At 41.5% G+C, this 288358-nt stretch overlaps 4 protein-coding genes across 8 annotated transcripts; 2 read left to right on the forward strand and 2 right to left on the reverse strand.

Moving 5' to 3' along the window:
* Positions 1-4386: 4386 nt before the first annotated feature.
* rpa2 (replication protein A2) lies at positions 4387-39842 on the reverse strand. The gene is made up of 9 exons (XM_072548072.1): positions 39687-39842; positions 38627-38745; positions 35698-35799; positions 18965-19078; positions 14634-14708; positions 13808-13918; positions 11366-11482; positions 4768-4862; positions 4387-4687 (listed from the first exon to the last, which is right to left on the reverse strand). The coding sequence occupies exons 1-9, from the start codon at positions 39700-39702 to the stop codon at positions 4603-4605; spliced, it is 834 nt and encodes a 277-aa protein (XP_072404173.1). The 5' UTR covers positions 39703-39842; the 3' UTR covers positions 4387-4602.
* A 1-nt stretch (position 39843) lies between these two features.
* On the forward strand, positions 39844-107009 carry LOC140453416 (acid sphingomyelinase-like phosphodiesterase 3b). Of its 3 annotated transcripts, XM_072548069.1 has the most exons (9): positions 39901-40067; positions 53723-53933; positions 62501-62598; positions 71722-71865; positions 75461-75630; positions 76798-76978; positions 96713-96846; positions 98445-98549; positions 106868-107009. In XM_072548069.1, exons 2-9 carry the CDS (start codon positions 53776-53778, stop codon positions 106961-106963), a joined length of 1086 nt encoding a protein of 361 aa, XP_072404170.1. In that variant the 5' UTR covers positions 39901-40067; positions 53723-53775; the 3' UTR covers positions 106964-107009. The 3 variants fall into 3 exon arrangements, with proteins under 3 accessions (XP_072404169.1, XP_072404170.1, XP_072404168.1); XM_072548068.1 differs by lacking the exon at positions 106868-107009 and having other exon boundaries at positions 39844-39983; positions 98445-103602; XM_072548067.1 differs by lacking the exon at positions 106868-107009 and having other exon boundaries at positions 98445-103602.
* A 473-nt stretch (positions 107010-107482) lies between these two features.
* Positions 107483-122050, forward strand: LOC140453417 (XK-related protein 8-like). Its single transcript, XM_072548070.1, has 3 exons — positions 107483-107811; positions 114155-114345; positions 119034-122050. The coding sequence occupies exons 1-3, from the start codon at positions 107483-107485 to the stop codon at positions 119753-119755; spliced, it is 1242 nt and encodes a 413-aa protein (XP_072404171.1). The 3' UTR covers positions 119756-122050.
* Positions 122051-134808: 12758 nt separating this feature from the next.
* Positions 134809-210049, reverse strand: LOC140453414 (protein phosphatase EYA3-like). 3 transcript variants are annotated; one of them, XM_072548065.1, is made up of 19 exons: positions 209787-210012; positions 172714-172772; positions 171396-171445; positions 168354-168469; positions 167713-167790; positions 165601-165667; positions 164329-164465; positions 163475-163597; positions 159893-159984; positions 159622-159802; positions 157690-157829; positions 156823-156906; positions 151687-151776; positions 150987-151045; positions 148585-148745; positions 148359-148473; positions 147645-147766; positions 139311-139411; positions 134809-135852 (listed from the first exon to the last, which is right to left on the reverse strand). In XM_072548065.1, exons 2-19 carry the CDS (start codon positions 172744-172746, stop codon positions 135772-135774), a joined length of 1830 nt encoding a protein of 609 aa, XP_072404166.1. In that variant the 5' UTR covers positions 172747-172772; positions 209787-210012; the 3' UTR covers positions 134809-135771. The 3 variants fall into 3 exon arrangements, with proteins under 3 accessions (XP_072404166.1, XP_072404165.1, XP_072404167.1); XM_072548064.1 differs by lacking the exons at positions 134809-135852; positions 139311-139411 and adding an exon at positions 146965-147358 and having other exon boundaries at positions 209963-210049; XM_072548066.1 differs by lacking the exons at positions 134809-135852; positions 139311-139411 and adding an exon at positions 147159-147358 and having other exon boundaries at positions 168405-168469; positions 209787-210018.
* Between the last annotated feature and the right edge of the window lie 78309 nt (positions 210050-288358).

Below are 288358 nucleotides of genomic sequence, written 5' to 3' on the forward strand. Positions count from 1 at the left end.
GATTGTTGGGCCTCTTGCTGAGATATTTATACCATCTATAGTCACAGATGAGGTGCTGGAAGACTGGAGGTTGGCTAACATGGTGCCACTGTTTAAGAAGGGCAGGAAGGACAAGCCAGGGAACTAAAGACCGGTGAGCAAGTTTTTGGAGGGAATCCTGAGGGATCACAATTTTAAGCAGCCCCAGATCCAACACTGAAGAAATTTCTTCAGATCACTTTTGCTATATTTTCAAATCATTTTAAAATCTGCATTCTCTCATTGATTTTTTAAACAGGAATGGTTACTTGCCATCAACTCTACTCACATCCCTCATGATTTAAAAAGAGGTGCCCTCAGATCTCTTTTTAACCTTTCCTTATTGAAACCAACACAATGTTCAGGAAAGGTTCCTACAGCAATATCTAGGAACGCTACTCCAGTCTACCAGCTACACTGCTATTGTTGCAGTCTACATTCTTGTAGTTAACATCCCCCCTTGTAAGTACTCAGGAATGTTAGCATCTCTTGAATTTCAAAAGTTTTCTCCCCCCCATACATTCTTCATACTAGCTGGTTTACCTATATAGTACATCGAGCAAAATCATTCGCCAGTACAGCAACACTTCCTAACCAATACTACCACCCCTCCTTTCTTTTCTGGAGATCATGTACCTAAGAATATTTAGCACCCAGTCCTGTCTTTCCTTAAATCAAATCTTGTTATGATGTCTTGTTTCCACATGGCAATTTGCACCTGTAAATCCCCAAACTTTCTTACTATTCCTTATGCATCCACATACATGCACATTAACTGAATTACGTCTTCATTACTTTCTTCCTTACTCAGATTTCAACTATTGATTTCCTACTCTTTTATACAAGTACCAACTATCTAATTATTCTATGCATCCTGATATTTCCCTGATAATCTTAGTTCATTCACAGCTGTCAGATTAGTTTAAAATTGAGTATTGGATACAATTTTAGTTCCTTACTTGCATGAGGACATAATTGATTGGACACAGCTCAGGAGGTCTGTTACACTGATGCCAGAGATGAGGGATTTGCAAAGAAAGGTGATGGTTTAAAAAAAGCAGGTCAGAGTCTAAGAATATAGTAGTGACTAATTAATCTCCCCAAAGCTTGGCCACCATTACAAGGCGCAAGTCAGGAGCATGATGGATATTCCTCATTAGCCTAGATGCATGCAATGCTCAAGACGTTTGACACCATCCAGGACAAAGCAGTCCACTTGAATGGCACATCCAGAAACATTAACTCCCTCTAACACTATGATCTATAAGATGCACTCTTGATATTCACCCAAAAGATCCTCAGACAGCACCTTTAACTCATGACCAATTTGACCTAGAAGGACAAGGTCAGCAGATACATAGGAACATCACCTCTCCAAGCCAGTCTTGTAAATTTGTTGCTGTTTCTTCACTGTGATAAAATCTTGGAATTCTCTCCCAGATATAATTGTTAATCTATCTGCAGCATGTGGACTATAGTAGCTCAAAGCAGCAGCTCACCACCACTTTCTCAAGAGTAAGAGAGATTGGTCGGTTCAGCCAGTGTTGCCCACGTCCCACAAGAGACTAGGGAAAAAGAACACCAGAGATATACCATGCTTGTCAAGATTACTGGCAGGGAAATTTGCTAGAACTGCTTGGGAGGATTTAAGCTAGTAAGATTGGGGGGGGCAGGGAGATATGAGGAAAGAGATCAATCTGAGACGGGTACAGCTGAGAACAGAAGTGAGTCAGTCAGGGCAGGCAGGGACAAGGTAGGACTAATAAGTTGAACTGCATAGATCGAGTGAATCCTTAAGAGTATAAAGAAAGTAGGAGTATACTTAAGAGGGAAATCAGGAGGGCAAAACAGGGACGACATGAGATAGCTTTGACAAATAGAATTAAAGAGAATCCAAAAGGGTTTTACAAATATATTAAGGACAAAAGGGTAACTAGGGAGAGAATAGGGCCTTTAAAGATCAGCAAGGCAGCCTTTGTGTGGAGCCACAGAAAATAGGGGAGATACAAAATTAATATTTTGCATCAGTATTTACTGTGGAAAGGATATGGGAGACATACAAAGTAGCAAAATAGATGGTGACACCTTGCAAAATGTGCATTTACAGAGGAGGAAGTGCTGGATGTCTTGAAACAGTAAATCCCCAGGACCTGATCAGGTGTACCCAAGAACTCTGTGGGAAACTAGAGAAGCGATTGCTGGGCCTCTTGCTGAGATATTTGTATCATCTATAGTGACAGGTGAGGTGCCGGAAGACTGGAGGTTGGCAAACGTGGTGCCACTGTTTATGAAGGGTAAAGACAAGCCAGGGAACTATAAACCGGTGAGCCTGACCTCAGTGGTGGGCAAGTTGTTGGACAGAATCCTGAGGACAGGATGTACATGTATTTGGAAAGGCAAGGATTGATTTTGGATAGTCAACATGGCTTTGTGCATGGGAAATCATGTCTCACAAACTTGATTGAGTTTTTTGATGAAGTAACAAAGAAGATTGATGAGGGCAGAGTAGTAGATGTGATCTATATGGACTTCAGTAAGGCGTTCGACAAGGTTCCCCATGGGAGACTGATTATCAAGGTTGGATCTCATGGAATACAGGGAGAACTAGCCATTTGGATACAGAACTGGCTCAAAGGTAGAAGACAGAAGGTGGTGGTGGAGGGTTGTTTTCAGACTGGAGGCCTGTGATCAGGGGAGTGCCACAATGATAGGTGCTGGGCCCTCTACTTTTTGTCATTTACATAAATGATTTGGATGCGAGCATAAGAGGTACAGTTAGTAAGTTTGCAGATGACACCAAAATTGGAGGTTACCTCGGATTACAACAGGATCTGGACCAGATGGGCCAATGGGCTGAGAAGTGGCAGATGGAGTTTAATTCAGATTAATGCGAAGTGCTGCATTTTGGGAAAGCAAATCTTAGCAGGACTTCTACACTTAATGGTAAGATCCTAGGGAGCGTTGCTGAACAAAGACTTTGGAGTGCAGGTTCATAGCTCCTTGAAAGTGGAGTCGCAGGTAGATAGGATAGTGAAGGCGGCGTTTGGTTTGCTTTCCTTTATTGGTCAGAGTATTGAGTACAGGAGTTGGGAGGTTATGTTGCGGCTGTATAGGACATTGGTTAGGCCACTGTTGGAATATTGCATGCAATTCTGGTCTCCTTCCCATCGGAAAGATGTTGTGAAACTTGAAAGGGTTCAGAAAAGATTTACAAGGATGTTGCCAGGGTTGGAGAATCTGAGCTACAGGGAGAGGCTGAACAGGTTGGGGCTGTTTTCCCTGCAGCGTCGGAGGCTGAGGGGTGACCTTATAGAGGTTTACAAAATTATGAGGGGCATGGATAGGATAAATAGACAAAGTCTTTTCCCTGGGGTCAGGGAGTCCAGAACTAGAGGGCATAGGTTTAGGGTGAGAGGAGAAAGATATATAAGAGACCTAAGGGGCAATTCTTTCACGCAGAGGGTGGTACATGTATGGAATGAGCTGCCAGAGGACGTGGTGGAGACTGGTACAATTGCAACATTTAAGAGGCATTTGGATGGATATATGAATAGGGATATGGGCCGGGCGCTGGCAGGTGGGACTAGATTGGGTTGGGATATCTGGTCGGCATGGACGGGTTGGACCGAAGAGTCTGTTTCCATGTTGTACATCTCTATGACTCCATTTACTACTGATATATCACAATGATTTACTGCTCATCATTAGTAATATAGAGTACTAATGAAATCACATATTTCTGATTCTTCCTGTTGTCATAATTCTAAATAATTCTCAAATAAAAGAAAACAAAAAAGAGAAAAAGAAAATTGCTAAACTTCTCAGCAAGATGCCACCAGGATCCTGACGTTCATGTTGTAATCCAAGAACAACCAGAATGAATATAATTTGGGGCTGTTTGCATCCAATTCAGATCTGCACTTGTATTTAAAATCTGAAATTTTCTTTTCTCAATGCTCTTTAAATGAGTGACACTATAAACACAGCCATATGATTTACCCATCTCAATCTGGTGAACAAGCCAGAGAAACAAAATCGATCATAGGCCAGACTTCGAAAAGTGCATTTGCAAAGTTCAACAATGCATCACATTCAACTATTCAAAACCTTACTCAGAAAACAATGTCTAAAAATCAATCAACTGCACTATTTGGATTTTATAGAAGTTTAACAAAATCCCAAGTTTATTACACTTGACATCATGACAATTTACAAGTATTTATTCTTCTGTATTATGATAACAGTTTAGTCAAGACTTCAACGTTAATTCAAACATTAGTATCATTCCCTCTATTCACAGGGATAGAGAGAGAGAGAGCGCGCGCGCGAGAGCGCTTCTACACTTTAACAGCATAGAGAAAACTACCATTAAGATCAAAGAGTTTATTTTTGATCATGATACAAAAAAAGTGCAAGTTTACAAAACCAAAAATGTAGAAGTTTGCAATCAATGTGAAAATCTAAGTAGAACAGAGGCACTCATCCCTTCATGTTAAAATTGGTTATTTACATTTTACTACTCGATGATAGATTCTGCAGGTTGTAGAATGATTCAGAATTTTATCACATCATTTTATTACTCAATTATTCAGCATCTGTTGACCTGAAATGATCCTCATCCACTGTAGAATAGATGTGCCCTTCATTGCTCAGAAATTCTACTGCTTGCCTATATGGAAACAAAATTGTAATCGTAAGACTTTGAATATTTAATTTAACACACGATAGCCAGCTGAAAGTAACACTAACTTGATTGCAACGATATTCATATTCTTCAGTGTTTTCCTCATGTAGTCAATGCTCATGCCTTCCTGTTCTCGACAGTTGCGAATCAAATTCAATACCTGAAAGGAAGGCTTTGTTTTAGCGATCATAAACAAAAACGTTAGTTATTCTGACAAAGACAAGACATTTTGCTAAGTTTCAGCTAGCAATTTAAGGGGAAAACTACACTTTATAATGTATGATGAGAGGGCTGATTGTTTGGCAAGTGAACTTGGAAACAATGCCATGTGCAACACACTGGTTAGCAATGATTGGTGATTACCTGCCAGACTTAGTTTAAACTTCATAAAAGGGACTCCACACATTTGAAAGGAGAGTCAAAGTATCTCTCTTTTCTCAATGTCCTGGTTGAGAAATTGGCTCGTGGGTTCTCCACCAATGTATCACAAACTTAGCTTTGCCAGTTAGTATATACAGTGAGATTCCCAAGGTTCAACATATTAGACGATAAGGCTTATCACCAACTTCGTAAATAGGGGGCACAATATTTGTTCATTACATAAGCATTAAGTCGGGCACATCAAGGCCATGTTTCAGGATAGCATGAATACCCTATTCAGAGAATGTCTTATTACATGACCACACAAACTCACAAACAGCTCCAAGACAATCTCACATTTAGTCATGAAACATGCCCAGATTACCTGAGATTATTTTAGAAACGCAAGGTATCTCACACATGTGGACTACAGGTGAAACTAGCTACTTCATTTAGTTACTCAGTATCAACACAAATTATGCACACAACAAATGGAATGTTCAAGTAAAAAGATATCCTGCTTATCATCCAGATGAGTAACCTGGTGTATGAATTTTAGTGCAGATGTGATGCCAGGTTTATCGAAGCCCCAAAGACTGGTGGATTTTAAGAGACATGTGTCTTTGCCTATTGCAGTAACCAATGTACTGACTGTGGATTAGTGGTGCTGGAAGGGCACAGCAGTTCAGGCAGCATCCAAGTCGCTTCGAAATCGACGTTTCAGGCAAAAGCCATTCCTAACGAAGGGCTTTTGCCCGAAACGTCAATTTCGAAGCTCCTTGGATGCTGCTTGAACTGCTGTGCCCTTCCAGCACCACTAATCCAGAATCTGGTTTCCAGCATCTGCAGTCATTGTTTTTACCTCAATGTACTGACTGTGTACACCCAACCAGACTATACTAGTAGAACTTGAAACAATATCCATTATCAATTGGATAGTTATTTGCTTGATAATTTGTGTGTGTGTAAAGAATAATGCTGATAATTTATCATTAGTTGGGCTCAGTGCCACTGTCTGAAAAGGTGTTGCTGGAAAAGCACAGCAGGTCAGGCAGCATCCAAGGAGCAGGAGAATCGACGTTTCAGGCATGAACCCTTCTTCAGGAATTCCAGTGTCACTGGGTCAAGATTTTGGAACTCCTTCCATAACAGCATTGTGAGGATACCAACACAAATTAATCTCAGCAGTTACAAGGTGGCAGCTGACCACCAGTTTGTCAAGGGGGGACAGGATGGGCAATACATGTTGGCCAGCCAGCAACTACCACAAACCGTTAAACTGAAGTGCGTTCATAAAAGGTTTACCAGGATGCTGTCAGGAATGGAAGGCTTGAAGTATAGAAATAGACTGTAAAGAATGGGACATTTGTTTCATTGCAACATAGGAGTTTAGCAATGACCTTATTGAGATTTATAAAATGAGGGACATAGATAAGGTGAATGTCAATGACCTTTTCAATAGGGTGGGAGAGTTCAAAACTAGGGGGCTTTTAAAAAAGATAAGGGGAGAAAAATTTAAAAAGAGATGAGGGGCAACCTTTTTGTTTTAGAAATGGTGGCTTGTGTGGACTGAATTGCCAGAGAAAGTGGTGAATGCAGGTATAGTTACAACGTTTAAAAGACATTTTAATAACTTCACAAATAGGAAAGGTTTGACGGAATATGGGTCAAGTACAGGCAGGTGGGACTAGTTTAGTGTGGGAACATGGTTAGCATTGACTGGTTGGACCAAAGTGTCCGTCTGCATGATGTAGGACTAATGATTCTAATAGCAAACAAAGAAATGCTGGCTTTTACATTTAAGAATACCAGTTTATGATTTTTCCTAAGCATAGGTGAATTATTTTCTTAAAATGTCTTCTCCCAACACTCCCATCCCCCACAATACTCATGTTCTGTATTACCAGACAATAAGTTGGCAGTTTCAATTTTCAAATGATAAAGTTTGCTTCTACCTTTTACAAAGCTTCCCATAAAACAAACTATTGCCCTTTTTTGCCCCCATAATATTGGGCACTTTTGCATAAGATTTGATGCAGTACAAGCTTTTCCATGTCACCTCCAACTGGGTCTTTGGGATTTAACAGCATTAAAAAATATAGTCAAGCTATGAAAGGAGGTTTAAGATTTGAATCATTTCAAAATAAGGAAGAGGGGCTTATGTGAAATCCTGGACCAAACTGAAGATAAATGGTAAAGCACCCTCTCGTGACCATAATCACTACAACAATCACATTGATCACACTGGCTATTATTGTGACAATAGGTTCCTCCATTAATGAGAATTCCCTTCAAACAATGGGGTCCACCACGAACTGGGTTGACATTGTCCACAGCTATCTGAATTAACATTTTTAATTCACTTAATCATAGACGTACACAGTACGAAAATAAGACCCTTCAGCCCAACTTGTCTGTGACAAAAGAACTTTTCTTAACTTCAATGGTCCCTTTTGCCAGCATTTGGCCCATATCCCTTTAAAATCTTTCCTATCCATTTACCTGTTCAAATGTCTTTTAAAATGTTCTAATTGTACGCACCTCTACCACTTCCTCCAGTAGCTGGTTACCATATACCCACCACACTATACGGAAGTTGCCACTCAGGTATCTTTTGAATCTTTCCGCTCTCACCTTAAATCTATGTCGTCGAGTTCTGCACTCTCCTACCCTGAGAAAAAGACAACAGCTATTTACTATATCCATACCCCTCAATTTTATAAAAATCCATTATGATCACCCCTCAGCCACATATGCTTCAGCGAGGAAAGTCCCAAGCCTCTGCTTATAACTCAAACCTTCCAGTTTCAGCAAAATCCTTGTAAATCTTTTTTGCGCCCCTCCCAATTTACTTACATCCCTCCTACAGCAGAGTGACTAGGATTGCATGCAGTACTCCAAATGTGACCTTACCAATGTTTTGTACAGCTGTAGCATGACATTCCAACTCCTATACGCAATGCTCTGATCAAATGAAGGCAAGCATGCCAAAAACTATCTTTTTTACCCTGTCTACCCAGAACACCACTTTCTGAACCTGCACTCTTACATCTCTATTTGAGAGCATTCCCAAGGTCCTTCCAATAACTCTAAGTTATGTCCTAGTTCACTTAACAAAATGTAATACCTCACATTTATCTGAATTAAATTCCACCTGCCATTCCTCGGCAGTGACAGAGCTGATCAAGATCCCATTGTACTCTTAGATAACCTTCTTCACTATCCACTATACCACCAATTTTGGATTTGTTCACATACTTACTAAATCATACCTGATATTCTCAACCAAAATCATATGAATATGATCAGTAGTAAACCCCGCACCAATCCTTACAGCACACTGCTGGTTACAGCTCTCCAATCTGAAAAATAAACCTCTTCCATCATCCTGTCTCTGACCATCAAGCTAATTTTGTATCCAGTTGGTTACCTCTTCTTAGATTCCATTTGACCTTACTGTATCCAATTGCAGAATGTAGGCATCGTTGGCTGGGCTAGCATTTATTGCTCATCCTGCCTTGCCCTTGAGAAGGTGGTGACCTCAAACTGCTGCAGATCGTGTGTTGTAGGTAGACCACAATGTCCTTAGGAAGGGAATTCAAGATTTTGATCCAGTGTTTTAATTTTCAAAAAGGTTCAGAAATGACTACCATTAATGACCATGTAGCACATTTGATCAAAGTCGCAAATCTGAAATAATAACTCTTTCTCCATCTGTGGTTGCTGCCAGATCTGTTGAATATTCATGATAATATTTCAGCATTTTCAGTTTTATTTCAGATTTCCAGCATCTGCAGTACTTTATTTTTGTACAGTTGCTTTTTTAAAATTTGCTAATGGCCTGGATGAATTTTGGCAATAAATTTTAGTGTTTGCGATTAACATGACATGCAAAAATTTAGAAGACCGTGTAGGATGGTGACAAACTACATTTATCAAAGACCAGTGCGTGGAGATTCATTTTGATAAAATAAGGATAGCAATATAAATAATAGGGAAGCAGTTGTTTTGTATGCTTTCCTTTATTGGTCAAGCATTGAGTAAAGGAGTTGGGAGGTCATATTGTTGCAGTACAGGTCATTGGTAACGCCACTTTTAGAATATTGCGCACAATTGTGGTCCCCCTCCTACTGGAAGAATATTGTGAAACTTGAAAGGGTTCAGAAAAGATTTACAAGGATGTTGCCAGGGTTGGAGGATGAGTTACAGAGAGAGGCTGAATAGACTGGGGCTGTTTTCCCTGGAAAGTCAGAGGCTGAGGGGTGACCTTGTAGAGGTTTATAAAATCATGGGGAGCACGGATAGGATAAATAGAGAAGGTCTTTTACCCTAGGTTTGAAGGGGGTGGGGAAAAAAAAAAAAGAGTCCAGAATTGGAAGCAGAGAGGGGAAAGATATAAAAAGGGACATAAAGGGCAACTTTTTTGACAGAGCATGGTGCATGTATGGAATGAGTTGCCAGAGGAAGAAGTGGTGGTGACTAGTACAATTACAGCATTTAAAAGGCATCTGGATGGGTATATGAATAGGAAGGGTTTAGATGGATATGGGCAAGTGCTGGCAAATGGGACTAGATTAGTTTAAGATATCTGTTTGGTATGGACGTGTTGGACCAAAGTGTCTGTTTTTGTGCTGTACATCTCTATGACTCAATGATTGAAAGAATGGGGATATATTTCCAAGTCTGGGTGTTGTGTGGCTTGGATGGAACTTAAAGATGGTGTCTTTATGTACCTTGTACTCCCATCTAGCCAGATGGTAGTAGTCTTGAAAAGTGCTAAGGATCTTTGGAGAAGGTTTGCAGTGCATCTTGCAGAAAGCACACATGCTACTGAATGTCAGTGGTAGAGGGAGTGGACGTTTGAATGAGTGGTGCTAATCAAGTGGGCTGCTTTACCCTGGCAAATGAGACCAATGAAGTTGACGAAACTTGGTTGGCATGGACAGGTTGGGCTGCAGGGCCTGATATCTGTGCTGTGTACCTCTATGACCTAGATGGTGTCAAGTTTCAAGTGTTGTTGGAGCTGCACTCACCCAGACAAGTGAGGAGTATTCCATTACACTCCTGACTTCTGCTTTGTCAATGGTGTAAAAGCGGAGGATTCAGAAGAATTACTTGGAGCAACATTCTAGCCCCTGACTAGCTCTTGTAGCCTGGTAGTGCAGTTTCTGGTCAATGGTATCCCCAAGTATTGCTAGTGGTCAATTCAATGATGGTCACACCATTAAAAATCAAAGGTAGTTGTCAGATCTTCTATCACTGGAATGGTAATTGCCTATTACTGGGTGGCACAAGTGTTACTTACCATTTTTCAGTCCAACCTATATATATTGCCCAAATCCTGTTGCATTTCGACATGGACTGCCTCAGCATATGAGCAGTAGAGAACAGTGTTGCCCTTTGTACAATCACTAAACATCGCCACTTCTGACCTCATGATGGAAGGGAGTTCCTTGCCGGAGGAATTCGTATAGAGATGTCTTGGAGCTGAAATGACTCACCTCCAACAACCTCCATCTTCCCATAGGCCAGATATGACTCCAACTATCAGAGAGCTCCCCCTCACTCCTAGGTCCACATTTATTTCAGTTTTGTTAGAGGTCTTGTTGTCACACTGTCATATGTAGCTTTGATAGCAAGGATTGTGACTCTCACTTCACTTCTGGAATTCAGCTAGTTTGCACCAAGGCTATAATGAGGTCCTGGCAGAAACCAAATTTGGCATTATTTAACAGGTGTTGCTGGACAGCACTGCTGATGACACTTTCCATTATTGATGATCTCCAGTAAACTGATGGGTGGTAGCTGCCCAGGTTGGATTTACGCTGCTTTGTCCATACAGGACATAGCTGGGTAATTTTCCATGTTGTTGGGTCAATTGTCAGTGTAGGTGTGTTGGAACAGTTTGGTTCGAGGTAAACCAAGTTCTGAAGAAAAACTGTTGCGGGAGGAATGTAATCTGGGTCCAAAACCTTTGCAGTATCCAGTGTCCTCAACCATTTCTTGATATCATGTGGAAAAAATCCAATTAGCTCAAGACTGACATCAATAATATTGAGGACCTTTGCTATAAGGATCATTAGCAAAATTTAAATTCAATTTGTATCAATTAACATATCATATTCCATCCCTCGAATCAAACCAGCACACTAAATAGAATTATGTTCTAACGAAAAAGTGTCAAAAGTAGAATGCATTCTACTAACTTAACATTGCAATTAGAGAGATAAACTATTGCTTTTCTTTTAACCCCAATAAACTTCAGATGAGACAATTGCACAATTCTTTCCCAGTGTGTTTTACCTGACTTTGTTGACTTGTTAGTCCATTCATCAATGCATCATTACCACCACCATATAATCCCATTGTACCTTCATTTCGCATTGGGGTGTGCAAAGCTAGAGATCCTCCAGGTACAAGCTGAGGAAGAAATTATAGAAGTGAAACTTCAGAATACAGAGGATCCTCAATTATCCGAACGAGATGGGTGGGCACTATTTCGTCCGGATAATTCATTATCGGTTAGATCGATTCAATGCCTCCCCTCTGGGACTCAGGGTTTTCTGTTAAGTCTGCTCCCCATTCAGGAGAGGAGACTGCATCACAACGCGCAAGAGCCCCTGCCCAACAGTGGCCCCCACCTGCTCCCCAACCCCATCCAGCACGGCCCCCCCATCACACCGAAACCCATCCAGCACCGCCCTCGCGCCCGACCTCCAACCCATCCAGCACCTACTGTCCGAACTCCGCCCGCACCCCCGGCCCCGGCAGCCACCTCCCCTTGTGGGGCAGCTGGTGTGGACACTAACAGTAAGACTGCTGTTGCCTTTGTTGGTTAAGTATCCAAATAGCACGTGCACACACAGACAGACAACCTTTTGACAAGTTCCACCACTGCCCTGTTCAGGACAATGTTAGAGAATATCTGGGGAAGGGGGGGTGTTAGGGCTCACCCCTATGTAGAACTCCAGGGAAAGTATGGGGAAAGAGTGGGCGGGAGGTCAGTCATTTGGAGATGGTGCCTGGACTCCCATCAATGTAGAGGACTGTTCTCCAGAGAATTTCAGTGAGCTGAGATCGTTGTTAATCATTGGAACCAAAAGACTCGATGAGGGTTGAAATATCTTTGATGTAATGTTTCTATCATGACCTCAAGATCTCCTTTGGACAATTGATACTCGGATAACTGAAGTTCCTCTGTACTGCTTCATTAGATTAATGACGACGTTTCCTAGGTAAGCGGTGTAAAGTTTTAAATCTTGGCTGAATTGAAAATTCCTTTAATTTTAACAATTGTGAAAATTATTCAGTAACAATGAAGCTCAGAGTGAGCACCTTTTGACCAATTAACTTTTGCTAATGTCTCTGCCGCAGCTCTTGCATCGATTTCCACTTCACCTGAAGATACTGATTTTATTTGTCATTCACAGGTTTTGGATGCTGCTAGCAAAGCGAGCACTTGTTGTCCATCCTAAATGGCCTTGGAGGGTGGTGAGCCATCTTCTTGAACTGCTGGGGGATGGGGATGGGGAAGGGGAAAAGAACAGAATGCAGAGTAGAAACAGGCCCTTTCGGCCCAACTAGTCCTCACCGACCCTCCAAAAAGGAGTAACCCATCCAGTCCTATTCCCCTACCCAATATTTACCCCTGACTAATGCACTTAAGCTATCCATCCCTGAATACTACGTGCAATTTAACACGGCCAATTCACCTAACCTGCACGGCTTTGGATTGTGGGAGGAAACCGGAGCAGCGGAGAAAACCCATGCAGACACGGAGAATGGTAACTGTCTGTGTGGAGTTTGCACAGAGGTTGGAATCAAACCCGGGTACCTGGTGCTATGAGGCAGCAATACTAACCATTCAGCCACTGTTGCACCCTAGAATAGATACACGCAGTGTTGTTCAGAAGGGTTTTGCAGCACTTTTGGACTAGCAACTTTGAAGGAATGGCAATATAGTCTCAAGTCAGGATGGTGAGAGACTTGGAAGGGAATCTTGCATATTGCAGCACTTCCATGCTCCTACTACCTTTGCCTTTCTATCTAGGTGATGTTGTGCGTTTGGAAGGTGCTTTCATGGGAGCCTTGACAAGTTGCTAGTGCATCATTTAGATAGAGCACACTGCCACCACTGAGTGCCAGCAAGGGAAGGAGTGAATGTTTACAACAATGAATTTAGTGCTAACCAAGGGGGCAGCTGTGACCTGGATGGAGCAGAGCTTGAATGCTCTTAGAGCTGCACGCATCCAGGCAAGTGGTGAACATTCTATCACATTAATGATCCACTTTTGTCAGGAGCCCTGAGTCCACCACCCCTCCAGCATGACGACAAATATCCTCCCCTTTCAGCATTCTTAACCGGCTACTCCGTCTGTGGCATTCTGCTTCTATCTCCAATTTCTAATGAGCTGCCAGAAGAAGTGGTGAAGGCTGGTACAATTGCAATATTTTAAAGGCATCTGGATGGATATATGAATAGGAAGGGTTTGGAGAGATATGGGACAGGTGCTGGCAAGTGGGACTAGATTAGGTTGAGATATCTGGTCGGCATGGACGAGGTGGACCGAAAGGTCTGTTTCCATGCTGTACTTCTCTACCACTCTTGAATATTTGTAACAGTTGCTGTCCTTTTCTAGCTGGACTCTTGTACAATTACGCAATGCAGCACAATTTCTAATCTTGAAACACACATTAGCTGAATCCTATCAGAACGTTGTTCCAAGTATTTAGCTTTATACTCACCTGTGGTTTGTTCAGCAGCAAGTGAGCCTGCACCACCTCCAACATGTGAGATGTTAACTCATTCATGTCTTCCAAAACCATGATTTTAAAAGCTACCAAGCTCTTCTTATTCTAACAATTTAAAAGTAACGGTCAAGTTCAAGATTAGAATGGATTTTCATGCAGAATCAAAAATTACAAGTGAATCAGTAAATAAATTATTAGTGTAACAAAAAGCTGAAGAGTTATAGATAACATGTAATTGTTCTATTTTAATAGATACAAAAGACCGACAAGATTTGTTTTGCTTAAAACTTCAAAAGCAGAATCTGCCAAAAATCTATAAATGACTATTCCATTAATTTTTTAATTATCTACATACATTAGTTGTTCCCTCATCAGCTTAGTTCTTTTCTCTGGACATAGTGAATGCCAAATGTTCAGAAATAAGAAAATCAGGGACACATTCAACTTAACAGTTCTATAAACTGCCACACTGCATAGCTCCTGACGGCATGGTGTACACAAAGCATCTTAAAAAAAAATTGATTAGCACTTATTTAAAAAAAGTACTAAATTGTTAATCAGGGAAGTATTTCAGATAGCATATTTTCCCTCCCAATTAGTTATATAAATAAACATAGGCTTTATATTTTAACAGAATACCACTCCATTTAATTTGTGCATTAAACAAAAAACACTGGGGGAAATATCTTCATAAATAATTCTAATTATATTTTACCAAATTAGCATTTTCACAAGAAGCAAATGTAATGAGACAAAACGAAAAGATATGTCTAAAGTGTCAATGCCTTGTGCAAATGCATTGCATCAATAATGTGTATACCTGGAATGATCGGAGATGGCCAGCCACCTTTACATAGCTACCAGGGGGAACAACTATATTCTCACTTCCAGCTTCCTGTATTTAAAAAGGTTAACTCTGGTCAGAAAATTAAAAGCAGAGTTAACTTCAAACAGTCAAAGTAAAGTGCAAATCTGAAAGAAGTTAAAACAGATATATGAAGTTAAAATTATGTCATAATATCTGGATAGAGAAAAAAATTGACACTTAATATTGAATGATTGGCACACTTAAAACAGATTTGTCCAGAACCAAATTCAGTTTATGCTGAATAAGTTATAAACACAGAAACAGGAAATAGTCAAGAACAGTCAGAACTGAAAAGGTGGGAGTTATCAAAAGCATACTCTCACCAGAGATACAACTTGTTCACTAAAGCAGACGCGAAAGTGCTTTGGCAGTGGTGGGTCAAACAACAGTATCTGTTTGAAAAATCTTTTAAATGTTTTTAAAAGAAAATACATTGAATTTGTTTTTTATTCGCTAATGCTCCAGTGGTTTTAAAACATTAAAAATTCCACATAAATCCAAATTTTCCTGGAGGTATTATGAAGATGTGGGTGTACCTTTAAGAGAGTGAAGGACTTGGCAAGTACACCAAGTGCTGGAGAATTTACAAAGCAACATTTGATTCAGAACAAACAGTACTTGCTGAGTTGCTGTGAGACAAAAACACAAATTCAAATTTGCTCAGTTTAAATTATAACCCCCCAAAAAAAATCAAACTCCAATCCAATTTGAATTGTGTATATTGACAATCTTAAAAGCCAACGACACAACTTGATGCTTTGGGGGCATAAGACTGGAGAAAATTGAACAGTTGAGAGAAGAACTACCAAGCCCAGCATGTGAACAGACTGCTTTAAAAATCTCTCTCAAAAGTACCTTTTCAATCAGTAACCTGTGAAGTAGAAATTCCTAAGAACAAAAGCAGCACAGGAAGATCCAAATAGAAGCACAAAAGCTGCCTCGTTTTGAGATAAGAAGTGTGGTTTTATAAATCTTAATTGGGAGTTTTAATCAGACTAGGATTATAGAAGGGAAGGTAAAAATTAGGTGAGAGGAAGAAATTGTAAATAGTGGTTAGTTAATTATTCTCGTAATACTTGAAGAAATAAAGTTATTAAATTTTTATTTTAAATAGTTCTTGGCCATTTGGATTTTTACAGATTAATCCCCGGCATTGCAGGCAAGACTTACCAAGCAAAGCATTACTAAATACAAAAAAGTCAACTGAAAATCAAACTACATAAATAACAAATTGAAAGGTTACAAACACAAGAACTGAATCAAAGTCACGCTGACAGATTTGTATTGGGAACAACGGAGGAGACTTGAGCATAAACAATAACATGGACTAGTTGAGTCAAATAGACAGTGTGGAAATCAGCAGAAAAGTGTATTTTATGTTAAACTGCGTTAAGCAGCACAGATGGTTTCAACATTGAAGTCATTTTAAAAATGCTTAATCTTCTTACTGCAAAAGCTAATATATGGTGTAACAGAAGTCTTCAGGATTCAGAGTTATGGTATTTAGCAATAGGTGTTCATTGAACTGAGTTTAATAAACTCAAATTTATGATCTTTACAAGAGACTCACAGGGTAATTTAGAAGGTAGTGGATATAATGTGGAGCTCTGTAGTGATCTACTAAAGTTACCTAATCATTTTAGAACAGAATTTAAAAATGTTATAGATGCAAGTGAAAATAATCAACATACTAAAAGTAAAAACATAATTTTATGACTACAAATCATATAAATCACACTGGGTTTTGCAAATTAAATGCAAGGCCTTTTCGTTTGTCAAAATAAGAAAATGGCAGACTTGATTAGGTTGGCAAAAGAGAGTTGAAGTCTGTAAGTACAACTAATTAGATTCTCAATTTCAGACGAGTGAACACAGTCACTTGACAGGGTTGAATTAACTGTAGAAATAGATATAAATAAGTAATATCAATTGCACCAAACTAAATTATTCCCATTCACAAACATCAAATGCTCTTTCCAACAATGAATTTGACCTACACAAACTAACAAGCAGATTGAAACACATTTACATTCTGTCCAGAACTAGATATCTGCAAAGCAATAATTATAATTGAAAGGACAGACAGAACACAACATACGTTTACACAGAACATATACACTTACTAAATTCAAAATATAGCTAATTTTGGGCTCCAATGAGGGCTTCATTTCCTAATTGCTCCTGCAAGTCTTAATGTCTGCTTTGAATGGCAAAAAAAAACCACACATGCTATTTTTAGATATCTGGAAGGCCATCAGAAACATGCTGTGGGGTTGTGGAGGTCATGGACGGGCATGAAGACTAGACAACAAGTCAGTATGAAAGATACAGGATATTAGCAAATCCTCTCTGGTTGCCCAGTAATAGGAAGGATGTTATTAAGCTGGAGAGATTTCAGAAGAGATAACCCAGGATGCTGCTGGGTATGGAAGGCTTGAATTATAATAAAAGCCTGGATAGGCTGCAACCTTTTTCACTGGCGCACTGTAGGTGGAAAGGCCATCTTATAGAAGTTCCTAAAATAATGAGGGATACAGACAGGGAAAATACATCTCCCATTAATCCTAGGGTGGGGAGATTTCAACATCTGGGGCACATTTTTAAGGTGAGAGGACATAGATGTTAAAAAAGATCTCTTTTTAAAAGAGGGTAGCTTGCATTTGGAATGAAGTTCCTGATGAAGTGGTGGATGTGGATACAATTACAATGTTTAAAATACATTTGGATAAGTTAATGAATAGAAAAAGGTTTGAAGGGATATGGGACAGGAACAGGCAGGTGGGACTAGTTTAGTCTGGATGATGTTCAGAATGGACTGGTTGAACCAAAGGGTCTGTTTCTGTGCTGTATGACTCCGATTCTATAAGCCACTTTAATGAGTCTAGTGGTCAGCTGCAGGGGAAAAAATAGTTTCATCCAAAAAGGGTTTTGCTGCAACAGACCTCGAGCAGTCAAGGACCAGAAAATTCTGGGAGCCAGTAGGTACAGCTACTTATTGAAGTTACAGCTCAGAGCATTTTAGTAGCTGTTTAGAGCCCTGGGGGCTGGGGACCCCAGAGGTCTGGTGGTAATAATCACAGAGATAGTAATTCAGAAGCCTAGACTAATGTTCTGAACATGAGTTTGATTGCCACCACAGATCTCAAAAGCTGAATGCAATTAAAAAGGCAATCCAGAATTAAAAACTAGCCTAATGGTGATCATGTAACCACTGTGAATGGTCATGAAAAACCCATCTAATTCAAAAGGAATAAAAATTTAACAACTTTACACTTGACCCCATACCTACATTGTGTATTCTGAAGTGCCTTTTGAAATACAAAGTCACACAACACCAGGTTACAGTCCAACTGGATTATTTGAAATCAGAAACTTTCAGAGCTCCATCAGGTGAAGTTCACTTGACAAAGGAGTAGTACTCCACAAGTCTGCAAATTCAAATAAACCAGTTGGACTGTAACCTGGTGTTGTGACTTCTGACTTTTGCCACCACAGTCCAATACTAGCAATTCCACATGGTCTTCTGAAATGGCCTAACAAGCCACTCAGTTATAGAACAATTAGGGATCAACAATAAATGCTGCATTAGCCAACAATGTCCATATTCTACAAATAAGGAAAAAAGCTAAAAAGCCAATAATAATGCAGTGCAGCATTGGATGCAGGTGAACGATATTTGCTGGTATAGCTGAGAAATATTGGAGCTTGCAGAAACCTTTAGAAAATCTGTTGTAAAGCTAGAATTGTGCTCATGAGTGAGAATGTGCTAGTGTGTGGTCTAAAGTATCAAGGAGGGCAGTCCCAAGGAAAGGAGAGTGAACTGCCAAGACTTGTGTTGAAATTGAGATATAATATAATGTAGCAATTTGAGGGAGCTCGAAAGCTAGATTTGTGCAATTTGAATGATTTGCTGAGTTTTAAATTAAATTTTATGTCACTAATATCTAGGGTTGGTTGCTAAGAAATCTGCAGGATAATCACATGCTATTTGATATACTGAAATGAGCTTAACTAATGTTTGCCTGTTATCTATATTTACCTCATCAATTCTAAAAACCAGAGTGCACATTCTATACCTTGAAGGTTGTGTTACCATTCTAACTTTATATAGTAGAATGGATTTTTGTTTGTTCAAAATCCTGGAAACTCATGGCTTTATTCTTGAAGTATCTGAGATTTCAAACATTATCTACACTTAAAAAGTGTTCCTGGTCAATGATGAAGTAAAAATTTGATGGCATCATCAGGGAATGACAAGATACATGAAAAGTTCATTTACTTACATCAGTATCTACCCACTGTCTTACATCCATAGGGGGTGCAGTCATGTCATCCAATTTGTACAAAATGTTTGTTGGTGCTTTTTCTGCATCTTTGATCATGCCGACCACAGTTACCTAAGAAAATGAAACACATCTGTAAAGCTCAATGTTAGAAGAAATCTACTACAGAGATAACAAAACAAAAAGCTATATGTTGTTATTTATAATCAAGGCATGTTTTATATACTTAAGTCTCAATCATGTTCTAAGCTCCCATACCACACGTCACAGAAATTTGAGGGTGCATACATGAGGATCAATGGTCGGCACAACATCTTGGACTGAAGGGCCTGTTCTGTGCTGTACGGTTCTATGTTCTAATAGGGGCATTAGGTTAACCACAAGCAAAAACAGAAGCTGCTGGGAAAAGCTCAGCAGGTCTGGCAGCGTCTGAAAAAAAATCAGAGCTAATGTTTCAGGTCCATTGACCCTTCAGAGCGAATGGTAGCTCGGAAAACTTTTTTTAAAGCTTGGATTTAGTCCCATTAACTAAAGAGATTCTAAATTGGTTTATGTTTTCTTTTGTCTTTTTCTCTTAAAAGAAAAAGAGCCCCAAAAACACAGCAACAAAAGAAGAAAAACATAAGGCAATGTCTTCTACTCCGGAGAACTGATTTCTTCCACACAGTACACTGGCAATGGCCGGGCAGCTCGGAGTCAGTCCCCTGAACTGAGGAGATTCTAATCTCCTGGTGAAAATATATATTGCTTTTATTCCCCAGCAGCCATGTCGTGTGTGTGCCGGTGGAGGGCACAGTAAAGAACAATGCATAAATCTTTATTCATATTCCACCACCAGGAAGGAAACACCCAAGAGGCCAGTGAGAAGCAGTGTCCTTCTCAACAAAAGGAAAGGCTGAGTGACCAAAAAAAAAGGATGGGCAGGGATTAAATCAAAATACAAAGGGGGAAATTTAAAAAAAAAAGGTGTTGGTTTATATGAAGATAGGCTATGGGATGAGGTAAGGAGTAAATGATAGGTGGAAATAGAGCCCAAAGAAAGAGAGAAGCTGTTGACTAGACAGCTATTTACTGTCTGAGCCAGATCATTATCTACTCCTTTGTCTATCCAACTGCTCTTCTTTTATTGGGCTCTATCCCCATCTATTGTTTACTCCTTACCTCATCTCCAACCCTACCTTCTGCATAAATACCAACATTTTCCAAGCTACCATCAGTTCTGAGGAAGGGTCACCAGACCAGAAATGTAAACAGATTTCTCCATCTTTTACTTATAAATGGTGTCCAACATATCCTTCCTCATTAACACCTGAAGGAGCTGATCTCCAAAAGCCTGTGTTTTCAAATAAACCTGTTGGACTGTAACCCAGTGTTGTCTGATTGTTGACTTTGTCCACTCCAGTCCAACATCGGCACCTCCACTTCACAGATGCTACCAGACCTGCGGAGATTTTCCAGCAACTTCTGTTTTTGTTTCAGATTTACAGCATCTGCAGTTCTTTCAATTTTTATAAAGTTAACTACAACCCCATTTCTCCGGCAATACACTTAATACGTGTATTTTTAAAATACTTAACTACTTCACATTTAACAGCCATTGAGGGTTCAGAGACAATCTTATTTTGGGCATTTCATATCCAAATAACCGCATACAAACCTTTTTAGCCTCTCCCTTGCAACTGTACAATAAGAGCACTGCTGAGGAATAATAGTCAAAGCTTTTCATCTTGCACTCATCAGGACAGTTTGCAAAAGTACCAATATAAATGAAAAACATTTTATACTACAGCAAACATTTTATTAACCAGCAACTATGGGACCAAGAGTATATTGGTTGATCAAAAAGGTCCACATAGTAAATGCGAAAGCACTCAAGTGTTAGAAGCCCAATGCTGGGGGTACACACCTATACTTCATTTACAGCATAAATCGAATAATACCACACCCTTGTCTTAAATGATACTGGCAGAGAGTGTTTTCACCTTGCACTCAACTGACTGCTCAGACATCATGATAATAATCAAGGTATTTCAGGCATATAGTTTTTGCCAGTTTATCAAGAGTGCCACTTCAAACAAAGTTTGGTGTTTATTAGCAGAATACAGAGTACTTGGAGAATGGACTGATTGATAGAGGCATCATTATGGAGATTACAGCAGTTAGACAAGAACTGACAGTTACATTCCAAGCTCTGTTCAAACTGTTCGGCTGATCAAAGCACTGCCCTAAGAAATGACTCAAAGAATGCCTCTCACTTGTTGAGTTGAAACAGATACAATGACTGCACGTGTTCTTTTTGTCTGCAAAGAACTGGGTCTTGTGTATGAATAAGTGGCTACCAGCATACACAAGTCTGCCACACTGCAAGATCCACTAAACTTTAAAATGCTTGTCAATGCAACCCTTCAAACACATGTTAATTTAGCAAATGTTGTTCTCATGTTTTCAGGTTACACATTGTTGGTTGGGTACAGCAAGTACTTTGTTGCAAACAGATCAAAGTGATATTCTGTTTGACAATTCACCAGTCTTTCAGACACATGGCCTATATAACGCACATCACACTAACAGGATGTGGATTTACTGTTGCCAAATTTGCATATAATACAAACATGGAAAAACAAGTTGAGAGAGGGATACAGTTTACAGAGATATTCACAAGATAAGTAAATGGACAAAAAGTTGGCAAATGGAGGAAAATGTGGAAAAATGTGACATTGTTTATTTTGCAAAAGGGAACAAAAGAACAGAATATTACTTAAATGGCAAAAAATTGCAAAACAAAAAGGGAGCACTGGTGAATTAAACAAAGCTAGCTCACACGTGCAGTAGGTAACCAGGAAGGCCAGTAGAATCTTGGCCTTTATTTCAAGGAAACTGAAGTATCAGAGTAGACAAAAAATACTGCAAGCGTACAAGGTGCTGGTGAGACCACATCTGGAGTATGGTGAGCAGTTTGGTCCCCTTATTTATAGTCCTACAGCACGGAAACAGACTCTTCGATCCAACCAGTCCATGTCAAATGTAAACCCAAACCAAACTAGTCCCACCTGCCTGCTCCTGCCCCATATTCCTTCAAACCTTTCTTTTTGATATACAGTTCCAAATGTCTTTTAAATCATTGTAATTGTACCTGCATCCACCACTTCATCAGGCAGCTCTATCATTATGACCTCTCTTGGGAGACAAAAAAAACCTAAGAACAAAATAACCTTTTTAAAAAGTGACAGCACTGTCGCACTGCTCTCATGTTAAAAATGTGCCTCCAAATTTTGAAATTCACGATTTTAGGGAAAAGACAACGACCACCAACTCTATCTATACCTTTTATTATTTTATAAACTTCTATCAGGTCACCTTTCAATCTCCTACCCTCCAGTGAAAGATATCCCAGCCTTTCCTTATAACAAACCTTCCATACCTGACATGATGTCATTTCATTGAAGGCAGTTCAGAGGAGGCTCGCTAGGATGACACACTGAAGGTTGGTCTGCAGGTACAAGCTCTTAGGAAGGCAAATGGAATTTTGTCCTTCATTGCTGAAGGGATTGAGTTTAAAAGCAGAGAGGTTACGTTGCAGTTGAACAGGGTGCTGGTGAGCCCCTCCTGGAATACTGTGTGCATTTTTGGTCTCCTTACTTGAGAAAGGATGCACTGGCACTGGAGGGGGTGAAGATGAGGTTCACTGGATTGATTCCGGAGTTGAGGGGGTTGACTTGAGAGACTGAGCAGACATGGAATTCAGGGGATTTATATAAAAGTATAAAGGGAGTCAATAAGATAGAAGTAGAGAATATGTTCCCACTAGGCAGAAGTGGGTACTGGAGATTAGAGTCATGCTGGAAAAGCACAGCAGGTCAGGCAGCATCCAAGGAGCAGGAATGAAGCCTGATCTGATGACTAGCTTTTGCCCGAAACGTCAATTTTTCTGCTGTGCTTTACGAGCATCACTCCAGTACGTTCCCACTGGCAGGTGAAACTAGGACAAGACAGCAGAGCATCAAGAATAGAGGGAGCAGATCTAGGACTGAATTGAGAATGAACTTCTTCACCCAGAGGATTGTTGATCTATGAAATTCTTTGCCCTGTGAAGTAGTTGACACTACTTCATAAATGTTTTTACAGCTAAGGTAGCTTTGCTTTGAATAATAAAGGAATTAAGGGATATGGTGAGAGCACGGACAAGTGGATCTGAGTCCATGAAAAGATCAGCTATGATCTTATTGAATGGGGGAGCAGGCTCAAAGGGCTGGACTGCCTACTCCTGCTCCTCGTTTTTATGTTCATAGGATCCCTGGTATGGACAGATTGTCGTGAGCAAAAGTTTAATACAGATGGAGACTCATTGGAATTCAGAACGATGAGAGGTGATTTCATTGAAACATATGGAATTCTTAAGGCATTTGATAAGGGAAATGCTGAAAGAATACTTCCCCTCAGGGGAGGGTCTAGGATCAGAGGGCATAGACTCTCAGAATGAAGGTTCATCTGGAGGGTTAGTAAGGTAAGTTTTTTTTTCAAATCTCTCTTGGCAGGAGTTATAGGGCTTTTGCCCGAAACGTCGATTTTACTGCTCCTCGGATGCTGGCTGAACTGCTGTGCTTTTCCAGCACCACTAATTTAGACACAGGAATTATAGGGAGGCCATCAAACCTAAGTTACAGGATAAAGGTAGCTGGGTGACCGTCAGGAAAGGGAAAGGGAAAGGGAATAGGCACACAGTGCAGGGATCCCTTATGATCATTTCCTTCAACACAGTTCAATAAGTACACAGTTTTAGATACAGGGTGGTGATGGTGGAACCTACCAGGGGAAAGCCACAGCAGCCAGGTTTCTGAGCCAGGCTCAGTAGTGGGGGTGGGGGGATGAATAGGAGAGCGATAGTGATAGGAGATTAAATTGTGAGGGGAACAGACAGGAGACTCTGTGGTCATCAGCGAGACTCCCAAATGCTACGTTGCCTCCCGCATGCCACGATGAGGAATGTCTCAGATAGAGTCTACGGGATTCTTAAGGGGGAGGGGGGGAAAAGAGAGAGCAGCCAGAAGTCATGGTACACATCAGTACCAATGACACAGGAAAAGGGATGAAGACCTGAAGAGAGAATATAGTGAGTTAGGTTGGAAACTATAAGTCAGGACAAGCATAGTAGTACTCTCAGGATTGCTACTGATGCCACAGGCTAATGAGGCTATGAACAGACCACGTGTAGATGAACATGTGGCTTCAGATATGGATCTTTGGGATACATTCTGGGAGAGGTGGGACCTGTACTAGGACAGGTTTCATCTGAATGGGAAGGGCACCAATATCCTGGGCAGGAAATTTGCTAGAGCTCTTCGGAAGGGTTTAAACTTGTTTGGCATGGGTGTAGGAACTGGAGCTACAGGTCTGAGGATGGAGTAGCAAGCAAACAGCCAGATACAACTTGGAGAGAGAGAGAGGTGGGATAGACAGTTGATATGGCGAAGATGCAGTCAGTGTAATGGGTTGAAGTGTGTCTGTTTTAACACAAGTAGTATCAGGAATAAGGGTGACGAATTTAAGAGTATGGATCAGTACTTGGAACTGTGATGTTGTAGCTATTACGGAGACATGGATATCACAGGAGCAGGAATGGTTGTTGCATGCTCTGGGGTTCAGATGTTTCAAAAGGAATGGGGGGCTTGGGTAAAGAGGTGGGGGAGTGGCATTGCTCATCAGGAATGGTATCACAGCTGCACAAAGGGAGGTCGTCAAGGAGGGTTTGTTTACACAGTCCAGATGGGTGGAAATCAGAAACAGGAAAGGAACAGTCCCTTTATTGGGAGTTTTCTACACATCCCCCAATAGTAAAAGAGATACAGAGAAGCAGGGAGCTAGGTTGGAAGCTCAGAGTTAGAACAAACAGTTGTTGTCTCTGGTTTGTTACCCGTGCCACGTGATAGAGAGTCGAGGAATAGAGAGAGAGAACAGTTAAATGCGTGGCTACAGGGATGGTGCAGGAGGGAGAGATTCCGGTATCTGGATAACTGGGGTTCTTTCTGGGGAAGGTGGGACCTCTATAAACAGGATGGTCTACACCTGAACCTGACAGGCACCAGTATCCTTGGCAGGAGGTTTGCTAGTGCTCTTTTTTGGAGGGGGGGGGGGGGTTTAAGCTAACTCTGCAGGGGCATGGGAACCTAGACTGTAGCTTTAGGGTGCAGGACCTGAAGTGTAGGGAGGTTAGGAACATGGCATCAATCTCAAAGGAGGGTGCCTGTAAACAGGAAAGTGGCTTGAAGTGTGTATACTTCAATGCAAGAAGTATGCAAAATAAGGTAGGTGAACTTGCAGCATGGGTTGGTACCTGGGATTTTGATGTTGTGGCTATTACAGAGACATGGGTAGAACAGGGACAGGATTGGCTGTTGCAGGTTCCAGGGTTTAAATGTTTTAGTAGGGTCAGAGGTGGGGGTAAAAGAGGGGGAGGTGTGACATTGCTCGTCAAAGATAGTATTACAGCGGTGGAAAGGACGATGGATGAAGACTCGACATCTGAGGTTAGGAATAGGAAAAGTGAAGTCATTCTGTTAGGAGTTTTTTTTTTTACAGGCCTCCTAATAGTCTTAGAAATGTAGAAGAAAGGATTGCGAGGATGATTCAGGAGAAGAGTGAAAGTAATAGGGTGGTTGTAATGGGGGACTTTAACTTTCCTGATATTGATTGGGAAAGCTATAGCTCGAGTTCGTTAGATGGGTCGGTGTTTGTCCAATGTATGCTGGAGGGTTTCCTGACACAATATCTAGACAGGCCAACAAGAGGTGAGGCCATACTGGATTTGGTTCTGGGTAACGAACCAGGCCAGGTGTTAGAATTAGAGGTAGGTGAGCACTTTGGGGACAGTGACCACAATTCGGTGACTTTTGTTCTAGTGATGGAGAGGGATAAGTGTGCACTGCAGGGCAGGAAGTATAGCTGGGGGCAGGGAAATTATGATGTGGTGAGACATGACTTAGGATGCGTGGCTTGGAAAAGTAGGCTTCAAGGCAAGGGCGTAATGGATATGTGGAGTTGTTCAAGGAGCAACTATCGAGTGTCCTAGATAAGTATGTACCTGTCAGGCAGGGAGGAAAGGGTAGTGAGAGGGAGCCGTGGTTTAATAAGGAATTGGAATCCCTTGTTAAATGGAAGAGGGCTGCCTATGGAAAGATGAGGCATGAAGGTTCAATTGGGGCGATTGATTGTGATAAGGTAGCCAGGAAGGTTCTGAAGAGACCGCTAAGAGCAGCAAGGAGGGGACATGAAAAGTCCTTAGTTGATAGGATTAGGGAAAACCCTAAGGCTTTCTATAGGTATGTCAGGAATAAAAGAATGACTAGGGTAGGAATAGGTCCAGTCAAGGATAGTAGTGGGAAGTTGTGTGTGGAGGCTGAAGAGATTGGAGAGATACTGAATGAATACTTTTCGTCAGTATTCACTCAGGAACAGGACATTGTTGCTGATGTGAATACTGAGTCACAATTAATTAGAATGGACGGCTTTGAGGTATGTAGGGAAGAGGTGTTGGAAATTCTGGAAAGGGTGAAAATAGATAAGTCCCCTGGGCCTGATAGCATTTATCCCAGGATTCTCTGGGAAGCAAGGGAAGAGATTGCAGAGCCATTGGCCTTGATTTTTATGTCCTCGTTGTCTACAGGAATAGTGCCAGAAGACTGGAGGCTAGCAAATGTGGTCCCCTTGTTCAAGAAGGGGAGTAGGGATAACCCTAGTAACTATAGGCCGGTGAGTCTCACTTCTGTTGTGGGCAAAGTCTTAGAGAGAATTGTAAGGGATAGGATTTATGAACATCTGGATAGGAATAATGTGATCAGGGATAGTCAGCATGGTTTTGTGAAGGGCAGGTCGTGCCTCACAAACCTTATTGAATTCTTTGAGAAGGTGACCAAGGAGGTGGATGAGGGAAAAGTGCTAGATGTGGTGTATATGGATTTTAGTAAGGCATTCGATAAGGTGCCCCATGGTAGGCTACTGCAAAAAATACGGAGATATGGCATTGAGGGTGAGTTGGAGGTTTGGATTAGGAATTGGCTGGCTGGAAGAAGACAGAGGGTAGTAGTTGATGGTAAAGGTTCATCTTGGAGTGCAGTTACTAGCGGTGTTCCGCAAGGATCTGTCTTGGGACAATTGCTGTTTGTCATTTTTATAAATGACCTGGAGGAGGGGCTAGAAGGTTGGGTGAGCAAGTTTGCGGTTGATACGAAAGTCGGTGGAGTTATTGACACTGAGGAAGGATGTGTCAGGTTACAGCGGGATATAGATAAGCTGCAGAGCAGGGCAGAAAGGTGGCAAAAGGAGTTCAATGTGTGAGGTGATTCACTTTGGTAAGAGTAACAAAAAGATGGGGTACTGGGCTAATGGTCGGATACTTGGTAGTGTGGATGAGCAGAGGGATCTCGGTGTCCATATACATAGTTCTTTGAAAGTTGCCACCCAACTAAATAGTGCAGTGAAGGCGGCATATGGTGTACTGGCTTTTATTGGTAGAGGAATTGAGTCCCGGAGTCCTGAGGTAATGTTGCAGTTGTATAAGACTCTGGTGTGGCCGCAACTGGAGTATTGTGTGCAGTTTTGGTCGCCATACTATAGGAAGGATGTGGAGGCACTGGAACAGGTGCAGAGGAGGTTTACCAGGATGTTGCCTGGTATGGTAGGAAGATCGTATGAGGAAAGGCTGAGGCATTTGGGGCTGTTTTTCATTGGAAAAAAGAAGGTTTAGGGGTGACTTGATAGAGGTGTACAAGATGATTAGGGGTTTAGATAGGGTTGACCATGAGAACCTTTTTCCACATATGGAGTCAGCTATTACGAGGGGGCATAGCTTTAAATTAAGGGGTGGTAGGTATAGGACAGATGTTCGGGGGTAGATTCTTTACTCAGCGAATCGTAAGTTCATGGAATGCCCTGCCAGTAGCAGTGGTGGACTCTCCCTCTTTATGGGCATTTAAACGGGCATTGGATAGGCATATGGAGGATAGTGGGCTAGTGTAGGTTAGGTGGGCTTGGATCGGCACAACATCGAGGGCCAAAGGGCCTGTACTGCGCTGTATTCTTCTATGTTCTAGATTAGGAGACAGACTCTGGAAAGGTGCAGAAGTAACAGGGTTGTTGCCATGGGCGATTTCAACTTCCCTAAAATTGATTGGATCCTCCTTAGTTCAAAGAGTTTGGATGGAGCACTTTTTGTCAGGTGCATCCAGAAAGGGTTCCTGATGCAATATGTAGATAGGCCGACTACAGGGGAGGCCAAATCAGATTTGGCGCTTGGCAACAAACGAGATCAGGTGTCAGACCTATCTGTGGGAGAGCATTTCAGTAATAACGATCACAATTCTTATAGTCATGGAGAGGGGGATAGGAGCAGATGTAGAGAAAGTATTAACTGGGGGGAGGAGGAATTACGCTGTTATTAGGCAGTTAAGGAGTGCTTAAATTGAAACAGATGGTCTCAGGCAAATGCACGACAAACGTTTCTCGTTGATTTTTGTGCTCCTGTCCACACAGCGGAAACAAAAAGTGACATAGTGGCTCAGTGGTTAGCACTGCTGCCTCACAGCACTAGCCTTAGGTGACTGTGTGGAGTTTGCACATGCTCCCCACATCTGCGTGGGTTTCCTCCAATATTCCAAAAGATATGCAGGTCAGGTGAATTGGCCATGCTAAATTGCCCAGTGTTAGGAGCATTAGTCAGGGTAAATGTAGGGAAGGGAGTCTCGGTGGGTTACTCTTCAAATGGTCAGTGTGGACTTGTTGGGACAAAGGACTGTTTTCACACTGTAGGGAATCTAAACAAAACGTGGAGACTACTTAGGGAGCACCTGCTGATAGTGCTCAATAGATCTGTCCCACTGAGACAAGGAAGGGATGGTAGGGTGAAGGAACCCTGGGTGACAAAGGATGTGGAACACTGGTGAAGAGAAAGAAGGAAGCTTACTGAAGGTTAAGGAGGCAAGGATCAGACAGGGCTCTAGAGGATTAAAGGTATCCAGAAAGGAACTGAAGCATAGACTTAGGAGAGATAAAAGGAGGCATGATAAAGCTTTAGCATATAAGATTAAGGAAAACCCTAAGGCATTCTATGCTTGTAAAGAAAAAAGACGATGGCTAGAGTGAGGGGAGGCCTGATCAAGGATAGTGGAGGGAACTTGTGCCTGGAATCAGAGAAGATAGGGGAGGTCCTTAATGAATAGTTTACTTCAATACTCACTACTGAGACGGACCTTGACGTTTCTGAAGACAGCATGAAATAGGCTGATATTCATGAACAGATTGATGTTAAGAAGGAGGATGTGAAAATTTTGGGCCAGACAGGATATACCCAAGGTTACTACAGGAAGCTAGGGAAGAGATTGCTGCCCTTTGGCAATGATCTTTGCATCCTCACCTGTCCATTCGAGGGTGGTAAATATTATTTCCTAGTTCAAGAAAGGGAACAGAGATAATACTGGGACCTGCCATGACAAAGGCCTCCAAGCGCTCCATTTCTTCCTCTCATAGAACATAGAACAATACAGCACAGAACAGGCCCTTCGGCCCACGATGTTGTGCCGAACTTCTATCCTAGATTAAGCACCCATCCATGTACCTATCCAAATGCCGCTTAAAGGTCGCCAATGAATCTGACTCTACCACTCCCACGGGCAGCGCATTCCATGCCCCCACCACTCTCTGGGTGAAGAACCCACCCCTGACATCTCCCCTATACCTTCCACCCTTCACCTTAAATTTATGTCCCCTTGTAACACTCTGTTGTACCCGGGGAAAAAGTTTCTGACTGTCTACTCTATCTATTCCTCTGATCATCTTATAAACCTCTATCAAGTCACCCCTCATCCTTCGCCGTTCCAACGAGAAAAGGCCGAGAACTCTCAACCTATCCTCGTACGACCTACTCTCCATTCCAGGCAACATCCTGGTAAATCTTCTCTGCACCCTCTCCAAAGCTTCCACATCTTTCCTAAAGTGAGGCGACCAGAACTGCACACAGTACTCCAAATGTGGCCTAACCAAAGTCCTGTACAGCTGCAACATCACCTCACGACTCTTGAATTCAATCCCTCTGCTAATGAACAATAATACTCCATAGGCCTTCTTACAAACTCTATCCACCTGAAACTCTATCCACCTCTATCCTCTCATGCCATCCCAACCAGTACCCTTCCACTGACACCCTCATCTGCCTGGTCGAACTGGTCCTCACCTTAACAACTTCTCATTCTAATCCTCCCACTTCCTCCAAACCAAAGGGGCACCCACATGGGCCTCAGCTCTGCTTGCCTCCTTGTTGGGTACATGGATAATTCGCAGCTACATTGGCACCATCCCCCACCTTTTCCTCTGCTATATCGATGACTGTATTGGCGCTACCTCATGCTCCCTTGAGGAGGTTGAACAGTTTATCAACATCACCCTCACCCAGACCTCAAATTCACCTAGATCATCTTGGACACCTCCCTCCCACTCCAGGACCTCTCCATCTTCATCTCTGGCAATCAACTAACCACGTACATGTACTAAAAACCCGCGGACTCCCACAGCTAACTGGACGACATATCCTCCTACCGTGCTTCCTGTAAAAATGCCTTATTCCCAATTCCTCCACCTCATGTATTCCAGGATGACCAATTCCATCATAGAAAATCCCAAATAGACGCCTTCTTCAATTTTCCCTCCCAAGTGGTCGACAATGCCCTTCAGTGCATCCCCTCCACTTCCCGCACCTCTGTCATTGAACCCCATCCCTCCCAAGGATGGAACCCCTCTGATTCTCAGCTTCCACCCCACCAACCTCTGTATACATTGCATCAACCTCCACCACTTCCACCACCTACAAACAGATGCCACCACTAGGGATATATTTCTCTCCCCACCCCTATCAGCATTTCAGATAAACCATTCCCTCCGTAACTCTCGTCAGATCCATGCCCCCCCATCAGCCCTCACCCCACTCTCGGCACCTTGCCCTGCAAAACCGGTGCCCACACCTTCCCTCTCTCTTCCATCCAAGGCCCCAAGGGATCCTTCCACATCAGACAGAAACTTACCTGTACCTCCACTGATATTACCTAACATATCCATTGCACCTGATGAAGTCTCCTCTACATCGAGGAGACAGGGCCAACTTGCGGATCGTTTCAGAGAACATCTCTGAGAGACACGCACCAACCAACTCCACCGCCCATGGCTGAACACTTCAACTCCCCCTCCCACTCCCCAAAGGGCATGCAGATCCTGGGCCTCCTCCATCGCCAAACTCTTACCACCAGAAGCTTGGAAGAAGAAAGCCTCATCTTCCACCTTGGGACTCTGCAACCAAACAAGATTAATGTGGATTTCACCAGTTTCCTCATTTCCCCTTCACCCCACCTTATCCCAGTCCCAAGCTTCCAACGTGGCACCGCTCTCTTGACCTGTCTATCTGCACCACCATCCTCTCCGACCTATCACCTTCCCACCCACTTTTTTTAAGATTAGATTACCTACAGTGTGGAAACAGGCCCTTCGGTCCAACAAGTCCACACCGACCCTCCGAAGAGAAACCCACACCCCTATGTTTACCCCTGACTAATCCACCTAACACTACAGGCAATTTAGCATGGCCAATTCAGCAAACCTGCACATCTTTGGACTGTGGGAGGAAACTGGAGCACCCAGAGGAAACCCATGCAGACACAGGGAAAATGTGCAAACTCCCCGCAGACAGTTGCCCGAGGAGGGAATTGAACCCAGTTTCCTGGCGCTGTTAGGCAGCAGGGTTAACCACTGAGCCACTGCACTGCCGCTCATCTACTGATAGCATTCTCAGCTACCTTCCCCCTCACCCCACCCCCAATTTCTCTCTCAGTCCCTGGTCCACAAACCTCATTCTTGATGAAGGGCTTATGCCATAAAAATCGATTTGTCTGCTCCTTGGATGCCACCTGACCTGCTGTGCATTTCCAACAGCACAGTCGCAACTCTAATCCTGGGAATTACAGACCGGTCAATCTTACGTCAGTGGTGGACAAAGTATTGGACAGAATTCCGAGAGACAGGATTTATGATTACTTGGAAAACCATAGTTTAATTAGAGATAGTCAGCATGGCTTTGAGTGGGGCCGTTCATGCCTCACCAATCTTTTGGGTTCTTTGAGGATGTGACAAAATACTAAAGGTAGACCAGTGGATTTGGTACATATGGATTTTAGCAAGTTGTTTAATAGGCTTCCCTGTGGTAGGCTCATTCAGAAAGTAAGGAGGCAGAGGATACAGGGAAATCTGGCTGTCTGGATACAGAATTGGCTGGTCCATAGAAGACAGAGGATGGTGGGAGATTAAATGTATTCAGCCTGGAGCTTGGTGACCAGTGGTGTTCTGCAGGGATCGGTTCTGGGATCTCTGCACTTTATGGTTTTTATAAATGACTTGCATGACGAGGTAGAAAGGGGAGTTATTAAGTTTGCCAATAACACAAAGGTTGGAGGAGTTGTGAATAGTATGGAGGGCTGTTGTAGATTGACAAGAGGCATAGATAGACAGAAACCTTTTCCCCATGGCAGAAACATTTATCATGGGAGGGCATATTTTAAAGTAACTGGAGGACCGTTTAGGGAAGATGTTAGAGGTAGGTCCTTTACAGAGTGGTGGGCACATGCCAGAAGTGGTAGTAGAGTCAGATACATTAGGGTCATTTAAGCAACTCTTGGATAGGCAGTTGGAAGTTAGTACAATGAAGGGCATGTAGTTTGTCTGACCTTACCGAAGGATAGAAGACCAGCACAACATCGAGGGCCAAAGGGCCTGTACTGTTGTATGTTCTACAGTTCCAGACAGATATTCCAAATTATTAAGCTCCCAAGTGCAGAGATGAACTCACCCCCCTACTTTATTCACCTGCCCCTTCTTTGGTTGCAAGATTAATTTAGAAAACCACCCCGAGGGTAGCAACTCCTCTTCCAGACTAAAATGATTTCAAGTTTTAAAAAGGTCCAATTTAGCCAAGCGAACAAACGTATGAGTTTATTACTTATTAAATGAATTAAGTCAGCCCGAAAAATATATGGATCAATCTTTGTGGTTCAAAAGTCACAGCTTATAGCCACTGAAGGAAAAATAAACTGGTTTTATTTAGGATTAAAAATTGTTTTGTTTTTTGCAGAGAAAATAGCCCCTGAACTTGCACTGGTCTGATGGCTCCTGACTAGTTTGCTTACAGGACCAAGCTGTACAGGTACCTAGGAATCGATCACAATTGTTCGCATGCAGATGGCTTTTGTCGATAATTGGTCACTAGTCCATGCCAGCTAATCTCCATTTGCACATTGTCCTTTGCTTCAGCTCATCTGCAAACTACACAACTATTGCCTCAACAATTAGCTATATAAACAGCACTTAATGAATGTCAAGTTACTTGCTTTCCAAAATATGCAGCAATCCTTCAACAATCCCATTTCACTCCACAATCAAAACTACAGAAAAGACAAGTCAGAATTCTTGGCTTTTGCAGGTTGGTAAAAATCTTTGATGTACTTCATTGGTAGTATTCAAATCAAAAGCGCTTTTCCTATTCTGTTTCTTCTGACAGCTTGCTATCTATTTTACTTCAAGCAACATTCTATTCATTTTACTAACAATGCAGGGGCAACTAATTATGGTTTATTAATTGCCAATTTTGCAGCACCTCAAGCCAGGCTGGTACCCATGATCACCTCTGCTCACGACCACTACCGCACCCAGACCAAGGGTTCAACTAGTTTATAATTCTTTTGTACATTACTGGAAGGACATAAAATGTCTGGAAGAGATGGCTTTCCACTGAAGGGGTTGACTAAAGCTCCCCCTTTTTTACCGTTTTGTGTTAGGTATCTCTATTTGAAGTGCCCATGATAGACTGCAGGTGCAGCATTCCATGGATTCCACACAGAAATGCAACAAACAGCACTGAATTTATCTCCACAATAGTTTTTAACAAGAACAACAATTAGGAATCAAGAGTTAGAAATATGTCCATAGTACTTCAAGGATCTGATCCTACTCTGATCCACTGTGCCTGCTTCAATTTTAAAACAGTGACAATCATTCTCAGATTCATTTCCCAGGGCAATCCCTTGACCAGAATCAACCTGCCTGGATTAATTAGCACATAACTGACACTCAACTGCCAAGTTATTGTCTAAGTGATGCATTGTCCACAGTAACACCTCTTCCAAACACAATTTATTTGCTCAGCAATCAATGATGGTTGTGGTTGTTAGCCATCCCAGGTCTAGGACATCTCTGTAGGAGTTTCTCAGGGTAGTGTCCTCAGCTCAAACATCTTCAGCTGCTTCAATCACCTTCCCTCCATTATAACAAGGTCAGAAGGGGGGGACATTCACCAATGATCACACAATGTTCAGTACCATTTGCAACTTCTCAGATACTGAAGCAGTCTACATTCAAATGCAACAAGATCTGGACAATATCTAGGCTTGGGCTGACAGGTGTAAGTAACATTCATGCCACAGAAATGCCAAGCAATGACCATCACTAATAAGAGACATTCAATGGGATTACCATTGATTTCCACGCTCCTCGCCCACCCCCGCCACCCCTCCAAACCAAACTAACAACATCCATGGGGTTACCATTGACCAGAAACTCAACTAAACTCATCACATAGACACAGTGGCAACAACAGCAGGTTAGAGGCTCAGAATAAGGTCACATGTAACTCCTCTCGACTCCTCAAGTTGGGCAATTGTCTACAATTGCCCAAGTCAAGAGTGTAATAAAATGCTTCCCACTTGCCCGAATGCATGCAGCTCCACCACTACTTCAGAAGCTTAACACCATCCAGGACAAGCAGCCTGATCGATTGGCCAAACATCCACTCCCTCCAGCACCGATGCTCTGCAGAAGCAATGTGTACTATCTACAAGATGCACTGCAAAAATTTATGAGATTCTTAGACAGCAACCGCCAAACGCATGACCACTTCTATCTAAAAGAGGAAAGGCATTACCTGCTAGTTCCTCTCTAAGCCACACTCCACCCTGAATTGAAAATATATCACTATTCCTTCACTGTTGCTGTGTAAAATTCCTGGAATTGCCTCCTTGAGGGCACTGTCTACCTTCAGCATAGGGACAGTTGCAATTCAAAAATGGAAACTCACCACCACCTTCTCAAGGGCAACTTGGAAAGGCAATAAATGCTGGCCAGCCAGCAGTACCCACATCCCACAAATGATTAAAAAAAAACCACCCTGTTCTCAATACAGTATAAGTGCTTTTTCTTGTACATTTCAGGACAATTTACAAGATGAAAAGTGTCATTTATCAGCAACACAAGTTCTATACTAGAAATAGTTATCAGATTAAACCTCAAGAATCATGAATACAGCCTTTCAAAATGGATTAGCAAGCAAAAAGTAGTCCAAATTTGGCAATTACACATTATAATGTTATATTCTCACTGAAGTAAAAATAAAACTAATGCACACTCAGCTAATGACAGCTTATCACGCCCCAGCCCCTGACACCAAACCCTTTAAAAAGGGAAGCAGGAAAGTGAGAATGTTTCAGGATTTCAAAAAATCTTTATGTCCTTAAATATATCTAAAATAGACATTTAGATATGTATCCCTTAATTTAAGTCATGAAAATAAATGGTGTTCACTGATAAATCTGAAATCATTTCAAAATCATATTGCTGAATTTGGAATATTCATTAGTTAAAAGCTTTGCACACACCTGAGATAATTCCACCTCTCCAATCCTGAAAATCTCTTCTGTTTGAATAGCGGACATTAGCTGTGACACCGTACAAGGAACTATTTGCTGGGCCCGTGACCTCTGATAGAAGAATGAACAATGTTAATTCAATAGATCTCAAATACGTTTACAGAAACAGAACTGGTTCAATTACAAAAGTATAAAATTTATAGACTGTCTCTGCCCACAAGATAATTATTCTAATGTTTTAAGATATTAAAACTGTATTTCAATTACTGTTTCATCTCTTGTTACAATAATGGATTGATCACAAGGTGGTTCTAAGCTTTTAATTACAATATTACAGGGCTTAGCAATAAATGGCAATGCAAAATGGAAACAGGAATGTGGCCATATCTTGTCCAAATTGCATTCATTTGCACTTAATCATGTTTAAAGTTAAAATGTGTGATGCTGGAAAAGCACAGCTTGTCAGGCAACATTAGAGGATAGTTCACATTTTGAGCACAAGCTCTTCATCAAGATTTTCGATTCTGATCTCTAACATCTGCGGTCCTCATTTTCTCCTACTTAAATCATGATTAGCGAGCATTTTGATTGCAGAGTTGTATTACAGAATAATGTGTACTCTGAGGGCATTAGAACTCTGATATTGCAACAGGTCAGAGTAGCCAAATGGTGCAAAATAAATTAACATTTTTACTGATTGACTTCTGAAAATCCAATAAACAAACTTAAACTGTGACAATAATGCTGGTGTCACCCTGTTTAGCTTTCAGAATGTTTCCATTTAAATAATTTTCAAAGTTTAAAATTTCAAAGTGTAAAAGTAGACTGCACTTATCACTTTCCCAAAGCCTCCTACACTTACTGGACACAGCAATTACCGTTCTTCAATAAAATCAAGGAAGCATTTACAAACTGGTAGAGATTTATAAATTTCTAGCATTTTTTGATCAGGTGAACCAGCTCAAAACAGATTGCAAATATAGATATAAAAATACAGCGCACTGCAAATTTACCACTGGTAGTTTAAACAAGACCAATACCAATTTTTATGTTCTGGGTAAAAGAATATGCACTTGACACCCAATTTTATATTGCATCCCACAAGCAGAACTAAAGTGCTAAGTGCTACAGAAAATGAAGTAGTCCAATCTGAAACTCAAGTCCTAAATAGAAACAAGGGAAACTACAAAGGTATGAGGGGTGAATTAGCTACAATAGATTGAGTAGTTTTGAGTAAAAAGGCATGGCAATAATAGGCAATTGCTAATATGCAAGGAAAAGAAATGCATAAGTTACAACATCGCTTTTGTGTGAAAAGTCATATTAGGAAAATCAAGCCAGCCACGGCCAACAAAATAAATTAAAGATAGCATTAGATCCAGAGAAGGGTCATAAAAAGTTGTTTGAGAAAATAGCAAGCCTGAGGACTGAGAGCAGGCTAGAATTCAGCAAAGGAAAATCAAGAGGTTAATCAAGTGGGGACAAATAGAGCACAAGAGTAAATGTTCAACTAACATAAAAGCAGACTATGCTTTTATAAAGTAGGTTTTTCCAAAAAGATATATAGACGGAATTTTAATAAAAAACAGCAAAGCACTAACAGAATTATATTAGTTGGATCTTCACAGAAGACAAGAAAATAGCTTTCCAGAGATGTCTAGTGGGGAGGAAGAATTGTAAGAAATTACGATTGGCATAAAAAATGTGGAAATTAATAGAATTCAAAATTCAGAGAGGGCCAGATAATGTACATCTTAGGGTACTAAATGAGGTGGCCATGGAAATAGCAGGTCTTCCAAAATTCAATAGATTTTGGAACAGTCCTAACAGACTGAAGAGTGGCAGATGTAGCCTCATTATTTTAAAGAGGAGGAAGGGAAAAACCAGAATAACAGACAGGTTAGCCCATCAGTAGTAGGGAAAATGCTGGCATCAATCACAAAGAATGAAGAATGAAAAATACCAACAAGATTACACAAAGTCAAAACAGGTATATAATACCATGTAAGTAATCTAATCTAATCTAAAAGGAGGGAGATCCAGTGGATGAGGTGGATTTGATTTTCAGATAACTTTTGAGAACGTCATGTGAGAAGTGATTCAGTCAACTGTTTCATTGGAGTTTTAAAATAAAAAGGGACACGGGAAAGGGTAAGGAGCAGGAACAACACGGTCCAACTCAACCATGGTGACCAGATATCCTAACTTAATCTAGTCCCATTTGCCAGCACTTGGCCCATACACCCTTCCTATTCGTAGATCCATCCAGATACCTTTTAAGTGTTGTAACTGTACCAACCTCCACCACTTCCTCTAGAAGCTCATTCCATACACACACTACCCTCAGTGTGAAAACGTTGCCCTTAGGTCCTTTTTAAATTTCCCTCCCTCCCCTGAAACTGATGCCCTCTGGATCTGGACTCCCCCACCCCAGGGAAAAGATCTTGTCTATTTCCCCTACCCATGCCTCTTACGATTTTATAAATCTTTATAATATCACCCTTCAGCTTCAGACGTTCCAGAGAAAACAATCATAGTCTATTCAGCCTCTGCGTATAGCTCAAGTCTTCAACCAAAATTCTGACTGGTCCAGACAGACTGAATGCAGAGATGTTGGTTCCCTAGATGGGGGTCCCAGAACAGGATATTACAGTCTAAGGATACAGGGTGACCATTTCCAACTGATATCAGGAAACATTTCTTCACCCAAATGGCAATGCCCTGCAGAATTCTCTCAGAAGGCTGTGGCGATTTGGTCACTGGAAGTATTTAAGAAATAAATAGATTTCTAGAGGCTAAAAGGTGTCAAGGGGTATACGAAGAAAGTAAGAGTACCAGACTAAGGGTTTAGTCAGGTTCATTGAATGATAGATAGTACTCAGCAGGTCAAATGGTCTACTCCTGCTCTCATTTTCTATCTTTTAAATACTGTACTTACCGTTTTTCTGTCACTTTGGCTGCCTCCAGCTGGTGAGCCAAACCCACCAGGTGACTGCAAGTAGCCCCCAGCTCCGGCACCAGTATCTCCAAAACCTCCATAACCTCCACTAAAAGAACCTAGAAAATAGTATTGGAGGTCAGTTCCAGCATCAAACCAAAGCTACATTTACAACTTTATAAACTACAGTTTTCATCTACTTCTAATGAGTATTTCAGAGAAAGCGATGACTGTCGACGCTGGAGAGTCAGAGTTGATAACATAACACCAGGTTATAATCCAACAGGTTTAATTGGAAGCACTAGCTTTCAGAGCACCACTCCATCACAACCACCTGATGAAGGAGCAGCGCTCCAAAAGCTAGTGCTTCCAATTAAACCTGTTGGACTATACCCTGGTGTTGAGAGATTTTTAACTTTGTACACTCCAGTCCAACACCAGCATCTCCAAATCTTGATAACACATGGCATCAAAGAAGGGGTATGTCTGAAACGTCAACTCTCTTGCTTATCAGATGCTGTCTGACCTGATGTACTTTTTCCAGTGCCACATTTTAACAATTTTAAAGTCCATTCCCCAAAGGGCTAAAGAGACAGAAAATACCACAGGCAAAAAAATTCCGATCACACATTCAGTTACATAATAATAGTATATATTTTACAACATACTACTTCTAAAATTACATTTATTTTTCCTAACAAAAGAACAGGTCAGTTAAGGAATGAATATTACAGCTAGAGTATTTATAAACATAGCGAGGCCTCAATGCCTTCTTCTACTCTCCCTGCCCATCTGTATACCGACACACCCTCCGGCTTCATAAACTTCCTTCCTCCCCTCCCCAAAATGCACTTTCGGTTTATTGCAATCCGTTAAAACCGCGGAATAGAGTGGGGATTGAAAACGCATGAGAACTGGAGAGCTAGCAGCTGCAGGCAAGCCTCCATCTTCCGAGGGCCCGGCCTGCAGAACCGTCCTTGCAAGCCGCGGCTTTTCCCCGGCCACCTTCTGCACGGAAAAGTGAAGGCACAAATGGACAAACTCTCAGCTACTCTCTCACCCGGATTATTCCACATCGTCCCTTCCCGCGACCGTTTAATGGACGAAAGCTCAGACCGGACAAAGCGCGCCAAACAGGTCGCGTGCAGCAGCCGACCACTCACAGGCCTAGAAATTCAAATTCCTCGCCTAACCGTTGCCAGGGAGTCCGGCTCGTGTCGAGGGTTTTCCCCACCCCCTTCTTCACCTGACCCGTGATTGGTGTGTAATGGTGAAGCTCTGACGGTCGCTGCCATTTTTGTTACTGTCACAGCTCTTGCTCAGTTCCTGCTTCTTTTCCATGAGTCTCGTCTGAAGTGTAAGTTCATACTTTATGACACATATGGCGAAAGTGAGGACTGCAGATCAGAGTCGTGAGTGTGCTGTTGGAAAAGCACAGCAGGTGAGGCAGCATCCGAGGAGCAGGGGAGCCAGCGCTTCAGGCCAAAGTCCTTCATCAGGATGCACAGTGTGCTGAACAATTTAAAAATATAGCATTTGGTTGACACAAACAGCTGGTGCTGTGATGCAATGGTACAAAAACAAATTCGAATTCGGCTAATCAGTTTTAATTATGTACCAGAGACAACTCCATTCCAATTTTAATTTTACTGTGTGGGAAGACATCAAACCAATGAAATGATCTGATGTTTTGGGGTATAAAACCAGACATTTTGAACAGTTAGGGGGAGAACAGCAAAAAGCACCTACAAGTAAAGACTGCCAGCAGAGTAGCTCTCTGAAAGGAACCTGTCCATAAGAAATTTGTGCAGCAGAAGACCAAAACTGAGCTAGAGAAACCTACAGAGAAAGTATGACATCTGAAAACGATAACTAGGTTTGAAAGTGATTTGCCGTAAATTTAAGAGGGAATTTATCGGACCAGTATTGTAGAGTAGAAGGTAAAAGATAGATTTAGGAGAAAGGAGTTGAAAATAGTGGTTCAAATGTTCTCTGTTGGACTTAAAAAGTTGTTAGTTTCTTTAGTGAAATCTGAGATAGTTCTTTGCCTCTCGAAATTTAACAGATTACGGCGCTAGGTGAGCTTCTCTGTGTGTCGGGTTTAAATTAGCAGAAGCGTTTACCCTGTGTTGTAACACAGAGTACTGACAAAGTAATCATTAAAATTTTTTGTATACACAAACCAAAATCAAATACTGCTAATTGAAAATCCAAATTTCAAAATAAATGACATTAAAAGATGTATTTTACACACTGTACATCACAACACGTGCACTGGGAGGCCAAACTTCAAGCTAGCATTAATACATTAATAGAGGCGTGTGAAAAATTGACCTTATTTGAAAGGGAAAAGATCCACTATCAATCTGCTCCCAATGCACCTTTATTGACTATCACAATCCAAAGCAGTACTTGAAAGGTTAAGACCTCTCAAATTGCCACAACTCCAGTTTGGTTGGTCTTAGCCTCGGGATTCCCTTCAATCGGTGAGGATATTGTATTTCTCCAGGGAGGTTTGAGGTCGTCCTTAAAGCGTTTCCTCCTGGTATCATTTTCATGATAATGCTTGGAGTAGAGAGCTTGTTTTGGAACAGGTACACAAATAATGTGGCAAAACAGACCTGTGGATGCTGGAGATCTGAATCAAAATCAGAAATTGCTCACAAATCTCAGCAGATCTGCCTTCATCTATGGGAAGAGAACAACGTTAACATCTAGGGCAGCAAGATAGCTCATTGGTTGGAACTGCTGCCCCACAGTGCCAGAGACCCGGGCTCTATTCCTCCCTCAGATGAATGTCTGTGTACAGTTTGCAGATTCTCCCCAAGTCTGTGTGGGTGTGCTCCAGTTTCCTCCCACAGTCAAAAGATTGGTGGTTAGGTGGATTGGCCATGCTATTTGCTCATAGTGGCCAGGAATGTGTAGGCTGTTTAGGTTGACCATGGGAAATGCAGGTTATAGGGTAGGAAGGTGGGTCTGGGTGGGCTGCCCTTCGCAGAGTCAGTGTGAACTTGATAGGCAAAATGGCCTGCTTTCACATTGTAGGGATTCTATGATTTGAGTGTGATGACTTTTCATCGTAACTATAGCAGCTAAGGAAAAACTAGTATTCATGCAGAAAATGAGATTGAAGGTAGAGATGAAGGGAGATGTGAGCGGTTAGGTGGAGATGGAAGCCAGTGAGAGAGGGAGAAATATAAAGGGGTTGTAAATGAGGAGATTGTGGATGGCAGACCAGGACAGAAGAGAAGCTGAATGAGTGATAATGAGGCTTATGGGTAGCAGAAAATGGGTAGTCTGTGCTGAAAGCAAATCATGTAATGTGATAATAGACCTGCCAGTGGGTTGCCTGTGCTAAAAGCAACCCATGCCATAATAGGACTGGGTGTGGGAGTATGTCAACAACATAGATGGATGGAATCAGATTGTAAATTTATTGAGGAAATGAGGACTGCAGATGCTGGAGATCAGAGCTGAAAAATGTGTTGCTGGAAAAGCGCAGCAGGTCAGGCAGTATCCAAGGAGCAGGAGAATCGACGTTTCGGGCATCAGCCCTTCTTCAGGAATGAGGAGGGTGTGCCAAGCAGGCTAAGATAAAAGGTAAGGAGGAGGGACTTTGGGGAGGGGTGTTGTGAATGCAATAGTGGAAGGAGGTTAAGGTGAGGGTGATAGGCCGGAGAGAGGGTGGGGGCGGAGAGGTCGGGAAGAAGATTGCAGGTCAAGAAGGCGGTGCTGAGTCCGAAGGTTGGGACTGAGATAAGATGGGGGAGGGGAAATGAGGAAGCTGGAGAAATCTGCATTCATCCCTTGTGGTTGGAAGGTTCCTAGACGGAAGATGAGGCGCTCTTCCTCCAGGTGTCATGTTGCCATGGTCTGGCAATGGAAGAGGCCAAGGACCTACATGTCCTTGGCGGAGTGGGAGGGGGAGTTAAAGTGTTCAGCCATGAGGCGGTTTGGGTTGGTTGGTGCAGGTGTCCCAGAGGGTTATGACATTGTGCGTCAGAGGCTGTAGGGTCCCCATACAGAAAATGCGATGCTCACTTTGAGCTTGTGCTAAGGCTCACCCACTCTCTTCCCTCCCACAGCAGGGGTCCCCAGTCCTCACTTACCACCCCACTTATCAGCCTCTGCATCCAAAAGCTTGAAATCCACCATTTCCATCAGCTCCAACAGGATGCCACAACCAGACACATCTTCCTCTTCCCTCCCCTCCTTTGTCAGCAATATGCAGGGGCCTTCCCTCCAGGTCACCTTGGTCCATTTATTTTCCATTCCCAGCAACCCCCCCATATCAACACAGCAATAGTAAAAGGTGAAACACCTCCCCTTCACTTGTCCCTCCTCACCATCCAAGGCCTCAGATATTCCTCCCAAGTGAAGCTGCGAGTTACTTGTACTTCATTCAATCCAGTCTACTATATTCACTGCACACAGTGTGGTCTTCTCTGTACTGTGTGACCGCTTTGCAGAACACCTGCATTCTGTCGGTAAAAATGGCTCCAGTCACCTGCCACTTCACCACACTACTGTGTTCCCATACATCATTGCTGTTACAGGCTTGTTTCACTTCTGTTTGTGACAGCCCTTTGGTTTTCCCCATCAATACCAGCTGTTTCAGTTTTGCCAGGAATGGATCTTTCTGTGTCCAAAGTCTGATATTGTCAACTGAAATTGGAAGTGTGTCCTGAAAATTCAAAGCATTATGGACTTTTCCAGGGGCAGTATCTCCAATGGTGCCAGCTGGAGGTGGCTAAATGCACTTGCATTCGCTATTTGGCCTCCCGGATGGTGTTCCAATTTGTAATTATACACAATTAGTATTAGAGCCCATGACTAAATGTGGCCTGAAGCTATGGATGACACTGCCTTGTCCTCTTTAAGTTGACATCGTAGTGATCTGTTATTATTGCAAATTTCGATCCATAAAGGTATTGATGGAACTTCCTGACTCCAAATATGACCGCCAAACCTTCCTTCTCCATCTGGGTGTATTTATGCTCTACGTTAGCCAAAGTCCTTCGTACATACACTACCGGGCATTTCTCTTGATCTGGGCCATCTATGAAATAGTATGGGGAGGCATTGCATTTCACTACCAATCTCACTTGGGACCATAGTATGCCAACACCGGAGATGATGATAGTTGTTTCTTCACTTTCCTGAAAGCTATGGCTTGCACTTCCCATAATAATGCACCCAGCCTAAGGAAAGACCTAAGCTCCGGTACAGACGTGGTAATCAGGACACATTTGCTTGCCCTCACTTTATTTCCAATCGGTGCAACTCAGTCGTGTTGACTTTGTAGCCCAGGTAGGTCACTTGAACATACTTTTTTCCCTTCTTAGGTGTATGCCCGCCTGGGAGAAACTCTAAGGACTATGTCTAAGTTTTCTAAGTACTCCTATTAGTCTTTTCTGTTATTAGCATGTCATCTAGATAAATGGCAACGTTGGATAGAGTTTGCAAAATGTTCTTCATCATCTGCTGAAAAATTGCACAGACTGATGATACCCCAAATGACAATTTTGTATACAAACCTTTATGGGAATTAAATTTCCAGGGAGAGCTAACCATTTGATTACAAAATTGGCCTGAAGATCGGAGACAGAGTGTGGTTATGGAAGGTGCCACAAGGATTGGTGCTGAGTCCACTGCTTTTTGTCATTTATCTAAATGATTTGGATGTGACTACAGGAGGTATGGTTAATAAGTTTGCAGATGACCCCAAAATTGGTGGTGTATTGGACAGTGAAGAGGCTTATCCTAGAGTATGCAGGACCCATCAGATGGTCCAATGTGCTAAGCATTGCCAGGTGGAGTTTAATTTAGATAAAAGAAGGGTGTTGTATTTTGGTAAGGCAAATCAGGGCATGACTTATACACTTAATGGTAGGGTTCTGGGGAGTATCGCTGAACAAAGAGACCTTGGGGTACAGGTTCGTATTACCTTGAGATTGCAATTTTAGGTAGACAGGGTAGTGAAGAAGGCGTTTGGTATGCTTGCTTTTCTTTGTCAGTGGATTGAGTATAGGAGTTAAGAGGTCATGTTGCAGCTATTCAGGACATTGGTTATGCCACTTTTGGAATATTGTGTTCAATTCTGGTCTGCCTGTTATAGGAAAGATGTTGTTAACATTGAAAGGATTCAGAAAAGATTTACATGGATATTTATGGGGTTGGAGGATTTGAGCCAAAGGGAGAGGCTGAATAGGCTGGGGCTCTTTTCCCTGGAGCATCAGAGGCTGAGGGGTTATAAAATCATGAGGTGCCTGGATAGTGTGAATAGCCCAAGGTCTTTTTACCACGGTAAGAGAGTCCAAAACTGGAGGGCATAGGTTTAAGGTGAGAGGAGCAAGATTTAAATGGGACCTCAGGAGCAACTTTTTCAAACAGGTGGTGGTGCATGAGCAAGATGAGCTACCAGAAGAAGTTGTAGAGGTGGATAAAATTGCAACATTTATAAGTCATCTGGATGGGTATATGGATAGGAAGGGTTCAGAGAGATATGGGCCAAATCTTGGCAAATGGCGCTAGATTAATTTAGGATATCCAGTCAGCATCGGCTGGTTGAACTGAAGGGTCTGTTTCTGTGCTGTACATCTCACTGACTGTATGAAAATGGATAAGAGTTTCAATCCATAATTTGAATTTTTGGAATAACTCAGTAATTTAACAAAGAATCTGCTGTGAATAAGATCTTTGAGAAAGAGAGATTGTGAAGGAAGGTTACATTGACCTCTGCATCCAATAGAACAAAATGCATTGCAACTAAAGTATCTTTGTAAGAAATGCTGACTGCCTCTGTGCGTATTATATGCTGCAGTGCCCTGATGTATTGTTCCATGGAGCCTCATGGATTATGGGTACACATTCATCATTCCTTACATACAACAGATCTACATCTTAGTCTTAACATCAAGGGGAATTTTCAAAAGGAACTACATTAATTTAGGGTTTCTGGTCAGTATGGATGAGTTGAACTGAATCATCTGTTTCCATGCTGTACAACTCTATGACTCAAATTGATGCGTACTTCTGGAAATCGTCATTTAATCGCAATTGCGAGTACACATGGCTCATGTCCAGCTTTGTGAAGGAGAGTGCCCCATTCCTGCTTTGCATTTGAATCCTCATTGTGAGGCATTGGGTATTTATTCAGCTGTGAAAAGCAGTTTACCATTTGTTTAAAATCCCCGCAAAAGTAAACTGATCCATTGAACTTCACAATCGGTATGACCAGTGCTGCCCCTTCCACAAACTGGGCAGGTTTGATGATCCCTTTGCTTTCCACCATTCTCTTTTCCTTCTCTACTTCTGCCCATGAGGCAAATGGCATGGGATCATGCAGAATACTGGAATTGCTTCCTGGTCAACATACAAAGTGACCTTGACCCCTTTGATAGACGCTTGGCCTTCCTGAAAGACTTTCAGTTATTTAATTAGGACTTCACTCAGGCAGCCATTTTCTTTTTGAAAAATGTTGAGCTAAACTAGGTGGAATTCTCTCAACCAATTTCACCCCCTCAGGCTTGGCCCCAAGCCTTTTACAGGCAGTCCCCAGATTACGAACGTGTTCCATTTTTTTCCACTGTTCATAAGCCAAATTTGTGTGTAAGTTGGAACAGATACAGGCTAATCAGTCCACCATTCGTTAGGACAAAACATTGTACATAACTCAGATTTTGAAAAATTTTATTTAAAAATGGGAAGCTGGAGGTAGATTCTTAAATATGGGACGTTCATATGTCAGGCATTCATAACCCAGGGACTTCCTGTACTACAATTAGTGGTAACTGAACTAACTGCGTCTCATACAAGACAGAACTGAAGTTGTAGCCTTAATCTGTAAATATTCCCTGGGATAGGTTCTCAGTTTAGCCAAGGTCTTGTGCCAACCTAAAGGTTGGAGTCCAGAGCTAGTTTTGTTAAAGACTGGTTCTACAATTACTGAAATGGCAGCATCAGTATTGACCTCCACTAAAACCAGATGACCATTTAACCAGACATTTATTTTGATTGGTTCTGATTGCGATGTTGCTAATGTTATGGATCAGGCCAGACCCCCTCAAAACATTTCAAGGAAGTAACCCGGACATAACTTTGCCAATTGTTTTAAGCAGGTGTAACTTGGATATTCCAGGAGTGATGCAGCTGACCTGACCACTTAGTTTTAAACAAAACAGAATTTATTTGCAAGATTACCATTTGAAACACAACCAAAACAGAACAGAATACAGAATAACTTAACCCATCTGAAAACTCAACAGATTATCCCAACTTAATATTGCTGTTCCAAATACTTGCAACAATGCCCATAAACACCCCTTAGCAATTAAGGTAAAATCAAACACAGGATCTTACAGGAGAGAAGTCAGAGAGAGGGAGGGTCAGCATGGACCTGCATCTCTTGGGTCTAGCAGCTTCACAACTGACTGACCTTTGTGAAGGTAGGTCGTGCCTCACAAACCTTATTGAGTTCTTTGAAAAGGTGACCAAACAGGTAGATGAGAGTAAACCAGTTGATGTGGTGTATATGGATTTCAGCAAGGCGTTCGATAAGGTTCCCCACAGTAGGCTATTGTACAAAATGCGGAAGAATGGGATTGTAGCAGATATAGCTGTTTTGATCAATAATCGGCTTGCTGACAGAAGACAGAGGGTGGTGGTTGATGGGAAATGTTCAGCCTGGTGTCCATTTACCAGTGGTGTACTGCAAGGGTCAGTGTTGGGTCCACTGCTGTTCATCATTTTTATAAACGACCTGGATGAGAACGTAGAAGGGTAGGTCAGTAAATTTGCAGACGACACTAAGGTTGGTGGAGTTGTGGATAGTGATGAAGGATGTTGTAGGTTACAGAGAAACATAGATAAGCTGCAGAGCTGGGCTGAGAGGTGGCAAATGGATTTTAATGTGGACAAGTGTGAGGTGATTCACTTTGGTTGGAGTAACCGGAATGCAAAGTACTGGGCTAATGGTAAGATTCTTGGTAGTGTAGATGAGAAGAGCGATCTCGATGTCCAGGTATACAGAACCTTGAAAGTTGCCACCCAGGTTGACAGGGTTGTTAAGGTGGCATACAGTGTTTTAGATTTTATTAATAGAGGGATCGAATTCCGGAACCATGAGATTATGCTACAGCTGTACAAAACTCTGGTGCGGCTGCAATTGGAGTATTGTGTACAGTTCTGGTCACAGCATTATAAGAAGGATGTGGAAGCTTTGGAAAGGGTGCAGAGGAGATTTACTAGGATGTTGCCTGGTATGGAGGGAAGGTCTTACGAGGAAAGGCTGAGGGACTTGAGGCTGTTTTCGTTAGAGAAGGTTGAGAGGTGACTTAATAGAGACATATAAGATAATCAGAGGGTTAGACAGGGTGGACGGGAAGAGCTTTTTTCCAAGTATGATGACAGTAAGCACAAGGGGGCATAGCTTTAAATTGAGGGGTGATAGATATAGGACAGATGTCAGAGGTAGTTTCTTTACTCAGAGAGTAGTAAGGGTAAGGAATGCTTTGCATGCAACGGTAGTAGATTCGCCAACTTTAAGTACATTTAAGTCATCATTGGACAAGCATATGGACGTACATGGAATCGTGTAGGTTAGATGGGCTTCAGATTGGTGTAACAGGTCGGTGCAACATCGAGGGCCGAAGGGCCTGTACTGCGCTGTAATGTTCTATGTTCTATATGACTACTTTCAGTGAACAGCCAGACTGCTAAAAAAAACAAATTAAACCAGCTCATCTGGTTTAATTGTTGCTTGTCATCTGAGTGTGTGGCTACTAAGGAAAGCTGGTCATGTCGTTTCGTGGCTAGCTGGTGTTCATGGATGCGGATCATTAGCTGTCTTCCTGTTTGTCCTTTGTAGTGTTTTGTGCAGTCCTTGCATGGGATTTTGTACACTACATTGGTTTTGCTCATGTTGGGTATTGGGTCCTTCGTCCTGGTGAGTTGTTGTCTTAGAGTGGCTGTTGGTTTGTGTGCTGTTATGAGTCTTAGTAGTCGCAGTAGTCTGGCTGTCAGTTCAGAAATGTTTTTGATGTATGGTAGTGTGGCTAGTCCTTTGGATTGTGGCATGTCCTCATTCCGTTGTCTTTCCCTTAGGCATCTGTTGATGAAATTGCGGGGGTATCCGTTTTTGGCGAGTACATTGTATAGGTGTTCTTCTTCCTCTTTTTGCAGTTCTGCTGTGCTGCAGTGTGTTGTGGCCCTTTTGAACAGTGTCTTGATGCAACTTCTTTTGTGTGTTGGGGTGGTTGCTTTCGTAAAAACGACCAGCTATCCTTAGTAGCCACACACTCAGATGACAAGCAACATGAGTTCAACTGGGGCAACACTACGATTATAGGACAAGCCAAACAGAGAACAGCCAGGGAATTCCTAGAGGCATGGCATTCATCCACAGATTCAATCAATAAGCACATCGACCTGGACCCAATATACCGGTCACTGCAGCGGACAGCTGGAACTGACAACCGGAAGCGGCAGATACAAATCACTATAAATGCTGGAGGAAACATCACAGAAGCGCTTCACAGGAGGCTCCCAAGCACTGAGGATGTCACCTAGACAGGGGATGAAATGTCTGCAACACAAATTCCCAGCTCGGCGAACAGAACCACAACAATGAGCACCCAAGCTACAAATCTTCTCACAAACTTTTAAGAGTGTATGGGTCTGTAGGAGTGTGTATGTGTGTGCACGTGTGTGAGCATTGGGGTCACCTGTAGTGTGACATGAACTCAAGGTCCCGTTTGAGTCCATCCTCATGGTCACCGAACTTGGCTATCAGCCTCTGCCTAACCACTTTGCATTGTTGCCTGTCCTGAAGTCTGCCTTAGAGGATGGTCACCCGAAGGTCCGAGGCCGAATGTCCCAGACCGCTGAAGTGTTCCCTGACTGAGAGGTAACACTCCTGATTTATTTGGAAGCACTAGCTTTCGAAGTGCTGCTTCTTCATCAGGTGGTTGTGAAGCAGAACATAGAATTTATATATACACACACATATATACATGACACTGTAATCTTTTGCTATAAATTCTGTGTCTTATGGGCCTGCTTCACAACCATCTGATGAAGGAGCAACACTCCGAAAGCTAGTGCTTCCAAATAAACCTGTTTGACAATAACCTGGTGTTATGTTATTTTTAACTTTGTCCACCCCAGTCCAATACCAGCTCCTCCAAATCATGACCTTTTAATTATGCAAGCAGACCAAACAGACACTCTTAATCTCATCAGAAGTAGCAGCCAGCACTTAGTACGTATTTTGACCTGTTTTGAGTCTCCCTGGACAGAAGCCCTTCAAATCTTTGTGTGCTATATATAAAACAGTGTAACACCATAGTAATCGAATTTTAATATATGTAAGAACTGTATTTAGGGATTCTATTGCTGCCTCAAACTTGTGCTGTTGCAGTTGCTGAATAAAGGAGGCTATTTTCGCCATTCACTGATTTTGTTCGTTCTTTGATCACGATCCCACAGTAGCCGCAAAGATGTTGGTAGTGCGGGAATCAATAATGGTAGCACCACTGAATATGAACAGACAGTGGTTAGATTGTCTCTTATTAGAGATGGTGCTGGCATTTTTATAGCACAAATGTTATTTGCACTTGTCAGTCCAAGCCTGGATATTGTCCAGATGCTATTGCATTTGAACATGGACTATTTCAGTATCTGAGAAGGTGCACATGGTGCTGAACATTGTGCAATCATTGGCATACATCCCCACTTCTGACCTGTTCCTGTCACCTTTTCCAGTTGAGCATTCCAGATTTCAGAACTCAAAAAGGGAATGTTTCCTTGTTTCCCCCTAGAAAGGGAGATTCTTTTCTATAAACTCAAAACCTCTTGAAAATCTCCAATGGTCTGAGAAAAATAGATCCAACTTTTCAAATAATTCCTCAGAACTGATATCCCTCTTCCCTGATTGCTGTTTATTTTTTTCACGACAGTTTAATTTTTTTTCAGAAGTGTGTTGCATAGAATTATGCAGAATGTACCTCCGGTTCCTCTCTCCTTGACCAAGCTCTCTCCTTGAGCTATAATCTCCTTTCGTGGCTCAGTATCATATTCCATTTCACAATCTGTGAGACACCTTGGGACATTTAGTTACATTATAGAGTGCTACATTAGTATATGTTTCTGTTGTTGTTGATCAATGTTTTCTAAATTTCAACCACTATCTCTTTGCTTTTACAAAATACATCTCAATTTAAAAACTTGAATAAGTGACATTTTCAATATTTGTGTTCAAAGACATCAAGGTCTTTGCGGAGCAATATTTCACAGAACTGCTCTACTTGTAGTGGACTACCTTTCCATCGCAACTGGTTGGGTAAGAAATATGGCAAAGTGAAATGACCTGATAATCTCTGTCCATGACATTGTTGAAGATTTGATTTGATCAGGGCACTAGGGATAAGTCCTATGCTTCACTTCAAAATTATTCCATGGGGTATTTTAGACCTATCCTAGCACACAGATGGAGTTTTGATTTAACACCTCACCTGAACTATGGCACTTCTGTCAGTACTACATGGAGCATCACCCTTTGTGCTTAACTGTCAGGGCTGGGATTTGAACTTATAACTTTCTTTTAAAGAAGCAAGTCTGTGACCACCGAGCTACAGTTGTGCTCTAGCAGTAAAGCTTTGAGTGGCAATGCAGCATGTAATCAGTGGAAAACAACCTGGGCAACAAGCTAGATTAATTTCTGCTGGCATAAGGAGAAATGTGAAGGGAAATGAGGTTTAACAAGGTATATCTGACTTTTGGAACAGGAGTTTGGTTATCATTCAAAGTTCTTTCATTTAGGCCATAATAAAACTTTAAACTCTGGAACTTTGGCCATTAATTCAATTGAGTGATTAGTAACAGTGCACACACTGCTCTAGTAACAATGATACTTCTGGGCTTTCTTCTCTTTGTTACTAACTGTGGGATCATTTTCAGCCAAGGAGGTACGGTCTGATTAGTTTTATATTACTTAATTCAATTGGAGATGAAAATGTCATGTGCGTGGTTAACTACTGAACTGTCTGTTTGATCATGGTACAATGATCAGCCTCTGTTTAAGCTTCATGAATGATGTTGTATGAAACTAAGTTGCTATTGTGACTGAGGCCAGAACAGTGAGCAATATATATTTACCATTATATTTTTGCTTTTACATTAAATGCCTTGATTTATAATTGCAAGTATACCCACATACATACGCACATAATTGAGTTACCGTATTGCAAGTTCAAAGGTCATCATTATTCACATTTGAGCAAATCAGCTACTGCCAGAGAGCTTTAATGTTGTGTTAAGTCTTGTCCTGGGTGGAATTTTGGATTATTTCAAAAGGCAGGCAATCTCTGAAACACATTTCGTAGCTTGACAAACAGGTTTCCTAAAGCAAGATTAACTACTCAAAATTTGGAAAGTGGTGACAGAAGCAACTCACTGAAACTTAATAAACGGCCCCTTAAGGCCATTGACAAGCTTGTTGTCATCTCATTCAAGAGCTAGATTAGGATTTTCATTTCAAGTGTCACCTTTGATGTACCTTCAGGGTCACACATAGAGGGAAGGTACTGACATACCAGGGAGCTATCTGCCAACAGCAGGACAGAGGTAAAGTGCAACATTGTGGTACATGGACGACAAAACTTGAGTCTGGTACTTATGGGGAGAAGGATGCTACTACCATTCCTCTTTCCTTGACTGTTTCTGAGTGCCTATTCAGTTTACAATACTGGAGAGATAACTATGTGTGAGTCTGTGGTATTTGGAACCAGGTGGATCTCATTGACTACGAGATCCTTGATTGGCATTATTAACCTGGGTCAATCAGGATGCCCTGGCCAACCAGTATAAGCAGGGGATTTGGAATCTCCACCATTGAGGGTACTGACTCTGGGCTGGCGTGAGCATACTATGCCCAAGTTACATTTGCTAGCTAGACATTGTTGCTAAGACTATTGGGAGACAGGTGACACCTTTGTCCCCTTTAATGCCCAAAGCTATTATCCCCATTTTCCCACCCCAGACTATCACATCATCATATTGGGTGGAGTCTAACACAGTCTCCCACATTAATTTTTTCAGAACCTTACCTAATACAATCATTAGCATACAGGTACAGCAAGTGATCAGGAAGAGAAATAGTTGGTGTTTATTACAAGGAAATTGGAATATAATAGGGAAGTCTTACTTCAGCAGTATAAGATCTTAGTCAGATCCCATCTGGAGGATATTTTGTATAGTTTTGGTCTCCTTATTTGTAAAATTATGTAATTGTGTTAGAAGTAGTTAAGAGAAGGTTCACTCAACTCCTTTCTGGAATGAGGGGCTTATTTTATGAAGAAAGGTGAACTGTTTGTGCCTATATTCATTGGCGATTAGAAGAAAGAGAGATGATCTTACTAAAACATAAAAGATCCTAAAGGGACTCAATAGAGTGGATAGCAGGAGAATGTTTCCTCTTCTGGGGGATATTAGACTGAAGGCTAAAGTTAAAACTAGGAGGGCTTTCTTTTAAGACAATCATGAACAAGGCCGGACTTGTCCCGACTGCCCTGCCTCCTATAGAATCTGACCCCTACCCCCCAGCCCTCCCAAAACTCACAGCAACCCACCACCCACTGCCACAACTAACTCAACTGATCTGTGAGATTGCACCCCACTAGCCAGGTCAGTCCAGACCCGGCCCCACTCTGCAAGAGGTTGCCACTCCTCAGAAAGTCCCATGGATCAGGAATTGAAAAGGATTTGGTTAAAAGAACTTCTCCGCCTTTTAAAGATGACATTAGTTTCACTTTAATTGGAAAATGTTTAAATATGCAAACTGTGACAAAATGTGTAGATTAGGTCTGTTTTGTAGCTGCTGCATAGACCATGGGATGAGAAAGCATAAAGTGCATTTTAATCTGGTGGAATTGTTTGTCTTTGGGTCTTAAGGCACGGTGGTGGTATTCCAATGTTTGGTGCAGATGGTGTGGGCTAGTACCACCTGCCTTAGACTGGTGTCATAACATGTCTGAACAGGGGTGTCATAACATATCTGAACAGATTAATTAAAAATATCTAAATGTTTGTTTTTGCCAGGTCACTTTTGGCACATCACAGATCTTCACTGGGACCCTGATTATAAAGTGACAATGAACCCAAACACTGTGTGTCCTTCATCTTCGAAACCTGTACTAAACCCAGGGAAGTGGGGCAGCTACCTATGTGACTCCAATTGGGACCTCATCAATCTGACACTTCATAAAATGAAAACCTTTCACCCTAAGCCAGACTTCATTCTTTGGACTGGGTAAGTGTTTGGAACTTGCAGTGAAAATCAAAAGATAGCAAATAGATTGCAAAATAAACCAATTAAGATTGTCCTAATAGGGACCAAAGGTTGCTGTTTTGTATAGGGAGAAGAATAGTTTAAGTTTCTATCATGATAATGCCAGCTATGGGTCACATGATCAGTAATAAACATAGTCATACAGCACGGAAACAGATCCTTCGGTCCAACCATTCCGTGCCGAACATATTCCCCAACTGAACTAGTCCCACCTACCTGTTCCTGGCCCATATTCCTCCAAACCTTTCCTATTCATGTATCTATTCAAATGTCTTAAACATTGCAATTGTACCCATATCCACCATTTTCTCAGGAAATTCATTCCACAGAATCACAGATACATATGGAGAGAGAGAGAGGGAGAGAGAGAGAGAGAGAGATCACATCTGTACATGGACTGAGACAGAGAGAGCGAGCTTCAGATGCACAGTCACAGAGATCACAGATACATACAAGGACTGAAAGACAGAGAGAATCATAGATGTATAGAGAGATAGAGAATCACAGATTCACAGTCATAAAGGAGAGACATGAAAGGGACAGAAAGTACCCATAGTAAAAAACAGTTAACTAGACTATCAGACTTTGATAAACAATTAACATTCATGTTAGCTCTTTGATTGTTTCAGAAGACATGGTTAGGGTTTCTTTAACCCATGATATATTTTCCCAGCAAATAAAGATCATCAGAATTGGGGCAGATGTAAACCACTCAGCACCATCTGTCTCATCTTCTCCTTTAGTTCCCACATTATCTCTTAATCCATCTCCATCTTCAGCATTCCCAATGACTGAGTGTCTATAGCTCCCTAGTTTAAAGGTTTACCATCCTCTGAAATTTCACTTCGCCTCTATCCTACAGCTGTCCCCTTATTCAGAGATAATGGCCCCTGGTTCGAGACTCCTGAACTGGGTAAATATCCCTCTCTTCTATCATGAAGGGACTGTAGTTGATGGATCAAATGTTTATAACATTGCTGAAAAAATTCTTGTATTACTTTCTTATTAATGTTTTTGTGTAAAACATGCCACACATTTTTCCAGGCCAGGGTAGGCTACACATTACAAGGTACTTGCAAGGTCAATGCAGCAAAGAAGGTCGATTACGTCGAGTTTAAAGGATTTCATCCTGACCTCTCAAATTATTGATGTACTGACTAAGATCACTTAAAACTCAAGTCCTGAAGAAATGAGATTCTCTGTAATTCACTTGCTACTGTGCTTAAAGAGACCTACAGTGAATCACTGAGCTCAGTTTTCTCACTCCCTTACCAGCTGGACTACTTCACTTTAATCACTGCCACATGTCAGCAAGGAAGACGGGGCTGGATGGGAATGCTTCGGTTGAGCAATAACAGGCTTGAAAGAGCTTAAATTGGTAAAAACATTCCAAATAGCTCAATGAGCTTATCCAGGTAGTAGCTGAGGCCATAAGACATTGGAGCAGAAATTCAGCCCATCAAGTCTGCTCCACCATTTAATCATGGCTGATACGGTTCGAATCCCCATTCTCCTGTTTTCTCCCTGTAACCCTTGAACTTATATAATGTTGTCAGTTAAAAGGAGTTATTTTATTATATAATTTATTTTGAAAATTTCTTTCACTAAAACATTTTTTACAATGAAAATGTTTTTAAAATGTTTATGTTGGTAATCTTTCTCTATCCCATTCCAATGTCTTTAGTAAATAATATTTTGATCAAAAACATCAAATTAATTGTACTGAAATATTTTATTGAAATAGAAGGTTTTTCATAGACCATGAACAAGATATCTCAAATCCCAAGATTGTGTTGCAACTACAACTATGTGTATTTTACTGGTGTTGTTTAATGTAATGAAATGTTCCAATGTGCTTCACATCAATTTTTTGAAGCAGAATCTGACACCATGCTACAGGAGACACTGTTAGGACAGACTGCCCAACTCTTAGTCAAAGAGGTAGGTTTCATGGAGCATCTCAAAGGAGGAAAGGGAGGGGAGAGATGCAAAGAAGGAATTGTAGATTTTCAGACCAAGGTAACTGAAGATGTGGACAACATGGTCATCCATCAGCCTTCCCTTATTGGAAAAGCCTTAAAGGGTTAAATTTGGGTAGGCTGATGCTTCCATAATTGAATAGGTTTTGGAAACACTCACTGTCAATGTACATGATAAATAACTGTGTAAAGAAGGTAGTGAAGAATGCCTTGGAAGTATCCTACAACATAAGTAGATAAGATAAGGCCTTTGTTTCATGTAATCGATCTCTTTAGAGCAGAAGGGATGGAAGCTTGGGCAGTTGCATTCTCCTCTTGCAGGATGTGGGAGTTAAGAGTCACCACTGTGTTCCTGCTGACTTCACCTGGGAGAAGTGCGCCTAAATCCAGCTCCTCACAGACTGCATTAGGGAACTGGCGCTAGAGCTGGATGAACTTTGGATCATTCGGGAGGCTGAGGGGGTGATAGAGAGGAGTTATAGAGAGGTAGTCACACCTAATTTATGGGATAAAGGTAGCTGGGTGACTGTCAGGAGAGGGAAAGGAAATATGCAGAAGTACAGGGACTCCTAGGGCTGTTTCCCTCAATAATAAGTACAGAGTGACGGCCGTATCAACGGAATTGATTTCCGCAGTTTCAGTTACCTGCGGTTTACCACAGCCCAAGCATATTACATGGAACATTCCAGAAACATGGACCGGGGGCTACCGGGAAGGTAAATTTCCCATTTAAATGAATGGGTTAGCTTCTATCGCAGTTTTTGACTTCCGCGGTAGGTCCTGGAATGTATCCCCTGTGGTTAAGAGGCAACTACTGTATACCATTTTGAGTATTGTTGGGCGAGCAGCCTACCAGGAGAAAGCCACAGCAGCCAGGATTTTGGCATTGAGCCTGTCTCTGTGGTTCAGAAGGAAAGAGGGGAGAATAGGAGAGTGCTAGTAATAGGACATTCAATTATGTAAGGAACAGACAGACAATTCTATGGTCATGAGTGAGACTCCCGGATGCTATGTTGCTTCCTGGGTGTCAGGGTCAGGGATGTCTCAGACTAAGTCCACAGGATTCATAAGGGGAGGCACTGCAGCCAAAAGTCATGGCACACATTGATCCCAGTGACATAGGTAAGGAAAGGGAGGAGGACCTGAAAAGAGAATATAGAGAGTTCGGTTGGAATCTAGAAGTCAGGACGAGCGGAGTAGTAATCTCAGGATTGGTGTCGGTGCTGGAAGCTAGTGCCGCTGGGAATAGAGAGCGAGTGCAGATGAACACGTGGCTGCAGGGCTGGGGTAGGAGGGAGGGCTTCAGATATGTGGATCCTTGGAATACCTTCTGGGGAAGGTGGGACCTGTACAAGAAGGATGGGTTGCACCTGAACGGGAGGGGCTCCAATATCCTGGTGGGTGGCTTGCAAGAGCTCTTAAGGAGGGTTTAAACAAGATTGACAGGGGGTGGGAACCTGAGTTACAGATCTGAATAGGTAGTGAACAGCCCGAGACAGCATGCAGAGAGTCTGTCAGGATGGATAGGCACTTAGAAAGGTGCAGTCAGTAGAAGTGTGTCTATTTTCACACAAGAAGTATCAGGAATAAGGGTGACGAACTCAAGAGCATGTATCAGTACTTAGAACTATGATGTTGTGGCCATTATGGAGACATGGATATCACAGGGGCATGAATGGTTGTTGGATGTTCCAGGGTTCAGATGTTTCAAAAGCAATGTAGGGGGAGGTAAAAAAGGTGGAGGAATGGCATTACTAATCAGGAATACTATCACACCTGCAGAAAGGGAGGTCATCGATGAGGATTTATGTACAGAGTCAGTATGGGGGAAGTCAGAAACAGGAAAGGAGCAGTCACTTTATAGGGAGTTATGCACAGCACCCACTGCCCCATACCTCCCGCCCCCCCCGCCCCGGAGGAACAGACTGGGAGGCAGATTTTGAAATGGTGCGGAAGTAACAGGACTGTTGTAATGGGTAACTTTATCTTCCCTAATATTGATTAGAACTTAGTTCAAATAGTTAGGATGGAGCAGTTTTTGTCAGGTGTTTCTGACTCAATATGTAGATAGGTTAACTACAGGGGAGGCCATATTGGATTTGGTGCTTGACAACGAACCATGCCAGATCTCAGATCTCTTGGTGGGAGAGCATTTCAGTGGTACTGATCACAACTCTCTGATCTCTACTATACTCATGGAGAGGGATTGGGGCAGATGGTATGAGAAATTATTTAATTGGTGGTGGGGGAATTACAATGCAATTAGGCAGGAACTGGGGCACCTAAATTGGGAGCAGGTTTTCTCAGGGAAATGCATGACAGAAATGTGGAGGTTGTTTCAGAATCACTTGCTGATAGTGCTGGACAGATTTGTCCCACAGAGGCAAAGAAGAGATCATAGGTTGAGAGAACTTTGGGTGACAAGGGATGTGGAACACCTTGTGAAGAGGAAGAAGGAAGCTTACTTAAGGTTGAGAAGGTAAGGATCAGGCAGGGCTTTAGAGGATTACAAGGTAGCCAGGAAGGAAATGAAGAATGGACCTAGGAGAGCTAGAAGGGGGCATGAAAAAGTTTTAGTGGGTAGGATTAAGAAAAACCCTAAGGTATTCTACACTTAGGTGAGCACATCATATCCACCTTGGGACTCTCCAACCACACAGATTCAGTGTCACTTTCACCAGTTTCCTCAGCTTCCCTCCCCCTACCTTATGCTAAATCCAACCCTCTAACTCAGCACCACCCCCTTGAACTTTCCTACCTGTCCATCTTGCTTCCCACCTATCTGCTCCAACCTCCACTCCGACCTATCACCATCACCCTCTACCTTCATTCACCTATCGCATTACTAGCTACCTTCTCCACAGCCCCATCCCCTTCCATTTATCTCTCAGCCCCCTTCCCCACACACTCCTGATGAAGAGCTTATGCTTGAAATGTTGACAGTCCTGCTCCTTGGATGCTGCCTGACTGGCTGTGCTTTTCCCATGCCGCAACTTTTGACTCTGATCTCCAGCATCTGCAATCCTCACTTTCTCCCAGACGGGATATACCCTCGATTACTGCAGGAAGCAAGGGGAGAGATGCTGCGCCTTTGCATCCTCACTATCCTCTGGTGTAGTGCCAGATGATTGGAGGGTGGCAAATGTTATTCCTTTGTTCAAGAAAGGGAATAGGGATAATCCTGGGAATTACAGACCAGTCAGTCTTAAGTCAGTGGTGGGCAAAGTATTGGAGAGTATTCTGAGAAACAGGATTTATGATTACTTGGAAAACCATAGTTTGATTAGAGATAGTCAGCATGGCTTTGAGTAGGGCAGATCATGCCTCACAGACCTTACTGAATTCTTTGAGGATGTCACAAAACACGTTGGTGAAGATAGAGCAGTTGATGTGATGTACATGGATTTTAGCAAGGCATTTGGTAAGGTTTCTCATGATAGGTTCATTCAGAAAGTAAGGAGGCATGGGATACAGGGAAATCTGGCTATCTGGATATGGAATTGGCTGGCTCATAGAGGACAGAGGATGGTGGTAGATGGAAATTATTCAACCTGGAGTTCAGTGACCAGTGGTGTTCTGCAGGGATTGGTTCTGGGACCTATTGGTTCTGGGACCTCTGCTCTTTGTAATTTTTATACATGACTTGGATGAGGAAGTGGAAAGGTGGGTTAGTAAATTTGCCGATGACACAAACGTTGGTGGAGTTATGGATAGTGTGGAGAGCTGTTGTAGATTGCAACGGGACATTGACTGGATGCAGAACTGGGCTGAGAAGTGGCAGATGGAGTTTAACCTGGAAAAGTGTGAAGTGATTCACTTTGGAAGGTGGAATTTGAATGCAGAATACAGGATTAAAATCAGGATTCTTGGCATTGTGGAGAAACAGAGGGATCTTGGGATCCATGTCCATAGATCCCTCAAAGTTGCCAATCAAGTTGATAGGGTTGTTAAGAAGACAAATGGTGTGTTGGCTTTCATTAGCAGGGTTTTGAGTTTAAGAGCTGCTAGGTTATGCTGCAACTCTGTAAAGCCCTGGTTAGAACCCACTTGGAATAATGTGTTCAGTTCTGGTCACCTCATTATAAGAAAGAGATGGAAGCTTTAGAGCGGGTGCAGAAGAGATTTACCAGGATTCTGCCTGGACTGGAGGTCATGTCTTATGAAGAAAGGTTGAGGGAGCTAGGACTTTTCTCACTGGAGCGATGAAGGATGAGAGGTGACTTAATAGAGGTGTACACATTGTTGAGAGGCATACATAGAGTGGATTGATAGAGACTTTTTCCCATGGTGGAAATATCTATCATGAGGGGGCATAATTTTAAGGTGATTGGAGGAAGATTTAGGGGAAATGTCAGATGTAGGTTCTTTACACAGAGAGTGGTGGGTGCGTGTAATGCACTGCTAGAGTGGTAATAGTATCAGATACATAGGGACATTGACTCTTGGATAGGCACATGGAAGATAGTACAATGAAGGGTATGTAGGTTAGTCTGATCTTAGAGTAGGATAGAAGGCCAGAACAACATTGAGGGTTGAAGGGCCTGTACTGTGCTGTACTGTTCGATGTTCTATCTTCTAGATGAGTGGGTGATCGAAACTTTAGTGGAAAAGCTTTCTGTACTTATAACAAGTGCCTTTCTGTAAAGTGTATTGTAACTGTGGAAATTATTATGTCTCCAATTGTCTGCCAGGACTTTCTTTAAACAGCTGATGCAGCTAATGACATGAGGATGATTAGGTACAATATTAAAGCATAGGTTTTTGAACATGGGTGGCAAAAGTAGGGTGAAATTTAGTTGAGGGAACCGTTAACCAGATGCTGCTGGATCCACTGCTGCAGAAACCATGTGGTTTCACCGACAAGCCAGTCAGAAGGAAATATGAATGGTATCTCTCCTGGTTTTCTCCACCTCAAAAATTGAATGTTATGCTTCATTGATCTCTGTACCCAAGCAAGACAATGAGGATATATCAGGAGGCCACTGATCACTTCAGATTTCTGTATTTCCTGGTAGATGTTGTTTAATAAGAAATGATTACTGCAAATGTTAGTATGAACAATCTAACAGGGGAACTCAGTGGGAATATGTCAACATTTGCAGGAAGACTTTGCTCAAGAGTGTATTAATAGTACTTGAATGGAATGCATGAACGTGAAAAGTCTTGCCTCAACACTCAGAATGTAATGTTTTAAAGGCTCCTGTCACCTGTTGGAACGCATTTTGTTTTTTTTAAAAGAGTGTTTATTTAACCTGTTTATTCCTTTTTATATTGTTGTACCCAATAATCTGTTCTTTTGTTGGGTTGTATCATGTTCTGAATGCAGAATCTATTCATCTATCAATTACCTTAGATTCATCTACTACACTCTGTTCCATTAATCAACTGGAGTTTAAAGTGATGGCTCCAATAATCAACAAAGCGCTAAATATTTTTCTGAAAGCTCTTGTGGTCATCAATACATGACAGAATTCCTATTTCATTGGGCTGTTTTACAGAGTCATACATCCCTTTTAAATTGTAGCTGTGGCGGGAATTACATTATCTACAGTAGAAAAGCATATTTACATCATAATTTTCCCTGCTCCAGTCAAACCACCTCTGCTCTCTCCATCTCATCCTATCGGCATATTCGTCAAAATTATTTCACAATTGTACGCTCATTGCTTCTCCTAAAATGTTTGATATTAGAGTCTTCAACCGCCCTCAGCAGTTGTGAGTTGGAAATACAAAAATACTTGCATTTCTATTTCCATTTCTCTTGAAATATCACAGACTTCAAATGTTAGTTTTGTTTTGCTTCAGATGCTACAGGCTTTCATTATTTTTTGGTTTTTTTAAACGTATTTTTGATCTTCTTTATCAAACCACTTTATGATTTTAATCACTTGTGATAAGACTATAAGACATACAAGCACAAGCAGGCCATTCAGCCCATTGAGTCTGCTCCACCATTCAATGAGATCATGGCTGATTTGATAATCTTCAACTTTACTGTATTTTCCCCATAACCCTTGATTCCTTTACTGATTAAAAATCTCCATCTCAGCCTTGAATATACCTAATATTCTGGCTCAACACTGAAGAATTCCACCCTATACAGCTGTAAGTATAATCTTATCTCTTGTTTATTGCATCCTCTCCACTATCTTTATATTCTTTTTAATAATATGAATAATATTTAATTATGTAATATTTAATAATAATAATATGAATGACACAGACTACTTTGTCTAATCGAGTTCAATGTACACGTTGTTGCTTTCCAGTTCTACTCAGGCTTATTTTGCAAGGAGTCATGAGTGCCTTACGATAGTGCCTGTGATTTCTTAGAATTTTGTGAAGGGGCTATTGTAGCAAATTTCTACCTCTTCCACTTTCAATCTCAGAGTACATCATGAGCTTGCTCAAAACTTCCACCGGCAATGTTGTTGAGCAGTAGGAGATTAAGCTCACCTGTTGTTGTAATTATAATTCCTTGCACAAATCAAAGAAATGTGTGCTTGCAGTTCAAGAAATTCATTCCTTTGTTCTTCATATAACATACAGTGATGACACTCCTCATGTTGCTGATGAGAAACTTGGTGAGGATGTAGTCCTGCGGATAATAAGCAAGTTAACCAAGTTGATTCAAGCAGTCTTTCCAGGTATGTGACAACTATAAATTCATATTAGCAGAATGAACACTAATTATAAATGTCCAAAACACACGAACCTGAAAAATACTAAATCACCAACCAGAATAACTACTCACCTGTGGCGGCAGCGAGAGCGGGTTCTGAGGGCCTGCAGCAGTAGCCCCATATCAACTGGCAATACTAGATTTAGTGGAGTGCAATGAGGCAGACTTGATAAGGGAGCTTAAAGTGTGCAACTCGTAGGAGGGCAGTGATCATAATTTGACTGAATTTACTCTGCAGTTTGAGAAGTAGAAAATAGAATCAGAGGTAACGGTATTACAGCTAAATAAAGGCAACTACAGAGGCATGAGGGAAGAGCTTGGTAGAATTGATTGGGAGAGGAGCCTAGCAGGAAAGACAATAGAACAGCAATGGCAGGAGTTTCTGGGAGTAGTTCAGGAGATCCAGCAGAGATTCATCCCGAGGAAAGAGAAGCATGGTACAGCAAGGATCAGGCAACCATGGCTGACTAGGGAAGTAAGGGATAACATGAAAGCAAAAGAGAAAGCATATAATGTGGCAAAGGACAATGGGAAACCAAAGGATTGGGAAGCTTACAAAGACCAACAGAAGGCAACAAAAAAAGAAACAAGGAGGGAGAAGATTAAATATCAGGGTAAGCTAGCCAGTAATATAAAAGAAGACTATAAGAGTTTCTTTAGATATATAAAATGCAAAAGAGAGGCAAATGTGGTCATTGGGTAGCTGGAAAAAGACGCGAGAGAGATAATTATGGGGAACAAGGAAGTGGCTCAGGAACTGAATAATTACTTCACCTCAGTCTTCACGATGTAAGGCACAAGTAAGATCCCAAAGATTTAACAGATTGAAGGGGAAGAGCTGAGTATGGTGGCCATCACCAAGGAGAAAGTGCTAGAAAAAATGAATGGCCTGAAGGTGGATAAATCACCTTGACCAGATGGGCTAAACCCCAGAGTTCAAAAGGAGATAGCTGAAGAGATAGTGGAGGCCTTAGTGGTGATCTTTCAGGAATTGCTAGAATCAGGAAGGGTCTCAGATGACTGCAAAATTGCGAACATGACACCCCTGTTTAACAAGGGACTAAGGCAAAGGGAAAATTACAGATCAATTAGCCTAACCTTGGTCATGGGTAAGATCCTGGAATCCATTGTAAAGGATGAGATTTCTAAATATTTGGGGAAGTGTATGGTAAAATAAGGCTAAGTCAGCATGGTTTCATCAAAGGGAGGTCATGACTGACAAATCTTCTAGAATTCTTTGAGGAAGTAATGAGCAGGTTAGACCAAGGATAGCCTGTTATCAACCTGGACTTTGACAAGGTGCCACACAGGAGGCTACTGAGTAAAATAAGAACCCATGGCGTTACAGGCTAGCATGGAAAGAAGCTGGCTCTCTGGCAGAAAACAGAGAGTGGCGATAAAAGGCTCCTTCTCAGGATAGCAGCCGGTGACAAGTGGTCTTCTGCAAGGCTCCGTGTTGGAACCACAACTTTTCACTTTACACATTAACAATCTAGATGAAGGGACTGCAGGCATACTGGCTAAGTTTGCAGATGATACAAAGATAGGTAGAGGGACAGGTAGATTTGAGGAGGTGGGGAGGTAGCAGAAGGATTTCGACAGCTTAGGAGAGTGGACAAGGAAGTGGCAGATGGATTACATGGGAAAGTGACGTCATGCACTTTGGTAGGAAGAGTAGTGGGATGGACTTATTTTCCAAATGGGAAGAAAATTCAGAAGTCTGAAGTGCAAAGAGACTTGGGAGTTCTAGTCCAGGATTCTGTCAAGGTAAACTTGCAGGATGAGTCAGTTAGAAAGGAAGGCAAATGCAATGATGGCATTTATTTTGAGAGGACTTGAATAGAAAAGCAGGGATATACTTCTGAGGCTCTATAATGCTCTGGTCAGACCACATTTAGAATATTGTGTGCAGTTTTGGGCCCCATATCTTAAGAAGGATGTACTGACCTGAGATCGTGTTCAGAGGACGTTAACAAGAATGGTCGCAGGATTTAAAAGCTTAACATATGAGGAACGTTTGAGGACTCTGGTACTATACTCAATGGAATTGGGGGGGGGGGGGTTTGAATTGAAACATACAGAATACTGAATGGCCTGGACAGAACAGATGTTGGGGTGATGCTTCCGTTGGTAGAAGAGCCTAGGACCCAGGGGCACAGACTTAGAGAAAAGGGAAGACCTTTTAGAACAGAAATAAGGAGAAACTTCTTCAGTCAGAGAGTGGTGAACCTATGGAGTTCATTGCCACAGAAGGCAGCAGATGTTCGGTCATTGAGTATATTTAAGACTTGGATAGATGGGTTCTTGCATATCAAGGGGATCAAGGGTTACAGTGAGGAAGTGGGAGAAAGGGGTTGAGAAACGTATCAGCCATGATTGAATGGCGGAGCAGACTTGATGGACTGAATGGCCTAATTTCTGCTCCAATGTCTTATGGTCTATGGTCTACATCTTTCCCGCTTTTATTTCAAGTCATTACGCAGTTGCATCCCTACAATGGCAACCAGATGGTACAATTACAACACTTAAAAGGCATCTGGATTGGCACATGAATAGGAATAGTTTAGAGGGATACAGGCCAAATGCTGGCAAAGGGGAGTAGATCAGATTGGAACGTCTGGTTGGCATGGAGGAGTTGGACCAAAGAATCTGTTTCCATGCTCTATAACTGAATAATTCTGTAACTATAACTCTGAGAAAGAATAATTTGACTCATTTTAAAAAAAGAACTCCTTAGTTGATCGCAACAAATATTTTTATTTCATTCAGTCCACAATTATGTCAAATATAAATTAAAAATTTGGATAACTAAATCAAAATGAAGAAGCTAATTGCAAAGTTTTCTTTAAAAAAAGAGATGAATTTTATTACCTACTAACCTGAGGAGTGTTGGAGAGGGAATTGGAGATGCAAGCATGACATAGGTGATAAGTTTTATAAAGGAGTACAGACGGGAAGCATAAAGAGACAACAATAAACCAAAGAACCCATTACTGCACAGAAAGAGACCATTCACTTCATTATGTCTGCACCAGGTGGAAGAATAATCTAGCTGCCCATTCTAATCCCATCTCCCAGCACCTGATCAATGGCCTTGCAAGTTCCAATGCTTCAGGTACAGATTCAAGTACTTTTTTGTAATGCGTAGAGAGTTTCTGCCTCTGCCACCAAACTGGGTAGTAAATTCCAGGCAGCTACTTCCCTCTGGATGAAATGTTTTTCCTCATGTGTCCTCTATTCCTTTTACCAATCACCTTTAATTTATACCCTTTGATAACCCTAATGTCTCCTGTAATGTAACTGAGTCTTTCTTGATTATTCTCTATCTAGGCCTCCCAGTATTTTTATGCCTCGATTAAGTTGCTCCTCAGGCTTCTCTGTTCTAAGAAAACCAACCCTTGTCTATCCAATCTTTCCTTATAGCTGCAATTTTCAAGCCATAGCAACATAGTGGTAAAAGTCCTCTGTACTTTCATTAGAACAATTATGTCTTCTTGTAAAGCAATGACCAGAACTGTACACAAAATTCTAACTGTGGCATCTTATACAGTTTCAACATTATATTACCTTTGTATTCTATACTTTATTCAACAAAGGAAAACACTCCATATACTTTCTTTACCACCTTCTCTCCCTGTCCTGTCACCTTCACCTGCAGCCACACATGCTAAGGTGTCTCATTTCCTCTATCCCTCTCAATATCCTCACATTTATTGATATTCCCATGTTTTGTTTGTCTTCCCAAATTCATTACCTCATTTTCTCCAGGTTGAATTCCATTTGCCATTTTTCCATCCACTCAACCAAAGCATTGATTTTGTTCTGGAGTTGATAGCTATCTTCCTCATTAGCAACTGTACTCACGTTTTTTGTCATCTGCAAATTTCGCAAGCATGTCTCTCACATTTATGTCTAAATCACTAATATTTACCACAAACAGCAAGGGACTCAGCAATAAATACCATTGGACACTACTTTCCGTTTTGAAAAAAAAAATTAATCATCTCCCTTTGTTTGCTGTCACTAAGCCAATTTCAGTCCAACGTGCCAGAGTCCTTAATGGGACATTGGGATTTTACTTTTCTGACCAGTTTGCCATGTAGAATCTTATTAAATCCATGCAGATAGCATCAACTATGCTTCCCTCACCAACCATTACTTCATCAAACTGGGTAAGACATGACCTTCCTTTAAGGAAACTATGCTGACTATCCCTGATTAATTTTTCAAGTAACAATTAGATTAGATTAGATTACTTAGTGTGGAAACAGACCCTTCGGTCCAACAAGTCCATACCGACCCTCCGAAGAGCAACCCACCCAGACCCATTCCCCTACATTTAGCCCTTCACCTAACACTATGGGCAATTTAGCATGGCCAATTTACCTAACCTGCACATGTTTTTTGGACTGTGGGAGGAAACCGGAACACCCGGAAGAAACCCACGCAGACCCGGGGAGAATGTGCAATTAATTTTATCTCTTAGAATTGATTCTAATAATTTGCCCACCATCAAATTCTGATTGTCCCATAATTATTTGGCCTATCCATTACACCATTTTAGAATAATGGTGTACTGTTCACAGGCCTCCAATATTCTGGTAGCTCCCCTCTAGTCAGGATTGAAAAATGATTCTCAGAGCATGCGTTAGCTTCTTCTTGACTCCCCTTATAGGTAGGATAAAATAATCTGGCCCTTGTAATTTAAGCACCTTCAAGAATATCAGAGCAGCCAGTAATTCCTTTTCATATATTAACCTTTTGTAACTAATATTTCACACTCCTTCTTGATTTAGAATGTCTGTATTATCCCACTCCTTTGTGAAGATAGAAACAAAGTATTCTGCCCACGTGCAAGTTACCTTGTACAATGCTATTGGCCCAACCCTTTAGTTATCCTCTTGCTCTTGTTGTACTCTTAAAAGAACTTTGGGATTTCCTTGGGATTTTTACCTGCTATCATTTTTTACTTATCCTGTTTTTACTTTTATAATTTCAGTTTTTACTTCTGCCCCCTTACTTTCTATATGCCTCTAGGTTTTCTTTTGACTGTCGTAAGCTTATTGAGCTTATTCTTGCTCTGGATAGCCAGGGGGCTCTAGGTTTGCAAGTACCACTCTATTTCATTTGTGGGGACATGTCTGTACTGGCTGTGGAATTTTATGTTGGAGTGGTTCTCACTGTTTCATAGTTGATATATATCCTCAGCAGTGGTGAAGTTTGTAAATATCTTTTGAGTTGTCAGTGAATGGATGCTTCCCAGTTTGCTTTTCACTGGGTGCTGTCTTCTGAGATGAGACACACAAGTAGAGTGAATCTCAGTCTTTGAGAAACATGTTTTGGTCCTGAAATGTCTTGATTGTAAAAATTAGATAGTGGACAGTAAATTAAATAGTCCATATTGGCATTGTCATAACAACTCTCAAAAATTGCATTTCAGATCTTAAAAGATTCCCTTAGGAGAGGGAGAGAAAAATTAATTGCAGTAGATCAATTTCACCATGTTGTGCCAGATCCTTGTGAAATAGTTTAGAAAATTTGCACATTGCTCCTTAGTTCCTCACTGAAACCTTACGAGTACCATGTCTATAGCCAGTACTGAGGCTTTCTTAAATTAATGGGGAAATCTATTCTTATTACATAGGCAAGTTAAACAATCATGCCAAAACAGCTAGAATTCACATTATAGCATGTGAACTGTGACTGCAGATTCTTAGAATTCAGATATAATATCAATATATCTTAAAACACTTGAACAAATTGACTTTCTGTCTCTAACCTTTACTTCCAGTTGTCACAGTTTTTGATCATGTGTTATGGTTAACCTTTACTATTTTAGTTGCTGTACTAATACTTCTCGTCTTATTTTTCTACATCAGCTGTTTTGTCATCAGCACAAGACTCAAGCTATTAGTCACCCTGTAGAGCTGTTTTCTAAGGTCCTTATTACAACTCTATTGCTATCTTATATCTACAAAATGCTTATTTATCATCTGAGAATAAACAATGACATTTGACAGTTGAAAGTTAAATATTGGAAAATGCCACCTTGTTCACTAATGTCTTTTTGGCAAGGAAATCTGCCATACTTGCCTGGTCTGGGCTACATGCAACTCTAGACTTACAGCAATGTAGCTGACTCTTAACTGCCCTCTGAAATGGCTTAGCAGGCCTCTCAGTATCAGAGAAATCAGATATGCCTTGTCAGTGATGTCCACATTACTTTCATCGCATGCATTCATGAAATGTGGAATCATTCAGCTCAGAAAGAGACCTTCTAAAAGAGCTATCCAATTAGTCAAACTCCAAAGTGGCAAAATTCTGTTGATGCTGGCTATCTTAAGTAAATGCGCAATGTTGGAAGAAATCAAGCTTTGCATCTGTCGAGAAAGAATTAAAATCAACATTGAGTCCATTATGACTCTTCGGTACTTGATCCACTCACCTGCTCTTTTTCCTGCAAATCTTTCCTGAAAGTATTTACCAAGTTTCCTTTTGGAAGGTATTATTCAATCTGCTTTGGCTACTCTTTAAGAATGCCCTACATTTTAAGGAAATAAATTATGCTCAACTTCTCATTGGTTCCTTTGCCAACATTGAAACTCTTTTATCATGGTACTTGATTGAGCATCTATTTGCCTCAAGTCTGATATGACAGGTAGTAAATAAGGTTGTCCTAGAGCGAAATTAGATACCAAGCCACACAAGATAGTATTAGAAGGTGACCCAAAACTTGACTTCAAACAGCATTTTAAGGGAAGGTAGCAAACCTTCAAATTATCTGGGCTTCTCCAACTCTGGCTTCTTAAACATCCCAAACTTTAATGGACTGAACTGTCGCTATTATTTAACTGCCATTGCTGATACCATAGATTGTGATCTATAGTTCTGCTCTCTGTTTTTCATTCTGGAGGCTCCTTTAGCCTTGGCTAGACTAGCCCCATTGAGTCCAGTGCATCTCTATCTTTGCCATATCAAAGGATGGCTATAGCCTGAATCTTAGGCATTCCAATAAACTTTTTATTTACATTTTGATATATAGAACACTAAGTACAGCTCTTTTCTTTTTTCTGACTTCAGATTCTTGATATCATATCCCTGTGTCGTGTCAAATGTGCTATTTTCCCAGTTGGCCACACCTGGCACCTTGTGGCATTTGCCACCTCTACCAGTATGTGGTATTGGGTAAGGCTTGTTTGAACGTAGTCATTGCCACCAATCCTTCTTTATCTTTACTTTCGCTTGGGTCAAGATAGTGACTAGCAATGAGGGCTACCCCACCATAGAGTATGTACACCAGAAGTGCAATTCTTAGATAATAAAAAGGTTTATTGTATGATGCAAGTGAGTGAAGCTATATTTTAGTCAGTCATAATTGCTAGGATATTCAGATGCAGATACAATTGTGTCTGTTCCTTCTAAAACTGAGATAAGACTTACTATCTCCATCTACAGACTATGAAATCAGTAGAATGGGTAGAGTCATAGAGTGATATGGCATGGAAACAGACCCTTTCGTCTGACCTGTCTGTGCCAACCAGACATCCCAATCTGACCTAGTACTATTTGCCAGCATTTGGCCCATATCCCTCTCAACCCTTCCTATTCATATGTTATCCAGGTGCCTTTTAAATGTTGTTATTATACCCATCTCCACCACTTCCTCTGGCAGCTCGTTCCATACACATACCATCCTATGGGTGGAGAAGTTACCCTTCAGGTTCTTTATAAACCTTTCCCCTCTATACTTCAACCCATACCTTCTAGTTTTGGACTTGCTCCACCCCAGGAAAAAGATTTTGGCTATTCACCCATGCCTGTCATGATTTTATAAACCTCTGCAAGGTCACCTCTCAGCCTCCAACATCTCAGGGAAAAAAAGCCCCAGCCTTCTAAAAGTGGCTTCATCAATGTTCGGTACAGTCGCAACATGATGTCCCAGTTCCTATACTCAATGTTCTGATGAATGAAGGCAAGCCTGCCAAATATCTTCACCACCTTGTCTACCTGTAACTTCACTTTCAAGGAACTATGCACCTGCACACCTAGGTCTCTTTGTTTGGCATCATTAACAAGGACCTTACCATTAAGTGTATAAGTCCTGCCCAGGTTTGCCTTACCAAAGTGCAACACCTCCCCTTTATCAAAATTAAACTCCATCTGCCACTCTTTGGCCCATTGACCCATCTGATCAAGACCCAATTTACTCTGAGATAATCTTCTTCACTGTCCACTACAGCATTTATTTTGGTGTTATCTGCAAACATACTAACCATGCCTTTTATATTCACATGCAAATCATTTATGTGAATGATGAAAAATACTGGACCCACCACTGATCCTTGTGGCACACCACTAGTCATAGCTTCCAGTCCATAAAGCAACCCTCTACCACCAGCCTCTGTCTCCTACCTTCAAGCCAGTTTTGCATCTAATTGGTTAGCTCCCCCTGGATCCCATGTGATCTAATCTTACTAACCACTCTACCATGTGGAACCTTGCCAAATGTTTTGCTGAGGTCCATAATTATCAACTTCTTCAAAGCCATTACCTTAAACAACATTAGAGTTATATCTTCATTAATCTTTATTCGTTTAAATGTTTAATTGCTCCACCATTAGCAACTGTGGCTTCGGCTGCCTGCATTGGACCTAAACTCCAGAATTCCATCTCTAATCTCATCCCGTGAATTTACAGTTGGATGTGGATGATCCACCTGTTGTGTGAAATCTAGTCCTATGTCTTTGACACAACATCCTGTGCTTTTTCAGAGTTCTAGATAATGAAACAATCTTTTTTTTGATTGGGAGGTGATGGTGTTGGACTGGGGTGGACAAAGTCAGAAGTCACACAACAACACTTCATCTGATGAAGGAGCAGCACTCCAAAAGTTTGTGATTTCAAATAAACTAGTTGGACTATAACTTGGTGTCATGTGACTTTAATCTTTTTTTCTTTTAGACATGGTTAAAATGCACATTTAGATTTTTCAATGAGTTTGCTTTTGCAAAGATGTTAATTATTATATTATCAGCCCTTTTGCATTTAAATAAATTTGTTTCTATACGAAATTAATATATCTCAATAGGCACAAAAGTCTACTCTGCAATGGGAAATCATGACTTCCATCCAAAAAATCAGCTTCCTGGTAACTATCACAAGATTTACAACAGAACTGCTGAATTATGGGCACCGTGGATGGACCATCAATCTATCGCTATCTTTAATCAAGGTCTGGCTAAAAGACAAACAGTCCTTTTTTTCACTGACACACAATCTAAATTCAAATTGTAGTTTTCTATTTTGCCTGTAGGGTTCCTGTTCACAGTTTTCTTCACACTCCCATGAATGAAAACTCATGTTAGATCAATGGTTAATTTTAAATCAGGGATTTATTGACTTTGTGTTAACCAAATGTATGAAGGGAAATAGGGCAGATAAGTGGTGACACCTCAGCCATGATTGAATTGAATGGCACAGCAGACTTAAAGGGCTAACGTCCTCCTATATTACAGCCTTACAGTTTAAATTAGCAACCTTCAAGAGTTGTCTAGACATATTGACAGGCTATTTGATAAGAGTGGCCATCAGAGCTGAGCCCAGATCTGTTCCCATCCCGAAGACATTAGCAGATAATGACAGGAGTCAAAAAGAACTTCTGCTGTTTGGATGTGACATTAAATTAGTATCTGGTCTGCTCTCTCAAGTGTAGTAAATGATCCTGTTACATCAACTTCAATAAGAGCTGAGGAATTTTTCACTTATTCTGGCCAATATTTATTACTTAACAAACACAACTAAAATTGACTTAATTGATATTTTTGCGACTTCATTATGCATAAATGGCGAGTATAGTGATTAAGGACATCCTGAGGTTGAACAGCACTTTATATTTATATTACACTTTAACAGATTAAAATATTGCAAAGCATCTCAGAAGCATTATTAAGTAAAATGTGACACATTTACATAATAATATGTTAGGGCAGGTGATTAGAACCTTGGAAAACATGACAGGTTTTTGAGGAGGGTAGAGAGATTGAGAGGTTTCAGGAGGGATGTCTCGAGCTTGGGTCTCATGCAGATTGGGAATTGCCATCAATATTGGAACAATCAAGTTTGGATGTGCAAGACACTAAATGTGGAGGACTGCAGAGATCTTAGGGCAAGGGAAGTTCAAGATGTAAAGTGAGGCCATGGTGCTTATTTCTTTAGATAATTATCTCATTCAAGTTACAAGGTGTTTCATGTTAAAATTCTACTAGCATCCAGTTTATAACAGACCAATGTGGAAATAGAATACCTTGTCTCAACTGAGTTCAGTCTGGAGTAGTGTTTGACTGTGCACTTGGTTTTCTGATTTTTTTATTCCACTAAAGGGAGAATAATTTTAATGAACAAATCCCCAAAAACACAATTGACAATTTGCCTACCATTCTTGACTGTCTCCATGATTTGGAGATGCCAGTGTTGGACTGGGGTGTACAAAGTTAAAAATCACACAACACCAGGTTATAGTCCAACAGGTTTAATTGGAAGCACACTAGCTTTCGGAGCGAAGCTCCTTCATCAGGTGGTACCACCTGATGAAGGAGCGTTGCTCCAAAGGCTAGTGTGCTTCCAATTAAACCTGTTGGACTATAACCTGGTGTTGTGTGATTTTTAACTTTGACTGTCTCCGGCATTTCGCTCTATTGCAATCCACTAACTACACTAGGCTGCTGATCAAAAACAGACAATGGAAATACAAGGCTGTTATGATGAAAAATTTGTAGTTTGCATATAAATGCCATTTTTGGAAGTTGGTTTTAAAAATAAAGGTAGATGTGTATTCATTACTTCTGTGAAGAGCTTATTTAAACAAACAAGGTCAGAATCCCTCTGGAATAGTGACTAAATCCAATATTTTGCCGGAAACTAAGTAACTGCAGAGTTCTCTGACGTTGATGAAAACAATGTTTGTACTGTTAGATTTACGCCAAGTCAGGCAAGTAGTTTACATAATTGGCTTTGGTTTTCAGTTCAGAAGACACCAGGTTGAATTTGGAAGCCAATATATTTTCTCAGATAGAAGGAGTTGGGGAACAAATCACTTCAGAATAGTTTAGTTTGTCAAAAAATCTGAAGGTTATTAGAACTAAGAGATCTTAGGTTCTTAGATTTGTTAAAAGATTCATTTGGGCCAATTTTGTAAAGGTCTGATTGAATTGTCCCACAGTCCAATAAACAGTTAGGTAGAAACTTAAGAGTTGAGATGGGGTAAATTCTCCCTGAAGTAAATAATGTAAGGAAATGGGTTCAGACTTTGTTTTACTGTGTATTAATATCATACACATCTTTGATGTTTAAATAGCCTGGTTGATTTTTTTTTGTTCTTTGATGTCAGAAACTTCTGTTTTAAAGAAAATCTGCAGTCTCACGAGAATATGATTGCAGCTAACTACCACATTAGAAAAGAAGATAATTGAACCAGATTTCATTCTGAGATATTACTTGTCCAGTAGTGCCATAGCTGGGACCATAACACTTTTACAATCTTGGACCTTCCCATTAAGCTTGAGGGACTTGACAGTTCGGTGCAAGAAGCTTGTTTCCCCTTGCAGGAGAGTTTAGGACCAAAGTTCTAAGGAATCACGGTTTAAAGGGGTCACCATTTTAAGACAAGAGATGAGGAGGAATTACTCTCTCAGAGGATGGTGCAGTTGTGAAATTCTTTATTTTGGAGGGCTGTTAAGGCTAGCTGCTAAGTATATTCAAAGCTGAGACAGACATAATTTTAATCAGTGAAGGAATCAAGGGTTATGAGAAAAGGCAGGAAAGTGGAGTTGAGGATTAGCCATTATCTCACTGAATGATGGAGCAGACTCAATGAAACTGCATTGGTTTTGATCATAGGGAGAAGCTGGCCATTGGCTTCCAAAAGAAATGTTCATCCACTACCCCAACATTTTCCATCCTGACCTCAAATTCTCCTGGATTATCTCTCACAACTCTCTCCATTTCCTGGACCTCTCCATCTTAATCTCTGGCAACCGACTCAACACTGACATCTACTTCAAAGCCACTGACTCCCACAGCTACCTTGACTACACCTCCTCCCATCCCATCCTGTAAAAATACAATCCCTTACTCCCAATTCCTCCACCTCCGCCGTATCTGCTCTCAAAATGAGCAATTCCACTCCAGAACACCCCAAATTTCCTCTTACTTTGAGGACCATAATTTCCATTCTAGGCCTCCTCCTCCACCACCTAAACAAGGCACCCATAAACTGGAGGAAGAACACCTCATCTTCCACCTCAGGAGCCTACAACCACATGGTTTCAACATTGAATGCACCAGTTTCCAAATCACCTCTACCCCCACCCCATCCCAGGTCCAACCCTCTAACTCGGCACTGCCCTCTTGACCTGACCAATCTGTCCATCTTCCTTTCCACCTATCCTCTCCACACTTCCTACCAACCTACCGCAATCACCTCCTACCTGCACCCACGGATCGCCATCCCACCTACCTTTCTCACAGCCCCAATCCCCCCTATTTATTTCTCAGTCCCCTTCCTCCCCAGTCCTGATGAAGGGTCATACCCGAAATGTCGACTCTCTTGCTCCGTGGATGGTCCCTGACCTGCTGTGGGTTTTTTTCCAGTGCCACACTTTATTGACTGACTCTCCATCATCTGCAGTCTTCACAACTTCATAGTTTCAACGAAAAAGGCAATACGAGGAAAAAATTAGAAAAACTAGGATTGATAGGAATTGTAAAGGAATGAGGGAGAATTGCCCATGGTTAAAATAACCATCTTACTGAATCTTGATTGACTTTAGGTGCTTTCTACACTGAGAAGCTGCTGGGTAGGACTGACCAGAGAATCATTGTTTTGAACACAAATCTGTACTACAGCAGCAATAAGTGTAATGTTGGGATTAATGACCCTGCTGGCCAATTTCAATGGCTTGAAGAGGTTCTTTCAAATGCAATGACAGCAAAAGAAAAAGTAAGTGGCAACTTGAAATATATATACATGTTACAGATTTATTTGAAAAACTGAAGTTGGTGAGGTCTTTTACACCATTGAAAAGCAAGTGTGGAATAAAACAAAGTTTATTGTTCCTACCTCTGAGCCAGGGTGTTCAGGTTTAAGTCCCACATGCTTCAGAGATGGTGATTGAAAATATCTATAGTTATGATGTGAAAAATATAAACCAAGCTTGTTTAAAAGACTTTTTTTTAGTAATTCCACTGCCATATAGGGAATTTGTAAAGAATGGTTTAGCTATTCATAAGATAGGGAAATTAAACCTGGAACAAATGTACTCAGATATACTAACACAACAGATAGAGAAGGCACACTTTTTTTTGTTGAATGAAGCAAGAACTAAAACAGAACTTTTCCTCGATTGTAGATGTTTTTAATTAACCTGTTGTTGCACATATCTGGAGTGGATGGTACTTAAACCTGAACATCCTAACGCAGGAACCATGTCAATGGGACTGTAAGGGTGAAAATTGTAAAATATGCATTAATTACCTGATTGATTATAGAACATCCTGAAGCTGTCTGTATGGTGGTGTCCAAAAAATTGACCAGCTATCACGCTGTGATACTTTTGGATAATTTCAACATATCTGTTATTGAAATGTTCTACAAACCAAGATGTCCATTTTTTCTTTTCAAAAAAGCCAGGTGGCACATGGCTCAGATGTAGGAACAACTTTATTGATATGCATGCCCACGGATATGTATGCTTAGCAGATCTTTTATCCTTATTTCCCTATGTCTCAGTTGTCCCTGTTACATGAAGTGAAAGAATCAGCTAACACCCTTCCTCTCCTTATTCTTTGGCATCACCATATCACCAATATGAATCATAACCATTTGAACAGTGGTGCCATCATACAAGTGCATACACACCACGCCACTGTCTTCAGGGAAATTTTACTGAATAATCATCAAGAGAATAAACATTGGCATTTCTCCCTCTCTCAAGATGTAGCAGCTGTTTATCACATGCCCAGCATTATTACTGCTCAGATCAGCTAATTTAAAATATCAAGGATGCTTTAATATTATCAATAGGAAGCAACTCCTTTTTAAACAATTAGTCAAGTGATAATTGTATTGATTGGTTTATGGACTAACTGTGTATTCTATAATTTATAGGTTTACATCATTGGGCATGTGCCACCTGGCTTTTTTGAAAAGAAAAGATGGACATCTTGGTTTGTAGAACATTTCAATAACAGATATGTTGAAATTATCCAAAAGTATCACAGCGTGATAGCTGGTCAATTCTTTGGACACCACCATACAGACAGCTTCAGGATGTTCTATAGTCAATCAGGTAATTAATGCATATTTTACAATTTTCACCCTTACAGTCCCATTGGCATGGTTCCTGCGTTAGTGTGAAGATCTGCAGAATGACCTACATTTACGCACTCACTGCATGAGCATTGGATTAATTAGACAACTGTTAGCTGGTTACTCAGTTAGTCAGCTGAGTCTGTTCCAAGTATCTGCCAACAACCATTTCCCACTCAATACCTGGTTAGTGATCAGGAGCATAAACGCTAACTGATGTTTCTTCCTTCCTGGTTGAAGATGCCCCCTACTGTTATCATAGAGCAATCGTGTGATTTTAAACTGGGCCTTTTAAGTCTGAATCAATAGATGTGGGACTGGAAAAGCACAGCAGGTCAGACAGCATGCGAGGAGCAGGAAAGTTGACATTTCAGGTCAAAACCCTTCGTCAGGATTGGGGAGGGGGAGGGGAGCCCAGAAATAAATAGAGGGAGGGGGGTGGGGCTGGGGGAAGGGTATGTGGGATAGGTGATAGGTGGATGCAGGTAGGTGGTTATTGTGATTGGTCAGTGGGAAGGGTGGAATGGATAAGTGAGTAGGAAAAAAGACAGGCAGGTCAGTTCAGGGAGCCAAGGAGGAGTGGTGGGGTGGACATGGGAAAAGGCTGGGGGTGGAAGGATTTTGAAGCTGCTGAAGTCAATATTGAGGCCATTGGGCTGTAAGCACCCTAAGCAAAATATCAGGTGTTGTTTCTCCAGTTTATGTTTGGTCCCACTCTGACAGTGGAGAAGGTCAAGGATGGAAATGGCGCCAGTGGAGTGGGAGGGGGAATTAAAATGGAAGACAATGGAAGTCAGTTTGGTTAGACCATGCAGAGCACAGATCTCCAAGTCTGTGTTTAGTCTTGCTAATGTACAGGAGACCACATTAGAGGGCGGCACGGTGGCACAGTGGTTAGCACTGCTGCCTCACAGCGCCAGAGACCTGGGTTCAATTCCCACCTCAGACGACTCACTGTGTGGAGTTTGCACGTTCTCCCCGTGTCTGCGTGGGTTTCCTCCGGGTCCTCCGGTTTCCTCCCACAGTCCAAAGATGTGCAGGTCAGGTGAATTGGCCATGCTGAAATTGCCTGTAGTGTTTGGTAAGGGGTAAATGTAGGGGTATGGGTGGGTTGCGCTTCGGTGGGGCGGTGTGGACTTGTTGGGCCGAAGGGCCTGTTTCCACACTGTAAGTAATCTAATCCAATCTAATCTAATCGGGAGCAACGGATACAACAGATAAGATTGAATGAAGTGCAGGTGAATTCTATCAGATCTGCAAGGATTGTTTAGGGTCTTGGACGGAGGTGAGAAGGGAGGCGTAGGGGCAGATATTGCACCCATTGCGGTTGCAGGGAAAGGTATCGAGGGTAGTAGAGAAGTTGGTGGGGAGCGTAGAGTTGACAAGGGAATTGTGGAGTGAATGGTCCCTGTGGAAAGTGGACAAGGATGGGGAAGGAAATATCTTTTTGGGGGTGGTGTCAAATTGTCGGTGGCGGAAATGTTGGAGGAGGATGTATTGGATTTGGAGGTTGGTGGGGTGGTACATGAGGACTAAGGGGACTCTATCTTTGCTGTTGTTGGGGAGAGGGGCTTGAAAGCAGAAGTGATGAAGCCAAATGAAGGAGATGTGGTTTAGGGCATCCTCAATTATTGAAGAGGTGAAACTACAGTCCCTAAAGTGGGAGGATATCTGGTATGTTCTGGAGTAGAACACCTCTTCCTGGGAGCTGATGTGGCTGAGGTGGAGGAATTGAGAGTAAGGAATAGCACTAGCTAGTTTTGAGAAGGTTTGTAGCTCAGGTTGAGATTCTGGATGTATGTTTGCTCACTGAGTTGGAAGGTTCGTTTTCAGACATTTTGTCACCATACTAGGTAACATCTTCAGTGAGCCTCCGGATGAAGCACTTGCTTTCTATTTATGTGTTTGGGTTTCCTTGGGTTACTGATGGCATTTCCTGTGGTGACATCATTTCCTATGGTGATGTTATTTCCTGTTCTTATTCTCAGGGGGTGGTAAATAGCATCCAAGTTAATGTGTTTGTTGATAGAGTTCCCGGTTGGAATGCCATGCTTCTAGGAATTCTTGTACATGTCTCTGTTTGGCTTGTCCTAGGATGGATGTGTTGTCCCAGTCGAAGTGGTGTCCTTCCTCATCCATATGTAAGAATAGTAGTGAGAGTGGGTCATTTTTTTGTGGCTCGTTGATGTTGATGAAGCCAAACAGAGACATGCATGAGAATTTCTAGAAGCATGGCATTCCAACTGGAACTCTATCAACAAACACATTGACTTGGATCCCATTTACCACTCCCTGAGAAAAAGAACAGGAAATAACATCACCAGAGGAAATAATGTCACCACAGGAAATGCCATCACCAACCCAAGGAAACCCAAACACATAAATAGAAAGTGGGCTATACCACCAGTGCTTCATCCGGAGGCTCACTGAAGATGTTACCTAGTATAGTGACAAGATGTCTGAAAACGATCCTTCCAGCTCAGTGAACAAATCTACATTCAGTTTGGAATAACATCTTTGCAGAAGGGTGAGTGTGGGTGAGAGGAGAATTAGTCAAGGTAGTTGTGGGAGTCATTAGGTTTGAAATGGATGTGATTGGTGAGTCGGTTTCCGGAGATGGAGATGGAGAGGTGCAGGAAGGGGAGGGAGGTGTCGGAAATGGTCCAGGTGAACCTGAGGGCGAGGTGGAAGGTGTTGACAAAGTTCATGAACTGCTCGAGCTCCTCTTGGGAGCACGATGCAGCACCAATGTAGTCATCCATGTATAGAGGAAGAGGTCCGGAATGGTGCCATTGTAGTTATAGAAAAGGGACTGTTCCACGAATCCTGCAAAGAGACCTGCATAGCTCGGGCCCATGGAGGAGCCCTTGGCCACCCCTTTAGTTTGTAGGAATGAGGAGGAATCAAAGGAAAAATTGTTGAGGGTGAGGACCAATTCTGCCAAGCGAATGAGAGTGTCAGTGGAAGGGGACTGGTTGGGCTTATGGGAGGGCAAGAAGCAGAGGGCTTTTAGGCCATTCATGTGGGGGATACATGTGTAAAGAGCCTGCACATCCATGATGGGCCAGGGAATTAAATGTTTTGGAAGAGGTGGAAGGTGTGGGTAGTGTCACAAATGGAGGTGAATAGTTTCTGGAGAGGGGTACAATTACAATATTTAAAAGGCACTCAGATGAGTATATGAATAGGGAGCGTTTTAAAGAAGATGGGCCAAATGCTGGCAAATGGGACTAGGTCTGATGTCTAGTTGGTGTGGATAAGTTGGACTGTAGGGTCTGGTTCCATTCTGTATGACTCTTTGACTCCATGACTCTATAAGTTACCTACCACTGATCTGTGAATCAATATTCTGGGTTCATGATACACTCTGTGTACTTGGTCACAAGATTCTAGTGGTAAGGGAGCGAGATGTGAATGGATAAGACAATTATATGGTCATCAGCATCTTGCTATTCGTGAGATCTTGCTCCTGATCTCCTTTTGAACATTATGAAAATCCATTACTATATATCCAAATGTTTCTGATCTAATCATTTTTTTAAGTATCTGTATGTTTAGTGGAATTACAACTCAGGAAAGATTTGCACTTTTCTCAAGCTTCCAGATGTCCCAAAGTGCATTCCAGATAATTAAATACTTTTTGAAGTGTAGTCACTGTTGTTGGACAGAGTAAGATACCACAAAAAACATTAACCAGATAACCTGTTTCATAACCAATAACTAGTAATGATAGAGGGGAAACTCTTGCCCAGGTCACAGGAAGAGCTGCATTGTTCTACTTCAAAATAGTGGGATGAGATCTTCTAAAATTAACTTAAGATAGCAGAGCCGACTAGCCTCAGTTTAATAAAACACCTGAAAGATAATACTTGTAAGAACGCACCATTTCCCAATTGCTGCATTAGACCATCACTTGGGATTGCAGACTTAAATGTCTGGTGTGGGATTCAAATCCATTGCCTTCTCACCTCAAAAGGCACTCTTGAATGTACACACGTGGCTTGATCCAACAGTTAGCTGTAGGAAAAACAGATTTGTGTTTTTTGGACTATTGACAGAAGACATAACTTTCAATTCAGAGATAGTATGCAGCAGGGAAAAGGTATGACCATAGATTTTAGTTAACTCTGTACGAACTATCTTGAGTAGCTTAGTTGTTTCATGTGTCCAGATGATGCTCAACATTTTGAATTGTACAGTTCTAGAACACCACCATACTTAACATATATTAACATGCAAATATATATACAGCACACTAATTAGGAACAGGAGGAGGCGGCTCTGACATATAATAAAATCATTACATTCCCACCTAGCCTCAATATCTCTTCAGCAGATTGCTTATCAGGAATCTAAATACCTCTGCTTCAAAAATATTTTAAAAACTGTTTCCATTGTCATTTGAGGCAGGTCATTCCAGTGACCCCGAATTCTATATTCTCCCACAAGAGGAAGCATCCTTTCCACACTCACCCTATCAAGACGCCTCCAGATTTTGTTTCACTCAAGTCTTCTCTTTGTCTTCTAAACTCCAGTAGATACAATCCCCAACCTGCCAACCTTTCTTCATAAGAAAACTCAATCATTCCATGTGTTGAAACTTCTCTGAACTACTTGCAACAAATTTACATCCTTCCTTAATCAGGGAGCCTAATACTGTATGCAGTACTACACGTGCGGTCTCACGCATACCCTGTGTAAAAGGTTAGGCAATGGCCTAATGATATTATCATTAGACTATTAATCCAAAGAGCTCTGGAATGATCAGATAACCTGGGTTCAAATCCCACCATAGCAGATGGTAGAATCTGGATTCAAGTAAAAATATGGAATTAAGAGTTGAATGAGGACCATGAAACCATTGTTGACTGTCAGGAAAAACCCATCTAGTTCACAATATCCTTTAGGAATGGAAACTGTAATCCTTGCCTGGTGTGGTCTACATGTGACTCCAGACCCACAACAATGTGATTGACACTTAACTGCCCTCTGGGCAATTAGGGATGGGCAACAAATACTGGCCTAGCCAGTGACACCCACATCCCATGAATGAATAAAGGATATTGAAACATGACCTCTCTAATTTTGTATTTGATTTCCCAAAATAAATATACAGATGGAGAGTGGGAAAAATTCAGTCTGACACATTAGCTTCATTTTCCTGAATCAAGTTAGTTTTTCAGTTAGACACTCTCTGAACTCCCTGCATTGGCTAGGGTGAGTGTAATGGCCATCAATCAGGAGAAGGTGCAAAGGAAGCTGAAAGGTTGAAAGGTAGATAATACACCTGGACCAGATGGTCTACATCCCAGGATACTGTAGGAGAGAGCTAAGGAAATTGTGGTGATCTTTCAGGAATCACTGGAGTCAGTGAAGGTCCCAGCAGACTTGAAAATGGCTAATGTAATACCCCTGTTTAAGAAGGGAAATTATAGACCAGTTAGTCTGACTTCAATCATTGGTGAGATTTGGATTGATTAAGTCAATATTAAGAATGAGATACTTGGAAGTGCTCAATAAAATCGAGATGAGTCAGCTTGTTTCATTAAGAGGAGGTTATACCTGACAAATCTGTTAAAATGATTCGGGTTCAGAACATGCAAATTACACAAAAAGGAGCCAGTGGATGTGATCTATTTAGATTTCCAGAAGCCCTTTGACAAAGTGCCACACAGAAGGCTGCTAATTAAGATAAGAGCCCACAGCATTACAGGCAAGATACTGGCATGATACTGCTGACTGGCAGAAAGGAGGGATAAAGGGGTCTTTTTCAGGATGGCAGCAGGTGACTAGTGAATTTTGGCATGGGTCAGTGTTGGAACAGCAACTAATCATGTTATATACATTAAAAATCTGGACAACGGAAAGTGTGATAATGAGAGTTCAGAGTCCTTACACCTTGTTAGAATGAAAGGTACAGCTGGTAAGATTAGGGAACAATGGATGAATAAGTATATTAAGGTTCTGGTCAAGAGTAAAAAAGAATCAGATATTAGATATAGACTACTGGATTCAAATGAATCTCTTGAACAGTATAAAAAGTGTAGGTGAATTCTTAAGAGGGAGATCAGGAAGACAAGGAGAAGATATGATATAGCTTTAGCAAATATGGTTAAGAATAATTCAAAGAAATTCTACGGGTACATCAAGAGCAAGAGACCAACTAGAGAGAGTAGGGCCCCTTAAAGATCAAAGAGATCATCTTTGTGTTGAACTTTGGAGATGGAAGATATTAAATGCATATTTCATAAAATTTTCACTGTGAAGGGAAAAATGGAGGCTGTAATTTCAGTAAAATAAATATTGATGTTTTGAAAACAATTAACATGATAGAAGAGGAAGTGCTTGGAGGTCTTAGAAAAGATAAAGGTGGATAAATATCTGAGACCTGATCTTGTATATCCCAGGATATTGTGGGAAGTTAGGGAGAAAATTGTGGGGCATCTTTCAGAAATATTTATAACATCTACAACTATGGGTGAGGTGCTGGATGACTGGAGGGTGGCTAATGACCTCATAGGGGTTCATAAAATTATGAGGGATATAGATGGAAGGTGCCTTTACCTGGGGTGGGGCATATTTTAAGGTGAGAGGAGAAAGATTTTAGAAAAACATGAAGGGCAAGCTTTTTACAGAGAGAGTGGTTCATGTGTGAAAAGAACGTGCAGAGGAAGTGATGGATATGGCTAGAGTTACGACGTTTAAAAGACACTTGGATAAATACATTAATAATAAATGTTTGGAGAGAAATGGGCCAAGTGCAGGCAGGTGGGACTAATTTAATTTGGAATTATGGTTGTCATGGACTGGTTGGAACAAAGGGTCCATTTCCACGTGTATTGCACTGTGACTATGAGAAGGAACTGAAAGCATAGTTGTTTTCAATCTCATTCTTCTACTTTCTCCCTGTAAGCCTTGATCCCCTTACTAATCAAGAACCTGTCCATCTCTGTCTTAAAGACACTCAAGACATGGCCTCCACAACCTTCTGCCATACTGAGTTCTACAAATTCACCACCCTCTGGCTGAAGAAATTTTTCTTTATCTCAGTTCTAAAGGGTTGTCCCTTCACTCTGAGGATGTGCCCTCAGGTTTTAGGATCTCCCAGTAATGAAAACACAATCTTCAAGTCCACTCTGTCCAGGCCTCTCAGTATTCTGTAATTTTCATTGAGATTCCCTGTCATCCTTCTTAACTCCATTGAGTACAGGCCTGGAGTCCTCAGCTACTCATCATGTGATAAGCCCTTCATTCCCAGGATCATTCTTGTGAACCTCTGTGAACCCCCTCCAATGCCAGCACATCCTTCCTTAGATTAGATTAAATTCCCTACAGTGCGGAAACAGGCCCTTCGGCCCAACAAGTCCACACCGACTCTCCGAAGAGCAACCCACCCACCTACTCCCAATTCACCTGGCCTGCACATCTTTGGACTGTGGGAGGAAACCGAAGCACCCGGAGGAAACCCACACAGACAGAGGGAGAATGTGCAAACGCCACACAAACAGTCGCCTGAGGCTGGAATCAAACCTGGGATCCTGGTGCTGTGAGGCAGCAGTGCTAACTACTGGGTCACTGTGATGTAGGGCCCAATACTGCTCACAATATTCCAAATGCAGTTTGACTAAAGTTTTACTCAGCCTCAGCAGTACATCTCTGCTCCTGTATTCTCGCCCTCTCAAATTGAATGTTAACATTAAATTTGCCTTCTTAACTGTCAATTAAGCCTGCATGTTATCCTTAAGAGAATCCTGAACAAGGATTCCTAAGTCCCTTCGTGCTTCAGATTTCCAGAGCCATTCCCCATTTAGATGATAGTCTACGTCTCTATTCTTCCCACCAAAGTGTATGACCTCACGCTTTCCTACATATTTTGAAACCAAGACATTGGAACAGAGAACTTTAACATTTATGACCAAACCTACTGCTTTCGACTTCATCACTTTTGTATTTGAGAAACTAAGATTAGGGATCAAAGAGCTTAAAACAGAACATCCCAAAGTTGAAAATGGGGAGAGAGAAGTTATAGATTCAACTTAGGAAAAAATAATTAGACAATGTCAAACTTTGTTTAATGTTTAAATTTGGGACAGAGAAGTGAAAGAGGTAATGAGTTAACAGATTGTAGGTAATTGCAGCAACTCCACTTTCTTCATGAGGATGTAGGCAAGACGATAGGAGAATGGCCTTCAAAGGGGCAAGAAGTTCAGATAAATAGGTTCTGATGGGAAGAGGCTAAAGTTTGAGGTGAGAAGGAATCACATGCGCATCATATATATTCCAAGTAATTGCATCTTAAAGATAAACTTTAATGAAAAATAATCAGATTCCCAAATGTAAAAACAAAATCTTTACTTAGTTGAAGCATTCAAAAATGATGTATTTCAAATTCAACAAGGAACAGGATACTGACTTGGGCTTGTCGAATGAAGTGTAAGCTCCCAAATACACCCATAGATTGATGTCAAAGTAGACTGTTCTTATTCCTATGGTCATGTCAGCAAGATGAACATATGGTGAATCTCTGGATAAAGTCCCCTTTCATGTTACAGCTTTCCATCATAGAATCGTAGAATCCCTATTGTGTGGAAACAGGCCCTTCGACCCAACACGTCCACACTGACTCTCTGAAGAGTAACCCACCGAGACCCATTCCACTACCCTATTATCCTACATTTACCCTTGACTAATGCACCTAACCTACACATTTGTGAACACTTGCGGGCAATTTAGCGTGCCCAATTCACCTAACCTGTCCATCTCTGGATTGTGGGAGGAAACCGAAGGAAACCCACGCAGACACGGGGAGAATGTACAAACTCCACACAGACAGTCGCCTGAGGGTGGAATCGAACCTGGTGCTGTGAGGCTGCAGTGCTAACCACTGAGCCACCGTGCTGCCCATGGTAATATAAGAGGTGTTCTTAACAGTAACTTAGATTTTGCAGGGAACTAATAGAATTTTCCTATTAGCTTCAGCACCCTAACAAAGAAACCAAATGAGCCTACATTTGACACTAGTAAGGAACTCTTGGATGCCTCTCTGCATGCTGACCTGCTAAAGGTGGGCCCAATCAGAGCTGGCAGCTTTAAAGCTTCAGTAATCTTCTAGGGGAAAATGGGAACTTCTAAGGCAGCTAGATGAACCAGAAGATCATTAACCATGTAAAAATATTTATTTCAGAGCAAAGAAGCCAAAAGGCTCCTTGAATTGAAGGGGTAAGCACTCTTGAGCATCAGTTAGGGTCATGGGCAACCGTTCCTTCATGTAGTTTCTGATATTGAGGGGTGATGCGGTGGGAGGGATCTGCCTCCATTAGGCTGCATACCTTCACACACAGTGGTCGACTGCTCTGATGGTAACAGACTCCCTCCCTGCTGGTTCCATTCCTGTCACCAAGTAGCTGGGAAAATTCTATTCAATATTGTAGTGGAAAGCAGAAGTGGAAGTTTCTTGTAATGCCCCACCATGTGTTGACATTCTTACTCAATTACAGTTCTTGTAGTTGGCAACCAAACTTTCCAGGAACCGTGACCAACTAAATCCTTACTCAAGGATATAACCAAAACCCTCCATAAACCAAAAATATAGTTGACCAGTCAGTACAGATTTCAAAAGTGAAGGCTATTTTGATTAAGTCTATTTAATTTTTTAAAGAGACTGGAGATATATAAGGTGTGTGATTGACATATATTTTATTATCATTTATTTTAGAATTTGGATTTGAGCTAGTTACATGGGAGTGAGAGACAAAATTTTTAAGAAGGGTGGGCGGGAGAAAGCAGGAAATTATAGACCAGTTAGTCTGACCTCAGTGGTGGGAAAGATGCTGGAGTCTATTATAAAGGATGAAATTACGGCACATCTGGATAATAGTAACAGGATAGGACAGAGTCAGCATGGATTTATGAAGGGGAAATCATGCTTGACTAATCTTCTTGAATTTTTTGAGGATGTAACTCGGAAGATGGACGAGGGAGATCCAGTGGATGTAGTGTACCTGGACTTTCAGAAAGCTTTTGATAAAGTCCCACACAAGAGGTTAGTGAGTAAAATTAGGGCGCACGGGATTGGGGGCAAAGTACTAGATTGGATAGAGAATTGGTTGGCTAATAGGAAACAAAGGGTAGTGATTAACGGCTCCGTTTCGAAATGGCAGGCAGTGACCAGTGGGGTACCGCAGGGATCCGTGCTGGGACCGCAGCTTTTTACAATATATGTAAATGATATAGAAGATGGTATCAGCAATAACATTAGCAAATTTGCTGATGACACAAAGCTAGGTGGTAGGGTGAAATGTGATGAGGATGTTAGGGGATTACAGGGTGACCTGGACAAGTTAGGTGAGTGGGCAGATGCATGGCAGATGCAGTTTAATGTGGATAAATGTCTGGTTATCCACTTTGGTGGCAAGAACAGGAAGGCAGATTACTACCTCAATGGTATCAAATTAGGTAAAGGGGCTGTTCAGAGAGATCTGGGTGTTCTTGTCCACCAGTCAATGAAGGCAAGCATGCAGGTACAGCAGGTCGTGAAGAAGGCTAATAGCATGCTGGCCTTCATAACAAGAGGGATTGAGTATAGAAGCAAAGAGGTGCTTCTGCAGCTGTACAGGGCCCTGGTGAGACCACACCTGGAGTACTGTGTACAGTTCTGGTCTCCAAATTTGAGGAAAGACATTCTGGCTATTGAGGGAGTGCAGCGTAGGTTCACGAGGTCAATTCCTGGAATGGCAGGATTGCCTTACACGGAAAGACTGAAGCGACTGGGCTTGTATACCCTTGAGTTTAGAAGACTGAGAGGGGATCTGATTGAAACGTATAGGCTTATGAAAGGACTGGACACTCTGGCAGGAGGGAACATATTTCCGTTGATGGGGGAGTGCCGAACCAGAGGACACAACTTAAAAATACGGGGTAGACCATTTAGGACAGAGATGAGGAGAAACTACTTCACCCAGAGAGTGGTGGCTGTGTGGAATGCTCTGCCCCAGAGGGCAGTGGAGGCCCAGTCTCTGGATTCTTTTAAGAAAGAATTGGATAGAGCTCTTAAAGATAGTGGAGTCAAGGGGTATGGAGATAAGGCTGGAACAGGATACTAATTAGGAATGATCAGCCATGATCATATTGAATGGCGGTGCAGGCTCGAAGGGCAGAATGGCCTACTCCTGCATCTATTGTCTATTGTCTATTGTCTAAAACATTATCTATTAGCTTTGTATAAGTAGTAAGAGAAATGTTAGAATCTATTATAAAAGTTGGGATAAATAGACACTTGGATGATAATGATTTGATTGAGCATAGTCAGCATAGAGTGGTGAATGGGATATCATCATTATTGAACTAGTAGGAGTTCTTTTAAAGATGTTACTAACAAAATTGATATATGAGAGTCGATGGACATAGTATATTTAGATTTTCAAAAGGCTTTGTTAAAGTCCTCCACAGTAGGCTGCTTAGAAAAATTAAAGCACATGGATATAAGGTAACATACCAGCATGGATTAATGATTGGCTAACAGAGAGTAAGAATAAACTGGTCATTCTTGTATTGGCAGGCTGTGACTAGATGTGTCCTGCAAAGATCAGTCCTTGGATTCCAGCTGTTCACAATATATATCAATGTTGTGAAGGTTGTGATTGAATGTAATATTTCCAAATTTGTGGAAGATACAAAGCTAAATGGCAATGTGTGTTGTGAGGAAGATGCAAAATGGCTTCAGGAGGATTTGGACAGGGTTACTAAATGGGCAAGAACATGGCAGATGTAATATGATATGGAAACAAAAAGAGTGGTCACTCACTTTGGTTGGAGAAACAGATATGCAAAGTATTTCTTAAATAATAAGAGGTTGGAAAGTATAGATGTACAAAGGGACCTGTTGATAAGTCATTGAAGGCTACCATGCAGGTGCAGCGAGCTATTAGGTAAACTAACAGAAGGCTATTGCAAGAGGATTTGAGTACAAGAGAAATGAAGTCTTGCTTCAATGGTATAGGAGCTTGATTGAAACTCACCTGGAGTACTGTGTTCAGTTTTAGTCTCCTTATTTCAGAAAGAATACTATTGCCATAGATAGAGCGCAACAAAGGTTTACCAAACTTGTTCCTGGGATGATGAACCTGTCTTATGAAAAAGGATTGGAAAAATGGGACCTATATTTATTTGAAGAATGAGAAGTGATCTCATTCAAACTTATAAAATATTTAAAGCCATTGATGAAGTAGATGCAGGTAAGATGTTTCCCTTGGTTGAGGAGTCTAGAATGAGGAGACACAATTTAAAAATAAGAGGATGCCACTTAGGTGCAGGATGAGAAGAAAAGCTTTTACACAGAGGGTTGTGAACCTTCGGAATGTCTATCACAGAGGGCTGTGGGAGCAGTCTTTGAGTATGTTTAAAATAGAAATTGACAGATTTCTGATTACCAATGTCATACAGAGTTATGCAGAAGGCATGGGGACAAGGGCATTATGTGCCCAATCAGCTACGATCATATTGAATGGTGGGTAGGCTCAATGGGTTGAATGCTTTACTGCTATTTCTATGTAGAGTTTTGTCTGTGTCTGAACAGAAATAGTGATTAACTTGTAGGTATTTCTGTAACCATGATGATTTATTTTTAAAATTAGTCTGAGAGAGAGAGAGTTCTTGAAAGCAAATGGGCATGTGTTTACATTCGAAGACTTTTTGTGAGTGAACAAAATATACAATTCTGCCTTAGTCTTTCAACTTTGAAGATCAGAGATTTATTTTCTCTTTTGATTAGTTGAAGCACCCATAACCTGGAAAACCTTTTCAGCTTCAGTCTTTCAGAAGCCTTGGCTAAAGTTAGTTGTGTAAATCAATTGTTCCTAAAGATAGTTTAGAACTGTTAAGAAACTGGTTACCTTTGTGTAAAGGGTTTAGTTTGAATGTCCAGATCAGAAGTGTTTGCTTAAAATGCTGAAGGGGTTATGTGAAGCTGAGAGAATCTACGCTAAGTGGTACAAAGGCTCAAGGAAGAGGCATTTCAATTCTCCAAACTGGGAGTTGAAACCACAGCCAAGTCAAGTTCTCTGTGTGATAAACAGTAGCATAAAGAAGTGCTGTTAGAATAAATGGGATTGTATTTCATAATGTATTTCAAAGTCTTTAAACATGTGCTGTATATAAATAATTTGGTTTATTCTTTTTATCTTTATTTCTTTGCTTAATAAACTTATATTTTATTGTTAACTGTGCAATGCTTCAGAATCAGAGACTAGCTAATAAAAACTAACATGACTGATCAAGCCAGATTTCAGTCTGGAATTTAACTTATCAAATTGTAACATCAGCTTGTACATTACAGTACGGTGAATGTTATATATCAAAGACCTTCAATAAAGCAGTGGCTGTCCAAACATGAGTCTTCCAGGTGGCTCACAGGTTGATTTAAGATGCAAGTCATTGATGTAGCCGAGGTCTACTGACAGAACTAGCCAGAACCATCTTTCCTCCAATCACTGGATGTGACACATGTGGCTCCAGTTTGTACAGCATAAGTCGTCATAAGTGTGAGCAATGGCGATGTGACTTTATAAGCAAAAACAATGTTACTGCTATTGCATACAAGTTGTTGGGCTGAAAACAAAGTGGAATCTGCTAAATTTAGAGTCCCACCTAAGAAATGTTGACTTTTCAACCTCCTGATGCTGCCTGGCTTGCTGTGTTCCTCCTGCCTCCTGTTTGTCTACTTTGGATTCTAGCATCTGCAGTTTTGTTTTGTCTCCAGCATGGAAGCAAGCATCACCTCATTGGTTTGTAGTGATGATACAAGTGGGTTCGGTAGGATTAGTACAGAGCTGCAGTAAAGTATTGTAAGGTTGAGTCATGATGAAGGTTAGAAATGTGAGGTGAGAGGACTGATAGCAAACTGGAGAACAGATACGCAGAATGGCAAAGATGCGATTATTGCTCACAATATTATTTACAATTCAGAACTATGAAATCAGAAGCATAAAAATGTGCTTGACTCCAAATTGGAGTTAAGACTAAGGAAGAATATGTTATGGTAGAAGTAGACATTGACAGAAATGCAGAATGGGCTTTAATTTGCCAAAAGAACAGAGGTCGCATGAAACTGTGAAAAAGTTTGACAAGGTGAATATGAAGTAGGTGTTTCCATTTTGGAGGAGACCAACAATAGAGACCATAAATAACTCACTCCTAAATCCAGTAGGGAATTCAGGACAAGTAGTTAGAATGTGCAACTCATAGATACAGGAGTAGTTTATTTTCTTATTCAGATAAGGGACATCATTTGCAAGGCCAGAATTTATTATTTAACTCTAACTGCCCTGGAGAGAATGGTGGGGAGCCACCTTCTTAAATATTGCAGTCCATGCAATGCCCATAGTGCTGGTGTTAGTTAGGGAGTTCCAGGATTTCTACCCTGTGACAGTGGAGGAACGGTGATATAGTTACAAGTCAGAATGGTATATGACTTGGAGGGGATGGTGTTCCCAGCATCTGCTGCTTTTGTCCTCCTAGATGGCCAAAGTCATGGGTTTTAAAGATGACGTCAAAATTGAAGCAATTAGCACAGATGCATTTAAGGAAAAGGTAGATAGTGTGTGATTGAGAAAGGACTAAAAGGATACACATCAGGAAGAGTGATGTTGGGAGACTCATATGAGGTGGCACAGTAGCTCAGTGGTTAGCACTGCTGCCTCACAGTGCCAAGGCCACAGGTTTGATTCCAGCCTTGGGAGACTCTCTGTGTGAAGTTTGCACATTCTTGCTGTGTTTGCATGGGTTTCCTCTGGAATCGAGCCCCTGTTCCACTTACTGCTCACTTTAAACTTGTGCCCTTTGGTCTTATGCATGTCTGCCAAAGGAGAAAGAATCCACATGATCTACTCTATCTATGCCTAATCTCAATCGCAGTTCCACCCTCAGCCTCCTTTACTCCAAGGAAAATGAACCCAGCCTATTCAGTCTCTCTTTATATCTGAATATTTTTTATCCAGGACAATGTGTGTATCTCCTCAGCACCTCTTCAGTGCAATGATAGCTTTCCAGTAGTGTGGTGACAAATTAACGGTTTCCAAAAATGGCAAATTTAAGCAGATCACGCAACCAAGGCCCTGATGAGTGTGCAAAGTGGGAAAGTTCAAGGGAACATATTTAAAATCATTCATAACTCTATCCCACAATATTAACAAATTAGAAAAAATTCAAAATCAAGGCCAGAACTGGTTGCTCTCATGATGACAGAACTGTGCAAGTGGCAAAACAAATTTTTTCATATACTTACACAACAGGATCACACTGTTGACAACAATTACTGGAGTGTCAGTAAACAGTGTTAATACTTTGAATTCTATTGTGGGTTATTATCTGTCCTCATTCCTCTGACATTGGGGATTACCAAATATTTTCCCACTGTGGCTCAGTTTTGAAGCTTGAAAATTGCTGTGATCCCAGAGAATGGACACGTGGATGGGAGAAATTGTGTGAGCAGAGTGATTTGAGAAAGTTTTGGAGGGATAGAGTTAGGAGTGGAGTGGCCTCCTATAATTTGCAGAAGTTATTTTTATGTCTGTCATGTGTATTTTAAACACTTATTTTCAAGCATTTAAATTACAGGAGGCCACTCCTGTATATCAACAACCTCAAAGAGGCTTTATGGATCAGCAAACAATGACATTACTGAGTGAAATGCTGAAAATGTTGGAACACCATCACTTGAGGCAACGTTTCTTTGCAGAGACCTCCTTTAATGGATTTGGATGGTTAGCAATTCTAAAATTATCTTCCACACTTATAATATGCTATTTTCAGGCTTGGTTGAATTTATTAGCATCCAAATATAGAGTTTCAAGTTTCTACAAGGAATAATTTAGGTTTCTTCAGTTCCCAAAATTGACAAAGTCGGGAGTCATCTGCTTGGGCAAGTCTGACTCTGATTCTGAAGCAAAAGATGCAATTGAAAACTTTTTAGTAACTATTTATACTTGCAGTGATTGCAATGAGATCAGCCAAGTAGACCTCAGAATAAAAGCTCCCTGACTGGGATTGTTAATCTGATCCAATCAGGGATCCCTGGCTAACTGATATAAACAGGAACACAGCATTGCCCTTTGATGTGAAGGGCATCGCTTGTCACGGGGCACTCGGGTGTTTCCTTTCTTCCTGGTGGTGGAAACTGAATAAAGATTTGTCCACCTTGTGTCTTTCACTGTGTCTCACACCTGCACACACACAATATGGGTGCTGGGGAAAAAATAAGCACTACCGTAGTTAGGCCGTAGTGTGGGGGTTTAAAAAAAAGAAAAAAAGAAAAATAAACAGGAGTATCAGATGTTCTATTCACTCTGAGAGCCGGCTCTGAGGGAGCTGGATCAGTGTCAAAAAAATATAAACAGGAAGGTCAGGGGTTCTGTTCATTCTGAGAGCTGGCTCTGAGGGAGCTGGACCAGTGTTGAGGAGTGAAGGACTCTGCATTTTAAAGAGAAGAGGGAAAAAAAAACAGGAGTATCAGAAGTTCTATTCACTCTGAGAGCCAGCTGTGAGGGAGCGAGATTAGTGTCAAGGACTCTCCAAATGCAAATAAAGGATGACTTGGTGACTGGATACTAGCCTCAGTGGAGTTAGTTTAATACTTGCATAGGATTTCCAAATGTAGCTTTGGTGTACTCACTAAATTATCATTTAGAAATAACATTTCCACTCTTAATCATCGTAATCTTATATTGTCATTTTAGTAGGTTTCAGGATTTTGAGCCGATAAAGGTTAATGTGCCTTTGATCTTTTCAGCATCATTTTTTCCTTTAAATACCAGATATATGTTTGTGTGCACGCATTGGAACCAGTGTAAACATCTTTTTAAACACCTGTTTGGATGCGTTATGGCACAAGCCTCCATGGCAGGTGGGACTTGAAGCTGGATCTTCTGACCTAGAGGCAGGGATACTACCACAACAACACATGTATTAATCCATGGCCCAAAACCTTTCAACTGGCCCATGGCACTTTACAGGAAGTAGCAAGAATGAATATTAGGCTATGAGTAAAGATTAGGACAGGTAAATGAGGACTACATCACAGAAATGGGTTTTGAGAAGGTTTTTAAAAGGATAAAGTAGAAGTATAGCAGAGTATAAAAAGAATGTCCCAAATGGTGGAGCTGAAGTGACTAAATTATTAGCAATGTTGGGGCAAAGGAGTTTGGGGTATGGATGGGGGATAGGAAGATTGTAGAGGATGAATGGAGAACCATAGGAACAATTAGGAAACATAAGCTTGTTGAAAAGATTACAAGGTGGGGAGAGGCGGGGTTTTGAAGAGATTTTCATATGAGCGTCTGAACAAAGAAATGAAGGACAGTAGGTTACTTGACCCTTCAATCCTGCTCCCCCATTCATTAAGGAAGGGGATGGCAGGACATGAAACCGTAGGCCGAATTTCCTGACCTTTGTTGTTAGTAAGATTTTACAGTCCATTATTAAGGATGCAATTGCCGAATATTTGGAAGTGAATGGCAAAACAGAGTTGAGTCAGCATAGCTTCAACATGGGGAAGTTATGCCTAACAATTCTGTTAGAATTCCTTTTGCCTCATGAGGAGGTAATGAGCAAGTTATACAAAGAAGAGGCAGTGAATGTGATCTATTTAGATTTCCCGAAGGCCTTTGACAAGGTGCTATACAGAGGCTGCTAAGTAAGATAAGAACGCATTGTGTTAGGAATAAAGGACTGTCATATATAGAGAATTGGCTGACTGGCGGAAAGAGGAGTGGGGAATAAAGAGAGCTTTCCCAGGATGGTACTGGTGACTGGTGAGATTCTGCAGGGGTCAGTTTTGGACCACAACTATTTACTTTATAGATTAACAATCAGGATGAAGGAACTGAGGGCGCGTTTGCGAAATTTGCAGATGGCACAAAGAAAGGTGGAGGGGCAGGTAGGGTTGAAGAAGTGGAGAGGCTGCAGAAGGACTTTAACAGATAGGACAGTGGGCAAAGAAATGCCAGATGGAATACAATGGCAGATGGAAACGTATGAGGTTAACCATTTTGGTGGGAAGAATAGAGGCATACATTGTTTTCTAAGTGTGGAATAGCTTCAGAAATATGAAGCACAAAGGGGCCCTCGTTCAGGGCTCTTTTAAAGTTAATATGCAGGTTCAGTTAGCAGTTAGGAGGCAAATTCAATGTTATTATTCACTTTAAGAAGACTAGAACACAAGAGCCGAGATGTACAGCTAAATGTAGGTTTGCTCGCTGAGTTGGAAGGTTCATTTCCAGATGTTTAGTCACCCTACTAGGTAACATCTTCAGTGGGCCTCTGGGTGAAGCACTACTGATAATTCCTGCTTTCTTATTTATATGTTTGGGTTTCTTTGGGTTGGTGATATTATTTCCTATGGTGATGGCATTTCCTATTCCTTTTCTCAGGGGGTGGTAAATGGGATCCAAGTCAATGTGTCTGTTGATAGAGTTCTGGTTGGAATGCCATGCTTCTAGGAATTCTCATGCATGTCTCTGTTTGGCTTGTCCTAGAATGGATGTGTTGTCCCAGTCGAAATGGTGTCCTTCCTTATCTGTATGTAAGGATACTAACGAGAGAGGGTCATGTCGTTTTGTGGCCAGTTGATGTTCATGTATCCTGGTGGCTAGTTTTCTGCCTGTTTGACCAATGTAGTGCTTGTTACAGTTCTTGCACGGTATTTTGCAAATGACATTAGCTTTGCTTGTTGTCTGTACAGGGTCTCAAGTTCACTAGCTGCTGTTTTAGTGTGTTTGTGGGTTTGTGGGCTACCATGATGCCAAGGGATCTGAGTAGTCTGGCAGTCATTTCCAAGATGTCTTTGATGTAGGGGAGAGTGGCTAGGGTTTTTGGACGTGTTTTGTCTGTTTGTTTGGGTTTGTTGCTGAGAAATCAGTGGACTGTGTTCATTGGGTACCCATTCTTTTTGAATACACAGCATAAGTGATTTTTCTCTGCTCTTCATAGTTCCTCTGTGCTGCAGTGTGTGGGCGCTCATTGAAATAATGTTCTGATGAAGCTTCGTTTGTGGATGTTGGGGTGATTGCTTCTGTAGTTCAGTATTTGGTCCGTATGTGTTGTTTTCCTGTAGACGCTGGTTTGAAGTTCCCCATTGGCTGTTCGCTCTACTGTGGCACCTAGGAATGGCAGTTTGTTGTTGTTTTCCTCTTCTTTAGTGAATTCTTATGCCAGTAAGGGTATTATTGATGGTCTTGAAGGTTTTGTCTAATTTGTTTCATTTAGTGATGACAAAAGTGTCATCCACTTAGCAGACCCAGAGATTGGGTTGGATGGTTGGCAGAGCTGTTTGTTCGAGTCTCTGCATTACTACCTCTGCTAAGAAACCTGATATCGGAGATCCCATGGGTGTTCCATTGGTTTGTCTGTAGGTTTTGTTCTTGAAGGTGAAGTGTGTGGTAAGGCATAGGTCCACTAGTTTGACGATACTGTCCTTGCTGGTGAAGTTAGTGGTGTTTGACTAATGTCATTTACAAAATAAGGAGGACAAGAATCTGTGTAGACCATCAAGGACAGGATTTATGGTCACCAAGACTTTGAGACAGACAGGGTGCCAGAAGAATTTTTAGAGTAGCTTCATTTTTGAATACCATGGCAGAATATTGTGACCATGGACCATGAATATCTCAACTGGAAATCAAAAAGCAAGAGTCAAATAGATATCTTCTAATGTTTCTACCAGGTTCTCCCATAGGAGTTATGTTTATTACACCTGGCATTACTCCATGGAAAACAACACTGCCTGGTTTGGAGAATGGAGCTAATAACCCAGCGATTCGGGTATTTGAGTACGACACAAATACATTGGAAGTCCAGGTAAGTTTGCCCTGTCATTTAAAATCTCAGCACTTCATAATTTTGTTGATACACTTTAAATGCTTCGTCTGTTATTGTTTTCTAGCAAGTAAAAGTGCCATACTTTTAGCTATCATGTATTTCAGAGCAATAGGTCCCAAATGTTGTTCCTTGTCTATAGGGAGTTAACTGGAACACTAGTTGAAATGTTACAGTATGCCTCAGTTAGGGAGAAGGAAAAAATTAAATTGAAGTGTCAGCTCCGAATGTTGTCAAGTGGTTGTTTGGTTACAGAAAGGACGTGCATGTTGAATGTGGTGCATTCCATTGAGGAGTCGCACAATATATACCCACATGAAGAAAGGTCTCTTATGCAAAGTACATGTCAGCACATCTGGAATTATTCAACATACAGTGCCTCAATGAGAGTGGGATAAATGGCATACTTCATTTATACACCAGGAATTCAAAAATTGAACATTGCATGCTCAGATCTACACAGCCTTGCCTTTACTTTTCGGTAAACTTTTTCCAACTTTGCCTGTGACCAGTGAAACTCTTGTTGGCCAATTCAATGCTGACACATCACAACTCCAGAGTTCCTAACATGATTTAGGGTGGCACAGTGGTTAGCACTGCTGCCTCACAGCGCCAGAGACCCATTTTCAATTCCTGCCTCAGGCAACTGTCTGTGTGGAGTTTGCACATTCTCCCCGTGTCTGCGTGGGTTTCCTCTGGGTGCTCCGGTTTCCTCCCACAGTCCAAAAAATGTGCAGGTTAGGTGAATTGGCCATGCTAAATTGCCCGTAGTGTTAGGTGAAGGGGTAAATGTAGGGGAATAGGTCTGGGTGGGTTGCTCTTCGGAGGGTCAGTGTGGACTTGTTGGGCCGAAGGGCCTGTTTTCACACTGTAAGTAATCTAAAAAAATCTAATCTTAAAAAAAAGACTGAACTGAATGCTTAGGAATAATATTGAATGAATCTGTTTTTGTCTCTGTCTAGGTAATAATGAAAATAGGTCATCACTTAGTCATTGCCTGGATTCCGGGTTGAGAAGAGAATTGATAGAAGTGTCAGACTTGAAAGGTCTAAACAGAGTAGATCAAGAGAAGCTGTTCCTATTAGTGGAAGCGTCAAGGAACAGATGCAATGATTTAGGTGATTAACAAAAGAAGCAATGGTCATATAAAGAAAAGCATTTTTATGCAGCAAGTGGGTAGAGCACTCTGCCTGAGATTTGGTGAAGACAGATTTTAATTGATGCTTTCAAAGGAAACTAGATAATTGACAGAAGAGAAATAAAAATTGCAGTGCTCAGGGAAACATGTGGAAGTGTTTACAGCCGGTACTGACATGACCTGCTGAGTGGCCTCCCTTCTGTACTACAATTATTTCACAACTCTATAATTTTTGTTTGCACTAAATCCAAAATTGCAATCCAATTCAGAAGGGCAATGACAACAAATGCTGACTACTCACTGTCAAAACACTGTCAATCCCACATCGTCAACTTTTTAATTATTTATGACCTTTAGTCACCTGCTGTAATTGATTTATGATGATTGTCATTAATTCATGGTATGTTTACCACAACTGTAATAACTATTGATTTTTCTTTAGGATGTAGTGACATATTTCTTCAATTTAAGCTATGCGAATGCAATAGCTCCACTGTGGCAATTGGAATATCGTTTAACAGAGGCATTTAAGGTTCCAGATGGTACAGTTAAGTCAATGCAAACAGTACTGGATAAGTTATACCATGAAAACGACTATCTACAAAAATATTATAAACTTAATTCGGTAAACTATGATTTAGCTAAATGTGACATGAACTGCAGAATTGATCAGATTTGTGCAATCAAGGAAGTTGACTTTGCTAAATATGAAGAATGTGTGAAAAGAGAGAGCTCGTCTTCGGCTCTTACTGCACAAGTGCCTATTATTTCTTTTCTGTTGCTTTCCATTGTGCTCCTCCAATTCTAGCATATACCAGGTCTGTAGAAATGTGGCAAAGTATGAAAATCATAGGCATTGTTCAACAGATAATCGCTGACTGACTATAATTATGCTGCATGTATGATTGATCTGGATTGGGTCTTTGTTAAACTCAACCAACCCTTTTATTCCTTTCACTTTGTGCACAATTATGCAGCTAAAGGTAATCGAGAAGAGAAGAAATGCAACTAACTTGCATCTACGCAGCCATTCCATGCTGAAAATAATCTCCATGCATACATGTAAAAACAACCAATTACGTGGCATTAATTGTGATCTAAAGAGGGGTGTTCTGTGGTGCAGTGATATTGCTACCCCTACACCTGGTAGGCTTTGGTTCAAGTCCCACCTGCTCCAGAGGTGTTTAGTAACATCTCTAGACAGGTTGATTAGAAAAACAAAGTGTGAGCCTGGGATGACTCTTGTGGGCCAGTGGGCGTGTCCTTCTAAACCAGGAGGTCTGGATTTAAATCTTACCAGCTCCAGAGATGTTTAATAATATTTCTGTACCAGTTTGATTAGAAAATATCTATCTTTGATCTCGTGACTCTAATGGTGTAGTGGCAGTGTTCCTACCTTTGAAACAGGAGGTCTGGGTTCCAGTCCTATCTGATCCACAAATGTGTAATAATATCTAAACAGGATGATTAGAAAATATGTAAATGGAGTCCGAATCATTACAGCACTGACAATGACAATTCATCTCATTAAGAGCATGTTGGCTGTCTACAGAGAAATTCAGTCACTCTCATTCCCCTGTTTTATTTTGGTAACCCTGCAGGCCTATTTCCCTTAAGTCACAAATGTCTTTTCAAAAGTAATTGGCTCCATTCCTATTTTTCTCATAGCCAGTATGTTTTTTGCATTTGCTCTTGTCCTGTTTCGACCGTGGGTTCAGTAGGATGATACTAATTAACAAGTTCATTAGTGGTTTTATAAATAATATATATTAAGCAGTGATGAATATATTAGAAACACATGCCATCTAATGAGTGCTGAAACGACTTCAGACATGCTGAACAATGAGGCTCATTGCTCCCTGCCCACTTTATGATGGCTGGTCTGGAGAACTCAAGGTTCTTGGTGCCATTCACAATCTTGGTCCATGATGAATCTCCTGAATAGGGCAAAGTCCGTAATGTGAACACTATTACATTTTGTATCATCATCCCATGGTACTTTCAGGACTTTTCCAGAATTCTATTATGCTGAAACAACATGTCCAGGTAGCCCTGTTTAACAGATCTTCAAGACAGTTCCCACTGACAAGTTTGTACCACATAACTATTCTTCAGTCAAAACAGGCTGTGATCACATTGGAAGAAAGTGAGGACTGCAGATGCTGGAGATCAGAGTCGACAGTGTGGTGCTGGAAAAGCACAAGAGGTCAGGCAGCATCTGAGGAGCAGGAGAATCGATGTTTCAGGCATAAGCCCTTCATCAGGAATGATTATGAAGGGCTTATGCCCGAAACATCGATACTCCTGTGATCACATTGGACCTGTTTTCCAGTATTTTCTCATTTTATTTCAGTTGCTCATTGTCATGTCCAATTAACCCTTAACAATTCCTTGATGGTGTGTTAAAAACATAATTTTAAAGCCTACCAATATGGTTCTGTAACAAAGAAAAATTCAGAAGTTATTCCTCACAAACAACTGTAGCTCTTTAAAATCTAAAAGCAGTGTTCTCTAGTAACTACTGGCAACAACCTTTCTTGTAAACTTGTCATAATCTGGAACATTTCTAACAGATCAGTCTACAATCTTCATTGTCCAAAGAAGACAATCTGAACTTTTCCAATCTAATCTTGCAGCTAAAATCTCTCATTTATGGAACCATTCTGGTAAATTGCCTATGCAATTTCTCACAGTTACTCCACAAACTGCCTAAAAATCTGTAATGACTTCAGATTCAGAATAGATTTTGCTGGAGTAAATGTAAAGAACTTGAATGTTAATCAATGCCTTGAAACTTATGTTCGAGTTACACATCGCTGCTGTACATAGTCAGTTTGTGACTGGAATGTTACCGATGCTGGTGGTTAAACTCATCACATGGATGCTGAGTCATCCTATTCAAGACAATAGAGAATCTACTTTATGGTAAAGTAAGGGTATGATGAGTGAAGCAAAGAAGTACAAAATAGGAACAAAAACAGAAATTTCTAGAAAACTCAATAGGTTTGGCAGCATCTGTGGAGAGAATTAGAGTCAACATTTTGGGTCCAGTAACTCTTCTTCAGAACAGTTCATAACTACTTCCAATACTGCTGAGTTTTCTAGCAATTTCTGTTTTTGTTTCTGATTTCCAGCATCCTCAATTATTTCGTTTTTATTAAGTACCAAATAGGCATTAGATGAATGGATTTCTGCTAAAGAGATGCCAAATCATCAAATGACCAGGTCAAAAGTGACAATATCATCCAATCGAAAGGTAGCAAACAGGATTAAATCTAAATTATGAAATCCTAATCTCGATCTTGATTCCACATTCCCTCCCTATCCATATACATCCATCAATTTTATCCTGCATGCATTAAGAGCAAAGTATCCAAAGCACTTTCGAATTAAGAATTTCAAAGATTCTCAATTTTCTCTGAGGGAAGTGATTTCTCTTCTCAGTCTTAAGTAGTTGACGACACATCGAGATGATGCCCCTCATTCCAGACTGAGATCAGATTTAAACATGAGCAGCTCAGATTTATTTTTATCTATTTTTTCATGCGATGTCACTGGCCAAATAAATGTCCACTGTTCATCTATTGCTGCTCTTTGACTCGTAAATATGCCATTTTGAACACACTGGCTCCAGTGTTTGAGTTCTAAATATCCAGGGGTTGCATAGCGATTGGTTTTTATTTAGATATACAGTACAGAAGCAGAGCCTTCCCTCCAACTCGTCCATGCTGACCAAATATTCTAAATAAACCTCATCCCATTTTCCAGCATTTGGCCCATATCCCTCCAAACCCTTCCTATTCATATACTCATTCAGAAGCCTTTTAAATGTTGTAATTTTACCAGCCTCCTCTGGCAGCTCATTCCATACATGCACCACCACCCTTTGCATGAAAAAGTTGCCCCGTAGGTCCCTTTTAAATTTTCTCCCCTCACCTTAAACCTATGCCGTCTAGTTTTGGACTCCCGCATCCCAAGGAAAAGACCTTGTCTATTTATCCTATCCATGCCTCTTATGATTTTATAAAACTCTATAACTTCAGCCTCTGACAATTCAGGGAAAGTAGCCAGAGTCTATTCAGCCTCTCCCTATAACTCAAACCCTCCAACCCTAGCAATATCCTTGTAAATCTTTTCTGAACACTTTCAAGTTCCACAACATCCTTCCTAAGCAGGGAGATCAGAAATTCACTCATTATTGCAGTTAAGGCCTAAACAATGTCCGATACAGCCACAACATGATCTCCCAACTCCTGTACTCAATGCACTGATCAATAAAGGTACACATACCAAACACCTTCTTCACTATCCTGTCTACGTGCGACTCTATTTTCAAGGAACTATGAACCTGCACTTCAAGGTCTCTTTGTTCAGAAACACTCCCCAAGACCTTACCATTAAGTGTATAAGTTCTGCCCTGATTTGCCTTTCCAAAATGCAGCACCTCTTGTTTATCTAAATTAAACTCCACCTATCGCTCCTTGGCCCACTGGTATATCTGATCAAGATCACGTGGAGTTTGCACGTTCTCCCCGTGTCTGCGTGGGTTTCCTCCAGGTGCTCCGGTTTCCTCCCACAGTCCAAAGCTGTGCAAGTCAGGTGAATTGGTCATGCTAAATTGCCCATAGTGTTGGGTAAGGGGTAAATGAAGGGGTATGGGTGGGTTGCGCTTCGGCGGGTCGGTGTGGACTTGTTGGGCCGAAGGGCCTGTTTCCACACTGTAATGTAACCTAATCTAATCTAATAGTACTCTGGGGTAACCTTTTCTGCTGTCCACTACACTTCCAATTTTGGTGCCATGTGCAAACTTACTGACCATACCTCCTTTGTTTAGATCGAAATCAGTTACATAAGTGACGAAAAACAGTGAACTCAGCATCGATCCTTGTGGCATTCCACTGTTACAGACCTCCAGGTTTGAAAAGCAACCCTTCACCACCACCCTCTGTCTTCTACCTACGATTATTTTGGAGAAATCATCAACTGCCTGAATTACTATTCATCTACAGATGAAATTGCTAAAAAGGCAGATTCAATAACCTGACCCCTTAAAAATATTACCCTGTAAACATTCTGGAGTATAATATTGACCCCACACTAAATTAGACCAGTGAAATAAACTCTGCAGAAAATAACTTGTCTTCTGTCCATCATCAGTAAGGCACATGTCATTAGCGGGACAGAAGACTCTTCACTTAACTGGATGGATGTAGTTTCAACAATACTTCTGAAGCTCTACACAATCCAGGATAAAGCAGCCCATTTGATTGGCACCCCAGCTACAACCTTCAACATTCACTCTCTCCACTGATGCAAAGTAGCAGCAGTATATTGCCATAGAACATAGAACAATACAGCACAGAACAGGCCCTTTGGCCCACGATGTTGTGCCAAACATTTGTCCTAGCTTAAGCACCCATCCATGTACCTATCCAATTGCCGCTTAAACGTCACCAATGATTCTGACTCTGCCACTCCTACAGGCAGCGCATTCCATGCCCCCACCACTCTCTGGGTAAAGAACCTACCCCTGACATCCCCCCCATACCTTCCACCCTTCACCTTAAATTTATGTCCCCTTGTAACACTCTGTTGTACCCGGGGAAAAAGTTTCTGACTGTCTACTCTATCTATTCCTCTGATCATCTTATAAACCTCTATCAAGTCACCCCTCATCCTTCGCCGTTCCAATGAGAAAAGGCCTAGCACTCTCAACCTATCCTCGTACGACCTAGTCTCCATTCCAGGCAACATCCTGGTAAATCTTCTCTGCACCCTCTTCAAAGCTTCCACATCTTTCCTAAAGTGAGGTGACAGAACAGTACTTCAAATGTGGCCTTACCAAGGTCCTGTACAGCTGCAACATCACTTCACAACTCTTGAATTCAATCCCTCTGCTAATGAACGCTAATACACCATAGGCCTTCATACAAGCTCTATCCACCTGAATGGCAACTTTCAAAGATCTATGAACATAGACCCCAAGATCCCTCTGCTCCTCTACCTTACTAAGAACCCTACCATTAACCCTGTATTCCGCATTCTTATTTGTCCTTCCAAAATGGACAACCTCACACTTGACAGGGTTGAACTCCATCTGCCACTCCTCAGCCCAGCTCTGCATCATATCTAAGTCCCTTTGCAGCCGACAACAGCCCTCCTCACTATCCACAACACCACCAATCTTCGTTTCGTCTGCAAATTTACTGACGTACCCTTCGACTCCCTCTTCCAAGTCATTAATAAAAATTACAAACAGCAGTGGACCCAGAACTGATCCCTACGGAACTTCACTTGTAACTGGGCTCCAGGCTGAATATTTACCATCTACTACCACTCTCTGACTTTGACCGGTTAGCCAGTTTTCTATCCAACTGGCCAAATTTCCCTCTATCCCATGCCTCCTGACTTTCCGCATAAGCCTATCATGGGGAACCTTATCAAATGCCTTACCTGGACCTCTCCATCTCCATTCCACCTCTGACACCACCCTCCCCTTCCTGGACCTCTCCATCTCCATTAATGACGACCGACTTGACGCTGACATTTTTTACAAACCCACCGACTCCCACAGCTAACTGGATTACACCTCTTCCCACTCTACCTCTTGCAAAAATGCCATCCCGTATTCCCGATTCCTCCGCCTCCGCCGGATCTGCTCCCAGGAGGACCAGTTCCACCACAGAACACATCAGATGGCCTCCTTCTTTAGAGACCGCAATTTCCTTTCCCACGTGGTTAAAGATGCCCTCCAACGCATCTTGTCTACATCCCGCACCTCCGCCCTCAGACACCACCCCTCCAACCGTAACAAGGACAGAACGCCCCTGGTGCTCACCTTCCACCCTCCCAACCTTCGCATAAACCAAATCATCCGCCGACATTTCCGCCACCTCCAAACAGCCCAAATTCTGTGAACAAGAGAAAGTAGCAGCATGGTGAAATATCCAGATTGTATCCTATTCACATTGGCCAGTTAAACCTCTTGGTCACTGATCACCCTGAAATGTTGACGATGAAAAACACAGGTATTGAAAGTTAGAGGTTGTGTCTTCTGTTATTCATATGTCTAATACCTAATTGTTAACCTAAATCTCAAAGTTATTGTCTTATCATAGGCTGACATTAGCTGCATTCTCACTGAGATTGTGAATGGAAATCAACACAGCAATAATTAGCAAACTGAGTCACCCCTAAAAAAAACCTAATCTTTCATGTGTTTAATTTTTACTCAACCAACCCCACCCTATTATCAGTAGTATTATAGAAGTGAGGAAATCTGGTGACATACATACAAATGTCCTGAGGAGAGGCAAGAGTAGATACTGGGACAAAGAAATAGTTTTGAATTAAATGCTGCATCATACAGTTTTGCCAGCCAAATTTGGAATGTTGGATCTGTATCTGACTAAGGGTTATGATATGACGATACATTCGGAAACAAAAATGTACAAAATGAAGTTTATCTGAAAAGTTTTGATAACATGCTGTTTACAAGATGGATACACTGCATATAATGTATAAAATTAATTGAAAATATAGAAAAATCTTTGAAAAATGTTTTGTCAAAAAAGCTTTAAAATCACCTGTGCTTCAAAATGGACACGTACTTCTTTAACTACAGATTTCATTTGTTAACATGACACTTGCCAACATGGAAATATATTTTTCTGTTGGAACATGAGCACATTTACATCCATTCATGATACAAAAAAAAGACAGATTTTCTCCAAAACCTTTAATTTTTGGGCCCTAACTTTTTACTGTTATTGATAATAAAACAACATCAAGGCTTTGCACCCCCTCAACAAATATTCTAAAGGCAAACAAAATGAATTTAAAAGATCCTTAAATAGAAGTCAAATTCCCAATATTGTTTTAGCCACTGAAAACAGTTCCAGTAACATAATGCATGGTTCACATAAATAAATTATTCCAACAAAAGTTTTAAAAATAGGTCACCTATCAAGACAAAAAGAAATCAATCGCTGAGCCCTTGAGGAGACCTACATTTTCTGAAGAGTAAAAACCCAATTTCCCTTCAGCCTACATCAGTGATAAACTAAATCAGCAAATACTGGTGTAAAACAAAACTGGAAATTCAAGGGCTGGATTGAGGCCAAGATTGGAGGTGGGTGAGAGTGAGAATTGTTCTCGCTGACCAGAGTCCCTTTCAGCTATTTTTGCAGAAGGAGGGTAATGGGATAAGCCAGCAGGTCTGTCTTCCCAATGACCTCCCATGAAGGCTGACACAATTTGGTGAGAGCCACGTGACCAATAAAGAGAAACAGAGTGTTGGACATTTTAGCTGCCTGAAGATAAACTCCTGGCAGCCCAATTGGGGAAACCCTACCAATCCTGGCAGGGTTAAAGGGCCCTGGGTGCGATAGTAAACCACCCTGAAGCGGGACTCCGGTTCCCCCACACCTAAATCCACACCTGTAGCCTGACCACCAGATCCATTTTCTAATTTGAAATATAAAATAGTTGGCGGGAGAACACCCTCTCTCACTCAGCATCACAGCCTAAGACACCTCTCAAAAAATGTTATGATTGTATGTATTGACTACAGTTCTGCCTTCAACACCATAATTTAAAAACAAACTAATCTCTAAACTCTGATACCTAGGTCACAGCTTCCCCCTTCTATAAGTGGATGGATGTAAGTTTGCTCACTAAGCTGGAAGGTTTGTTTTTGGATGTTTCATTACCATACTAAGTAACATCTTCAGTGAGCCTCCAAATGAAGCACTGGTTGTGTAGCTCATTTTCTATTTATATGTTTGAGATTCCTTGGTTGGTGATGTCATTTCCTGTGGTGACATCATTTCATATGGTGATGTCATTTCCTCCTCTTTTTCTCAGGAGGTGGTGACTATGAACAAACACATTGACGGATCCCATTTACCACCCCCAAGAAAAAGAACATGGAAGGTTATTTTGGCTCTAATTTTTAGTTAGTATGATTTGACATTCCCAGACGCTAAATGGAAAACCTGCAGGTTTAACATTGAGATACTAATTGGATGCAATTTTCACAGAGAAGTATATGTCAGCTCGTTATATCCATTTCCAGTGAATAAACAAAAATTCTGATGTTCTGCATCCACAGTATTTTCTTTCTAGTTTAGTGAGATCAACCAGTGTCAGAGCAAGAATCTGACGTGGACTGAGGGAAGAAACACTAGAGGGTGCCACTGAAAAATATAAAAGTTTTGTTCCCTCTTGCCTGATTTCATTTCCTCCCCATATTTGTTTGTTTTTAATAAGTTACACTACAGCGTCAGGAATTAAAAATCCTTTGAAACCTTACAATTGAACGCAGCTAGACTTCAGTAAAATGAAACAGTGTGCCTTGCTGAAGATGAGGATTGAGTCGACAGCAGCAACAACCCAAAGCGGAACCAAAAGTTTCGAAGTTCCAAGTAAGCGATCAGTTCTAAAGTAAACGACCGAGCCCTCCACTCTTTTGTTGCATCGATGGGCTCGGGCGATGAGCTTCGTTTCTCGCTGCACGATCTGATCTTCATCTGCCTCGGGCTGGCCACTTTTCTCTTCGATCTGGGGACTGATGTCTGGGTGGTGGCCTCTTTCTTCGAGGCAGGAGATTATTTCTGGGCTGGTGCCGTGTTACTTGTGGTGCTGTTTTGCTCAGTGGTCGTTCAGATGTTCAGCTGGTGCTGGTTTGCCGGCGATCGAGAGCAGCTGAAGAGCCTTTCCAATTCCGGACTCCTTCCGCCCTTCAAGACCACGGTCGGGGATGGTGCCCTGCGGCTATTACACGGACTGCAGCTGGGATTCCTGGTCAGGTCAGTAATAGATAGGACGGAGAAACCTCATGACAGAGCAGATATGGTTGCTGCTTAGAGCAGCAGTAAAATGTTGCAAAAAGATGAAGGAGAAGGAAAAAAAAAGCTGAACAACGGTGAAATACGAACAGGACAGGGAGAAAGCGAGATATGGTGAAAGACAGGATTTGATAAGCAGAAAGAGGGGAGCAAGTGGCTGGGGTGGATGGAAGATTTGAGACCCACTGAAGGACATCCGGCTGTCCCGCTCAGGGGGACCGAGAAGAATTGGGTGGTCACAAATTTGTTCTAGTCCCTGGCGAGTTCCCTGCTCTGGCAAGCTGTAACCAATAGTCTTTGTAAGATTTCCATTACCTTTGATGCAGCAGCAGCAGTTGGAGTGCACTTCTGTCAGCTCCCCATGGGGCTGGAATACTGAGACACAGTTTCAGCCACAGTGAATATGACATCCCTGGATGTTTACACCTGAGGACTCCTGTGGTATACCTGGCAGCCACAAGAGGTGTGTCATGGTGTATCTGAACAAGTTCCTTAAAATAATCCTAATTGTCATTTTGGGGGTCTCTTGCAGGGTAATGCAGTGCTACTGTCAGGACGCCTGGGTTCAAGTCTCACCTACTGCAAAGGTGTGTCATAGCAACTGTGTCCATATGACATAGGAGCAGAATTAGGCCATTTGGCCCATTGTGTCTGCTCTGCTATTCAATCATGGTCGATATGTTTCTCAATCCTATTCTCCTGATTCTCCCTATAACCCCTGACTCCTTAATAATCACAAACCAATCTATCTCTTTCTTAAATACACCAGAAAACTTGGTCTCCACAGATTCACTACTGTCTGGCTGAAGAAATTCCTTCATTATGAGGAGGTGGCCTCAAGTCCTTGTCTGTCCTACTGGTGTTAACATGTATCCAGGCCTCTCAGTGTTTTGTAAGTTTCAGTGAGATCCTCCCCTCATCCTCCTAAACTCATCAAGTTCATACCCAGAGTCCTCAACCACTCTCCATGACAAAGCCATCATTCCCAAGGTCATTCTTGTAAACTTCCTTGGAACTCTTTCCAAGGCCCTATTCTTCCTTAGATATGGGACCCAATATTCTAAATTCACTCTGACCAGAGCCTGATACAGTTTCAATTGCATCTTTTATTCTCGCCCTCTCAAAATGAATTCTAACACTGCATTTGCTTCCCAACTGCCAACTGAACCTGCATGTTAGCCTTAAGAGAATCCTGAACTTGGACTCCTAAGTCCCTTTGTTCTTCAGATTTCCAATGTCTGTCCCCATTTAGAAAATAGTTTATGCCTCTATTCTTCCCGCCAAAGTGCATAACCTCACATTTTCCCACATTGTATTCCATCTGCCGCTTCTTTGCCCATTCTCCTCTCTTGGCCAACTCCTTCTGCAGCCTTTCTGCTTAATCAATAAGACCTGTTCTTCCACCTATTTTTGTGTCATCTGCAAATGTAGCAACAAGGCCCTGAGTTCCTTCATCCGGTTGATTAATATATAATGTGCACAGTTCTGGAGATAAGTCTGGAGACTTATCTGGGGATAAGTCTCTGGCTACTGACTCTACCCATGCCTCTCATTACTTTGTATATCTCGATCAGGTCACCTCTCTTCCTCCTTCTCTTCAGACAGAAAAGTCCCAGTTTAGTCGATGTCTCTTCATAAGACAAGCCCTCCAGTCCACGCAGCATTCTGGTAAACCTTTTTTGCATCCTTTCCAAAGCCTCTGTATCTTTCCTATAGTAGGGAGACCAGAACTGGACACAATAGTCCAAGTGTGGCCTCACCAGGGACTTGTAGAGCTGTAGCAAAACTGCACGGCTCTGAAACTCTATCCCCCTGATAATGAAAGCCAAAACACCATATGCTTTCTGAACATACCTATCCACTTGGGTGGCAACTTTGAGGGATCTATGTACTTGAACACCAAAATCCCTCTGTTTCTCCACACTGCCAAGAATCCTGTCTTTAATCCTGTATTCAGCATTTGAGTTTGACCTTCCAAAATGCATCACTTTTATCCAGGTTGAACTCCATTTGCCATTTCTCAGCCCGGCTCTACATCCTGTCTATGTTGTGCTGCAGCCTGCAATAGCCCTCGATACTATCGACGTCACCTCCAACCTTTGTGTCATCTGCAAATTTACTAATCCACCCCTCAACCTCCTCATCCAAGTCATTTATAAAAACTACAAAGCAGAGCCCAAGAACAGAGCCCTGTGGGACCCCACTCAACACTGATCTCCAAGCAGAATACTTTCCATCTACAACCACTCTGCCTTCTGTCAGCCAACCAATTCTGAATCCAGATAGCCAAATCTCCCTGTATCCCATACTTCCTGACTTTATGAATGACCCTACCATGGGGAACCTTATCAAATGCCTTGCTGAAGTTCATATACACCACATCCACTGCTCGACCATCGTCGATCTGTCTTGTCACTTCTCGAAGAAGTCAATAAGATTTGTGAGGCATGACCTGCCGTCCACAAAGCCATGCTGACTGCCTTTAATCACGCTATGCTTTTCCAAATAGTCATAAATCCTATCCCTCAGAATTCTTTCTAAGACTTTGCTGACCACAGTCCATCTAACCTACACTATTCCATTTTCATCCATATGTTTATCCAATGACCATTTCAATGCCCTGAAAGTTGGCGAGTCTACTATTGTCACAGGCAGGCTGTTCCATGCCGATACTACTGTCTGAGTAAAGAAACTACCTCTGACATCTGTCCTATATCTATCACCCCTCAATTTAAAGCTATGTCCCATTGTGCTAGCCATCACATTTGAGGAAAAAAGCTCTCACTGTCCATCCTATCCAACCCTCTGATTATCTTAAATGTGTCAATTAAGTCACCTCTCAAAGCTTAGCAATGTTCCTCTGTAACCTACAGCATTCTTCAGCACTATCCACAACTCTACTGACCTTAGTGTCATTTGCAAATTTACTAACCCATCCTTCTACTCCCTCATCCAGGTCATTTATAAAAATGATAAACGGCACTGGCCCCAAAACAGATCCTTGCGGTACACCACTAGTAACTGAACTCCAAGATGAACATTTCCCATCAACCACCACTCTTTGTCTTCTTTCAGCTAGTCAATTTCTTAACCAAACTGCTAAATTACCCTCAATCCTATGCCTCCGTATCTTGTGCAGTAGCTACCGGGGGGATCCTTATCAAACGCCTTACTGAAATCCATATATACCACATCAACTGCTTTATCCTCATCCACCTGTTTGGTCATCTTCTCAAAGAAATGAAGTCCTTGGATGGGAGGTTGGCTTCCATGATGGTCTAAGTTGTGCACACAACTTTCTGTGGTTTCTTACAGTCCTGGGCAGAGCAGTTGCTGTGCCAAGCTGTTATGCATCCAGATAGAATGCTTTCCATGGTGCATTTGGAAAAGTAAAAGACCACCCCTTGACAAAACCAATCTGATTCAGCTCTGTTTTACCACGCACTTCCAAGTACTCCACAATCTCATCCTTAATAATTGACTCTCAAATCTTGCCGACGACTGAGGCCAGTCTAATTGGTGTATGATTTTTCCATTTTCTGCCTCCCACCCTTCTTAACAGGTCTTACAATAGCCGTTTTCCAGTCCTCTGAGAACCTGTCTGCCTCCAGTGGTTCCTGAAAAATCATCCCCAATGTCTCTCTAATCTCTTCAGCTGTCTCCTTCAGAATGCTGGGGTGTAGTCCACCTGGTCTGGGTGATTTATCCAGCTTCAAACCGTTATGCTTTCCCAGCACCTTCTCCTTAGTGATGGTCATGACACTCACCTCTGTCCCAGACTCTGTTGAAATTCTAATATGCTAGTGATGTTTTCCACCGTAAAGTCTGTTGCAAAGTACCCATTCAGTTTCTCTGCCATTTCTTTGTGTCTCATTACTACTTCTCCAGCAGTCCAATGCCCACTCTTGCCTCTTTCTTATCTTTTATATTTCATGCTTTTTCTTTTGCTTTAATGCCATCCCTGACTTCCCTTTTCAACTATGGTTGCCTCTTCCTCCCCTTAGTACGTTTCTTCTTTCTGAGATGAATTTCTGCTGTGTCTCCTGAATTACCTCCCGAAACTCCTGCCTTTGCTGCTCCACCGTCTTCCCTCTAGGTTCTTCTTCCAATCAATTCTAGCCAGCTCCTCATTCATGACTTTATAGTTACTTTTACTCAACTGCAAAACCGTTACATCTGATCCCAGTTTCTCCCTCTCAAACTGCAGGGTGAATTCTATTATATTATGGTCACTGGTTCCTATAGGCTCCTTCAACTTAACTTCCTTGATCAAGTCTGCCTCATTCCATGTCACCAAATCCAGAATTGCCTGTTTCTTAGTTGGCTCTATCACAAGCTGCTCCAAGAAAACATTTGCAGACATTCCACAAATTCTTTTTCTAGGCATCCACTTGTGATCTCATTTTGCCAGTCCACCTGCATATTGAAGTCACCTATGATTATTGTATTAGTAACTTTCTTTTGCACCTTTTCTACCTTGTGATTTATTTTCTTCCCCACATCATGACTATTGCTAGAGGGTCTGGGCAAAAATCATATCAAGCTCTTTTTCATTGCAGTTCCTCAACACTACCGACAGAGATTCGATTACTTCTGACCCAATACTTGCTTCTTTCTGTCAATTTAATTTCATTTCTTACTAACAAGGCAACCCTCCCACCTTTACCTATCCTTTTGATTGGATGCGTATACTCAGATATTTTGTTCCCTGCCCTGATCCCCTTGAAGCCATGTCTCTCTAATACCCGAACATGGTACCTGCCAATTTCAATCTATGCTATAAACTCATTTACCTTATTTCATATACTGCATGCATTTAAATACAACACCCTCATTCTTGCATTCAGTGCACCCCTTCTCATAGTTGTCCACTCATCTGCCGTGTCAGAAGTTAGCCTCCTGACCCTTTCTGTACTTTATATCCTGTTACTTGTTCTGGAAATTTTAATAATCTCTCTTGAGCCCTCACCTCCTTTCAACTCATTTACAACTTTGTGACCACCTTATTTAGCCTTTCTACTGGAATCCTGGTCCAGATGCAACCTGTCCATTGTTGTTTTAATACTGTTGCCAGTGCCCCATAAACTGGAACCCCTCTTTGCTACTCCACTCCAATCTTTTTTTAATTGTGTTCTTAATTCCTGATGTTCCCCAAACAGGAACCCTTGCTTACTCTTGCTTATGTTGTTAGTGCCAACATGAACTGCAACAACTGGATCCTGCCCCTCCCACACATATATCCTTTCAAGCCAACTCACAATATCCCTTACTTTGGCCCAAGGCAGGTAAAGCACCATGTGAGACTTTCAATCCTGCTTATAAAGGATGCTGTCTGCACCTCTAATTATAGAATTTCCTGCCATTACTACTGTTCTTTTTGCAACCCCATGCTTGCATGGCCTCCTGTACCACAGGGCAGTGGTCAGTTAGCCTATCTGCCCTACAGTCCTTTGCCTCATCCACACAGTGAACAAGTACTTCATACCTGTTGGACAAGATCAAGAACTGAGGCTCCTCCAATGCTAAATTCAGGATCCCTCTATCTGCCTCACATATAGTTGCACCCTCACATCTCTGACCACTGGCCAAATTTGTAGTACTTAACCTACAGGGTGTGACTGCCTCCTGAAACACAGTGTCCAATTATCTCTTCCCCTGCCTGATATGTCACAGGTCGAAGCTCAGATGCATGCACATCAGTGCTAAGCTGGACTTACCAAGCAACCAACACTTGCTACATGTGTGATCACTATGAACTACGATAGGTCCACCAGCTCCCATGCAAGTACTTACCAACCAATCAGTGTCAGCATCCCGATCGTGGCATGTACTTCCACTTCTGGAAGTTGTGCCTGCATGGATCTTGGAGGCTTGAGTAGCAGAAAAGAAAATTAAGAAGGATTGCTGTTTAAAACCTTCCACTTTGAGCAAGCTTTTGGTCATCTTATCTAATACCTACTTGTGTAGCTCAGTGTTATACTTTGGTTTAGTATGTTCCTGCAAAGTTGTTGTGAAATGTTACACATTTATAAGGCACCTTTAATGTATTAAGTTATTGTTCTTGTTAAGTAGTTTTCGTACAAAATATGGTCAGTACCTGGGACAGATTTATTGGTACAGGTGAATGTACAGAAATCATATACAAAATAGTTTAGTGCTGTGAGAAGGAAATGTAGGCTTTGAGATTGATGCCTCATGATGGGCAGAATTGCTTTTGTCATCCATAGCAGTCTTCAAGTGTACAAAACAGAAGGTACAAGATCCACCATAGTGTTACTTTATGAATTACACTTTGTTCCATCAGGTATATAACAGCACTGGAGGTGGGGTTCCGAATGCACAAAGAAAGGGACACAGTGGGTCTGCAATATATTATTTACCTGATCAGTGATATCAGCATGCTACGACTCTTCGAGAGTATTTTTGAAAGTGCTCCTCAACTCACACTGATGCTGTATATCATGATGTTGAAGAACCAAATGAAGCTTCACCAGTGTAAGTGTTAACTACTGTCGTAAGCAGGTCACAATGTCATCCAATCATAGTATCATGAAACAAAGTTATAAAAGGAAGGCAAATATGTATGAACAAGAACATTAGACAGTGTAATCATATGCAAAACAAAGATCACATCAACAACATTATGTTATGCAAATAAATTTAAGGTTATAAATTATTCTAAACAGCAGCTTAGTATAAATGTACCTTTTAATACGAGTTTGATTCAGCAAGTTTCATCCACTCAGGTATTCAAGAAAGCCAGCAGAGGAAATAGAGCTGATAGAAAGCTTTAATAAACCATTTTGTTCAATGAGGAACTCCATTCTAATGTCAGGGCAGTTGTATACATTATAAAGTAAAAACTATAAAAGCAGCTTTAGCTGAGAAGGAAACTAACATCTCTTTACCATGAATTTGGAGCTCAGGAGGGCGATAAACTTCTGTTTGAGACATGCATATATCGTTTGTGTTTCACAATATATAATGTGTTTTTATACACAAGAAGAAAGATGTTAGCGAGGGCACAAATGGAAAAATCTCACTGACTTAGTTATTTATTAATTATTGGTTATTGGTTATTAATTGCACAGTTGGCAAATAATCAAGTTTTCTTTATTTTCCAATAACTTCTCAATATCAAGTTTAGAGACATAGAGCTATCCAGTATAGTAACAGACTCTTCGGTCCAACTTGTCCATGCCAATCAAGTATCCTAAAAAATCTAATCCCATTTGCCAGCATCTGGCCAGGATCCCTCTAAATCCTTCCTATCTATATACCCATCCAGATGCCTTTTAATTGATTTAATTGTACCAGCCTTCACCACTTCCTCTGGCAGCGCATTCCATACACGCATTAGCCTTTGTGTGAAAAAGTTGCTCCTTAGGTCCCTTTTAAAACATTCTTCTCTTCCCTTAAACCTATGCCTTCTGGTTTTGAACTCCCTACCCTGGCGAGAGGACCTTGGCTATTCACGCTTTTTATGCCCCTAATGATTTTACAAACTTCTATAAGATCCCCTCAGCCTCCGACACTCCAGGGAAAATAGTCACAGCCTTTTCAGCTTCTCCCAAACCCTCGACCTTTCGCAACATCCTTGTAAATCATTTCTGAACCCTTTCAAGTTTCATAACATTCTTCCTATAGGAGAAAGACCAGAATTGCATACAGTAAAGTGACCTTTCCAATATCCTGTACAGCCGCAGCATGACCTCGCAGCTCCTGTATTCAATGCACAGACAATAAAGACAAACATACCAAATGCCTTCTTCACTATCCTATCTACCCGTGACTTTACTTTGAAGGAATAATGAAACTGCATTCCAAGGTCTCTTTGTTCAGCAATAGTCCCCAGGATCTTACCATTAAGTTTATAAGTCCTGCCCTGATTTGCCTTTCCAAAATACAGCACCTCATATTTATCTAAACTAAACTCCATCTGCCAATCCTCGGCCCTCTGGCCCATCTGATCAAGATCCCGTTGTATTCTGAGATAACCTTCTTCACTGTCCACTACACCTCCAATTTTGATGTTATCCTACTCTCTATAACCTCTTATTTTCTCATCCAAATCATTTATATAAATGACAAAAAGCAGTGGACCCAGCACCGATCCTTGTGGCAGAATGCTGTCACAGGCCTCCAGTCTGAAAAGCAACTCTCCACCACTACCCTCTGTCTCCTACCTTCAAGCCAGTTTTGTATCCAAATGACTAGTTCTTCCTGTATTCTATGTGATCTAACCTTACTAACCAGTCTATCATGTGGAACCTTGCTGAAAGCCTTACTGAAGTCCTTGTAGATCATGTCCATTGCTCTACCTTCATCAATCCTCTTTGTTACTTCTCCAAAAAACTCAATCAAGTTAGTGAAACAAGATTTTCCATTAACAAAACCATGTTGACTGTCTCAAGTTAGTCCTTGCCTTTCCAAATACATGTAAATCCTGTCCCTCAGGATCTCTTCGAACAGTTGCCCACAACTGATGTCAGGCTCACTAGTCAATAGTTCCCTGGCTTTCTTTACCACCTTTCTTTTTTTAAAGCTGAAACAATAGAAACAGCCTGAATGGGTGGGGTCAAACTCTCACAAAACCAGGAATTTTTGTTTTAGCTTTCAGCAATTGCAGGGGTATGGAAGCTGTTATTCCTCTCTCCATTATAGGTAAAAGCTGGGGTTCTCGTCTTGTTGCTAGAATTGCATGTGAAGATATCTATTTTACTGAATTTGCCTTTGCCCAGGATATGTTTATGTGACATTACTGTATTCGAACAGTTAATTAGCAGTAGTTAATATTATATATATTATTATATCATATATATTATTTTGTTAAGCATTTCAATAGCTACAGTTGAACTAATTCTTTTATTTTTATTTTGTCTTTTTTTTTAACTATAGTATAAAAATAAAGTGTATTTTGCTTAAAGTGAAATAGCTTGACCAACTGAATTGCATCTGGAATGCAACACCTTACACTTTACTTTAAAATAAGAACAAGTTAGGATCTAGGCTATCTAAATGTATTTTCAGCGGGTTTGGTCTGCTCCATAACACCAGCAATTTCTGTTTTGTTTCTCATTAGGCCAGAGGCACAATTAAGAGACAAGCACATTGCTGTAGATCTGCAGTCATATGTAGAACAGTGGATTTCCTGCCCCTGGTGAACCAAATGCATTTTTACAATAATGGTCATATTGTTGCCATTGGATTACATTGTATTCAACCTTCACCATGGTGAGATTTGAACCCTTGTTCCCACAACATTAACCTAGACTTGGAGTTTATTAGGGCACCACCTCCCCATTAGTGAGTAGTTGTGGGATTTGAAGTCATGTCTCCAGAACAGTAGTCCAGGAACATGGATTCTAATCCAGTAACATAACTATGTTACCATTTCTGCTTTGATCAGATTTCCAATTAGCCACTTACTATGGTTGATGACAGTACAACAGTTGAGAAGATTTAAAGATTCCACAGTTAAATAGAAATTTTGTCGTGCAGTGGTAGTATCCCTACCTGTAAAACTAGGAAGTCTAGGTTCAAGACCCACCTGTTCTAGAGGTGTATGACACAATCTCTTGAGTAGAAAATGTGTTGCTGGAAAAGTGCAGCAGGTCAGGCAGCATTCAAGGAGCAGGAAAATCGACGTTTCAGGCATGAGCCCTTCTTCAGGAGAAGAGCTCATGCCCGAAACTTCGATTCTCCTGCTCCTTGAATGCTGCCTGACCTGCTGCGCTTTTCCAGCAACACATTTTCAGGTCTGATCTCCAGCATCTGCAGTCCTCATTTTCTCCTACAATCTCTGAGCAGGTTGTTTAGAAACTATCTTAAATAGAGATATTTCACTCTTTATATATTTTATTTCATGTTACTGACTGTGTAAGTGGAGGAATCACATTCCATTTGAAGGAGGTCAGCTAACTAAATTATATGGTAACTCTAAACTTTCAAATGCTCCTTGCATAAAAATACATGCTTCTGACAGCAGCTGTTCAATACAGATTTGTTTTGATAAACAAAATACAGACAAAGCTATTTAAAACTAGCTATAAGTTAGTTTTTCTAGAGAACAGCACCACGAGTGCATTCCCACAGTTTTCATAACTATTTCATAAAGTGTCCCTTTCCCTCATTTTACCACTTCACACAATTATCGATGTTACTGTTTCAGGAGCTTGGTTCTTGTTACAAGTGATGATCCTTCAGACAGAATCCAGAATTAGTTTAGACAGGGTGATATTTTAACTCACTGGTAACGCATTGACTTAAACAGTTAAAATTGGGTCCAATGTTTCAAGATGCTTTTTGAGTATGGAGTATCATCCCATCGCTATTTAACTTCCCCAGTTGGACAGCTATTGCAGATTGCATTAAAAAACAGTCATTTTCTTTGCAAAAAAAAAAATCAGTCCTCATTTTGTTAATGATTCTTGGACTGAATGTTAAGATTTTGTTGTCCTGCAGCTGCATTTATTTAATTAAATGATACACAAAGCTTTCCAAGAAAAGTCACTGGGTCATGGTTCCCTGGCTAATTTCACCTCTTCACCTCCACCTTTCAGCATCAAGAAACAAATTATTAGATTAAAAATAAGTGATCATTTTGGCCTTGTATAGTTTTGCTCTTGCTCGATTTGAAATGAAGATGCTTTCTGTATCTTTGTGATATTTGTAACTTCAGTAAATATACAGCATTTTAAGGGCCAGTAAAATAGTATTTGGAAATGGCAACTTACAGTGAAACTGCACAATAGTAGTTTAATTGGACATAGTATTTTGTTGTAATTGCCAAATATTTTATAAATTACTGTCTTGTTAAATGAGCCTAATCCCCATAAAGGTGTTATTGTGTGAATCAACATATGGCAGGTGAATTTCTGCTACTCAATAAATTGCTTAAGCAACCAATAATGTGGGACAAAGTTAAAAATCACACAACACCAGGTTAAAGTCCAACAGGTTTAATTGGAAGCACAATAGCTTTCAGAACGTCGCTCTTTCATCAGGTGGTAGTCCTGAAGGAGCGATGCTCCGAAATCTAGTGTGCTTCCAATTAAACCTGTTGGACATTAACCTGGTGTTGTGTGATTTTTAACTTTGTACACCCCAGTCCAACACCAGCATCTCCAAATAATGTGGTAACCCTTCTTATCATTTTCCTCACACTGTTCCAATTTCCACAGGTTTCTCCATTGTGGCGTCTTTCCTTTCCATTGCCTGGGCCATCCTGGACTTTCACAAATCCCTGCGCAGCTCTCTCTCTGACAAAATGCATCTTAACTTCAAGTCTGCGCTGATTTATTTTATCTTTAACCTGCTACTCATCTGTCCTAGGATTTGTAGCATCGCCCTGTTTGCAACCATATTCAAACACTATGTCCTCTTGCACTTTGCTCTTATATGCCTGCCAATGTTTATTTGGACTTGCCAGCAAGGCACGGACTTTATGAACAACATTCCTGAAGAAGTTTTCTACAGGGGTGCAGTAGCTGTGATCTTGTATTTCACCTGGCTTAACGTTGCTGCGGGAAAAACGATCATCAGACAGATTATTTATCACTCGTTCTTGGCTGTGGATTGTGGGATTTTAGTTGGATTTTGGTGGATCTATAGAGATCCAGTTTTAACTGCCTCCTACACACTCCCACTCCTTATTGCAATATCATCATCATATTTTCTTGGAGTGATTGTAAAGTGTACTTATTACAAGTATCTTCATCCTACACTCACAGCAGACTTGCTAACAACTGATGAAACAGACATTCTACAAGAGGTTGGATTCCGATCGATTTGTGAGAGCAGACCTTTGATAAACAAGAGAATGCAAATTCTATCCAATTGTTTTTACTTTTCTAAACCTGAGGGAAACAGACGCTGCTCAAATATGGAGGAAACTAAAATCTAAAGGTCCAGTATTCTGTTGAATGTCAATTTATGTAAAAGTTTTTTTCTCCGCCATTAAATTTCATGTCTCATATATTTCAGGTCAAAATGCACTAAGGAGAATGCGCACAATAAGAGCAGGTCATTCTTCAAATAATTTTTGTTCCAACTTTCTCCCCTCTTGCCAATCTCAGGTTACGTAATGGGTGTTATTAAATTAATGTGCTTAAAATTAGCATCTAGGAATGGAGATGCCAACCATGAGTCAATGAAGGGGAGTTTCTCTATGATTACTCAAGGTGGTGTTAATTCTTCCTCATCTATTGAGTTATGTAGAAATTATAATGGAATTATAATTATAGGTCATTGGGCTAAATTGTATGAGCAATAAGTTAAAACCAATTTTTTTGTCCTGTTCCCATGTCTGTTTCCTTTTGTTCAACCATAATCTGCCTTAAGTGTTGACATTATGTAATTGCTGCTTTTCAAATGTCTACCTACTGACTGAATTACCAATCACAACAGCTTGTCAATAACGTTGGGCAGGTTCTTTTTTTACTCAAAATTATTCACTATACCTATTTTACTATCATTGACAAATTTGGACACTACTTGCACTAGCATTATATATATAATATTGATACAGAAACTAACAGAAACAACTCTGGAACAGCAATCTATGGGGCACAGTTATCTGCTGTCACTCCCTCAAAGAAATAAAATAGCTTTGAACTTCTAATTTATTTTCTGCTTCGAACTATTTTACAATGCAAGAAGTTATAGTTCCCCTAATTCAGTGCCCCTTAATCATGTCCAGTATTATCTAGTTTGTTAAATTTTCAAAGACTTTCTGGATGTCTTAAACTTACATTTGTCCTGCAATCCTGTTCAGTTACTTCTTTGTTGTTCCCAGGTTAGATTTTTGAGTTAGCTGAGCTTAGCTGGAGCAGTAGTGAGAACATCCAAATTGGCCTCAGGAGTTCTGGCTGAATTTTCCCACAATAAATGTCATCTATTGTAAGCTTGTATAACAGAAAGAAAATTAGATTGAATTTTACTGCCTTCACCTACTCAAAATGAATAAAATACAGTCAAAAACAAACAAGTTTCAAAACTTCTTTATGTATATCATGGTTCGGCAGAGAAATTTACATAATTTATCATTACAAATACAGAGATTGAATTGTATAATCAATCACAAAGTTAGGCAACTGAAATGGAAGACATTAAGGCTTCTCAGGATGGATCCAAATGAAAGCCATGAGAGTGGGAAAGTTCAAGGCTTAATGCCCTGCTTATGTCAGCTCAGTTGATTGTTGCCAGGAACTAATGAGCAGCACAATAACTGACTATGACACTATAGGTTTAGAGATGGAAAATTGGTGCAGGGAGGGAGTTGTTTTCATTGATTGCAACAGTTCCCTGCCTGTTGAGGTTAGGGGAATCAGTTTAGGCTATGATGTTACCAATATGATGTACAGACAGTGCTTATAGCAGAATACAGCAGTTAATGAATGCTGAACAGGGGAGATCGAACAGGAAAAGATTATGAGCTCTTTGTGCAAGTTGTTGTTATTGTATATCTTATCTGGAGAATGCAACAAACGTTTGGTATGACTGAAAAAGTTATCAGCCAGTTTACATATGACAAGTGAAGCATTAATATATAACCAAATGTATTATGTGCAAATAGAGATAAAGTGTGAGGATGGGAATATTTCCTTTGGGCAAATGATATGTGGTAAACAATACACTTCTAAAGAATGCATTTATATCTATACTGTATACCTAAATGTAGATGAAATCCCATCTTCCCAAAAAGGCCACTGCATCTACTTATAGTGATTATATGCAGTTAGATATTTGACAACGTGTACGTGCAGCTCAAATGCAGAGATTGAAATGTTTTAGAGTTACATTAGTTTAAAACTTTATCAATTTCTCAGGGTAAATGTAAGTATTAAAATTAACAGTAATTCTGATTTAGTTTGAACTGCTTATAATTCATTATTCATGAAAGAAATGCAAAGTTTTGTGTGTTTAATCTGGATTGACTGTAAATATATCAGCTGTCCCTGAAGGCTGCATCTTCATTTGTACTTGGTACCTCAACAGGTCAGCTGTTCTTATTTTCACGTATGTATTTGCATATGAGATTGAATAGAAACAACAGTTTTTAACTTATCTGCTGGAACTGTAGATAACGCTTTCTTCATTATTATGCTCCTAACTTAGTTTCCTTCCAATGCTATACTGTACCTGATGCAACTTAAATTCCTGTTTTTTAAAAATTAAAAACTTGTTTCCACTGACTGAATCCTAACAATCCAGTCTGGGATTAATAATGACTTGTTATTCAACAAAAATGTCATAATTTTAAATTCCTCTCCTTTGGAACACTGCTTACTACATGTTAACTACATTGAAAGACTTCTCAGCACTTTGGAACTTGATACTTGCTTCATTCTCAAATGAGTTCCCAGCACAGACTGAAAATGAAAGCTAGAACAAATCCTCTTAGATTCTCTGAATAGTTCTCTAGGAACTCTGGGTGACTTCCTATCACTTGAAATATTGTAGTTTTATTTATTTTAAAAAGCTAATTGTTCACTCCAAACACACAGACAAACCCAGACTTGCAATAAATGATACTAAAATGCATATAGATTATATATAAATCACACAGTTTCATCACACCTTTCCCAAAGAAGAATTAAAATGGATCCAAAAGAGGTATTAAAGTGTTCTGACCACTAATTCTATAACATTCCAACAATAATAAGATGTTGGAATTAAATATACAATGAGTTGGACAGTAATCATTTTTATACATTACACAGACTTTGTTATGTGCGCTCGCAATAACTCATGACATTCCCCTTTCTGAGAAGGTCAAAGGATTGTGGGCTGTATAAATGGAAGTTTCTTCCATATTGTTACCAATGTAAACTTTAAGATAATGTAGAACTAATGTAAAACTTAATGTTTCTTTATCCACAGTCAAATATTTCTGTTCATTTGTGTTCAGTTTGTTTTTGAAAATAACTGACAGGTCGTTCAATTCTCACTGCATCATTTTACAGCGAAGCAGCTCCTTATCAATATTCCTGGCATCAAAAGCTAGTTTAATTTGTTTTGCATAATTTGGCACAGCTGACACTGATGCTGTTGTAAGTAGAGCTTTCAACTTCGTAAAGACAATTTGAATTGTTACATTCATTCAAATGTTTTGCTTTTTTTTGACAAGTTTATTTAAAGGTGCACCATCAACAATAATGTTCAGAACAAATATGCAATACAATCCACTCATGCTAATATAATTTAAAATAAAATGTTTGGTCTTAGGGAAAATAGCCTGTACTTTTACTTCTTTTAGTGATATTTGCCCCACAATATGGCCCAAGTAAGTTACCTGAGACTTGGCTTTTGCATTCTGACCCAAATTTATAACCAACTTGACTTATAGCACTCGATTGAACAATTATGTCAAATGATGTACAGAACAATGATTATTGGAACATCATGAGCAGGTAGTATTTTGTTCAGATAATCAAATGTTCGGATAACTGATCTGATGAGCCGTGAGGTGTGGGTGTGAGACCAGGTTGCAGTTCCCCTGAGACCAGATTGCAGTTCCCCCGGTGGCCAGTGGTGTCATGCGTTCCCCTTGCGATAAGCACACCACAACCCCAAATACGGCTTCTCTCGCTTGGTAAGTTCTCTTATTTAAGCTTTTATTTAATAGAACATGGAACATTACGGTGCAGTACAGGCCCTTCGGCCCTCGATGTTGTGCCAATCTGTGAAACCAATCTGAAGCCCATCTAACCTACACTATTCCATTAGCATCCATATGTCTATCCAATGACCATTTAAATGCCCTTAAAGTTGGCAAGTCTACTACTGTTGCAGGCTATTATTTTACAACAGAGGATCTTGTTTCAAATAGAGTATCATACTTCAAGTGATACAATGTAAGATGGAGCAGGAGATTTTTATGCCCTCAGGTCTCAGCCGTTGTTGTTGTCACAGTTTACCCAAGCATCGGGACCTTGAGATCTTGTTCAGATAATCCGAAATTCGGATAATCAAGGTTCGGATAACCAAGGTTGCTCTGTAAATGCTTTTCTCTGGTTTGTTTATAAATTTGGGTCAGAATGCAAAACCAAATTCTTGATATAAACAGTACAGTTAAATCCTTTAATTACTTTATTGGTCAAGTATTGAAACATTGTTGGTGCACTTTTCATTCCAAATGGCATGTTTTTGCACTAACAAAGTCCATCCGATGTCACAAAAGCCAATATTTCTTTAGATTGGTTCGTTAATAGATTTGTCAATTTGACTTTAGAAAGTCAACTTCTTTGACCAGCTGTGCATGTCCACTCTGTTTATACAATCCTCCAGTCTTGATATAGGATATGAGCCCATTTTCATTGCCATGCTGACTTTATGATAATACAATACCTTTGTAACCTTTCCAACTTTGGTTTCATTATGAGTTCCAGATACTTTGACTCCATTCTTTAATGTCTTATCCCACCTGAGCAAATCTCCTCACACCAAGACTATATTGGTGTTGCTTTATAGGTAACGTATCCTCCACATTAAAGAATGAATCAATCTTCCTCGATTGATTGATTTATATTTCTGTACGGAACTTTGTTAGTCACTTTAATAATTTTCTGGAAGATAAGTCATTATAATCTCCACCCTTTTAAGCATCTCTGGGTTTTTCATTCTTATTGTTGGAGTGTTAACTTTTGAAATTTCCCTTTAAGATTTAATTCTCCGATTGTTCTGGTATTTCTATTTCATTTCTTACTTCCTTCACTAATGTAAGTACACTTTTCTCCTGACCATCATCCCTATCATAATATCTTTTCAGCACGTTAACATGACACATTTGTTGGCTCTTTCTTCTGTTTTGTGTGCTCACTACATAATTTACATTCAAGAGTGTGGTGCTAGAAAAGCACAGCAGGTCAGACAGCATCCAAGGTGCAGGAGATTTGACATTCTGGGCAAAAGCCTTTCATAAAAATTCTCCAGCACCACACTCTCAACTCTGCAGCATCTGCAGTCCTCACTTTCGCCTAAATAATTTACATTATTGAGTTTCTTCTCAATTTGTTAAGGTCCAGTGAACCTTGCTTTTAATGATTTCCCAGAGTCTGGCAACAATAGTAATACCTTACTTTCTGCAACAAAAGTTATAATTTTGGACTTTTTGTCTGCTTTAGTTTTCATTATTTGTTGGGTTCTTTCACATGTCTTCTAGTCAACTTGCAAACATTCATCAATTTCTCTTTAAGACTTAGATTGAAAGAGTTAGATTTTTCTGAATTTTGTTTATTAATTTTATTTAATGGGCCTCTTACCTCATGTCCATATGTCAAAAGGACTAAATCCTGTGAACTCATTAGGAACATCCCTAATAGCACATTTTAACAAAGGAATTCTTTCCTCTCAATCATTCAAATGTAAACATAGGTTTCAAAATCTGATACCATCTTTTCAAAGTTAAAAATCACACATCAGGTTATGTGATTTTTAAGTTTGTCCATACCAGTCCAACACCAGCCCTAGCATCATGACCATCTTTTGGCACAGCTTGAGATTGTAGGTAATAAGCAGATGATATAAATTGTTTGATTCCAAAACTAGTTATTAATTCTTCAAACTGAGACATAAAATTTTAACCCAGGTCCGATTGTATTTCTATGGATAACCTGCATTTCAGTAAATAAAAAAAAAAATTCCACTACAGCTTTTACAGTATTTCTTACTAAATGCTTTGCTTCAGGAAATCTAGAGGAAACATTGACTCATTACAGTCATGAAATGACAATGGTTCTCATTCCTGGTTTTAGGTTGGAGTTTTATACAACCTATTTAGACCCTGCTAAATGGTTCTTCATTTCTGCTGGTACTGGATTTGGAAGAACGCAAGTTAAACAAACTTTCATGTATTTCCCTCAGTACATGGGTTTCCTCGAACCTTCCAGAACTTTCTCCTGGTCTCTGGAACTGCCCAGACACTATTAGCCACGCGGCTGCTCCTTCCATGACTGCCGGGGTGAACGATGATGTCACTTCCGCCCCTGCTGCATGGCCTGCAGCCACTGCCGACCATACCACCTCCGCAATCGCTGTCCACTCAACAAACTCCACAACTGCCAGGAAGACTGCTGTTACCCCGACTGCTAGATTCATCCCCCTGCCCCAGCACAGACATGATACCTACCTTGCATGTCACTTCCAACCCCACAGTTGCTGCTGCAGCAGCCACTTTCGCCCCTAAAGACATCACTCACCTGGACATGGAAGGCTCTATCACCGACATCACTTCCGCCACCAGTGATAACCAAAATGTTGCCCGCTTCACTCGTGATGTCACTTCCTCCCCTGTGGACACTGCTATAAGCCCGTCTGCCCCCTCTGTGAGCATCACTTCCATTGGTGACGTCACTCCTGACCCTATAATCACACCCACTCAAGGAATTGTCTACGTCTCCAGCTCCAATCCAGGTCCTAGCTGCCAGCCCTGTCGTGCGTTCACCATTCCCCCAGACCTCCCCTTCACTGAGAATGAATGCTTAGTCCTCAGTAAAGGCCTCACCCTTCATTTCAAACTGCCACTGTGACATCGACCTCCTCAACCTGTCTACCCCCTTCACCCACTCCAACCTCACGCCCTCAGAATACGCAGCCCTCCACTCCAACCCCAACCTCACCATCAAACCCGCAAACAAGGGGGTGGGGGGGGGGGGGGGGGCGGGGCGGGGCGCAGTAGTAGTGTGGCGCACTGACCTCTACACTGCTGAAGCCAGGCGCCAACTCGCAGACACCTGCTCCTACTGCCCCCTTAATCATGACCTCACCTCCCATCACCAAATAATCATCTTCCAGACCATCCACAACCTCATCACCACTAGGGATCTCCCATCCACAGCCTCCAATTTCATTGTCCGTGAACCCCACACTGCCCAATTCAACCACCTTCCTAAGATTCACAAACCTGACTGCCCTGGTTGACTCACCAAACTCATCTCTTCCTACCTTGACACCATCCTATCCCACTTAGTCCAGGAACTGGACACCACCCACGCCCTTCATCTCCTCCAAGATTTTCACTTCCCTGGCCCCCAATGCCTCATCTTTACTGTGGATATCCAGTCCCTGTACACATCAATCTGCCATGATGAAGGTGTCCAAGCCCTCCGTTTCTTCCTCTCATGCCATCTCAACCAGTACCTTTCCACTGACACCCTCATCTGCCTGGCTGAACTGGTCCTCACCCTCAACAACTTCTCCTTCCAATCCTCCCACTTCCTCCAAACCAAAGGGGTAGCCATGGGCACCCGCATGGGACTCAGCTATGCCTTCCTATTTGTCGGGTATGTGGAACAGTCCATCTTCTGCAGTTACACTGGCACCATCCCCGACCTGTTCCTCCGCTACATCGATGACTGTATCGGCGCCACCTTGTACTCCCATGAGGAGGTTGAACAGTTCATAAACTTTACCAACACCTTCCACCTCAACCTCAAATTCACCTGGACCATCTCGGACAGCTCCCTCCCCCTTCCTGGACCTCTCCAACTCCATCTCCGGCGACCGACTAACCACAGACACCTACTACAAGTTCACCGACTCCCACAGCTACCTAGAGTACACCTCCTCCCACCCTACCTCTGTAAAAATGTACCTCTTATTCCCAATTCCTCTACTTCCACCACACCTGTTCCAGGATGACCAATTCAACCCGAGAACATACCAAATGGCCTCCTTCCAAGATCGCAACTTACCTTCCCACGTGGATGACGATGCCCTCCAATGCATCTCCTCCACTTCATGCACCACTGCCCTTGAACCCCACTCCTCCATACACAAAGACAGAACCCTCCCCCCGACCTCACCTTCCATCCCACCAATCTCCACATAAATCGCATCATCTTCCACCATTTCTGCCACCTCCAAACAGACCCCACCACCAAAAATATATTTCCCTCCCCAATCCTTTCAGCATTCTGGACAGTCCATTCCCTCTGTGATTCTCTTATCAGGTCCACGCACCTCCACCAGTTCACACTCCACTCCTGGCACTTTTCCCTACCACCACAGGAGATGCAAAACCTCTGCCCATACCACTCCCCTCACCTCTGTCTAAAGCCCTAAGGGATCTTTCCACATCCATCAGAAATTACCTGTACCTCCACTGTTGTCATCTACTGCATCCGTTGCACCTGGTGTGGTCTCCTCTATATCGGGAAGACAGGACACCTTGCAGATCATTCCAGAGAACATCTCTGGGACATCCGCACCCACCAACCTCACCGCCCCGTGGCTGAACATTTCAACTCCCCCTCCCACTCCCACTCCATCAAGGACATGTAGGTCCTAGGCCACCTCCACTGCCAAACAGTTACCACCCAACGCCTGAAGAAGGAACTCCTCATACTCCCCCCTCCCATTTATCTCTCAGCACCCAGCCCACAAGCCTCATTCCTGATGAAGGGCTTATGCCCGAAATGTCGATTCTCCTGCTTTGCGGATGCTGCCCGACCTGCTGTGCTTTCCCAGCAACGCATTCTCGACTCTGATCTCTAGCATCTGCAATCCTCACTTTTTCCAGGTTTAATTGAAAGTTTGGGTTTCTGCACGACACAATACATAGCATGTCTGGCAAAAAGCAAGGCAATTTATGTAATCCTGATCAATAAAAATGTCTTAATATTTTCGCCTGTTTTCTTAATCTGCAAATTACCTGCCATTGAAATTTCATGAGTCACTTGTAAAATCACATTACAATACTCAGATGGAAGTACGACTTGATGGACCACAACCCCAAAGGATCCTTCCACATCCATCAGAAATTTACCTGCATCCCCACCAGTTACTGCATCCATTGCACCCTATTTGGTCTCCTCTCCAGATGTGCTGGTCAGGTGGACTGTTCCACAAATCCGCCATACTGTACTCTTTCTCCCTTTTTGTATATTCTCAGAAAGCATGTTCTGTTTCTACCCCTTCTACTATTTTAGTACCTATTATTTTCCAAACTCCTCAGACTGTTTCTCCAGTTGGTCTCCCATTTAACTTCCAGCAATTTGATTTGGTATGTCCACTCTTATTACAATGAAGCGTGCCCATTTATGGATGTAGGTTTGCTTGCTGAGCTGGAAGGTTCAGTTTCAGACATTTTGTCACCATACTAGGCAATATCTTCAGTGAGCCTCCGAATGAAGCACTGGTAGTGTAGCCTGCTTTCTGTTTATATGTTTGGGTTTCCTTGGGCTGGTGATGTCATTTCCAGTGGTGACATTTCCTATGGTGATGTCATTTCCTGTACTTTTTCTCAGGGGGTGGTAAATGAGATCCAAGTCAATGTGTTTGTTGATAGAGTTCCGATTGGAATGCCATGCTTCTAGGAATTCTCGTGCTACAAATCTTCTCAAAACTCGCTAACAGCTATGGGCAAAATGTCTGAAAATGAACCTTCCAGCTCAGTGAGCAAACCTACATCCAGAAATGGACATGGTTCATTGTAATAAGAGTGGAGATACCAAATCAAATTGCTGTTATTGATGATAAAAGCCTTGTGTCTGCCAACAGTGTGACTGGTTCTCAGATAACTGAGCAGCTTGGGACTGAGAAATGCTTTGATTGCCACCAACACAAAAACTGTCTGTTCTGTGGTCAAAACCCACTTTAAAGTTGAAGTAAACAGTCCCCTTTTCAGCAGTTATTGTAAGCTGTGACTTTTAACTCCTAAGTCAGAGACTTTTAATAAGTAAATCAGTCACCCGGTGTCTCCTACAAACTGGTGAAAGCACTGGAAGTCAGACAACTGAAAAACATCGACCAGCATTAAAATCATTTCAGCATTACAGCTGTGCTGAGGGAGGATATTCCCGGAAATACATCCGGGGAAGTTATTTGGGTGGAACTGAGAAATAAGAAAGGGATGATCACCTTATTGGGATTGTATTATAGACCCCCTAATAGTCAGAGGGAAATTGAGAAACAAATTTGTAAGGAGATCTCAACTATCTGTAAGAAAAATAGGGTGTTTATGGTAGAGGATTTTAACTTTCCAAACATAACACTATGGCAGTCCCAGTCTAAGGGTTTAGATGGAGAGGAATTTGTTAATTGTGTACAAGACAATTTTCTGATTCAGTTTGTGGATGTACCTGCCAGAGAAGGTGCAAAACTTGACCTACCCTTGGGAAATAAGGCAGGGCAGTTGCTGGAGGTGTCAGTGGGGGGAGCACATTGGGGGTCAGCGATCATAATTCTATTAGATTTAAAATAATGATGGAAAACGATAGACCAGATCTAAAAGTTGAAGTTCTAAATTGGAGAAAGGCCAGTTTTGACGGTATTAGACAAGAACTTTTGAAAGCTGATTGGGGGCAGATGTTCGCAGGTAAAGGGACAGCTGGAAAATGGGAAGCCTTCAGAAACGAGATAACGAGAATCCAGAGAAAGTATATTCCTGTCAGGGTGAAAGGGAAGGCTGGTAGGTATAGGGAATGCTGGATGACTAGAGAAATTGAGGGTTTGGTTAAGAAAAAGAAGGAAGCATATGTAAGGTATAGATAGGATAGATCGAGTGAATCCTTAGAAGAGTATAAAGGCATTAGGAGTATACATAAGAGGGAAATCAGGAGGGCAAAAAGGGGACATGAGATAGCTTTGGCAAATGGAATTAAGGAGAATCCAAAGAGTTTTTACAAATACATTAAGGACAAAAGGGTAACTAGGGAGAGAATAGGGCCCCTCAAAGATCAGCAAGGTGGCCATTGTGTGGAGCTGCAGAAAATGGGGGAAGATACTAAATGAGTATTTTGCATCAGTATTTACTGTGGAAAAGGATATGCAAGATATAAACTATAGGGATTACATCTTGCAAAATGTCCATATTACAGAGGAGGAAGTGCTGGATGTCTTGAAACGGTTAAAAGGTGGATAAGTCCCCAGGACCTGATCAGGTGTACCCGAGAACTCTGTGGGAAGCTAGAGAAGTGATTGCTGGGCTTCTTACTGAGATATTTGTATCATCGATAGTCACAGGTGAGGTGCCAGAAGACTGGAGGTTGGCTAATGTGGTGCCACTGTGTAAGGGTGGTAAGGACAAGCCAGTGAGCCTGACGTTGGTGGTGGGCAAGTTGTTGGAGGGAATCCTGAGGGACAGGATGTACAGGTATTTGGAAAGGCAAGGACTGATTCAGGATAGTCAACATGGTTTTGCGTGGGAAAGTACGTCTCACAAACTTGATTGAGTTTTTTGAGGAAGTAACAAAGATTGATGAGGACAGAGCGGTAGATGTGATCTATATGGACTTCAGTAAGGTGTTCGACAAGGTTCCCCATGGGAGACTGATTAGCAAGGTTAGATCTCATGGAATACAGGGAGAACTAGCCATTTGGATACAGTACTAGCTCAAAGGTAGTAGACAAAGGGTGGAGGTGGAGGGTTGTTTTTCAGACTGGAGGCCTGTAATCAGTGGAGTGCCACAAGGATCGGTGCTGGGTCCTCTACGGTTTGTCATTTACATAAATGATTTGGATGTGAACACAAGAGGTACAATTAGTAAATTTGCAGAGGACACCAAAATTGGAGGTGTAGTGGACAGCAAAGAGGGTTACCTCAGATTACAACAGGATTTTGACTAGATGGGCCAATGGGCTGAGAAGTGGCAGATGGAGTTTAATTCTGATAAATGCGAGGTGCTGCATTTTGGGAAAGCTGGACTTATACACTTAAAGGTAAGGTCCTAGGGAGTGCTGCTGAACAAAGAGACCTTGGAGTGAAGTTCATAGCTCCTTGAAAGTGAAGTCATAAGTGGTTATGATAGTGAAGGCAGCGTTTGGTATGCTTTCCTTTATTGGTCAGAGTATGGAATACAGGAGTTGGGAGTTCCTGTTTCGGCCGTACAGGACATTGGTTAGGCCACTGTTGGAAAACTGCGTGCAATTCTGATCTCCTTCCTATCAGAAAGATGTTGTGAAACTTGAAAGTTCTTTGAAAGATTTTGAAAGATTTACAAGGATGTTGCCAGGGTTGGAGGATTTGAGCTATAGGGAGAGGCTGAACAGACTAGGGCTGTTTTCCCTGGAGCATCGGAGGCTGAGGGATGACCTTATAGAGGTTTACAAAATTGTGAGGGACGTGGATAGGGTAAATAGGCAAAGTCTTTTTCCTGCGGTGGGGGAGTCCAGAACTAGAGGGCAAAGGTTTAGGGTCAGTGGAGAAAGATATAAAAGAGACCTATGGGGCAACAGTTTCACACAGAGGGTGGTACATGTATGGAATGAGCTGCCAGAGGAAGTGGTGGAGGATGGTACAATTGCAACATTTAAGAGGCATTTGGATGGGTATATGAATAGGAAGGGTTTGGAGGGATATGGGCCGGGTGCTGGCAGGTGGGAGTAGATTGATTTCGGATATCTGGTCGGCATGGACAGGTTGGACTGAAGAGTCTGTTTCCATGCTGTATATCTCTATGACTAACCCATGAGCAGAAGCAACTGAACTGCCTCCCAGTTTCAGTCTACCCACAATTCACCATTTGTTTGTCCATGCGGGTCAGGAGTTTTTAATAGGATTAAAGTTTTAATTTGTGCTATTGTATGCTAATAGTTTATAACTGTTTACTTGTTGGTAGTCTAATTGTAATAAATAATGAGTTTTATTAAATACAGAATTCTGGTTTGCATTTTCTAGCAACCTGGATCTGAAAATCAGGTAAATGAGAGAACTTGTAAATTTTAAAATCTTCAACTTTTATGACAACTGCAAAAAAATTGCAAGGCTTGATTTCCAGTGCACTGCCCTAATGAATCATGACAAGTTGAAGTATTTAATCCTTGTGATATTCTGCTGTTACTTCAACCATTCATTTATCTACTAAATACCTCATCTTAATCTTAGTCAAAAGATTCAAAATAACTTACATCTTACACTGCCAAGAAAACTCTGGCCTCAACCTTGGATTCATGTCACACTACAGGCGACCCTATTACACTACACTGTCTCTCACACACACCCCTCCACCCTCTCACAGGTTTATACTCCGTCTCACACACTCTACCAAGCACTCTCACAGCAAACATACACTATCTCACACCCAATGTCTTTGGGGTGAATTTGCATTTGCAAACACATTCTGTTTTTGCTCAAAAAGCATACAGGTGTTCAATCCATGTAACATTTCATAAATTCCTACTTTGGAAATAGAACCAGTTGGACTCAAGACTGGGATACAGACAGACTCTAACCTCACACATTTTAATGCATTGTCTGAGTTGAGGTGTCACTTATTTTTATTACATTTTCTAAAGAATGTGACTTAAAAGTAGTTCTGGGATATAAATATTAATGAACTGAAACCTGCAACCCATTCAAAAAGATTAAATGTTTAATAGCAATCTACGTTTGTTCAATATATCGCTTTAGTTGCTAAAAATTCTGTCTTATGATCCTGCTCCATGGCTACCTGATGGAGTGACGCTCTGAAAGCTACTGATTGCAAATAAACCTGTTGGACTATAACTTGGTGTCGTGAGATTTTTAACTTTGTCTACCCTAGTCCAACACCGTCACCTTCACATAAAAAAAACTCTTAGCAATCTTCAGAGCTACCTTCAAATATCATGCAATAAACTTGCCTACAATATAACTGCTTTACTTCTCAAACCACTTCACAGTTCCTAAACCAAATATCCAAGACAATGAGACCTGAGTAATGATGAACTAATAGCCCCAGTCGTTATGGGGAAACCTTATTTGATGTTAGTAACAGAAAAGTTAGATCCCCAAAAGTAACCTGACTGGATAGATCATAATTTTGTTTTGGCACCAAAATAATCTTTTACTAAAATATAAGCACGCACTGTTGCAGTCTTTGTTCTAGGAATAAAACAAAAAGTTTATTAACTGAAACAAACATAAACAAGAAATAATAACACTATTCCCATGTAACAGTGATTCAAAGTTTTCGTTTAAACACATTAGAAATAACTCAAGCACTCTATAAATTGAACAGAAACAATAGCCTTGTAAATCAAGATACCTCTCTACATTGCATTTTGCAGTTCTAAGAACATCTAGTGCTCTACCTAGTGCAAAGACCCATTCCAGCTCATTTCCAAGGGGAAGAGTTTTTTTTAATACTCTAATGGACTTGAAGCAATTCAAATCTTAACTCAACTGATGGAATTCTAAATAGGTCTCAATTATTATGAAGCTCCTGACTTAGTATAGGACTGGAGAGAAGCTATCACTGTTGCAGCCTTAATTCCTTCTCTTTTTAACTACAAAAGCTCAACCTCATTTCATTTCCACTGACTGTATAGCAACATTGTGGTCTGGGATGAATGATAACTTGTCATAAAAAATTTTCAATGCTTTAAAACTCCTTTTAAGGAATGCTGCTTTGCAGATGTTTCTCCATCAAACATTTCTCAGCACTTTGGAACATGATCTTCTTTCAAACAACGTCACAGCACACAGTAAAAATGTAAGTCAGTCTGGATAGTTTTCCCCCTAAACCCCTTGGGTAGTTCCCAGGAACTTTGGATAACTTCTCTCATTTGGATTTTTGGCCATTGTAGTTTTAAAAGCTAATGGTTAACTCCAAACACACAGGGGTAAACATATCTTTAATTCAAAAAACCCAAACTTGCAGTAAATCTTATTAAAATACACATATATAAATCTTACAGTTTTTCTACAGTTATCCATAAAGGTTCTGGTTTGGTCCCACTGCATGCATTGAACTTAGGCTGCAGAATATGGATCACTCATCTCAGGAGTAGTCCCAAGATATGCAATTCTCTTCCTGAAAAAGGGCAGCATTGCAACTTCACACATAATATTTATGGTATTTAACATGACCTGATTTATCCTCAACTTGTGTTGCATTTACTTGGAAAAGTGAAATGCACAGAACACACATTGAATTGGACAGATAGACAATTCATTTTCAAAAACTTCAATTGCATTCTACAGTTGGAATAAATAATTTGTAAACGTGTCATGAGAGTAGTAGGCACAGCCAACTATAGTTTTTCTTTGTCTCTTTATTCATTCAGAGATGAACTAATACACATTATTACCAGCATCTTAAATATCCAAATTGCTCAAACCAGATATTTTCTACACGTTGTTTGGCTATAAAAAGAGTAATAGCAAAGTCCACTTCTAAATATTGTAAAAATATTCCTGAAAAAACAATTAAGTGGAGTTGGTCACAACAGAAAATCACTAATATAGTGATTCTGTTGCTGATGCAAGAAAAATTAGAAAGAACTGACTTAATTTCTGAGGGACAGAATAAGAGGAGATAATGCAATACTGAGATCAGCATATTGTCTTCCTCTCTGACCATCAAGTCGTGTTAAACTGGAAAGGATCATGACTATGTTTGAGGAGGCTCCATCTGGTACTGAAAAGGCCCTCCATCACCACGAGAACATTCAGAATTATCTTCAACCAAGGGTGTTTATTAAAAACAAACTACAGAAAATTACAATTAAAAAGACCCCCAACTGAAATCATGGTCCATTTGAAACAAAAAGATAAAACTTCTATTTATACTTATCAAGTACCAATGCATTTTTCAGCTGAACCTCCCAGTGTAACACATTGTTGGACTAGGGTTGATGGTGTAGGCAATGCTGACATATGTATATTCAGGAACATTTATACAGCGGAGTTTCCAAAAAATGTTTTACATAAAGCCTCAATATTAATGCCAGAGATTTCAGATATAATTTCTCTTTTACACAAAAGGGCAGTAGTTTAACTTCCTAGTGTTCCTGCAGATGTGTATATTTGTACATATTTGCTTTTAAGTTAATACCTGACATTAAACAAGCAGATTGCTCACGTAGTTCGACTACCCACAGTCCTAACTGGTTTGGCCATGGTTAAACAAGAATTACAATGAATAAAACTAGTGGTCCATTTTCAAACAGTATGTAAGGCATCTGTTGTAATAGCTTAGCTCGTTCCTTTCCAGTTGCTCACAGATAGTCCAATTCCAGAGCTTGATACAATGACATCAGATCACCATTATCCAATATTCTCCAAAATGGCATGTTGTGCTGAAATTAAGAGTATGCATGTTATTACGTATGTGCAACAGGTAAACCCTAGCTCAAACAATTTTAGAAAATTTTTTGGATCAAATATTACAAATAGAAAAAAGTCCACTCTGAGAATGGATTAAAGCGCAGAGCAAAATTACGTGAAAATTGGCCAAACACATTCTGTAAAACTGGAAACTCAACCTGTGTAATAAAACAAAGAACTACAGATGCTGGAAATGTGTAACAAAAACAAATTGCAGAAATCCAGTAGGTCTGGCAGCATCTGTGGAAACAGAAACAGAGTTAACGTTGAGCCCAGCGATCCACGTTTGGAACACTGCCAGACCGAATGAATTTCTCCAGCAATTTCTGTTTTTGTTTCAATTTAATTTAGGATTGCAAAGCTCAGACAGTCAGTCTTCAGATAGAGGGTTATATGTATGAAAGAAGGACATTTTAAACTGTAATATTACTCATGAGGTCACAGATTTGTCAAAGTGAGATACACAAGGGTTAGCTCCAGACACATTTCATAATAAATTAGAGGACACTGTACAAACTTTGTCAAAATGAAAGTCTTATTCTTTATAGCTAGTCCAGATGAATTAATTCAAGAGTCTTCTATCAATTGGTGCGTGAGAGTTGTAACATGGATATCCACCATGTGTGTGGGGGGCAGGGGGGAATCCAAGGATTGAGTGATCGTTTGTTTCTGTGATCACTGTTTTCAATAGTCATGACCAGCAAAAATACCAGACGCAAAAGAAAAAAAAACTGTATAGCAGATTTTTAGGTGCATAAAATGCAATTAATAGAAGATTTTGAATATATCTCCACAGAAAGAGATACTTTCTGGTCATATTGATGACAGCTACTTGGTTTTTTTTTTGCAATCCATTCAGAGTCACAGAGCTCAAACCCTCCAATCCTGCAGCGTCCTTGTAAATCTTTTCTGAACCCTTTCAACTTTCACAACAAGTTTCACAACTAAAGCTGGGAGACCAGAACTGAACACAGTATTCCAATAAAGGCCTAACCAACGTCTTGTTATTCAATGCACTGACCAACAAAGACAAGCATTCCAAACACCTTCACAATCCTATCTACCTGCAACCCCATTTTCAAGAAGCAATGAACCTGTACTCCAAGGTCTCTTTGTTCAGCAACACTCCACAGGTCCTTACCATTAAGTGTATATGTCCAGCCCTGACTTGCCTTTCCAAAATGCAGCACCTCACATTTATCTGCCACTCCTCTGCCCACTGGCCCATCTGATCAAGATCCCGTTGTATTCTGGGGTAACCTTATTTGCCATCAACTACACCTCCAATTTTGGTGTCATCTACAAACTCAAGGCAAAATATCAATAGATGTATACAATATAACATCTGTGAGATCAAGCTATTTTCAACAACACAGAAAAGTGCATAACTGCATTACAACGAAGTCCACTGTGTTTAACTTGGCAATAATTTCATTCCAATGTGCTTCTTCTGAAGGACTAGATTATGACCAGAGATATCGGCTTGGACTTTCTGATGATCAGTCATTCCTGCAGCTTAATTTGGACTTGCACACCGGGAACTGCCTGGGAAATTGAAGATCCTCGTGGGCAACTCCGCCATGCTTGGAACCTTCAGAAAAGTATCTAAGCCAGAGAATTCAGAGGGTTCTGCTGCATCTAATAGCTACTCAGGAAATGTTGTTAAAAACACAGTGTAACTGCTGAGAAACTATTAAACTTACCATACAATTCCACATCCACACCTCCCTTACATGCCTAGATCGTGACCCAACAACACCCTCAGATCCCAGCCCCCACACTGTGGGGACCGGACAACCCTCCACCAGTCCTAACCATGCCCCATCCTGGACCAGACACCCACACCACTTCCAATACCTGGAATCAACACCTACCCCCACACCTCCCCTACCACTGGATCCAACATCAGTTTCCATTGGACCCGATATCTTCCACCCCCAATCCCCCACCCACAACATAGACTTATTTAGCTGGCCTCCTTCCCACCTTGCCCTCTGGTGCCCTAATATTATACTTACATAATTATTCTCTCACAGAAGCTGTCAAAATGGCTGTCTTTGATGATGGACACAAATCAAAGAATAAGGTAAGTGAAAAAGGGGGTGGCTTGCCTTCCCCTAACTATCCAGTACTGCCAGGGAGCTGTAAGGCGTAAAGTTGTGTTCTGCATTTCTGAAGGAGCTCTGGTTAGAATCTGTCAGAAATGTGAAGTTCTTTCCTAACTTAAAAAAAATTAGAGTAAATGCCACTCCTTAGAAAATCCAGCCTATGTTTGCAATGCAAGTTGAAACATTGAAAGGAAACGTAAACAAAGATCACCTAGTAATAGATTTGGAAAGATATATTCTTTTACTCTTTGAACTGGAACAACTTTCTCCAAGAAAAATTAGACCTCGATATTAGTTTTTGTTTTACCATTCTTTGTGTTGTTTATGGCTTCTGGCTACGTGTGTACCTGGAACACTAAAAAGAGGTTTCAAGCGCTGTTGACAGAGGTCATCAAAATGAATGGAAGTCTGTCCTTTTTCATCTATTGATGTATTCTAATAAAAATATATTTTAAGAAATTCAACAAACTTCCATCTTGTTTAAGAAATGCATTTTGCAAACGTATCTCAGGGAAGAGAACCTTTTTTATAAAGCTTAAATTTCAAGCACACTTGTTAACATGCATGAAAACAGACAGGAACTCAACAATTTATACAAATGAAAGTAAGTAGCCAGGGAATGTAAAGGATAAGATTAAAAAATCTGTTTGAAATGATAAGAAAATAAACAATACAAGAAAATTGGGCTGAAAACCTGAATAACAACTGGTCTAATTTTGGAAAAAATAACTCACGGAAAAAACTAAGAAACAAAGCAAAAAAAAAGATAAAATGCTTGATCAAGTTTCAGACCCCATTTCACAGGTCAATATGACAGTTTAGTGTGATCATTTTAGGTATACAACGTACACACAGATGTTAGCATTAAGCTCATACCTATTGCACAACAAGGCATGATTGATTCAGGTAAGGTTACACAGCAAACTTCAGCAAAATTTCAAATAAAGCAAATGAAGGTGAAATTAGGATTTTCAAGTAATGGATTTTAAAATGCATTTTCCAGACAACTGGATTTGACCCTGTTTCAAGTATAAGAAAGCAGTTTACCCTGCATTGATCTGTTTGGCTCAAACCTATGCGAAAAAGTTAGTTATGCAATAATTACCAAAACTTAGAGAAATACCACTTTCTACAAAAAAAACATACATTATGACAATTTAAAACTATCATAGCTCATATTTTGCTAACCCTCAACCCTGGTCAATTTTTGACACATCACTTTAATTGTGCTGTTGCCCATCGTGTCTGCTATTTTTGTATCAAACCTTTGCCAAATGTGCATCATTTACATTCACCGAAAACCATTTTAAAATTAAGCCTACCTGTTTGGCTGCGTATTCCTCATCCCGACCATCCCCAATGACTACATACGTAACTTTCTTCCCAAATCTGGACACAATCCGTTCAAAACAACTTTCTTTGCCTGAAAGAACAAAGAATTCATTGACTTTTGCAGCTTAGCCAAGAGGAGGTTGTGCTTATTAAGGCTTTATGCACTTTTTCATTGTCCCCTTCAAGGCCAACTGTTAAATAAAAATAAAAGTTCCTGATAATAATGGCTAGCATCAAAACAAACTTTGCTGAAAAGACTCTTAGGAGCAAAGTGAAGTGTATTTCATGTAGCTTAAATGTTGTGATGTTAAACTAAGGCTCTTTCTCCATTCAGAAGGTTTTAAAAGACCTCCCCTTCACCCTCAGGACAACTTGATGAAAAGGAGGAAATTAGCCAATAAGTATTTGTCTGTAAAGTGCATCCATAGAATAGAATCCCTACAGTGTAGAAACAGGATCTTCGGTGTCCACAAGTCTACACTGAGCCTCTGAAGAGCAACCCACCCAGACCCAAACCCCTACCCCATTACTCTGACGAATGCACCTAATCCAAACATCCCTGAACACTATGGACATTTTTTTAGCTTGGCCAATCCACCTAGCCTGTACATATTTGGACTGTGGAAGGAAACCCATGGAGACACGGAGAGAATGTGCAAACTCCACGCCAGAGGCTGGAATCGAACCTGGGTCCCTTGCACTGTGAGGCAGCAGTACTAACCACTGAGCCACTTTAAAAGTAGAAGTTGACAATAAACAGCTACCTCATTTTCCCACCCCAGACAAGATTAATCAGTGAAAATCGAATAGTTTGACAACACAATGTTTCTTCTCGAGAACTGATTTTTATATTAAACTATTAATAAACTTTTTATATTAAAGCTGGTGATTTCAAGAAAATGTTCTAAGCAGCTGGAACCTGTACGGTGTCAGTCTAAACTGGCAAGCAGAAGAATAGATTGAATGAAGACATCAGCTGGAAGTCAACATTCAACACAGGCAGACTGTATATTGTTTAAAATCAGCTAGTTAAATAAAGGCTCACAATGCAGTATACGAGCATAAAAGACATCTTTTCTTCAATGCGGCAAACTCATTCATATTTGGATACAATCCATATATATTTAAGAAAACAGTGTTGTGAAGTGGGCAGATTCAAAGCTCCTTGAAAGGAGAATTGCTGGTAGATAGGATAGTGAAGGTGGCGTTTGGTATGCTTTCCTTTATTGGTCAGACCACTGAGTATAGGAGTTGGGAGGTCATGTTGCAACGTTGGTTAGGCCACATTTGGAATATTGTGTGCAATTCTGGTCCCCTTCCTATCGGAAGGATGTTGTGAAAGTTGAAAGGGTTCGGAAAAGATTTACAAGGATGTTGCGAGGGTTGGAGGATTTGAGCTACAGGGAGAGGCTGAATAGGCTGGGGCTGTTTTTCCTGGAGTGTCGAAGGCCAAGAGGTGACCTCAGAGGTTTATAAAATCAGGAGGATTTTATAATGAAGTCTTTTCCCTGTGGTGGGGGGAGTCCAGAACCAGAGGATACAGGTTTAGGTTGAGAGGGAAAAGATATAAGAGGGACCCAACAGGCAACTTTTTCACACTGAGGGTGGGTGTGTATGGAATAAGCTGCCAGAAGAGGTGGAGGAGGCTGGTACAATTGCAACATTTAAAAGACATCTGGATGGATATATGAATAGGAAGGGTTTAGAGAGATATGAGCCAAGTGCTGGCAAATGGGACTAGATTAGATTGGGATATCTGGTCAGCATGGATGAGTTAGACCAAAGGGTCTATTTCTGTGCCTTACATTTCTATGACTCTGTGACTCTAGGTGGAAAAATCAATGGTCCAAGCTGAGAACAAGAATACATTCATTTCTACCAGCCAACACCAGCATTAAGTACAAATTGAATACTGAATATTGCTGCATTTACCATGATAACTAGTTTTAACAACTGCTTAATGTCTCCATTGCACAGAGTTCTCTGCTGTTGATGTTATTCAATGGTTAAATTGCACAAAAAAACTGACACTAAACTTCATTTTAATTCAAAACCTGTTCATAATTACAGCCCAATCACAACTTTCCAGAATCCAGCGTGCAGCACATTCTAAAAATGTGAACATGGAGATACAAATGCAGACACTTAAAAAAGCAGGAATAGGCCATTCGGCCCCTCAAGCCTATTCTGCCATTCAAATATGATCATGGCTGATCATTCAACTCATTACCCTGTTCCCACTTTCTCCACATCTGCAAACATGGAGATGTTACATTTACATTTAGTTCCTTCATCTAAATTGTTAATATATATCACAAATAGCTGGGGTACAAGCACTGATCGCTGAATACCCCACTAATCACTGCCACTTGGAAGACTACTGTCTGTATCAAATATTTACTTCCTGCACGCCAACCAATTCTCTATCCATAGGCGAAAGGATCCTGATGAAGGGCTCCTGCCTGTAACGTCGATTTTCCTGCTCCTCGGATGCTGCCCAAACTGCTGTGCATTTCCAGCACCACTCTAATCTTGACTCAATTCTCTATCCATGTCAATACACTAATCTGAATCCCAAGCACTTTAATTTTACATGTTAACCTCTTACGTGATATCTTACTGAAAGCTTTCTGAAAAGTCTAAGTAAATGATATCCACTATTTTATCAACTCCACCAGTTACATCCTCAAAATTCCAGTCGATTTGTCAAGCATGATTTCCCTTTCATAAATCCATGGCAACTCTATGACCCTGTCACTATTATTCCAAGTTCTCTGCTACTTTAATAGATTCTAGCATTTTCCCCATTATAGATGCCAGGCTAATAGATCTACAAATTCTTTCTGCTTCCTTTAAATAGTGGAATCGCATTAAATACCCATCAATCCAAAGGAACTGTTTCAAAATATATAGAATTTTGAAAGATTACGACAGATATAGATTATTGGGCTTTATTCCTAATTTTCCTCAGCACCTTTTTTCTATTAACAACATTATTCAGTTCCTCTCTCTCACTAGACCTCCTGTGTTACCAACATTTAGAGTCATAGAGATGTACAGCATGGAAACAGACCCTTCGATCCAACCTGTCCATGCCGACCAGATATCCCAACCCAATCTAGTCCCACCTGCCAGCGCCCGGCCTATATCCCTCCAAACCTTTCCTATTCATATACCCATCCAAATGCCTCTTCAATATTACAACTGCACCAGCCTCCACCACATCCTCTGGCAGCTCATTCCATACACGTACCACCCTCTGCGTGAAAACGTTGCCCCTTAGGTCTCTTTTATACCTTTCCCCTCTCACCCTAAACCTATGCCCTCTAGTTCTAGACTCCCTGACCCCAGGGAAAAAACTTTGTCTATTTATCGTATCCATGCCCCTCATAATTTTTTAGGCTTTATTTGCGTTCTACTTTGTCAAAACAGAACCAAAATAGCCAACGAATGACATGCCTATCTCTTTGTCCCCCATAAGTGATTTTATTGAAATGCAGGCAAAACAATATTTACATTCTTGTTTCTGACTGACAGTCCTATATTTGTCATCACTAATCTTTATTTTTGCCTTCAAATATCTATAAAATATTTTACAAATCAGTTTGTATGTTCACCATAAGTTTACCTTCGTATCTATTTCTCCCCATCCTAATCAATCCCTTTGTTCTCCTTTGCTGAAATTTAAACTGCTCCCAATCCTCAACTCTATGCTTTTATGGGCCAATTTGTATGCCACTTTCTTAGATGTAATATTATCCATAATAATCCTAGATAGCCATAATTGGGCTATCTTGTCCATTTTGTTCTTGTGCTACATAGGAATGAATTGTTCCAATTCTTGAGTGCTCTTTAAATGCTTGCCATTTCTTATCCACTGTAATGAAATGGGAGATAGCACGGGGCAAGGTGATACTAGGCACACGGACACGCAAGATGGCCGCTGAGCCATCAGTTGACACACTAGATAGCCACCAGACCACAATATGGGGAGAGACAACAGAGCAAATACTGACACTGCCTGGGACCACCAGAATGCCAGCACAATGCTCTCTCAACTGAGTTGATTAGTTTAAAGTGGGTGGGGGAGAGAATACATGAGTAGCGTATACTGCCTGCCGACGTGTCTGGGTCCAGCCAACACCTTTGATAGAAATACTAACAGTTTGATACGGACTCAATACAGAGTGATAATGGCCAGGGCTGCAGTAATTGTCCTTCTCAGGCAGAGCAATTAGCGCCATTATTATAGCAACGGACTTCCACACAGACATTGAAACTGACAATGTCTGCGCTGAAACAGACAATGACCACACTGAAACTGACAATGACTGCACCGAAAATTAACGAATGTACAATGTTTACCATAAACAAACCATATTACAAAGACAATAACCTCATCACTGGCCTATTATTACAAAACGTATAAAAATATCTTCACGTGCTACGGGTTGAGAGAAGAATCACAGCTGATCATTGAGTAGTTGGTGTCCTTCTCTCCCCAGAGCTCCAGTATTTCCTTGTAGAATAAGTTCTGCTGTTGAACCCTGACTCTGACTCAGAGGTTGGTGATTTTCCCCACAACAATAATCCCTTTAAGTAATGTTCCTGAATTTATCATAGCCAGTTTGCACTCATAGAATCATAGTTTCCTTCATTTAGTCTTAGAACCAACGGTATAACATCATAATGAGAAATTCTGTCATATTAAGGTCACTCTCAAGACACCCTCAATTATTACTTCCTCATTATGCAATACTCAGTGCTGGATGGCCTGTTTCCTAATTAGTTTTTCAACTTACTGATCCAGCAAACCATCCCAAATATACTCCAAAAATTCCTCCTCTATGTTACTGATTTGATTCGCCCAATCTATATGCAGATTAAAATCACTTGTATTTACAGATGTATCTTTATTGCTTGTGTCTCTAATGAGATACACTATACCTGGCTACTGAATTAATGCCAATGCACCAGGAGATGTAATGTGCATTCCTCCAGTATTATGTATTGGACATGATAGTGTGGAATAGTCTTCAATAATGAGTGGTGAAAATAGCCTATTTATTGAGCATCCGCAGTAGTGCAATTTGAGGCGACAATAGAATCTGTAGTTTTTACAGTAGCCTCTTTATAAACAGTTCTTACATATATTAAAACATTTAGCATTATGGTTGTACATAGTTATATCTATCGTACACAAAAGATTTGCATGGCATCTGTCCTGAAAAGGTAGGAGATAGTTGAAAGTGGGTAGTAGCCCTATTTAATGTGCATTTAAAAAGTACATGCTAGTGGAGGAAATTGTTTGATGTTCTGTAATCTATTCAGGTGTCAAGAGACTATTATTAAGGGCTGATTAATGTTATAATCTTTGTATAGTTTTGAGTGAGTTGTGGAGACATGATGGTAGGGTGGGATTGTTCTGAGTAGGTTACAGTATTAATATTTATCCACGGGTAGCTTTTTATATAAAGACAGGTCTAAACACGGTTTGCAGTTTGGGGGAGAAAAGAACTGAAAGGTGTAAAGAAGTAGTAAAGGGTTAGAAGGGAGGTTTTAATTTGTCTTGTTATAGTAAAATCTCCCACTGCATTACAGTGGATAAGAAATTTATAAAAGCATGGTTTTATGAACCATGGAATGAATGAATGGAAACACAGTTTGGTAAATATAGTGCGCTTGCGAGTGAGTTGGTAAAAGAGAATACAATATCTCACAATCTGCACTTTGGCTTCCTAGGACACTTAAGACAATAGTGCATACAGAATTCATATGCACCTTGGAATCAGAGAACCAACTGCATGCACCCATGAGAATTTGATTGGCATGATGGCAGAATTACTAAGTAATTCACCTTAGCTTAGCTAATGTAAGGCATTATAATAGAAAACTTTACCATGAATTCAAGCCCATATGACGCCACAATAAGATTAGCCAAACTTACTATGCTGAGGTTTCTGGCAGCTGTCCAATGCAACCAATAGCTTGAACTAAATTCATACCAGGCCCAGATGTGAACCATGTTCTGATTGTTCTATTCAATGCAGTTCTTTCCGCTTATTTATTTAATATACACAGAGTCTCATTTTAATTGTGAAATTTTGAACACAATACACTCGAAACTAACTGACATTTTCAATGTCAGTTGTGGCTTATTTAAATAATTATTTGCCTGCATTTCAATAAAATCACTTATTCCAATGTACTCAAAACTTCAGAACTAACAATGACAAAATCAGAGAAATAGAGAAGGCTCCAATGATCAATATATGCTGTAACTGCATCTGGACCTCATCAGAATTACCTGATGGAAAATTACATAAATCTATAATACTTTGGAACATTCAATACAGAACAACACAACACATGAGAGAAAGTTAGGACTGCAGATGCTGGAGACCAGAGTTGACAGTGTGGTGCTGGAAAAGCACAGCAGGTCAAGCAGCATCCGAGGAGCAGGAGAATCAACGTTTTGGGCATAAGCCTTGATGAAGGGTTTATGCCCGAAACATCGATTCTCCTATCACAACAGATGGTCAAAATGTGGGGCTATATGGAATATTACTATGGAATTCACTAATCAGAGGATAAGGTACTGGGAAACAACGAAAAACACATTTTCAAACTTTGCTTTTTTTCCCTTCAAATCTACACTATTTTAAACAAATTATGTTTTCAGGTCTTTACCCAAATTACATGATGAGAAGTTGCAAGAATTTTCACAACAGCCTATTGCAATTCTCACCATTGCACAACAGTGAGAGAGGGACCAGCACCAAACCAAGCAGGACAGAAAAGAACCCTGTCAGTCACCACCACCGAAAAGAGCGAGAGGGGATGCAGACTCCAGATAAAATAACACTGAAGAGTCATGTGTAGGCCAGGCCAGGATGTCCCTGAAGGATATTACTGAGCCAGATGGATCTTTTTTTTAGACAATGGGTTCATGGTCATCAGTAGATTCTTAATTTCAGTTATTTTTAATTCAATGCAAATTACACCATTTGCTGTGATGGCATTCAAACCCCAGATCCCCAATACGCTAGCTGCATTTTTGGATTAACACTATAGCGACAATACCACTAGGCCATGAGGAAAGATTGGAGAAGATGGCATTGTCTTCTCCTTTTCAAAGAAAACAAAGTAGTTTGGTGAAAGGTTTCAAAATAACAAGGCGGCTGGACAGAGTGGGCATGAAGAAACTGTTTCCACTCACAAATGGATCAAGAACAAGAGGGCACAGTTTTTAAATGATTTGCAGAAGAAGCAACTGTAAGGTGAGAAAAACAAATGTACACAGTGGATAGTTGGGGTATGGAATTCACAGCTTGGAAGTGTGGAGGAGAAAAATTCAAACATTTGAAAAGGCACTGTATGATTATTTAAACAGAAAAAAAAAAGAGTATTCAAGGTTACAGGGAAAAAGGCAGGAAATTGGCACTAAATTAAATGCTCAGAGAACCAGTGCAGATGTGATTGACTGAATATTGTCCTTCATACACTAATCAGAAACACAAAATTGTTACAATCACAAAACATGAATTTCCACTTTACACTGACCAGGCTTATTTGTAATGCAATGTTTGAAGTTTGAAGACAACTAACCAATTAGTTGTGCCAATGAAGCAGTGTTTAATTATTCAACAGGAAACCATCCAAAGACGATAATTGAAAGCAAATTTGAGAAGATTTGTAGCTCAGGTTGAGGTTCTGGATGTAGGTTTGCTCGCTGAGCGAGAAGGATCGTTTCCAGATGTTTCACCACCATACTAGGTAATATCTTCAGTGAGCCTGCTGGTGGTGTAGCCCACTTTCATTTTACATGTTTGAGTTTCCTTGGGTAAGTGATGTCATTTCCTGTGGTGATGGCATTTCCTTTTTTTTCTCAGGGGGTGGTAAATGGGATCCAAGTCAGTGTGTTTGTTGATAGAGTTCCGGTTGGAATACCATGCTTCTAGGAATTCTCGTGTGTCTCTCTGTTTGGCTTGTCCTAGAATGGATGTGTTGTCCCAGTCGAAATGGTGTCCTTCCTCATCTGTATGTAAGGATATTAATGAGAGTGGGTCATGTCATTTTGTGGCTAGTTGATGTTCATGTATCTTGGTGGCTAGTTTTCTGCCTGTTTGTCCAATGTAGTGTTTGTTACAGTCCTTGCACGGTATTTTGTAAATGACATTAGTTTTGCTTGTTGTCTGTATAGGGTCTTTCAAGTTCATTAGCTGTATTTTTAGTGTGTTGATGGGTTTGTGGGCTACCATGATTCAGCAAGCAAACCTACAAACCACAATAACTGAAAATAAATTTGAAACCAGATCCCTTACCTATTTTTGTGGCACTGTAAATATTTTCAATAGGGAAAATTTCTCCTAGCCCATACAGCAACACTTTAGCCAGAGCTGGAACAAGTTGTGTTGTTGTGACCAGAATGTTAACACAGTTCCTTCTGGAATAAAAAAAAACAAGATTTCAAACAGTCTATTATTTTTCTGAATATTCATTATTTTCTTTTTCTTCCCATTCTTTTCCATTTAATTCTTTATGAGATTATTGAACTGATGTTTGTCACTTTAGCTGTCAGCTTCAAAATCTCGTACAACTTAGAATTCTTCCACTTTTCATATTAACCATCCTTAAGCTCTTTCCAAGCAAGATTATTTGTGCTTATGTGCAGTTTTATACAGGAGTCCACTGTCTCTTGCAGACTAGATCGAAAACTTCAATTTAACTTTACATACAACCAACAGACGATTTCAAACATTGTTCAGTTAAAATAATAGGAAAACAATACACAGCATGTGCTCAAATTCACTATTTGCACTTGAGAGACAAGACTCCCAAGAATGTAAAGACATGAAATTGTAATTTAAAAAGTGCAACCACAAAGTTTTTACAAATCTTAACCTGGTGAATCAGAATAGGCTTTTATTTGAAATACCAGAGCATTGTCTAGATGAAAATGCATTAGAATGATGAAATAAACAAATTGTCAATAGAATCCAAAAACATATGTTTTATATAGTAGTGAATTCTGGTACCTTGACTGAATTAGCAATAGTGATTTCAATGCAGTTGCTAGCCAGGAGTCAGTTAAAACTTCAACATCAGCTCTTAACTGCTTTAAGGAATCCCTCTTGGCTGGACTGAGCAGCTCTGTTGCCAAAAAATTATACTTGTTAATTTTGCTTCGCCCTTTTACCAATAATGAATGGAAAAATAATTCTTAAAGTGGCCTACTTACAACTTTGCTATAAAGAAGCTTACCCCCAACATTTGTACAGTATGTGTTGTATATTTCTTTTACACGCCGATATCGAAAGGCCAGCTTTCTCATCCAATCAATGCCTCCCTGTACACCACCACCTGTGCAAAGGCTCGATCCAGACACTGATCCATGAAATCCATCAGTAGTAAAGTTATAGTTACTGAAATCAAACATTAAAATATCTTCTTACAAAAGATTGTTCAAATGTAAAAGAAGTTGCTTTCATCAACAAAGGGCATGAAAAATCTTTGGCGGGTAGGATCAAGGATAATCCCGAGGCCTTTTATGCGTATGTGAGAAACATGAGAATGACGAGAACGAGGACAGTAGTGGGAGACTGTGTATTGAGTCAGAAGAGTTAGGAGAGGTCTTGAATGAGTACTTTTCTTCAGTATTTACAAATGAGAGGGACCGTATTGTTGAAGAGGAGTGTGTGAAACGGACTGGTAAGCTAGAGGAGATACTTGTTAGGAAGGAAGATGTGTTGGGCACTTTGAAAAACTTGAGGATAGACAAGTACCCCGGGCCTGACGGGATATATCCCAGGATTATGTGGGAAGCAAGAGAGGAAATTGCAGAATTGTTGGCAATGATCTTTTCGTCTTCACTGTCAATGGGGGTGGTGCCAGGGGGTGGTGCCAGGGGACTGGAGAGTGGCGAATGTTGTGCCCCTGTTCAAAAAGGGAATAGGGATAACCCCGGGAATTACAGGCCAGTTAGTCTTACTGCGGTGGTAGGCAAAGTAATGGAAAGGGTACTGAGGGATAGGATTTATGAGTATCTGGAAAGACACTGCTTGATTAGGGACAGCCAGTGCGGATTTGTGAGGGGTAGGTCTTGCCTTACAAGTCTTATTGAATTCTTCGAGGAGGTGACCAAGCATGTGGATGAGGGTAGAGCAGTGGATGTAGTGTACATGGATTTTAGTAAGGCATTTAATATGGTTCCCCATGGTAGGCCTATGCGGAAAGTCAGGAGGCATGGGATAGTGGGAAGTTTGGCCAGTTGGATGGAGAACTGGCTAACCGGTCGAAGTCGGAGTGTGGTGGTAAATGGTAAATATTCAGCCTGGAGCCCAGTTACAAGTGGAGTTCCGCAGGGATCAGTTCTGGGTCCTTTGCTGTTTGTAATTTTTATTAATGACTTGGAAGAGGGAGTCGAAGGGTACGTCAGTAAATTTGCAGACGATACGAAGATTGATGGAGTTGTGGATAGTGAGGAGGGCTGTTGTCGGCTGCAAAGGGAGTTAGATATGATGCAGAGCTGGGCTGAGGAGTGGCAGATGGAGTTCAACCCTGTCAAGTGTGAGGTTGTCCATTTTGGAAGGACAAATAAGAATATGGAAAACAGGGTTAATGGTAGGGTTCTTAGTAAGGTGGAGGAGCAGAGGGATCTTGGGGTCTATGTTCATAGATCTTTGAAAGTTGCCACTCAGGTGGATAGAGCTTGTATGAAGGCGTTCATTAGCAGAGGGATTGAATTCAAGAGTTGTGAGGTGATGTTGCAGCTGTACAGGACCTTGGTAAGGCCACATTTGAAGTACTTTGTGCAGTTCTGGTCGCCTCATTTTAGGAAAGATGTGGAAGCTTTGGAGAGGGTGCAGAGGAGATTTACCAGGATGTTGCCTGGAATGGAGACTAGGTCGTACGAGGATAGGTTGAGAGTGCTAGGCCTTTTCTCATTGGAACGGCGAAGGATGAGGGGTGACTTGATAGAGGTTTATAAGATGATCAGAGGAATAGATAGAGTAGACAGTCAGAGACTTTTTCCCCAGGCACAACAGAGTGTTACAAGGGGACATAAATTTAAGGTGAAGGGTGGAAGGTATAGGGGGAATGTCAGGGGTAGGTTCTTTACCCAGAGAGTGGTGGGGGCATGGAATGCGCTGCCTGTGGGAGTGGCAGAGTCAGAATCCTTGGTGACCTTTAAGCAGCAACTTGATAGGTACATGGATAGGTGCTTAAACTAGGACAAATGTTCGGCACAACATCGTGGGCCGAAGGGCCTGTTCTGTGCTGTATTGTTCTATAAAGCAGAGACAAAGCTACATAAATGTGCAGGATCGGGTATAGGATATTTAGCTCCTTGAGCCTGTTCCACCATTCATTTATATCAAAACTAATTTGTATCTTAACTTCATTGATTTGATGGGGTTCTTTAATTGTTAATATCCTTGCCAACAAACAAAAAATCACAAGTTAAAGTTTCACTACAGTTACACACAAGGAGAGAGCTTCAGATTTCCAATACTGTGTGAAGAAGTTTTAAATAAAAGAAACACGTGTATAAAACAAAGAGACAAAATGCAAACAACCAATCTCTGACTTATCAAATTTCAACCAGAACTTGTGTCATAGCACAATGAATTAAGAGTATAAGGCTTTGAAATTAAGATCATTACGTTAAGTCTTGTCCATTATCATCAGCTGCAACATCTTCCACGTGAACTTGATCACACTCCTGTTGAGTAATCAAGGCAAAAATATGAATTAGGAATTGTGCAGAGAAAGCAAACTGTAGGTTCCAGCCCCCATGTTAACATTAGAGACCTAACATATGAACATCGATCCAATCATATAGACTCTGAGTTACATAGCACCAACAATCCATGGGTTTTTGTATCAAACTTCATGATCATGCACATTTGTGCAGTTTGTCAGTGAATTATACTCCATTTTAGCCTCCCAAGAACTAGATTATAGAGATAGATGAAAGAAAAAGCTAGATGATTAGTGCTTCATGTTGAATTGTCTGCAAAACAATAGATATCTCAGCCTACCAGTCCTGAAAATGGATGAAGTCTTGGTTTGAATTAACATGGTGTACATTTTTTATCTGCTGCAAAAATGCAGTCATTGTTCAGCAATACCTGAGCAATAAAGATATTTAAAGACTAATACCAATCCACAAACTACTGCTCTGTAGGAGGCATCAATACTTAACAGAACTGCAATTTGTTTTGCCTGAATAAAGTTAGGTCTTGATGTAATTAATGGTCAAGTATGGGTTCTAATGGTTACAATGAATGAGTTCAAAGCTTATATGGAGAATGTTAAATCTTTTGACATGCTAATACTTAGTCACTAATCAATGTTCATTACCTCCAAATCATTGAAGAACAAGTGTGTGTCAGCAAGATCAAAAATCATTTCCTCCATTTGTAGTCCTAGTGTCAATGCTGATGTTGGATCCTGTAAAATAATCACAAGTCAATAAAGTCAGTATACACATTATATAAAAGTCCTATTTTGAGAAACTTTTAAACAAAATGTATGGGCCAATTAGTTGACGTAGAGTGTAAGGTTTCCCTGACAAACAGCAAAGTGTGTCAAGAGTCAACATATAATTTCAGACCCAAAGAGAGCTTACTGAGACTCTGGAGTGTAATAGGAGGACTGAAATGAAAGAAATAGATGCTTCAAAGCTCCCTTTCCTGATTAGCATCCACTGCCACTTGAACAGGAATGTGTTATGTAACACACAGAACAGTATAACACAGGAACAAGCCTTTCAGTCTGCCATGTCTGTGCCAAACATGATGTGATTCAAAACTAATCTCATTTGCCTTCAAATGGTCCATAGCCTGCTGTTCCCCTCCTGTCCATGTGTCTGTTTAAATGTTTTATTAAACATTGCTATTGTATCTGCTTTGAGCACATTCTCTGACAATTGTTCCAGGCACACAGCACCCTCTGCATAAAAGACTTACGAAACATGGATCAGGGATGGGCAGGACTGGCAGCTTAATGTCCCAGGATACAAATGCTACAGGAAGGATAGAAAGGGAGGCAAGAGAGGAGGGAGAGTGGCATTTTTGATAAGGGATAGCATTACAGCTGTGCTGAGGGAGGTTATTCCTGGAAATACATCCAGGGAAGTTATTTGGGTGGAACTGAGAAATAAGAAAGGGATGATCACCTTATTGGGATTGTATTATAGACCCCCCCCCCCCGCCCCAATAGTCAGAGGGAAATTGAGAAACAAACTTGTCAGGAGATCTCAGCTATGTGTAAGAATAATAGGGTAGTTATGGTAGGGGATTTTAACTTTCTAAACATCGACTGGGACTGCTAGAATGTCAAAGGTTTAGTTGGAGAGGAATTTCTTAAGTGTGTACAAGACAATTTTCTGATTCAGTATGTGGATGTACCTACTGGAGAAGGTGCAAAACTTGACCTACTCTTAGGAAATAAGGAAGGGCAGGTGACTGAGGTGTCAGTGGGGGAGCACATTGGGACCAGCGATCATAATTCTATTCGTTTTAAAATCATGATGGAAAAGGATAGGCCAGATCTAAAAGTTGAAGTCCTAAATTGGAGAAAGGCCAATTTTGACGGTAATAGGCAAGAACTTTTGAAAGCTGATTGGAGGCAGATGTTCGCAGGTAAAGGGATGGCTGGAAAATGGGAAGCCTTCAGAAATGAGATAACAAGAATCCAGAGAAAGTATATTCCTGTCAGCGTGAAAGGGAAAGCTGGTAGGTATAGGGAATGCTGGATGACTAGAGAAATTGAGGGTTTGGTTAAGAAAAAGAAGGAAGCACATGTCAGGTATAGACAGGATAGATCAAGTGAATCTTTAGAAGAGTAGAAAGTAAGTAAGAATATATTTAAGAGGGAAATCAGGAGGGCAAAACGGGGACATGAGATAGCTTTGGCAAATGGAATTAAGGAGAATCCAAAGGGTTTTTACAAATATATTAAGGACAAAAGGGTGACTAGGGAGCGAATAGGGCCCCTGAAAGATCAGCAAGGCGGCCTTTGTGTGGAGCCACAGGAAATGGGGGCAATACTAAATGAATATTTTGCATCAGTATTTACTGTGGAAAAGGATATGGAAGATATAGACTGTAGGGAAATAGATGGTGACATCTTGCTAAATGTCCAGATTACAGAGGAGGAAGTGCTGGATGTCTTGAAATGGTTAAAAGTGGATAAATCCCCAGGACCTGATCAGCTGCACTCGAGAACTCTGTGGGAAGCTAGAGAAGTGATTGCTGGGCCTCTTGCCGAGATATTTGTATCATCGATAGTCACAGGTGAGGTGCCGGAAGACTGGAGGTTGGCAAACGTGGTGCCACTGTTTAAGAAGGGCGGTAAAGACAAGCCAGGGAACCATAGACCGGTGAGTCTGACCTTGGTGGTGGGCAAGTTGTTGGACGGAATCCTGAGGGACAGGATGTACATGTATTTGGAAAGGCAAGGATTGATTTTGGATAGTCAACATGGCTTTGTGCGTGGGAAATCATGTCTCACAAACTTGATTGAGTTTTTTGAAGAAGTAACAAAGAGGATCGATGAGGGTGGAGCAGTAGATGTGATCTATATGGACTTCAGTAAGGCAGTCAACAAGGTTCCCCATGGGAGACTGATTAGCAAGGTTAGATCTCATGGAATACAGGGAGAACTAGCCATATGGATACAGAACTGGCTCAAAGGTAGAAGACAGAGGGTGGTGGTGGAGGGTTGTTTTTCAGACTGGAGGCCTGTGATCAGTGGAGTGCCACAAGGATCGGTGCTGGGCCCTCTACTTTTCGTCATTTACCTAAATGATTTGGATGCAAGCATAAGAGGTACAGTTAGTAAATTTGCAGAGGACACCAAAATTGGAGGTGTAGTGGACAGTGAAGAGGGTTACCTCAGATTACAACAGAATCCGGACCAGATAGGCCAATGGGCTGAGAAGTGGCAGATGGAGTTTAATTCAGATAAATGCGAGGTGCTGCATTTTTGAAAAGCAAACCTTAGCAGGACTTATACACTTACTGATCCTAGGGTGTGCTGCTGAACAAACAGACCTTGGAGTGCAGGTTCATAGCTCCTTGAAAGTGGAGTGGCAGATAGACAGGATAGTGAAAGTGGTGTTTGGTATGCTTTCCTTTATTGGTCAGAGTATTGAGTACAGGAGTTGGGAGGTCATGTTGCGGCTGTACAGGACATTGGTTAGGCCACTGTTGGAATATTGCGTGCAATTCTGATCTCCTTCCTATCGGAAAGATGTTGTGAAACTTGAAAGGGTTCAGAAAAGATTTACAAGGATGTTGCCAGGGTTGGAGGTTTTGAGCTATAGGGAGAGGCTGAACAGGCTGGGGCTGTTTTCCCTGGAGCGTCGGAGGCTGAGGGGTGACCTTATAGAGGTTTACAAAATTATGAGGGGCATGGATAGGATAAATAGACAAAGTCTTTTCCCTGGGGTGGGGGAGTCCAGAACTGGAGGGCACAGGTGAGAGGGGAAAGATATAAGAGAGACCGAAGGGGCAACTTTTTCACACAGAGGGTGGTACGTGTATGGAATGAACTGCCAGAGGATGTGGTGGAGGCTGGTACAATTGCAACATTTAAGAGGCATTTGGATGGGTATATGAATAGGAAAGGTTTGAAGGGATATGGGCCGGGTGCTGGCAGGTGGCTCTAGATTGGATTAGGATATTGGTCGGCATGGACGGGTTAGACTGAAGGGTCTGTTTCCATGCTGTACATCCCTATGACTCGTCCTCTGATAAACATACCTGACTCACCTTAAACGTTTGCCCCCTAGTATTTGACATTATCACCCTGTAGAAAAAAAACCTCTAACTATCCACCCTATACCTCATATTTCTATATACTTCGATCAGGTCACCTCTCAGTCTCCAATGCTCTAATGAAAACAATCCAAGTTTGTCCAACCTCTCTTTATACCTAATACATTCCAATCCAGGCAACATCCTGGTAAATCTCTTCTTCCCCTTTCCAAACCCATCTCAGTGAGATAACCAGAACTACGTCAAATGTGGCCTAAGTATTAAACAGCTGCAATTTTACTTGACAACTTTTATACTCGGTGCCCTGGTCAACGAAGGTAAGTATACCATACACGTTCTTTACCACTTTATCCCTCTCGAGAACGTGGTGCTGAAAAAGCACAGCAGGTTAGGCAGCATCCGAGGAGCAGGAGAAATCGATGTTTCGGGCAAAAGCCCTTCATTAGGAGTGGCTTTTAAACTTTAGATTTCATCATCTGCTATGGTGAGATTTGAACCCATCCACAAAACATTATCCAGGTGTTTTATATTATTAGCCCAGTGACACTGCTGTTATGCCACCAACTCCCCTCTTTTCCCCTCTCATTTCTGAAGGGCTTATGCCCAAAATGTCGATTCTCCTGCTCCTCGGATGCTGCCTGATCTGCTGTGCTTTTCCAGCACCACACTCAACTATGTTCTTCAGCATCTGCGGTCCTCACTTTCTCCCACTTTATCCGTCTGTTTTACCACTTCCAGGGAGCTATGGAATTTCTGGTAAATGACCAATACTAAAACTTTATGAACATTGCATCTAGATTTATAAATAGTAAATAAATTGCCCCAGGTTTCCCAATAACAAATTACAAAGCAAAACTACACAATTGTGCAAGGAGGAAGTTAGAGGCGGCATTTTTCAATAAAACTTGTGTAATGAGAAAATAGTGACATTCTGTAAAACCAAGAACAGCATCAGGTACATTTTATAAGACCAGTGTTTAAACATGACACATGAATCGCGTTAAAGGAAATTAACAGCTATAATGGACTACTGCATGCGTCTTTCTTACAGCCATTTTGAATGTAACGTGGCTTGAAAAAGCAATCATGTCTATTTTTGCTAATTAATACAATAGCTGGCAACTGCCACACTAACCAGCAATTCTTAGCTATTATTAGTTCAGTTCTGCTGCATTCTTTAGTGCTGAGTGTTGAAATGACAGCTGAAAATTAGGACACTTACTAATTTCACCATCGTTCTGTAAACTTCCAGTTCAGATTCTGATATAATGAAAAAAATTATCAAACTAGCAGATCACCTGGCGTCCTGAGCATAGAATGTTAGAGGAAATTTTTTTAAGCAGTTAGAAAGGAATATCACAAAGTATTATTTTACTGAAGTGTTTCTGCATATAAAACTTAATATGTACTCTAACAGTACAAGTTGCAATTGATCTGGCTTCATTTGATCAGTTGAAGGCTGAGAGACTAACAGGAATTCAGGTTAATTAGCAGTTGAAGACCTTTTTTATTTAAAAGGTCATGCTAAAACCTGTACAAGTGTTTTGTGTTATTGAGTTAGCATGCATGTATTATGCAATTGCTTTTTTATTTAAAGCAGCAAAAATTGTTATGCAGATTTGAAAAATAGACTTCTTAAAACTAATTCATTAGTATTGTTCTGTTTCCAATTCTTTGCTCTACATGAGGCCTTTCAAATCATTGCTGTACCTACCTTTCCAAATTTTTGTGCATATGATCCAGTAAGTAGTGAATGAAAGATGATAATGGTTTCATCCAAGTCCCACACAAACACACGCTGTAAAGGAATACGTGGAAAGATCATTATACACAAGGGATAAGTTACCTTTCCAAATCTTCCAAGCTAAATGTGAAATACCAATTTTTTTAACCATTTCTTCACGCTCAATGCAATTTTGTTGCATTAAGCTTCTTGCTTTGCATTTTATCAGCGTGTTCAATAATTTCATTCTCAATGACCATTACTAAGACAAATAGCAAGTTCAAAGCAGATGATGATAACGAAGATATATAAATCAGGAAGTTTAAATAAATGAAATTGGTAATGTCCAATTAATTCAGACTGTAGAGAATTAATTATATTTTTTGGTTAAAAAAATGAACCAAGACGAAATACCTAATTTATTATCTCTTGTAGAATTCAAAACAATGCCCCTGGGTTTAAATGTCTGATTATTATCCAACCAAGCTGGCTGGGCTTTGAATAGCTCTCGACGTAAAACCTCAACATGACAGGAGGGAAAACAGTATTTAAATAAACTCAATATCTTGATAACTTCCAAGGCCTGTTTTATTATGAGTTCTGGCAAGAGATCTGGTGTTCTATCTGGGGTTTGTTTTAACGCTTTGATGTCGCAGTAGTTTCTCTACCTTGTTATCATTGCAAAGATTTGATGATATATCTATCAATGGTCACTGACAGCAATGACATGGTGATGTCAACAGGCAAATTCACAAATCTTTCCACATTTCCAGTCAGTGGTAGGAGTTATAGTAAACAGCTTGCCCATTCTAACCTCCCCCTCTTACACAAGAAGTTTGATTAAAAGCTAAAACATACCTCCAGTTCATTATCAGGCAGTGGGGAAAAACAATTCCTCTTTCCTTTCCCCTTGGACTTGCCACTTGGAGTTTTACGAGATCGCTCCTCAAGTTCCTTCACTATCGTGCGTGTTAGACTTTGACTTGCACCAGAATCTCCTGAGGAAAAAAGGAAAATTAAGCCAGTGCTTTGAAGAGTGATTATGGAATTTTAACACACACTATATCTTGACATTTTGCATGACTGCAAAAACTAAAGTGATGTCTTTTAAAGTTTTTCTCTTAACCCATATTTATTTTTGTTCCAATTAAATTTCTGATCCACAGCCACCACATATACTGAGGAGCTGGAACATTTTCCAAACACCACAAGAGCACTTTCGACAGCTTTGTCCTCCTTTTACACTACCAATCATTTTTCAGCAGACAGAGCAACATAAATCCTTTTCTAGCTTATACTCTTCCACTGTCAGTTCTAAAGTCTACTTGTCAGTTTTCTACTACCTCAAATGAAATGTCATCATCAAGATTTTGACAATGAACAATAACATTCAGTATGGCAAAAATAGTGCAGCTTTTGATTTGGGAAAATATCAGTTTTTCTGTTTTCGAAGTTGTTTCTCTACTTTTTGTATAATTTATTTATCTGCTACTGTAGGATCTGTAGCAAGAGTAATGCATCTAGTTCTAGGCCCAGCACTTTTGAAATAATGTGGAGACACTGGGTTCTGCATTCGAATGCAGAAAAGATTCATAAGAATTGTTCCAAGGAGGAGGAATGCTGGCTAGGCTGGAGAGTTATGACAGTTTTCCTTGGAAAAAAGGCTAAATGGAGATCTGATGTCAGTATTCAAAATCACGAGGGGCTAAAAAGAATAGATAAACTGCTCCCATGCTTGAAAATATTGAGAAAGAGGGGACACAGATTTAAAACGATTGCAAAGGAAACAAAAGGTGACATGAGAATAATAATTTTCACACATAAAAGTGGCTAATGTTTGGAATTTACTGAGAATCTGGCTGTGGCAAATTCAATCGAGGCATTCAGGAGGGATTTAAACCATCACAGTAGGCAGTGTGCAGTGGAATAGGGAGAAAGCAGGGGAATGGCACAGCATGGACTGCTCATCAAATAAATGATGGATCAAATAGTCTCCTCCTGCACTGTTACAATTCTGAGAAGTCAACCTTTGAACGATGACTTCTGTCAACTGAGAAGTACTAGCATGGTAACTATATCAGTGCCCTTCTGTCCTTGTTTCACTCGGAATGAATTTTCTAATATATGATGAAACAAAATCCTCACAATATTATGTAAAGTTGATTCAGGTCATTGTGAAATTCCAAACTGTACTTCTTCCCTTTGTCTGCTAAAAATAGAGACCAGAAATGCACATACATAGCATTAGGAATGCATTTACAGTATTTAAGATTTCCCATATGACATAAATACATGGCCTGCCTTAATCTTTTAAGGATCTTACTGTTATTAAACTTGAGGAAAATCATTTTTCAACTCGTTCACTACTCCATAGTCAATAAAAAAAGCAAAAAATCAATTGCAATATTAATTAACGGAGTCATTAAAATTGGCTTTAAAAGGTACCAACATATGCTAATCATTTATTTAATAGAAACTTTACTTTTAGCAGGAGGGCATGACTACCAAAGTAAAGGAAAGTCTGATCTTAATGCAAGATAAGTGTCCGCTGGGTTTCAACAGCAATTTTCTTCAGGGAAGCCAGAAGTGTTCAATACTTAATCTTATTTACCTTATCATCAGACTGAGATTTAACATGTCCCTGGATTACTTAGTGCATTGGCTTTTCTTTATCAGTATCACTTTATGTTACACTATCATAAATCTCAATATAAGAAGCATCATTGTTCCATGGCAATACAGATTTTCATCAGGCCAGTTCATAAACAGAATGCTATGAAAATGCATTACCAGATTGGTAGTCCTGGTTTGATGAACTGGAAATATTTGCTTGCATTTTACGCATCTGGAAAGTAACAGTTGTTGAGGTGTTACTGGCAGGCAGAGAGTTTGGAGTTGTGGTTCCATAATTTGAATTGGGAACATATGGCACAAACTGGCTTTGTCCAAGAGATGTATAGGAAGGATAATCCTATGGAAACAAAATGGAGAAGGTGGTTAATAATATTACTTAAATGAAGTGGTTTCATATATGACACGAAAAAGATTACATATTATCTACCTGATTAGAACTGCTGAGGCTTGCAGCACTGGTGACAACAAAAGCAGCAGCAGTTCCGCCAGAGTAACTACTGGCTCTCGGGAAACAGGTACCTGTCAAAAATAAAAGCCAAAGCATTTTCAAAAATAAACAAAATGTTTATATGCACACAACATAACAGACAGGCGTATCTGCAGTCGTCAGTGAAACATCAGGATGGTTGTTGCTTCCCTGGTGCCAGGGTCAAGGATGTCTTGGAGCGGATGCAGAATATTAAGAAGAGGGAGAGTGACCAGCATTGGTACCAACAACATAGGTAAGGAAAGGTATGAGGTTCTGCAGAGAGAATATAAGAAGCTAGGCAGGAGGTTAAAAAGCAGGTCCTCAAGGACAGTAATAGCTGGACTACTACCAGTGCCATGTGCTAGTGAGAGTAGGAAGAAGAGGATACGGTAGATGCATGCGTAGTTGAGGAGCTGGTACAGGGGCAAGGATTCACATTGGGATCTCTTCGGGGTAGACATTATCTGTGTAAGGGGAACCGGATCCTCAGCTAGTGTTATGCAGAAAACTTTAGATTAGTTTTTGTTGGGGGGGGGGAAATGGGGGGGACAATTGTCAGAAAACAGGAAAGGCTGAGGCTGCGACAGTGGGTAAGGGGAGCAAGTCTAATAATCAAGACAGACAAGAGCATGGCAGAGAACAAAGAAAGAATGATAAAATAAACTGCATTTACTTCAATGCAAGAGGCCTGACAGATAAGGTAGATGAACTCAGGGCATGGTTAGGAACATGGGACTGAGATATCATAGTTATTACAATAACCATGGCTTAGGGATGGTCAGGACTGGCAGCTAATGTTCTGGGGTACAGATGCTACAGGAGGGATAGAAAGGAAGGCAAGAGGATGGGGAGTGGCATTTTTGATTAGGGAGAACATTACAGCTGTACTTAGGGAGGATATTCCTGGGAGATCACAAGGTGAAGTTCTATGGGTGGAACTTAAAAAAAAGAATGAGTAGATGACTTTACTGGGATTTTGTTATAGGTCACCCAAGAGTTACAAAGTTTTAGAGATGTATGGCACAACTGAGAAGCAAATATGTAAGACGCTCTCAGATATCTGCAAGAAAAAATAGGTTTGCAATGGTATGGGATTTTAACTTTCCAAACAGACTGGGACTGTCATAGTGTTAAGGGCTTGGATGGGGAAGAATTTGTTAAGTGCGTATAAGAAAACGTTCTTATTCACTTTGTGGATGCATTAGAGAAAGAAGGTCAAGTATTGCTCTGTTAAGAAATAAGGTGGGGGGGGGGGGGGGGCAAGTGACTGAGGTGTCAGTGGGAGAGCACTTTGGGGCAAGTGATCATAATTCTATTCATTTTAAAATAGTTATGGAAAAGGATGGAACTGATCAAAAAATTAAATCAGAGTAAGGCCTATTGTGACAGTATTGGACAGGAACTTTCAGAAGTTTATTGGGAGTGGCTATTCACAGGTCAAGGAACAGTTAGGAAATGGGAGGCCTTTAATTTTGAGATAATGCGTGTTCAGAGACTGTATGTTCCTGTTTGTGTGAAGGACAAAGCTGGAAGGTGTAAGGAATGCTGGATGACTAGAGAATTGAGGCGCTGGTGAAGAAAATGGGGACATTTATCAGATATAAACAGCTGGAACTGAGTCAATCCCTAGAAGAATATAAGGGCAGTAGGAACATGCTTAAGAGAGAAGTCAGGAAGGCAAAGGGGTACATGAAATAGCTTCAGCAAATGGAGTTAAGGAGAATCCAAAGAGATTCTATAGTTACATAAAGGGCAAAACAGTAACTAAGAAGAGAATAGGGCCCCTTAAAGATCAACAAGCCCATCTATGTGTGGAACAACAGGAGATAAATGAGATGCTCGACGAATGTTTTGTGTTATACTTACCATAGAGGAGGGTATGGAAGTTATAGAACTTGGGGAAACAAATAGTGATATTTTGAAAAGCGTCCATTTATTGAAGAGGTGGTGCTGGAGGTCTTCAAGTGCATAAAGTTAGATTAATCCCAGGATCTGATCAGGTGCTTCCCAGAATGGAGATTGCTGGGCCCCTTGCTAAGATTTTTGTATCATCGACAGCCATGGGTGAGGTTCCGGAATACTGGAGTTTGGCTAATGTGGTGCCATTATTTAAGAAAGGCTGTAAGGAGAAGCTGGGAAATACAGACCAGTGACCGTCAGTGGTGGGCAAGTTGTTGGAGGGGATTCCGAGGCTCAGGATTAACATGTATTTGGAAAAGCAAGTTGATGAGGGATAATCAACATGGCTTTTTACGTGTAGGAGATTGTCACCTCAATCAAGTTAGTGAGACACAAAGAAGATTGATGAAGACAGAGCATTAGATATTGTTCCTATGGACTTCAAGTAACGCATTTGACAAGGTTCCGCATGGTCGACTGTGAAGTAAAGTTAGATCACATGAGATCAAGGGGAAGGTAGCCAATTGGATACAAAAATGGCTTGAAGGTTGGAGACAGAGGCTGTTAGTGGAGGGATGTTTTTCAAACTGGAGGCCTGTGATCAGTGGCGTGCCACAATGATCAGTGCTGTAGGTCCATTACTTTTCGCTTTATATATATATTTGGATGTGAATATAGAAGGTATGGTTAGTAAGTGTTCAGAGGAGAAAAATAGCTGGTGAAGTAGACAATGAAGAAAGTTATCTCAGAGTAAAACAGGACCTTGATCAATGCATTGAGGAATGGCAGAAGGAGTTTAATTTAGAAAAATTTGAGATGTTGCATTTTGGTAAGGCAAATCAGGGTAGGGTGTATACAGTAAATGATGGGACACTGGAGACCTAGGGGTGCAGATGGATAATTCTTTGAAAATGGATCATAGGTAGACAGGGTAACAAAGATGGCTTTTAGCATATTTGCCTTTATTGGTTATAACACTGATTATAGGAGTTGGGATGTCTTATTGTAGCTGTACAGGACATTGGCAAGGCCACTTTGGGAATACTGGTTACAATTCTGGTTGCCCTTCTTTAGGAAGAATGTTGTTAAACTTGAGAAAATATTTAGAAGGACATTGCCAGGAATGGAGAGTTTGAGATATAAAAATAGGCTGGAAAAACTGGGACATTTTTCCCTAGAGCATAAGAGGTTGATGGGTGACCTTTTTAAGATTTATAAAATCATGAGGAGCATAGATAAGGTAAATGATAAGGATCTTTCCCCTAGGGTGGGGAAATTCAAAACTAGGGACATATTTTTAGGTGAGAGGAGAAAGATTTAAAAAGGTCACGAAGGGCAATTTTAAAACAAAACGGAATGGTGTGTATTTGCAATGAATTGCCAGAGAAAGTGTGGGATTCAGGTACAGTTACAACGTTTAAATGACATTTGGGTAATTTCATGAATAGGAAGGGTTTTTGAGGGATATGGGCCAAGTGCAGGCAGGTGGGACTAGATTCGTTTGGGAACTTGGTTGGCCTGAACTGATTGGACCAAAGGGTCTGTTTCCATGCAGTATGACTATGACATGCACAATGTGGAGGGGAGCACAGTGGCAGGTTGGAATGGGGGTTAATATTGAGGCCCATGTTATAAATTTACCTTGTGCTGGATATGTGTAATGTGCTGGGCTGGTTTGATTTGAGCTAAACCCTGTATCATAACTGAGGTATCCAGGCTGACTGGGTGATCCACATTCTGTTTTCACACCAGGCCACAATGCACCTATGATAAAAATAATTATTAATTAATGGCACTTTTACATAACCAGATGATCAAAACCAAATTGCATGAATGGAAGTATTGGATGCAAACTTATTTTTCTCTCAAACTATTAAGGAGGCTGTTCTGCAACAGATTAAGGTTTAATCACATCACAGTATCATTAAAATAAAATTGAACATTTGCATACCATTGAATCAGGAGAATGTGTGTACATCAAAAGATGTTTTTTTTTCAAGTTTATATATGCAACATATTGAACAGCTACCACTTATTACTTCTTCAGGAAAGGACTATTATGGGAATGGAGACAAGGATAAGCTGGAATTTGAGACCTGGTTGTAAAACTAGACCAGGTGGAGAGGATGCAAGTTTCCTCTTCGCCTTTTCCATAAAAGGATAAAACCAAATGACTTTCAGTTATCAATCTGCTGACTGCCTGATTTTTCAAAGAAAGATGCCAAGCATAATCAACTGTTATGTTATCCAAGCAAATTGCTGCATTGCTGAGAAATGCATGATAACTGATGAAACAAAAATGACATGCTCACTGATCCACTCTTAACTTTTGCCCCCACAGTCTTTTTTAAAACTTTGTAGCTAGGAGGATCTTTAAGCTTAGGGCAGGCCATGTCAAGACCTAATAAGGCAATTTCAAGAAAAGCCAATAAATTAAGCACTTTGAAAACTAATTTGATCTATTTATACACAAGGAAAATGTAAAATAAGCTTACCAAAAGGAGGTAGTCCATAAGGCTGATTTGGTTCTGGGTATGATGTGTAAGATGCTGATGGCTGTGCTGCTGGGTATCGAGCCTGTTCGGAATAAGCAGCTTGAACTATTGGCGGAGAAAATAAATGCGGATATGGCCTATAAAAAGAGGATGAAAACAAATTAGTCTAAAGCACCTTTAAGTAAATTTAAAAGACGTTTTTACTAAAACCCAAGATGATTGGATTCTCATGGCAAGTTGACAAGCTGCAGTAATTTCTAGTTAAACAAAATGGGGTAAGTGCTGGAGCATTACCACAACAACTACGCAAAGGACCAGCAATTCATTAATTCTCATCTGTGAAAAAACAACATATATGATGTAGCTATCAAGTACAGTGAATGCAAGGTATAATACTGGCATCGACACCAACAGATGGTAGATCACCAAAACATAGAAAACTTTCTATTAGTATTTCAGAGTTCAAAATTTGCAAGAACTTACAATATCATGAACATATATGAAAAGAACTCTGCCCATTAATGTGCCATAAGTGTAAAGCAAGTGCGCTTTCCAAAATAATAAACTTATTGAAAAAATTCACATAGAAAAATACACTGGGGATCACAAAGCCAAAGAAAAAAAATGGTCCACCATCCATGATACAAACAAGTATAAATGAATAGATGACAAACCAACTGGAGTGCAAGTTATTGTGCAATTAGTTAAAAAATGTTTTTCTAAACAAAACACAAACTAGCAAGTGCTTTTTTTTTGCCTTGTGCAGGTACTAATTTGCCTAATTTTCCATTCTTTGATAAAACTTGCTGCACCCATGCTCAATCATGTTTTTTAAATGAGCTGTGTAACTATAGAAACTACTACTCCTTACTCGATTCAACAAAAGAAACTTATCTGGTCCAATTATTCAATACAGGACAGGGCTCATGTAAGCAGCATAATTTTATACATAGCAAAAGGAAAATCTAATGAAAAATTTCAAGCAGCAAATGTCATACAATAAGTTGCCATGAAAGGCCTCTGAAATAGACAGAATGAATGGATTTGAAAGACAAGAGACAGGGAGGATAGAGTGAGTGAAATGGGAAAAAGAAAAGGCTGGTGACATGGCTTTATCTATGAAATACATGTACTTGTGCCTACTGGTCTTCTCTATTATTTAAAAAAAAACTTACATATTCTTTGTTTCCACAATCTTAAAAATATTGTTTCATCTAATTGAAAGATCGACTGTAACCTAAAACCAATATCATTCAAACAGCTGAAACTTACTTTGTAGGAAACATTACCAAGTTATCTTGATTTGGCATACGTGGACTAGAACCTGTGCAGGTTATAACTGTAAAAAGAAACAGGAGGAAATTTTCACTTCAATCACCTGGAAATCGAAACCGAACAGACAAAAATCATTTTGTCCTACTTGACAAGATTAAAATTGTTAACGTATATTTGCAAGGCCATACCCACCAGTGCTTCATCCGGAGGCTCACTGATGATGTTACCTAGTATGGTGATGAAACATCTGAAAACGAACCTTCCAGCTCAGCAAGCAAACCTACATCTACTGACATCTCAGCATAGCCCCATTCTGCCCTCTTGTTTACCAATTTTAAACCATTCCACCACAGGTAGCTGTCTTCAGCTGCTAGGCCATAAGCTATAAAATTCTCTTGCTGAACATCTTGACCTCCGTTAAGAGGCTTTTTAAATCTTAACTCTTTAGTCAAACTTGTAGTCATCTGTCTTAATACTGGCCTATGAGATTCGGTGGTTTGATCATGCTCCTGTCACGTGTCTTGCGATGTTTTACTGGAAAAGAGTTCTATATAAACACAAGCTGTTCCTTGCATTGGCAGTATGTTTTGGCAAATCACATGGTATACTGGCCAGGATTTCTCGTTTGGCATTTAATCCTTCATCATCTAAGTCTTGATCTGCTAGTGTATACTTCTTCTGACCTAGGGCTCATTACAGGATGGGAGTGTTTGTTTGAATGGGTGGTATGTGCTCTTGTGGGGTCAGAGGTTTCAGTTTGATAGTTAGCCAGCAGCTAGAGCAGATGTTAATTCCTTCAACGTTTCCTGGCTAACCATGAAGCAAGTCTGAATATTTCATAGTCTCCACCTCAGAACTGGGGACATTTTGGTAAATTCCAGATCATAGATAATTGGCGATTAGAAGTCTCAAATTCCCTGGTAATTGCCAGTCAACTGCATGAGGAATTCTGCATGATCCTGACAACTCTAGTTTAAGCTTCAGCAACGATAATTGTCCTGTTAAAAAAAAATCAAGATCTATATCTTTTCTCAAATCCCCATTTAGCTGCAGATTTCTTCCTCCACCTCACTTCCATTTGTGTGGTCTATAGGTTGCAAGTGTGATGGGTTCTGGATTATCTTTTATCGCTATCCATATGGATTCTATTTGTGTCTTTCAGAAAGTTGTCCTTTTTCTATTGCAATATGTTATCCTAAATAAGTATAGCTGCTCCATTGTTCATCTTCCCTCTATCTTTTTATTATACCTTGTAATATTTAATTTCTAGTCCTGTTTTCTCAGCAATGCATATCTTGTTTCTCCCAAAACATGACTGCTTCCAACTCCTGATTTATGACAGAGACTTTTGCATTGTTGCAAAGATGTATTAACTGAATTTTACTAGGACTTCCTCTATGATTCTCATTTCAGTTTTCTGATTTCCTCTATAATTGTCAATCAAGTCTTCTGGTTCTGTAATTTTTTTTAGATTTTTAGATTACTTACAGTGTGGAAACAGGCCCTTCGGCCCAACAAGTCCACACCGCCCCGCCGAAGCGCAACCCACCCATACCCCTACATTTACCCCTTACCAAACACTACAGGCAATTTCAGCATGGCCAATTCACCTGACCTGCACATATTTGGACTGTGGGAGGAAACCGGAGGACCCGGAGGAAACCCACGCAGACACGGGGAGAACGTGCAAACTCCACACAGTCAGTCGCCTGAAGTGGGAATTGAACCCCGGTCTCTGACGCTGTGAGGCAGCAGTGCTAACCACTGTGCCACCGTGCCCCTCCTTACCAAAGTCCTCCCTACGCTTTCTTGCCCTGGTTACACTTAACAACTGCTTACTTTTCTTGTAACGTTGTTCTCCTGACTGCTTACTGACTTTGCCCTCTCCCTATTTATCTTCGCCAATAGGCCATACCCTAGTTTGGATGAATCCCACTGGTATGAATCATTTTTGGCTCAAAACTCATGCCAATATCCCAAGATCTGCAAAAGATCTTGTGTTAATCATCTTCTCTGGATCCAATCCATAAATTGTTTTAACTTCTTTGGCAAAGTAAACATTTTAAACAAGATAACAGAAAATAGCAATATCGACTTCTAAGATTTTACCTGAACTTGGATATGCACGAGCAGATCTTTTTCTTGTCAGAGTTTCAGAGTCACTGCTTTGTATCATTTCATTTTTAACTATGGAAAGATTGAAGATTAAAAATAAAGATTGGTTCAATGTTCTAATACATAAAAGCCTGGTTCTAAAATGGAGAAATAATCCACAAGTAGTGAGACTGCGTACCACAGTTGACAAATGGGGATGAAAAAGGAAAGACGTTTACAACCTAGAGAAAAGTTGCAATTCAGCTATAAAAGCAAAGTGAAAAGGAAAATAAGAAAATAAAACCTGCAAGAATTAACAAAGGTAAGAGAAGAGTTTTGATAAATACAGCACATTAAAGAAAAGAAAATGGCAAATGATGAGTTACTTGCCACAGAATTCGTTAGCCTCTGACCTGCTCTTGCAATTAGTAACAGTATTTCTACAACTGCCCCAGTTCAGTTTCTTTGATCTCCCACTAAGATGCTGACTGTGGGAGATTCAGTGACGGCAATGCCATTGAGTGTCAAGGGTAGATAGTTATATTCACTCTTGCTGGCAATGGTCATTGCCTGACACCTTTGGAACTGGATTAACTGATATTGAGCTTCGTAGCAAAGCCCCTCAGTGGTCAAAGTAGCCATGAATTTTAACTCACCTTCTGCTTCATTCAGCACAGTTAAGTTACTAGACAGACAGTCAGACCTACACTTTTGCTCATCATTTCTGTTTGTTTGACTCTGCAGTTGGATTATGTTGTGCAGTCCCTCAGTCCTGGGGAAATAAGAGAGAGGAGAATTTAATTTTCTTAAGGATTGTCATTATTCGATCATAAAATATTAATTGAGGTGCAGTTGATGAAATCCTCTTTCTATCAACTAAATCATTTTAAGAGGAAGAATAGTGGACTGTATCTGATGTCCACTCCTAACATTCACATAATTGAAAGCAGGGTGATGTAGCCAGTGAAATTTAACTGAACCTTCCAAATACTAGTTTACATGAGGCAGCAGTGCGTATTTTTCCTATTTTGTTTAATTGTAGGTGAAAATGGAAAACAGAGATTTGAAAATTACCTTCCTGATAAAATTTCTAATACTAAAAACAAACTCAGCATTTACAGAGACAGATTGAGAGATAGAAGGATTAATTGTCCCTATCAATACATGAACAAGGTGTTCTTCTTTGAACCATCAGTTGTTTTATTTTTCATCAGTGACCTCTGAACAATATATTCTATTTGACTACGCTTCTACTGCAAAAATGCTTTTATTAAAATGTTCAGTAGTTTTTGTCCATTTTGGCTATATTGTATTTGCTCAACTCAGATCACTCCGCAGATTCACATAACTGTATTAATCAAAATTGCCCACAACTGGGGTTTTTAAAAAAATCGCCTGCAAATTAATAGTGCAAAGTGCACGTTGGAGCCCATCAATTTTTCCCAACTAAAATCACTGTTGATTGCTAGGGTCTTTCAAGTTTTTCATAAACCACAACTGTATGAAATGTTCTCTGAGCAATGATTTGCCTTAATGCCCACAGATGAGAGGCAACCCAGTTCTTCCAAAAAACTTCCTATCTCCCAGAGTGCTCAGGGTTGTCTCTGTAACGATGACCCTTCATTTGTAAAGATTCCCCCACACAACCCAGATCGCTCAGTTGGTAGATGATAGGACTCAATAACAGGGTCATGTTGCAAGCCCCATATTAGGTGATTTTAATATTTTCAAGAAATGTTTGTTTTAATTAGATTTTTAAACCAGATTAAATCAGAAAGTATAAGGAAGGAAGGTTAACCACAAGTAGGACCATAATGTATTAAGTGTATTAAAAAAATCCAAAAGTACAATTTGGAATGTTTGGAAAATTCACAATAAGGAAGATGAACTAACATCGCAAATATTTTTAAATGCATACAATATGATTACAATGTGATTGCAATCAGAAAGACACAGCTGCTAAATGATCAAGCCTGTGAACGGAACAAAAAATGTTGGTGTCATTACTGAAATATGAGATCAGTACATTTACAGCAAATTTCATACCAATATTTAAAAATGGTGGGAGAAAAAGTTGGAGTTTATAATAAAGTATGAGATAAGGGGACACTTATGTAATACTGTTGGTATTTTCTAAAGTAACAATGGGCTTAGAAAAGGGAAATCACTTTTTAAAAGGAAATAGCTCACAAAATAGATGAGTGAGTGTGAATGGATATGGTATACTTGGATTGTCAGAAGTATTTTGACGAAGCCCCACGTAAGAGGTTAGTGTGCACTATTAAAGCACATGTTAGAATATATTGACATGCATTAAGAATTAGTTAGTAGACAGGAAAGAAGAAATGAGTGGGTCCTCTTTGAAGTGAAAGACAGACAGTGGCAAGCAGGGTTCTATTTATTCACAACATTTTAGTGTGGATGAGGTAATCAAATGAAATATTCCAAATTTGCTGACCACACAAAATTGGGTGGAATTAAGAATAGTGAGGAAGATGTAAATGGTCTTTTGAGCAGATTTTGCTAAGTTGTGAGTGGGCAAATGCAAAGCAGGTACTTAGATAAGCACGAAGTTGGCCATTTCAGTTGGAAAAACTGAAGGGTCCTAGGTTTTCTTGTACACTGGTCACTGAATGCAAGCACGTTGTTGCAGCAAACAGTTCAGAAAACAAATATTACTTCAATTTTCATTACAAGAGGGTTTGAGTACAGAAGAAAGGAAGTGCAGTTGTCCTGGGCCTTGGTAAGCATCTTTAGTGTCGTTTTCAAAGGGATACTTGCCAGAGAGGGAACACAGCAGTGGTTCACTACACTGATTTCTGGGACAGCAGGTTTGTTGTATGAGGAGAGACTGGGTCCACAAAGCATTTATGAACTAGAATTTAGAAGAATCAAAAGATATAAATATCTTTGAAGATAAGAAGAATGAAACATATAAATAACTTTACAGGGCTGGACCAGACGAGATGTAAAGATGACACTTCCTTGGCAGGGTTATCCAGAACAAGGGGTCACAGTTTTGAGATACATGGTAGGTCATATCAGTTTGAAATAAGGAAAGAGGGTGGTTGAACCTGGGTAATTTTCTACTACAGAAGGCCATGGAGGCAAAGTCAATGAAGATATCCAAGAAAATAAGAGAAATTTCAAAAGGCTAATAAAAGTGCATGGGGAGAGATCGGGACTATTGCCAGACAATAAAGATCAATCATGATCATGCTAAATGGCAGAGCGGACTTGATAGGCTGAATTGCCCACTCCTGCTCCTATTTTCTATATTTTCAGAGCACCAACTGTTAACATCTGTAGAGAGAGTGTATCAGATCGACTGGGTTTTCAAGCACTTTGAATTTATTGCTCTATTTAATAATTTAAAAGCCTTCATCTTGAGTGAAACTCTCCATCATAAACAAAACTCCAAAATATACTGATAGAATGCAGTTAATAAGGAAACACATTTAAGTTTGTCCACTGACAGTGTGCCTGCGTTGGAAGTGCACCCTCTAATGCACCAATAGATGTAACTTCATTTGTTGTACATTCATTCATTCAGAAGTTTCTGGTTAATATTATAATCTCAATTTAGTGGGTCAGTATTGGAAGGTCACAAGATAGGTGAAGACAAGCTGTGAATTTTCTTCCTGTCTTATATATATAAAAAAACTAAAGATTTCAATTACATAACAATACTGACAAACCTTAAAGCTTGCTCATCTGTGGAACCTAAATCACGGCGTGATTTCTTTGCCTGTCAAGGAAAGATATTAACATTTTAATCTTTAAAAATAACAGATTTTCAAAACTTAAGCAAGCTAATCAAAGATTTTTAAAAAGGTCTGGGAATGACCCAGGCTACAGTTTGTTATTCAAGCAACAAACATCTGTATCTTGCTAGACATCTCTATTATACACAATCTTAGCATGGATCAAAAGAAAATTAATCCCGAAAATCTCAGCAGTCCATCCCATATTCCGATGAGTGTAGATGATATAAAACAATACATTGACAAAGAAAATGACAAAGTATCATCTATTGACACTGGGGGAGCTTTACTACAATAACAAGGATTAGAGAGTTGTACATTGTTATATTAGCAGCTCAAGGTTTTAAGCAGGAAGGAGGAAAGAGGAAGGTTGTGAAAGGAGCAAATGCAAAAGGTGGGTGGGTGAAATAAAAGCACTGGGATGGATACGAGAATGTTCAGAAATGCTTGTAAAGTCATTGCAATGAAGGAGCCTAGAACTGCATGCAGAGGGAGGGGTGAGGTCAGGATTGAGGGAGAACGATGTTGCCAGGGTTGGAGACTTTGACCTATAGGGAGGGGCTGATTAGACTGGAACTGTTTTCCCTGGAGCAGCAGAGGCTGAGGGGTGACCTTATAGACGTTAATAAAATCATGAGGGGCACAGATAGGAGAAATAGACAAGGTTTTTTCCCTGGGGTAGGGGAGTCCAGAACTAGAGGGCAAATGTTTAGTGTGACAGGGGAAGAAATTTAAAAGGGACCTAAGGAGGAACTTTTTCCTGCACAGGGTGGTGAGTGCATGGAATGAGCTGCCAGAGGAAGTGGCAGAGGCTGGTACAATTACAACAGGCCAGGTATATGAATAGAAAGGGCTTAGAGGGATATGGGCCTAGTGTTGGCAAATGGGACTAGATTAGGTTAGGATATCTGGTCGGCATGGATGAGTTGGACCAAAGGGTCTTTTTCCATGCTGTACATCTCTATGACTATGACTCTATAACTGGAGGTCGTTTGGATGGAGGGAGGCAGGCAGGGTGGAAGAGAAACAATGTCAGAGAGAGAGTAGGAGATGAAGCTGGAGAGGAAATGCTTCTATCGCATCTTCACCTCTGCAACAGAGCTGAAACTACATAGAAATATCTGCTTAACATTTTTTGCCATTGCTCACTCAGATCAAAAGTACTTCAGTGAAAACCATGATTTAATATTACAGAAAAATACACAGTAAAATTCATATTTTTATCTGAAGAAGTGAGCATCATATAACTTACAACTTGCTCCCGAGAGTCCTGTGGATCTTCCATGGATGTGAAGTGTTGTGGTTCTCTCCCTTTTGAGGAATGGAACAATGATGATTGTTTACCTTCAAAGGCAATAATGTCTGAGAGTTTTCTCAGCCTTATATACTCTAATCATAACAGACTGCCTGATGTCAAATGCTCTCAAGTAACCGATTTATTTCAATGTGACACGAAACCCGACCTGCAGCAAGACAACTGTGATAAATGAAAATATGAAGTACACCTGCACTCTTAATCTCAAACAGATCAATTAGCTGGTCATAAAGGATAAAATGTTCAACACACAAGGACACCATGCAGAATTATCAGGGCAACAGCCACGTGTAGTTGCTATCCTACCAGGTGAAAAACATACTCACATGGATTTGCCAATGAGGGGTCAAATAATCTAAAATTCAATTAGTAGAAGAAAACTCTTTTCTGAATGCATGAGAGCTACAAGAAAGGTGTCCTTAGAGAACTTTTGTTGCAAACAAATATAGAATCACAAATTCACCGCAGGAGGTTGGACAAATGCAGTATCACAGGCTAATCTCATTATGGCATACTGTACAGTGCATCCCCAGGAAATGTTACTAAACTCATCCAGTTCAGCCACTTTTTAAATTCTGGCTACCAAATATCAAAATAAAGCAGAATCACTGTTTTGAAAAAAATATTTTTGTTGCAGTATTCAAATTATCTGCAAAGGCGGTAACATTTACAGAAAATATCAGAAGTCTGTTGAATTGTTGAAATGTGTTAAGTTTGATGCTCCCCCAACAAACTTCCATTTGAAAATCCAAAGGTGTAAATGAAGGACAATCACAGCAAGGAGCAGTCATCCATAATTGAAGTCATAGTTTTGTTAAGTACTAAATATTGTTATTGCAAATATTAACTGTGTTAAATTTTTCAAAATATTTTCCCACTGCATTATCTATTATATAAACACAAAAATTAAAATAAAATTCAGATCTTGACTCTTCTTTCTTTTAGCAATGTGAAACCACCAATATCAGAAATTATGCACTAAAAGCTTCAATAAATTGAATTTTCTTTGGCTACAGAAATTTCCACAGAGAATACAACGGCCATTTTGAAAATAAGGATAACAGCAAAAATAAAGATAGTTGATGTCATAGTTAAATGGATCCATGGTCAGATGAAGTGCAAACAAGACAAATCTGGCACACTAAGTTTATTCACAGAAGACAGCATTATAGATCTCTGCCTAACAACTAACCTCGTGTCACAGCACATGTACTTCATGGCATACAAAGATCTTTTCCAATCAACTTGCTCAGAGATATTATTGCACATCTTTGGAGCAAATGGAACTTGAATCCAAGCATTCTGGCCCAGGCACACTACCATTCCACCACACATGCCTCCAACATGTGCTCTCAATCCTTAAATAATGTCTATCAACTGTGCATCTATAACAATCATCCAAACATTAATAAATTCTCCTTTCTTTAAATAATTGCTTTATAATATATTTGATCAAAACCTTTGCAATCAAAAGATGAAATGAGTTTACCATATTTTTTGCATTTCATTAAAACAGAGCCGCTCACTTCCAGATCTCCAATAATTTCTTGAAGTAAACATTCCTCTTTGCAAGAGGGTTTGGTAACTAGTGATTTCAAATGACCTATTTTCTTTTTTTTTTAAAAAAGACCCCTTCCCTTTCAAAGGCTTCCTTTACATTAAAATATATCAATCCTCAACCATCTTGCAGTGACCTTTGTTAAATTATTATCCAAACAATGGATATTCATATCTTCAGCAGCTCTATTGATGACTCCCTCCATCATACTATCAGATGTGGAGATTTTGCTGATGATTGCAAATTGGTCAGCACCATTTGCAACCCCATAAATTCAGCAAGACTTGGACAATATCCAGTTTTGGGTTGACAAAGTGCCAAGTAACATCATGCCATACAAGTATGTGACAATGATGATCTCCAGTCCCCCACTATCAACATCCTGGGGGTTACCACTGAAGAGAAGCTCGACTGGACTAGCCAGATAAATACTAGCGAGGAATCCTGCAGCAAATAACTTACCTCTTGACTCCTAAAGCCTGTCCACCATCTACAAAGCACAAGTCAGGAGTGGGGTAGGATGGAATAATCATTACCTGCATGGGGGAGTGTAGTTTGACAAAGCCGATTGGTACCACATCAACAAATAGTGACTCCCACACTAATGACCAATGTCAATAGCAATAGCCTATTCCACATACAAGATGCACTGCAAAAATTCACCAAGGCTCCTTATACAGCACATTCCAAACCCACAACAACTACCATTTAGAAGGTCAAGGGAGCAAACACACCAGCACCTGCAAGCTCTCCTCTAAACCATTCACCACCCATACTTGGGGAATATATTGCTGTTCCTTCACTGTCGCCAGACCAAAATTCTGGAATTCTGACGAACATATTGCAAGTTTACCCAGAGCAAATGGATTCCAGTGGTTCAAACCAGCAGCTCAGTACCACCTTCTCAAGTTCAAGCAGGGATGGAAAATTAATGGTAGCCTAGACAATGATCCTTATATCCCATGAATGAGAAACCTCAGAGGAGTATAGAAAGTACAGGGTGAGGTTAAAAAAAAAGGAAATTTAGGAGAATAAATAATTGAGAAGATATGAAAAATAAAATTAATGCAAATCCAAAAATGTTTTATCTGAAAAGTGTACACTAAGAGCAAGAGAATGATTAAGGAATGGGGAGGGTCTATCAGCTATATAGGACAACTTTTGCATGAATGCAGGAGAGAAAAAGTGGATACGCTGAGGAACATTTTGATTAAAACCTCACTAGATACAGATAAGATTTCCATAGGGCTGAAGTTCTGCAAACATTTTACCATTAGTCAAAATGCATGCAAGAAATTGGCCAAATAATTATAGGCTGGTCAATCTGACCTTGCAAGTGAACAAATTACTTGAATCAATATGGAGAGAAGATTAACCATTACTTAGAAAGTCGCAGATAACATCAGGAATAGTCAGAGTGGTTTTACGTGAAGATCATGTCTTACTAATAACTAAATCTGAGGAAATAAGAAGGATTGATGAAAGGTGATATAGTACTTTTTGTGTACCTGGATTTTACTAAGGCCAAAGATTCCACATGGCAAACTGATCAGAAAAAATACAGACCATGAGATACAAGGTAATACGGTAAGTCGGACCCAAAATTGGAAGGAGGAAATCGATGACATTTTTTTCTTCAACTGAGAAGCTTTTCAGAGAGGTTTTACACAGGACTGGGTTGGATCCTTGACGTTTGCAATGATATTAATTTAAACTTAAATGTAGAAGGCATGAGTGGGAAATTTGCAGACAACACAAAATTTGGCCATGTCGTTGACAGTAAAGATAATAGCTGTCAACTGAAGGATGATATGAATGGTTTGGTTAAGTGGAAAAGTGACAACTGAAAATCAAATCTGGAGAAGTGCAAAGTTATGCTCTTTGGAGGACAAACACTGCAATGGAATACACATGAAACAGGTAGTGTTCTGAGAGGGCACTCTGAGATGTCTCAATTCCTCCACCCACGTCCACAGCTGGAATTGTACACCATTCTGATCTCCACATTAGAGGAAGGATATAATTGCTCTTGATAGTGAGCAGACATTTTCAAGAAATTTTCCAGGCACTGAAAATCATAAGTATGAGGAAACATTGGATAGGCCAGGACGGTTTTTCTGAGAAGAGGCAGCTGAGAGATGACTTAATTGAGTTGTACAAAACAATGAGGTTAAAAATCACATAACACCAAGTTATAATCCAACAGGTTTAATTGGAAGCACTAGCACTCGGAGCGCTGCTCCTTCATCAGTTGGTTGTAACCTGAGTTAGAGTGGACAAGGAAGATATTGGAGAACTAAATTACCAGCAGAGATTTAAAACAAATTGCAGAAGTATCGTAAGGAACATAAGAAAAATGGTGAAAGTATGGAATTCAATGCTGGTTTGATGGTCGAAGTAGAAGCATTCAGCTGATCAAAAGATCTAGCAAATAGATGTATCGCGAGGGATAAATGTGAAATTTTGCATCTTGGCAGGAGAACAGAAAGAAGCATTTTAGCCAAATCTGCAAATCTCTGAGATGCAGAGGGATTTGGGTTTCCTAGCACATGAAGTGCAAATGATTAATGTGCAGGTACAGCAAGTAATTAAGAAATCTAACAGATGTTATTGTTTACTTCAAGGTGTATGAATTTAGGAGGAAGAAGGTTATGCTTTAATCATACAGAAAACTGGTGAAAGTACATTCAGAGTAGCATACAGTATCAATCTACTTATTTAAGGAAGCACGTTGGAAACAGTTTAGTGGAGGTTTACTGCACTAACATTTGGAATAGACAGATTAACTTATGAGAAAATGTTGAACAGACGAAGCTTGAATCTTCTGGAGTCCAGAGAGTCGGAAGAAACTTGAATGAAACATTATGCAGGGTCTTGACAAGGTAGATGTGGAAATAGCATTTCCTCTTGTGGAATAATCTAGGACCAGGGGTCACTGTTGGAACAGCCCACTTATGACAGAGATAAGACAAAAATATTTCTGTTTTGAATTGTTAGAACACTCCTCCTCAAAGGAACTGGAACTGATGCACTTGAATACGCAAAGAAAAACAGTAAGTAGTAAGTAAATATTTTAAATCAACCCACTCTGCTTTCCCATACAGATGGGTCATGAAAGGTAAATGGTAAGCAAATGGGTGAAAGTGTTTGGAAATATGGAGCAAGTCAGATTAGCCATGATCTTACTGAATGCCAGAGTCAATTAGAGAGGTCCAGCTGTCTAATCCAGCGTCATGTTGTAGGAGCAAAACAGAATGTTTCAAAACCTTCTCATTGCTCAGATTCTGTAAATTTGCAATCCTAATTAATTGGGATTAATGTAATCTAATATCTTTACTAGGCCACTGGACAATAATTTTATTTTCATCAAACCCTATTGCTTCACCTGGACCTTCCACACTGACTGTTTTAAGGTATACTAAATTCCAAGATTAAAGTTTATCTCTAAATGTCCGATATAATTTCAAAAAACTTGGCAAATTTGAGGGACTTTTGCCTTGATGAGTGCCCCTCTCGTTGCATGCAGAGGATTCAAGTGTGCAGAAATCATGCATATCACTGCAGTCCATTTTGAGACCAGGGAATGATCACACATCACCAAACGCAATTTTGAATTTGCCCAAGACAGAGTTACACAGTCCTAATCATCTGATATGAATTGTAATGCCCAACAGACTTTAGCTTTCAATTTGTTTATTCAACTCAGATCTAAGGAGCATCTCTTTCATAGTGCCACGATTTATTTTCATATCGCCCAATTGACTTTCATCTGCAGTATTTGTCACTAGAAGGTTTATATAGTTACACATATAAATTCATCATTAGCAATATGAACTTAGCTCGTGCTCCCATCACAGTTCCTGCACTTTGCCAAAGTTTTATATACAATCACTTTTATCTTTTCTAAGTATTACTGGAAAGACTGAATTTGTCATGTCTTTGAAATGTAAATTGAAAAGGTTTCAGACCTTGTCTTACATCTTTAATGAAATAGTAGCTATGGGTTTAAAATCTTGTGCTGATGGGAGATTAGCAATAGGCCATCACATATCCTCGAATACTTTTTGTCAAACAGTACATGGATGTACCTACTAGAGAAGGTGCAAAACTTGATCTACTCTTGGGAAATAAGGCAGGGCAGGTGACTGAGGTGTCAGTGGGGAGCACTTTGGGGCCAGCGACCATAATTCGATTAGATTTAAAATAGTGATGGAAAAGGATAGACCAGATCTAAAAGTTGAAGTTCTAAATTGAAGAAAGGCCATTTTCGATGGTATTAGGCAAGTACTTTCAAAAGCTGATTGGGGGCAGATGTTTGCAGGTAAAGGGATGGCTGGAAAATGGGAAGCCTTCAGAAATGAGATAACGAGAATCCAGAGAAAGTATATTCCTGTTAGAGTGAAAGGAAAGGTTGGTAGTTATAGGGAATGCTGGATGACTAAACAAATTGAGGTAAAAACAATGACTGCAGATGCTGGAAACTAAATTCTGGATTGGTGGTGCTGGAAGAGCACAGCACTTCAGGCAGCATCGAAGGAGCAGTAAAATCGACGTTTCGGGCAAAAGCCTGAAACGTCGATTTTACTGCTCCTTGGATGCTGCCTGAACTGCTGTGCTCTTCCAGCACCACTATTCCAGAATAAAGAAATTGAGGGCTTGGTTAAGAGAAAGAAGGAAGCATATAGACAGGATAGATCGAGTGAATCCTTAGAAGAGTATAAAGGCATTCGGAGTATACTTAAGAGGGAATTCAGAAGGGCAAAAAGGGGACATGAAATAGCTTTGGCAAATAGAATTAAGGAGAATCCAAAGGGTTTTTACAAATACATTAAGGACAAAAGGGTAACTAGGGAGAGAATAGGGCTCCCTCAAAAGATCAGCAAAGCAGCCTTTGTGTAGAGCTGCAGAAATTGGGGGGGGGGGGATACTAAACAAATATTTTGCACCAGTACTTACTGTGGAAAAGGATATGGAAGACATAGAAAGCTAAATAGATGGTGACATCTTGCAAAATGTCCAGATTACAGGAGGAGGAAGTGCTGAATGTCTTGAAACACAAAGGTGGATAAATCTCCAGGATTGACCAGGTGTACCCTAGAATCCTGTGTGAGGCTAGAGAAGTGATTGCTGGGCCTCTTGCTGAGATATTTGTATCATCGATAGTCACAGGTGAATGCCGGAAGACTGGAGGTTGGATAATGTGGTGCCACTGTTTAAGGACGGTGGTAAGGACAAGCCAGGGAACTATAGATCAGTGAGCCTGACAGCGGTGGTGGGCAAGTTGTTGGAGGGAATTCTGAGGGACAGGTTGTACATGTATTTGGAAAGGCAAGAACTGATTAGGAATAGTCAACATGGCTTTGTACGTGGGAAATCATGTCTCACAAACCTGATTAATTGAGTTTTTTGAAGAAGTAACAAAGAAGATTGATGAGGGCAGAGCAGTGAATGTGATCCATATGGACTCCAGTAAGGCGTTCGACAAGGTTCCCCATGGGAGACTGGTTAGCAAGGTTAGATCTCATGGAATCCAGGGAGAACTAGCCATTTGGATACAGAACTGGCTCAAAGGTAGAAGACAGAGGGTAGTGGTGATGGTGGAAAGTTGTTTTTCAGACTGGAGGCCTGTGACCAGTGAAGTGCCACAAGGATCCTCTACTTTTTGTCGTTTACATAAATGATTTGGATGCGAGCATAAGAGGTACAGTAAGTAAGTTAGCAAATGACACCAAAATTGGAGGTGCAGTGGACAGCGAAGAAGATTACAACAGGATCTTGATCAGATGGGCCAATGGGCTGAGAAGTGGTAGATGGAATTTAATTCGGATAAATGCAAGGTGCTACATTTTGGGAAAACAAATCTTAGCAGGACTTATACACTTAATGGTAAGGTCCTAGAGAGTGTTGGTGAACAAAGAGACCTTGGAGTGCAGGTTCATAGCTCCTTGAAAGTGGAGTCGCAGGTAGATAGGATAGTGACGGCGGCGTTTGGTATGCTTTCCTTTATTGGTCAGAGTATTGAGTACAGGAGTTGGGAGGTCATGTTGCAGCTGTACAAGACATTGGTTAGGCCACTGTTGGAATATTGCGTGCAATTCTGATCTCTTTCCTATCGGAAGGATGTTGTGAAACTTGAAAGGGTTCAGAAAAGATTTACACAGATATTGGAGGATATGAGCTAGAAGGAGAGGCTGAACAGGCTGGGGCTGTTTTCCCTGAAGCATCGGAGGCTGACAGGTCACCTTATAGAGGTTTACAAAATTATGAGGGGCATGGATAGGATAAATAGACAAAATCTTTTTCCTGGGGTGGGGGAGTCCAGAACTAGAGGGCATAGGTTTAGGGTGAGAGGGGAAAGATATAAAAGGGACCTAAGGGGCAACCTTTTCACGCAGAGGGTGGTGCATGTATGGAATGAGCTGCCAAAGGAAGTGGTGGAGGCTAGTACAATTGCAACATTTAAGAGGCATTTGGATGGGTATATGAATAGGAAGGGTTTGGAGGAATATGGGCCGGGTGCTGGCAGGTGGGATGAGATTGGGTTGGAATATCTGGTCAGCATGGACGGGTTGGACCAAAGGGTGTGTTTCTGTGCTGTACATCTCTATGACTCTAATCACATTTTTCAGTAATTCCTTCAATAAGCTTTACAAATTCATTACTATTAACTAACCTTGTTACCTTTAGTGGGATTTTAAATCTATGATGAGAAATGAACAAATTGTTAGTGTTATTTTCAGACAAAATTCTTTTCTTTTTTCAGGTTCCTATCACCTGGTACCATTCAAACTTAACATTCTGATGACAAATGCCAGAGTTTACTGAAGGGATGCAATGATATCCTGATTATGTAAATTGCAGACGTGCTGATTTTCCACAAGTCCTATGTCCAATTTAGTTTGTGTCTTTTCCAGGAATGGCTTGCTCTTAAAGAAAGGGATTTACATTTGTACTAAGTGGCGACTTATCCCAGCTGATCAGTAGGAATCACCACACCATATGGTAACCTCAAAAAAGGTATCCGTGAACCTGAAGCACACTTTCCACCTTTGTTAGCCTTACTTTGATCCTGACTACTGATTCTATTCCATCCCATTTACTGAGGACATGTAAACAGTCAAAAATGGCACAATTAAATAAATCCACTCATTACGTATCACTGCAGAGCCATTTCTTGTGACCATACAATTTTCTCAGATTGATGAACATTGTTACTTTCCACTTTTGAACCTCCCATGTCATGCATCATGATGAAAACCTTACTATTATTTCAGTAATAATTTTTCCAAAATAGAACTAGTCATATCTGGAAACACAATTCCCACAAGTTCTTCCAGCTCTACAAAAACAAATAAAAAGGTCATCACCCTTATTCCTCTTGACTATAATTCTTTAATGTTCTTGACACCTATGCTCCATATCTGACCCATGCCCCAGGCCAGAACCCCTCAAAAGATTATGGTAGCCCAGAGCCTAACCTTTTCTTAGTTTAAAGGCAGGTGTGGTGTGGATATTTCAGGAGCTGGTTAAGCCACTCAGCTTTAAGCAAAACAGAATTAACAAAACACTACGATTAAAACATGAACAAAAAAAAGAGAACAGAATTTAGAACAACAGCTTGTTTGAAAACCCAACCAACTCAATATCGCAATATAATGAAGGAGCTGTTCCAATCCCCACAACGTCTTGTAAACACACCCCTCAGCAAAATGTAAAATCAAATACAGGCTCTTATGAGCAGAGGATGTTTCAGAGAGAAAGTTCAGGCAAGAAACATCTGTTGAAGCATGAAACCTCTGTTCACTGTAGTCAGTTCTCTTGGTCACCAGCAGTTTCTGCCTGCCTGCTAAAGCTAAACCAAACTAGAAAAAACATGAACTGAGAACTAGACATCCCCTTTCATTGACAACTGATTTAACAAAAACCTGAAGGCCTCCTCTGACTGTTGATTTAGGCAGTTTCTATTCGCCATTTCAGTACCACTCTTTACAACCCCTCTTGAAAAATCCAAAGACAAAATAACCTTCTTAAAAGGACTATCACCTGATGAAGGAGCATCGCTCCGAAAGCTAGTGTGCTTCCAATTAAACCTGTTGGACTATAACCTGGTGTTGTGTGATTTTTAACTTTGAAAGAGCAGCATCGTCATATTGCGCACTGAATTGGGAAAAGGACTATAATTCAACATAGGACTGGGAAAGGAGTTGCTGCACTTCTAAATAACCAATTACTGAAACTAATTGTGTGTGGTGTTTACGTTGCTGCTTTGTTCATGCAATGGTAGAAACATTTCTAAACTGGCCAGCTGCAGGGATCTGTGTACAAAAATGAGACCACAGTACAAAATGAGACCGGGGTGACAACATGTTGTGCAGATGTGACTAGTTGCAAATACCAAAGGCTATCAGCATATCAAAACTATCTGACTGGTTCCTAGGTAGCTGAGCAGCTTGTAGTCATGAACCATACAGTAAAAAGACCTCAGACCTCTGGAAGGAGAGGTGATGACTCCCTCCAGTAAAACACTGGAAGTCAAAAAAAAAAGCCCATTGCTTACTTCCCACCAGTTGCTGTGAGTTATTGTTTTTAACCAGTCAGTCGGATTTTATATTTTGTGATGTTCCCAATGATAAGGGAGTCCAGAACAAGGGGTCACAATTTAAGGATCTGGGGTAGACCATTTAGAACTGAGATGAGGAGAGATTTTTTTTAAACCGGAGAGTGGCGAGTTGGTGTATTGTTTCTGCCACAAAAAGCACTTGAAACCAGAACACTAAATGTTTGAGGAATTATATGCAACTTTTAAGGCTTAAGGGATCAATGGTGATAGGGAGAAAGTGGGAACAAATCACTGAAGTGGGTGATCATCCATGATCATATTGAACTGTGGGCTCAAAATGGCTGAATGGTCTACTTTTACCCCTACGTAAACCAATCACTTTGTGCCACTGGTTAAATGAAAGGAAATGAAGTAAATGATAGGGAACTGAAGGATTTGGGGGAAAAAAAAGCAACACTCAATCACATTCTGAGAACTCGTGATTTGAATCACTTGAGTATTTTTTTTCATTCCCTCTACCCATAACGCCCATATTTTTCTGTCTGTGAGAGAGGGGATTTTAGACTGGGATTAGAGTTTTAACTATATTAGAGTTGTTTGCCAACAACTCAGTTGTTTACCTGTAGTTAGATTTTATTTGTAATAACCAAGGATTCTTAAGGACAGAAACATTGACTGAAGTTACAAAATACATGGACGATCAGTCAATGGGGACATTGCATACTGTGAAAAACATTTTTAACTCTGTAATGACTCCAGGAATAGCAGGGCTTGACTTCCAACACATTATCCCAATAAGGCATAGCCAAATGTTAAATGAATTCAAGCCATATGGTAAAAAGTACAAAACACTGGTCTTAACCTTTATAGCGAGTTTATTCACAGTAGATCTCCGCCTCCTCACTATAAATCCAGTGTACGAGCGTGATATTAAAGAGTTAATTTGCTCTGCTGACCTGCAGGAAATTGGATGTCCCAATGCTAGGGTGGGATGCCTCTGACTTACAGGTAAGTCATAAGAAATTACCTGTGGGCGGCACGGTGGCACAGTGGTTAGCACTGCTGCCTCACAGCGCCTGAGATCCGGGTTCAATTCCTGCCTCAGGCGACTCTCTGTGTGGAGTTTGCACGTTCTCCCCGTGTCTGCGTGGGTTTCCTCCGGGTGCTCCGGTTTCCTCCCACAGTCCAAAGATGTGCAGGCCAGGTGAATTGGCCATGCTAAATTGCCCATAGTGTTAGGTAAGGGGTAAATGTAGATGTAGGGGTATGGGTGGGTTATGCTTCGGCGGGGCGGTGTGGACTTGTTGGGCCGAAGGGCCTGTTTCCACACTGTAAGTAATCTAATCTAATCTAATCTCTTATTATCCAAAGCTTTTTACATAGCCATTTCCTTGCCATTCAAAAGCCTATTTACATTTTCATCCCCTATTCAGAAATCAATAAGAATATTATAATTGGAATTCTGACTATTCCTTGTAGTTAAAAAAAAATACAATTTACACCAGACCTGGCCATTAAGGGATGAAAAGAAATTACAATATTTCTGGAGATGAAGTGGTCATTGCATTGTGTTTTGCGTAGCATATGACTGTTAGGGAGTGGCTGGGGGTTATCTTGTGAGCATTACTAATTATGATGTAAAGATTTTGTATAAAGGAAGTACTGTTTCCCTTGTTCAGAGACAGCTTTTGCTACGACCCCGTAAGCCCTGCGAGGTACGTGTTAAAGGTTCCTCCAGAAAGCTTGTAACTGTACTGTGTTTAATAAATTTAGTTGTTGTTCACAGAAGTTGGTGTCTGCAGTTGCATCAATGTAAGAATCTCAGGATAAAAAGAACCTAATACCAGCTGACATTTTTCACACAGGTAGCCCTTGATCAACACAGCAGTTAGGTTCCTGAAAATCACCGTGTTAAGCAAAACTGCATTATTTGAAACATACTCTCACAGAAACTCATGCACATGTTCCCAGAACATCATATTAAGTACTAATACAAGCATAACTTTAGTACAAAATACCAAAACAAACTTAATACATAAAAAGAACACAGGTATCTCGCTTTATATACAAGATTTCTTATCCAGGAGGTGGAAGGCTGTGGACATATCCAGCATTAGTGGAGATATGTCTCCACTAATCAGCAAAATGAGCTGAGTGAACAGGAACCTACCCATAAATGTGGAATTTTGGCATACATTTAATCCTCTGCACCGCTGGACGTTGGGCAAGAAATATATTATTGCAAATCAGGGACCTTTATTTGAATCATAGGTAGAAAATATTGTGGTACCAAATTTAACAACATTGAAAATGAAATTAAGTAAATAATTATGAAGGAAAAGATTGCTGGCTACAGGACAGGAACAGAAGTGGAATAAATTGTTTGCCTCCAACGAACTGACATGAGGGCTAAATGGTCTTGTATGCTTTACCACTAACATTTTATTCATAAAGGGTTTCCAAATGTGCTTATTGATAGAATATTGCCACGTTAAAAAATTATCAAAAAATTACCACAGTGTAATTGTTATTGAATTTTTAAAAATTGCATGTTTTTCAAACTTTCACTACCATACAGGGAAGTTTGATTCTTGACATTAAATTTAATGTGATCTTTGAGAAGATTGTAGCTCAGGTTGAGGTTCAGGTTGTAAGTTTGCTCGCTGACATCTTCTCAGACATTTTGTCACCATGCTAGGTAACATCATCAGCGAGCCTCCGGTGAAGTGCTGGTGTTCTGTCCTGCTTTCTATTTGTGTGTCTTGGTTGGTTGTGGTGGGTGATATCATTTCCGGTTCTTTTTCTTAGAGGTTGGTAAATGGGGTCCAAATCGATGTGTTTATTAATGGGGTTCTGGTTTGAATGCTAGGCATCTAGGAATTCCCGTGCGTGTCTCTGTTTAGCCTGTCCTAGGATAGATGCATTGTCCCAGTCAAAGTGGTTTCCTTCTTCGTCTATATGTAAGTGTACTAATGATAGTGGCTCATGTCTTTTGGTGGCTAGTTGGTGTTAGTGTATCCTGGTGGCCAGTTTCCTGCCTGTCCAATGTAGGATATTTTGTATATGACATTCTTTTTGCTGACTGTTGATACAGGGTCCTTTGGGTTCATAAGTAGCTGTTTCAGCGTGTTGGTAGGTTTGTGGACTACCATGAAGTCAAGGGGTCAGAGTAATCTGGTAGTCATCTCCAAGATGTCTTTGATGTATGTTCGTGTGGCTAGAGTGTCTGGACATATTGTGTCTTCTTGTTTGGGTTTGTTGTTTGAGAATCAGTGGACTGTGCTCATCGGGCACCTGTTGTTCTTGAATATGCTGGATAGGTATTTTTATTCTGCTGCTCATAGTTCCTGGGTGATGCAGTGTGTTGAGGCCCATTTAAATAATGTCCTGATGCAACTCCACTTGTGGGTGTTGGGATGATTGCTCCTGAAGTGAAGTATCTGGTCAATGAGTGTTGCTTTCCTGCAATCGCTGGTCTGCAGTTCTCCATTAACTGTTGGTTCCACTGTGACATTTAGGAAGGGGAGTCTCTTCCTCTTTGGTGAAATTTATGTCAGTAAGGATGTTGCTGATGATATTGTAGGTTTCCTCTAACTTGTTCCATTTCATTATGACAAAGGTGTCATCCATATAGAGAAATGGGGTGTGTTGGATCCATCAGGTTTAATTCTTTGGGGGTTTCTTGTTAATTTCACCTGATTTATGGAGTTTCTTCAGTGTTGTTGTGATACAGCTTTCTAGCTGTGGAGTTAGATCTATCGCCACCTGTTGGTACATGTCGGTGAGTGTTGAGTTTGCCTTTTCAATGTACTGTGCTCTGTTTAAGATGATGGCCTTGTGCCCTTTGTCTGCAGGTAGGATTACAATATTTCTGTCTTCCTAGGGCTTTTCTTTCCTGTGTGTTGAGGGTGTTTCCATCTTTCTTCCTGCTTAGTGTTGATGCTACTGTTTGTTGGATGGTTCTGATGATCTGCTGAGTTTCTTCCATGAGTCCATTATCTTTCAGGATTGATTCCAATGCTGCTAGGAAGTCCTTTTTGTCTGCGTCTGAGAAGTTGTAGTTCATCCCTCTTACTAGGATGGCTTTCTCAGTGTCTGCTAGTGGACTGATTGTTAAACAATAAACCAAAACAAGTAGACACAACACGCCCAGAGACCCTAGCCACATTACCATACATCAAAAACTTCTCGGAGATGACGACCAGACTACTCCAACCCCTTGGCATCAAGGTAGGCCACATACCTACCAACACACAAACAGCTACTGATGAACCTAAAGGACCCTGTACCAACAACCAGCAAAACAAATGTCATATACAAAATAGTCTGCAAGGTCTGTAACAAAAACTACATTGAACAGACAGGCAAGAAACTGGCCACCAGGACACATGAACACCAACCAGCAACCTTACTAGTATCCTTGCACAAAGACAAAAGAATGATACCACTTCGACTGGGACAACACTTCCATCCTAGGACAGGCTAAACAGAGACATGCACAGGAATTCCTGGAGACCCTGCATTCAAACCAAAACTCCATCAATAAACACATCAATTTGGACCCCATTTACCAACCTCTGAGAAAAAGAGCTGGAGTTGATATCATCCACCTTAACAGACCAAGACACACAAATAGCAAGTGGGACACAACACCAGCACTTGTCCGGAGGCTCATTGATGATGTTACCTAGCATGAATTAAATTGAATCGAATTGACTTTATTGTCACGTGCACCGAGGCATCGATAAGTAAACAATAAGTAATCAGCAGTGAAAACAAAAACACAGGTACAGGTGAATGTTAAGAGTTTGAGAGTCCATTCAGTATTCTAACAACAGTAGGGTAGAAACTGTTGCGAAACCAGCTGGTGCATGTGTTCAGGTTTCTGTATCTTCTCCCCGATGGTAGAAGTTGTAGAAAAAACATTGCCAGGGTGGGATGGATCTTTAAGAATGTTGGCGGCCTTTCCTTGACAGCGGGCCTGGTAGATGGATTCTATAGATAGGAGGCTGGCCTTTGTGATCGTCCAGGCAGAGTTCACCACTCTCTGTCACCGTCTCCGATCTTGGATGGTACAGTTGCCATACCAGGTAGTGATACATCCAGATAGAATGCTCTCGATGGCGCATCTATAAAAGTTGGCAAGGGTATTCGCCGTCATGCCAGAAATCCTCAGCTGCCTGAGGAAGAAGAGATGCTGTTGGGTCTTTGTAACCAGTGTGTCCACATGAAGAGTCCAAGAAAGCTTGTTGTAGATGACCACTCCCAGGAGCTTGACAATCTTCACTCGCTCCAACTTTGTGCTGTTAATGTGTAGGGGGCATGAGTAACATCCAACCAAAAGTCAATAATGAGTTCCTTGGTTTTGCTGGCATGAAGAGCTAGGTTGTTCTCAGTGCACCATTTTTCCAGGTGTTCCACCTCCCATCTCCAGTCTGTTTCGTTGCCATCGGAGATTCGACCAACTATGGTGGCATGGTGACAAAACATCTGAGAATTAAACCTACCAGCTCAGCAAGCAAACTTACAACCATTAAATTTAATGCTTTCAGCAAGATTAAAAACACCTTGAAACTATAGTAAGATTAACACCTTTTAGTCAACTGGCATCAATTTAAATCAAAAATAGTAACTAAATATTCTGACAGCAATGTGTCAAAAATAGCAGTGTTACTATTTTTCATAAGCCTGATAATGGCAAACTGCATAGACGTGGCAACTGGAAAAAAATGGGACCATAAGACGTAGGAGCTGGAGGACGTTTGACCTATCAGGTCTGCTCCACCATTCAATAATCCGATAATCCTTAACTTCAATTTTCTGACATTTCTCTGTAATACTTTATTTATAAAAATACTTAATGATCCATCCTCTACAACCACCTCATTGTCATACAGATGTACAGCACGGAAACAGATCCTTCGGTCCAATTCTTCCATGCTTACCAGATATCCCAACCCAATCCAGCACCCAGCCCAAATCCGTCCAAACCCTTCCCATTCATATACCCATCCAAATGCCTTTTGAAATTTTGCAGTTGTACTAGCCTCCACCACTTCCTCTGGCAGCCCATTCCACACATGCACCATCCTCTGAGTGAAAAAGTTGCCTCTTAAGTCTCTTTTTTATCTTTCCCCTCTTACCCTAAACCTATACCCTCTAGTTCTGGACTCATGGATCCTATCCATGTCCCTCATGATTTTATAAACCTCTATAAGGTCACCTCTCAGCCTCTGACGCTCCAGGGAAAACAGCCCCAGCCTATTCAAACACTCCCTATAGCTCAAATCCTCCAACCCTGGCAACATCCTTGTAAATCTTTTCTAAACCTTTTCAAGTTTCACAACATCATTCTGATAGGAAGGAGACCAGAATTGCACGCAATATTCCAAAAGTGGCCTAACCAATGTCGTGTACAGCCGCAACATGACCTCTCAATACTCTGACCAATAAAGGAAAGCATGCCAAATACCTTCTTCACTATCCTATCTACCTCCGACTCCACTTTCAAGGAGCTATGAACCTGCACTCCAAGGTCTCTTTGTTAGCAACATTCTCTAGGACCTTACCATTAAGTGTATAAGTCCTGCTAAGATTTGCTTTCCCAAAATGCAGCACCTCGTATTTATCTAATTTAAACTCCATCTGCTACTTCTCAGCCCATTGGCCCACCTGATCAAGGATCCTGTTGTAATCTGAGGTACCCTTCTTCGCTGTCCACTATACCTCCAATTTTGGTGTCATCTGCAAACTTACTAACTATACCTCTTATGCTCACATCCAAATCGTTTTTATAAATGATGAAAAGTAGTGGACCCAGCACTGAACCTTGTGGCACTCCACCGGTCACAGGCCTCCAGTCTGAAAAACAAACCTCCACCACTACTTCTACCTTTGAGCCAGTTCTGTATCCAAATGGCTAGTTCTCCCTGTATTCTGTGAGATCTAACCTTGCTCACCAGTCTCCCATGGGGAACCTTGCGAATGCCTTACTGAAGTCCATATAGATCACATCAACCACTCTGCCCTCATCAATCTTCTTTGTTACTTCTTCAAATAACTCAATCAAGTTTGTGAGACATGATTTCCCACATACAAAGCCATGTTGACTAATCCCAATTAGCCCTTGCCTTTCCAAATACATGTACATCCTGTCCCTCAGGATTCCCTCCAACATCAAGCTCACTGGTGTATTGTTCCCTGGCTTGTCTTTACCACCCTTCTTAAACAGTGGAACCACATTAGCCAACCTCCAATCTTCCAGCACCTTACCTATGACTATCAATGATGCAAATATCTCAGCAAGAGGCCCAATCACTTCCCTAGCTTCCCACAGAATTCTAGGGTACACCTGATCATGTCCTGGGGATTTATCCACCTTTATACATTTCAAGACATTCAGCACTACTTCCTATGTAATGTGGACATTTTTTCAAGATGTCACCGTCTATTTCCCTACATTCTATATCTTCCACATCCTTTTTGATGGGGGCACAAGTGAGTGAAAGAATAAGAACACAAAACCGTTTGCAGCTATTGAATAAACGTATTGAAGAAATGTTTAAATGCTCCAAAGCCGAAATTTAGGGCTCTTTCTGATGCATGGTACTCTCATCCTTCCATAAACAGGTTATTTCAAGACCAGGAAGAGCACAGCAGTTCAGGCAGCATCCAACGAGCAGCGAAATCGACATTTCGGGCAAAAGCCCTTCATCAGGAATAAAGGCAGTGAGCCTGAAGCATGGAGAGATAAGCTAGAGGAGGGTGGGGGTGGGGAGACAGTAGCATAGAGTACAATGGGTGAGTGGGGGAGGAGATGAAGGTGATAGGTCAAGGAGGAGAGGGTGGAGTGGATAGGTGGAAAAGAAGATAGGCAGGTCGGACAAGTTTGGACAAGTCAAGGAGACAGTTACTGAGCTGGAAGTTTGAAACTAGGATGAGGTGGGGGAAGGGGAAATGAGGAAGCTGAAGTCCACATTGATGCCCTGGGGTTGAAGTGTTCCGAGGCGGAAGATGAGGCATTCTTCCTCCAGGCGTCTGGTGGTGAGGGAGCGGCGGTGAAGGAGTCCCAGGACCTCCATGTCTTCGGCAGAGTGGGAGGGTGAGTTGAAATGTTGGGCCACGGGGCGGTTTGGTTGATTGGTGTGGGTGTCTCGGAGATGTTCCCTAAAGCGCTCTGCTAGGAGGCGCCCAGTCTCCCCAATGTAGAGGAGACCACATCAGGAGCAACGGATACAATAAATGATATTGGTGGATGTGCAGGTGAAAGTTTGATGGATGTGGAAGGCTCCTTTAGGGCCTTGGATAGAGGTGAGGGAGGTGGTGTGGGCACAGGTTTTACAGTTCCTGCGGTGGCAGGGGAAAGTGCCAGAATGGGAGGGTGGGTCATAGGGGGGTGTGGACCTGACCAGATAGTCACGGAGGGAACGGTCTTTGTGGAAGGCGGAAAGGGGTGGGGAGGGAAAAATATCCCTGGTGGTGGGGTCTTTTTGGAGGTGGCGGAAATGTCGGCGGATGATTTGGTTGATGCGAAGGTTTGTAGGGTGGAAGGTGAGCACCAGGGGCGTTCTGTCCTTGTTACGGTTGGAGGGGTGGGTCTGAGCGTGGAGGTGCGGGATGTGGACGAGATGCGTTGGAGGGCATCTTTAACCACGTGGGAAGGGAAATTGCGGTCTCTAAAGAAGGAGGCCATCTGGTGTGTCCTATGGTGTAACTGGTCCTCCTGGGAGCAGATACGGCGGAGGCGGAGAAATTGGGAATACGGGATGGCATTTTTGCAAGAGATAGGGTGGGAAGAGGTGTAATCCAGGCCACCAACTCTCATAGCTAATGGACAATTAATGTAATTGCAGCTACTTTATACAATTAAAGATGTTAAATTGAGAGATGCTGCTTTCATAAGAATGACATGCAGTGCCCAACAAGGATTTTCAATTCATAGGTCATCTGTTCAATACAGATAGATGCTGAGTGATTTGTAGGTAAAAACAATGACTGCAGATGCTGGAAACGAGATTCTGGATTAGAGGTGCTAGAAAAGCACAGCAGTTCAGGAAGCATCCGAGGAGCAGTAAAATCGACATTTCAGGCAAAAGCCCTTCATCAGGAATACAGGCAGAGTGCCTGAAGGGTGGAGAGCTAAGCTAGAGGAGGGTGGGGGAGAAAGTAGCATAGAGTACAATAGGGGAGTGGGGGAGGGGATGAAGGTGATAGGTCAGGGAGGAGGATGGAGTGGATAAGTGGAAAAGAAGATAGGCAGGTAGGACACAAGTCATGGGGACAGTGCTGAGCTGGAAGTTTGGAACTGGGGCAAGGTGGGGGATGGGGAAATGAGGAAACTGTTGAAGTCCACATTGATGCCCTGGGGTTGAAGTGTTCCGAGGCGGAAGATGAGGCATTCTTCCTCCAGGCGACTGGTGGTGAGGGTGCGAGGAGGCGTCCAGTCTCACCAATGTAGAGGAGACTGCATTGGGAGCAACGGATGCAATAAATGATATTGGTGGATGTGCAGGTAAAACTTTGATGGATGTGAAAGGCTCCTTTAGTGCCTTGGATGGAGGTGAGGGAGGAGGTGTGGGCACACTTTGCAATTCCTGCAGTGGCAGGGGAAGGTGTCAGGATGGGAGGATAGGTTCCTCCAGATGGCCTCCTCCTTTAGAGACCGCAATTTCCCTTCCCACATGGTTAAAGATGCCCTCCAATGCATCTCGTCCACATCCCGCACCTCCGCCCTCAGACCCTACCCCTCCAACCGTAACAAGGTCAGAACGCCCCAGGTGCTCACCTTCCACCCTACCAACCTTCGCATAAACCAAATCATCTGCTGACATTTCCGCCACCTCCAAACGGACCCCACCACCAGGAATATATCTCCATCCCCACCCCTTTCCGCCTTCCGCAAAGACCGTTCCCTCCGTGACTACCTGGTCAGGTCCACGCCCCCCCTACAACTCACCCTCCTGTCCTGGCACCTTTCCCTGCCACCGCAGGAATTGCAAAACCTGCGCCCACACCTCCACCCTCACCGCCATCCAAGGCCCTAAAGGAGCCTTCCACATCCAAAGTTTTACCTTCACATCCACCAATATCATTTATTGTATCTGTTGCTCCCGATGCAGTCTCCTCTACATTGGGGAGACTGGATGCCTCTTTGTAGAGCGCTTCAGGGAACATCACCGGGACACCCGCACCAATCAACCACACCGCCTTATGGCCCAACATTTCAACTCCCCCTCCCACTCTGCCAAGGACATGGAGGTCCTGGGCCTCCTACACCGCCGCTCCCTCATCACTCGACATCTGCAGGAAGAACGCCTCATCTTCCACCTCGGAACACTTCAACCCCAGGGCATCAATGTGGACTTCAACAGCTTCCTCATTTCCCCTTTCCCCACCTCACCTCAGTTCCAAACTTCCAGCTCAGCATTGTCCCCATGACTTGTCCCACCTGCCTATCTCCTTTTCCACCTATCCACTCCATCCCCCTCCCTGACCTATCACCTTCATCCCCTCCCCCACTCACCTATTGTACTCTATGCTACTTTCTCCCCACCCCCACCCTCCTCTCATTTATCTCTCTATCCTTCAGGCTCTCTGCCTGTATTCCTGATGAAGGGCTTTTGCCAGAAATGTCAATTTTACTGCTCCTCAGATGCTGCCTGAACTGCTGTGCTTTTCCAGCACCTCTAATCCAGAAGCTGAGTGATTTGTGCAATGATAACAAAGCTTCATTCACAAGTTAAAACAGAAATAAACATTGAGGGAGATTTAAAATGCTTTCAAGAAGATTTGAATAGAATTCGCAGATGGCAAGAACATAGATGGAACATGATGTGGAAAAATTAGAGATTATCAACTTTGATAGGAAAAACAGGAGATTTCTTAAATGGTGAGAGATCAGAAAGCACAGGTGCATACACGGATTTAGCTGTCCTTATCGATAAGTCACTGATAGCTTGTTGCACCTGCTTGTCAGCCATCAGAAAGGCTAATAGTCCATTAGTCTTTATTGCAAGAGGATTTGAGAACCGGAGTAATGAAGCTTTGCTTCAATTGTACATGAATTTGGTTAGAGCACATCTGGAGTGCTTGGTGCTATTTTGATCTCCTTATATTGGGAAAGGTATGATTGTTATGGAGGGTAGGCGAAAGGTTCATCAGATTTTGTTCTTGGGATGTGCTATATGTGGGCAGCCTCTTTTTTGGGGTGAATTCGTACTTGCAGAGTTACATTGTACTTTGCTCAAAAACTGCATGAATCCATGTAAGACTCTGTTAAATCATTTTTAAAAATTAGAATCAGTCTAACGTTATGGCGCACACAACAGCACACAGGGGGCGAACACCTTCAACATATTATGTGGGCTGACACCAATTGTTAAAGTTAACCTAAGAATGTAACTTTTAAAAAAGGTTTTGCGATTTACATACGAAAGAAGTGAAATTGGCATGGTCATTCTAACAGATGAAAGACTTAACAAACAATCAAGGTATTTTTCAATGTATAATTTCAGTTACATCACACTGTAAACTTTTGATATAAATTCTGTGTCTTACAATTGTGTACTCCACAATCACCTGATGAAGGAGCAGTGTTCCAAAAGCTCGTGCTTCCAATTAAACCTGGTGTTGTGTGATTTTTAAACTTTGTACACCCCAGTCCAACACCGGCATCTCCAAAGCATATACACAAGTAATAGTCGATCTCATGCAAAAGTTGACCCCCTACTTTTGGCCAATTAACCTGGAATTTTCCAGGTGTCTCACGTAAACGTCAACCCTATTTTTTCATAGATAACAAATCAAACTTCTGAGTCAGTGTGCCGGCCGTCATGTCCCGCTCCAGCTTTCCAGTCTGCCAATTGTTCTGCTCCACTGCTGGTCTTCCAATCCACTGCTGTTTTGTTCTGCTCTGGGTTTTCAGAATTACCATAATTCTTTTTTGTAAACTTTATTCCTTTAAAGATCAATTGGGCTTCTGCTAATGAGAAGGTATGAATTTTGACTGGCATGAATATTAGCCCCTCAAAAGTAGTATCCATCTAATAGTGAATCCCGTATATTTAACCTTAAAAAGTAGTCAAAAAACTTTGACTATTACTCGAGTATATACGGTAGCTGTCCTGATCATTTCTTTAAAGTTAATAAAATTTTGACTCCTCTGCTGAAACTGTAAATATTTATGCTCCTGACCTGGTCTCCTTCTCGTGCCATATTTTCCTTGCAGAAACTAATTTTTAAACTTCTCTCCACCAGCTATGTCCCAACTCTAGTCTGGGACAAATAATATCAACCTTTTATTCCAAAATCACTTCATTATTTTAAACTTCCCAGGAATGCTACTTAGCACGTTACTCTTTTAAAGAACTGCTTTGAAACATGAAAGGAACATGACACATGCTTCTCTTTTGAATGGCTTCCCAGACCAGACCGAATCAATCAATTTGGAAAATACTCCCCTTGCCCCTCTGCACAATTCCCTGGGTAATTCTGGAATTCTGGGTAATTTATTTGTGCTTGGAATTATGGGTTACTATGCTGCTGACTGAGTGCACTGGAAGGAAACTATCACTGCCATAGCTACAACCCTTTGTGAAGTTTTTAAAGTTTAAAACAAAGACATTTTTTCCAACTATATCCCAACTCTTTGATTATTAATAAATTTCTCACTCAAAGATAATTTCATTGCTTTAAACTCCTTTTCTTAGCAACACTGCTGAGCACATGTTTCTGTATCAAAAGAACTCTCAGCACTGCAGCTTCGTACATCACTTCGCAAACAACTTCGTCAGTCTGGAATGAATCAGTCTTTAAAATTGTTGCCATATGACCTTTGTAATTCCTTCAGAATTTTGGGCAACTTCCTCATTTGGAATTAGAGATATTATAGTTTTTAATTGTTAACCCCATTGACACAGACAAACCCATTTGCTTAAACTTAGAATCCCATGACCCAAGCTTGCAGTAAAAAATATTAAAATACAGTGTCCTAGGCCCAACCAAGCTATTTCAACAATGGCTTTTCCTATATCATGGGGTCAGAAATAGAGATATGTGCAGATGACTGCACAATGGTCAGCACCATTCATGACTCGGACACTAAAGCATTTCAGGCCCAAATGGTTTGGTTCCAAGACAGCTGCTGAGTACCAGCACTGTGTTCAAGCGCCTGAGCTCTTTCTTTCTTTTTTCCCCTTTGTTTAACAGGTTTTCTTCAGTGCAACACAGGTGACAGTCCCTGCCTAACCATGATACAGGAAATGCTGATCACAGGCTGCAAACATACTTTGTCCGAGCATGTTTCAGGATCTGGCAATTGGAGACTGTAGGAGGGCCCTGCCCGAGCATATTCCAGGCCCTGGTTGCTCCACCAGTAGTTATAGAATCAGAGGTGGTAGCCTAGATTACCTCTAGGCTGTGGCTTGGCCTGGGTGCCTGTCTGGAGATAAGACTTAAATAAGACTTTATTACCTGGATATTTCTAACTCATTTTGGCTTTGTTTCCTTTATTTTGGTTTGTGTTATTCCGGTTTTGTAACCAAGACAGTGCTGACTATGTCAGTGGAAGTGAGATGGCACTGAAGAGTGCTGACTTGCATTACAGCTTGAGTGACACGGTAAAGGGGAGTCATGCCTGGCCATAAGGCCCATGACCCACACAGAGCACTTAATAAGGATTGTAAAGTTGGACGTTATTTCTTAATTCTTTTTCTTTTATATTCTGTGTTATGGTTTATTTTTCTGTGTTTTAAGATGGCGTTGGAAATATCAATATTATGCAACACTTTTTAACTGTATTTTGTAACAAGATACACGTGGCAACAAATCAAATCAAATGCAGTAAAGACTTAGACAATATCCAGATTTTGGCTGATATGGGGTAACATTAGATGATGCTCACCTCCAACAAGAAAGAATCTAAACATTAGCCCTTGACATACAATGTCGTCATCATCATTGAATCCCCCATTATTAATATCACTGGGGTTACCATTGCCCAAGAAAATAAATTGCACTGGTCATACAAATGCACATTCTCAACAATCACAACTCAGAGGCTAGGATACTGCAGTCACTGACAATTCCTGATTCCCCAAAGACTGCCCACCAACTGTAAAGCACAAGTCAGAAAGGTGGTGGATTATACCCTTGCTGTCTGGATAAGTGCAGCTCTAACAATACAAAAAATATCTTGCTACGATCCAGGACAAAGCAACCCATGTGATTGGCACCACATTGTGAAATACCCACTCCCTCCACCACCATTTACTGAGTAGCAGTGATGTGTACCGTTCAAAAGTTCCTTAGATAGCACCTTCCAAATCCATGATGTCTACCCTCAAGAAGGATGTACAAGAGCACCTGCCTTTTCTGCAAGTGAGTCACCATTTTGACCAGGAAATATTTCACTGTTTCTTCTGTGTCTTTGGATCAAAACACTGGAGCTCTCTCTCAAACAGCACTCTACTTACAGGAATGTGGTGGTTCAAGCAAGCTGCTCCAACTGCCTTCTCAAGGACAACCAAGGTTGGGCAATTAATCCTGGCCCATGCAGAGACACCATATCCTATGTATGAAATTTTTAAAAATCTAATATTTCTCAGTCACACAAATACCTTGTGGACTTCCTTCACGTGCAAGTCTGTCATGCTGCATCTGCTTAACAGGAAATGAATTCCTTGCTGATATTAAGATCTAAGTTGGTTATTAGGATGCTAAAGGTAACAAAGCAAACAGATGCTGTGAACTAATTTCATACATTTTTAATACAATTAACTAAAAAGGAGAGTCAGTCAGAGGAGGAATGTTTTATGCTTTGTGGTTGGTTGAAATAAAACTAATTGAAAAATGTATGCCTGAACACTCGAGAACTTATAGTGAACAATACTGTTCGCAGAGGATGACTCAATCAAAATGCAAAGCTTTAGCGAATGATTATCTAGCCATGTTTTCTAAATGTGCACCTTATTTCTTGCGGAATAACAGAAAGTGCTCACATGGACCAAGGTTACACTACCAAAGAGATGACGACAAATGCCTTCACTACCATATCGAAACAGGACCATTAGTTAGCGCTAATTTTTGTGGATAATATTTCCTGGCCCAGGTCCTGGGCCTCCTCCACGGCCAAACCCTAACCACCTGATGCCTGGAGGAGAGGTAATGATAAAAGATTAAATTGGACTATCTCTCTGCACATTAGTGTAATATTAAAAGGGTTAAACTGTACTGTCTTCCTCCAGAAGCTGAACATTCTGGAAGTGGGTGGGGATGACATTCATGCAGGAATGCAAGTGACTCCCACTTCATTTAGATAGTCATTTACTACTACTACTCTCCTACCATTATCAAAATTAAACTCTCAGTCAGCCCCTTCCATTAGAAATGCTTTCATAAACATCCCCAAATTCATTTGCACGATCATCCTGCGATACTGAAGCATATCACACCTACATTGTCTGGGGAAGTAGCAGAGCCAGAAGTCATTTGCAGGGCCACCCCGAAGCTAGAACATATCACACCTACATTGTCTTGGTGAATCACTGAGTCTGGAAACCTTTTGCATATGATTCCCCGAGATTAGGACATTTGCATTTACATTATCTCCAAGGATGACCTCATCCCACCATTGTACCTGGGGTAACATGGGGGAAGTGGCCAGAGTAGCTGGAAGCAATACCAACTGACCTGTATAAAGGGGATGTGTTTTCTTTGTTCGGGGCCTCGACTTTGCACAACCAGTGAAGAGTGTCAGAGGGGTCACCTGGCTTGTACAAGCTTTAATAAACTTTAAGTGTTTGCAGAAGTTAGCATGTGCGAATTGCATCTCATGTGTGAAACCTCAGGAATAGAACCTAACAGAGGAATGCCTCATCTTCCGCCTTGGGACTCTTCAACCACACAGGATCAATGTGAATTTCATCAGTTTCTTCATTTCCCCTCCACCCACCTTATCCCAGATCCAACTTTCCAACTCATCACTGCCCTCCTGAATTGTCCTACCCATCCATCTTCCTTCCCACAGATCCATTCCACCCTCCTCTCCAACCTATCACCATCACCCCCAACTTCATCTACCTATTGCATTCCCAGCTACCTTCCACCCAGTCCCACTCTCCATTTATCTCTCAGCCCCCTTGGACCACAAGGCTCATTCCTGATGAAGGGCTTATGCTCAAAACATCAGTTCGCCTGGTCCTCGGATGCTGTCTGACCAGCTGTGCTGTTCCATCACCACAGTCTTCGACTCTGATCTCCAGCATGTGCAGTCCTCACTTTCTTCCAGATAAAATTTATCAAAAACACGTACTAACTGCTTATGTAGCATGGTCAGATTTGGACAAGTTTAGAAAGAGTTAAGATAAGCCTTAGTATTAAGGGCTTAGATGTAGTGGAATTTGTTAAGTACGTTCAGGAATATTTCCTCAAGCAGTATATGGAGGATCCTACTCAGAAAGGGGCAAAACTCGACATACTCTTGGGAAATAGGGCAGGACAGGTGACAGAGATGATAGTGGGGGAAGCACTTTGGGACCAGCATCCATAGTTCTATTTTAAAATAGGTATGGAGAAGATCAAGTGCTAAAATGGGGCAAGATAAATTTTTGATAGAAATTAGACAGGAGCTTGCAGGTGCTGATTGGAGTAGTTTGTTTGCAGGCAAAGGGATCTCCAGCAAGTGAAATAGCTAGAGTTCAAGGTCTATGTGCTCCTGGGAGAGTGAAAGGCAAGGTAAACAGCAATAGGGAACCCTGGATGACAAGAGATAGTGGCTTTCACCAGAAAATAGGAGGTTTGCACAGGTAGAGGTAGCAGGATTAAGGGAATTCCTGGAGGTATATAGCAGATACAGGAATTTACTGAAGGAGGAAATCGGGCGGGCAAAAACGCGGCATGAGATAGCTTTGGCTGAGAAGATTACAGTGAATCCAAAGAGGTTCTTTAAGTATATTAAAAAGGAGAAAGAATAACTAGAGAGAGATTGGACCTGTCAAGGACCAAAGTGGACATGTGTGTGTAGACCCGCAAGAGATGGTCAAGGTCCTCAATAAATATTTCTCCTGTGTTTTATGTGGAGAAAGACAAAAACCTGGGAAAGTTAGTAGTCATATCCTGGGGTCAGTCCATATCCCATTAGGAGTGGTGTAAGACATATTAGAATGTATGAAGGTGGATAAATCTCCTTGTCTTGACCAGATATATCCAAGAACACTGCAAGAGGCTAAAAAAAAAGTGGGAGCCCTGGCTAATATTTTTGCATCATTGTTAGCCACAGGTAAGGTCTCAGAAGACTGGAGAGTAGTGATTGTGCTCTTATTCAAGAAGGGCAGCAAAGAAAAAGCTGGGGACTATAGACTAGTAAGCCTAACCTCTGTGGTAGTTAAGTCACTAGATAAGATTCTGAGAGATGTGATATACATGCATTTACAAAGGTAGGGTTTGATTAGGAGTATATTACTTAGTGTATGGGATATTATGCCTCACAAATTTGTTAAAAGAGTTCTTTGATGAAGTAACCAGGAAGTTTTATGAGGGCAGGATAGTAGACGTGGTCTATATGGTTTTTAGTAAGGACTTTGATAAGATTTCACATGGTAGACTGCTCTGGAAGGTTAGAATGCACGGAACCCAGGAGGAGCTGGCAAACTAGATACACAACTGGCTTGATGGTAGGAAGCAGAGGGTAATAGTGCAAGGATGCTTGCCAGACTGGAGGCCTTTGACTAGTGGACTGCCTCAGAGGTTGGTGCTGGACACATTGATATATTTAACAACAAGCAATGATTAGGATGAGAATGTATAAGGCATAATTAGGAAGTTCGCAGATGGCATATGTGGTATCATGGACGGCAAGGAAAGTTATCAGAAAATGCAGCAGGACCTTGATCAGTTGGCAAGTGGGCCGAGAAATGGCCGTTGGAGTTTAATATGGATAAGTGCAAGGTCTTGCATTTTGGAAAGTCAAATCAAGATAGGAGTTTCTTGGTGAATGGTAGAGTCTTAAGGACTGTAGTGAAACAGAGGGACCAAGGAGTTCAGTTACATGGTTCTCAAAATGGAGTCACAGGTAGACAGGGCAACGAAGGTAGCTTCTGGCACACTGGCCTTCATCAGTCAGGGCACTGAGCATAGAAGTTGGGAAGATATGTTGCAGTTGTACGGGACATTGGTGAGGCCGCACTTGGAATATTGTGTTCAGTTTTGGTCACCTTGCTATAGGAAGTATGTTATTAAACTGGAAAGAGTTCAGAAGGAATTTATAAGGATGATACCAGGACTCAATAGTCTGAGTTACAGGGAGAGGTTGAACAAGCTAGAACTTTTTCTTTCAAGCTTCAGAGAATGAGGGGGGATCTTATGATCTTATACACTTCTATAACAGGCGTGGATAGGGTCTGTCTTTTTCCCAGGGTTCTGGGCTACCAGCGAAAGTGGTCAAAGTAGGTACATTAACAACATTTAAAAGGCATTTGGACAAATACATGGATAGGAAAGATTTAGAAGGATATGGGCTAAATGCAGGGAAACGAGGTTAGAGTGGTTGGCATTTTGGTCGGCATGGACCAGTTTGGGCCGAAGGGCCTGTCTATATGACAGAGTTCATAAGAAGGTACATAATGGGAGTTCAGTAGATTGTATGCAAGACTGCAAACATTTCACACTGTGCTGGCATTTCAGTTGTTAGACAGTGCTAAAATATGGAATACAGACAGACTTCTATGCTTGAAAAGAGTAACATTTAAAATGAGCACACACTGCTAAAACAAATGGCAGAAACACAAAAAATCCTCTGAAAGTATTTCTTTCCAGCAATGTTCAGGTGCAAAGGGTATAATCAGCAATATGACAGAAAGTATAGGCCACAATGTCAATGAACTTGTGAAACCATTGAGATACAAGTTGCAGGCAATAGTACAGAAGGACAATCTTTAAAATCAAGAAACATTTGGGTTTTACAGTAAGAGAATGAATCCTGGAAACACTAAGGATCTGGTGAATCAATCACTCAGATGCAATTCAAAATAACATTATGCCACAGGGGAACAAAAGTCAATTTCAAATACAGAACTAAAGCAATATTTGTGCCTTTTCAACCTTACACCAGGTAAATTAAGCTCATATCCAAAACCAAGCCATGTTCCCTCAGGATTGTAGATGAATACAATCTTGTCCTTGAGTTTGACCAATTTTTTTCAACTTTTTTCTGGTCTGTAGTTATCATAGTGCATTAATTGACTTCTTTCACATAATTTTCATTCCCACTATCATACTAAAACTGAAATAAAGCACCTAACATTCCTTCACGATTCACATGCTCATAGTAGCCTAATAGAGAACATAGAAGCTCTTAATTTTCTTAATATTCTGATTACCAACTTAAATGATACCCACTATGAATAATGTTGTCAAATTTAGGCAACCATCTCCCAGAATGCAGTCACCTCTTTACACATGTCACCATCAATGAAAGGACACAGCATCAGGCTCATATAATGTGAGGCCATAATTTAGCCACCTTTCATTAGTAGCATATAAATCTGTTTACGTTCCAAGAAATTCATCAGGGCCACATTTCACAGATAAAACAATGCCTTCAGGCAGTATGAAACGTTGCTACTGCTCAAAGGATTGCTGCCCTTCACATATCAATTGACTTCTCAAACACTAATGATCAAGTCAATTGCTATAACGTTTGGCAAAACCAGCATTTTGTTGCGCCTTTGAAAAAGAAGAAAAAAATCTGAGAAAGTGAAATCATGATTTCGTCATACACAGATTATGGAAAAGTTTATAAGTGAGATACATGCATAGATGTTCAAGCTCCTTGAATCGCAAATCATGGATCAAATCTATTCTATGCACAGTAGATACTTCCAAGACCTCAAATATTAAGACATGCAGGATTCAGATGCAGCATGGGATGTCTACAAACTCAAAGATGATTTCATTCTACGAAAGAATTCCTTACCATTTGCAAGCATGGCAAAAACTCAAAGACATGACAGAGAACAATGTTAACACATTACCAAAACACCTTGTACAAATTTCAATTGAAGCCAGTTGTTGAGTAGTACTGGCATGTTTACATTTAATACTCTTGGAAATCCATAAAAAGAGGAGTTTTAACAAACAATTTGGAAATACAGTATTTAGCTGTCATCCCATTTTCCACTTATTCCACAGGGTGGCAATTACAGTTTTTCGATAATGCCTAAATATACAGACGATAAAGTTTCTTTTTACATTAATACTATACAAACAGGACCACAGAACAGCTATGAATAAAATATGCACTTGGCATTTCCGATACAAATTAATAAATCGGAAGCTTGTGAACAATTAGTCTCATGAATGAAAATATTTGACTTCCCAATAGCTCATCATTGTAACACCTTTTCCATTCTGAAGTTCCATTTTTGGATTTCAAATCAAAATCAGTTCACTAAACATATTACCCATGACCACCTCAGCATTGTGAATGCTCCACAGTGAGTCCATCCGCAGCTCCAGAGCCGTCATGCGGTCACACAAAAGCTGCAGCTGGACACACTTCTTGCAAGTGTAAGAGTCAGGAACATCAGACACATTCCTAAGCTCCCACATCAAGCAAGAAGCACATGCCATGGGTCTGAGGTCCCCTGCCATTGTAAACTTAGCTTTATATGAACTAACTAAAACCAAACAATGCACTTAAATATATGAAAAAGAAAGATAAAGAAAAAATAAAAGCCTAACCTGACTGAGTCTTTTTCTTCCGGTTGGGGGGCAGGAAGGAGGGAGGTACGACACGTGTAGTATCTCTGGTTTAGCCATTGCCCAAATATAAATTAAGACTTTACCTTCCCGGCAGCCTCCTGTATCTGGTACAGCCCTCCCTCAAAACAGTGATTTCACCAAATACAGATCTGACCTTGACTACAGGTGACAAGGTTATATAGTTACAATTGTCATCATGAGGGAATGGGGAGATGGGTGTGGATCATGTCAAAACAAGGTTAGTGGGCCTGCACTCGGGGTGTTGAGTATTCTTATCCTCCTTGGCATATCGACAGATCCACTGTTCACAGCATTTTGCTTTTATTTCTGATTAAGTCACCAGACTCAATGTTAACTCTACTTTCTTCCCACAGATGCTGCCAGACCTGCTGAGTTTCATCAGGAACTTCGGTTTTGGTTTTTACAATGTTATTGAGGAAATTTGCAGTTATCATCCAGTATACCCTAATTAGACCATAAGTCACAGAAACAAAAATTATGCCATTCAGCCCATCGAGTCTGCTCCACCATTCAATCATGGCTGATAGATTTCTCAACCCCATTCTCCTGCTTTCTCCCCATAACCCTTAATCTCCTTGACAATCAAGAACCTATCTATATCCGTTTTAAATATACTCAATGACCTAGCCTCTACAGCCTTCTGTGGCAGTGAATTCCATAGACTAACCACTCTATGGCTGAAGAAATTTCTCTATCTCCATTCTAGAAGTTCTTGCCTTTACTCTAAGGCCTCAGGTCCTAATCTCTCCTACCAATGGAAACATCTTCCCAACATCCACTCTGTCCAGGCCATTTAATATTCTGTAAATTTCAATTAGATCCTCCACTCATCCTTCTAAATTCCATTGAGTACAGTCCCAGTGTCTTCATATGTTAAGCTGTTCATTCCTGGAACCATTTTCATGAACGTCCTCTGAACACGCTCCAAAGCCAGTACATCTTTCCTGAGGCCTCCATTTTGACAGTGCGGCGAGGAGAGCAGGAGGAGTGAAGCGAGGGCTGATGGGAAGGATAAGTTTTCCCACTTAAAAAGGCATTTACCTCGGTAGTCAGGCCTCCATTTTGACAGTGTGGCAAGGAGACAAGGAGGAGTGAAGCAAGGGCTGCCAGGAAGGTAAAGGCTTAATTTATATTTGGGCAATGGCTAAACCAGAGACACTACACGGGTCGTACCTCCCTCCCTCCTGCCCCCCCACCCCCCAACCGGAAGAAAAAGACTCCATAAGGTAAGGATTTTATTTTTTCTTTATCTTTCTTTTTCATATATTTAAGTGCATTGTTTGGTTTTAGTTAGTTCATATAAAGCTAAGTTTACAATGGCAGGGGACCTCAGACCCATGGCATGTGCTTCTTGCTTGATGTGGGAGCTTAGGAACATGTCTGACGTCCCTGACTCTTACTACTTGCAAGTAGTATGTCCAGCTGCAGCTTTTGTGAGACCGCATGACGGCTCTGGAGCTGCGGATGGACTCACTGTGGAGCATTCACAATGCTGAGGTGGTCATGGGTAATATGTTTAGTGAACTGTGAATGGGTGACCAAAAGACAGAAAAAGAGTAGGAAGGCAGTGCAGGTGTCCCCTGCGGTCATCTTCCTCCAAAACAGGTATACCGTGCTGTTCAGAAGGGCGGGAAAAAAACTCATAGGGGATTCTATTGTGAGGGGAGCAGATAGGCGGTTCTATGGCTGAAAATGGGACTCCCGGATGGTATGTTGCCTCCCAGGTGCTTGGATCAGGGATGTCACTGATCAGCTGCAGAGGGGAGGATGAACAGCCAGTTGTCTTGGTGCATATAGGCACCAACGACATAAATAGAAAACGAGATGAGGTCCTGAAAGAAGAATTCAGGGAGCTAGGAGAGAAGTTAAAGAGGAGGACCTCAAAGGTAGTGATCTTGGGATCAGCGCCATGTGCTAGCCAGCATGGAAATGAAAAAATAGACAGGATGAACATGTGGCTTGAGAGATGGTGTAGGAGGGAGGGATTCAGATTTGTTGGACATTGGGACCGGTTCTGGGGAAGGTGGGACTATTATAAAATGGAGGGTCTACATCTGAACCAGACTGGAACCAATGTCCTTGGGGGAGTTTTTGCTACTGCTGTTGGGGAGGTTTTAAACTAATGTGGCAGGGGGCTGGGAACCAGATGAGAAAACAAGCAGGCAGTGAGGTGGAGACCGTAAGAATTATGAAGATAGCATTAATAAAAGGGAAGAGTAAGCAGAGAGCAGATGAACGCAAAAGAACTGGTGGCCTGAAATGCATCTACTTTAATGCAAGGGGTAGAGTGTGTATAAAGCAGATGAACTTAAGTCTTGGATTGGTGCCTGGGAGTATGACATTATTGCTATCACATAGACTTAGTTGAAGGAAGGGCATGATGATGGGCAACTAAATGTTCCAGGATATAGACACTTCAGACAGGACAGGGAGGGAAGTAAAAGGGGGGTTGGTGTTGCATTGCTGGTCAGGGACGATATCATGGCTGTGCTAAAGGAGCACACTATGGAGATCTTGGGTAGTGAAGCATTATGGGTGGAGCTGAGAAATAAGAAGGGTGCAGTTACATTGTTGGGGCTGTATTACAGGCCTCCCAACAATGAGCGTGAGGTAGAACAAATAGGTGAACAGATTATGGAAAGATGTAGAGGCAATAGGGTAGTAGTGATGGGAGATTTTAATTTTCCCAACATTGACTGGGATACACTTAGCGCCAGAGGTCTGGATGGGGTAGAATTTGTAAGAAGCATCCAGGAGAGTTTTCTAGAGCAGTATGTCAATAGTCCAACGAGCAAAGGGGCCATATTGGACCTGGTACTGGGGAACGAGCCAGGACAAGGTGGTAGAAGTTGCGTTGGGGGATTTCTTTGCGAACAGTGACCACAATTCTGTAAGTTTTAGAATACTCGTAGATAAAGAAGAGAATGGTCGTAAGGGAAGAGTACTAAACTGGGCCAAGGCCAATTATATCAAAGTTAGGCAGGAGCTCAGATATGTGGATTGGACACAGCTATTTGAAGGGAAGTCGACATTTGAGATGTGGGAGGCTTTCAAAGATAGCTTAAAGATAGTGCAGGATAGACATGTCCCGTTGAAGGTAAAGGATAGGAAGGGCAAGATTTGTGAACCGAGGATGACAGGAGAAATTCTACAACTAGCCAAGAGGAAAAGGGAAGCGTACATAAGGTCTAGGCAGCTAAGAACAGTACGGGTCCTGGAGGAATATCGGAAGAATGGGCTAAGTCTTAAATGAGGAATCAAGTGGACTAAAAGGGGTCAAGAAATAGCTTTAGTGAGCAGAATTAAGGAGAATCCCAAAGCATTTTATTCTTATATAAGAAGCAAGTGGGTAACTAGAGAAAGGACTGGTCCACTAAAGGATAACGAAGGAAGGCTGTGTGCCGAACCTGAGTAAATGGGCGAGATTCTGAATGATTACTGTGCATCAGTGTTCACTGAGGAGAGGAACATGATGAATGTTGAGATTAGAGACAGAAGTTTGATTAGTCTGGATCACATTGACATAAGTAGGGAAGATGTGTTGGGTAGGCTAGAGGCTATTAAGGTGGACAAATCCCCAGGTTTGGCCGCATTTAGAATACTGTGTACAGTTCTGTTTGCCACATTACCAAAAGGACGTGGACATTTTGGAGATGGTGCAGAGAAGGTTTATGAGGATGTTGCCTGGTATGGAAGGTGCTAGCTATGAAGAAAGGTTGAGTAGGTTAGGTTTATTTTTATTAGAAAAAAGGAGATGGGGGGGACCTGATTGAGATTTACAAAATCATGAAGGGGATAGAAAAGGTGGATAGAGACAAGCTTTTTCCCAGGGTGAAGCATTCAATAACGAGAGGCCACTCTTTCAAGGTGAGAGGTGGAAAGTTTAAGGGAGATACACACGGCAAGTACTTCACACAGAGGGTGATGGACATTTGGAACGCATTGCCAGCAGAAGAAGTGGTAGAGGCAGGCACGGTAGATTCATTTAAGATGCATCTGGAGAGATGCATGAGTAGGTGGGGAGCAGAGGGATACAGATGCTTAGGGATTGGGCGACAGGTTTAGACAGTTGATCCAGATTGGCTCAGGCTTGGAGGGCCGAAGGGTGTGTTCCTGGGTTGTAAATTTTCTTTGTTATATCAGGCCCAAAACTGCATATAATGCTCAAAAGGTGGTTTGATCAGAGCCTTATAGAGACTCAGAAGTACATCCCTGCTTCTATATTCAAGTCCTCAAAATAAATACCACCATTGCATTTGCCTTCCTAACTACTGACTCAATCTGCGAGTTTACCTTGAGAGAATCCTGGACTTAAACTCCCAAGTCTCTTTGCACTTCAGACTTCTGAACTTTCTCCCCATTTGGAAAACAGTCCGTGCTTCTACTCTTCTTACCAAAGTGCATGACCTCACACATTCCCATGTTGTTCTCCAACTGCCACTTCTTTGCCCACTCTCCTAACCTGTCCAAATTCTTCTGCAGCCAGCCTGCCTCCTCAATACTAACTGTCCTTCTACCTATCTTTGCATCACCTGCAAACCTAGCCAGAATGCCCTCAGATTCTTCATCTAAATCATTAATGTATAGTGAAAAGCTGTGGTCCCAATACAGACCCTCGCGAACACCACTTGTCAGCAGCTGCCATCCTGAGAAAGACCATTTTATCCCTACTCTCTGGCTGTTTTCTACCGGACAATCTTCTATCCATGCTAGCACCTTGCCTCTAACACCCTGGATCCTTCTTTTACTCAGCAGCCTCCTGTGTGGCACATTGTCAAATGCTTTTTTTGAAGTCCAGTAGATAACATACATTGGCACTCCTTGGACTTACCTGCTTGTTTCTTACTCAAATAATTCTGTCTCCAATAAGAGACAGTTGGAGATATGGTCATCATTACTGATGTTAGTGACTTACTTTGCTCCATATTTCTTTAACAATCTCACCCATGATACTCAATTGCACTACCATCACTGAATCCGTTATCAACATCCTGGGATTAGCACTGACCAGAAAGTGAACTAGCCATATAAATGCAATGCTACAAGAGCAGGTCAGAGGCTAGGAGTACTACATTTCCTGACTCCCTAAAGCCTGTCCACCATCTACAAGGCAGAAGTGAAGTTATTGATTGAATACTCCTCACTTGTCTGGATGAGTGCAGATCCAAAAACACTCAAGGGCATCAGAATACATGGGAACACCACCACCACCAAATTCCCATCAAATCACACATCATCCTGACATTGCCATTCTTTCATTGTTGGTGGACTAAAATCCTGGACTCCTTCCCTAATAACAAGGTTCACAGCCATTGAGTGATTTTTTTTTTAAAATGACACTACAGCGACAATGTGATTCATTCTTGAATACTTTCAAATTGTATCAAAAGCCAGTGTTCAAGAAGGCAGTTCACCACTAGCTTCACAAAAACAATCACTGATGGGTAATAAACTGTGTGCCAGAAATGTCTGCATGGCACAAATCAATAAGAACACTATCCAAACATGATGTGGAGGTACCAGTGTTGGACTGAGGTGGACAGATTAAAATTCACACAACACTAGGTTATAGTCCAACAGATTTATTTGGAAGTACTAGTTTTAGGTGTGTTGCTTCTTCATTAAGTAGCTATGGAACAGGATCATCAGCTGTTCCACAGCTACCTGATGAAGGAGCAGTGCTCTGAAAGCTAGTACAGTGTACTTCCAAATAAACTTGTAACACTATCCAAACAATTTACCTTGATGGAATTTTAAATCCAAAACCAGGTTGTAGTTATTGTGCCAGTGCTTTGACATAGTTCTTTCTTTAAACAGAAAATGTTAAAACCAACTAATACAAGTTCTGAACTGTATAATGAACAAAACTTTCACGTTAAATTTATCTAAATTACAAACGTTTTGGCCACTACAATCAGATAAATTTCAAATTGTGGTATGGACATTAAACATATAACAAGAACGGTAATAACTAGAGTTTATTCTATTCCTAAACGTTGTTGAGCTACAGGAGTTAACTTCACTCCAGCTTACTATGCAGAGGCACACAACTTTGCAGGAAGTGTACACTGAGCTCACGAGCATGCGCGGCCGACCTTGTCACTGAATACTCACTATTTGGCAGAGGACACTCGGGGCCTGAGTCCTGGCTGCCCCATCGAACCTACTTCCTCCGGAATGCGCACAACGGTGAACTCTACCAAAGCACTAACTAATTGGCATAGGAAAATACTAGGCGACAAATCTTCAGCTACAAACCGGGCAGCATCGATTTCACAAAGCTGACTTGCCCTAATGTCCGCTTTCATCGCCCTTGTTCAGTCGCTATGAGTTAACGGCCACCATTGCAGGACCACATTGCACGCTGGGATTCCGTGTTCCCCGCCCCTCCAGCGGTCACATGACCTTAACAGTTCTCCTTCCCGCCAGTGGGGCGTGTGCAATCAACTGAAAGGCGCCATGTGTGGATTGGTGAGATTGCTTCAGTGGTCAACAATTCTCAGTGTCTTCAAACCAAGACAAAGGTGCCCTATGAAGTATTATTTTGTTTTAAGAGAGGTGTAGTTACTTTAAGCCTGTTAGCTGTTGACTAAAGTAAACTTATGCATTTAAATATTGTTTTCTTCTTTTCAAATCCCTCCAGTTTAGAATAACAGGGACCTTATTGAACCGTAACATTATTTATATCTAAATACAATTTATTTAGAGTTTGGATATTGAACTCGTGGCATGAAAGCTTAAGTCAGGATGTATGAGGGGTTTGATGATTAACTTCACTGTATTTTTGAAACTTCTTAAAAACTATTATAGATCCTTCAATGTTAGTGTGAATTTGATTGTATTGGGAGACTTTTGCCAGCAGATAGACTAAACATTGAAAAGCTTAAATTTGTGTTGCTAGAAAAGCGCAGCAGGTCAGGCAGCATCAAAGGAACAGGAGAATCAACATTTCGGGCATAAGCCCCTCTTCAGGAATGAGGAGGGTGTGTCAAGCAGGCTAAGATAAAAGGTAAGGAGGAGGGACTTGGGGAAGGGGCATTGGTGGAAGGAGGTTAAGGTGAGGGTGATAGTGTTCTCTGAAATGTTCCACAGGTAGGTGGCCTGTCTCTCCAATGTATAGGAGGCCACATCGGGTGCAGCGGATGCAGTAAATGATGTGTGTGGAGGTGCAGGTGAATTTCTGACGTATATGGAAGGATCCCTTGGGCCCTTGGAGGGAAGCGAGGGTGGGGGGTGAGGTATGGGCGCAAGTTTTGCATTTCTTGCGGTTTGTAAAATATATGACTTACATAAAACAAACTGAAGGCTAGCTGCGACTGGGAAACTCTGCAGCAGTCAAAAGCCTGTGAAGACGCTGTTGAAAACACGCAGGAGGTAGTCACGTGACATTCCGTGTCACGCTCGGAAGAATGTGAGGCGGTCACGTGACTTTCAGTTCCGCGCCTGGAAGAGTGCGAGGCAGTCACGTGACGTCCCGTTCCGCGCCTGGAAGAGTGCAAGGCGGTCACGTGACGTCCCGTTCTGTGTCTGGAAGAGTGCGGGGCGGTCACGTGACGTTCCGTTTCGCGCCCAGGAAGGGTGCGGGGCAGTCACGTGACGTGCCGTTTCGCGCCCAGGAAGTGGGCCAAGGAGGTCACGTGATGATCCGTTTCGCGGGCAAAAGAAGCTCACGTGGGGTCGGACATCCGGGAATGCGAGGAGGCGGGGAATGGAGTCAGATCAACAGCCAATGAGAAGATGATTCTACCTCCGTGTCTGTATGACGTTTTTATTGGTATAAAAGACTGGGGCAGGGACAAAACGAGGTCTTACTTTTTGAACTGCCACACGTGGTAGTTGGTCAGGGAAAAAAGGGTTAGACCCAGAGCTCTGCATGCTTTGTCCACTTACTGTTTAAAATAAATCAAGAGTGTGAGACTGAATATCTTCTCCTAGTGCTTCATTTAAAAGAACACGCAGGACGAGGCTCACACATCGAAGAAAGTAAATTGGTAGATTGAGCCAAGTCCTACAGGTTGCAGGGGAAGGTGCCGGGAGTGGAGGTTGGGTTGGTGGGGGGTGTGGATCTGACGAGGTAGTCGCGGAGGGAGTGGTCTTTCCGGAACGCTGATAGGGGTGGGGAGGGAAATATATCCTTGGTGGGGTCAGTTTGGAGGTGGTGGAAATGATGAAAGATGATACGATGTATCTGGAGGTTGGTGGGGTGGTAGGTGAGGACCAGTGGGGTTCTGTCCTGGTGGCAATTGGAGGAGCGGGAAGTGGAGGGGATGTGGTGGAGAGCATAGTCAACCACATCTGAGGGGAAATTGCAGTCTTTGAAGAAGGAGGCCATCTGGGTTGTTCGGTATTGGAATTTGTCCTCTTGGGAGCAGATGCGGCGAAGGAATTGGGAATATGGGATGGCATTTTTACAGGGGGCAGGGTGGAAGGAGGTGTAATCAGGGAGTCAGTCAGTTTATAGTAAACCACCGGGAACAACACCGTTTCTGCATTTGCCACAGCCACTTCTGCCCCTGGAGTTGCTGTCGCCACATCTACTTCCGCCTCCCTGTGACGTCACTCGCCTGCACAACGACCACGCCGCATGCGTCCCCGCCCCCACTCCCAGCTCCAGTCCCACACCAGGTCCTAGCTCCCAACACTTGCCGTATTTTCACCATCCCTCCAGAATTACCCCTCTCTGAGGATGAAAGATTAGTCATCAACAGAGGCCTCACCTTCTTCCCCCTACGCTCCTGGATTAACGAATTCAACACGCAGCGAGACATCGAGCATTTCTTCCGCTGCCTTCGCCTCCGCGCCTACGTCTTCAACCAGGACTTCCGCCCACCCTCTGACAACCCCTTCTCCCGCCTCCAACACACCCCATCCACCTGGACACCCCCTGCTGGCCTCTTACCCACCCTCGATCTCTTCATAGCTAACTGCTGCCGCGACATTGACCACCTCAAACTGTCCACCCCTCTCACCCACTCCAACCTCTCACCCTCGCAACGTGCAGCCCTCCACTCCCGCCGCTCCAACCCCAACCTCAGCATCAAACCGGCAGACAAGGGAGGCATGGTGGTAGTTTGGCGCACCGATCTTTATATTGCTGAGGCTAAACGCCAGCTCGCGAACACTTCCTCCGACTGCCCCCTTGACCATGACCCCACCTCCCACCACCAAACCGTCATCTCCCAGACCATCCATAACCTCATCACCTCAGGGGATCTCCCATCCACCGCCTCCAACCTCAAGGTCCCACAACCCCGCACCGCCCGTTTCTACCTCCTGCCCAAAATCCACAAACCTGACTGCCCCGGCCGACCCATTGTCTCAGCCTGATCCTGCCCCACTGAACTCATTTCTGCATACGTTGACACAGTCCTGTCCCCCTTCGTCCAAGAACTCCCCACCTACGTTTGGGACACCACCCACGCCCTCCACCTCCTCCATGGTTTTCGCTTCCTCGGCCCCCAACGCCTTATCTTCACCATGGACATCCAGTCCCTATGCACCTCCATCCCCCATCATGAAGGCCTCCAAGCCCTCCGCTTCTTCCTTTCCAGCCGAACCAACCAGTACCCTTGCACTAACACCCTCCTTCGACTGACTGAACTGGTCCTCACTCTGAACAACTTCTCTTTCCAATCCTCCCACCTCCTCCAAACCAAAGGAGTAGCCATGGGCACCCGCATGGGTCCCAGCTATGCCTGCCTCTTCGTTGGATATGTCGAACAGTTCATCTTCCGCAGCTACACTGGCACCCCCCCCCAATGACAACTACATCGATGACTGTATCGGCGCTACTTCATGCTCCCACGAGGAGGTTGAACAGTTCATCCACTTTACTAACACCTTCCACCCCGACCTCAAATCTACCTGGACCGTCTCAAGACTCCTCCCTCCCCTTCCTAGACCTCTCCATTTCTATCTCGGACAACCGATTCAACACGGACATTTACTATAAACCGACTGACTCCCACGGCTACCTAGATTACACCTCCTCCCACCCTGCCCCCTGTAAAAACGCCATCACATATTCCCAATTCCTTCGCCTTTGCTGCACCTGCTCACAGGAGGACTAATTCCAACATCGAACAACCCAGATGACCTCCTCCTTCAAAGACCGCAATTTCCCCTCTGACGTGGTTGACGATGCTTTCCACCACATCTCCTCCACTTTCCGCTCCTCCGCCTTTGAACCCCGTCCTTCCAATCGTCACCAGGACAGAACCCCACTGGTCCTCACTTACCACCCCACCAACCTTCAGATACATCGTATCATCCTTCGTCATTTCCGCCACCTCCAAACAGACCCCACCACCAATGATATATTTCCCTCCCCACCCCTATCAGCGTTCCGGAAAGACCATTCCCTCCGCAACTCCCTCGTCAGATCCACCCCCACCAACCCAACCTCCGCTCCCGGCACCTTCCCCTGCAACCGCAAGAAATGCAAAACTTGCGCCCACACCTCCCCCCTCACTTCCCTCCAAGGCCCCAAGGGATCCTTCCATATCCGTCAGAAATTCACCTGCACCTCCACACACATCATTTACTGCACCCGATGTGGCCTCCTATACATTGGAGAGACAGGCCGCCTACTTGCGGAATGTTTCAGAGAACACCTCTGGGACACCCGCACCAACCAACCCAACCGCCCCATGGCTGAACACTTTAACTCCCCCTCCCACTCTGCCAAGGACATGCAAGTCCTTGGCCTCCTCCATCGCCAGGCCATGGCAACACGACACCTGGAGGAAGAGCGCCTCATCTTCTGCCTAGGATCCCTCCAAACACAAGGAACGAATGCAGATTTCTCCAGTTTTCTCATTTCCCCTCTCCCCTCCCCCCACCTTTTCTCAGTCCCAATCCTCAGACTCAGCACTGCCTTCTTGACCTGCAATCTTCTTCCTGACCTCCCCGCCCGCACCCCCTCTCTGGCCTATCACCCTCACCTTAACCTCCTTCCACCTATCATATTCCCAACGCCCCTCCCCCAAGTTCCTCCTCCCTACCTTTTATCTTAGCCTGCTTGGCACACCCTCCTGATTCCTGAAGAAGGGCTTATGCCCGAAACGTCGATTCTCCTGTTCCTTTGCTGCCTGACCTGCTGCGCTTTTCCAGCAACACATTTTTAAGCTCTGATCTCCAGCATCTGCAGTCCTCACTTTCTCCTAAACATTGAGAAGTATTAGGTTGCTTTCATTTAGAGCATTAGGATTTTGTTTTTGCTGAGAGAAAGCAACCATGATTTGAAAGCTTTTGTTTTCAGTTTGCAGAAATCCTGTTTGAAGCTGGATACCAGGACATGATTCTCCTGGAGCAAGGAGGTAGGTCAGAAAAGTTAGAAATCGGTTACCTCAGTGCAGGGGTTAGTTTGAAATTCTAGGCCAGTAGTGTTGAAAAGGTTATTTGAATTTGAGAAAATCTAAGCTCATTAATGTGAATACTGAAGGAAGAGGCTATCAGACCCTCAAGACCAGGAATTGAAAGCACAAAATAAATTAAACCTATAGGTGTGATAGAGAATGGAATTCTGTGTGGAGTTTGAATACTGTAGAGGGATGGTGTTTGAATAGATCGAATATTCTACTTTTACCTCATTTTGAAACCTTTTGAATTGTGTTATATGTAAGTAGCTTGGTTTATTCTATTTTATCTTTTCTTTTGTGCAATAAACTTTTGTTTTGTTGTTAAAACCAGGTCTGTAGCAATACATACTTGACATTCAGTGAAAGACTGCATTGTTAAAGACATAAATATGGATATTTAGGAGCATAGTTAGGTTAAATAGGCAAAGTCTTTTCCCTGGGGCAAGGGGAGTCCAGAACTAGAGGGCATAGATTTAGGGTGAGAGGGGAAAGATATAAAAGGGACCTAAGAGACAATTTTTTCACGCAGAGGGTGGCACATGTATGGAATGAGCTGCCAGAGGAAGTGGTAGAGCTTGGTACAATTGCAACATTTAAGAGGCATTTGGATGGGTATACGAATAGGAAGGGTTTGGAGGGATATGGGCTGTGTGCTGGCAGGTGGGACTAGATTGGGTTGAGATATCTGGTCAGCATGGACGGGTCAGAACGAAGGGTCTGTTTCCATGCTGTGCATCTCTATGACACTATGACTGTAGTAACAACAGCTGGGATAATAAAAAGTAAGGTTTTTCTGGGATTTAAGTTCACTGAATTTAAAAGGGCCCTGTTCTTTTATTTTAAAAGTAATGGATGCATGGTTGAATTGGACATAAAATGACAACATTGTGATTAGTTAATTGCATGGAATTTAAAAGTAACTTGGAATCTTTTTGAGAGTTTTCTGGAAGTGGAAGCTATAACTGTGGGTTATTTGAAAATTTTGACTAAAGGTAAACAGAGAGTTAAATAACTTGAAGGTAGAAGGAAAAGCAAGACCTTTATCCAACATTTAGAATTGAAATAAAGAAAATTGGAAAAGCTGATGTCACAAATAGAATTAGCTCAGATATTGTTATGAATTAAAAGACTTGAGGTAGAAGAAAAACAGACCAAAAGGGTGGAAGATGAAGGAGAACAGAGTAATGTAAAGGGACATAGAGTTAAGAAAGCCAAAACTAGAAGGAAGAAAAAACAAGACAGATGATAATAGAAAAGAGGATGGGAAAAAAACTTGGATTTTAGAGCACATGAGTTACCATGGAACAGCTTAAAGTACTGCAGAAAGGAAGAGATAACTCAGTGGATGGCTGATTTCAATGAGGGATTTGATTTAACTCAGAATCTGCACTTAGTTTGTATGTTTTCTAAGGATGGATTCAAGAAGATCTTATTAAATTAAGAGGGTATCTGAACTGATGCAGCGACCAAAAGATTTTTGGACTTTAATACTATCAAGTGTTTTGACAGGTACTATTGTGACTGTGTACACCATACAGTTTGTTAAAAGCACAATCTGCAGACTATAAAGTTACCAAAATGGAAATACTCAATGCTTGTATGCTTGTCCCTGAAGCTTATCAATGAACATTTAAAACTTTAGAAAAACCTAATCAGGCACTTGTGGAATTTATAAGGGAGAAAGAAATGCTGTGAGTTTTTTTTCATTCTTTAACAGAATGCAGGTGTTGGCAGCATTTATTGCCCATTCCTAATTGCACAGATGGCTGTTAAGAGTAAACCACTTTGTTGTGGTCCTGGAGTCACATTTAAACAGCAATTTCCTTCCCTAAAGGACATTAGTGAACCAGATGAGTTTTTCTGACAATTAGCAATGGATTTATAGATTCTTAATTGCAGATATATATTGAATTCAAGTTTCACCTTTTGCCATGATGGGATTTGAACCCAGGTTCCCAGGACATTACCTTGGTTTCTGGATTAACAGTCCAGTGAAACTAGGCCATTGCATCTCCTCATTAGTGCATCACTCAAGGTGGAGGAAAAGAAATTTGAGAATGTAAACTAATTTATGGTAATGAAGAATTCAAATTTTCATTCCTGAAAATTTAAAGCCTTATCTAGCTTCAGTAAAAGTGCAGTCCTGATAGATATATAGGAAATCTCTCACAGTTACAGATAGGAAGATAGTCAGATGGAAAATGGCAAGGCATTGGTGGAATGGAAAATCTTCGATTGTAGAGGCACTAATTTTAGAGAACAGATGGAGGGATGCCAAAATAATAAACCAGAAAGGTTAGAATCAGGAAACTTAAGGAAATAAATGTGTTTTCATTGTAATAAGACTGGACATATAATTGCTGGAAGTTAAATGGGAGACCGATTTCAAGTTGTAGGAATGTCGAAGTAATCTCCAGAAATGGGGGAATCACAAAAAGAAATAAGTATTAAAACTGTAGTGGTAGTACAAAGAACATGTTTTCTTAGAAGTGTACTGAGAAGGACAGAGTTCAGGATGGCTATGACGATTTCTTATTGAATATCCACAAGGAGAATCAGACCACTGGAGATTGAGTATTTTATCTCAAAGATCCTTCCTTATGTTTTGAATTAATGAGGTAAACCAGTAGAGATATTGAGTAACATTAGCACAAGTCAGTTATTGATGTGGATTGATGTTAGAATACAGTGATAGTTTCACTTTCATGTGTAAATCACAAAACCTTGTTTTTAAAAAGTTGCATTCTCAGGTTAGCTGTTAACAATGGTGATAGCTAGACAATATGTTGAAGGTGTTGGCTCCTGTGTTCTCTGTCTATGCCATGATGTTTAGATTGATTCTAATCTAAAAAGTGACATCACGGAGTTTTACATGAATGCGTGCAGTTTTTGAGCAAAGTACAATGTAACCCTGAAAGTACAAATTCACCCCACAAAATATGTGTGCATGTGAAAGAAGTAAAACTAACAGATGAAAGGCTTAACAGACAATCAATGTTTCAGTGTATAATTTCAGTTACATCGCACTGTAAAGTTTTGCTATAAATTCTGTGTGTTGGGATTGAGCCTTCCACTACCACCTGATGAAGGAGCGTCGCTCCGAAAGCTAGTGTGCTTCCAATTAAACCTGTTGGACTATAACCTGGTGTTGAGATTTTTAAGGAGAAAGTGAGGACTGCAGATGCTGGAGATCAGAGTTGAAAATGTGTTGTTGGAAAAGCGCAGCAGGTCAGGCAGCATCCAAGGAGCAGCAGAATCGACGTTTCGGGCATGAGCCCTTCTTCAGGAATTATTTCTGTTTCAGTTCATCTGCTGCTCCTTGGATGCTGCCTGACCTGCTGCGCTTTTCCAGCAACACATTTTCAGCTGCTGAGATTTTTAACTTTGTACACCCCAGTCCAACACCGGCACCTCCAAATCATGACTACTATCAATACTACTAACCGCCGGCTTAAAGTGGAGAGGATCTCCAAGAAGATCGCACATATCGACACAGACATCAAATTTCTACAGGAATGCAGGCAAGCAGGAAAGATCCCAAAAGGATTACAGATCACGAACCCACTTAAGTCGACCTATAACACACTGGTACCAACAGTGCCCACGATGTTGTGCCGAACATTTGTCCTAGCTTAAGCACCCATCCATGTACATTCTCACCAGTAATAGCACAGCCCACCCTGGAACCACAGTAGACAACATTATCACTGTGGGGAAGTCTATTATCAGCTTATCGGACCACACCCTTCGACCGGAAGAGAGTGAAGTCCTGAGTAGAGGTCTCAACTTCTGCCCCGCTACCAAAATGGACCCATTGGTTCTGGCAGCAGACACTGAGGAGTCCATCAGACGAATGAGACTCCGGGAATTCTTTCAAGGTACCAACAGTGATCCCAGTGAGCCCACTGATGAACTAAAACAGTCATCACAGGGATCTGTAGAGGAGCAATCAAAGAAGGTGTCAACTTGTACCCCACCGGAGGGCTGATGCCCTGGACTTGACATGTATGCTCAAACCGTCAGGAGATATATAAATGCCAGATTCATCAGCCATACCCACAAGGTAGAGCAAAACATCACCCATTCACAGCGCAATGCCATCCAGGCTCTCAAAACCAATCACAACATTGTCATCAAACCAGCTGATAAAGGAGGAGCCATTGCCATTCAGAATAGAACAGAATACTGCAAGGAAGTGTACCGACACTGAACAACCAGGAACACCTACAGGCAACTACCAGCTGATCCAACCAAAGAACACACCTGTGAATTAAACACACTGATCAGAACTTTGGATCCAATCCTTCAGAGTTCCCTATGCGCCCTTATCCCACGTACTTCTCATGTAGGCGACTTCTACTGCCTTCCAAAGGTACACAGAGTCAACACACCGGGACGTCCCATCGGGTTGGGCAATGGGACCCTATGTGAGAATCTCTCCGGCTATGTGGAAGGCATCTTGAAACCTATTGTACAGGGGATCTCCAGCTTCTGTCGCGACACTACGGATTTCTTACAGAAACTCAGCACCCACGGACCAGTCGAACCGGGAACATTCCTCGTCACAATGGACGTTTCCGCACTCTACACCAGCATCCCCCACAATAATGGTATCGCGGCAACAGCCTCAGCACTCAACACCAACAACTGCCAATCTCCAAACACCATCTTACAACTCATCTGCTTTATCCTTGATCACAACATCTTCACCTTTGACAACCAGTTCTTCATCCAGACACACAGAACAGCCATGGGAACCAAATTTGCACACCAATATGCCAACATTTTTATGCACAGGTTCAAACATGACTTCTTCTCGATGCAGGATCTCCAACCAACATTGTACACCAGGTACATTGACGACGTTTTCTTCCTCTGGACCCATGGCGAGGAATCACTGATAAAACTACACAGTGACATCAAGTTTCATCCCACCATCAAAGTCACCATGGAATACTCTCGACTATCTGTCTCATTCTTGGACACATGCGTCTCCATCAAGGATGGACACCTCAGCACCACACTCTACAGCAAACCAACAGACAACCTCACATTGCTACACTCCTCCAGCTTCCACCCAAAACACATTAAAAAAGCCATCCCCTATGGACAAGCCCTACGCATACACCGGATCTGTTCAGATGAGGAGGAACGTGATGGACACCTGGAAGTACTTGGGGATGCCCTCACAAGAAAGGGGTACGATGCCCAACTCATCGACTGCCAGTTCTGACGTGCCACAGCAAGGAACCGTAATGACCTCCTCAGGAGACACACACATGCTACAACCGACCGGGTACCCTTCGTTGTTCAGTATTTCCCAGGAGCTGAAACATTACACCATGTTCTTCATGACCTACAACACATTATCAATGAGGATGAGCATCTCACAAAGACCTTCCCCACTTCTCCACTACTTGCTTTTTAAACAACCGCCAAACCTCAAACAGATCGTTGTTTGTAGCAAGCTGCCCAGCTCTCAGGACAACTCCATGCAACCCTGTCACGGTAGGCACTGCAAGACGTGTCAAAGTGTGGACAAAGATAACCACTATTACACATGGAGACACCTCCCACCTTGTACATGGCAGGTACTCGGTGACTCGGCCAACGTTGTCTATCTTATACGTTGCAGGCAAGGATGCCCGGAGGCATGGTACATTGGGGAAACTGAGCAAAGGCTACAACAATGGAAGAATGGGCACCGCACAACAATCAACAGACAGGAGGGTTCCCTCCCAGTTGGGGAACACTTCAGTGGTCCAGGACATTTAGCCTCGGACCTTCAGGTGACCATCCTCCAAGGTGGACTTCGGGACAGGCAGCAGCGAAAAGTGGCCGAGTAGAGGCTGATAGCTAAGTTCGGTACCCGTAGGGAGGGCCTCAACCAGGGCCTTGGGTTCATGTCACATTACAGGTGACCACCATTGCACTATACACATACATAGATACTCCTACGCGCACACGCACTCCTATACACTCATACACACGAACACACACACAGATGCATACACAGACCCACACACACGCACACACTCCCACAAGAACACATGCACCCCCTTGCAGACTTAAGACACTCTGCACTCACTACACACACACATACACTTTCTCACACTCACAACCCCCAACCCAGACAGACAGACAAAGACCCAAATGCGCATATATATTTTGTGGGGTGAATTTGTTACATTGTACTTTGCTCAAAAACTGCATGAATTTATGTAAAACTCGTTATCTCACTTTTTAGATTAGAATCAATCTAAACATCATGGCATAGACAGAGAACACAGGAGGCCAACACCTTCAAAATATTGTCTAGCTATCACTAATTGTTAACAGCTAACCCGAGAATGCAACTTTTTAAAAACAAGGTTTTGTGATTTACACATGAAAGAAGTGAAACTAACAGATGAAAGGCTTAACAGACAATCAATTTTTCAATGTATAATTTCAGTTACATCACACTGTAAATTGTTGCTCTAAATTCTGTGTGTTAAGATTGAGCCCTCCACTACCACCTGATGAAGGAGCGTCGCTCCGAAAGCTTAGTGTGCTTCCAGTTAAACCTATTGGACTATAATCTGGTGTTGTAATTTTTTTATCCATTAACAAGGGTGGTGGAATAACCAGTGGAGGAAAAACAAATTGAAATGTTACAAGTGGAACATCTGAACATTATTTTTTTGACTGTGTTGTGACTTAAGCCAAGGCATGGAGGATTAGACAGATAGAAAAGGAATCTATGAAGCAGGAAGTTGATTTGGCAGTTCAGATACTGGAAATATAAGGAAAAGGGTGATGGTAAAGAGAATGAGGCTGATATGTTAAGTTCATCTTCATGAATAGAAACACAACAAACAGATTCACATAGGAGTTATACCAAACATCCAACTCCGAAATTGAATTAGAAACCGTATCTGAGTATTGCTACTTGGAAGACAAAGTATAAATGAGGAACTGGAGATTACCACAGATACCAGCCTATGAGAAAAGTGTAATGTTCCATCAGCCAATTGTGCCCAGTATTAAAAATATTGACTAAAAGTTCATTTTAATGTCTTGCTAAGTTATCATGTATAAAAAAAATCTTAATGTTGACTCCTGAGGAACCCCTACATACATACTTGTATCACATAAACTTGAATTCACCACTTTGCTCTTTCTTGAGCCTATTCCTCAAACAATGTTATGCTCATCAATTATATATCTTTTATGCCATTACTTTAATACTCGTGCTTCTGTTTTCTGGTAAAGTCTATTATGCAGCACTGCTAAAGTACAGATTTGAGATGGCCCAGGGAATCCCTTATGGACTCAGACCTGTAAGCCTCTCTCCTCCCTCTCTCGGTTTGTCCTGGAGATCGTACTCTTTGGAAGTCTGGAATAAAAATACCTCTTACTGACAGATTAGTTTAATTTTAGTCATCCCCTTTATTTACCAATAGCATCACTGTTACAACATTACACTGATATCTATAAGCTAAACTAACTAGCTTCTAATAACCTAGGAGAGTAGGGTACCAACTCTTCAAGTGCCCCAGCAGGCTACTCCGATGTACTGCTACAAAGTGGTTTCCTTTTATACAAGTTTACAAAAGCCTTGCATGTTCTTAATTAGACAGATAACAGTGAAAGACAATAATTTGTAAGGAAGAAAAGTTAATTGGCAGGTCTGTGTATGCTTGATTATTCACTCGTACAGGCCCTAAGCCATTCATCAGGTAGGAAAAACATACCCAGCTGAGTTAGGTGCCTGTTAGCGAGATAAGCTCTTACCATAAAGAGGTACCAGCCTGAGCCAATTGGAGAGTTCATAAGATAGGCTTGCACAGCTCACATGTCCGTTACATTTTTTTTAATTTCAAAAATATACTTTATTCATAAAATGATTTGATGGTCTGTACATTTGGTCATGCCATGCATATGTCCACATTTACAAACACAAATTCAAATTTATCCTTGTCATATACAGGTCTGTGCATTTTTCAATCTTATACATATGTTTGGCTGAGGCATCAGCAGAGCCCAAAAAACGTCCGCATGGGCCCCATGTTCTTCTTTAGGCAGGCCGATCTTACACGGTGATCTTTCCCCACCGCGCCTTGGCGGCAGCTGCCCCAAGCTTCAGCGCGTCCCTCAACACGTAGTCTTGGACCTTGGAATGTGCCAGTCTGCAACACTCGGTCGGGGTCAACTCCTTCAGCTGGAAGATCAATAGGTTTCGGACCGCCCAGAGAGCGTTCTTTACCGAGTTAATGATCCTCCAGGCGCAGTTAATGTTCGTCTCGGTGTGAGTCCCAGGGAACAGGCCGTAGAGCACGGAGTCCTGCGTCACGGCGCTGCTCGGGACGAACCTCGACAAGCACCACTGCATTCCTCTCCAGACTTCCTCTGCATAGGCACATTCCAGAAGGAGGTGTGTGACAGTCTCGTCCCCCCCGCAGCCACTTCGAGGGCAGCGTGCGGTGCGGCAGAGAGTCCGGGCGTGCATGAAGGATCTCACAGGCAGAGCCCTTCTCACCACCAGCCAAGCCACGTCTTGGTGCTTGTTGGAAAGTTCTGGCGATGAGGCATTCTGCCAAATGGCTTTGACAGTCTGCTCAGGGAACCGCTCGACAGGATCCGCCCTCTCCTTTTCCCGAAGGGTCTCAAGGACGCTACGTGCTGACCACTTCCTGATGGACTTGTGGTCAAAGGTGTTTTTCCTCATAAATTTCTCCACGAAGGACAGGTGATACGGAACGGTCCAACTACTCTGAGCGTTCCGCGGCAGTGAGGCCAGGCCCATCCTTCGCAACACCGGGGACAGGTAGAACCTCAGTACATAGTGACACTTGGTGTTTGCATACCGGGGAACCACGCACAGCTTGATGCAGCCACACACAAAGGTGGCCATCAAGGTGAGGGTGGCATTGGGCGTGTTTTTTCCCCCATTGCACCGGTCTTTGTACATTGTGTCTCTTCGGACCCGGTCCATCTTTGATCTCCAAATGAATTGGAAGATGGCCCGGGTGACTGCGGCGGCACAGGTCCTGGGGATAGGCCAGACCTGTGCCACATATAGCAATACTGAGAGTACCTCACACCTGATGACCAGGTTTTTTCCCGCGATGGAGAGCGACCGTTGCCCCCATCTGCCTAGTTTCTGTCTCATCTTCCTGATCCGCTCCTCACAGGTCTTGGCGCACGCCCCAGCCCCCCTGAACCAAATACCCAGCACCTTCAGGTGGTCAGTCCTGACGGTGAAGGGGATAGAGGATTGGTCGGCCCAGTTCCCGTAGACCATGGCCTCGCTCTTGCCTCGGTTTACCTTGGCCCCCGAGGCCCGTTCGAACTGGTCACAGATGCACACGAGTCTGTGCACGGACAGCGGATCTGAGCAGAAAACAGCGACGTCATCCATGTACAGGGAGGCTTTAACCTGTAGGCCCCCGCTGCCAGGAATAGTCACCCCTCTCAGGCTCGCATTCTTCTTGATGGATTCGGCAAATGGCTCTATGCAACACACAAACAAGGCAGGTGAGAGGGGGCATCCCTGCCTGACTTCAGATCTTACAGGGAAGCTATCTGATTCCCACCCATTGATTGAGACTGCACTGACAATGTTGGTGTAGAGCAGTCTGATCCAATTTCCGATTCCCTCCCCAAAGCCCATTTTGGAGAGGACATCCCTCATATATGTATGCGATATCCTGTCAAAGGCTTTCTCCTGGTCCAGGCTGATGAGGCAGGTGTCCACCCCCCTGTCCTGCACGTAGGCGATCGTATCCCTGAGGAGTGCAAGACTCTCAGAGATCTTCCTGCCCGGTACAGCACAGGTTTGGTCCGGGTGGATCACCGATCCCAGAGCAGACCTGACCTGGTTGGCGATGACCTTTGACAAGATTTTGTAATCTGCATTTAACAGTGAGATCGGTCTCCAATTTCTAATTTCCTCCCTTTCCCCCTTCCGCTTGTAGATGAGGGTGATGATGCCTTTCCTCATGGATTCACTCATGGTACCTGCCCGAAGCATACTGACATACACCTCCAGCAGGTCCTGGCCGATCAAGTCCCAAAGAGCGGAATAAATCTCGACTGGTAAACCGTCGCTTCCGGGAGTTTTATTTTTTTCGAAGGACTCGAGGGCCTTGGTCAGCTCATCTAGAGATAGCAGCTGGTCCAACCTCTCTCGTGTTCCGTCGTCTAGGACCTCCGTGATAGAGGACAGGAACAACTGGGAGACCGCGCTGTCGGTTGGCTTCGAGTCATACAGGCTGGCGTAGAAGGATTTGCTGATCCTCATGACGTCAGCCTGAGATGACACATGTCCATTACAATTGTTTTACAAACTGGCTCCTTAGCAAGGAGGGCAAACTTTTGACCATAAAATGACTTCCCGACACATTGTGCCAGAATCTCTTCAATGTTAGGCTTAGAATAATTTCTAAGCTAGGAGCAGACTCTGGCTTTTTAAGCACTGAGTCATTCTGTACGTGAGGCTGAGATGTTACCGGAAGGTTGCATTTAAACTGATTCATTAGTCTTTGAATTAAGCGTGCTTTCTATTCAGGGTTGTGATTCAAATTCAAATAAGACATGAGATCTGATTTGTTAGAATTGACAGTGGGGCAGTCTGCAAGGTCTGTAGAGTGGTCTGCAAGAACAGCACATAAGTTAAAGCTTCACTGATATTACATTTTACAGAGTTTGTATTTAATAACCAGTAATGGCTACTCAATATCATCATAAAGTCCAAAATTGCAATTAAGTCCAATCCATAGCAGATAAGCACTAAGAGTTCATTTTCCATTGGCTTCAACAGCCTCCACACTAAAATGATCTCTCTCCCTAGTGTCCTTTTGAACTCTCAAGTCAGGGTCTTGTAACAGGCAAGATGTTTTTCTCTCTGTGTCTGCCCCGCTTGCAAGGGGTAATAAGAATCCATTATAATTGACAGGATCTGACCATCAGTTACAAGGCTTTTGATAGGACTGAGTTTCGTTTCAGGGTCAGAATCAAACACTGTCATTAATTTCACAAGGGAACGGCAGTGAATGTTATCACTTGGTGTCCTGTTCACACAGATTCGCCGATGCTAAGGCAAATGTACTTAATTGTTATCACTTGGTGAGAATGCAGATGTCCCTATCTTCTGCATTCCTTGAGTTCCCCCCACTTTTTTTCTGAGCCTTCCTGCCTGTTTATTTTCTAATGTGCAGCAAATGTGTTCTACAGTTCAGCATTACATTTTAGTCTAAATGTTTACAGACAAGTTTTAAGGCTATAGACTTTCTCAGGACTTCATAAAACAATTTTTGTGAAGTCCCTCAATTCAGTATCTACTACACTACCTTCATCTAGCCTTTGTTACTTAATTGAAGCACTCAATCACATTAGCCAGATCTGAATTACCTTTGGCACACCCATGTTGGCTGTCCATTAATTTGGATTGTTAGTCTGGGGGTTTCTAGTCTGGATGAGTTGTAGAAAGATATGAGAGGACCTGTGCTCTGTTCCCAGATGACCCCTCATTGGGGGAACCAAATGCAACATTTCCAAGTTTATTGATGACAAAACTGGGTGAGTGGGTTTGAGAGTTGTGAGGAGGATGTGAAAAGGCTTCAAGGTGACCGAGACAAGTTGAGTGCATGGGCAAACACATGGCAGAAGCAGTACAACATAGCTAAATATGAAGTTGTACACTTCACTGTGGAAAAAAATGATGTATTGGGAAGTGTAGATATATAAAGGAATCTAGGTGTCCGTGAAGCCCTTCCTGATGCTGCCTGACCTGCTGTGCTTTTCCGCCACCACAGACTTGACTGTAATCTCGAGTATCTGCAGCCCTCACTTTCATTCTTGAAACCAGTCAGTAAAAGTAGGCAAGCTGGTGCAGTTAGCAATTAGGAAGACAAATAGTACATTGACTTTCATTGCAAGAGGGCTTGAGATCAGAAGTAGAGATGACTTACTGTAGTTATACAGGGCCATAGTACAATCACACCTGGAGTATTGCATGTAGCTTTGGTCTCCCTACCTAAGAAAGTACATACTTGCCTTATAAGCAGTGCTATGGAGGGTCATAAGGCTGATAGTAGGGATGGCAAGACTGTTCTGTGAGAAAAGATTGTTTTGACAGGGCCTATATGCAGTAGAGTTTCGAAGAGTGAGTAGGGATGATCGAAGTGTATAAAATTAGAACAGAGCTAGACAGTCAATATACGGGGCGAACCAACACCAGGGTGCACAGTCTCAGACTGGAAGCTGGCATGGACTTAGAGAGGCACACAGTGTGCTGAAAGAATTTAAAATGTAACATTTGACTGTGAAACCAATGGTGTAACTGAGTTGTCATGATACAAAATCAAATTCAAATTTGGCCAATCAGTTTAAATTATGCCCAATATAACAAAATCCAATCAAATTTGAATTTAGTATTTTGGTCATATTAAAACCAATGAAATGATTTGATGTTTTGGAATATAAAACCAGGCATTTTGAACAGTTAGGAGGAGAACTGCCAAGCCAACAACAAGTATAAACTGCCAGCAGAACAGCTCTCTGAAAGTTTCCTGTCTATAAGAAGTTTGTGCAGCAGAACATTGAAAAGACAACAGAGGAAAATCTGCAGAGAAAGATACAAAAAGGAGATTCGACAGCTGACTAGTTTTGAAAGTTGAATTTTTTTTGTAAATCTTAATTGGGTTTTTTTTAATCGGACTAGTATTGTAGAGTGGGAGGTAAAAGGTAGGTTTAAGAGAAAGGAGTTGTAAATAGTTGTTGGTTTTTAATATTCTCTGGACTTAAAGAATAAAGTTGTTAATCTTTACTTTAAATAGTGACTTCTGGGATCGTTCTTTGCATGTCAAATTTTAACAGATTATGACACAAGGTGAATCTTTTCTATGTGGCTGGTTTAAATTAGCAGAGGGGTTTATCCCATGTTGTGATATGTGTAACCCATTTAGGGCTGAGATGAGGAAAAATTTCTTCTTTCAAAGAATAGTGAAACTGGAATTCTCCACTCCAAGAAGGCTGTGAAGGCCAAGTAATGAATATATTCAAGAATGAAATAGATAAATATTTTGATTTTAAAGGTATCAAGGGGCATGGAGAGAAAGTAAGAATGTGGCATTGGGGGCATTCTTAAGAAAGAAATCAGGAAAGCACTGTTGCCTCACAGCGCCAGAGACCCGGGTTCAATTCCTGCCTCAGGCAACTGTCTGTGTGGAGTTTGCACATTCTCCCCGTGTCTGCGTGGGTTTTCCTCCGGATGTTCCGGTTTCCTCCCACGGTCCAAAAATGTGCAGGTCAGGTGAATTGGCCATGCTAAACTGCCCGTAGTGTTAGGTGAACAGGTAACTTTAGGGGAATGGGTCTGGGTGGGTTGCTCTTCGGAAGGGTCGGTGTGGACTTGTTGGGCCGAAGGACCTGTAAGTAATCTAATCTAATAAAAAAAAGAGGAGATAACATTGGCAGATAAGGTGAAGGGTAATTCAGAGGGATTCTACAAAAACATTAAGAACAAGATGCTAACTAGAGAGAGGGTAGGGCTCCTTTAAGATCAAGGAGGTCATTTTTATGTTGAGCGCCTGGAGATGGGAGAGATGCTAAATGAATATTTCCCATCAGTTTTTAATGTGAAAAAGAAATGAAAGCTAGAAAATGCAGATAAATAAATGTTGATGTTTTAAAAACATTTCACATTACTGAAGAGGATGTTTGGGAGGTCTTAGAGAATATAATGGTAGATAAATCTCTGGGACCTGATCTAATGTATCCCAGAACATTATAGGAAGTAAAGGAGGAAATTGCAAGACCCCTTGCAGAAATATTTGCATCATCTATAACTACAAGTGAGGTACCTGATGACAGGAGAGTGGCTAATTTGTACCTTTTTGCTTAAGAAAGTTTGCAAGGAGAAACTGGAGGACTAGAGTCCTGTGATTCTGACTTTGGTTGGAGGTGATTATAAAAGATAGGATTGATGGACATTTAGAGAGGCAAACATTGAATAGAGATAGTCAGCATGGTTTGTGCAAGGAAAGTCATATATCTCAAACTTGGTCAGTTTTGTGGAAGTTGCCAAAAAAGATTGAGGGCAGAGCAGTAGACGTTGTTTACTTGGATTTTAGTAAAGCCTTCAACAAGGTTCCACATGGTAGACTAATTAGTAAAGTTAGATGACATGGAATTTAGGGTGAGCTTGCCAATTGGTTACATGAATGATTTAATGGCAGGAGATAAGTGTGTGGTGATGGAGGGTTGCTTTTCAGACTGGAGGCCTATCATCAGTGATGTTTAACAGGAATCAGTTCTGAGTCCTCTTGTTTGTCATTTATATAGATGATTTAGATTAGAATATAGAAGGCATGTTACATAATTTTGCCGACAACACTAAATTTGGTGGCATAGTAGACAGTGAAGAAGGTTTTCTAAGATTACAAATGGGTTAACGGGCTCAAAAATGGCAGTTGGAGTTTCATCTGGATAAATGTGAGGTATTGCATTTTTGTAAAACAAACAAACAAGGGTAGGGCTTATACATTTAATGGTAGGGTCTTGGGTAGTGTTGTAGAACAGAGGGACTTAGGGGTTCAGGCACATAATTCTTTGAAGTTTGCATCACATATAGACAGGGTGGTTAAAAAGCTGTTTGGCACGCTTGCCTCATTGCTCAGTCCATTGAGTATAGGAGTTGGGAAGTCATGTGGAGGTTGTACAGGACACTGATGAGGCCTCTTCTGGAGTACTGTGTCCAGTTCTGGTCGCCCAGTTTTAGGAAGGATATTATTAAGATACAGGAGGTACAGAAGAGGTTTACCAGGATGCTGTTGGATATGGAAGGCTTGAGTTATTTAAAAAAAGGCTGCATCGGCTGGGACTTCTGTCACTGGAGCATTTGGGTTCAAGGCCACATTTTAAGGTGAGAGGAAGAGACTTAGAAAAGCCATGAGGGGCTTTTTTTACACATGGCAATTCATGCGTGGAATAAACTTCCTGAGGAAGTGGTGGATGTGAGTACAATTACAACATTTAAAAAACATTTGGATAATTACATGAATAGGAAAGGTTTGGAGGGATACGGGCTGGTGGGATTAGCTCAGTTTGGGATTATGCCCAACAGGGACTGGTTGGACCGAAAGGTCTGCTTCCATGTTGTATGACTCTGAGTTAGAGGATCAGCCATGATCATATTGAATGGCAGAGCAGGCTCAAAGGGTGAAATTGCTAGTCCATCTCCTAGCTTCTATGTTATAAACCCACAATTTTCCAGAAACAGATTAAATTTCCAACCTCTTCCAGTTTTGATAAATTTCTTTTGAACTATAATGTTAATTCTGTTTTTCCCTCTCTTTTTGTTGGTTGCCTTATTGTTGATGGTGCCAGTATTTTCTGTCTTGTTTGGACTTGCACTACTACTGTCTGTTACCCTAGCACCCATGATGTAGCCAAGTATCTGAAACTACCATTCTACAGTGCAAGAGAATGTGTCAGCTTCTAGAACAATTGATTCCTCTATCACTATCGCATTTTTAACTGTGTCATTATTCATTTTTCCTTAAACCGTTTTGTATGAGCATGTATCACATTGATATTCGTTTGAGTTTCATTATCCTGTAGTTACTTTTTAATTTGAGCCAATTAGCTGCTTAGCTACTTTCATTTATCTTCGCTTCTTAACTTATTTCCCTGTGTTTCCCTACAACTGTATTCAGTGTAAGTATCTGATGGAGAGGCCAAGCCACCAATTTGAATACAATCTTCTCTCTCCATAATCTGTTGCATTATGAATTGTAACAAGATTGCAAAGCAAATCAAAATACTGTCTGGCAGAAAAGTGGAGTTTTGGATTATCAGATCAGCCAGGGTCTTATTGAATGGTGAAGCAAACTTGATCAGCTGAATGGCCTACTTCTGATCCTACATCTTGTGAACGTATAAGCTTAAATTAATCTTGAGCATAGTGTGAAGCATTGATGTCAAAGTATATGCTATTGACAAATAAGATAGAAAAGACTCCAAAACATTTTTTTTCTTGTTCAGGGATGTTGGGGTCACTGGCTCAGCCTGTATTTATTGCCCTTCTCTAATTATCCAGTCAAGAGTGAACCACATTCCTGTATCTTTGGAGTCACATGTAGCCACACCAAAGATAGCAGATTTCCTTCCCTAACGGATGTTAGTAAACCAGGTATGACAATTGGCAGTAGTTATGTGGTTGATTTTAGGCTAGCTTTTTATTCCAGACTTCATTGAATTCAAATTTCATCATCTGGTTTGCACACGTGATTCCAAATCCTGAGTCTGTGATCTTTGAACTAGTAGCCCAATGACATTCCCATTATGCCACCAAATCCTCTCATAAGCATGTTTCCTCCTGTTCTACATTCATAACTTAGAAAGAAAGAAAGACTTGTATTTATATGGTAGATTTAACAACCTCAGTGTCCCAGAGCACTTTACAGCAAATGAAGTACTTTTGAATTATAGCCACTGGTGATATGTTTAAAACATGGTAGCCAGTTTGGACACAGAGCTTCCAGAAGCAACAACATGATAATGATCAGATAATTTGCTTTTCTGATGTTGGTTGAAGGATAGATATTTGCTAGGACACTGGGGAAAACTGCACTACTCTTGTACAAAACAGTGTCATGAGTTGTTCAAGTTCAGTTGTCAGCATGGTTCTGGACTTGCTTTTCCTACATTTAGTATGAGATCATTTCAGAGTTATCCAGTTTCTAGACTGAAAAGCTTAAACTTCTCTCGTCTATCATCAAAACTAAGTTCGCTCATCACTCGTCTTTGCACCACTCAGTTTCACCATGCACCTCTAATCGCTGGAGAAACCTTTTTATATATCTCAACTAGATTTGGATGCAGTGCTCATGGAATGGCCTGGCCAGAATCTCTCTACACCTCAGCATGCCTCCAACTTGCATTTTACTATTTTGACTTCAGTGTATTTTCTCTCTCCTGTCTTCATCAACTATTGATATTGGCCTTTTCAAGTAAAGTTCCCAGAAAGTGAATGTCCACTCGAAAATGTCATTGCATCATTACTGTCATAGAGTCCTATCATACAGAGACAGGTCCTTTGGCCCAAACTGGTCCATGCTGACCAAAAATGTCCATCCACGCTAACCCCATTTCCCTGCACTTGGCCCATATCCTTCTAAATCTTTCCTATCTGTATATTTGTCCAAATGCCTTTTAAATGTTAACGTACCCGCCTCAACCACTTCTGCTGGCAGCTTATTCCATTTGCGTACCACCCTCTGTTTTTTAAAAATAAAAAGTTGCCCCTCAGGTTCCATTTTATTCTTTCCCCTTTAACCTAAAACTGATGCCCTCTAGTCCTCAATTCCCCAACCCTGGGAAAAAGACTGAGTGCATTCAACCTATCCATGCCTCTCATGATCTTCAAAACTTCTATAAAATCCCTCTCCGTCTCCTATGCTCTAAATAAAAAAGTCCTAGCTTTTCCAACTTCTCCCTATAACTCAAACCCTTGAGTCCTGGCACCATTCTTGTAAATTTCTTTCGTCTTTCTTTGGAACTTTTGGGTAAAGAATCTAACTATCCAAAATGTAATATGATGCACCAAATATTAAGCATAAATAATACACCAGTTGAAAGTAATGAAATGCAATCCAGAGAAATATGACATAAAATTGAATCAAATGATGTGAGAAGGAACCTCATTTCGAATAAGCTCAATAATTTCTGGTCTCAGTGCGTTCTATCTGCAATGGACTCCATTCAGTATCGATGCAGATGGGTTCTGAATGTTGTATTAGGCATAAGTTGTTCTGAAGAAGGAGCACTGGATTCAAAGTGTTAATTCTACTTTCTCTTCACTAATTCTGCCACATCTGCTGAGTTTCTCCAACAATTTGTTTTTGTTTCAGATTTCCAGTATCTGTATTGTTTTGTTTTCTTACGTAAGTTGTCAGACAAAAAACCTACAGAATGGTCATGGTTGATCTATCTTGGAGTTGTTTTTCTTTTTGGAATCTCCTCTAAAACTACTAAAGAAAACCTAAAGCATAAACAGAAAGTGCAGGAAATCTCAGCAATGCTTACTGCAATTTCTTCCATTCTGAGAAAAGGTTATGAAACTCGAAAGGTTAACTCTGATTTCTCTCCACAGATGCAACCAGATCTGCAGAGAACTTCCAGATATTTCTGTTTTTGTTTCTGATTTACACATCTTCAGTTCTTTTGGTTTTTTTACTTAAAAAACATGACACTTTGCTTGATTCCTCCTTAGAGTCTGTTCCAACTGAAACTCTATTTCAATTTCAAATTTCAAATGCTTTGTCCCACTTGAATTCCAGGAGTTAAGCACCTGTAAACATATTTATGCAGTGTTTTGACCTGCGTTCTTCCCCATTTATGGAATGCTAGTGATCGGTGCACATGCAAAGCATATTTGTTGGAAGCAAGGTGAGGTAGGGATACTACCGCTGAGCCAGAAGAATCCCATAACAGATAGACAAGTCAGACTGGGCCAAATCATCTTGCAAGTATTGCGAAGCAACCTGTTCAGATATGTTGAGACATTCAATGCATTGGTGGGACCTAAACCCAGACTTTCTAGCCCAGAGGCAGTGACCCTAACATTATGCCAAAATAGTCATCTAAGTTTTCATGGACATTGCATTTCTGAGGGGCAGCTGTGTTGTTGAAAGTGCCATTTCATCATTACAAAGTTAGTCTAAATTTCCTTTAGAAGTTAGTGCAAGAAATCCAATTTAAAGAGCAAGGATTCTTGATCAAAAAACAACTTCAGAATCATAGATGGACTGATCATTCATCTCAACTACTATTTGTGGAATCCTGCTGTGCACGTTTTCTTACATAACAACAGAGACTCAATTTCATAAATTGATTAGTTTGTTGCAAAGAACTCTGAGATGGGCTGGAAATGCGCCAAGAGGCAAATAAATGTAAGCTGCTCTTGTCTCCATGTCTGGCAGATTGGAATTGAAATAACTCCACAGTATGCTGTCACCGAGTCAACATATGAACAGTCCTTGACTGTAAGAATTCCTAGAATCATAGAATCCTGACAGTGTGGAAGTAGGCCATTTGACCCATCAAGTCCACAGCAATCCTCCAAAAAGCATCCCTCCCAGACCCATTTCCCCCAACCCTATAACCCTGCACTGCCCATGACTAATCCACACATCTGTAGACACTAGGCAGTTTAGCATATTGCTTGTAATCTTAATGTTTTAAGACTGGGAGGATAGCCATTACCGATACAGGAAGGTAGTGCAAACTCCACACAGACAGTTGCCTGAAGGTGGGATCAAACCCAGGTACTTGGCACTGTAAGGCAGCAGTGCTAACCACTGAGCCGCTTTGCTGCTTCACTCATAATACTGTCTGGCTCAAAGTCAGGTGCCAGAGTGTTAGTATCTCTGACACTCCTCCTTTTTATACATCGGGGCTCCCTGATTGGACCAGGTTAACAGTCTCAGTCAGGAAATCAGCTGACTGACCTCATTATAATGATACATCCCTCTTTATCCCTGGAATCAGAATGAGGCCAGTCCTTTTTCTTGGAGAGCCCCCATGGGTCTTTTTAGCACTGGGTCAGGTTCTTTCCACTCATCATCCCATGTGCCTCTGAGGACTCGCTGCCGATTGCTCAACTACCCACCCTTTCACTGCCCACACTGCAACCCGCCCCCCTTCCTATAAACATTCGCAGTTTATTTTTTACTTCTATTTCTGGCCTCTTCTTAGCCACTGTTTTAATTGCTCCACCTTTTATCACAGTGCCTTGACCCTGAAATCTGAATTCCTTCAGAAAACATATCCACTTCCCTGTCCCTCACTCTCTCTTTCTCACTCTCTTATTCTGTCATTGTTTAAATTTCTCCTTAAAACTCCCTCTGACAAAAATTTTGGTCACCTGATCTGATGTTTCCTTCCTTGGTTTAGTGGCAAATTCTCCTTCACAATGCATTTGTGAAACATCGTAGGATATTCTGTGATGCTAAAAGTTGGCTACAGCTGTAAATTGTTGTTACTGTTCCTTTGTGATCTGATTTCTGTTCTGATTTTTTTTTGTTTCTTTTTCCATTTATCCTGCCTATAAACTAAATCTGTGCTAGAGTTGTTGTTCTTTTAGGAACCGCCTCTTAAACTGTTTAAGAAAATGTTGTCACATTCCTGAATTCCTCTTTAATGTATCTATTACAACTACAATACAATGAAGCGTCAAATCCTTTGACCCATTTCAGTTCCAGGAGCTTGGTTCCTGTAAACTTTATGAAGTTACTCTTGCAGTATTTGTCTTGTGTTCTCCCCATTTATGGAATGTTAGTAACTAGTGCACATGCCAATCATATTTTATTGGAACCAAGGTGCAGCATTTCTTTCTCTTTGATGTACTCCCAACGATCTTAATAGAAGGACTGAGCTCTGTATGCAGTGGCTCATCATGCTAAGAGCTCTCTGGTATTATTATGCATCAACACTGCCCCCAGCAAACCCACCCCCACCTCAGATACCTTCCCCTGCAACCAGAAGAATCATTCCCTTTGACAGTCTTCTCTCCCCCTCCCCCCCCCCCCCAAAACTAGGTAACTTCCCCTGCAACTGGAAAAGATGCAAATGCTGCTGGAATGCTACCCACCTCACTTGCCCTAACAGTCCTCTCAGGTAGACAGAGTTTCACCTGCCTTGCTTCCAACCTAGTTTACTGCATCAGGTGCTCCTGATGTGGTCTTCTCTATTTTGGGGAGACCAAACGTAAACTTGGGAAATGGTTCACCGAGTATCTCAGCTGGGCCCACAGAGGCCAGCCAGACTTCCCAGTCACAGCCCATTTTAAATACCCTTCCAACTCCCTTTTCGACGTGACCATCTTTGGCATCCTCCATTGTCCCAACAAATCAAACTGCAAATTGGAGGGCCAACACCTCATCTTCCACCTAGTCAACCTGCAGCCGGAGGACTCCAAATTGAGTTCTACAATTTCAAATAACCTCCTTTCCCAACCCCTGACTCCCCAGCCCCTCCCCCTTCCTTCCACTCCTCCCTGCCACCAACCAGATTCATTCCTCCCATTGGCCAATCAGGTCATACCCTCTACCTGTCTTCACCTATCCCCACTTCACCACCCTGCCCCCAACACCCCCTTTATCTGCAGATCCCCCTATACCCAGCCCCAGTCCTGAAGAAGGGTTACCCAAAACATTGACTTCTCAACCCCTTGATGCTGCCTGGCTTGCTGTGTTCTGCCAGCCTCCTGCCTGTCTACTCTAGTATTCTGTCAGCAGTTGGAAATGGAACATATGGCTCCAGCAAGTTTAATGTCAGAGTGAAACTGAAACTTGCAAGTTTTGATTGTTGCCATGGAGAACACTGCTTTCAATTGTTTGGCAACTGCATGTATGATTCATTTGTTATTTTTGAACCATTTTGGGGTGCTTCTTTGTAATTCTACTAATTGTTAATGATTCTTTAACCCAAATTCTATTCTGGTAGAGGCAGCACTTGCTTGTTACGCAGGTGACCTTCACAATCACACTTACGCACAACAGTTCGTCATATTCTGCAGTGATTCCAATCCCTACACCCAGGCTTTTGCAGTTGTCATGTGAAAGCAAACTCAACTGTGAACTTTAAAGCCTCAATGAAATTGGCAGAAATGCTTTGCAGTTTAAATAGAATTAGACATTGTTGTTCAATCAAAACCTTTTGTTTCTCTTTTATTGATCTGACCGATGTTTTTTGCTGTGGAATAAAAAGGAAATTGCTGAAACTCACAGCAGAGAGAAAAGGTGAGTTTAAATATCAGCAAGAAATCACATTTTACTCTGCGGCTGGTTGGGTTTTCAACTTCTTATGAGGTAAGCATACATACAGATTAGGAACAGGAATATGGTCTGATAACTAACAAACCCCAATTTAGCGAGTTTTGAGAAGATTTGTAGCTCAGGTTAAGGTTCTGGATGTAGGTTTGCTTGCTGAGCTGGAAAGTTCATTTTCAGATGTTTCGTCACCCTACTACATAACATCTTCAGTGAGCCTCGGATGAAGCACTGCTTTGTCTAGAGGTTCACTGAAGATGTTACCTAGCATGGTGACGAAACGTCTGAAAATGAACCTTCCAGCTCAGCGAGCAAACCTACATCCAGAACCCCCCCTTCAACTTCAGAAAGATCTCAGACTGTGGTCTTCCTCCATAGCAGCTGCCCTAAGCTTTAGTGCATACCTCAGCATATATATTGGACCTTGAATTGTGCCAGTCTGCAAGACTCAGTCAACGTCAGTTCAACAGGATGAGGCTCAACAAAAACCACTGCATCTGTCTCTGGACTTGCTTTGGAGGTGGTGCAGACCAACGTGGTATACATTAAACATCTCTCAGGTCATGCCCTTCTCATCACCAGCCAAGTGATGTCTTGGTGCTTGTTGGAAAGTTCTGGTGATATGGCATTCTGCCACTGACTTTGACAGTCCCCTCAGGGGATAACCTAACTGACTCCCTTCTCTTCTTTTCCCTCTGGGTCTCAAGGACACTATGTGCTGACCACTTCCGGATGAATTTGCAAGTTTCTGCACAAAGGACAGGTGAAATGGAACAGTCCAACTACCTGGAGCATTCAGTGGCAACAAGGCCAGTTCCATTCTTCATAACACCAGGGATAGGTAAACCCTCAGTATGTAGTGAGACTTGATGTTTGCATACCAAGGGTCTACTCACAGTTTGATACAGGTGTACACAAAGGTGGCCATCAGGATGAGGGCAGTGTTAGGTACATTCTTATCCAGAGTTTTGTGCATGGTGGCCCTGCGGTTCATCTTCAACCCCCAGATGAAGTGGAATGTGCCTCGAGTGACTACGACGGCACAGTTTCGGGTAATGGGCCATACCTGTGCCACATACAACAACAGAGAGTGCCTCACAATTGATGACCAGGTTTTCACCCATGATGGAGACCCAGCAGTGTTCCCAAAAGACCAGTTTCTGTTTCACCTTGGCAATGCGTTCCTCCCAAGATTTTGTGCACGCCTGAGCCACTCCGACTCCTATTCCCAACGCCTTCAAGTAATCTGTCCTGACGGTGAAGAGGATAAAGGATCAGTAAGCCCAATTTCTAAAGCTCCTGGCCTTGCTTTTGTCTTGATTTGCATTGGCTCCTGAGGCCAGATCAAACTGGTCGCAGATCCTTGTGAATCTGCTCACTGACAGTGGATCTGAGCAGAAAATGGCAATGTTATCCATGTATAGGGAGGCTTTGATTTGCAGGCTTCTGCTGCCTGGAATAGTCACCACTCTCAGGCTTGCCTTCTTCCCTAGGGACTCAGCAAAGGACTTTATACAACACACAAACAAGGCAGGAGAGAATGGCAGCCCTTCCTGACTTCAGGTCAGATCAGGAAGCTTTCTGATTACTACCCATTGATTGAGACTGTACTAAGCATGTTGATGTAGAGCAATCGGATCCAATTGCAAATTCCGTCCCTAAAGCATGTTCAACGTGTAGGTGTGCAATATCCTGTCAAAGGCCTTCTCCTGATTGAGCCTGATGAGGCAAGTGTCCATGCCTTTGCCCTGCATGTAAGCAATCATATCTCTGATCGCCTGCGTGCAGGATAGGAGCATGAAGCTCTGCGTATAGCACTGTCATGTGGGCAAAAGTTCATCTCTGCACTACCTTTACCTTCTGATTCAGAGAATCTCATAGATTTCCCTTTCTCTTTTAAATTAGGTCAGGTTGTTATCCCTCATTTTAGCCCCTTTCAAATAGTTGGTCCGTAGTAGACAGGGAGAGGTGTCATATGCTCATAAGTTCAATTTGATTTTGGGGCCAAAATCCGATCGAACTTTTGGTCCTTTCTGCATGCTTTATGTACTGGCAAGTGGTGGAATATGAATTCCATAAAAGTCTGGAATTAAGAGCCAAGTGATAACCATGATATAATTGTTGGTTCTCAGGAAAAAACCATCTGGTTCACTAATGTCCTTTAGAGAAGTAAACTGCCCTGCTTTCCTTTTCTGGCCTCGGTGTGACTCCAGACCCAGAACAATGTGGTTGCTCTGGGCAATTACGGATGGGCAATACATGGTGTAGTAGTCAGCAATGCCGTCCACCTGTGAATATATTTTTTAAAGTGTTACATTGTGCCTAAAAAGGTGGTTGACAGAAAAACCTTTTAGCTTTCTAAGTGTTTCTGAGCACCGATCCTTCAACAAGTTCAGGCTATCATGGCCATTCATTGTTGACATTTGCAGCTAGATGGAGAGAGAATTCTGGATTAGTGGTGCTGGAAGAGCACAGCAGTTCAGGCAGCATCCAAGGAGCAGTAAAATCGATGTTTTTGGCAAAAGCTAAAAGAGAGAGAATTCTATTTCATTTTAGGTACATCAACAATGTCTGAACAGTTGCCTGTCACTGGGGGCTATCCCATCCTTCAGTTTCTGCTTCTCATCAAATTGTGAGCTTGCTTTCCCTGAGTGTAAGTATTTGTGAGGACTTGTCTAAAGAGAGTGGAACAAATTTGAGGACTGGGACAAAGAGATATGGGTGCAAGAAGGTAGTAGGTCAAGGGCATTGGTGCTGGAATGCAGATGTGAGGTACCAGGAGGAGGTGGTGTTGTGGAGCTGCAAGGTGTGTCATTCTGTAAAGTGCTGTGTCTTGGCACTGGGCATTGTTCAGCCATCACCTGTCTTGCAATGTGAGGTGCTTGCTCCTTAGCCCCAATAATGCTGTGTTTCTTCAGTTAGCAATTCTCCCCTCACCAGAATGGATGTCCTCTCTTACCAACCCTCCCTAACTGAAGAACCCAGAGGCTGAATACTGATGAAAAGAGCCTCAGCTAATCTCACCAATCATTAAAGCCAAGATCTAGCCCTGGAAATAATTCAAGCATTCAGGGATAGATTAGGGACACTTGCTCCATATTCCTGTATTAGCCAAATTTAGACATAATGGCCAATTGGGTATTCCTATTGTGACTTCCTTAGTGACAGAATGAAATATATTTATATAAGAAGCAATTTGGAGAAGTTCACGTGTCCAATCCTGGAATGAGAACTTTAGAAAAAGTTGAGTCTATATTCATTGCTATCTTGAAGAATAATAGGTGAACTGTAACATATTTCTTATCCTAAATCTATAAACAATGGATGGCTAAACTCCTCTTATAAATATGCAGTTTATATCTAGAGATCTATATTTCACCTATGTACATCAACCAACTCAAGGGCTACATGTTGACGTCTTGATATTAAATTCTTTATCCAGTTCTCCACAAACCCATATGCACAAAATCTAATTGAGATGTACTTTCATTCAGATTACCATTTGGAGAGCATGAGGGTCACAAGAGCAGTAGCTGCTTGGAGCAAAACGTGTCAACTTGTTCTTTCTGAATCAGTATCTAATGTTGTCAAATACACCAACTCTTCCCCATTAATTGGCATTTCAATATTAGATCCAGTTTTGTCATTGAACTGATCAGGCATGCTGGAACCAATCCACCAGGGGAAGAATTATTCTTACAATCACTAGTGCAGTATTCTTAATTCCTTTCAAATTGATCCCCATGCTAATGCTTTAGCCTAATGTTATACAAGCCAAGTTGCACTTTCGAAAACTAATTGGGTGTTCAAGAAGTTACGTGCTTATCATTATACATTGTAAGAACATTGGTAAGAATACTTAGTCAATGCATCATCAGGTCACAGCTATTCTCTTTACCACAGTGGTACAACTGAAAACTAGGCTTCATAAGGCAGCTACAGCACATGGCTGTCAAATTCAGTGCTGTCAGGATTATAAAAACAGATATTCACTAAGTTTCTAAGATATGTACCGTAACATTTTAAATATTGCTCTATCTCATCTTAAATGTGCCCAAGGAATCCTTTTGTTTAAACATATTAAAATAAGGAGAAGTTAAATATAATCTTCTAAATATGATAGAAATAGCAAGATAACAGTTATTTGTGTTCTTTTTAGTGACTGAATAGTCTAAACTCCTAACTGCAGTCTCATCAGTCAGTGATATGCCAGCAGATTGTGTTAGTATTACTGCCACATCCCACAAGGACTATCACATTGCACCACAACCCCTTTCACACCCCACTGTTCAAGCAATTTCAAAGTTGTTTGCTATCCCCTGTCATCCTTACGATTCTTCATTCAAAATATTCTCCACCAGCCACCTCTCCAGAACTAATTCCATGCCACTCCTAGAGCCACACAAATTAAAGAACTCGAAAACCAACCTCTCACCTGCCTTTCAAAATCTCTCCTTCCTCCAATATCCATTTGGCCATTAAAACATAACCCAGTTTGGATTTATTGAATCCATTTTCTTTCGACTTGGTGTTGTCTTGCTGGACCTTTATCTAGTCTTGGCGTTAAAACAAAACTTGATTCACATTATGATGTAATGAGAAATTTAGAGAATTGGGAACAATTTGGTACAGAGTGTCCTCTAAACTGAAGCAGAAGTAACTGGATTAAATTTGGTGCAGAAAAACTAACTATAGTCTTCAATGGATCAAAGAATAACATCGAACAAAACTGTCAGAAATCAAAACAACTGCAGACGTTGGAAATCAGAAATAAAATCACAAATTGCTGTCAAAATTCAGCAGATCTGGCAGCATCTGTGGAGAGCAAGCTGAGTAAATGTTTTGGGTGCAGTGGCCATTCAGAACTGATTGTAGCTGGGCAAATGTTGATAACTACAGTGATGACAGGGTGGCGAGAGAGGGCAAGAGTAAACAAAAGGTGGAGATGAATCCCAGGGGAGAGAACAGCAGCTGGGCAGACAAACCAATTGGAATGGTCAGCCTGGCAGAATCAATAGCTGTAAATCAGGACCATTTGCAGCTGACTATACTTTCGTTGTGATAGCAGCCCATGTGATGACAAGGGTATGGATGTTGGAGAAAGAGATCCCCTGCAGCCTTCAGGAATCAATATAGAGTTCAATAACTTTAGGGCCTGAGCACCATCTTCTATGTCTACTGTTCAATACAATTGATCTTTCTAAAACATCAAACAAAGTCTTCAGTCATATCTTCAATATCTCCTAACGTCTGTCTAAAATGGTATTATGCATTCTTGTGGAAATAAAGGACTTGCAAAGTCTTGGATCTGCTGGTATACTTTTCTTGTTGCAAATAGTCCTGACTGTATTGTCATTAACTACTTTAGTGAAAGATTCAACTGAAAATTTGTCAGTTCTTGTGTGGAATGCAAGACATTTTCCTGTCAGTTGATGGTAATCTTGTGGATTGAATTCAGTGTGGAGAAATACCATTTTCCTTAACTCTTTTGGCAAATGAGTTTTGCATCTCAGAAGTAGTGACAGGTTTTCTCCAAACTTTTCCTTCCTCCAAAGAAAAACGTATCGCCATTACAGGATGATAAAGCTTTGTTAATGGAATGTTTAGTATGTTTCACTGCTTGGACAGAGGTCATCTGCTGAAAAAAGTGTTGCTGGAAAAGTGCAGCAGGTCAGGCAGCATCAAAGGAGCAGGAGAATCGACGTTTTGGGCATAAGCCCTTCTTCAGGAATGACAGGCCATTCGTGAAGAAGGGCTTATGCCCGAAATGTCGATTCTCCTGATCCTTTGATGCTGCCTGACCTGCTGGGCTTTTCCAGCAACACTTTTTTCAGCTCTGATCTCCAGCATCTGCAGTCCTCACTTTCTCCCAGAGATCATCTGCTCTGAGCAACTCTGAAGAATGCACCCCTTAGCCTTGACATATTTCAGATTGACAGTTATCTACAAAGCCCCCTTGCGTAGATGTTGCCCAACTGAAAGGGAAGAGCGAGTGTGCATAAAATTTATACATTATCAAACTTTGAAGAGCAGATTTGACGGGATTCATCAATGGATCCTGAAGTTTGCAATAGGAAGATACTTACTCCTACAGAGAAGTTCTTCAACAAAGGAAATTCTGAGAGGACAGCTCTCATGATGTAAGGTGCACAACGTGTGGAAGGTTGAAACTGGTTGTTATGTAAATTCTGGGTCAAAGTGTTGAACATCACTGGGTTTAATTTACGAAAAATGAATGGAAATATAGTAATGTTAAGATGGATTTTTTTATTTATCAGTTAGAAGGACAATCACCATAAATATTGTGTGATTAAGCTCTGAATATTTGTGCAGTTAGTCTCAGCACATTCCTATGGAATCCTTTCAATGATTATTTAAGGTTAATATTAATCCTTTTAAATGACATAGATTGCAATCATTTTAGATTAACAAAGAAGATTGCATTGAAACGTATCAAAATGTTTCTAAGCAAGTCACCAGAAGTGTCTAATATTAAGACATTTACCATATATTAAACATTAAACCCTGATAAATCATGCACATTGGTGTATCAGCAAGAGCAAGGGCCAAGTGAAGCCACAAGCCATCCATGAAAGCCTGGGATGTAATTTATCGAGCTAACAACTGACATGATGGAAAGTGGGTTAAAGAGAGAACCTTTTAAAATGTTAAGTGCAATGATCCAGGGTGGTGTCAGTGGTGGCATCAATAACTGACACACTAGGATCATTCAGTGGAGCTGATGGGAGCTCTCACCCAGTGGCTGGAGAACCAGCTAAAGTTTATTTGGCAAAAAGACCAGCTGCTTTTAATGCTGGCTGTTAATTGCACAATGACAGACCTTCCCAAGGACCATTAGAGTAGACATCCTATCCTCTAAGAAATGAGCTGCAGGTTAATCGGAGGTCAGCAAAGCTACCAAAGAATGTTATGTTTCGATAAGGTCTCCTCTCATTCCTCTAATCTCCAATAAATACAAGCCTAACCTACTCAATCTCTCCTTATAAGAAAATCCCAGCAGCCATCACATGATGCCAGTCCTGTCTGAGCTCCTCTGCTGCTGAAACTCTCAGCCATTCTAGGTTTAGTGATTCCAGTGGATGCCTGACAGGTCTCCCACCTTTCACTCGACATCGATTTGTATTCATCCAAAACTTCGCTGCCCGTGTTTTAACTCGTGTCATGTTCTGTTCATGTGTCACCCGTAAACTTGTTGGTCTAAAGTGCCTTCCAGTCTGATAAAATAACAATTCTCAAATGCCTCTGTAGGCTTGCCTTTAATTGCTCCCCTAGCCACCCCCTCCCCCTGTCCTACAAAACATCAAAATTTCTTTTTTTTACTTTTGACATAGTCATAGAGATGTACAGCATGGAAACAGACCCTTCGATCCAACCCATCCATGCCAACAGATGTCCCAACCCAATCTAGTCCCACCTGCCAGCGCCTGGCCTATATCTCTCCAAACCCTTCCTATTCATATATCCACCCAAATGCTTTTTAAGTGTTGCAATTGTACTAGCCTCCACCATTTCCTCTGGCAGCTTTTTCCATACACGTGCCACCCTCTGTGTGAAAAAGTTGCCCCTTAGGTCTCTTTTATATCTTTCCCCTCTCACCCTAAACCTTATGCCCTCTAGTTCTGGACTCCTGTGATCTATATGGACTTCAGTAAGGCATTTGACGAGGTTCCCCATGGGAGACTGGTTAGCAAGGTTCGATCTCACGGAATACAGGGAGAACTAGCCATTTGGATACAGAACTGGTTCAAAGGTAGAAGACAGAGGGTGGTGGTGGAGGGTTATTTTTCAGACTGGAGGCCTGTGACCAGTGGAGTGCCACAAGGATCTGGGTCCACTACTTTTTGTAATTTGTATAAATGATTTGGATGTGAACATAGGAGGGGCGATTAGTAAGTTTGCAAATGACACCAAAATTGGAGATGTAATGGACAGCAAAGGTTTCCTCCGATTACAGCAGGGTCTTGATCAGATGGGCCATTGGGCCTAGAAGTGGCAGATGGGGTTTTATTCAGATAAATGTGAGGTGCTGCATTTTGGGAAAGCAACTCTTAGCAGGACTTATACACTTAATGGTAAGGTCCTAGGGAGTATTGCTGAGCAGAGAGACCTTGGAGTGCAGGTTCATGGCTCCTTGAAAGTAAAGTCACATGTTGCGGCTGTACAGGACATTGGTTTGGCTACTGTTGGAATATTTCATGCAATTCTGGTCTCCTTTCTATCAGAAATATGTTGTGAAACTTGAAAGGGCTCCGAAAAAATTTACAAGGCTGTTGCCTGGGTTGGAGGATTTGAGCTATTGGGGAGGCTGAACAAGTTGAGGTTGTTTTCCCTGGAGCGTCGGAGGCTGAGGGGTGACCTTAGAGGTTTATGAAACCATGATGGGTATGGATAGGATAAACAGACAGTCTTTTCCCTAGGGTGGCTTCTCAACCATGATTTTAATTACTGCACGTTTTGTCATTCTGAATTCCTCCGATCTGAATTCCTTCAGAAAACTTCTGCACTTCCCTCTCCCTCCGTCTCTCTCTCTCTCTCTCTCTCTTTCTTTGTCATTCTTTATAACACTCCTTAAACCTCCCTGGTTGACCAAGATTTTAATCACCTGACCTGATGTCTCCTCTGGATCAGTGGCAATCTTTCCTTGACAATGCCTTTATGAAACACTTTGTCTCATTCTGCTGTGTTAAAGGTGCACTATAAATGTAAGTTGTTGTTATTGCTGTATCCCTTAGTGACCTCATTCCTGATGTTCTGATTTCTCTTTTGCTGTTTATGTGCCTACCCATAAACTACTTTGCTGTTTCATTGGTATTACCCTTGACATAGAATTTCCAATACCAAGTAAATTACAATGTCTGCTAGTTAATTGAGGGTATTAATATATTCACTCTGGGAGGTTTAAACAGTGGACAAGAGGAAATTAACAGAATGGATTGTATAAATTTACAGAAAACCTACAGCACTGGCCCATATTTGATCCAAATTGGAGTTGTTGCTCCTCTAGGATGCTCCACCAAAACTACTTAAAACCTTGTCATTTTTCTGGCTTCCTCCTCAATGTATCTGAGTATGTCACTCAATGAAGCTTCAAACCCTTTGTCACATTCGAATTCCAGCCGTTATTCATACGATGTTTTGACCTGTGTTCTCCCCCATTTATGCAATGTCAGTAACCAGTGCACATGCAAATCACATTTTATTGGAACCAAGTTGCAGCATTTCTTTCTTTTTGTGCGCCAAATGATTTTAAAATGAAGGGCTGAGACCTGTATTCAGGGACCACCACCAGGGGTATATTTCCCTCCACACCCCTATCTGCGTTCTGTAAAGACCATACCATCCGCGATTCCCTTGTTCGGTCCACACCCCCCACCAACCCACCCTACCCTCTTGGCACCTTCCCCCTGCCACCTTCCCCCTGGAATTGCAAAAACTGCGCCCACACCTCCACCCTTAGCTCCGGGGCCTTCCACATTCAACAGAGGTTTACCTGTTCCTCACCTCCCCACACGTCATCTACTATACCCGTTGCTCTTGATGTTGTCTCCTGTATATTGGGGAGACCAGATGCCTACATGTACAAAACAACCCCACCAGCCGTGACGGAGCACTTTAACTCCCCCTCCCACTCTGCCAAGACATGCAGGTCCTGGGCTGCCTCCACCACCAAACCCTTACCACCCAAAGCCTGGAAGAAGAATGCCTCAACTTCCACCTTGACACCCTCTAACCAATGTGGATCAATGTGGATTTCACCAGTTTCCTCATTTCTCCACCCCCAACCTTACAATTTGGCACTGCCATCTTGACCTGTCCTACATGTCCATCTTCCTTCCCTCCTCTCCAACCTATCACCTTCACCCCTAAGGTCATTTACCTATCGCATTCTCAGCTACCTTCTCCCTCATGCACCCCCAGTCCCACCCCCATTTATCTCTCACCCCCTTGGGTCACCCCCCCATTGCTGATGAAGCACTTATGCTCGAAGCGTCAATTTTCCCGCTTGTTGGGTGCCACATGACCAGCTGTGCTTTTCCATCACCACACTGTTTGACTCTGATCTCCAGCATCTTCAGTCCTCACTTTCTCCCAGTTGTCTGTATTCAGGGACTCACTGTGCTAAGAGCTCTCTGGTCATGTTATGCAGCAGCGCTGCCCTCTAATGTTCTATTGGCAACTGGAAACATGTCGCTCCAGCAAGTTCAAGGTGAGAGTGAAGCTGAAACTTCCAGGTCTGACATCTGATCCCTGCTCAGTTTTATGATCTGTCTTGATTGTTGCCATGGACAACATTGCTTTCAATTGCACAGCAACAGTGACTGGGTGTGCAATTCACTCATCATTTTTGAACCATTTTGGTGTGCTGCTTCCCTTTTTTTAGATTAGATTAGATTACTTATAGTGTGGAAACAGGCCCTTCGGCCCAACAAGTCCACACCGCCCCGCCGAAGCATAACCTACCCATACCCCTACATCTACATTTACCCCTTACCTAACACTATGGGCAATTTAGCATGGCCAATTCACCTGGCCTGCACATCTTTGGACTGTGGGAGGAAACCGGAGCACCCGGAGGAAACCCACGCAGACACGGGGAGAACGTGCAAACTCCACACAGTCAGTCGCCTGAGGCGGGAATTGAACCCGGGTCTCAGGCGCTGTGAGGCAGCAGTGCTAACCACTGTACCACCGTGCCGCCGTGATTTTTTAACTTTGGTAGAGGCGGCACATGGTTGTTGTGCAGGTGACCTTCACAATCTCACATTCACACAACAATTCTTGATATTATACAGCGTGGTTCAGATCTCTACACCCAGGCTTTTGCAGACGTCATGTGAAAACAGATGCAACTGCAAACTTGAGGTTTAAACCCTCACTAAAATGCCAGAAATGCTTTGCAATTTAAATGGAGTTTGACTTTATTGTTCAGTGGTAACCATGGACAAAGTTTGTCTTTTGTTGATCTGACATGCAGTGTATATTGTTTGTTTGGAGTAAAAAGAGAATTGCTGAAAAACACATCAGAGAGAGAAGGTGAATTTAAACATAATGTAGAAATCATGTTTTACAGTCCAACACCGGCATCTCCAAATCATGTTTTCCTCTGCTTGTGATTGGATTTCTGACTCCTTACTGACAAACATACTTGCAGGTTAGGAACAGGGATAGGTCATTCAGCAACAAACCTGTTGTGCCATTTTGTAAGACCATGGTGATTTTACCGTAAGCTCAACGGCATATTCCCACTTAATCCCAATAAGCTTTCACCCCTTTGCTTGTGAAAAATCTAATTATCTCTGCCTTCAAAATATTCAGACCTCCTTCCAGTATGTTTTGAGTCACAGCGATGCAAAGACCATGACCCTCAGAAAAAAAATCGCATCTCATCTTGGTGTTCAATGGAGGACTCTGAGATTGTCCCAGGAAGGAAACATCCTCCAACCATCCAGCCTGCCAAGCCCCTCAGAGTTTAATATTGTTCAATCAAGTTGCATCTTATTCTTCTGAACTCCAGTGGATAAACACAAAAACTTAGACATTTGAATTTCTCCTTCTGAGAGCTGATTGAAAACTTGTTTTAATGTTTGCATTCCAAACATTGACTTGGCTCAAAAGAAATGTCAGTGCATAACAGTTTACAGCTGAGAACTAACAGTCTCTTGTGCTTTTTCAGAGGAGTCCCAAGTTGCAGTTTGGTTCTGTACAACAGCATATGGTGAAAACTTTGACTTGCAGGTCTCCGCTACGTGGAATAGTCATGGCTGTCAGGGAACCATATGACAGGAATCACACTCTCCTTTTCCCTCAGGGTCTCAGTAAAATTATGTGCCGTCCACTTCCTGATGGACTTGTGGTCAAAGGTGTTTTTCTTTGTACGTTTCTCCATGAAGGAGAGGTGATTCGGAACGGTCTAATCACCTCGAGTGTTCTGCAGCAAAGAGGCCAGTCCCATCCTTCACAACAAAAGGACAGGTAGTACCTCAGTATGTAGTGACACCAGGCAGCACAGTGGCTCAGTGGTTAGCACAGCTGCCTCACAGTATTATGGACCCAGGTTTGATTCTCGCCCTAGGTGACTGTGCAAACTCCACACAGACATTCTCCCTGTGTCTGCATGGATTTCCTCCTGCTGTTCTGTTTTTTCCCCCCACAATCCAAAGAAGTGCAAGTTAGGTGAATTGGCCATGCTAAGTTGCCTATAGTAAAATATAGAACACCTTTGGTCCATGATGTTGTACCAAGCGTTTATCTTAAACTGATCTTAGATTAAGATACATAGTGTTCAGGGATTTGTAAGTTAGGTGCATTCATCAGGGTAAATATGGTGTAATAGGACAGGGGAATGGGTCTGGATGGGTTACTCTTTGGAAGGTCGGTGTAGACTTGTTGGGCCAAATGGCCTGTTTCCACACTATAGTGACACTGGTGTTTACTTACCAAGAGTCTACGCACAACTTCATGCAGCCACACATAAAGATGGCCATCAGGATAGGGGTGGCATTGGGTACATTCTTCCCTCATCTTATCCAGAGTTTTGCACACTGTATCCTGTGGAAACAGTCCATCTTAAATCTCCAGATGAAGTAGAACATGGCTCAGGTGATTGCAGTGTCATAGTTTTGCAGATGGGCCACACCTGCGCCATATACAGTAATAAAGGGAGTGCCTCACATCTAATCACCAGATTTTTACCCACAATGGAAACTGAGCGATGTTCCCAAAAGACCGGTTTCTACCTCACCTTCATGATGTGCGCCTCCCAAGGTTTTGCACACACCACAGCCCCTCCAAACTATATTCCCTACACCCTCAGGTAATCTGTCAGGATTGATTGGTCTAGTTCCCAAAGAACGTGGAATAACTCTCCTCGATTTACCTTGGCTCTCGAGTCCGGTTTGAACAGGTCACAGATGCTCAAGAGTTTGCCCATTGATAGCGGATCCGAGCAGAAATGGTGATGTCATCCATGTACAGGCCCACTTTGACATGCAGGCTTCCACAACCTGGAATACTCACCGCTCTAAGGCTTGCCTTCTTCCTGATGGGCTTAGCAAAGGACTCTGTACAACACACAAGCAAGGCAGGAGAGAATGGCAGCCCTGCTTGACTCCAGGTCAGATCAGGAAGCTGTCTGATTTTATCCAGTGATTGAGACTGCACTAACGATGCTGGTGTAGAGCAATCGGATCCAATTGCGAATTCCCCAAAGCCCAATTTGGAGAGCATGTCCCACATGTACCGGTGTAATATCCTGTCAAAGGGCTTCTGGTCGAGACTGATGATGTAGGCATCCACTCCCCTGTCCTGCATGTGGGCGATCATATCTCTGAGCAGCATGAAACTTCTGTCACTCTGTCCTGGCCCTCAAATCTGAATTCCTTCAGACAACCTCTCCACTTCTCTCTCCCTCAGACTCTCTCTCTTTCTCGCTCTTTGCCTGTCATGGTTTGAAATGCTCCTGAAGGAATATCCAAGATGGCGGCAATCTGAATGATCTTTAACTTGCCCAAACCAGGCCATCGCGATATCTTGGGACTCTGGAAAGATCGTAGAGTCCCAAGAAACTTCTAAAAATTAACTTACCTGTGTTTTCAGCTTGTCCAGAGATGCCTAAAAAGGGATGAGGAGCATCCGAGGCTGGGTCTGCAACTCAGCCTGCAGCAGCCTTAGAGCCGATTACTCTCCAGGCCCTGGTGAACCAGCTCTCGAAATCTCGTGAGATGCTGGGGAAACAGGTTTGAAGAGAAGCTGGCTCCAGTCTCTCTCATGCTGCAGAAGCATGAGCAGCAGCTGGGAGACCTGGAGAAGTGGACAGATGAGGATAAGCACAGGGTCACAGTGGTGGAAGCTGATGCCAGTTCATCCAAGAACAGGATCCAAGCCCTGGGGACACACGTCCACAATTTGTGTGGCCAAGTGGATGATCTTGAGAACAGGGGCAGGAGAAAAAACATTTGGATCATCTGTCTGCCTGAGGGTAAGGAAGGTGAGTGGCTTGTGGAATTTGTTGAGGACTGGCTGGTGAAATTCCTTGACATGGAGGCTGGCATGGGAGGATTGAAGATAGAGAGGGCTCATTGGGTCACTGCGCAGAGATTGGTTCTGGGTCAACGTCCTCGTCCTCTCCTGGTGCGGTTCCATCATTACCAGGAAAAGGAGGGAGTCATGGAGGCTTCCGGAGTCCAGGGGAAGGATCTGAAGGCCCTAATTTACGAGGGCTCTAAGTTCATGTTCTTTCAGGACTTCTCAGCGGTGGTGATCCAGAAACTAAAATCTTACAACGGTGTCAAGTGAAGACTGAGGGAGCTTGGGATTGAGTACCCCCGAGGTATCCGGCGGTGCTACGGTAAACCTTATGTGGATTCATACATCTCTTTGACATGTCGGAGAAGGCAAGAGACTTTGTGGACAAACTAACCTAATTTGAACAATGTTAGTATGTATAAATAGTGTTGTTTGGGTATGTGGTTATTATTCTGTAAAAGAAATGGAGGAAGTTTGGTTGGAGCTTTATTTTCTTTTCCCCTCTATTGATGATAATTTGGTTTAAACTATGTTTGGCGGCGGTTGAGATGTACATTTTCAATTTCTAAGTTAGGATATACCAAAGGATGGGTGGAGTATTTATTCCTGCTTTTAAAGAAAAATGTTTTTTATTCATATTGGTATTTGGTGGGGTGTTTATTCTTTTCTGATTGTGTTTGCAGTGCGGCTCTAGCTGGGAGAAGTGAAGGTGGTTGTGATGGTTAGATGCCTACTTATGGGCAGTTTGGGATGGGTGGTGTTCCCCTCTGGGTAGAGGGTAATTTCCCCTACTCACCGCTGTTGGCACTTTATATGTTGGGTTTTATTTTGATGTTTATTTATTCTCAATCGTTTTGCAGGTTAGTTAAATGTAGTGGTTTTAGTTTATGTAGTTTTTATATTTGGTGGATCATGTGACACTAAGGCTCAGCGATTTGTGGTTCGGGTTCCTCCTCTGGAATTTAAATGTTATTGCAGAAGATTATCGCTAATGATCTGATTAAATGGTGTACCTGGAATATCAAGGGAAGTCACTCACCAATTAAGAGGAAGAAGGTACTCTTGAGTCTTGGAAAGGAGAATGTAGATATTGTTTTGTTATAGGAGACATAGTTGGATGACAAGGAGCATCTGAAAATACAGCAGAATAGCTTTGACTGAGTTTATTTTTCATCATTTAATACCAGAAGTAAGGGAATGGCTATATTGGTTAGGAAGGACCTCCCATTTAAGTTGTTGGAGTGTGTTAAAGACACATATGGGAGGTTTGTAATTCTTAAAGCCTTGATAAATGGGGAAGAATATGGTGTCTTAAGTGTTTATTGTCCCCCAGCTCATCCCCTTAAATATTTGGTAGATGCTTTTTTTAAACTGATAAGCTTCGAGTCCCAGCACATCATTCTAGGGGGAGATTTTAACTGTCTCATGGATTCCACAGTAGACAGGTTGCGCAAAGGTCCCTCAATACAAACTAAATAGTTTGTGGCTCTGTGTGGGGAATTAGAGTTGGTGGACATCTGGAGGTGTCTCCACCCTACAAGTAGGAATTTTATGTTTTTCTCCAATCTGCACAGGTGTCACGCCAGGATTGAATATTTTTTCTGACCCCTGCGGTAACTCTGGATTTGGTGGCATCTTGTACGATTGGTAATATTACCATCTCTGATCATGCTCCAGTGTACCTTATAGTTAAGATTAAGGACGTTACAGTGGGTTCGAGGTACTGGTGAATGGATCCCTTTATCCTCAAGGATAATAAGTTTGTGGAGTATTTCTCTAGGGAATTTCAGGCGTTCCTAGACATCAACATAGGCTCAGTTGGTAGCTCATCTGTCCTCTGGGAAACTGCCAAAGCCTATGTGAGGGTGTTAGTTATTTCATATTCTGCCAGTAGGAAGCGGCAGAAGCACGGTTGAAGGCAGCCAAGAAGGCCTACTTTTACAGATCCTCGTTGGTCCAACTACAGAGGATGATGGCACTGCAGTCTGCATTAAATTCCGTATTTACGCAGACGGCAAAGAAGGAGCTGGCTTTTGCAAAGCAAAGGTTATATGAGCATGATGACAAGCCAGGCAAATACTTAACATTACTTGCCAGAAGGAGGAGTGCTCTACAAGCCATTACAGCAATTTGGGAGGGGTCTGGGAACCTAACATGTGATTCTAAAAAGATTAATATGACTTTCCAGAGATTTTACTCTAAGTTATACCAATCTGAGGGTTGTGACGAGGGGCAGGCCAAAATGGAATCCTTTTTTTTAGGGACCTGAAGCTCCCAGGTGTGACTCCCAAACAACAGTCCTTTCTCAATGCCCTGTTATCAGAGCATGAAGTGCAGGAAGCTGTGAGACAGCTTCAGAGTGGAAAGGCGCCTGGTCCTGACGGACTTCCCAGTGAATTCTATAAGGAATTTATAAGTATACTGTCGGTCCCGATGCTCAATATGTTTAATGACTCATACAGTCATTGTCTCCCACCAGCTCTGAGAGAGGCCAATATTTCACTTATCCTTAAAAAAGGGAAAGACCTGGAAGACTGTGCTTCATACAGGCCAATCTTGCTTTTAAATGTGCACTTTAAAATCGTCTTTAAGACTCACGTTAAGGCTGGAGACTGCGTTACCTTCTATTGTTAAAGAGGATCAGATGGGCTTTATAAAGGGTCACAGATCTTCCAATAATGTTAGGAGGCTGCTTAATGTAATTCAAGCATGCCAACAGCAGTCAATACAGGGATTGGTAATTTCTCTAGATGTAGATAAGGCATTCGACCGAGTTGAGTGGCCGTACCTTTTCTATACTCTGGAGCGGTTTGGTTTGGGTGAAGTCTTTATAAGATGGGTAAAGGTTCTCTACGGTGGCCTTCTTGCAGCGATCATCACCAACAGGGAATGATCAAGCAATTTTAACATTTTTAGGTGCAGCCGGCAGGGCTGTCCCCTTTCACCATTGCTTTTTACGTTGGTGATTGAATCATTGGCGGATGCCATTCGTGGGGATCCCAGTATATCAGCTTTAGAAGTGGGGTCAAAATTACATAAGATTTATTGTATGCAGACGATGTCCTAATACTTTTGACAAATCCAACAGATTCAGTGCCTTGCCTGATGCAATGTATTCGTGCGTTTGGCGCTTTTTCGGGATACAAGATTAATTTTGCTAAATCAGAGGCTATGCCTATGGGTGGTCTTATGAAGGAGCTAGCTCTTGAGGGCGGCTATAGATTCCCATTTAGGTGGCCACAGGAGGGTTTTGTGTTTTTGGGCGTATTAGATTAGATTAGACTACTTAAAGTGTGGAAACAGGCCCTTCGGCCCAACAAGTCCACACCGATCTGCAACCCACCCAGACCCATTCCCCTACGTTTACCCCTCATTACTCCAGTTCTGGATCGGTTGTTCAAAGCCAATTTTGTCCAATTATTTGGAAAAATTAAACAAGATCTTCAAAGATGGGGAGGCACTACCAGTCTCGTGGTTGGGTCTGATAGCACTTATTAAGATGAATATTCTCCCTCATTTGCTGTACCCTACACGGATGCTCCCCCTGATTTTCAATAATCAAATATTCAGGAGGCTGAACAGCTGATTCAACTCCTTTATTTGGCATCATAAGCGGCCCCTCATTAAATTAGCCAAACTGCAACTGCGTCACAGATGGGGGGGAAAGTGAACCTTCCAGACATGAAAAATGACCACTTAAGCTTGCTTTTGTCCTACGTGTGTGATTGGGTTTGTGGGGACCCTCTTTCAATATGGCTAGATATCGAAGTCTCCCAGGCAAGGTGCCCCCTTACCAGTTTGCTGTTTTTGGACAAGGTGAGGACCGCTAGGGAATATTACCATAACCCAATAGTCATCAGTACTGTTAAAGCATGGGGGGCAATTCAGCAGAGGGGAGGCAATATTGGCAAAACATCTTTGTTTACACCTTTAGTGGGTATACCGGGTTTTCAACTGGTGATGATTAAGCAGGATTTAAATGTTGGGCATCTGGGGGTGTGTCATGCATGGGTGATTTATTTGAGTGAAACGTAATTATATCCTTCAATCAGTTAGTACAGCAGTACGAGTTATCTAATAGATACCCCTTTTGTTTTTTTCAAGTTAGGGATTTTATTCAAAAAAGACCACACTTATGACTGATCCATGCAAATCCAAAGAGGGGAGTGCTTAGTGCTGAGTACACTTTCTATCAGTACTTTATATCATCAATTGGGGGGTGCTCCCTCAGGTGAGTTTGATAGACTCTGCAGGATGTGGGCAAGAGAGCTGGGTGTTGAAGTCTCCTCAGAGGCTTGGGAGGATATTTGGGAGAATGCAAGGAAGATATCAATTTGAAATAGGACCCATGCTTTACAGTTGAAGATTCTCCACAGGATCCACTTGGCTCTGGACCGTTTGTCAAAATTTAAACCAGGGATATCTTCAGCATGTCCCAAGTACAAGGTCTGCACGGGCACTCTTACCCATTGTCTTTGGTCTTGTGATAGGCTTCAAACATATTGGAGTGCTGTGGCGGGTACAATCGAGAGGATTTTGGGTGTAAGGGTGTAGAAGGACCCTATCTCTCTTATTTTGGGCCTGCCCTCTATTTTCTGCAGATGCGCAAAGGCAAAAACCTATCAATATTCTGACATTCTGTGCAAAAAAAGATTATCTTGCTAGGTTTGGATATCTGAAACTCTGTTCTTCCCCCCCCCCCCCCCCCCCCCCCCAAGAAGTCGGGTTGGTGGAAGGTTTTATGGAGCACATTCCCCTTGGTTTTCTCACACAAAACTGAGAAATTTTTACAAGACATGGCAGCCCTTTTTGGAATACCTTGACACAGATTTATCTGCCACACTAACAAGGGTTTTTATATAGCCATAACAATTGTGTTTTGAGCATCCAGTATCCAGGGAGGAGGAACTGTGAACATATGAGTTATTTGGCTGGGCTGAGTTATTACTATTTATTAGTTTGTTGTTGGTTATTTATTTATTTAGTTAAAATAGTTCTTTAATTCTGTTTTTGTGTATATGTTTATACATTTGTACGTGAGGGTGGGTTGGGGATTTTATTTTACTTGGGTTGGTTTTTTGTACTGTTTTGAATTGTATTGTTTTGTGTTTGTAATATTAAAAAATCTATTTTTTTCAATAAAAATATATTTTTTAAAAATGCTCCTTAAACCACACTTTGACTAAGATTTTAAGCAACTAACCTGATATCTACTTCTGTGGTTCAGCATCAAATTTTACTTGACAATACTCATGTGAAACACTTTTGGACATTCTACTGTGCTAAAGGTGCACTACAAATGTAAATTGTTGTTGTTATTGCTGTATCCCTTAATGATCGCATTTCTGTTGTGGTTTTTCTTTGGTCATTTTTGTGTTGTCCATAAATTACTTTGCTGCTTCATTGTTATAATTCTTCACATTGTAATTGAAGTTGTGGAAATTCTATGCCTGCTACTTCATTAAGGGTACCAATGTGTTCATTCTGGGAAGTTTAAACAGTGGACAAAAGAAATTTAACAGAATGGATTGTATAAATTTACAAAACATCTGTAGCACTGGCTCATGTTTGATTCAAGCTGGAGTTGTTGCTCTTTTAGGAACTTTCTCTAAAACTATTCAAGAAAACTTTGCCATTTTCTTGGCTTCCTCCTTAATGTATCTCCTGAGTATCTCGGGAGGGTCGGTGTGGAGTTGTTGGACCGAAGGGCCTTTTTCCACACTGTAGGCAATCTAATCTAATCTAATCATAATCACTCAATGAAGTTTCAAACCCCATTCGAATTCCAGAAGTTATTCATACAATGTTTTATCCTGTGTTCTCCCCATTTATGCATTGTTAGTAACCAGCGCACATGCAAATTACACTTTATTGGAACCAAGGTGCAGCAATTCTTTCTCTTAGATGTATTTCCAATGATTTTAATGGAAGGGCTGAGGTCAGTCGTGCTCATTGTTCTAAGAGCTCTCTGGTGTCGTTATGCAGCAACACTGCCATCTGGTGTCCTGAAGAAGTCCAAAACATCGACTTCTCCACTACATGATGCAGAATTTATAGCAAAAGATTACAGTGTCATACAACTGAAACTGTAATGATTTGCTGTAAATTCTGCCTTCTGATCCTGCACCATAGTTTCCTGATGAAGGAGCAGCGCTCCGAAAGCTAGTACTTCCAATAAACCTGTTGAATTATAACCAGGTATTGTGTGATTTTCAACTTTAGGATATTACTATGGAGAATATTGCTTTCAATTGCACAGCAACAGTGACTGCATATGGCGATTCACTTATTATTTTTTGCATGGTTTGTGGTTCTTGAACATTCTGTAAATTTTTAATCAGCCTTTTTCACAAGCTATACAGATTTTGACATACTTATACTGAGATGAGACTTGATTGTTAGGCAGAGGAACTTTATAATTACGCATTCACACACTAGTTCCTGATATTATGCAGCGTGATCCCGATTCCCCACACCCAGGCTTTTGCAGATGTCATGTCAAAACAGACTCAACTGTAAACTTTGAAGTCTGAACCCTCAGTAAAATGCCAGAAATGCTTTGCAATTTAAATGGAATTTGACTTTGTTGTTCAGTGGTAACCATGGACAAGGTCTGCCGTGCTAAATTGCCCCATAGTGTTAGGTGAACTTGTTGCCCCGAAAGACCTGTTCCACACTGTAGGGAATCTAATCTAATTAGCTAGATTCTTCATTGCTAAGGGGCATGCCAAAGGATATCCATCAGGAGTAGACAGGAGAAATTTGAGATCGGATCCTATTGAAAGACAGAGCAAGCTCAAGGATATCAGAGTCAAAAGCACAGCAGGTCAGGCAGCATCTGAGGAGCAGGAGAGTTGACGTTTCGGGCATATGCCCTTTATCAGGAATGCGTGTGTATGTGGAGTGGGGCTGCGGGTTGGGGGGAGCAGAGAGAGGTGGGTATTAAGGGTGCTGAGAGATAATGGATGACTTCAACTCCCCCTCCCACTCTACCAAGGACATGCAAGTCCTGGTCCTTCTCCACTGCCTAATTCTAGCTAACTGGCGACTGGCAGAAGAACGCTTCATCTTCCTCCTTGACACCCTCCAACCACATGGCAGCAAGATCGATTTCACCAGTTTTCTCATCTCCCCTCCTCCCCACCTCATTCCAAATCCAACCCTCCAAATCGGGGCTCTCCTCTTGAACTGACCCATCTCTCCATCTTCCTTCCCACGTATTCACTCCACCCTCCTCTCTGACCTATCACTATACCCTCCACCTGCATCTATCTATCACCTTCCCCGCTACCTTTTCCCCTGCCCCACCCTTACCCTCCTATTTATCTCTCAACCTCTTTCACCCCCACTACATTCCTGATGATGGGAGTATGCCCGAAACGTCAACTCTCCTGCTCCTCGGAAGCTGCCTATCGAGATGAACTTTCATTCAAATTAATTATTACAGGAGCAGGGAAGTCAGAAACAAATTAGCTACATGGAGCAGAAATTGCAAACTCATTCCTTTTGAATACATTTGAACATCTCTATAGGCCAACTCTTCCCCATTAACTAGCACTCCAACAGTACACCCAGTTTTGCCACTCAGCTGATGAAGCATGCTGGAACCAATTCACCATGGAGAAAATAGTTCTCACAATTTGCAATCTAGTGCAATGTTCTTCATTCATCTAAAATCCATCCTGATGCTAATAATTTCCCCTAATATTATGCAAATCAAGTTGCTGTTTCCAAAAGCAACCAGGTATTCAAGACATTGCATGCTCATCATTGTACATTGCAAGCATGCTAGTGACAATAGTCAACTCTTTATTGGATCACATCTATCCTCTTTACCACAATGATTCAACATGAAGACTAGGCTTCACAAGGCAGCTATAGCACTTGGCTGCCAAATTAAGTATTGCAAGAATTAAAAAATGAAAATCAATATTTACTGCATTTCAAAGATATGAACCAGATGTTTTAAGTACTGCAGTGTCTCATCTCAACTGGTTCTGACCGGTCCTTTGTCAGATTTAGATTTAGAGTGCTTTGTCACGTGCTCAAGTACAGTGAAAAGTATACAAAGTCACCATCTCTGGTGGCATCTTGGTTACAAAACCAGAATCTCAAAAACAGCAAAAATAAAAGTCTATGTCTACATTTACAACCTGCATAAATAAAAAAAATTAAACGCAGTCTTCCAAATATGAATGGAATATCAAGATAGCAGTATCTACTGAATAGTTACTTCCAATTTGCAACCTCATCAGTGGGTGATACAGCACCAGACTGAGCTAGCATTGCTGCCACATCACACACGGCTGATCAAATATTGTTGAGTGAACCTCCTCCAGCTGCATCACAAACACCTTCACAAACCCAACAATTTAATAATCATTTTAGAATTTGATCACCATCCCACGTCATCGTTTTGATTCCTCATACCAAAGGTTCCCTACCAGCCCCCTCACCAAAACTGATTTCATACCACATCCTGAAAATCGTCTCCTCCCCTGCCATTCCAAATCTATCCTTCCTCCCATAGCCATCTGGCTATTAAACCTAACCCAATTGGGTTGATCGAATCCATTTTCTTGAGCCTTAATGTTATTCTGCTGGCACTGCATCTCACCTTCTTAAAGTTAAAACAAAATCTTAAAGGTTGATTCACATTATGGTGCAGTGAGAAATCCAGAGAATTGGGAACAATTTGGTACAGAGTGTTCATCCAAACATGTAACTGCATTAAATTGTAAATTAAACTGCAACATATCAAGGAAACAAACATTGGAGTTCGACTATATTAAACAAACAAAGACATCTCTTACTTGTTGAAGCCTATACGTGCATGCAGTTAAGACACCAGGAAGGTCTGATAACCGAACAGACCCCCATTTAACTTAAGCAGAAAAAGCTCAGGCAGTGGTCTTTCCCCACTTTGCCTTGGTTGCAGCTGCCCCAAGGTTTAGTGTTTCCCTCAGCACGTAGTCCTGCACCTTGGAATGTATCGGTCTGCAGCACTTGGTCAGGATCAACTTGTTGCCCTTCAAGACCACCAGGTTTTTATCAGACCAAAGAGCATCTTTCACCAAGTTGATGGTCCTCGAGGCACTGTTGATAATTGTCTTGGGTGTGCATCCCAGGAAACAGACTGCAGAGCACAGACTCCTGTGCTGTTGAGCTGCTCAGGACGAACCTCAACAAAAATCATTTAATTTTTCTCCAGGCTTTCTTTGAAAAGGCACATTCCAGTTGGAGGTCTATGATAATCATGTCCCCACCACCCTACCCCGTAGCTGCTTGGAGGGCATCATGCAGTAGCACAGACTGACCAGGCTTGTTTCGTCCACTCACCATATGAACGAATTGTGTCCTTTTCGAGTTTTATCGTCGCTCGTCGACCTAAGTGTACCCCTATCTAGCTAACCACAGCCAGATGATCTTAAAGGGAATGGGATAAAATATTGTAAGTCAGAATTACCGATAAAGCGAGGAATGAGCTGGGTTTTTCGACCGTTAGGTTATATTCCCGCTCATCGTTTGTCGTGTATTTCGTGCACTTTAATTATAATACAACCATATTACCCACCACCATTAATTAGTTAATTAAAATAGTTTACTTTTATTACTAAAACATTAAAATATTAAAATACTAAGTAAAATTTAACATATAATCCTAGCTAAAATTGATCTAAAATTAAACATTGAAAAATTCTAAAAAGTTATTAAATTATGTCAAATAGAGTTTCCTAAGAGTCCAAAAAAATCCTTAAAAGCTCAAGTGTCAAAGATAAAACCAGATTTGTGATGTTTTGGGCGAAGGTCTTATATTTCTCGATCCTGAGGTCTTTCATTAACTCATTGTTCTTCTCAAACCATTTTCCTCAGGATCCCATCACGCATCCATAAAAGAATACCATTGTTCCTTTCGCGAGAGCTCTCGAGATGTTTATATTTGTCTTTCTTTTCCTCCCAAGCCTGATCAAGTGAGTTAGATTAAGTGTCCATTCTGATTGTCACATCTACCACTAATATGCGATTTTCCTTTTTAAATATTAAGTCTGGGTTCCATAATTTCCCAGTTTTATCTTTAATGCCTGGTTCCACGTAGGTCATCCATCCTTTTATCTTAATAAACTTTGTTAATTCTTCTACTATTCTATTGTGTCTCTTAATCCTCATATTTTTTACATAGGGACACCAGCCCGAAATATGCGCGATCGTTTCTGAAGTCTCATTATATCACCGACAATTTTTGATGTTAAATGGCCTTCTATAAGTTAACGACGCCCTTGTAGGATATAAATTTGTTCGTAATAAAATCGAATTTATTACTTTGGACGTCTTCATGTGCTGAATCTTTGTTAACCAATTATTGGAGATACTATCGTTCTTGAAATAATGGATGCCTGCTCCTTGACAGGGCAAGGCCATCCATTTCTGTAGTTCTACATTCCTCCAGTTGGTATAATTTTTATTACTAAATTCTTCTACACCATTGTTCTCCTCATTGGTATTATTCATTTCTTCCAATTGCCCATTTATGTTTGGATTTCAGATTTGCTTTAACGCATTCAATTTACTAAATTTTTGCATTTTTGTCGTTATACTAGTACTCTCGAATGAAAATGAGGCATGTAAAATTTCATCCGCATATCTGTATAACATTTCATATTTTCTTAAACTGGCAATTGGAATAAATGTTAATAATTTATTCAGTGCAAGGCCACCATCGTGAGTCCTAATATATAGTCAGAAATAGGAAAGGAGCAGTCACCTTGTTGGGTGTTTACTATAGGCCCCCCAATAGCAGCAGAGATGTGGAGAAACAGAATGGGAAACAGATTTTGGAAAGATGTAGAAGCCACAGGGTAGTAGTCATGGGCGATTTCAACTTCCCAAATATTGATTGGAAGCTCTTTAGATCAAGTAGATTGGACGGGGTGGTGTTTGTGCAGTGTGTCCAGGAAGCTTTTCTAACTCAGTATGTAGATTGTCCGACCAGAGGGGAGGCCATATTGGATTTGGTACTTCGTAACGAACCGGGACAAGTGATGGGCTTGTTACTGGGTGAGCATTTTGGTGATGGTGACCACAATTCTGTGATTTTCACCTTGGTTATGGAGAGAGATAGGTCGTGCAACAGGGTAGGTTTTACAATTGGGGGAAGGGTAAATACGCTGCTGCAACTCAGGATCTGAGGAGCCTAGGCTGTCAGGGAAGGATGTCGTTGAAATGTGGAACTTTTTCAAGGAACAGATACGATGTGTCCTTGATATGTATTTACCTGTCAGGCAGGAAAGAGATGGTCGTGTGAGGGAACCTTGGTTGATGAGGGAGGTTGAATGTCTTGTAAGGAGGAAGAAGGAGGCTTACATAAGGTTGAGGAAACAAGGTTCAGACAGAGCGTTGGAGGGATACAGGATAGCCAGGAGGGAGCTGAAGAAAGGGATTAGGAGAGCTAAGAGAGGGCATGAAAAATCTTTGGCGGGTAGGATTAAGGATAATCCCAAGGCCTTTTATGCGTATGTGAGAAACATGAGAATGACGAGAGCGAGGGTAGGTCCAATCAACGACAGTAGTGGGAGACTGTGTATTGAGTCAGGAGAGATAGGAGAGGTCTTGAATGAGTACTTTTCTTCAGTATTTACAAATGAGAGGGACCATATTGTTGAAGAGGAAAGTATGAAACGGACTGGTAAGCTAGAGGAGATACTTGTTAGGAAGGAAGATGTGTTGGGCATTTTGAAAAACTTGAGGATAGACAAGTCCCCCGGGCCTGACGGGATATATCCTAGGATTATGTGGGAAGCAAGAGAGGAAATTGCAGAACCATTGGCAATGATCTTTTCGTCTTCACTGTCAATGGTGGTAGTGCCAGGGGTCTGGAGAGTGGCGAATGTTGTGCCCCGTTCAAAAAAGGGAATAGGGATAACCCCGGGAATTACAGGCCAGTTAGTCTTACTTCGGTGGTAGGCAAAGTAATGGAAAGGGTACTGAGGGATAGGATTTATGAGTATCTGGAAAGACACTGCTTGATTAGGGACAGCCAGCACGGATTTGTGAGAGGTAGGTTTTGCCTTACAAGTCTTATTGACTTCTTTGAGGAGGTGAACAAGCATGTGGATGAGGGTAGAGCAATGGATGTAGTGTACATGGATTTTAGTAAGGCATTTGATAAGGTTCCCCATGGTAGGCTTATGCGGAAAGTCAGGAGGCATGGGATAGTGGGAAGTTTGGCCAGTTGGATAGAAAACTGGCTAACCGGTCGAAGTCAGAGAGTGGTGGTAGATGGTAGATATTCAGCCTGGAGCCCAGTTACAAGTGGAGTTCCGCAGGGATCAGTTCTGGGTCCTCTGCTGTTTGTAATTTTTATTAATGACTTGGAAGAGAGAGTCGAAGGGTGGGTCAGTAAATTTGCAGACGATACGAAAATTGATGGAGTTGTGGATAGCGAGGAGGGCTGTTGTTGGCTGCAAAGAGACTTAGATATGATGCAGAGCTGGGCTGAGGAGTGGCAGATGGAGTTCAACCCTGTCAAGTGTGAGGTTGTCCATTTTGGAAGGACAAATAAGAATGCAGAATACAGGGTTAACGGGGTTCTTAGTAAGGTGGAGGAGCAGAGGGATCTTGAGGTCTATGTTCATAGATCTTTGAAAGTTGCCACTCAGATGTGTAGAGCTTGTAAGAAGGCCTATGGTGTATTAGCGTTCATTAGCAGAGGGATTGAATTCAAGAGTCGTGAGGTGATGTTGCAGCTGTACAGGACCTTGGTAAGGCCACATTTGAAGTACTGTGTGCAGTTCTGGTCGCCTCACTTTAGGAAAGATGTGGAAGCTTTGGAGAGGGTGCAGAGGAGATTTACCAGGATGTTGCCTGGAATGGAGAATAGGTCGTACAAGGATAGGTTGAGAGTGCTAGGCCTTTTCTCATTGGAACAGCGAAGTATGAGGGGTGACTTGATAGAGGTTTATAAGATGATCAGAGGAATAGATAGAGTAGACAGTCAGAGACTTTTTCCCTGGGTAAAACAGAGTGTTACAAGGGGACATAAATTTAAGGTGAAGGGTGGAAGGTATAGGGGAGATGTCAGGGGTGGGTTCTTTACCCAGAGAGTGGTGGGGGCATGGAATGCGCTGCCTGTGGGAGTGGCAGAGTCAGAATCCTTGGTGACCTTTAAGCGGCAATTGGATAGATACATGGATGGGTGCTTCAGCTAGGACAAATGTTCGGCACAACATCGTGGGCCGAAGGGCCTGTTCTGTGCTGTATTGTTCTATGCTCTAACCCATCTGCGATAGATTGCGAGAGATGTAATAATTCTTTGACCTCACTTTTAATTATATTATCAAGTCTATTTAGATAATTTTGTGATAAAATTAAATAATAATAAAGCCTGGGGATAAAATATACTTTTAAGAGTTCCAATTTTTGTATGGGTTTTAAAAGAGATTTTTTAAGATTATCTATCCAGTTTCCTAGCTGGTCTTCCCAACACGATTGGCTTACCCCAACCCATGGATCAATTTTTGCACCTAGATATGTATCGGTGCTTCCTGGATCTATAAACTGTATCTCTCCCTGATTAAATTTCCTATTAAATGGCCCTATTATTCTAAATAAATGTTTTGATTTTATAAGCAAAGTAAAATCCTTTTGTTTTTCTCACATTAACTTCCATACCAGTATTATTGCAAAATCTTTCTGAGAGTTTTAAATTGTATGCCATTCCTTCATAGGATTGGCTGATCAATGCTGTATCATCGGCAAAAGCTAGGGTTGCACAATGGTGACTGTCCCTATCCTGACCTCAAAATGTTCCTTTTTTACCCTCTTCAATTGTGTTTATGAGGAGGTCCATAACTATATTAAAAAGAATCGGTGACAAGGAGTCACCCTGTTTAACCCCTTTTAAAATTTTGATCAAATTTGTTTTACAATTAAAACCTTCAATCCTTGTAAAATTATTATTGTATAAACTTATAATTAATTTAATAAAAACTGGGGGAAGTTGAATTCTTTTGAGGGCATTAATTATCAATTTGTGCCCCACGGTATCAAAGGCTTTAGCCAGGTCGACAAATACCATGGCGAAGTCAATTTTCTTTTTTTCGCTCCATTAATAATGTTCTCAAGTATTTTGATGTTTTCTTCACAACCAGCGACTCCTGCCAAAAAACCTTTTTGCCACTCATTTAGATTTATTACCTTACTTAACCTATTTGCAATAATTTTTGTAATAAGTCTCAATAAAATTGGGCCTATTGTGATGGGTCTCCAATTATTAATATCTTTTAAACCGACCTCATCATTGACTTTAGGGATTAATACTGTTCTGCTTATCTTTAATACATCTGGGATACTGCCTATTTTAAGCCAAATAGTATAAATTCTAGGGATTACTGTATTATCTTTACTAAATAATCTAATTATGTCTCTGAGTGCCATCTGATCCGGTCCTGCCACGGTTTTAACATCCATCGCCTTTAAGGCCTGATTGATGTCTTCCACCATGACAGGGCCGGTCAGCATGTCACACAGGGATCCCTCAATTTCACCTTTACCTTTGGCAAAGCCTCTTAAATTACTTTTATCATTAGGAGTAGATAGCCTGTTACTAAAATATTCTTCCAGCTCCTCCTTACTGATTGGACACATACACTTGGATGGAGCTCCCATCATAGATCTTGCTAGGTACTGTCTTTTATTTTTATATAAAACCTGTATCTCTTTAAATTTTCCCTTTTTCTTATTATGTCTTCTCTTAGCGTTATTTAATCTCGTATTATATCTTTGTCTATTATCCTTATGCTTAGTAGTTAGATCCTTTTTGCATTTCTTTTTATCCGATTTATTACTATCTTTATTACTTCCTAACTCACCAATTACCATGTTCATAATGTTATCATAGTCATTTATTGTTATAAGTTTGCTTTTACTTATTTAGTCCTCCATCATGTCTAATAATTCTATTAGTGGCCTATTTATAGATTCTGAACTCCCATTAATATTAATATTTTCTTGCTGATTATTCCGTTCTATTACTACATCTTCCGTTGGAGAATCTAAATCAATGTCACTAATCTCCTCATTTCTATTATTATTAATGGGGACTATTTCTTGACTAATGCCCACTTCTTTATCGCAAGTCCTATTTTGTTTTATTAAAAATCTTCTTTTATCAGAGATTTGCTTTGGTGTTTTAGTTTTTAGTTTTTCTGCAATAAGTTTATTCACATCTTTACAGCCTATAAATTCCTGTTCTAACAGTATTAGCATTTCTATTTCAGAGTTGGACCAGACTCCTCTTCTACCTTTTTCAACCTTTTCCAAATTATCTTTTTTATCTTTATTTCTTTTAGTATTCCTTAAATTTGGGTGCACATGCCTCTCATGCTGCCCTCAACCTATGGCTGTGGGCAAACTTCGCACTGGAACAATTTATCTACATCATTATTTCTTTCATTACTATTGCATTTAGGGTAGTGACACGCGACTGAGTGGTAGCTATCCTCTCAGCTGCATTTGCTACATTTTACTCTTACTGATTTTATCCCTTTACACTGGTTTAGATGTTTTCTATACTGCCCTATCATATTATAAATGTTATTACAAAATTTATATATAAAATTATCTATTGGGTACTTTATTATTATTTCTACTTTATCTTTCTCTGTAACAATCGGAGGAATAACCCTACTCTCACTTCTCTGTCTATCGCTCACTGACTCTCTATTATGACTAAAATCGAATGGCCCTTTAAAATTCGAATTAAAAATTGTCAGGGTATCGAGTGGACAAGATTCAAGAAGGGCCTTCTCTTCGGATCCTTCAACTCGATTCAGTCTTGTCCCGACCTTGTAAGTGGTCCCCTCATGCCTGCCTGAGGGTAACCTTGTCGAGACGATCATGAGGGTCTCTTCCGTTTGTGTGGAAACAAATGGCCGAGTCCTTATTTGGCTAATACATTTGGTGCTCAGTGCCGCCAATAGCAACCGTGCGGGGCAGTTATTTTCCCGGTCTCCCACCCAACCAGAAATTTTGGAGCTTGACATAATCGCCAATTTGTTAATAGATTGACCAAAAGGTCACCAGCCGTCTCGTATTCTTGCTCTGGTCGTATTAGCCGACCTGATAAGAGTAATGCTCTTGCAATGGAAAGAGTAAATTAAAACCACCAGTGGCCACACAGCGCTGGATAAAACCAAAGGTAAAATCAACAGTAAAACCAATGATTAAAATCTACGCCAGTAAAACCACCTCAAGCAAGCTAAAATCACTCTTCCATTATCGAGCTTCTTCTTTCAGGCCATTTTCAGGGGGAATCACGTGGAAATTCGACCAACTTTGCAACCGGTAAACATACATAAGAATGATTGCAAAGGTGACTACACAGGCACAGTTGGGAGACCAACCAAACTATCAATCTGTAGTCACATCCCCCCATGAAGGAACTCACAGGTAGTGCCCTTCTCACCACCAGCCAAGTGATGTCTTGGTGCTTGATATTCTGCTCAGGGAACTATGCAATGGGATCTAGCCTGTCCGTTTCCCACAGGGTCTCAAGCTGACAACATGCTGACCACTTCCAGTTGGACTTGTGGTCAAATGTTTTTTTTTGTCAGTTTATCCATAAAGTGCAAGTGATGCAGAATGGTGTAACTACTTGGAGTGTTCAGTGGAAATGAGACCAGTCTCATTCTTCACAACACCAGGGATAGGTAGAACCTCCGGATGTAGTGACACTTGATGTTTGCATACTGAGGGACTACGTACAGCTTGATGTAGCTACACACAAAGGCCGTCAAAATGGGGGTGGTGTTGGGAACATTCTTACCCCTTGTCCAATGTTTTGTGTGACATTGCCGCTCCTTTAATAAAGTTATTTGATTAAAGTAGATTCCTTACAGTGTGGAAATAGGCCCTTCGGCCCAACCAGTCCACACTGACCCTCCAAAGAGTAACCCCCCCCCCCCCCCGGACTAATACACCTAACACTATGGGCAGTTTAGTGTGGCCAGTTCACCTGATCTGCACATCTTTAGACTGTGGGAGGTAACCAGAGCACCCGGAGGAAACCCATGTAGACACAGAGAGGATTTGCAAACTACACACAGACAGATGCCCAAGGCTGAAATCGAACCTGGGACCCTGGTGCTGTGAGGCAGCAGTGTTATGTTGTCCTTGTTTTTTTTTTCAGAGGAGTTGTCAAGGCAGACGTTCTGCTATGTCTGGAAGTATCAACTTCCAAAAGCTTTTAAGTGATTTTTGTTTTTAAAAACACTTGTACAATGAAAGGGTTGTCAGCAGTTATCCCAGTTCAGGGATTGGTTTGGTTTGGTTTGAGCAAGCTATTTTTGTTTACAACTGCTTTCCAAGTTTTATCTGGGAACCCAAAGAAGCTGCTGGGGACCCAATGAAGCAGTTCCGTGCTGATCCTCTCTCTTTGCTATCTCTCTCCAAAGAACCTATGTTTGATTTTTCTTTTCCTCGGGGGTATTTATGGAGATGTTGCAAGAATTTGGAACAGCACCATTAATTTGCAATAGAGTCAATTGGGTTTTCAGGTTATTCGTAATTCTACATTCGGTTCACTTTTGGGGGATGCCTTCTTGAAATATTTTAAGGAGGTCTGGCCTGGTCCAGAACATTGAAACATGGTGTCCCTGTGGACCCAGTTCATGCTAGACCTCCAGATGAGGTGGAACATGGCTTGGGTGACCGCAACGGCACAGCTTTGGGGGAATGGGTCAGAACTGCACCTTATATAACAACAGAGTGCCAAACACCTGAGACCAGATTTTTACCCACAATAGCAATAGAGTGGTGTTCCCAAAAGACCAGTTTCAGGTAATCTGCCTTGATGGTGATGGGGTTAATCGATGTGTTGGCCCAGTTCCCAAAGCACATGGCGTCGCTCTTGCCTCAATTTACCTTGAATCCCGAGGCCAGTTGGAACTGGTCACAGATGCTCATCAGTCTGCACACTGACAACAGATCTGAGCAGAAAATAGCAAGATCATCCATGTATTCTGCCTGGAATAATCATCGCTGTCAGGCTTGCATCCTTCTTGATGGGATCAGCAAAGGACACGTTATATAACACACAAACACGGCAGGGGACAGTGGGCAACCGTGCCTGACTCCGGATCTGATCAGGAAGCTTTCTGATTGCTACACTTCAATTGAGACTGCACTCACAATGCTCGTGTAATGCAATCAGAACCAATTGTGAATTCCCTCCCCACATCCCAATTGGAGAGCATGTTCCACATGTAGATGTGCGATATCCTGCTGAAGGCGTTCGCCTGGTCCAGGCTGATCAGGCAGCATTCCCCCTGACCTGCTTATATGTGATCATATCTCTGAGCAGTGTGAAGGTCTCAGAGTACAGCACCATCATGTGGGAAAGAGATTGTCTCTGCATGACATTTACCTCCTGATTCAGGAAATCTCACAGATTTCTCTTTTGAATTGGCTCAGGGTTTTATCCCTCATTTCAGCAGGCCCTTTTCAAATCGTTTGGTAACTGTTAGACTGGGGACAGGTGGCAATAGCTCAAATCTTCAATCTAATTTTGACCCCACTGTCATTTCTGCATGTTTTGTGTATTGGCAGATGGTGGAATTTGAATTGAATATAAATTTGAAATTAAAAGCCTAATCATAACCATGATGCAAATGTTGGTTGTGTTACAACGCGGGGTAAACACATCCGCTAATTTGAACCAGACCCGTTGAAACGCTCACCTTGCCTCATAATCTGTTAAAGAAACAGTACACACCTACACCTTTATATCATTGTCAGGAAAAACCCATCCGGTTCTGGAGATTCGAGATATAAACGGCCTTGCTTACCTGGTCTGGTCTGTACGTAACTCCAGACCCATAGCAATGTGGTTGTCCTGGGCAATTTGGGATGGGCAATAACTATTATTCTGGTCAGTGATGCTCTCAACATGTGAATGCATTTTTCAAAAAATGTTTGTCTTGTGCCTGAACACACGGATGACAGAAAACCCTTCAGCTTTCCAAGTATGTCTGAGCACTAATCTTTCAGGAGATCCAGGTTATCATAGCTGCTCATGGTGCACATTTACAGCCTGATGCAAAGCGCATTCGATTTCCTTGGACAGACATCAGCAATGTCTGAGCAGTTGCCTATCACTGGAGGACCATCCCAACCTCCAGTTTCTGCTTCTCATCAAGTTGTGTGCTCCCCTTCCTTGAATGTGGGTGTGAGAAGGTAATAGGTCAAGGGTGTCATTGCTGAGATCAAATGTGAGGCCCTAAGAGAGGGCGGGGGCTGTGGAGCTGCAAGGGGTGTCTTCATCCTGCAGTGCTGTGCAGAGGAATGCTGAGAGAGGCAGTATCCAGGGGATGGCACCCAGCAGTGTTCAGCCATCACCTGTCTTGCAGCCGGAGGTCATTGCTCCTTAGCCCTTGTAATGATGTAGCTCTTCAATTAACAATTCTCCCCTCACTGGAATGGATGTAATCTCTTGCCCATCACTGACTAGTTGAAGAACCCAGAGGCTGGGAGCTAACGAAAGAGCCTCAGCTAATCTCTAACATATTTCTAATCCTAAATCAATAAACACTGAGATGGCTGAACTCCTCTTACAAATATGCAATATATACTGAGAGATCTATATTTCACATGCGTACATCAACCAACTTAAGGAATACACATTAATGTCTTTATATACTAAATTCTTAAACCAGTTCTCCACAAACCCGTGTGCACAAAATCTAATGTAGATGGGCATTCATTCAGATTAACCATTTGGAGAGCATGAGGGTCACAAAAGCAGTACGTGCTTGTAGCAAAAATTGCAGACTCATTCTAAGTATATTTCTAGTGTCTCTTCACAGGCCAACTCTTCCCCATTAATTTTCACTCCAATACTAGACCCAATTTTTTCACGAAACTGATAGAACGTGCTGAACTAATACACCAAAGGAAAATTATCCTTAGAAGGTATCATCTAGTGCAGTATTCTTAATTCCTTTCAAATTGATCCCAATGCTACTGTTGTGCACGCCAGGTTGCATTTTCCACAAGCAATTGGGTTTTCAAGAGATGACACGTTTCTCCATTTTCAGAATGCTGGTGACAGTACGGCGTCAAAGCATCATTAGATCACAGCTATTATCTGTACCACAATGTCCAACTGAAAGCTAGCCTTCAAAAAGCACATGGCTGTCAAATTCAATGCCATTAGAATTATAACAGTAAATATTTACTGAGTTTCTAAGAAATGTAACACAGCATGTTAGATACTGCTCTATCTCATCTCAAATGTTTACAAGGAATCCTTTTGTTTACAATGTGCGAAACTAAGGAGAAATTAAACGTAATCTTCCAAAGAAAACAGAAGTCGCAAGACAACAGTTGTTTAAGTCTTTTTAGTGACTGAATCGTCTAACTTCCAAATTGCTACCTCATCAGTGATACGCTAGCAGACTGTTAGCATTCCTGCCACATCCCACGAGGAATATGTAGTGAACCTCTTCCCCGACTTCAAGCCCCACTCTTTAGCAGTGAATTTAGAATTTGATCGCTATTCCCCGTCATCCTTATGATTCTTCATACACAATGTTCCCCACCAGCCTCCTCTCCAAAACTAATGTCTTACCTCACAAATTTAAGAACTCCTAAACCAGCTTCTGCCCTGCATTTCAAAATCTCTTCTTCCTCTTATATTCCTCTGGTCTTTAAAACATAACCCAGTTTGGATTTATTTAGTCCACTTTCTTCAGTTTTGGTGTTGTCTTGCTGGTCCTTTATCTCGTCTTGGAGTTAAAACAAAGGTTGATTCACATTATGATGTAATGAGAAATTAGATTAGATGACATTACAGTGTGGAAACAGGCCCTTTGGTCCAACATGTACACACCGACCCACAACCCACCCATGCCCCTACATTTACCCCTTACCAAACACTACGGGCAATTTAGCATGGCCAATTCACCTGGCCTGCACATCTTTGGACTGTGGGAGGAAACCGGAGCAAACCCACGCAGACACAGGGAGAACTTGTAAACTCCACACAGTCAGTCACTTGAGGCGGGAATTGAACCCAGGTCTCAGGCGCTGTGAGGCAGCAGTGCTGACCACTGTACCACGTGCCGCCCAACTTTCAAGAATTGCAAACAATTTGATATAGAGTGTCATCTAAACTGAAGGGCAAGTAAGTGGATTAAATTTGGTGCAGAAATACTAGCTTTGTCTTCAATGGATCAAAGAGTAACATGGAATAAGACTGTACAAAATCAAAACAACTGCAGACGATGGAAATCAGAACCAAAATCAGAGATTGCTGTCAAGACTCAGCAGATCTCATAGCATATGTGGAGAGCAAGCGTAATTAATGTTTTGGATCCAGTAATTCTTCTTCAAAAGTGATTGTAGGTGGGCAAAGGTTGGTAAATACGCTGACGACAGGGTGGGTAGAGAGGGCAAGAGTAAACAAAAGATGGAGATGAAGCCCAGAGAGAGAGAACAGCATTTGGGCAGACAAATCAATTGAAATGGTCAGTCAGGCAGAGTCAATAGCTGCAAACCCGGGACCATTTGCTCACCAACGGGACCAATCGCCAATAATAGGTTTGTTGTAGCAGCCCGTGTAATGACAAGGCCTAATGCATGTGATTTGTAGAAAGGGATCCTCTGCAACCGTCAGGAATCAATATAGAGTTCAATAACTTTAGGGCCTGAGCACCATCTTCCATGTCTCCTGTTCAATACAATTGATCTTTCTAAAATATTGAACAAAGTCTTCAGTCATTGCAATACCAACAATATCTTCAATGTCTCCGAACTTCTGTCTAAAATGGTATGATACATTCTTGTGGAAATAAAGGACTTGCAACGTCTTAGATCTGCTGGTGTACTTTTCTTGTTGCAAATAGTCCTGACTGTATTGTCATTAATTACTTCAATGAAAGACCCGACTAACATTTTGTCAGTTCTTGTGTAGAATGTAGAACATTTTCCTGTCAGTTGATGGTAATCTTGTGGATTGGATTGAATGAGGAGAAATACCATTTTCTTTAAAACCCTTTTCACAAATGATAGTGGCATTTCCTTCGAACAAGGGAAGTACGGTCAGGTTTTCTCCAAATTCTTCCTGAATTCAAAGTCAAAAGTATCACCATTACAGGACTCAGTTCGAGAAAGCTTTGTTCGTGGAATATTTAGTACATTTCGCTGCTTGGGTAGAGGTCATGCAGTATGAGTAACTCTACAGAATGCACCCCTAAGCCATGACATATTTCACGTTGACAGTCATCTACTAATCCCACTTTTGTAGAGTGTTGCCCAGCTGAAAGGGAACATCGAGTGTGCACAAAGTTTATACGTTGTCAAAATTTGAAGAGGAGAGTTGACAGGATCCTTTCATAAATCCTGAAGTCTGCAATAGGAAGATACTTACTCTGACAGAGGATCTCTTCAACACAGGAGATTCTGAGAGGACAGCTCTCATGATGTAAGGTGCACAATGTGCGGAAGGTTTCTACCTCGATTGGTTCTTTGCTATTTAAAACAAAAGAGCATGTTAGTCCACCTGGTTTATTATAACTTGGTATAATCTCCAGGAGGAACACAGGAGAATCAAGCGAAAGCTTCAGCAGCTCCTCTGGTGCTGGCTGTAATCGGAAAACCTTGACCCAGGCGTGCAACTGAGGTTGGAACAGGTTGTTAGGTAAATTCTGGGTCAAAGTGTTGAAGGTCAGTGGGTCCAAACTGTGAAAGAGGAAAATAAATGAAGTAATATTAAGATGGATTTTTTGTTTATCAGTCAGAAGGACAGTCACAATAAATATTGTGTGATTAAGCTCTGAGCATTTGTGCAGTCAGTCTCAACACATTCCTATGGAATCCTTTCAATGCTTATTCAGTCCTGTCTGAGCTCATCTGCTGCTGAAACTCTCAGCCATTGTAGATTTAGTGATTCCAGTGGATGTCTGGCAGTCTCCCACCTTTCATTCGACATCAATTTGTGTTCATCCAAAACTCCGCTGTCTATATTTTAACTCAGGTCATGTTCTGTTCACATGTCACCCTTAAACTTGTTGGTATAAATTGCCATCCAGTCTGGGAAAATACCAATTTTGAAATGCCTCCACGGACTTGCCCCGATTGCTCCCCTAGCCCCCCACCCACGCTGCAACTTCATCTTGTCCTACAAATCTTCCAAATTTCTTTTTTATTTTTGACATCTTCTCAACCATGATTTTAACTGCTGCACCTTTTGTCATGCTGCCTTGGCCTCCAATCTGAACTACTTTAGAAAACCTCTCCACTTCCCTCTGACTCAGTCTCTCTCTCTCTCTCTCTCTCTCTCTCTCTCTGTCGCTCTGTCTTTCTCTGTCATTCTTTAAAATGCTCCTTAAACCTCCCTGGTTGACCAAGATTTTAATTGCATGACCTGATGTCTCCTCTGGTTCAGTGGCAAACTTTCCTTGACAATGTTTTTATGACACACTTTGTGGCATTCTGCTGTGTTAAAGGTGCGCTATAAATGTAAGTTTTTGTTGTTATTGCTATCTCCTTAAGTGACCTCATTGCTGGTTTGTTCTGGTTTTCCTTCTGCTGTTTTGGCACCTACCCCTAAACTGCTTTGCTGTTTCATTGCTATTACCCTTGACGCTGTAATTTACTTGGTATTTTTGGAAATTCTATGTCGAATAGCTAATTGACGGTATTAATGTATTCATTCTGGGAGGTTTAAACAGTGGACAAAAGGAATTTAACAGAATGGATTGTATAAATGTACAGAAAACCTGCAGCGCTGTCCCATATTTGATCCAAGCTGGAGTTGTTGGTCTTTGAGGCATCTCCTCCAAAACTGGTCACTTTCCTAGCTTCCTCCTTAATGCATCTCTTCGTATCATCATTCATTGAAATTTCAAACTCTTAGTCCCATTTGAATTCCAGAGTTTGGGCTGCTCTAAACTTCACAAAGTTATTCATGCAGTGTTTTGTCCTGTGTTCTCCCCCATTTATGGAGTGTTAGTTCACCAGACTTTACAGGTTTTGACATATCTCCAGGCGGGACTTGATTATCACTCAGGGGAACCTCACATTCACACATTCCCACAACAGTTCCTGATATTATGCAGCGTGATTCCGGTCCCTATACCTAGGCTTTTGCGGAAACATAGAACATAGAATATAGAACAATACAGCACAGAACAGGCCCTTCGGCCCACGATGTTGTGCCGAACTTCTAACCTAGATTAAGCACCCATCCATGTACCTATCCAAATGCCGCTTAAAGGTCGCCAATGATTCTGACTCTACCACTCCCACAGGCAGCGCATTCCATGCCCCCACCACTCTCTGGGTAAAGAACCCACCCCTGACATCTCCCCTATACCTTCCACCCTTCACCTTAAATTTATGTCCCCTTGTAACACTCTGTTGTACCCAGGGAAAAAGTTTCTGACTGTCTACTCTATCTATTCCTCTGATCATCTTATAAACCTCTATCAAGTCACCCCTCATCCTTCGCCGTTCCAACGAGAAAAGGCCGAGAACTCTCAACCTATCCTCGTACGACCTACTCTCCATTCCAGGCAACATCCTGGTAAATCTTCTCTGCACCCTCTCCAAAGCTTCCACATCTTTCCTAAAGTGAGGCGACCAGAACTGCACACAGTACTCCAACTGTGGCCTAACCAAAGTCCTGTACAGCTGCAACATCACTTCACGACTCTTGAATTCAATCCCTCTGCTAATGAACGATAATACTCCATAGGCCTTCTTACAAACTCTATCCACCTGAGTGGCAACCTTCAAAGATCTATGTACATAGACCCCAAGATCCCTCTGTTCCTCCACCTGACTAAGAACCCTACCATTAACCCTGTATTCCGCATTCTTATTTGTTCTTCCAAAATGGACAACCTCACACTTGGCAGGGTTGAACTCCATCTGCCACTCCTCAGCCCAGCTCTGCATCATATCTAAGTCCCTCTGCAGCCGACAACAGCCCTCCTCACTGTCCACAACTCCACCTATCTTCGTATCATCTGCAAATTTACTGACCCACCCTTCGACTCCCTCATCTAAGTCATTAATAAAAATTACAAACAGCAGAGGACCCAGAACTGATCCCTGCGGAACTCCACTTGTAACTGGGCTCCAGGCTGAATATTTACCATCTACCACCACTCTCTGCCTTCGACCGGTTAGCCAGTTTTCTATCCAATTGGCCAAATTTCCCTCTATCCCATGCCTCCTGACTTTCCGCATAAGCCTACCATGGGGAACCTTATCAAATGCCTTACTAAAATCCATGTACACTACATCCACTGCTGTACCCTCATCCACATGCTTGGTCACCTCCTCGAAGAATTCAATAAGACTTGTAAGGCAAGACCTACCCTTCACAAATCCGTGCTGGCTGTCCCTAATCAAGCAGTGTCTTTCCAGATACTCGTAAATCCTATCCCTCAGTACCCTTTCCATTACTTTGCCTACCACAGAAGTAAGACTAAGTGGCCTGTAATTCCCGGGGTTATCCCTAATCCCTTTTTTGAACAGGGGCACAACATTCGCTACTCTCCAGTCCCCTGGTACCACCCCCGTTGCCAGTGAAGACGAGAAGATCATTGCCAACGGTACTGCAATTTCCTCTCTTGCTTCCCACATAATCCTAGGATATATCCCGTCAGGCCCGGGGGACTTGTCTATCCTCAAGTTATTCAAAATGTCCAACACATCTTCCTTCCTAACAGGTATCTCTTCTAGCTTATCAGTCCGTTTCACACTCTCCTCTTCAACAATACGGTCCCTCTCGTTCGTAAATACTGAAGAGAAGTACTTGTTCAAGACCTCTCCTATCTCTTCCGACTCAATACACAGTCTCCCACTACTGTCCTTGATCGGACCTACCCTCGTTCTCGTCATTCTCAGGTTTCTCACATACGCATAGAATGCCTTGGGGTTATCCTTGATCCTATCCGCCAAGGATTTTTCATGCCCTCTCTTAGCTCTCCTAATCCCTTTCTTCAGGTCCCTTCTGGCTATACTGTATCCCTCCACTGCTCTGTCTGAACCCTGTTTCCTCAACCTTATGTAAGCCTCCTTCTTCCTCTTTACTAGACATTCAACCTCCCTCGTCAACCAAGGCTCCCTCACACGACCATTTCTTTCCTGCCTGATCGGTACATACATATCAAGGACACGTCGTATCTGCTCCTTAAAAAAGTTCCTCATTTCCACCACATCCTTCCCTGACAGCCTATGCTCCCAACGTATGCTCCTCAAATCCTGTCTTACAGCATCGTAATTTCCCTTCCCCCAATTGTAAAATCTTCCTTGTTGTGCGCACCTATCTCTCTCCATAACCAAGGTGAAAGTCACAGAATTGTGGTCACCATCACCAAAATGTTCACCCACGAACAAGCCCACCACTTGTCCCGGTTCATTACCGAGTACCAAATCCAATATGGCCTCCCCTCTGGTTGGACACTTTACATACTGCGTTAGAAAAGCTTCCTGGACACACTGCACAAACACCGCCCCATCCAATCTAGTTGATCTAAAGAGCTTCCAATCAATATTTGGGAAGTTGAAGTCGCCCATGACTACGACCCTGTGGCTTCTGCACCTTTCCAAAATCTATTTCCCAATCTGTTTCTCCACATCTCTGCTGCTATTGGGGGGCCTATAATAAACACCCAACAAGGTGAAAGCAGATCCAATTTAGGACTGTGAAGTTTACACATGAAGGAAAATGTCAGAAATGCTTTGCAATTTAAATGGAATTTGACATTTTTGTTCAGTAGTGAGCATGGACAAAGTCTGTCTTTTACTGTTCTGACATGCGCTGTACTTTGTTTGTGTGGACTAAAAAGAGAATTGCTGAAAGACACAGCAGAAAGAAAAGGCAAATTTAAAAATCATGAAGAATTCATGTTTTACTCTGCATCTATTTGGTTTCTGACTCCTCACTGACAAACATACTCACAGGTTAGGAACAGGAGTGGGTCATTCATCAACATACCTGTTGTGCCATTTCATGAGACAACGATGATTTTAGTGTAAGCTGGACGGCACACTCCCACTTAGTCCCAATAATCTTTTACCCCTTTGCTTGTGAAAAACCTAATTATCTCTGCCTTCAAAATATTCAGACCTACTTCCAGCAACTTTTGAGTCACAGCGATGCCAAGATTCATGGCCCTCTGAGGAAAATAGATGCATCTCATCTCAGTGTTCATTGGAGGACTCTGAGATTGTCCCAGGATGGACACGTCCTCCCACCATCCAGTCTGCCAAGCCCCTCAGAGTTTAATATTGTTCAATCAAGTTGCATCTTCTCATTCTGAACTCGAGTAGATAAACATGTAAACTTGTTAGACATTTGGATTTCTCCTTCTGAGAGCTGATTCAAAACTTGTTTTAATGTTTGCATTCCAAATGTTGATTTGGCACAAAACCTGTCAGTGCATACCAGTTTACAGCTGAGAATTAACAGTCTCCTGTGTTTGTTAGAGGAGTCCCAAGTTGCAGTTTGGTAAAAACAAACAAACATTGGAGTTTGACTCGGTCCAACAAACAAACCTAAGACTTCTCTCACCAATATTTCAAAAATCTCCTTTATCATCAAAATACCTTTATGTATTCACATGGTCACAAACACAGTTCAGTTCTGTACTGTAGTATATCAAGGAAACAAACAAACATTGGAGTTTGACACTATGCAACAAACAAGCCAAAGGCACCGCTTCCTCGTGCAAGAGTATACCTGCATGTACTTGAGGCACCAGTAGGTTCTGATAACTGAAAGGACCCTCATTTACCTTCAGCAGAAAAAGGTCAGACAGTGGTGTTTTCCCACTGTGGCTTGGCGGAAGTTGCCCCAATCTTTACTGCATCCCTCAGCATTTCGTCCTGGACCTTGGAATATGCCAGTCTCAATACTTGGTCAGGGTCAACCGTTTACTTTGGAAGACCGGTAGGTTTTGGACAGACCAAACAGCATCTCTCGCTGAGTGGGTGGTCCTCAGGGTACACTGGATGTTTGTCTCAGTGTGCGTACTGGGGAAAAGACCAGTGAGAATAGAGTCCTGTATAACAGAGCTGCTTCAGACGGGCTTCGACAAAAATCACTGCATTTTTCTCCAGATTTCCTTTGAAAAGGCACATTCCAGAAGGAGATGTGTTACAGTCTCTACCCAAACTGCAGCTGCTTCGCAGGAAGCATGTGGTGGCGAAGCCCAACCAGGAGTGCAGAAAGGATCTCACAGGTTTGTTAGACCACTAGCCAAGTTAGACCACTAGACCACTTTTCACCACGAGCCAAGTGTCATCTTGTCGCTTGCTGGAAAGTTCTGGTGATGAGGCATTCGGCTAAATGACTTTGACCGTCTGCTCAGGGAACCATGTGACAGGAACCACCCTCTCCTTTTCCCTCGGGGGCTGAAGGAAACTATGTAACACTGGTGTTTGCTTACCAAGATTCTACACACAACTTGATGCAATCACACATAAAGGTGGCCATCAGGTTGGGGGTGGCGTTGGGTACATTCTTCCCTCATCTTATTCAGAGTTTTGCACAGGGTGTCCCTGCGGACATAGACCTCCAGATGAAATGGAACATGGCTTAGATGATTGCAGTGGCACAGTTTTGGGGATGGACCACACCTGCGGCATATACAATAATAACAAAAGTGCCTCACGCCTGATGACCAAATTTTACCCACAATGAAAAAGGAGCGGTATTCCCAAAGGACCAGTTTCTACCTCACCTTCATGACGTGCTCCTCCCAAGGTCTTGCACACACCACAGCCCCTCCAAGCCATATTCCCTACACCCTCAGGTAATCTGTCAAGATTGGTTGGTCTAGTTCCAAAAGAACATGGCCTAACTCTTTCCTCAATTTGGCTCTCGAGTCACATTTGAACAGGTCAAGAGTCTGCACATTGATAGCGGATCCGAGCAGAAATGGTGATGTCATCCATGTACAGGGACGCTTTGACTTGCAGGGTTCCACTGCCTGGAATAGTCACCACTGACAGGCATGCCTCCTTTCTGAAGGACTGTATACAACACACAAACAAGGCAGCAGAGAATGGTAGTCCTGCCTGACTCCAGGTGAGATTAGGAAGCTTTCTGATTCCAGCCAGTGATTGAGACTGCACTAATGAAGCTGGTGTAGAGCAATCTGATCCAACTGCAAATTCCCCAAAACCCAATTGAAGAGCATGTCCCACATGTACCTGTATAATATCCTGTCAAAGGCCTTCTCCTGGTCGTGACTGATGATACAGGCATCCACTCCCCTGTCCTGCATGTAGGCGATCATATCTCTGAGCAGCATGAAGCTTTTGTCACTCTGCCCTGGCCGTCAAATCTGAATTCCTTCAGAGAAGCTCTCCATTCTCTCTCCCTCCGACTCTCTCTCTTTCTCACTCTTGTCTGTTATGATATAAAACACTCCTTCAACCACACTCTTTGACTAAGAGTTTAAGCAACTGACTTGATATGTCTTTTTGTGGTTCAGCATAAAATTTTCCTTGAAAATTCCCATATGAAACAACTCTGGACATTCTGCTGTGCTTAGGGTGCACTATAAATGTAAATTGTTTTTTTTATTGCTGTATCCCTGAATAACCCCTTTTCTGGTGTGGTTTTCTTTAGCCATTTTTGTGCTGCCCATAAATTACTTTGCTGCTTCATTGTTATAATTCTTCACATTGTAATTGAAGTTGTGGACATTCTATGCCTGCTACTTCATGAAGGGTACCAATGTGTTCATTCTGGGAGGTTTAAACAGTGGACAGAAGAAATTTAACAAAATGGATTGTATAAATTTTCAGAAAATCTGTAGTACTGGCCCATGTTTGATTCAAGCTGGAGTCGTTGCTCTTGTAGGAACCTTCTCCAAAACTATTCAAGAAAACCTTGCCACTTTCCCAGCTACCTCCTTCATGTATCACTGAGTATATCACTCAATGAAGTTTCAAACCCTTTGTCCCATTCGAATTCCAGACATTATTCATCCAATGTTTTATCCTGTGTTCTCCCCATTTATGCAATGTCAGTAACCAGTGCACATGCAAATCATACTTTATTGGAACCAAGGTGCAGCAATTCTTTCTCTTTCTGTGTTCCCAATGATTGTAATGGAAGGGCTGAGGTCGGTCGTGCTCATTGTTCTACGAGCTCTCTGATGTAGTTATGCAGCAACACTGCCCTCTGGTGTCGCAAAGAAGGGTTACATCTGAAACATCGACTGCTCTCCCTCCTGATGCTGCCTGGATTGCTGTGTTCTTCCAGCCTCCTGCCTGTTTATTTTGGATTCCAGCGCCTGCAGTTTTTATTTTGGCTCTAGTGTTGTATCGGCAACTGGAAATAAAAGTGTGGCTCCAGCAATTTCAAAGTCAGAGTGAATCTTAACCTTTCCATTCTGACATCTGCTCAAATTTAGGATGATGTAGAGGTGCCGGTATTGGACTGGAGTGGACAAAGTTAAAAGAAATCACTCAACACCATGTTATAGTCTAACAGGTTTATTTGGAAGTACTAGCTTTCAGAGGGCTGTTCTTTCGTCATGAGCTTTGCAGCAGGATCAGAAGACACAGAATTTATAGCAAAAGATTAGAGTGTCACGCAACTGAAACTGTAATCATTTGCTGTAAATTCTGTATCTTGTGATACTGCTCCACCTTAGATACAGAATTTATAAGGAAAAGATCAAAGGGTCATACAACTCATGCAAACGAATTGAACACACCTAAAATGTCTCTTAATACTTTAATCAGTTTGAATGGAGGTGCCGGTTTCAATTGATTAATATGCAAATCCCAGCTTCAAGGTTTCCTCCCTCTCGCCTCCTCATTCCAGGGAGTGGACACCTGAACGTCTGAATTGTGTCTTCGGGCAAAAGCCCGAAACGTCGCTTTTCCTGCTCCTCGGATGCTGCCTGAACTGCTGTGCTTTTCCAGTACCACTCTAATCTCGGCTCTGTTTTTCAGCATCTGCAGTCATTGTTTTTACCTGGCATGAGGTCTTGTTTGGAGTCATTAATTTATTTCCAAAGTAGGAGTTTATAAAATGCCACATTGACTGACTGTCTACAATTTGTATGCTTTTTGAACAAAATAGAATGTATCTGCAAACACAAATTCACCCCACCGATTTATATCTGCATGTGAGAGAAGGGGCAAGTGTGCACGTGTGTATGTGTGTGTGTGAGTTTCAGAGAGAGTGTGCGCAATTGTGAGGGAGTCTGTGCATCTGATTTATATCTGCATGTGAGAGAAGGGGCAAGTGTGCACGTGTGTGTATATATATGTGTGTGTGTGTGAGTTTCAGAGAGCGTGTGCGCAATTGTGAGGGAGTCTGTGCATCTGAGAGAGTATATGTTTGTTTGAGAGATACTATGTGTGTGTTTGAGAGAGTGTGTGCACGAGTGTGAGGGAGTACAGTAGAATCTCAGATTCGGTTTCCACAGTTTCAGTTCTCCACGGTTTACCGCAGCCCGAAAATGTTACATGGAACATTCCAGAAATAAATGAGAGGGGGCTGCCGGGAAGGTAAATTTCCCATTTAAATGATAGGGTTCGCTACTATCCAGGATTTCGGGCATCCGTGGTAGGTGTTGGAACCTATGACCCGCGGATACAGGAGGATACCTGAATATGCATCAACAGAGAATGTGCATCTGTGTGTGTGTGTATGTGTGTGAGAGAGAGTGTGTGTATGAGAGAGGGTCTGTATGAGTGTGTTTGTGTGAGAGAGTGTGCATGTATATGTCCCTATGTGTGTGTTTGTGTGAGAGTATATAACGTGGTGGGGTGCATCAGCAATGTCTGAGCAAGTGCCTGTCACTGGAGGACCATCCCAACCTCCAGTTTCTGCTTCTCATCAAGTTGTGTGCCTGCTTTCCTTGGATGTGAGTGAGTATTTGTGAAGACTTGCCTGAAGAGAATGGAACAAACTTTGAGGATGGAGACAGAGAGACATGTGTGTGAGAAGGTAACAAGGAAAGGAATTTGCTGCTGGAATGCAGATGTGAGGTTCCAGGAGAGAGGGTGGTGTGGAGCTGCGAGGTGTGTCATCCTGCAGAGTGTTGTGTAGAGGAATGCTGGGAGAGGCCGTATCCAGGGGTTGGCACTTTATGTTGTTCAGTCATCACCTGTCTTGCAGCCGGAGGTCCTTGCTCCTTAGCCCTTGTAATCCATTCCCTCAGGGATAGAGTAGGGAGATTCCATTCCATAACCCTTAACGAGGCAGATTTCGATCGGATGCCCTGTGTTTTCATGTGTTCAGTGTTTTCCTTACTGACAGAACGAAATAAGTTTACGTAAGATGCAATTCAGAAGTTCACGTGTCCACTGCCTGGAATGAGGAGGCTAGAGGGAGGAAACCTTGAAGCTGTAATCATTAGCACCTTGAAGAATAAGAGGAGAATTATATTTCTAATCCTAAATCAATTAACTCTGAGATGGCTGAACTCATCTTTTAAATATGCAGTGTATATCTAGACATCTATATTTCACATATGTACTTATTGTACATATTAATGTCTTTCTGTACAAAGTTCTTCGGACATCGCATGCAAACCCACGCACACAAAATGTAATCGAGATGGACTTTCATTCAGATTAACCATTTGGAGAGAATGAGGCTCACAAAAGCGGTAGTTGCTTGTAGCAAAATCTTTGGACTCAATCTTTCTGAAGAAATTTGTAATCTTACCATACAGGCCAACTCTTCCCCATTAATTGGCATTCCAATACTCGATCCAGTTCTGTCACTGACCTGGTAAAGCATGTTAGAACCAATACACCAGGGAAAATACTTCTTACAATTTACAAGCTAGTGCTATGTTCTTAACTTCTTTCATACTGATCCCAATGATAATGCTTTAGCCATAGAAACTTAGAAGCTAATGCATGGCTTAGAAAGGGTGGACACTGGGAAGTTGTTTCCGTTAGGCGGGGAGAATAGGGTGCTTGGGCACAGCCTTAGAATTAGAGCGGTTCAATTTAGAACAGAAATGAGGAGACATTTCTTCAGCCAGAGAGTGGTGGGCCTGTGGAATTCATTGCCACGGAGCACAGTGGAGGCTGGGATGTTAAATGTCTTAAAGGCAGAGATTGATACATTCTTGATCTCGCAAGGAATTAAGGATGACGGGGAGAGTGCGGGTAACATACAATGCTCATCAGCCGCATTGAATACTGGAGTTGACTCAATGGGCCGAACGGCCTAACTTCCACTCCTTTGTGTTATGGTCATATACTCTTAAGACAAGTTGCTCTTTCCAAAAGCTATTGGCTATTTAAGAAATTACATGCTGCTCATTATACAATGTCAGAATGTTGGTGACAATACTAAGTCAATGCGTCATTAGATCACAGCTCTCCTCTTTACCATCTGAAAACTAGACTTCATAAGGCAACTGCAGCACGTGGCTGTCAAATTCAGGTTTGGAAAAGTAAATATTTCTTGCGTTTCTAAGATACATAACACAACATTTTTAAAACTGTTCTATCTCATCTTAAATGTTTCCAAAGAATCCTATTATTTACAACATGAAAAGATAAGTAGAGATTACATATGATTTTCCAAATATGAAAGAATAATCAAGATAACAAGCCTTTTAGCGACTGAATAGTCTCCAATCCAAATTGCAGTCTCATCAGTCAGTGATATGACAGCAGACTGTATTAGCATTACTGCCACATCCTACGAGGACTATCCCGTGAACCTCTTCCCATTGCACCACAACCGCTTGGACACCCCACTCTTCAGGCAATTCCAAAGTCGATCGCTATCCTCTATCGTTCTTATGATTCTTCATACAAAATGGTCCCCACCAGCCCCCTCCCCAAAACTAATTTTATGCCACTCCCAGAGACTCACAAATTGAAGAACTGCAAAACCAACTTCTCCCCTGCCTTTCAAAATCTCTCCTTCTTCCGATATCTCTCTGGCCTTTAAAACAAAACCCAGTTTGGAATTATAGAATCCACTTTCTTCAGACCTGATGTTGTCCTGCTGGCCCTGTATCTAGTCTTCTTGGGGTCAAAACAAAATCTTAAAAGTTGATTCACACATAGTGAGAAATTTGGAGAATTGGGAACAATTTTGTACAGACTGTCACCTAAACTGAAGGACAAGTAATTGAATTAAATTTGGTGCGGAAATTTTAACTGTAGTCTTCAATGGGTCAATGATTAACGTCAAATAAGAATTGAAAATATCAAAACATCTGCAGATGCTGGAAATCAGAAACAACATCAGAAAATGCTGTCAAAACACAGCGGATCTGGCAGCATCTTTGGAGAACAAGCAGAGTTAAATTTTTTGGGTCCAGTAACCCTTCTTCAGAACTGAAAAGGTTGTTGAATATGCAGACGACAGGGTGGGGAGAGAGGGCAAGAGTAAACAAAAGGTGGAACTAAATCCCAGGGGGAGAGAACAGCAGTTAGACAGACAAATCAATTGGGAATGGTCAGCTTGGCAGAATCAATAGCTGTGAATGAGAACCATTTATATTGTTCTTTGTAATTTACCAACGTACAAAGTCAGACTCACAGGTCTATGGTTCCCAAGTTTCTCCTTACATTCCTTTATAAACAAAAGCACAACATTTGCCAGTCACCTGGCAACTTACCCACAGTAATAGATGATACAAATATTTCTGCAAAAGGCCCCACAATTTCCGCTCTATACTCCCACAACATCCTGGGATAGACTAGATCGTGATCGGAGATTTATCCATTCTATAACTTCTAATACATCCAGTAGAACCTGTTATGTCGTGTAAACTGTATTGTATTATGGGCAGGTGATAGTCTAATGATTTTATTGTTGGATTGTTCATCCAAAGACCCAGGTAAATTTCTGGGACATGGGTTTGAATTCCAGCAGGAAAGATGGAGGTTCACCTGGGCAATGTAGGCATTGTAGTGGGACGGCTGTTGGTGCATAGTGGAGTGACTTATAAAACTTTTCACTGTATTTTCCATGTAAAATACACGTGACAATAAATTTCTGTTCCGTTCTGGGAATGGGCAGTAAATGGTGTCCTAGCCAGTGACGCTGTCAACCCGTGAAGTTTTTTTGAAGTGCTTGACAGTCTGCTCAGGGAACTATGCAATGCGATCCAGCCTGTCTGTTTCCCGCAGGGTCTCAAGTTGACAACATGCTGACCACTTCCAGTTGGACTTGTGGTCAATGTTTTTTTTTGTAAGTTCATCTACAAAGGATGGGTGATGCAGAATGGTCCAACTACTTGGAGTGTTCCGTGGAAATGAGACCAGTCTCATTCTTCACACCACTGGGGATAGGTAGAATCTCAGCATGTAGTGACACTTGGTGTTTGCACACTGAGGGACTACGTACATCATGATGCGGCGACACACAAAAGTGGCCGTCAATATGGGGGTACTGTTGGGGACATTCTTACCCCTTGTCCAATGTTTTGTGTGATGTTGTCCTCCTTTAACAAAGTTACGTTGTCCTTCTTTTTTTTTCCAGAGGGGTTGTCAATGCAGAGGTTCCACTATGTCTGGAAATGTCAACTTTAAAAGGTTTTAAGTGATTGTTTCTAAAAGTGATTTTGTACAATGAAAGGGATGTAGGCAGTTATCCCAGTTCGGGGCTTGGTTTGGTTTGGTTTGGTTTGAGCAAGCTATTTTTGTTTACGGTTGCTGTCCAAGTTTTATCTGGGAACCCAGAGAAGTTGCTGGGGACACAAAGAAGCAGTTCCATTCTGATCGTCTCTCTCTGCTATCTCTCTCCTGTACGAACCTGTGTTTGATTTTACTTTCCCTTGGGGATGTTGCAAGAATTTGGAACCGCATCATTAATTTGCAATAGAGTGAACTGGGTTTTCAGGTTATTCTTAATTCTTTTCAATTTTGGGGGATGCCTTCTTGAAATGTTTTATAGAGGTCTGGCCTGGTCCAGAACATTTATACATGGTGTCCCTGTGGACCCAGTTCATGCTAGACCTCCAGATGAGGTGAAACGTGACTCGGGTGACCGCAATGGCACAGTTTTGGGGAATGGGGCCAGACCTGCACCTGATACAACAACAAAGATGCCAAACACCTGATGACCTGATTTTTACCCACAATGGCAATAGAGTGGTGTTCCCAAAAGACCAGTTTCTGCCTCCTCTTCATGATGTGCTCCTCCCAAAATTTTGCACACACCCCAGATCCTCAGAACCATATTCTCAGCATCTTCGGGTAATCTGTCCTGTTGGTGAAGGGGATAAACGATGTATTGGCCCAGTTCCCAAAGCACGTGGCCTCGTTCTTGCCTCGATTTACCTTGGTTCCTGAGGCCAGTTGGAACTGGTCGCAAATGCTCATGAGTCTGCACACTGACAGCGGATCTGAGCAGAAAACAGCGAGGTCATCCATGTATTCTGCCTGGAATAGTCATCACTCTCAGGCTTGCATTCTTCCTGATGGGCTAGGCAAAGCACTTGTTATATAACACACAAACAAAGCAGGAGACAGTGGGCAACCGTGCCTGACTCCGGATCTGATCAGGAAGCTTTCTGATTGCTACACTTCAATTGAGACTGCACTCACAATGCTCGTGTAATGCAATCAGAACCAATTGTGAATTCCCTCCCCACATCCCAATTGGAGAGCATGTTCCACATGTAGATGTGCAATATCCTGCTGAAGGCGTTCGCCTGGTCCAGGCTGATCAGGCAGCATTCCCCCTGACCTGCTTATAGGTGATCATATCTCTGAGCAGTGTGAAGGTCTCAGAGTACAGCACCATCATGTGGGAAAGAGATTGTCTCTGCATGACATTTACCTCCTGATTCAGGAAATCTCACAGATTTCTCTTTTCAATTGGCTCAGGTTTTTTTCCCTCATTTCAGCAGGCCCTTTTCAAATCATTTGGTAACTGTTAGACTGGGGACAGGTGGCATTAGCTCAAATCTTCAATCTGATTTTGACCCCACTGTCATTTCTGCATGTTTTGTGTATTGGAAGATGGTGGAATTTGAATTGAATATAAATTTGAAATTCAAAGCCTAATCTTAACCATGATGCAAATGTTGGTTGTGTTACAACGCGGGGTAAACACATCCGCTAATTTGAACCAGACCCATTGAAACGCTCAGCTCGCCTTATAATCTGTTAAAGTATGACTGACAAAAAACCACCAAAATCCCTCTTTGTAAAAAAAAAACAATTTATTCTTTAAGTCCAAGGAACACAAAAACATTAAACAACAACTATCTCCACGGCAATCTGCCTTTGTCTGATCGATTTCCCTGTCTTCCACTCTACAACAATATACTGATCCGATTAAAACGGCCCGATTAAGTTTAACAAAAAAAAATACCAAATTTCAAACGCAGCCAGTTGTCGCTGTTCCCTTGGCATCCTCATCTATACTTTCCTGGGTCTTTTCTTCGGTTTTCTGCTTCACAAATTTGATATGAAAAGCTAGCTTTCAGGGAGCGATTCT

This window comes from Chiloscyllium punctatum, chromosome 27 (genome assembly GCF_047496795.1).
Source record: "Chiloscyllium punctatum isolate Juve2018m chromosome 27, sChiPun1.3, whole genome shotgun sequence".
NCBI classification, from domain to species: domain Eukaryota; kingdom Metazoa; phylum Chordata; class Chondrichthyes; order Orectolobiformes; family Hemiscylliidae; genus Chiloscyllium; species Chiloscyllium punctatum.

Excerpts from the sequence above, each read along its gene's own strand:
- rpa2 (XM_072548072.1), bottom strand. Across the intron at positions 19,079-35,697 it reads GAGAGGTGGAATTATCTCAG|GTAACTGTGGTCGGCATGAT; the intron begins GTGTGTGCAAAG and ends TCATTTTCTTAG. Across the intron at positions 13,919-14,633 it reads GCCATCTCCGATCATTCCAG|AATAAGAAGAGCTTGGTAGC; the intron begins GTATACACATTA and ends TTAAATTGTTAG.
- LOC140453416 (XM_072548068.1), top strand. The coding sequence starts at position 53,776 with ATGAACCCAAACACTGTGTGTCCTTCATCTTCGAAACCTGTACTAAAC. Across the intron at positions 53,934-62,500 it reads GACTTCATTCTTTGGACTGG|TGATGACACTCCTCATGTTG; the intron begins GTAAGTGTTTGG and ends TATAACATACAG. Across the intron at positions 76,979-96,712 it reads GATGTTCTATAGTCAATCAG|GTTCTCCCATAGGAGTTATG; the intron begins GTAATTAATGCA and ends TGTTTCTACCAG.
- LOC140453417 (XM_072548070.1), top strand. The coding sequence starts at position 107,483 with ATGGGCTCGGGCGATGAGCTTCGTTTCTCGCTGCACGATCTGATCTTC. Across the intron at positions 107,812-114,154 it reads CAGCTGGGATTCCTGGTCAG|GTATATAACAGCACTGGAGG; the intron begins GTCAGTAATAGA and ends TTGTTCCATCAG. Across the intron at positions 114,346-119,033 it reads CCAAATGAAGCTTCACCAGT|GTTTCTCCATTGTGGCGTCT; the intron begins GTAAGTGTTAAC and ends CAATTTCCACAG.
- LOC140453414 (XM_072548064.1), bottom strand. The coding sequence starts at position 172,746 with ATGGAAGATCCACAGGACTCTCGGGAGCAAGTT. Across the intron at positions 164,466-165,600 it reads TTGGTAATGTTTCCTACAAA|GCCATATCCGCATTTATTTT; the intron begins GTAAGTTTCAGC and ends CTCTTTTTATAG. Across the intron at positions 156,907-157,689 it reads TGCCTGATAATGAACTGGAG|CGTGTGTTTGTGTGGGACTT; the intron begins GTATGTTTTAGC and ends ATTCCTTTACAG.